Source organism: Arvicola amphibius, chromosome 3 (genome assembly GCF_903992535.2).
Source record: "Arvicola amphibius chromosome 3, mArvAmp1.2, whole genome shotgun sequence".
NCBI lineage: Eukaryota > Metazoa > Chordata > Mammalia > Rodentia > Cricetidae > Arvicola > Arvicola amphibius.
Window position 1 is genome coordinate 179,355,557 of NC_052049.1, and position 244,951 is coordinate 179,600,507.

The following is a 244,951-nucleotide window of genomic DNA, read 5'->3' on the forward strand; positions in this document are numbered from 1 at the left end:
AAAGGATTGTTCCATTAGGTGGTGCTGATTGTAATCTTTGGAAACAGAAACATACATTTTTGGTCTTATTTTTATCTTCTTGTAATTTTCTTGCATTATAAAGTATGTTTGTCCTTTAACTGTTGTTGAATTTTCTTTTACTTCAGCCCCACGTTGGAATGCCAGAATGTTGTTGTTGCTGCTGCTGCTATTGTTGTTGTTGTTGTTGCTGCTGCTGCTATTGTTGTTGTTGCTGCTGCTGCTATTGTTGTTGTTGTTGTTGCTGCTGCTATTGTTGTTGTTGCTGCTGCTGCTATTGTTGTTGTTGTTGTTGCTGCTGCTATTGTTGTTGTTGTTTACTCTTTGACTCCTTTTGGCTCTTTGGCTTTTGGGGAAGGCCTACCACCCAGCTCCCAAATGGATCACCACAGAGTCTTATTCTTTTTTATAAATACCGGGCCTTCACTTTGTCTTGTTTCTACATTTCCTTTTTAATAGTGTGTGTGTGTGTGTGTGTGTGTGTGTGTGTGTGTGTGTGTGTGTGAAAGGACAACTTGTTGGAATCCTTTTCTTCTATCATGTGGATTCTGGAGTTTGAGCTCAGGTCTTCAGGCTTGCTGGCAAGCCCTTTAGCCACTGATTCATCTCAACAGCACTATAAAAGTATCTTTATTCTAATAAAATAAAAGTAGCTTTTCTAGAATAAAGATGTATAGCAAAGGCACCAGAAGAATACAATGAGGCAAAGTTGAAACAAGTTCAGAAATTCAGACAAAAAAATAATAATAATAATCATGTCTGACATAAGTAAGCGTGAGCAAAAGAGATAAACTTTTTGAGTTTAGAATTGAATTTACTGACAAACCAGACAGGAAAGTAAGGAAAGGGGGAGTGGCCAACAATGGCTCTGGTTTGCATGCCTGTGGGTCTGAGTGTTTGGTGAGATCACATGGATAAGTCACTGGTGAGGGAGGGAGAATACACTGTGCTCCCCACACATTTGGTGATGAGATAGAAGAAATTGTCTTCTACAATTTGGTTTTTGCATAGGAGTCAGCATTCAGCATGCAAGTTACTTATAAATCTGTGGGACTATAAAGGATCACATGAAATAGGTCAAAAATCATCAGACAGTAAAGGTTCAGCTTAAGGTTTTTTAATTTAAAAATTTGTCCTTTAATCCCAGCACTCGGGAGGCAGAGGCAGGCGGATCTCTGTGAGTTCGAGGCCAGCCTGGTCTACAAGAGCTAGGTCCAGGACAGGCTCTAAAAAAGCTGCAGAGAAACCCTGTCTCGAAAAACCAAAAAAAAAAAAAAAAAAAAATTTGTGTATGTGTGATGGAGGTGTGTACATGCCACAGAGTGTGTGTGGAGGTCAGAAGATAACATTTCAGGGTTGATTCTCCCTCCTGCCTTGTGTGTTTTGTTTCTGCTATGCTACCTGAGTACTCCAGCCTAAGTTGCCCTACAAACTGTTAGTTCTCCTATCTTCAGCTCCCATCTCAATGCAGGAGTTGTGTGTATTGAGTCTTTCTTTGCCCCACCAGCCAGCTCCCAAATAACAACATGGAGACTTATTAGTTATGAAAGCTTGGTCTTAGCTTAGGCTTATTTCTAACTAGCTCTTATAACTTCAATTAGCTCCTTTCTAATAATTTAAGTGTTGCCATTTGGCTTGTGGCTTTTACCTCTCCTCCTGGATACCCTGCTTCTTCTACATCCAACTGGCAACTCCTCTTCTTCCTAGAGTCCTCTCTGTTCCCAGAAGTCCCGTCTAAGCTCTTCCTGCCTAGCTACTGGCCATTTGGCTCTTTATTACGCCAATCACAGCAATACATCTTCACACAATGTAAACAAATATTCTACAACTGTTGTGGGATTGTAGCCGTGCACTATTGTATCCAGTTTTATTTGTTGTTGTTTTGTTTTGTTGTTTCTGTTGTTGTTTGTTTTTTGAGACAAAGTCTCTTCTATGTAGCCCTGGCTGTCCTAGAAGTTACTATGTAAACCACGTTGGTCTTAAACTCACAGAGCTCCATCTGCCTCTGCCTCCCAAGGCATGCACTGACGTGCCTGGCTTGCATCCAGAGAGTGTGTGTGTGTGTGTGTGTGTGTGTGTGTATGCGTGTGTGTGTGCGCGCGCGCGCGCACGTGCATGTGTTCATTCCGAGGATCAAGTTCAGGTGATCAGGCTTGCACAGCAAGCATGTTTGCCTGCTGGGCTATCTTGCTAGCACATAATTATTTTCTTAAGATGGAAAATGCTAGAGAATCTCTTGTGCTGGTCGACAAAACTCATTCCGGGAAACTGAAGATTCTTAACTGAGAGGGCCCAGAGCTATGCCTTGGCAGTTAAGAGTGCACACTGTCCTTGTGGAGGACCGGAGTTTGGTTTCCAGCACCCCATCCATTGAGCAGCACCACGGCCTTCTGTAACTCCCACGCCAAGGGGTCTGACACTCTCTTCAAAAGACACGGCACTCAAATGCATAAACCCACCCAGAGACACACACATAAACACATAATTTAAAATAAAAGTGTAGGTTTGAAGAAATGGCTCGATGGTTAAAAGCAATAGCACACGCCACTCTGGCAGAGGAACCAAGTGTGATTCCCAGCACCCACATCAGGCAGCTCACAATCACCTGGAGCTCCAGCACCATGGCATTGAACATCCCCTCCTGGCCTCCAACAGGAACTGCATCCATGTTCACATACCTACACACAAACACACGTTTATAAATAATTCAGAATAAATCCTTTCTAATAATTGCTTCCCAAAGTAAATAAAGTATCTCAATATGTGGTGCTTAAGATGCACAAAGAAAGAGAGAGCAAAAGATTCATGAATACATGAAAGCAGCAGAGTGTATAAGAAGAGAGGCGAGTTGTAGGAAAGATGAACGCAGCAGATGAAGGAGTAAAGGGCATTAACATAGGGTAGGGCTGACAATGTAGACCAGTTGCTGCCCTGGCTTGCCTGAAGCCCCGGGTTTGGCCCCAGCACTGGATAAGCTGGGAGTGATGGCACACACATGCAATACACCTTCCAACTGTCAACATGCACCATCCTGCCTAACCTTGATGACTAATTTATCTGCCCTACTCCCCACCAGGGATGTAAGCTTCATGGGAGAAAAGTGTGTTCATTTTGCATGGCTTGACTTACCATGGAACTGTGTCTTTGTCCCATGTAAACTGACTCATCTTAGACAAAAATATATTGAATATCTCTAACCAGTAAACATCATCACTTAGCAACATGGTACACTGGCAGTGCTTGCCTTCAGGATTGTGTGATAGACTGACTCACCACATTGCCTGGTATCATAAGGAAATATCAGACAGCAAAACAAGAAAAAGATCAAACTTGCTATGTAGCCAAGGATGACCTTGAACATAAGATGCTCCTGTGGGGGAGCCAGACCAACCAAGACTTTCTCGGAGCCCCTGATGAAAGGACAAAGGGAACTTTAGTTCTGTGTGTCCTTGTCCAGGAGTGGACTTGGCAAGGGCGATCTAGGGCTAGAGCCGATGCCTCCTCAGAGGAGTCAAGGTTGTGGCTTCTGGGGTTCTGTCTCTTACTCCTGGGCTTTGGTTATCAGTCCTTGGGCAGCTGTGTCTGAGGTCCCCTGTGTTCTCTTTGTCATATTGTCTTACTTAACTCTCTGCTGGCCTTGGCCATTTCCCTCCCATAAATAGTATGAATGATGCTGTACTTTCTTCCCTCCCTCTCCCCCCAAGACAGGATTTTTTTTTTTTTTATGTAACAGCTCTGGCTGTCCTGGAACTCACACTGTAGATCAGGCTGGCCTTGAGCTCACAGAGATCCACCTGCCTCTACCTCCCAAGTACTGGGACTAAAGGTGAATGCCACCATGCCCAACTTGTGTCTTTATTTCTCATACCCGATCCTCCTACCCAACACCTCATCCTTCAGTTCCCTGTTCCTACTGGTTCAGGACACACCACGCCAGGCCCAGTTTTCCTTATTCTTCATTTTTTTCACTGTCCAGAATCCTGTTAGTGTCTTCATCTAGTTGTTCGTTGCCTATGACTACTGCTAAAATGCACAACGTGAGAGAGGGGCCTTGGTCTTCCCAGAGGCCCAATGTCTGAAAAGTGTTTAGTACACTGAAGACTTAGTGACAAAGGTTTCATAACACAGGTTGACTCATTGTTTTAGGAAGACAGGTATCCCAGGTGCATGATTTGCGGCGGTGGGGGGAAGGGGAGATGTTCTTGTAAATGACAGAGAGAAACAGTAGGATGAAGCTAGCCTGGGGTACACATTCAGAAACCCCAGCCTGGAACCCGCGGTCAGCTGGCGTCTGACCCAGGCTGAGCCCATGGGGGGCACACTGGGTCATCAATTGGATGACTGATAGAATGGGTAGCCCTTTAAAGCAGAGACCAGATTTAGTCAATCATTAGATTCTAGATTTTTTTTTCTTACCTTTATTTTGTGCACATGTGCCACAGCACTCACGGGCTAGTCAGGACGAGTTACCTCTCGCCTTCTGTCTCGCAAGCTCCAGGAATTGGATTCCGATCATCAGGCTTGGTAGCAGGTGAGCACATCCACTGAGCTACATCACTGGCCCGCTTTCCAGGTGCTATCAACTGCTTTGGGAAGCATGCTGTCTGCTAGCCACCCTTCCACTCTCTGAAGGAGGAGGCAGCTGTGTGGAGGGAGCCAGTACCAGTCACAGCTACTAGGGAGTGGGCACGCTGGTTTGTTAAGAGCGTTGTAGATAGAACACTATTTTCAACAAATACTGGAGTGGAAGAAACACCATCAGAATCAATAATATCATTTAATAAAATGGCAAGCTAGAATGTTGATTTATAAAAATCTATACAATAAAGCCAACTTTGGTGACACACGTCCATATCCTAGCACTTGGGGAGCAGAAGTGGGAGGATCAGGAGTTCAAGATTAACTTTGGCTGCATGAAGTCGTATCTCCAAAGAAGAGGGAGAGGGAGGAGAAGAAAGGGGGGGGGGCGGATTTTAATATAACAAGTGAAAATTGAACTTCAATAATACAGCATACAAGCATACTTTTATTATATGTAGAGTGGAGAAAACCTTGTATATTGCCTTTGTGTCTGCCTGTTACCAACCAGCACAAAGAAACAACCTAGGGAGGAAGTGTTTATTTTTGGCTCAGAGTTTCAGAGAGTCACAGTCCACCAGAGCTGGGAAAGAAGTGTGGATGGCAGAGGCTCCTCGGGTGATGATAGGCCAGCGATCAGAGTTCTAGAACTACAGGCCAAGCAGCACCCTCCAAAGGCTCGGTCCCCGGTCCTCCCAGTTAGGCTCCACTTCCTAAAGGTTACTGTCACCTGCTGGGGACAGGCATGGAAACTTGAACTTCCCTCTGGGGAGATGGCTCAATGTAAAAGCACTTGCCATGCAGAGCTGTTGCCCCGAGTTCCACCCCTGGGCCCCTGGAAGGGAAAGAGTGACTCCTAAGTATTTTCTGACCTCCACACATGCATGCACATGCACACAGGCTAGTAATTTAAAACTTGCCGAGTGGCTTGTGAACTCTAGATCCTACCACAGCTGTAAATTTAAACTCAGCATAGAATCCAGCCAGCCTGGTGTTTTGCCTTTGTTTTTTGAATTTATGTCACCTGGCATGAAGACAGCTCATCCAAAAGGCTGCCGTCCTGTCCTGTGTGCATACCTTACCTGAGGTCAGCGGAAGGAGATGGGCTCGCCAGAGAAAACCCCTGATCATTTATCATAGCTCGGTTGCCTTGTGCTTCCATTGAGTTTTTCTCTTATTTGCATAAGGCATCTGCTGTGACCAAGTCTCATTTCATTAATGAAAAAAAAAAACAGGAGAAGGAGAGGAAGTGATAGATGTGGATAAAGTATGGCAAATGTTGGTGATGGTCGAGGGCAGGTGATACTTATGCACAGGTCTTCCATGCTTTTAAATGGTTTCAAAATTTGTGTGTGTGTGTGTGTGTGTGTGTGTGTGTGTGTGTGTGTGTAAATGCAGGCATACACTTGCCTCAGTGCTCATGTGTGTGTCACGAGACGACTTTGGGGAATTCCAAATTCTTCTTCCACCTTGGGTCCTGGAATCCAAACTGACATCATCAGGTTTGCTCAGCAAAACCTTTACCTGCTAAACCTTCTCAGAGGGGCCCTTCTTCTTCTAATGAAGACAAATAAGATGGGTTCTCATTTAGCCCAGGTTAGCCTCAACTTCCCAAGTGCTGGCATCACAACCATGTACTAACACACTTGTTAAAGCAAACTGTTTTGCAGGGGGTGTTTTTGTAGTACTAGGAGTGTAACCCAGTGCCTCATGCATGAACGGCAAATACACTGCCAACTGAACTACATCCCCAGTGCCCTCTTTATATTTTGTTTGTTTGTTTGTTTGTTTCGAGGCTGGGTTTCTCTATGTAATAGTCCTGGCTGTCCTGGAACTCACTCTGTAGACCAGGCTGGCCTCAAACTCACAGAGATCCACCTGCCTCTGCCTCCTGAGTACTGGGATTAAAGGCGTGCACCACCACTGTCCAGCCATATTTTTTTTTTTTAGGCAAAACCTCTTAGGTAGCTCAGTCTAGCATTGCACTTACCATCATCCAGTCTGGGCTTCCCCAGTGCTGAGATTTCAGACAGAATTCACTGTGCCTGACTTACTTTTTTTAAGGATTTATTTTTATCTTTCATTCATGCGTATGTGTGCCATCTGTGTGAATATATGCCACATGTATTCTGGAGCCCTTGGAGTCCAGAGATGCCATTAGATGCCCTGGAGCTAGAATTGCAAGTGGTTATAAGCTGCTGATACCGGTGCTGGGAACAGAACTCAGGTCTCTAGAAGCAGCACGTGTTGCAAAGTGCTAAACCATCTCTCCAGACCCTCAAGCCTGTTTATTTTGGTTTTTTTAATGTGTGGTTATTGATTAGATAATATTACTTAGATCTTTACAAATTTTTATTTAAAAGTACCAATTTGAGGCTAGATATATGGCTCAAAGTTTAAGAGCACTGGCTGCTCTTCCAGAGAGCCCAGATTTGATCCCCAGCACCCACATGGTGGCTTCCAATTGCCTATAACTCAAGTTCCAGGAATCTAGCTCCCTCTTCTAGGTTCCATTGGCACCAGGCATGCATGTGGTGCACAGACATACATGCAGGTAAAGTACCAATAAACACAAAATGGAAATAAATAATTTCTAAAACATTTATCAACCTGGTAGCTTCCATTCCTTTGGGGTGGTGTAGAGTGAGGTGGGAGAAGAAAACAGAAGCAAGATTACTAAGGAAAACCACAGTTTGGAAAGTGTCCCAGCAAGACACATGTTAGCTCCAAGGCCTGTCACTCTGAGAGCCCAGCCTGTGTCAAATGTGGCTGTCCTGCTAAGCTCAAGAAAAAGAACAACCGGTGTGCCAAGGTTGAAACTGGATCCAAAATAGGCACTTTAAAAATGCCAGATTCAAACATGGAATTCATGAAGGGCAGCACCTGGACCCACAGCACCCAGCTCATCTCAAAAATCTCAGCAATCAGTCATAAACATTCTGATTTTAAAACTAATAGTAAAAGAGAAAAAACAATCCATTTAACAATCATGGTTTGGGGAAGAGAGATTGAGACAGAGTTTCTCTATGAAGCCCAGGTTGGCCTAGAACTTGCTTTGTAGTGGAGGATAACCTTGAACCTGTAGCCTTCCTGCCTTCACTTCGTGGGTGCTGAGATTACAGGCCACACACACCTTGATAATCCTCTTTATCGGTGCTCAAGGGTTCTTAATAAGAGCAAAACTTGAAACAAAATTTCTTGTTGGGTGTCATATATCCTCTGAACCACAAGGGGGAGCCAAGGACTAGCAACTTGCAGAAAGAGATTGGCATGGCTAAGAGCATCTTAGCCTTTGGCAGTCTTTGGAGCCCTGGCTCCAAAGGCACAGCTGACTGCTCCTTGACATCGGCATCCTCCTCCTTCTCCCACAGAAAGACCAGCATTGTTTCTAAACACAGAGACAAGTTGAACAGAATCTCCCCAGTAGGCGAAGGCGGATAAGTGTCCTTGGTAAGGAGTGATGTGAGACGGGAAGGCTGGGTACACATTTTGCTGGGCTGGGAAGATGACGTGTGCTTGGCTGGATATGTGAAGGGCAAGTTAAGCCATCCCTGACCCAAATAGCTCATGCTACAGTGAGTGTCTTCACCCGCTTGGAAATGCAACTCTTGAGTTGGCCGAGAATCACCAACACCTAGGCCCTGGGTGAAAGGACATCCTCTCTTTTCCATCGCCCAGAGGTTCCCTGCTACCAGGGCACAGCCTTTCTTTTCTGTTGATGTGATAGGACACCCTGACAAAGGCAGCTTAGGGGAGACAGGACTTGCTGTCACTCACAATTCCAGGTTGCAACCTAGCCTTGTGGGAAGTCTAGGCCACAGGGATTTGAAGCAGCAAGACACATCACAACCACGATCAAAAGCAACAAATTCGTGCATGCATGCTTGTGTTCATCTGGACTTCTCCACTTTTACACAGCTCAGGATCCCTTATCACGAGTATGCTGTCACTCATAGTCTTCCCAGTAATTAACAGAATCCACCACGGGCATGCCCCCAGGTCAACCTAATTGAGACCCTTCATTCCCAGGTGACTCTGTACTGTGCCAGATTGACAGCCAAAAGTAACCAGAGTTCAGTCTCCAGGACCCAAATGGTAGAAGGACAGACCAGACATCCTAACTTGTCCTTTGACTTCTATACATGCATGCAAAATAAATACATGCAAATAAATAAGGTGGAGAGAAACTGAGGAAGACACCTGCTACTGACCTCTGACTTCACGTGTGTACATAAATATGTCATATAAATACACCTCATATACCAACTGGTCAGTAGGTTTGTTTTTGTTTTGTTGTTGATGTTGTTGTTTTTGTTTGGTTTTCGGTTTTTCAAAACAGGGTTTCTCGCTGTAGCCTTGGCTGTCCTGTAACTCACTTTGTAGACCAGGCTGACCTCAAACTCAAGAGATCCGAGTGCCTCTACCTCCCGAGTGCTGGGATTAAAGGCGTGCACTACCATGCCTGGCTTGTTTTTTTACTGTTTTACTTTAGACAGTGTATCACAGGCTAGCTTCAAACTCACTATATAGCTGAGAATGATCTTGAATTTCTGGTCCTCCTGCCTCCACTATCTGACCCTTTAATTACAGTCATCCTGCTCTGTGTGACTAGTATCTCCCACTATGGGTCTGCATAATTCCCTACTGGCTAATTTATGTTGAACATTTTATTCAATGTGCATATTGACCATTTGTGTATCTTCTTTAAAAGAAAACTTTTTAGATGATGTATGTGAGCATGTGCAGTTGCCCATGGAAGTCAGAATCACACGGAAACTATATTAATTGCAACACTGTTTGGCTGATGGCCTTCCCATTTTAATGAAATCACTAACCAAGATGGTGGCCATGTCACATGGCGGTTGCCATTTTGATGAGGTAACTAGGCAAAATGACAATAAGGCCACATGATTATTGTTTTTTGTTTTTTTGTTTTTGTTTTTGTTTTTTTTTTTTGCCTGTAGTGAGCTCAGTTCCAAGAGCCTATGTGATGATTTTACCCAGAGAGAAAAGCATCTCCCTGAGGACCACATGGTCTAAGGCAATGGTGGACTAACCATACCAGTTAGCTCTCTGTTCTCCATTCCCTCATCCCTGATTCAAGAGACCCATGGCGAGCCGGGCGGTGGTGGTGCACGCCTTTAATCCCAGCACTCAGGAGGCAGAGGCAGGCAGATCTCTGTGAGTTCGAGACCAGCCTGGTCTACAAGAGCTAGTTCCAGGACAGGCTCCAAAGCTACAGAGAAACCCTGTCTCGAAAAAATAAAAAAAAAAGAGAGAGAGAGAGAGACCCATGGCATACCATGGCATAGAGGGAAAGAAGACTCCTATACCCAGAGAGAAAAGGTCATGGGATAAACTTGGCATCTTTTGTTTCCCACTACAGGGCTATCACTCATCCAGAAAACACACACGTGTGTTTGCCATGGCATGCGTGTAGAGGTCAGAGGACAACTTCATGTTTACACAGCTCAGTCGTTCACTCCTGAGTTAGTAACAAGGGAGTGGTACCCTCATGCACTGCCAAAGGAAGCCCTGGTAAAACTACCCAAACCCTTGTGATGTACCATCCAAAAAGTGCAGCGTCTAATCTTTAACACCTTGTCACTTCTCCTAAGAACTAAGAAAACCACCCATTCCAATGTCTGACATTTTGGGTGTGGAAAGGACTGGATCAACCTGTGGGTCATGACCTCTTTGGCAAAACCACTATCTCCAAAAATATTCACATTACAATTCGTAACAGTAACAAATTGCAGTTATGATGTAGCAACAAAAATAATTTTATGGTTGGGGTCAACACAGCATGAGGAACTGTATTAAAGGGTTGCAGCATTGGGAAGGGTGAGGACCATTGCTTCAAAGGAAGTGAAAAGATCCTTCCCACATCCAGATCTGATGCACTCCAATAGGAAGAAACTTTCTTTCCATGCTGGCACACCTGACAACTTAAGATGGGCCCATGTCTCCAGGAGTGCCAGCCAGTGGCTGCCGTGAAGGTGAGGGGTGTGGTGGCACCAGGCAGTGGAATACAAGTGGCTCAGGGCCTGCTTGGGAGCTGAGAGAAGCCACCACCTTTGCTTTTCTAGTCTCTGAAGAACACTGTTCTCTGTGCATCCTGAACAGGAGAGCTCAGGAGAACGGCCGCGGTGCACTAACTGCTTGCAGTAATCCCCATCTCTGTCTTTCTCTGTCCTTTTCTTGAATGTAAATATACTGAGGTTCTTCCATGTCGAATAAAAATAAAAAATACACTGGATGGGATCAGAACAGACTAGAGAGGACAAATCAATCGGTGGCCTTGGAGTTAGATGAGCAGACTTCCACTGTCAACACTGTGAAGACAACAGCTAAAAAGGGACAGCACCTCAGAGACCAGCAAGTGGAAACCCATCTACTGCCGTGTTATGGAAGAGGAAAATGAGCCAGAACAAGAGGCTGCCAGCCCTGGGGGATTTCACTGGAATTACACAGGGATCTATATAATTCTCGAAGCCAAGTGAGCCCCACCGGTTCTTCCTGTGCTGGGAGTGGCGCACAGGGCCTTGTGCACACCAGACAATCACCATCTCTGAGCCGCACTTCCAGCACCATAATCAAGCTTCTGACAAACCAAAGACAGAGAAAAGAACCCTTGAGAGGAATTAAGGAAATGATGCCTTACCCACAGAGAAAACCAATTCCTTGGACAACAGATTTCTCATCCCAAACTATGTAAACCAAAGTAAGCGGTACAAGAATCCTCAAATATAAAGAACTGTGAAAGCAGAATTCTATACCCAGTAAAAATAATACCCAGAATAAAGACAGAAATGAACATTAAAAAGAAATTGCAGGGGCTGGAGAGATGGCTCAGCGGTTAAGAGCATTGCCTGCTCTTCCAAAGGTCCTGAGTTCAATTCCCAACACCCACATGGTGGCTCACAACCATCTGTAATGAGGTCTGGTGCCCTCTTCGGGCTAACTGTATACATAATAAATAAATAAATGAAAGAATAAACTGAGGTAATTACAATGGCACAATGGACTCTTCTTTTGGGTATTATTGTTTGTTGTCTATTTGGTTTTGCTTCTTTGTTTTTTGAGACAGAGTTTCTCTGAGTAGCCCTGGCTGCCCTGGAACTCTCTATATAGACCAGGCTGGCCTGAGCTCACAGAGATCCACCTGCCTCTGCTTCCTGGGACATGTGCTACCCCTCCTGCCCTGGATCTCATATGACTCAGGCTGGCTTTGAACTCCCCCTGTAGTCAAAGATGAACGTGAGCTCCCAACCCTCCTGCCTCCATCTCCTGCATGCTGGATGTGGTGGTTAGTGTTAATTCAGAATTTAGAATCACCTGGGAGGCAGGCCTTTAGGGATAATCTTTACATTTTTAAAATTTAGGGCTGGAGAGATGGTTCAGTGGTTAAGAGCACTAACAGCTTTTCCACAGGACTTGGCTGGATTCAGTACCCAACACTCACATGGTGACTCATAACCGTTTGTGTGTCCACTTTCTGGGAATCTAATACCCTCTTCTGGCCACCGTGGGCACCAGGAACATTTGTGGTGCACATATATACATACATACATGTAGACAAACACTAATACACATAAAATAAAAATAAATACATTTTTCTTTAAAAGAGAGGAAGAAAGAACCCCATCCACCATGGCGGGGAAGGCATGACAGCAAAACTGGGCAGATTAGTAGTCTGGAAGCAGAACAGGAAGTGAGCCAAGCTACCGAACCTCAAGGCCCACCCCAACTCAGCAACTTCCTCCAGCCTCCTAACAACGTTCTAAAACCGCACCATCAGTTGGGAACCACTATTTAAACACATAAGCGAGGTGGGGTGGGGTGGAGGGCGCTGCATAAACCAAGCTAATATGCTTATAGAGAGACTCTTCTCCCTTGACTTGGGAACAGGCACTGCTCAGGCCCCATTGCCGATTGAGAGCGGTTTGGGAGAAAGCACTTCTTCTTGGGCAACTCAGACAGCCGAGGAAGCCGATGATGGGCAGAAAGCGAGTTCACCTTGTTCCCGGCAAGAGACAACGCCTGGAAACTCTGAGAAGCAGCTGAGCACGTGTGAGCACCGGCTGGGTACTGCAGTGGGCAGATGAGGACACCACGCCTTACAGCTCTGGTTGAGATAATGTCCAGAATGGCACTGTGAGGACCTGACTTTGCAAACTCCATTTTAAAGCAGGGGCTTCATCTTAAGCCATATAATGAGCAGGGGGATGAGCAGATCTCAGCTCCAGAAAATGTGCTATGATAGCAGAAATTTAAACAGATACCCTAAAAATGGCCAACTAAGAAGATAGGGAGTAGGGCCATAAAATTTAACGAGATCCAGATGTTCCTAGGAGTCATCTTGTCCTTGAAGATACCTTGTCAGTTATTAATCAGCTCTTTGTGTTAGGTTTTCACACCAAAAAATGACCAATGGGTTCAGAAACTACCTTATTCTATGTACTCCTTACCCAATTCTGAGACTACAGGACATGAACTCCCCTGATTATGGTGTTTCCCCTTTAAAAATCCTACCCTCCCAGGGCTCCCCACCACACTTTCTGCTGGGGTGCTGCAAAGGCGTTGGTTCAAACTTGACTTTGAATATTATTAAGAACCCTCATGTAATTTGAATCAGAAATCTGGCTCCGTTTGGAGACCAGAAACTTGGGCATAACAGAACCTCATTGTGCTCCTCAATTTGGTGAAGCTCAGACATACATGTTGGAGTTGTCTTTCCCAAAGTCTTAGGATATACCTGCTCTTCAGAGCGAGGGATGCAGACCATGTTGGGTGAGAGACCAGTTCTACAAAATCTAAAAAGAACTTTTTTCAGATTTTCTCATTAGTCATTGTCTGAGAGATTGTGCAATTTAAAAAATATTCCTCATCGCAACCTACACATCTAATTTTTCCCCAATATTTTCTTTTCATTTGAGTTGGAAGACAGCTAATATATTCATATTTATTTTAGTCACATTTTAAAGGGTGTCTTTTGATTGTTATGATTATATTAGTCAAGTATTTTATTGGTTACAAGTGAATAAAAAAGTCAGCTCAAGTATGCCTGGGGGTATATAGCTCAGGAGTAAACTGCACACCTAGGGCCATGAAGATGACTCAGTAGGCAAAGGAGCCTGCTGCCTGCTGCCAAAACTGATGACCTGAGTTCAGTTCTGGACCCTACATGACGGAAGGAGAAAACCGACTCCCAAAAGATGTTCTTTGACCTTGTCACAAACAATATGACAAAACAGTTGAAGGTGGAGGCTGCTTGTTCATTTCCTGGCTGCCTAGACCCAAAATAATCACACAGAAACTGTATTAGTTAAAACACTGTTTAGCCAATAGCTTAGGTGTATTGCTAGCTAGCTCTTATATTATGAATTAACCCATTTCTATTATTTTCTGTTTTACCACAAGGCTCATGGTTTACCGGTAGGTTCCTATGTATCTGTCTCCTTCCATGGCTTCATGGTATCTCTCTGACTCTGCCTACTCTCTCTATATGTCTCTTCCAGCCTGGCTATATTCTGCTTTGCTATAGGCAAAAGCAGCTTTATTTGTTAACAAAACACATTTACAGCATGCAGAGGGGAATTCCACATCACCTCCCCTTTTCTATGTAAATAAGAAGGAAGGTTTTAACTTTAACATAGTAAAATTACATATAACAAAACAGGTATCAAGCAAGAATTACAGTTACAATATTTATATCTAGTTTATCTTTATCATAACTAAGGAAAACTATAACTATCTATTCTTTAATTCCATCAGAGACCCCAGAAGGACATAATATTACCTAAGTAAATAGGAAGTGCTTTGTAAGCAATTTTCAAAACTCTGGAATTGACAGAGACATCTCACTGTCTGGACAGTCACCCAAAGTTCTTCTGTAACATTGGGGCGCCCATCTTCAGCCTTCAGGCCCATAGTATCCAGCAGACTTTTCCATGAGGCAGAAAATTTCAAAGACAGTAACACATATATTGGCAGTTTGTCAGTCACTTTCTTCTGTGTCCTGCTGAATGTCTGGCAGACTCTTTCATAAATCAGGAACCCCAAAGCACCATCTCACCTTCTTTAGGCAGCTTCAGCAGCCATTTTTCTGTAGGTCCTGCATGTCCAGTTCATACAGCATAATATTAAGCAGTCCAAACAAGAGCAGTTTCTTGCTCAAATGGCTAACAAACTCCACAAGGCATCGAAGAGGCTACTTATGGAGTTTGATAGCCATTTGGACAAGAAACTGCTCTTGCCTGGACTGTTACATAAACTGGACACAAAGAACCCACAGAGAGAGGACTGCTGAACTTGCCTAATGGTGAGATGGTCTTTTAGGGTTCCTGATTTGTAAAAGAGTCTGCGAGACGTTCTGCAGGACACAGCAGAAAGTGACTGAACTGTCTTTGAAATTTCCTGCTTCATGGAAATGTCTCTGGATACTATGGGCCTAAAGGCCAAAGATGGATGCCCCAACGGTACAGAGGAACTTTGGGTGACTGTCCAGGTAGCGAGTTGTCTCTGTCATTTCTAGAGTTTGAAAGTTACATAAGTTGCATATTTCTTGTTTACTTAGGTAGTATTACATCCTTCTGGAGTCTTTGATGGAGTTGAAGAATAAATAGTTATAGCTTTCCTTAGTTATGATAAAAGATAAAATAGATTTAAATATTGCAACTGTAATTCTTGCTTGATAACTGTTTTGTTATATGTAATTTTAGTATGTTAAAGTTAAAGCCTTTCTTTTTTGTTTAAACAGAAAAAGGGGAAATGATGGAGGAGTGTCTATGTGTTACTTTCATTATTAATAAAGAAACTGCCTTGGCCCCAATAGGACAGAAAATTAGGTAGGCGGAGTAAACAGAACAGAATGCTGGGTAGAAGGAAGTGGGGAGACACTTCAGGCAGTCGCCATAGTGAGTCTCCATGCTTCTCCTCTCCGAGATGGACGCAGGTTAAGATCTCTCCTGGTAAGCCACACCTCGTGGTGCTATATAAATTACTAAATATGGGTTAAAGCAAGATATGAGAATCAACCAATAAGAAGCTACAGATAACGGGCCAGGGGCCAGGCAGTATTTAAATGAATACAGTTTCCATGTAATTATTTTGGGTAAAGCTAGCAGCGTGGCGGGACGCAGCCCGCCGCTCCTTCTACACTCTTCGATCCCTATTATCCTCTTGAAGTAGATTGGTGCTGCCAGGAACAGATGTGTCTTATTTTCATTAAAAGCCCTAAGTTCTTAAAACATTTAAATGTCATATTCTATTAGTCTTTGAAAGGTTTGAAGAGCCGGGCGGTGGTGGCGCACGCCTTTAATCCCAGCACTCGGGAGGCAGAGGCAGGCGGATCTCTGAGTTCAAGGCCAGCCTGGTCTACAAGAGCTAGTTCCAGGACAGGCTCTAGAAACTATGGGGAAACCTGTCTCGAAAAAAACAAAAAAAAAAAAAAGAAAGGTTTGAAGAATAACTATCCAAGCCGGGCGGTGGTGGCGCACACCTTTAATCCCAGCACTTGGGAGGCAGAGGCAGGCAGATCTCTGTGAGTTCAAGACCAGCCTGGTCTACAAGAGCTAGCTCCAGGACAGGCTCTAAAGCTGCAGAGAAACTCTGTCTCGAAAAACCTAAAAAAAAAAAAAAGAATAACTATCCATCTGAAATACACCTCTGTACATCTAGAAAACCTAACTAGCATGACTACAAGCTTGACTGTTATAGATGATTATCAATTAACCTATATTTTAATTATATATTACATTTTTAATAAGCTGCAAAAACACAATAACTTAATCAAGAGCAGAAATATAATATAACAAAATTCACCTTAAATTTGTATCAATAGACCAAGATCCATACCAATGCAAAGTATTCATCTCTGTAGCACATCCCCTTTAAATGTAAACAATCATTTTTAAACAATATTTGGGAATTTTGGAGTAATCCAGATCCTCTGTGTATATTTCATCTTTATGTGGCTTATTTTTCTTGCTCTATTACTTTTTCTACAAGTTTAATATTTATTTTATTGTCTTTACTCCTTTAATCTGTCTGTACTCTTTTATATCACTTTTACTGTCTCTTTACTCTTTTTTCTCTCTCCCAAACCTATGTACTTATGTATTTAACACTGTGACCCATTTAGGGGTCTTTTTTTAATCTGAATCTGTCTTTATTGTGTATCTGTAATAATATTTTGACCAGGAGTACTTTTAAAATTGTAAGCATCTTAGTGGCAGCTGCCCTGGATGCTGGATCTGCCTCTCTTGACCTTTTAATTTGTTGTTGTTGTTGTTGTTGTTGTTGTTTCTGTTATACTGCCTCTATGAGCCATTCTCACTGCCCCAGCTCCAGGGACACAGAGGGTCTTTGTTGCCACTAAGGAACTTGTAGCACGTTGCTCACAGAAACCCCTTTAAGTGCAAGATCTCTCAAAAGAGCCAGAGGTCATTCTGCCAGCATGAACCAGGGAGCCTTTTTTTTTTAAGAAGCCGTGTAGTTTTTGCCATTAAAACAAAGTCAGGAAACCTCTTAAAGGAGCCACAGCACCCCTGCTTGCCACCAGCAAACAGAGTCCATCCACCCCCTCAAAAAATGTGCTACCAAGAAGCTGCCAATCTGCTAAACTCTGTTCTTTGTGTCTAGAATTTTTTTAAGCTCTCTCAGGTTTTATGTGGATGTAGTTGCCCCACATTGGGTGCCATTCTGTAGGCAGAGGCTGCTTGTTTGTTTCCCGGCTGCCCATAATAATTGCACAGAAACTGTATTAATTAAAACACTGCTTGGTCAATAGCTTAGGCATATTGCTAGCTAGCTCTTATATCATGAATTAATCCATTTCTATTATTTTCTATTTTACCATGAGGCTTGTGGTTGATCTGGAAGTTTCCTGGGTGTTTGTCCCTTTCCATGGATTCATGGTGTCTCTCTGACTCCACCTACTCCCTCTCTATATCTCTTCCAGCCTGGCTATATTCTGCTCTGTTATAAACCTTATTCTTTAACACAGCACATTCACAGCATACAGAGGAAATCCCACATCAATCATTGTTCTCCAACACATGATAAATATATATAAAAACTTAAAAAATATTAAAAATGAATTCTAAGTGAAAAGATAAGGAGAAGGCTGGTGTGCAAAGTCCTTCTGTATGTGTGTTGCTTTTATTGGTTAATGAATAAAGCTGCTTTTGGCCAATGGCTTAACAGTATATAGCCAGGCTGGAAGATATACATATATATATATATATATATATATATATATATATATATATATATACACATACATACAGAGAGTAGGCAGAGTCAAAAAGATGCCATGGAGCCACCAGAGGGGAAAGACACGAGCTGCTAGCTGGAACCTTGCCAGTAGGCCATGAGCCTCATGGTAAAATCTAAAATAATAGAAATGGGTTAAATTAAGATGTAAAAGCTAGCCAATAAGAAGCTAGAACTAATAGGCCAAGCAGTAATTATTAAATTAATACAGTTTCTGTGTGGTTATTTTGAGTCAGGGCAGCTGGGAATGAATAAGCAGCCTCCCCCAACAGAAAGAAGAGAAGGGAAAGGAAGAAAAAGAAGTTTAATTGGAAAACAGCTGAGCAAATTTGACCTTGGAAATTCAATGGCTTAGCCTTGAAACACTCGAGTTTATTATCTGTCTATCTCAGAAAAGTCCATTTCCAGCAAAGAATCAAGAAAAGCTCTGGAGGGACATAGCAGTCAAGGGCACTGGCTGGTCTTCCAGAGGACCTCAGCAGTCAAGGGCACTGGCTGGTCTTCCAGAGGATTTCCATTCCATTCCTGCACCCGAATGAGGGCAATGCATGCACTTGGCGTGTATACATACATGCAGGCAAGACTGAAAGTGGATTTTTTCTGTCCCTTCTGTCAGCTCCCAAATCATGACAAGGAGACTTATTAATTACAAAAGCTCAGCTGCTAGCTTAGGCATGTTTCTAGCTAGCTCGTATAAATTAAATGAAGCCATTTCTATTAATTTACTTTCTGCCTCGAGACTTTATTACCTGTACTCTGCACAGCCCATGCTGCTTTCCTGTTACCTTCATCTCTGGCTGGCAACACTTTGAGTTTCCATCCTTCTTCTCCCCAGCATTCTCTGTGCCCCCAAATCCTGCCTAGCTACTGGCTGTTTAGGTTTTTATTAAACCAATCACAGTGACATATCTTTATACAGTATAAAGGAATATTCCATGACACCCATACAAATACAATACAAATAAAAAGAGAGCGAGAAGAGAATAAAAGAGACACAGGTACCATGAAGGAGATGGTGAGTAGGGAGCCAGAAGAGCGTATTTAGAGGTCACTTCCCTGAACTAACCCTAAGGACAAAGGAAATAGCGGACTTTAGTAAGTTTGGGAGCCTGGCAGGAAGTTTCACAACACAGTGTATATGACAAAGAGCGTGGAAGAGCCAGGTGCTGGCTGGGGTCATAATTCAAGAGCTGTTGTTAAATGGTAGCACACATAGCTTCTAAACTCTGTCACAGAGAGCTTCCCGTTAACTGGCTGATGTCTCCAGGCTGTGGGATCCGGTGCAAAGTTGCAAGCCCGTATTCTAACAATATCTATCAACTATTCTTGGCAAAAGAGCACAGGGGAAGCAAAATATAGATGCTACCCAGATCCGGCAGCACATGCCTGTTATCCCAGCATCCGGGAACTGAAGGCATGAAGATCAGAAGTTCAAAGCCATCCTCTGCCACATTGTGAGTTCCAGGCTAACCTGTGCTACCCGAGACTCTGCCTGAAGATAACAAAGCTTAAACATTGCCAACACTACCATCTTCCAGGGCTCATTCTCCCATTCTCTTCCCCACTTTTTTCTTTTTGAGACAGGTTTTCTTTGTGCCCTGGCTGTCCTGGAACTCACTCTGTAGACCAGGCTGGTCTCAAACTCACAAATCCACCTACCTGCCTCTACCTCCAAGTGCTGGGATTAAAGGTGGGGGCCACAACCAGCTTTCTTTGACAATTTACTAAGTTGTTCGCTTCATTTTTAAGGTGCTACTCCAGCCTGGAGCCTTCTGATTTCTAGCCAAAGTTCTTTAGCTCTGGGAGTTTCTCAGGGGTTTTTTGTTGTTGGGTTTTTTTTTTCTGTTATACTCCAGAAAAATTTCCACTCACTGTGGAAGCACAGACATCTTAAATGAAAGCATTACTTGCCTATTGGCGTCATTTGCAAAACTAGTAAAGCCAGAGGCTTCGTTTACTAAAAGAAGTCTTACATGAGTAAAGCCATTCCAAGGAATAGGGTTCCAATCTCCATACACCAGTCACAGTATAGGTGTGCCTCTGACATGTCCGCGCGTGTCCCGGGCATATAGCCACTCCACCTATCCCAGAAGCCTAGAGATTCCAGGTCTGTTTCAGGTATTACTGTGGTTAGACAAGTAACCCACCCCAAAGACCCGTTACCTATTTACCTGCCCACTTCACGGTTAAGGTTGACCTATTGTAAAATGACCGGTTAATGAATTTATCAAGAAGAAAACCTAAGAGAGTGTTTCCCTCTAGTCTCTGGCTTCAGGGACTGAGTAATCAAACCTCCAGGCAGTAACATTCCATTTCCCTTTGGTAATTCATTGCACTGGGGCCCATCCCAAGTAATCAGCCCAGAACTTAATCAGGTTGGAGAATAAGAGAGGACATAAGCTTATGGAAATATTAATGAGTGATAGAGACTAAGCACAGAGAAAAATGGTATTTAAAATGAAAATAGGATTTTAAAACTTTCCTACTTGGATCTCTTTCTTTCTTTCTTGTTTGTTTTTTGAGACAGGACTTCTCTGTGTAGCCTTGGCTGTCCTGGAAATTGCTCTATAGACCAGGCTGGCCTCAAGCTCACAGAGATCTGTCTGGCTCTGCCTCCCAATGGATCCTTGTTTTTAAGCACCTTCATTTTTCCCTCCCTCTCCTTCCATCTCTTTTCTTGTTTTGGTCTGCTTGTAGTGACTTCTAAGAATTGATTTCTCTCTCTAACTCCCTCTTCTCTCTCTTGCTCTTTCCTTTTTGGAGATCAGGGTCTCATATTGTCCAGAGTAGCCTCAAACTCAATATATAGCTGAAGACGGCCTTGGTCTTGGACTCCTAGTTCTTCTGAGTCTACCTCTTTGGCACTGGGATTATAAGAGAATAAAAACGTGTGTGTGTGTGTGTGTGTGTGTGTGTGTGTGTGTGCAGCTCTGGTTGGCCTATAGAACTTGTTGACCAGGCTATCCCACAGGGATCCTCCTGCCTCTACAAACCAAGTGCTAGAATTGCAGACATGTACCACCATGTCTGACAAATAAAAAGGCTTTTTAAAAAATTTGTTCTTAAAATACCAGATAATTCAATGATTTCTAAAAATATGAATTTTAAAAGTCCTGGCTGAAGGCTTAATTCTTCTTTAGGAAGTAGAACTTAATGAGGTCAAATTGCTCTACAGAAAAGAAATGGAAAGAATTCAGTTTATTCATTTTTTTCAAATTGCTTTGTTTTTTCTGTTCTGAGAGGGTGAGCCAAGAGCAGAACCCAAGGGTGGAGACAGCTGGGAATAACTGTGTCTGGAACTTGATGTTGCTTCTGTGGTTCTTGCTCCTTGACCATTCATGGTAGACCACCACCTACTCAGAACCTTGGGACCATTCTTGGTATGAAAGCTAAGGGATAAACCGATGACAGGGGTAGAGATCAGGCTGCTGAATGGAGGCCAAGAATTCAGCAGGGGCAGCCAGCGGACCATGAGCCCACAGCTCCATAGGGAGGACACAGCCATCTTGACCAGGAATCTGATTTCCGCCTCCCTGTGGTTAGAATATGAACATTCAGGTCAGTCTTAGTTCGATCTGCCTGATAATGGATCATCCCGGGATTTGAAAAGCATATCACATTTTTTGTGAGATGCCTTTACAGCACAATATCCAACCAAGACACTAGAAAAGCACAGAAAAGACAAAAATCAGCCAGAGTACATACCTGTAATCACACCACAGTCCTTGAGTGCACACCTGAAATCATACCACACCTCAGCCCTTGATTGCACATCTGTAACCACACCACAGCCCTTGAGTGAACACCTATAATCACACTGCAGTCCTTGAGTGCACACCTGTAACCACACTGCAGTCCTTGAATGAACACCTGTGATCACACCGCAGCCTTTGAGAGGCTAGAGCAGAAAGAGTCTGCATTCCAGGTCTGTCTGGTGATACAGAGCAAGATACTGTCACAAGACAAAACACAAGGTGTGGGGGGTGGGCAGTGCAAGCTGTGTTAAGATCCTAGTTGAGTCATCTACTACATATCATTTTTAAAGCAATTGGCTTTGACAGGGGCCATACTACTACCACATATGAAGCTTCTCTGAAAACCTTAATAATTAGTCAGGGAACCAAAAAGTGGGTTCATTTAAGCACCCTCTGAATCACAGCTATCTTGAGTTGTTCACCTTTTCACACTGGCTCTGATCCAAGCTGCTATATGCATGTGGTAAAGCTGCTGGCTGAAGTTGCATTTCCCATGATGCATTAAATTTCTTCTACTTTCTCTGTTATGACTCTGGTATTAACTTGGTGCAGTACACATTCCTGTAAGCCCTGTACCTTGAAGGCAGAGGCAGGAGGATCTCAGGTTGGAAATCAACCTGGACTATGTAGTGAGACCCTTTTTCAAAATACAAAAACCAAGCCAAAAAGGTCCCTTTGATTAAAGGAAAGTGGGTATTCAAGACTTAAAATTTTGGGAATGGAGGGGCATGGTAGAGCACACCTTTAATCCCAGCACTTAGGAGACAGAAGCAGGTGGATCTCTGTGAGTTTGAGGCCAGCCTGGTCTACAGAGTGAGTTCCAGGACAGCCAGGGCTACGCAGAGAGACTCTATCATGAGAAAACAAAAACCAAAATAAATTTTTAAAAAATTGGTGGAGGTGACATGACTCAGCGGGTGAAGATGCTTGCTTCCAAGTCTGGTGGCCTGAGTTGGATCCCCCGTATTTACACTGGAAGGAAAGAACCAACTTCTGCAAGTTGTACTCTGACCTACAAGTGTATGTGCATACTCATGTATGTGCATAATCGCGCACGCACGCGCGCACACACACAAATACTTTTTAAAATGAAATTTTTACTAGTATAAAGCAATTGCTAAGACTGGGGTGGGGTTGTCATATGGGTTTTATGAAATTAGTTTTTGGTGTTGTTTTTCCAGTCTTAGGATTTGAGCCCAAGCCCTTTTGCATGCTGGGAAGGGACTCTGCTTCTGCTACTGGGCTATGTGCCTAGACTTTCATATCAGATTTTTGAATGTGCAGTTTCACTGGTTGTGAAGTGCAGAAAGGATGAAAGGAAAACCAGGCTCCTTAGCAAAATCTGGTGTGGGCCACAGTCCATATAAAGACTGGAGAAACCTAAGAACCAAGCGTGGAAGTTCCGGTCTGAGTCCAAGGCCAGAGAAAGTGTGGAGCAGACTCTCCATTCTCACGGGTTCCATCACGGTGTCTCTACACAGCCATAGAAACCCTAACACAGCGCCCATATTTTCTTTTCTTTTTCTTTTTCTTTTTCTTTTTTTTTTTTTTTTTTTTTTTTGGTTTTTCAAGACAGGGTTTCTCTGTAGCTTTGGAGACTGTCCTGGAACTAGCTCTTGTAGACCAGGCTGGCCTCGAACTCAGAGATCCACCTGCCTCTGCCTCCCGAGTGCTGGGATTAAAGGCGTGCGCCACCACCGCCCGGCTTTTTTGTTTTTTGTTTTTTGTTTTGAGCGCCCATCTTTTCGATCCCTCCTAAGATACAGACAAAGGCTCTCAGACAAGACAGATTCAACCACACGGTGGCTGCGCCTCTCGCTTACTCTTTCACTACAGGAGGCCACTTGATTTTTATCACATCTGAGAGTTAGCTTCTTAAATGCAAATTAAGTCAATTTTGTTATCCGATTTTTTTTTTTTTTTTTGGTTTTTCGAGACAGGGTTTCTCTGTAGCTTTGGAGCCTGTCCTGGAACTAGCTCTTGTAGACCAGGCTGGCCTCGAACTCACAGAGATCCACCTGCCTCTGCCTCCCGAGTGCTGGGATTAAAGGCGTGCGCCACCACCGCCCGGCCCGATTTTTATTATAAACTAGAGATACGAAGAAATCATTTGTTTAATGTTTTACCTTTTGTCTTAGTAATGTTTTTCATAAAGAAAAATAACTCATGCTGAAGAGATGGCTTAACGGTTAAGAATACGTACTGCTCTTGCATTTCCCAGCACCCATGTCTAAAACTTCACAATCACCTATAACTCCAACTCCAGGGGATCCAAGCCCCTCTTCTGCAGGCACCCCAACACACACACACACAATTAATTAATTAATTAAAATAATTTTTAAGAACAAGGAAAAGCAATTCAGTTTTGGTTTGAGACGGTTCAGGGGGTAAAGCCCCTGCTAAGAGTTAGGAAGCTCCACCCAACCCTGGATTTTCAAAGAGCAACACTTAATTCTTACCATCTTTCCCAGGAAGTATAAAAAGAACTTTTTGCAACAAAGTATTCACTTATAATAATAACCACTTGTTTTATGAACTAGTATCTCTACAGATGTCACCATTACGAATTAAAAATTGCCTTGTTAATAACACAATGTATCCAAATGTAAAGAAAAGGCTTGGATTATCTATGACCCTAAATATATATTTAAATGTCATTTTTATAAAAACACAATTTTTCAGACTGGCAACTTGTTTGTTTGCTTTTGTTTTGTTTTGTTTGTTTTTTTCAGCATTTTTTCAATTTATTCTTCATGATATATGTTCCCAATCACAATTTATCAGACTTTTGAAAAATTAGAAAACTATCAGAGATATTTAGAATTAAAAATAATAGAATTTCACTCCAAGATCACCCAAACCTATGGCTTAGCTGGTAGAATTCTAATGATACTTAGACTATAAGAGTACAGTCCTACTTATAGTAGGTGGCAATCCATAGAAGACAAACTTTCATCCTATTTTTGAAATTGAAATTTTAGAAAGTATAAAATATAAAAATACCAATAGAGGTTTTTTATAGCAAGTTAGAAATAAAGAAAATAATGCTTAATGAAATTTATAATAAGTTGGTAAGAATTTTGCAGCCTGAACAACACAGAGAAGAAAAAGGTTAAAATAATAACATAGTCTCAGTAGTCAGTAGAATAACTGCACTGGAGACAGAAGAGAAAAACCATCAGGCAGAAAAGTGTGCGGAGAAATAGAGCTCTTGAATCTCAAATTTTATTAAAATAATTTATCTTTACATGTAAAATTTAAGGAAGGTAAATATAAAGAATACTAGTGAAATCATAGAATATTTGTGAAGATATAATCCAAAGAGCCTTGGAGCCTGTCCTGGAACTTGCTTTGTAGACCAGGCTGTCCTTGAACTCACTGAGACCTGCCTGCCTCTGCCTCCCAAGTGCTGGAATTAAAGGTGTGCGCCAAACTGCTCATCTGGCAAATTGTTTTTAGATGTAAACAAATTTGGAAATATCTATTGTTTAAAGTGTCACTCAAATAACTTCCTTCTTTTCTCTTCAATTTCCCGAAGTAATTAAAAATCATTATCAAAGTTTTCAGCAATTTTTAATTGAGCTGTGTAGTTTATGTTTTAGTCAGGGTTCTCTGTAATTGAAATAGGCAACTGGTTTCCTTAGACACTTGTAAAATTTAATTAAATGTCACTTTTTTGTCCCTGAGGGAGGGGTGTTGGTAATGGAGCCCAGAATGGGCCAAAACCTGTCCTCTTGCCCTGGACAGCCTCAATTTTGTGATTCCCACTTCTTCAGACTCCTAAATTCTGAGATTACAGGTATGTGTCACCATACTGATTTTAAATGTCACCTTTTTTTCTCAAATACTCTGCCACTGAGCTAAATTCCTAGCATCTTAAATGACACACACACATTTTTTTTAAAACAAGATTTTGTGTGTATGAATTCTTTTGCCTGTATGTATGTTTGTGCACCACCCGTGTGCTTAATGCCTGAGAAAACCTGAAGGGTATGTTGGATCCCCTAGAACTAGAGTTTCTGACAGTTGCCGTGGGGGTTCTGGGAATCAAACCCAGGTCCCCTGGAAGAGCAGCCAGTGCTCTTAACTGCTGAGCCATCTCTCCAACCCCCTAATTAATGCACATTTTAGCAATTATTACTTATTTCCCAAAGCCAAATTAATTCCAATCTTCAGTTTATTTACATTTTCATAATAGTGGGAGTTTGTACCATTGGCAGACAGGAACATACTCTGTGCATATGGATGGATTTAGCTTATTAGAGTCGTCATTATATGTATGTTAAAATAATTATAGAGAGCTGTGCATAGTTGACTACCAGTAACCTTGGTAATTTTGGGTCTTTATAAAACTCTTTTCTGTTCTCTTTAGCCTGGAGGCTTGGGGGCTTTGGGCTGGAAAGATGGCTCACTGGTTAAGAACACTTGCTGCTGTTGCAGAGGACCTGGGTTTGGGTCTCAGCACTCACACTGGGCTGCTCTCAACCACCTGTAAGCCTAATTTCAGGAGATCCAACTCTTCTGGCGTTCTGGAGCACCTGCACACATGTGGTGCACATCCAGATACACATGAAGGTTTTTCTTGAAAGCAGTAATTTTTTTTTACTATTTTAAAATATTTATTTATTATGTATACAATTGCCTGCATGTATGCCTGCAGGCCAGAAGAGGGCACTGGATCTCATTATAGATGGTTGTGAGCCACTATGCAGTTGCTGGGAATTGAATTCAGGACCTCTGAAAGAGCCACAGGTGCTCTTAATGGCTGAGCCATCTCTCCAGCTCCCTAAAGGAGTAATTTTTAAAAACGATTTATATTTATTTTATGTGCATTTGTGTTTTGCCTGCATGTGTGTCTGTGTAAGAGTGTAGATCCCCTGGAATTGGAGTTCAGAGATATGTGAGCTGCCATGTGGGTGCTGATAACTGAACCCAAGTTCTGTGGAAGAGAAGCCTTTTCTCTCTCTGTCTTGCTCTCTCTTTTGGTTTTTCAAGACAGAGCTTACCTGTGTAACTCTGGCTGTCCCAGAACTAGCTGTGTAGAACAGACTGGCCTTGAACTGACAGATCGGCACACTTCTGCCTCCTGAGTGCTGGGATTAGAGGCCTGCACCACCACTGCCTGGCCCAGCCTGTACTCTCTCCAGTCCCAACATAAATCTTAAAAAAAAAAAGACCTGGGAGTTTGAAGCTAGCCTAGTCTGCAGAGGGATACACTGTCAATAAATAAATATAACTAAAATGCCTTTTTAAAAATCATATTATCTATTTATTTGCTTGCTTATTTGTTTAATGTGTGTGTATGAGTGCATGCATATGAGAACAACTTGTGGGCATCAGTTTTCTCCTTCCACATGATACTTGTGAATAAAACTCAGGTTATCAGGCCTGGTAGCAAAAGCCTTCCCCACTGAGCCATCCCTCTGGCCTCTGAAACTTCTTTTAATCACTGACTCATGTTCCCACTTGAAAACACATCATAAAAATAAGTTGTCAGTCACATGGTCCCCACCTCACCTGCATTTCCATGATCTAGGGCTTCTACATTGACCCATGAAAATGATGAGCTACTGGGGCCGGAGAGATGGTTCAGAGGTTAAGAGCACTGGCTGCTCTTGCAGAGGTCCTGAGTTCAAGTCCCAGCAACCACGTGGCAGCTCACTCCTGTCTGTAACTCCAGTTCCAGGAGCTCTATCTCCTCCCTCCCTTTCTCTCTCTCTCTCTCTCTCTCTCTCTCTCTCTCTCTCTCTCTCTCTCTCTCTCTCTCTCTCTCTCCACCCTACACACACACACGAAAAAGAAAATGATGGACTATTCTGGAAATAGTGTTTGACTTCTGAAAATAAGAATTAAAAGGCACTGTTGTCTCCCCCTTGATATTTTTGGAAAGGAAGTTAGTTGCCTTGTCATGAAAACAATCATGATAGCCAACTATTCTTGATAAAAGCCAGGTGAAGGAGCCACCTTGAGACCTCCATGTGCCTTCAGACAGTCATAGCCTTGGCTGATGTCTTAACTATCACCTCAGGAAAGAACCAGAGTCAAGCCCCTGGGGAAGCCTCTCAGCATCCTGTCCTGTCAGAACGTAAAAGATAACAAATGGTCCCTTTGTTCTAGGCCATTCAGATCGAAGTGGTCCATAGCAACAGGTGACTGACCCAGCAAGTCAGTCAAGCCAAGTGCATCACACATTACAAACTTTGTAGTATATTTTCTTATCTGAAAACTCTGCTAAATGAAATGGAATTGTGCCATTTAAAATCAAACGTCCAGTGGCAGGCAACCAAGGCAGGATTTTATTTATAGGACTTTGTAGATATTTTTTGTTACAAAACATTTTTCAAATGGTCTTTTATAAGGTGGAAAATTTTCTTCTGGAAACACTGGGCTGGTGGGTCCTTGCAGACAAGAAGTCTCCCAGTCATGCAATAGGGCAGTATCTTTACAGTTTGTTTTACAGCGATCTAACAGGTTGGCATCCTTGGCAAGGAAACACTACTACCCTCATAAAATACTGATTTTTCCTGTTATTCATTACACACAAATTTCCCTCTTTTCCTCCAGGCTTTTATTGAAAACAAGACATTGGTTTTCAGGAAAAAGTGGAATGATGTTTATTTTCCATATTGGATCATGTGAATAAACTTTTTATGGCTTAAAATCCCAGCGAGAACTCTCCATGAAAGTACAGGGAACCACTGTGACTGTCTTGGCTGGGATAGCTAAGTTCTGCTCGGCATTTCCTGTCTCTATATCGAGAGTAGTTCTGTTTCCCTGGGGACCTTTACCTCTGATGGCAAAATCATGCCCACCTACCCAATATCTCATTTGCCTAATAGCAGGACACTTTTTTGTTTTTCAAGACAGGGTTTCTCTGTGTAGCCCTGTGTCCTGGTACTAGCTCTCTAGACCAGGATGGGTTTGAACTTACAGAGATCTACCTGCCTCTGCCTCCCCAGTGGTAGGATCAAAGAGTATGCCACCACCACCCAGCTAAGATGTTTCTCTTAAACCATCCAAATAAGAGCAATCTCAGTCAGGCATAGCAGCACATGTCTGTAATCCCAGCACATGGGAGATAGAGGCAAGAAGATCAGTTGATCGAGGACAGTTTCAGGTACATGGAAGTTCCAGAACAGCCTGGGTCACAGAGACTTTTCTCAAAATAAAAATCAAAACAAAAGCCTCAAACAAAAAACTGGGTTAAGTGAGAGGACTTTGTAAAAGTGCTTGCTACTCAGTCTGTGTTCTAGCTCCAGAATCTGGATAGGAGAGAACCGAGTCCCAAAGGCTGCAATAAATTAGCATAATAAAAAAATTCAGAACAGAACAAAATGGAGGCTGGGTAGCAGTGGCGCATGCCTTTAATGCCAGCGCTTGGTGGGCAGTTTTCTGTGAGTTCAAGGCCAGCCTGGTCTACAGAGTGAGCTTCAGGACAGCCAGAACTACACAGAGGAACTCTGTCTCAAAAAATCAAAAACCAAACTAAACCAAACCAAATGTAATCTTCTGCCCTGAGTGCTGATTTAGCATTTCTAACATTCCTGTTTCTGAAACTGAAATGTTGGAGTTGAGTTCTTTTTCCCCAGAGGAGCTTAAGTTCCTTCTGGATTTGACTTCTCTATAAGAGCTTAGCCCAAGTAATCATCATCATCATCATCATCATCATCATCATCATCATCAGCTCCAGGGTATTTTCCAATAGAAGAGTTACATTGAAGGAAGCAGGCAAAAGCACTTTGGCCTAGGTACTGCCATTTTGACCACAGATTCCATTTTACCTGTAGGGTGAAATCAAGTTTAGGTTCCTAAGCCCTAGGGGAGCTGGGAACTATCCAATAGCTGGCCAACCTCCTCCCTAATCCACAGAAATAGTCGTTATGCATCTTTAGTTCTTTAGAAATATATGGCTGTTCCTAACCTCAGAAGGAACTAATGAATCTGATAAGCTGGACTGAGTTAGAAAGGCTTGCATTTTATCTGTTGACAACGATGGAACATTCGAAGAAGCCCCAGTCCCCTATGTCCTGATTGGTGAAATCTGTAACTATAACTTGGCAATAAATGTTATTTTTCTGCTTATGAACCCTGATTCTGCCCCTGCTTGAGGCTCTTGGGAGAAACAAGGCTCTGAGTCCTTGTCCTGCAGCTTTGTTTGATCAGTGACATGCTTATGTGGTGAGTTATTAAGATCTTTGGAACCTGTAAGTGTTGTCTCTCCTCTTCTCCGTGGCACATAGCGGGCTAGGTGTAGCATGAAGGAGTCCTTCTGCACGCCAGGACAAAGTGGGAGGTCAGGAGATCAACACCATTGCTGGTGTGGAGGTGTGAAGAGAGGAGTCCCCAGTCCCCAGTGTTTCAACTCTATGTCTTCTTTTGTGGTATTGCTAACCACAACTAGGCTCTTTCACATGCTATGCTAGGCAAGTGCTCTAACCAATAAGCAATGCTTCTACTTTCTGTGGAGCTGGGGACAGAGTTTCACAGTGTAGCGCAGAATGGCTTCAAATGCAAGATGCTCTTGTCTCCCTGAACGCTGAGATTACAAGCATGTGCTACTATGCCCAATCACCCCTGACCTGTGGCTGTTAGAAAAACGTTCCCATTTCTATTTCTTTGGGTAACACTGAAGTAAGTAGACTATATTATCCTCCCTACCAGTTTAGTTCCTTGTCCTTGACCTTTTCTTTCTTTTTTCCAGGTATAAATTACAAGCAGTAACTCTACACCACATACTCCTCCAAAGCACATAACTTGAATTTTTGTGTCTGTGTTCCACAGTATGTTTTTGAGATTTGTACTCCCTGAGTCATTCTATTGTTATTGCTGAGAATTCTACTGTACAGTGACAGCACATCTATTTCCCAGTGTGCTGACATCTGTGTGGTTTCCAGTTGCGCTGTGCTGTATCTTTGGAAGCCACTCCCATTTGTTCCCCCCTACCCCACCCAGGAGAGAACACAGTGGCTTTCTTGGTGAACACTTGTTGAAAATATGACTTCAAACTAGCAGTGTGGTCACTTCTTTCCTAGCTTTTGTATGGAAAATAAACTCCTGTTTGAACTAAGTTTACTCAGAGTTTCCACTATTCGCACAAATAACAAAGAGGCCAGGAAGTCAGTCTCTAGTATTTCAATGCACCATTCCAGTCTTGTTAAAAATAGACACGTGCTACTATGTATTAGTGACTGACCATGAAAGGGTGTTCAGTATATCATTTTCTTTCCTAAAATTCCATCTTTTATTTCCCTGCACCTTTGTTTTCTTTTTTTCCCCAAGACAAGGTTTCAGTGTGTACAACAGACTGGCCTTGAACTCACAGAAATCTGCATTAAAGGTGTGCATCACTACTGCCAAGCAGACCTTTGTTTTTGATTTTTTAAAAAATATTTATTTTATGTTTATGACTATTTTCTCTGCATATCTGTATATGCACTACATGTATGCCTGGTGCCCAGCGAGACTAAAAGAGGTGCTAGAGTCCCTAGAATTGGAGTTACAGACAACTGTGGGATGCATGTAGGTGCTGGGACTCGGGACTCAATCCTGGTCCTCTGCAAGAATACCTGTTCTTAACCACAGAAGGATTTCTCCAATTCCTTCAAGTCTCTCTCTCTCTCTCTCTCTCTCTCTCTCTCTCTCTCTCTCTCTCTCTCTCTCTCTCTCTCTCTCTCTCTCTCCCTCCCTCCCTCCCTCCCTCCCTCCCTCCCTCCCTCCCTCCCTCCCTCCCTCCCTCCCTCCATCCCTTCCCCCCTCTCTAAGACAGAATTGCATGTAGCCCAGGGGGTGGGGGTGGGGTGCTCAAAGTTGCTACACAGTGACGGGTGATCCTAAACTCTCGATGTAACTCTTCATGTATACTGTGGTTATAGGTCAGTGTCACTATACTTGGCTTTATGCAATGCAGACTAGGTCCACACAAGAGATTTATGCATGTTAGGCAAACAGTATGTCAACCGAACCACATCCTCGTACTAAAACTGTTTATCTCCTAGCAGTGTGGAGAAATGGCTTAGCGGTTGAGAGTGAGTAGTGGTCTTGCAGAGGACTTGAGTTTGGTTCCCAGCACTCACGTTGAACGTCTTACTCTAACTACCTGTAGCACCAGGTTAAGGGGATCTGATGCCTCTACCTCCAAGGGCACCCAAACTCGTGTGCATATACCAATAATTATGAAAAACTACAAACAACCCAGATGCCTTCGGATGGATGACTGGCTCAACAAATCACCGTGCAATGGAAAACGATTAAGTCAAAAAGAAAGAAACTTAAGATACACATTGCATGGAATGAAATGCCAACATTTTGCTACGAAAAAGAAAGAAAACAGCAGAGTGAGCCCTAGGGATAAAGCTCAAATTTTACCAGGGTCAAAGAAAAAGGGGAGGGGAAGGAAAGGAAAAAAGAACAGCGTGAAGTCACATAATTTACAAATGGGAAAGGTATCCTATATATAAATTAAAATGTAAACGCCCGAGGGAGAAGGATCAAGAGTTCCAGACTAGTCTGAACTTCACAGTCAAACCTATTATTCTCAACAACACTGGGCTGGAAAAATCGTCCAGCAGTTAAGAGGGGTTGCTACTCTCACAGAGGACCCAGGTTCGGTTCCCAGCACCCACATCAGGTGGTGGCTCACAACTGCCTTCTGTAACTCCAGTTCCAGGAGAACCGACTTCCTCTTTTGACCTCTGCAAGCAGGCACATGTGTGCACATGGTGTATATACATAATACAGTCAGGTGCACACATGTACATATAAAATAAATCTTATCAATAACAGTCCCAGCCACCCCAAAAGAGTTTTGTGGCTCAGGCTTGTAATACCAACACTTGGGAGGGAGAGGTTAGGAAAAGAAATTAAGACCATCCTCGTCCCTGTCCCTTCCAAAAGTAACAAAATCGAACCCCAACAAAAGCAAAAATCAAATCCGAATCACCTAGGGCTGATGTGGTTAGTGGGCTACAGCGGTCTGGGAACTTGCTGGCGTGGGAAGTGAAAATGTGTTAACAGAAATGTGAATCCATTGGCAAAACCTCGCTATCAACTAGAAACAGAAAGTCTTCCTTCTACAGCGACTGTGGGGGTGGCTGCAGACCGGGTCAGCCAAGTCTCCGCCGAGGAAGAACGCGAACCGTGGATTCCGGTTTTAAAAGACGGCACGGGCGGGGCAGGGAGGGGACAAGTACCAGAAAGTTTTCCTTTAGTATTGACGGCGGCGGAGAGAATCGCCGGAGGTGCTGGGATTCCCACAGGGACCTTCAGGGAGCGCCCACGCGACTAAACCCGAGCGACCCCAACCGCCCACTCCTCTGGCTCTCAACAGTGCCAAAGGCCGCAGCCCCCACCGTGCTGGGGCGCGCCCGGAGGCCCGGTCCGCGGGCGCGTCGCTCTGACGTCACGCACGCGCTGACGTCGCCAGCAGCCGCAGCCTCTGAAGCGGGGCTGGGAGCGGGGGGCGCCGAGTTTGACTAGTTTTAGGGGGGCCGTCCCCCGCCGGCCGCCGTGCCCAGGGCAGCGGCGTCTCTGGGTGACGAGCGCGTCTCGGAGGCTTCACCGCCGCGTCCGGGCGGTGCTGCGAGGAAAGTTGGAGGCCGAGGGGCGACGGGCGGCTGAGGGGAGGCGGGCGCGGCCATGGAGCCCCGCAGCGCCGAGTACTTCTGCGCCCAAGTGCTGCAGAAGGACGTGAGCGGCCGGCTGCAGGCGGGCGAGGAGTTGCTGCTCTTCCTCGGCGCGCCCGGCGCCATCCCGGACCTGGAGGACGACCCAAGTCGCCTGGCCAAGACCGTGGACGCGCTCACCGGCTGGGTGGGCTCGAGCAACTACCGGGTGAGCGGCGGGGCGAGCGGGCGCGCGGCCGGGGCGGGCGGGCGCGCTCCTCGCCGCGGCTCTTTAACCCGGGCGCGCTGCCGCGGGGTTCCGGGGACGCGCCAACATCGCCCCCGGGTTCGGGGTACGGCCCCAGGCGGCGGTTCTGTGACACGTTGCAGAGCTGCTTGGCTCTTTACAAAGTGTTAACTTGAAGCCAAAGGCTTGAAGACTTTGTATGGTTTGTCCACTCCTGTGTAACGCCTGCGCCGAGACAGGGCGTTAGGATGCTGCGTGAAGTTGGACAGTCAAGTTTTTCTCTTCCCTTTGATTTCTGTTTTACTTAATCTCCAGTTTCTTTCCCCCTTCCCCCACCTCCGATCTCTCCTCTTTACTTCTCTTCCCTTCCTCTCGGTCTTTCCTTCTCTATTTCCCGTCCTTCCTCCTTCCCTTTCTATGCTTTCGGTCTCCTCTCCCTCCCTCTCTTTTCCTCTTCCCCCCTCCCTTTCCCGCTCTTGTTTCTTTCGTAGTCTTTATGTGAAAGTTGTGAATGATCTTTAGCGCTTATTCAAGTTCTTCTCACGAAAGAACTGCCCATCTCGCGGCATTATTTATTTGCTTTTCTCTTATTTGACAACAGAAAGCCGTTGAACACTCATTTGCCCTCTTGTTCTTCCGCTGTTGGGGAGGAACACAGATTTGAAACCATGTGCTTTCAAGTTTAGTTGATGCTGCAAGCAAAAAGGGAGTGGGGAGGAGTGGAGTGAGGTACAAGAAGGAATGGGTGTAGAGTCAAGAGCAGGCAGGTTGTAATGTAGCCACGGATGGAGATAAGTAAATGTTCTGTAATTAGCCCGTTCGGAGTTGTTAGCAGTTACTTTTCTTTTTAGACTTCTGGTGGCAGTATTGTTTTAAAATGCAGGCAGGAACTTCCCCTGGATGGAGCGATTCTTAGTGATATAGCCAGTGAATAGGCTGTACTTTGAAATTTTTATCTATCGAGACAAAACAAACTGGACAGTTATGCAGAACTAATGGTGAGGACTATATGAATTATAGGAAGGTTAGACGTTTACCAAGATTTAAAACAAAGTTTTACTAGCATAGAATACCAGTTATACTTAATGGGTTTCATTGTAACATTTTCATACGTGTGTATAATGTACTTTGTTCACGTTCACCACCCATTACTCTTATCTTCCACTCTTGCTATTTCCATATAGTTCCCTTCTGTTTTCATGCCTTTTAAAAAAATTAAATCAATCAGGGAGCATAAGTAGGGTTACTTAAAGGAGGATGAGCGAGGGCTTCTGTACAGGAGCATGGGCATCTTACGAGTGGCTCCAGCACTGAAGAAAATGTTTCCTCTAAAGATAATGGAGTTTTAGAGTTCAGCACCTCAATGTTCCATTACGTATTTGCTCTTTCTTCTTCTTATTTTTTGAAGCTTGAGAAAAAGCTAGCTATGGTGACACGTGCCCGTAATGAAGTAGTACTTGGAAGGCTGAGGGAGGAGTATCCCAGGATCAAGGTCAGTCTGTGCTAGACAGTGAGTTTGAGGCCAAACTGACTATATAATGAGACCCTGTCTCAAAATAAAAAAAGGGGTCTGGGAAAAGTTGATATTTACTAAAATATGGTTACCAACTGGGGAGTATTAATTTGTTTTGAAGGAACTAGCTGGATACCTTACTGTGTCAGAGAGGCATGTGTCCACCAGCATGGTTGTCTAATGCCGTGGGTTGCAGCCTTGGCTGTTGTGAAGTCAGCCCTTTAGTAATGTTTGCCCCACTTCTCGGGATCGACAGTCAGATTGCCTTCAAACCACTGCAGCCTGCAGATGCTTGTCAGCAAGTGGCAATTGTGATACCACAGGATTCCAAGTTTTCTGTCATGTCTGTGCGCTTCCAGTTAACTGGTTAGAATCCTCGAGGAAAGTGTCTGAGGTTCGCACATTCTTTCCATGGTGCTCACAAGATCCTGAGACCCCTTGAGCAGTTGGAAGTGCCACAGGCTCTTACTGCTCTGTCTGAACACTTGCTGGTAGCACTGCTCACCAGGCTCTCATTTCCCTTATACGAGTGAATTGGTCCATCTTCCTTCCTTCCTTCCTTGGCTCTGGTATTAGATGCTGTGCCATCTTCTCTACTCAAGGGCATTGATCACTAGTTTTCTTTCCTTTAGGAATTGCTAGTCTTCAGTACTTAATTTTTTAGCTTGAAATTTTTTTTTCTAAAATTGTTAAAAATAGGGCATTCTGTTGGAGTGAGCCTGTTTTTTATTTATTTATTGACACAAGATCTCGTCATCATGTAGCCCTGGCTAGCCTGGAACTCACTATGTAGATCAGGCTATCCTTAGATCCACACAGATCTGCCTGTGTCTGCCTCTGCCCCCTCCCATGCTGGGGTCAAAGGTATGTGCCCCCACTCCTGGTTTATTTTTAATTTTTTTAAAATTATTTTTTATTTTATTGATTATGTATGTAGGTGTTTTGCATGCATGCATGTCTATGTGCCATGTGCATGGCTGATGCCCACAGTGGCCAGAAGAGGGCGTTTGAGTTCTTGGAACTGGAGTTGTAACTGGAAGGTTGCACACCTCCATGGAGGTGCTGGGAATAGAATCTGGATACTCTGGAAGAGCAGCCAGTGCTCTTGGTTGTTTTTTTTATCGGTTTTTTTAAAAAAATATTTATTTGTTTGTTATATATACAATATTTTGTCTGTGTGTTTGTCTGTAGGCCAGAAGAGGGCACCAGATCTCATTACAGATGGTTGTGAGCCACCATGTGGTTGCCGGGAATTGAACTCAGGACCTTTGGAAGAGCAGGCAGTGCTCTTCTGAGCCATCTCTGCAGCCCCTGTTTTTTGGTTTTTGAGACAGGGTTTCTCTGTGTAACAGCCTTGGCTGTCCTGGAACTCGCTCTGTAGACGAGGCTGACCTCAAAACTTACAGAGATCCACCTGCCTCTACCCTCCATGTGCTGGGATTAAAGGCGTGCACCATCACTGCCTGGCACAAACAGTGCTTTTAACTACCAAGTGAATATACAGATGTACAGGATTCAGTTTTGTTTGGTTTTCGAGACAGGTTTTCATGTTGCTTAGGCTGCCCTCGAACTCACTGTATATCTGTGTGGTCTTATTTTTCATGTGTTTGAGGGTTTATATGACGGACAGTCCTTTAGTTGGAAAGTAAAGGGATAATAGAAAAAGCCCTTGGTGGCAAGGGCTGGTTTGGTAGCATTGACAGTTCTGAGAAGTGTTTTTTTAAAAGACAGGATGTGGTGGCTTGAATGAGAACTGCCCCCTTAGGCTCAAATATTTGAATCCCCTGTTGGTGGACTGTTTAGGAAGGATTAGGAGGTGTGGTCATCTTGGAGGAGGTGTGTCACTGAGTGTGGGCTTTGAGCTTCCATGCCAGTCTAGTCTCCTCTTCCCCAATTTTTGGGTCAGGACGTAAGCTCTCAGCTACTGTTTCAGTGCCATGCCTGTCTGTTACCCCACTGTGACTGATGTTTATGGACTAATCCTCTGAAATTCTAAGCAAACTCTCAGTTAAATTAGGTGTGAGCCATCACCCCTATTTTAGACTGGATTAATTTTGGAGGGTGGCCTTGAACTCAGAGAGATCTGTCTAGCTCTGTTTTCTGAGTGCTGGGATTAAAAGTGTGTGTCACCATTGTCAGGCCTCTGGCTAACTAGTGGCTAGTTCCGCATTCTGATGGTGAGGCAAGCTTTATTTGTTAAATCACAAGCAAAATATTAACCACAGTATCTCTTCATAACAATAGAACAGTAGCTAAGACACAGGACCTCTGTGTAGCTCTGTAGACCTAGCTGGCCTCAAACTCACAGAGATCCATTTGCCTCTGCCTCCTGAGTGCTGGGATTAGAGACATGTACCACGACATCCAGCTAAACATCTGAGATGTAATTTGTGGTAGGTCCAGTGGGACTTTTGTTGTGGAACGTGGATTGGTGTGAGGATTGAGAGAAACAGGAATTAGGGATAGTGCCTTCTTGAGCAGTAGGATAGGCATGCCATCTGCTGAAATGGAGACCATGACGGGGAAGGAAGGGGAAAGTTTGGTTTTACTAGTCTGTGTCGGAAAGATTGGTTAATAGTAAAATTAAAATGTTAAGTAGATGATTGAGGTCTTGGGTCTGGTGAAGTCATAACTGGGAACTTAAGATCATGGAAATGGGCACATATGTGATGTATATACTCTGGTATTAGAGTTCTGCTAAAAGCTTTGCAGATTTTGTAGCAGTTTTATGTTTATGTTTATGTAAATTTCCCCTTTAAATATTGTTAAAGTGAAAAAAAATCACCTTTTAAAAGGTGTCCTTGTGAATCTCAGGTTCCATCTTAAATGCTGAATCTGCATGATGTCATTTACTCTCAAGGATGGCTTTAAGAAAACTGTACTCTTACTTTTCCTCTTTTCATAGAAAAGATGACTGACCTAAGTATCTTGGCTTAGGTCAGAGCCCTGGTAAATTAGCAGGAGAGAACTTGAATGTTCTCTTTCTGTTGTGTACCTCTTAGGGACTAATAACACTTGCATTCTGCCTACAAACATAGCAGTAAGTGGACTGAAAATGCCAAAAATAAGTGTTTGCTGTAGAAACACATAGTTTCTACATAGGCTAACGAATATGCTAGTATTTTTTATTTCTGGGAGTCCAAGATCGTAGCCCATTTTGGCCACCTCTCTCTCTCTCTCTCTCTCTCTCTCTCTCTCTCTCTCTCTCTCTGTGTGTGTGTGTGTGTGTGTGTGTGTGTGCGCGCGCGCGCGCGCGCCAGGGCGGGAGGAACTAGGTTCACACTTGTGCCCCAGTCCGCATGTAAGCCAAAGAATAATTTATGGGAACCATCTCCCTCCTTTTATTATGTCGGTTCTGGGGATCAAACTCAGGTTTTAAGTGCATGTATCAAGTGGCCCCCTGAACCATTTTGTTGGGCCCCATTTGACATTCCTATACCTCCCAATAATATCAGTATTACTGAAGTCGTATTTCCTATTAAATACCACATTCTTAGAATATATCAATTTTATTATGTTTTATCGAGTGTGTGTGTGTGTGTGTGTGTGTGGGTGTGTGTGTGTGTTTGTGTGTGGGTGTGCTCAGAGGACATCTTGTAGGAGTCAGCTTCCACCACATAGGTTCTGGGCATTGAACTCAGGCTGTCAGTCTTGGAGTCATTTTGCTATTCCAGTGTGGGCATAAACATGAGACTTAGTCTAGGTGGGTGATTTCCGGTGAAGTCAGAGTTAGTCTTTCTGTCAGGGTTTTGCTGTGTAACTCAGGATGCTTTCAGTCCTCTTGCCCCAAGCTCCTGTGTAATGTCCCACAGTGTCTAGCTTCAGTGCCCTCCTTCAGTGCTCCCTTTATAATTCTGAAAGAACACTGTTACCAAGCATATTGTCTTTAAAAACCCTTGTCATATCCTAACTATACTATACAGGACTCGTACACATGATTTATGATGATAGAAAATAAGTAGTTTCCCTGTAATGTCAATAAAGGGTTGGTTCCAGAGCTCTCCTTCCCTTTGATACTAAAATGCACAGATGCTCTGGTCCCTTACATAGAATGTATTGTACATGCCTTCACATATCCTTCTGTATACTTGAAATCATTTCTCAGTTACTTCTCATATTTTTACAATGTGAATACTTGTAATATTGTACAAGGATTAATGATAAAGGAAAAAAGTCTGTAGATATTCAGTACAAACTTAGTTTTTTTTCCCCAAATATTTTCTTTCTGATGTCAGTTGAATCTGAAAATGCAGAACCCGTGGATAATTCCCCAAATATTTTCTTTCTGATGTCAGTTGAATCTGAAAATGCAGAACCCGTGGATATGCCTGTCTGACTATCCAAGGAGAGATATAACAATAGTCACACGGCTGTAGCAGAACATGTAATTGCTGAAATGCCACACCACTTCAGACTATTACAGTTGAGTGGTTGGTGACTAAGACTTTGAAAGTGATGCAGTTATTGGCGAACTTCATTTCTTCAATATACCTGAGCTTGGAAGAGTTTGACTACAGGGCTGGGGAGGTGGTCCAGTGGGTACTTCATACTTGCCATGGAAGTATAAAGACCTGGGTTTGAATCTCTGTACTCCATGTAAAGACTGATGGTTAGTATACCTTTGGGGGATGGAAGGCAAAGACAGACAAACCTCTGGCTAGCTGGCCCAGAGGATACATAGGCAAAACTAGAAGAGACCTTGTTCCTAACAAGGTGGAAATTAAGACCAACACCTGAGGTTGTTATTTGATGTATATCCACACACACACACACACACACACGCACACACACACAACACAGAGATATATCTGCCTTCCCTGTACACATCATATACTCCTGAAAAATTGGTGTTTACTACCTCATTTTATCTACTTTAGCAAAATGGGTGTAACCTTTTTTTTTTTTTTTTTTTTTTTTTTCGAGACAGGGTTTCTCTGTTTCTTTGGAGCCTGTCCTGGAACTAGCTCTTGTAGACCAGGCTGGTCTCGAACTCACAGAGATCCGCCTTTTAAAAAGAGAGATAGGGCCGGGCAGTGGTGGCGCACACCTTTAATCCCAGCACTCGGGAGGCAGAGGCAGGTGGATCTCTGTGAGTTCGAGGCCAGCCTGGTCTACAAGAGCTAGTTCCAGGACAGGCTCTAAAAAAAAAAAAAGAGAGAGAGAGGTTCTAGCATTATTGTTTAGGCTGGCCTAAACCTCCACCTCACCAATACTGGAATTACAGGTGTATATACCATTACATTTGGCTTCTTTAGGAGCTCTTTCTCCCTTCCACTTAATTTAGTTTTATTTTGTCTTTAACGCCTTTCTAAGTAGCTCTGACTGCCTTGGAACTTGCTATGTAAACCAGGCTACCCTCAAACTCATAAAATTTGACTGCTTCTGCCTCTTGAGTCCTTGGATTAAAGGCATATATCACTATGCCCGGCTTTATTAAGCTTTTTAACTGTTCTACATACTTTTTAAAAAATTGTTTTAGATTTACTAATTTTATGGGTATGAGTGTTTTGCCTACATGTGTGTCTGCACTATGTGCATGTTGAATGCTCTCTGAGGTCAGAAGGTATTGGATTCCCTGGAACTGAGGTTACAGATGATTGTGAGCCACCATGTGGATGTTGGGGCCTCTGCAAGAACAAGCGCTCCTAACCACTGAGCCATCTCTCCATCCTCCCTCCCCCCCATCTCTGATAGGGTTTCTCTATGTAGACCAAGCTGTCCTGGAACTCACTCTGTAGACCAGGCTGACCTTGAACTCAGAGAGATCCACCTGCCTCTGCCTCCCAAGTGCTGAGATTAAAAGTGTGTGCCACTTCTGTCTGGCTAAACAATAACTTCATTTTTAATGAAAGTAATTTTCATTTGTGTCTTTGATCTGTTTTTTAATCTGTTTTTTGTTTAATTTTTGTAAGTGATTGTGTAGGTTGAATCATATTTGTTTTGCATGCTGACATCTAATTATAGCAGCATTTGTTTAAAGATTGATCTCTTTATTGAGTGCCTTTGTACAATTGTTAGATATCAGTTAGCTAGTTTTTGTCTATTTCATGAAACCCTGTGTTCATTCTTTTTAATAGCTATACTTTCTTTTTAAGAAATTAGTTAATTAATTTTATGTGTATGGGTTTTTTTGCCTGCATGTGTGCCTGTGGTCACATAAATGCCTGGTGCCTTAGGCCAGAATTGGGTATTGGATCTCCTGGTACTAGAGATGTAGACAGTTATGAATTGCCATGTAGCCCTGACTGGCCTTGAACCCATGTCCTCTGGAAGAGCAGTCAGTTCTCTTAACTGCTGAACCATCTTTCCTGTCCCAGCTATACTGTCTTAATTGCTGTAGCTTCATATAAAGTCTTGAAATCAGGTAATCTGATTTAGTTTTTTCTTAATTCAGTATTGATATGGGCATTCCATGCATTTATTTACTTGTTTAAGACCAGTCTGTCTCTGAACAAATTCTGCTATGAGTTTGATAGTGATTGCATTCTTCCAATCCTGAACTGATTTAGCTCATCTTGCATTATTATTGCATTATTAGCATTTTGTAATTCCCATGCTTGTTCTAAGTAGTTTGGGGCATATTAGTTACTTGTTTTGTGACAGAATGCCTGGCAGGAGCAACTTCAGGGAGGAAAGATCTGGAAGGCATGGAGCCTGGGGTTGTTCTGTTTATGGCAATGGGAACTTGTGGTGTGGCTTCTTCTTGTCCTTGTAGATCAAGGAGCATAGAGTTCAAGCCAGAACCAGAGGGTGGTATCAACTTGTAGGCCTATCTCCAGCAATGACTTCTCAAAGCTGTGTCACTATCTGCTACGTTTACGGAGTAGTGCTTGTCGTCAGTCTAGTCAGGAGTTGACTTAGGTCTGTGTGTTGGAGTTGCTGTGGTTGCTATTGGTTTCTATGTGCTTCTGATTCCTCTGGGTTAGTTTGATAGGCGGTTTTCTTCAGTATTTCTGATCAGCCCTCTGCTTGAGTCCTTCCATGTTTCCTGTAAACCCTCTTCCCTATGCTCTTGGTCTTGGTAGCCTGATTGTGAGGTGTGGGACCAGCCTTGGGATAAGGCTTTCTAAGAGACAACCCCTCACCTGGATAGTTTGGGTTAAGGGTTGTTTTCTGTCTCATTCTGAGGTGGACAGCTTCGTGTCTTGCTCCCTTCCTCTACTAGAGTTTATTTACCTGTGCCCGAGGTGTTGAGTACTGGATCTTCTTTGCTCAATACTTCAAGTTAAGCTTTTACTTTTCTAGAAGACAAGAGCACTGAAAGTATTGATGCCTGTGCTGCATAGGCCACACTCTTCACCCAAGACCTCCACCAGCCGCAGTGCCTTCTCCAATCTCCTGCCTAGCCTTGGGTCTTAATTGTAGAATAATTTTATCTGTGGAGTCTGAGAGTGGGTATGAACTCTCTTGTGCTTCTGGGTGTTTAAGAGTTTTCTTACTAAGCTCTGGAGACTTGGCTAAGCAGTTAAAAACATCTGCCTGTCTTCCAGCGGACCCAGGATCAATTCCCAGCACCCATATGGTGGCTCATAACTGTCTGTAACTCCAATTCCAAGGGTGTTCGACACCCTCTTCTGACCTTCATAGGCACTGCATGCATGTGCACAGACATACACAAAATACCCATATACACAAAAATAATAAAATGCTCAAAAATATTTTCAAAAGAAGTTTCCATACTAGCTCACACTCAGATACTAACAATTTGTTAAATACAGTGGAATTCTTCTTATCCCTTTGTACCATGGCTTCATTTTCTTCCTGTCACTTGTAGACTTTTTGGTTGTATATATCTTTTTTTTTAAAGACTGACTGGTTATTCATAACAGTGGTTCTCAACCTTAGGGGATTGTTCACCTCTTTTACAGGGGTTGCCTAAGACCACCAGAAAACACAGATACTACATTATGATCCATAACAGTAGCAAAATTAAGTTATGAAGTAGCCATGAAAATAGTGTTATGGTTACCACAGCATAGAGAACTGTATTAAAAGGTCACTGCATTAGGGAAAACAGTGTTCTACAACCTCAGCTTTCTTATGCATTCAAGAATATTATTATTTTGTAGATAAATAGTTTTTTTCTTATTGTAATATTACTGATTTAATTTTCCAGTCTCTACATTCCAGACAGAAACTGAAATTCCTTTGTAATCAAAGGTATTATTAAATTTTTTACTGTAGAATGAACGGCGGGGCTGCGTCCTGCCATCCGGCTAGTTTTACACCTGAAATAATTACATGGAAACTGTATTCTTTTAAACACTGCCTGGCCCATTAGTTTCAGCCTCTTATTGACTAATTAACCCAGATTTAGTAATCTATATAGCACCACGAGGGTGGCTTACCAGGAGAGATCTTAACCTGCGTCCATCTTGGAGAGGAGAGGCATGGCGACTGCCTGAAGCGTCTCCCCACTTCCTTCTACCCAGCATTCTGTTCTGTTTACTCCGCCTACCTAATTTTCTGTCCTATTAAAGGGCCGAGGCAGTTTCTTTATTAACCAATAAAATCAACACAAACAGAAGACTCTCCTACATCATCTTACTGTTTTATTTAGGAAACATTGCAAAGTGAAAGTAAGTATAGTCACTAAATTTCTGTGTAACCATTAATCAGTTACTAAATTTTTGTCAATTGTCCTTTATCACTATTTTTCCTGTACATTTACAGGTTTACTATTGATGTGTTTGAGAGTAGAATCCTCAACGCCATGACTGTCTACCTCTGAATACAGCAGTCTCACTAAAATTTTAAAAATTAATTTTATTATTTTGAGCCAGGATCTCACTGTGTACCTGTGACTAATCTGGAACTCACAATTTATACCATTCTGGCTTTGAACTCACAGAGATCCTCCTGCCTTTGCCTCCTGAGTGTGGAATTAAGGGCCTATGCCACCATATCCAGTTCAACCTCATTTAAAACAAATCTTAGTAATATGCTGTATATTAAAAATTATATACTGATATTACAATAATTTGTATTCATTAAATCTCTTTCTGTTTGCAGGTATCATTATTAGGATTGGAGATTTTAAGTGCCTTTGTGGATAGATTGTCAACACGATTTAAATCTTATGTAGCAATGGGTAAGTTCACTTTAAGAATGATTGTAGAATTTGATATAGTGACTTTTTCTTTGCATTTTTGTTAGAGAATTTGTTAAAGAATTAGTTTCTGTAAATTTAGAAAATGTGTAGTTTGGGGACTGGAGTGATGATGGTTCAGTGGTTAAAGCTCTTGTTCTTCCAAAGGCCTGAGGTAGAGTCTTAGCACTGACAGCAGGTGGTTCATTACCAGGTATAATTCTAGCTCCAGGATCTGATGCCCTCTTTGAACTTTGAGGGTTCTTGTACAATACAGCATACCCTAACACACAAGCACATTAAATTAAAATAAAGTCAATTTAAAAATACATAATTTTAGCCAGGTAGCTTTAATCCCAGCACCCAGGAGGTAGAGATAGTCAGTAGGATCTTTGTCTGAGACCAACCTGGTCTACTGAGCAAGTTCCAGGTCATCTAGGGCTACACAGAGAAACCCTATCTCAAAACATAACAAAAAATATTAATTGGTGGAGATGCTCATTCATTTCCAGCTGCCCAGAAACACAGAAACTGCTATTTGCAATACTGTTTGGCCAATAGCTTAAGTGTATTTCTAGCCAGCTCTTACATCTTTTTTTTTTTTCTTTCTTTCTTTTTTCGAGACAGGGTTTCTCTGCAGCTTTTTTAGAGCCTGTCCTGGAACTAGCTCTTGTAGACCAGGCTGGCCTCGAACTCACAGAGATCCGCCTGCCTCTGCCTCCCGAGTGCTGGGACTTACATCTTTTTTTTAAAAGATTTACTTATTTATTATGTGTACAGTATTCTCAGTATTATGTCTGCTGTCTGCATGTATGCCTGCAGGCCATAAGAGAGCACCAGATCTCATGTAGTTGCTGGGGATTGAGCACAGGACCTTTGGAAGAGCAGGTACTGCTCTTAACCACTGAGCCATCTCTCCAGCCCCCCAGCTCTTACATCTTAAATGAGCCTATTTCTAATATTTTATATTTTTACCATAAGGCTTGTGGTTTACAGATGGGCAAAGTTCTGGCGCCATCTGTCTCCTGTAGCTGCTATATGGCATCTCCATGATTTCTGCCTACTCTCTCTTTCTGTATCTGCTTGGAATTCCTGCCTTGCTCTATTCTGCTAAGCTACTGGCTGAAACAGCTTTATTCATTAACCAGTAAAAGCAACACAGATGCAGGGCTTTCCACACCACTTCCCCTTTTCTGTTCAAATAAAAAGGAAGGTTTTAACTTTAACATACTAAAATTACATATAACAAAACATGTATCAAGCAAGAATTAGTTAACAATATTTATATCTACTTTATCTTTTATCATAACTAAGGAAAACTATAACTATCTATTCTTTAATTTCATCAGAGACCCCAGAAAGACATAATATTACCTAAGTAAATAGGAAATGCTTTGTAAGCATCTTCCAAAACTCTAGAATTGACAGAGACTCTCACTGCCTGGACAGCAACCCAAAGTTCTTCTGTAACATTGGGGCACCCATCTTCAGCCTTCAGGCCCATAGTATCTGGCAGACTTTTCCATGAAGCAGGAAATTTCAAAGACAGTTCCACCTATATTGGCAGTTTGTCAGTCACTTTCTTCTGTGTCCTGCTGAATGCCTGGCAGACTCTTTCTTAAAGCAGGAACCCTGAAAGACTGTCTCACCTTCTTTATGCAACTTCAGCAGTCATTTTTCTATGGGTCCTGCATGTCCAGTTCATACAGCATAACATTAAGCAGTTCAAACAAGAGCAATTTCTTGCTCAAATGGCTAACAAACTCCACAAGGAGCCTTTTCAATCCCTATCGTCCTCTTGAAGTAGATTGGTGCTGCCAGGAAGAGATGTGTCTCATTGTCATGAAAAGTCCTAAGTTCTTAAAACCTTTAAATGCCATATTCTGTTAGTCTTTGAATACCTATCCATCTGAAATACACCTTTGTACATCTAGAAAACCTAACTAACATGACTACAAGCTTGACTATTATTGAAGATTACTATCTATTAACCTGTATTTCTTAGTTATACATTACATTTTTAAGTGAGCTGCACAAACACAATACCTTAATCAAGAGCAGAAATACACATATAACAAAATTGATCTTAAATTTGTGTCAGTAAACCAAGATCCATACCAGTACAAAGTGTTCATCTCTATAGCATATCCTCCTTTTAAATGTAAACAAGCATTTATAAACAGTCATTTAGGGAATTTGGATGTAGTTCTCTCCAAACTGTTTCCTGCTTTTTGTTGGGTGAAGTATTTTTTTGGGGGTTCACAGCGACCTTTTGGGGGGGTCTTGATCCATCAAACCACATTAGTCTGGAAGGAATCCACAGGTTCTCATCCTCTGTGGACAAACAAAACTAGAAACTTTTCCAAAGCAACATATCCTTACACCCAAATTTTGAAGTCAAGATACCTTTAAAATACTTACATTGGTTTAGCTTAGCAGTCCCCAGAATCAAATGTCTCTCTGCAGTCAAAAAAAATTCAAAGAAAACACAGTAATATGCATAATCCAGACTGTCTGTGTATATTCCATCATTATATGGCTTATTTTTCTTTATTCCTTTAATCTATGATTGTCTGTACTCTGTCTCTTTAAAAACTTTGTTTTAACTTTTTTTAATAACAATTTGCTTCTTTTTATAACTTTCTATTACTCATTTTCTTCTCTATCCCAAGCTTACGTATATTTTTTTAAAGCATGCTATGACCTGTTTAGAGATTTATTTCTGTCTGAATCTGTCTTTATTGCGTATCTATAATCGTTTTTGACCAGGAACGCTTTTTTCTTTTAAATGATAACCAGGCGTGGCTAGGACCAACTCTGTGGTCCTGCCTACTTGCTTCACCCCAGTCCAACAGGACAGAGGCATGTTTACTGCCTCTGAGAGCCATTCTCTCTGCCCCGATCCAGAGTTGTCATGTCACCATTAAGCAATTTGTAACACGCTGGCTACGCTCATACCCTATGTAAGTGCTCAGGCTCCTAAGAGAACCAGAGCTCTTCCTGCAACTAGCATGAACCAGGAAGCCGCCTTTTCAAAAACACAAGGCTTTTTGTTGTTGTTGTTGTTGTTGTTGTTGTTTGTTTTTCTGCTACCACTGAATCAGGAAGACCTCTCTTAAAGGAGCCGTGGTGGCCCTGTTTGCCACCAACAAACAGCCCATCTGGAAAAAAAATGCTGGCTACCAAGAAGCCGTGCTTAACTGTTATTTTATGTCTAGAATTCCTTTCCAAGCTTTCTCAGGTTTTACATGGATGTAGTCAAATACACACACACACACACACACACACACAAGCATATGTGTGTGTATATATATACACACACACATGCAGTTACACAAAGCGTTGAAAACTTATTAAATAATCACAATTCTGCAAAAAGAAGAAGCAACAAGACAACACAACCTTCTAGATACTGTTAATAAATATGTCATGTGCTCCTTTTTAGTGTATTGTAATTTTTTGTAAAATGATAAAATTTGTAGGATAACTTACATGCTGTAGGATTTTTTTATTGTTGTTTTTATTGTTTTGAGACAGGGTCTCACTATATGGCCTTGGCAGTCCTGCAATTCCCTATGTAAACCAAGCTGGCCACAAGCTCATAAAGATCCTACTGCCTTTGCCTCTCAAGTGCAGGAATTAAGGCGTGTGCCACCAGACTGGCTACATTGCTATTTTTTCACACTGTCTATGGAAAAGTCTGTTCAGACCAATACTTTAGGAAGTATAATAACAGCAAGTTACAGCTTCTGTCTTGTTCAATGTGGAGCCTCAGTCTTGCACACTGAGCATACAATATTAAACCTGAGCTGCACTCCAGTCCCACAAGTTCTTAATATTAGGTTGAATAAAGTTACTGTGGTTGATTGCCCCAGAAGCCTCTATAAATACTGTTTTTGTATCACAGTTTGTTGGCTTCACTCTGAGCCGCGGTTATGATCTGCTTGCCGCATGGTCATTGTGCCTCTCTAAGTGCCTACTCTGCATAATGCAATGACATAATTGGCTCTGACTAAACACGTGTGATATTCCTGTGCAATTTAGAGTGCTTTATGAATGAGTTTGGTACTATTTTATAGCAACATACAGAACTACAACCTTGAATGTTAGTGGCTTTTTTTGTGTGTGTGATTTAATGCCCATAATGTCCACATAATATTAAACTTACTTTCAAACAGCTTTGATCGACTTCTTCATGTTTGGTATGCCACCAAATTGTGTCAGTTTTTCTATTTTTCTTTTCCATCTGTTTTCTCAAATAAGTTTCTTGGTTTTCACTTTTAATCACTACTTGCTAGTTCCCTGTAGTAGAGAGTGTGGGCCCTTTTGTTCCATCCAGCCTGGCTAGCTTACGTCTGAAATAATTACACAGAAACGGTATTCATTTAAACACTGCCTGGCCCATTATATCTAGCCTCTTCTTCCCAGCATTCAGTTCTGTCTCCCCACCTACCTAAGCTGCTGCCCTATAAAAGGCCAAGGCAATATCTTTATTCAACCAATGAAAGCAACACACAAACAAAAGAACCTCCTACACCAGTTCCCACTGTTAGTATCAATAGCTTCTGAAGAGAAATTTTTACTGGCCACCTTCCGCTTAAAATTGATAGTAGATGTTAAAAACCATGCTCTGAAGACATGTTTGTAGATGAATTTGAGTGTGTAGACAGAAATTTTATCAATAAAGTTCCATACTTTGGACTTTGAAAAATTGGATGGTAAGGTGTGCCTAATATTCTCTTATGTGTAATTATTGGTTGAAGTTGTATTACCACTTCCTTTTGTTTGGTCCATGGAGATTTCCTTTGCTTTTTATTTTTTATTTATTTATTTTTGTTATTTACCTATCTATTTATTTTGGTCTTTCTGCAAACTACTGTTAGTTAGCATTGTTTTCATTTTGATGATCCTTTGTGAAACTTGAGCTTATCACGCGCAAGCTCATGTGGTGTGATGGGAAAACTTGACCTTCATTTGCTCCCATTTGTTGGGACCCTCCTTTAAAAGTACTGTGTTTGTGAGAGAGGATCATCATGTGTCTCTGACTTGGAGGTGGACAGTGTCTGCATTCTTCAAGAACTAGACTACTGAAGCCAGCTGGTGTTGGCACATTCCTTTAATCCCAGCATTTGGGCGGCAGAGGCAGGCAGATCTCTGTGAATTTGAGGCCAGGACAGGCTCCAGACCTACAGAGAAACGCTGTCTTGAAAAACCAAGACCAAACAAAACGAAAAAAGAACTAGACTTCCTTAGATTTGTTTTTTTATTTAATCCTATCATAATGCTTAAATAGATTACCTAATTCTGTATAGGGCCAATACAGTGGCTTAGTAGGTAAAAGTGCTTGTCAACAGCTTGATAACCTGAGTTCCATCCCCAGAGCCCACATGGTAAAAAGAACTAACTCCTGCAATTGTCCTCAGACACATGCCATGGTTCATGTATTTCCCTAAATAGAAAATTAATAAGGAAATATAAAACAATTTTAAAAGTCTCTTTGTAAAAGGAAAGGATCGAATTAAATCATGACCTAACGTTTCTTTAAACTTCCCTAATCCTCCCAGATCCTCCCAAATACTCAATCTTTCTCTTTCACTCTCTTTAGAAAAGTAAACAAACAAAACCAGAAAAACCCCAAAGAAAACTATAAGAAACACACACATAAAACCCTTAAAATGCACAGAATCAGAAAACATTATAAACAAGTGAAAGACCAGTATGACAAAAGTCCCAGATAAAGCAACATGAGGCAAAGAGTCTACAGAAATAACATTGAGCTCATTTTGTGTTGGCCATCTACTGCTGTATATGGGTCCTGCCTTAAGTGTATAATAAGCCTGTGAGATTCCATTGCAAAACAACAAATTTTCCTTTGCTAGCTGGTGTAAGTTGCAGATAGCTTCTTGGTTCGGGGTGGGAGCACCTGTTCACTTTGCCTTCTCAGTGTTGCTACCCCGTCTCACTTGAGCCTGTGTAGACCTGTGCATGCTGTAGCGTCTCTGTGAATTCCTATGTGCATCAGTCCTTTGTATATTAAAAGTAAATATGTATTCTTGAAAAATCGAGAGTCCTGTTCAGTGTTAGTTCTAGTTCCAGAGGTTTGCACATCGCTCAGTCATTAGAGCATTAGATATGTTTCTGAAGAGAGCATGACCTCTACCATGCTTCTTTAAGTGATCTGTTCACACTGAGACTGATCGCTAACTCTGGTTTTATGGGAACTGAATTTAATAAAGTTTTGTAGTATAAAAATTTAGCAGATAGTCCAAACCCTAAATGGTGTGACAGAGTGACAGAGTCTTCAGGACACTGAGTTCTGGACACTGAGTTTTAAGTGTTGTGGAGTAATTTTACATTTTACAAAAACTTCTTCTACCTAATCCTTCAGTTTTCAGTATTTTCCCTTCCAGTGCAGTCTGTGGTAAATGGACACATTTGTTTAGATTCTCTTCACTTACAGAGTGGAAGCCCTTTTCCTGGGTGCCTAGTAAAGATGCAGCATTCACTGTAGTTATTGATGATTCACAGGCCATATATGAGCAGGTCTTTAGTGTATATTGCTGACAGTTCCAAATGCCTACTGTATTTGTTTGTTTGTTTGTTTACTTCATCTTCTCTCTATTCATAAGGGGTAAACAAGGAAACTTTGAAGTTTAGGAAAATTTACTGTCTCCTGTAATTAATAAGTAGGTACAAGTAAATAAAATGTTGTTGTCTCCAAGAGAATAAGTGTAAAAACAGGAATTTAAGGACCAGTGAGGTTACTCAGCAGGTTAAGGTGCCTGCCACACCAGCCTGTTGACCTGAGTTTGATCTCAGAACTCATGGAAAAGTGTAAGGAGAGAACTTACTTCACAAAGTTGTCTTCTGACCTTCCTACTTGTCTGTGTCATGGCATGTTCACATGTGTGCACACATATGTACAATTAAAAATTTTAGTGTAAAAGTAATGTTTTTTGTTGAATACAATAGTATGTTCATGGACTCCAGGTTTTTTTTGTTGTTGTTGTTTTTTGTTTCGAGACAGGGTTTCTCTGTAGCTTTGGAGCCTGTCTTGGAATTAGCTCTGTAGACCAGGCCGGCCTCATACTCATAGTGTATTCCAGTTATTAAAGGTTTTAAAATGTTTATATTCTATAAAATTAATTTTGTTTTTAGACACAATTTTGCTCTGTAGCCTGGAACTTCCTATGTTGAATGTCCCTGGTGGGCCTGGACTCTCATGGCTGTCTTTGTATCTTAGCCTTCTGAGTACAGGGTCATAGGCATGAGCCACCACAACTGGCTCTAAAATTTTATGTTAATTTTGAGATAGAGTTTTACTATATAGATCTCAGCCTTGTCTTGAACTCACTATAGTAAGTAGCCTGGGCTGCCTTGAACTTGGGATCCTCTTGCCTCTATTTCCCCAATCCCTAGTACTGAGATTATAGTATATGCCACCAAATTTTACATGCTGCCTAAAATACTTCTTAGTATTAGACCCTATTTGGCAGAACATTTGAATTCTCTTTTGTAATTCAATTCTGCCTCTCAGAAACAGAGTATCTTTTTTCCTGTTACTGGTACATGGATGCCAATACACATGTGCGTGCGTGCGCGAGCGCACACACACACACACACACACACACACACACACACACACAGTCCCAACTATCTAAATTATAAATAAACACTGATTTTACTACCTAATGGTATTGTAGTATAATAATATTGTTGTAAGGATTAAACAAGGTAATTTATTTTTTCTATTATGTTCTGTGATTTAGAAGCAACAGAGATTCCCATAATAGCCAGTCTTACAGATACTGAATAATTCCTGTTAATACTACATCTAAAACATGAGGAAAGATTTTCATTGTACCTTCTGATTCATACTTGGCAGTGCTTATTTTGTTTAAATGGTGCCGTGGTCTTGCACTGTCTGGCAAACTACTGAGCCCTATTTCTAGTCATGAACAGTACTTATATTGGTTTATGATTGAATAAATTTATTTTTATTACTATTTTATTTTATGTATGGATCTTTTTGTTTTTCGAGACAGAGTTTCTCTGTGGCTTTGGAGCCTGTCCTGGAACTAGCTCTTGTAGACCAGGCTGGTCTCGAACTCACAGAGATCCGCCTGCCTCTGCCTCCCAAGTGCTGGGATTAAAGGCGTGTATGGATCTTTTGCCTACATTAATGTCTGTGCAAGCATGATACTTTCGGAGGCCAGAAGAGGGCTTTGGATCTCTGGAGCTGCAGTTCTGAATGGTTGTGAGCTGCCATGTGAGTGCTGGTGTCCCACCCAGGTCCTCTGAAGAGCAGCCCATGTTCTCAGCCGGTGAGCCGTCTCTCCAGCCCCTGGTTCATAACTTCAATTGTGAGGGATGCTTTTTGTTTTAGTGGGACATGTTCTTTCTATATAGTCCAGGCTCGCCTGGAACTCTCACTCCTGCTGCCCGAGAGCCTCCCTCCCCATTTCTGGGTTTAAAGCATATGTTTCCATGCTCGGCTTCTGTAGGTAAACTAGAAAGGTGTATCCTTTTTTTTCCTTAAATTTCATTTCTTCTACTTCCCCATTAAAACCTGGATTTAGGCCTATGTTTTTGTTTCTGTTTGTCAGTTACGAAATATGTTCAACAAGAAGAATGTGTAAAATGCAATTTAAAGAATAATTGTAAAACCAACCCTTGACCGTGTCTGGGTCCAGAAACTCAAATCTGCCAGGTCCTTGGACTACCCCTGTCTACACTTCCTGATGATACCTTTTCAGTACACCAGAGGTCTTCCCTGTCATAACCTCTAGGAAAGTATTTACTTGCTTGTCTATGGATCTTGACCACATACCTACCTCCAAATGGAATAACACTGTCTGTCTGGTTTTGAACACCGTCCCAATCAGATATGATTGTACATACTAACTACATTGAAATTTGTTCGTTTTCATTTGAACTCATGACTAAGAACTTAAAGTAATATCTTTTCATAACTGATTATGGCAATAGTTTCTCTTTGTAGTTTTGTAAAATATGGTTTGTGATGGATTATAATACTTGTTCTTCCACATTAGTTACCACAGCTTTAATAGACAGAATGGGAGACACCAAAGACAGAGTTCGAGACGAAGCTCAGAACCTGACACTGAAGCTGATGGATGAGGTGGCACCACCTATGGTAGGCTTGCGTTGATTGAAAGTTTTCTTTTTTTTTTTTTAAAGATTTATTTATTTATTATGTATACAACATTCTGCCTCGATGTATGCCCGCACGCCAGAGGAGGGCGCCAAATCTTAGTACAGATGGTTGTGAGCCACCATGTGGTTGCTGGGAATTCAACTCAGGACCTCTGGAAGAGTAGCCAGTGCTCTTAACCTCTGAGCCATCTCTTCAGCCCTTTGTTTTGTTTTTTAAGACAGGGTTTCTCTGTTTAACAGTTCTAGCTGCTCTGGAATTCACTCTGTGGGCCAGTCTGGCCTTGAACTCATAGAGATCCACCTGCATCTGCCTCCTGAGTGCTGGGATTAAAAGTGTGCACCATCACTGCCTGGCTTGAAATCTTCTCATTAGTTGTATGGTAAGTATAGCAAAGTAATAAACCTTGAAAGCATGAATGGTAGAATTTTAAATAGTGGATTATTGCTGATGTTTTATGGAAGTTCAAATTTAAGGTGCAGTGCCAACATGTGTTTTTTATTTTCATTTAACTTTTCTATTTTTCAATTACTTACATTTTTAAAAAAAATACAGAATTATGTGATTTAACAGTATGCCAGTTGTAGTTACGCCTCACCATTTTCTGTTTTTCTTACCTGCAAATTATAAGATACTGAAAAAGAAACATTTTTTTTTCTGGTTGTATGTGTGGCCTATATTTGTAATCCTAGTAATGGGGAGGCAGAGACAGGCATGTTTTAGGCTAGTGAGAGACTTGTGACCAACAAAAGGGGGAGGTAGCTAGCACCTGAGGAACAACACACAAGATTGCCCTTTGTCTTCCACATGTACACATAGTTACTGTACTCACATTCACTCATACGCATGAACACATTTGCATATATTTATGGGCTCTTACACCAATAATGTATTGGTCTGTTTTATGTTGTTACACAACAAAATGTCTGAGGTTAGATACTTGTAACAACAACAACAAAAAGATGTATTTAGCTCATAACTTTGGGAGTCATAGTTTTGTGGACACAACTCTTGCTGTGATGTGGGGTCCATGTAGGTGCATCACCTCATGGGAGGTGGCTGCGTGATGACATAAATGTTTACATGCTTATGAGAAACTAAGAGCCAATATTTTTTTTGCTCATTATGTTTTTTAAAGGTCCTTCCATTAAAAAATTATGTATATGTATATATATGTTTGTGTAAGTATGTATGTATGTATGTATGTATGTATATATGTATATCACGTATATACAGGTACCTGCAAAAATCAGAATTGGAGTTACAGAGGCAGTTATGAGCCATTGTTCGGGTACTGGGAACTTAACTAATTTCTCTGCAAGAACAGCAATTGCTCTTAACCACTGAACCATCCCTCTAGTCCCGGGTCTTTCTGCCTCAACACTGCTGTACTGAGGACCAAGCTTCTGACACATAAACCCTTGGGACAATGACATCCACACCCTGTCATGGAAATACTTTACGGAGACTAAAAATAAGCTGACCTGTACAGCACGGTTGGGAGGCTAGCTTAAGGTTGACGTAATAGTCTCAGTGGTGTCATGTGATGCTAGATGGTTATGTTGCACATGTTTAGTAAGGCAAGAGTACTGTGTTATAAAGGGGAACTGAGTAGAAGGGATTTTATACTTCATAACAAAACTTTTCAAAAAGAGTTTTGTGGATAGTCTTTACTAATTTACATTTATTTTTTTGTTTTTGGTTTTCTTACTATGAAAAGTACTATAGATGTAAACATTTAGAGTTCCAGAGATGGATTGCTGAGACAGGTTAATAAAAATAAGATTCTCCCCTTTGGTGGTTGTAACAACAGAGCCCAGAGTCTTGTAGATCTCAGTGGCAAATGTTCTATCATTGGACTATATATCCAGCCTTAGTTAAGATTTTTAAAATTGACAAGCCTGATAACCTGAGTTCAGAGTTTGATCCCCGGGATCTATGGGAACAAGACAGCTGACTCTTGCAAGTGGTCCTCTGTCCCCACATCTTCAGTTACATGTACACAAATCACACATCACTCATCTCTCTCTGTCTCTCTCTCTCTGTCTCTTTCTCTGTTTCTCTCTCTCTCTCTCTCTCTCTCACACACACACACACACACATACACAGTGGGGGTGGAGGAAACTGTGTGTTTTGAAAGATACAGTAGAAACCTAAACAGTTGTTTTGCATTATTGGTATAAGCTTATTTTTCCTTTCTCCCCACAGACTAGATAGTCATAAAATGACCTGTACCCATTATAAGATGTTTGCGGTCATTCCCTGTGACAGTCTGTAGTAGTTGCTAAGGAGTTTTGCATCTAGGAGTGCTTCCCAGACTACTGTGCTTATAATGTCATGTAACGTGAGGGCCTGCTGCTTGTTGGGGTTTCTCTCCGGCCCAGTTCCCACAGCCGGTAAATTCCAAAGAAAATCACACAGAGATCTCCATAAGTTATAAACTGATTGGCCCATTAGCTCAGGCTTCTTATTAGCTCTTGTAGCTTATATCTATTCTTATCTATGTTAGCCACATGGCTCAGTACCTTTTTCAGTGAGGTAGGTCACATCCTGCTTCTTGGGTGGTCTGGGGAGGACTGGGAGGGATGGGTTTCCTTCTTCCTAGAATTCTCCTGTTCTCATTCTCCCACATCTACTTCCTGTCTGGTTGACCAGCCTATACTTCCTGCCTGGCCAATCAGTGTTTATTTAAAACATGATTGAGAGAATACAGACAATTCTCCCGCACCAATTTCAGAGCTGTTAGCATAGAAGAAACTGTTCATGGAAATGCTTAGATGCTTATGTATGGAGCATGATTTTCCTTACAGTTACTAAAATTTAAAGTGAAAATATGTAAATAAAAACTAGAATTGTGGTTCAGATATTAAATGGGTAGGAGCCCACAAAATCAAAAAGAGAAACCTTGTAAATATAGGTTGAGCTTCTGTTATCTGAACACTCAAAACTTTTTTGTTCATTGACATAACATTAAGACTATGCGCGGAAAATTCCACACCTGATCCATGTGACAGGCTACAGGCAAAATTTAGCTACACTAAAAATATTATATAGAAATGCTCAGGTTATGTGGTAAAGTGAGTATGAAACATAGATGAGTCTCAAGTCTAGGTTTGTGTGTCCTAGCAACAAGATTTCTGTTACCATGTAAATAATGCTAAAATTTGAAAATGCCCCAAATATGGAACTGATCCCGGATGATTTGCTTGTAAGATTAGAAGAGTTACGTTTGTCATAGCAGTCTCTGACTTTATTGCGTTTATCTACTTGTTTTCCCAATAGTACATCTGGGAGCAGCTGGCCTCTGGTTTCAAGCACAAGAACTTCCGATCTCGAGAGGGCGTGTGTCTGTGTCTTATTGAGACCTTGAACATGTAAGTTCCGTGGTTACTGAAACAACTTGCTTTCTTTTAGTCCTTCCTCAAAGTTTTTTCTTTTTTTGCAATGTGACGGAAGACTGGAAATAAATTTAAACTCAGTTGATCTCCCAAACAAAATATTTAATGCAACTTTTGGATATATAAGATATCTATTGTATTTATTTTTAAATTTGTCTCTCTCTTTTTTTTAACCATGCAGAATTGGTGGTTATAAAACTGATAATGCTAATAAGTTTGGATCTTTTCTCTGTTAGGATCTGCTTCAGAACTTCTGAACTCAATGGTGTGTACATGTTGAAGCCATTTCCCTACGTAGCTTTTACCAGTGGGCTCTAGGCTAAGGCACCATGGGTGATGGCTACAGTGATGCACCTCCCAGGACTCTGTCAGGATGGTATACAGTGCTCTAGTGGCGGCAGCAGAGTTCTTATAGCTTAGGCTTCACAGGGCTATGATATAGGCAGAAGAAATGTGTGTGAAGGCTTTTATTCTTATTCTAGAATAACTTTCCAGACTCTATGTGGGGTGATAGGTAATATGCAGTCTCTTTCGACTCTTCCTGTGGTGTGACTTCCTCTTCTTTAACTGTTCTGGGTCCTTCCTGCTAGCAAGTACAGATTGTGGCCTCTCGTCACTGCGCTTTCTAAATTTTAGTTCTCCTGTCATTTGCATTCAATCCAGACTTCAGAATGTTAGTAAACGTAAAGATCTCTTAAGTTACTTATTTCATTTCTCTGTGTATTGAGATCCACTGTCATTAAAAAAAATACTATTTCAAAAGTACATGCTCAGATTTTCTTAAGTAATTGATAGACTACCAGAGTTGTCAAAGTGCTGTTGGGTATTTTGCCCTGTTGGATCATGTGTCAAGTTGACACAAATCATAGCCATCTGAGAGGAGGGAACCTCAGTTGAGAAATGCCTTCATAAGATCCAGCTGTAAGACAGATTCAATGCAATGCCCATCAAAATCCCAAAATTCTTCAAAGACCTTGAAAGAACGGTACTCAGCTTCATATGGAAAAGCAAAAAAACCCAGGATAGCCATAAATATTCTGTACAATAAAAGAACTTCTGGAGGCATCACAATTCCTGACTTCAAACTCTCCTACAGAGCTACAGTACTGAAAACAGCCTGGTAGTGGCATACAGACAGGAGGACCATTGGAACCGAATCAAAGACCCAGATATCAATCTTCGAACACCTGATTTTTGACAAGGAAGCAAAAAATATCAAATAGAAAAAAGAAAGCATATTTAACAAGTGGTGCTGGCATAATTGGATATCAACATGTAGAAGAATGAAAATAGACCCATATCTATCACCATGCACAAAACTCAAGTCCAAATGGATCAAAGACCTCAACATAAAGCCAACCACACTGAACCTTATACAAGAGAAAGTGGGAAGTACACTTGAACGCATTGGCACAGGGAACCACTTCCTAAATATAACCTCAGCAGCACAGAAACTGAGAGAAACAATTAATAAATGGGACCTCCTGAAACTGAAAAGCTTCTGTAAGCAAAGGACATGGTCAACAAGACAAAATTACAGCCTACAGAATGGGAAAAGATCTTCACCAACCCCACATGAGACAGAGGTCAGATCCTCCAAAATATACAAAGAACTCAAGAAATTGGACACTAAAAGATCACATAATCCAATAAAAAAAAGTGGAGTAAAGACCTAAACAGAGAACTCTCAACAGAGGAATCTAAAATGGCTGAAAAAAGACACTTAAGGAAATGTTCAACATCCTTAGTCATCAGAGAAATGCAAATCAAAACAACTCTGAGATTCCATCTTACACCTGAAAGAATGGCCAAGATCAAAAACACTGATGACAACTTATGCTGGAGAGGTTGTGAGGAAAAGGTAATACTCCTGCATTGCTGGTGGGAATGCAAGCTGGTACAGCCCCTTTGGATGTCAGTGTGGCGATTTCTTAGAAAATTAGGAAACAACCTTCCTCAAGACCCAGTAATACCACGTTTGGGTATGTATCCAAAGGATGCTCAATCATGCTACAAGAACATGTGCTCAACTATGTTCATAGAAGCTTTGTTTGTCATAGCCAGAACCTGGAAACAACCTAAATGCCCCTTGATCGAAGAATAGATGAGAAAAATGTGGTACATTTACATGATGGATTACTACACAGCAGAAAAAAGTAATGACATCTTGAATTTTGCAGGAAAATGTATGGAGCTAGAAAACATATTTTGAGTGAAGTAACCCAGACCCAGAAAGACAATTATCACATGTACTCATAGGTGTTTTTTTTTTTTTTTAAATTTTTTTTATTATGTATACAATATTCTGTCTCTCTGTGTGTATGCTTGCAGGCCAGAAGAGGGCACCAGACCCCATTACAGATGGTTGTGAGCCACCATGTGGTTGCTGGGAATTGAGCTCAGGACCTTTGGAAGAGCAGGCAATGCTCTTAACCTCTGAGCCATCACTCCAGCCCTCATAGGTGGTTTTTAAACATAAAGCAAAGAAAGCCAGCCTACAAACCACAATCCCAGAAAACTTAGACAACAATGAGGACACTAAGAGAGACTTACATAGATTTAATCTACATGGGAAGTAGAAAAAGACAAGATCTGAATAAACTGGGAGCATGGGGACCTTGGGGGAGGTTGAAGAGGGAGGGGAGAGGCAGGGAGAGGAACAAAGATAAATGCAGAGCTCAATAAATATCAATAAAAAATAAACAGAGGGTAAAACACACACACACACACACACAAAGATCCAACTGTAAGGGTAAAACAGACACACACACACACACACACACACACACAGAGATCCAGCTGTCAGGCATTTTCTTAGCTTGTGATTGATATGTAAAGGCTCAGCCCATTATCGGTGGTGCCATTCCTGGCTGGTTGTCCTGGGTTCTACAAGAAAGCAGACTGAACAAGCCATGAGTGCAAGCCGGAAAGGAGCACTCCTCCATGGCTTCCGCATCAGCTTCTGCCTCCAGGTTCCTGCCCTGCTTGAGTCCTGTCCTGACTTCTTGTGGTGGTGGGCGTGTGTGCCTTTCCTCCCCTACTTGCTTTTGGCTGTTGTTTTATCACAGCAGTAGTCACCCCAACTAGGACTGCATTCGTCACACTTATCCAGGGTGGCAGTTCTTGCTGTTAGCATCACTTTGCTTGATACTTCTCTTTCTTTAATGATGGACATCCATGCTCTTCATCAAAGTTGTCAGTCAGGAGATAAAAAGAAAGGCATGGCATTGGTGGCAAACACCTTTAATCTCACCACTGGGAGGCAGAGGCAGGGGGAATCTCTGAATTCGAGACCTTCTTGGTCTACAGAGTGAGTTTCAGGACAGCCAGGGCTACATACAGAAACCCTGTCTCCAAAAACAAAAACAAAAGAAGAAGAAAAAGAAAGCATTAGGATTTTTTTTTCAGTATTTAAAATGAAACCAAAGTCTGTGTTTTCTTTCTCAAATTATATTTAGCTTTGGAGCTCAACCATTGGTCATCAGCAAGTTGGTGCCACATTTGTGTATCTTATTTGGAGATTCTAATAGTCAGGTAAGAATTTTTTTACTTTCATATATCGACTGTGTGTGTGTGTATATGTGTGTGAGAGAATGGTTGGGGGTTGCTCTATCTTGTGCTCTTGCCTTATTTAAGCCATAACTTAAATAAGTTAAGATAGAAGGTAGATAGTTAAAAGATTGCTTCCCCCCCCCTTTTTGTTTTAAGTTAAATGAAGGTTTGACTATGTTGCTCAGAATCCACTGGGTTCATGTGATCCTCCTGCTCCACCCTCCTAAGCAGCTAGGGCTACAGGCCTCTTCTCCCATTTTCTTTCTCTTCTTCCCCCTTTCTACCAGACTTTGTTTGTTTACTTATTTATTTTGAAACAAACATAAGTTTCTTGTCAGTTCTTGGACTGATATTAAAAAGTACTTAATGGTTAAATTCATGAGGTTAAGAAAATCCTGGGTTACCTCCTGTAGTCCACCTTAATGTTAACTGTGAGACTAAAGTGTCAACGGTCTACAGTCTTGAATATACTTATACCAGAACTATTGGGATTGTTGATAGCCTTGTTTAATAGGAAAGGCCGTTGTGTCTATGGTGCATCTCTTTACCTGAGCTGTCTGCTGTAGTCAGGAGGCAAGGCTTCATCTTCCTCTGAAAGTCAGTTGTAATATTGAAACGTTATCTATGAATTAGCTAGGGCATTTGGAGTAAGATTTTCCCTTCTTACAAACTGTAGTTGCCCCTCAACAGATTTATAGAGCTTTACTCTCTTCAATTGCTGTTTTATTTGCAGACAAAGGTTCTCCATTTCTTGACCAGCCTGGCCTCAAGCTCCTGAACTCAATTGATTTTTCCCACCATAGTCTCTCAGGAAGCTGGGACTACAGGTGTGTGCCACCACACCTGGTTGGTTGCTTTTTGATAGTGAGTTGTGCAAAAAAAAAAAAAAATAAGTGTTGTTTTTCAAATTGTTCTCTTAGGCCCCATTCTTTTTTCACCTCTTATATGTAATATTTACCATTGCAGCTATGTTTAAGTGTGCACTTTGGTGGTGTTAAATACATTCACATTGTATTGCGACTGTATCACCATCTCCCTGTAAAACTTTTACCTCCTCAGAACTAAGACTCTGTACCCATGAGACAACTTCCCATTACCTCCCCAGCTGCTGGCAACTACCACTCTTCATCATAATTTGACTACTCCAGGTACCTAGTGGAAGCAAATCAGACAATAGTTGTCCCTTTTGTTCGATCCCATTTAGTATAATGTCCACAAGTTATCCATGTCGCAAAATGTGTCAGGATTTCTCTCTTCTTTCTAAGGTTGAGTTATTTTCCAGTAACACAGACATCACATTTTATGTATATAGACATACAGGAATAGGAATTGTTTTGTTTGTTTTTTCCTACCTTTTGACTATTCTGAATAATTTCAGAAATACTGATGTAAAAATATCTTTTTGAGTTCAGTACACATTTTTGAAGATATTTTTATTCCAGGAAATTAATTAACTGTACTTTAAGTTAATAAAATTACAATTTTTGAAATCCCAATTGGTAGCTTTTATTCACAGGTTTCTATTAACCATCTCCCACCTTCTTTCTTTTTTTTTTCTTCTTTGTTTTTTTTTTTTTTTCTTTTCCTTTTCTTTGGAAGGTAGTAGGGATTGAACCTAAAGATCTCACACATGCTGGGCAAGTGCTTTACCACTAAGATATTGCTCCTTCTTTAAATGGGTTTTGTAGGGCTTTTTGTTTTGTTTTTTTGTTTCTTTCAAACTTTGGTTTTGGGTTTCCATTAATAATATGTCATATTATAATTTTCTCAGGGACTGAAAAGACATTAAAATGAACTTTTAATTAAGTTGGCCTGCTAGTTTGTTGTTACCTTGAAAGGAAGTACGTGTTACGTGTAAGTTTTCTTTTAAATGTCTTGAATTCTTTAACAGGTGAGAAATGCTGCAATATCGGCTGTAGTGGAGATTTATAGACATGTAGGAGAGAAGCTGAGATCTGATCTGTGTAAGAGAGACATTCCCCCTGCTAGGTAAGTCTTTCTAAATTTACATTTTGCTCTAGTTTTTAGTAGGTTTTTTTTTTTTTTCCCCTGAGACAGGTTTTGAGACAGCTGTTTTGGAACTTGCTCTTTTAGACCAGGCTGGCCTTGAACTCACAGAGAGATCCACCTGCCTCTGCCTCCTGGAGAGCTGGGATTAAAGACCACGCCTGGCCTATTGCTATGGATTTTTAAAGTTGTAATTTTGTTCACCTTATTAAAGTAAAATATTATAGTCACGTGTGCTGGCATGCACCTTTAGTTCCAGCACTTGGGAAGTGGAGGCAGGCAAATGTCTATGAGTTGGCGACCAACCAGACCTGCATAGAGAGTTCCATCCGGGACAGCTAGGGATCCATAGCATCTACATATCCTGAGTTTTCTGGAACCAATTTATAGAAGTAAAGTTACATATCTAGACAGTTGGCACTCATGTAGCTTCAGTTTTCCTTCAGCTCAGCTGTGTAAGTACTTAATATTTCCAGCGTAGGGTTTGTGTGAATTAGACTTTTCTCCATAGATAGTCCTGTCACCTGAGAAGATAGTTTATTTTTCCCAATCTGTATAGTTTTCATTTCTCTTTCTTGTCTTTGTTGTTTCCTGTGTGCTGTTAAGAAAGAGTAGAATGGGGGTCCATTCCTGCCTTGTTCTGATCTTAGAAAATTTCTAGTTTCTTAGCATTAAGAATGATGCTAGTTGCTAGGGTGATGGTACACACTTTCAATTCCAGTTCTTGGAAGACAGAGGCAGGTGGATCTCTGTGAGTTTGGGGCTGGTGAGATCCTGTCTCCAGAAAAAAAAAATAATGTAAGTTGTAGGCTTTTGGTAAGTGTTCCTTTTTCTTAGGAGTTGATATTATTTTACATTACAGTTTATTTGGCCTGTGAGTGACATTGTAGGTGAAGGTCAGGGGACAACATGGGGGAATCACCACATCAGCTGGCTTTGGAACAAGCACCTTTTTGCCAATTGTCTATCTTTCTGCTCCTAAACATTGATTCTAGTGAACTTTTTAGGTATGAAGAGTTAAAACTAAAAATCAATTAAGCATTTTAAGTGTAAAGGTGGCCTGGGCAAAGTGATTTTTTGTTTGTTTGTTTTTCAAGACAGGGTTTCTCTGTATAACAGCCCTGGCTGTCCTTGAACTAGCTCTTGTAGACCAGCTGGCCTTGAACTCACAGAGATCACCTACTTCTGCCTCCCCAGTGCTAGGATTAAAGGCAAGTGTCACCAGGTGAATCTCTGTGAGTTCAAATCCTGTAGACCAGGCTGATCTCGAACTCATAGAGATCCACCTGCCTCTGCCTCTTGAGTGCTGGGATTAAAGGTATGTACCACCAGGCGAATCTCTGTGAGTTTGAGGCCAACCTGGTCTACAGAGAGAATTTGCTAATTGTTTTAATGGCTACCCCTAACATCTTTTCCATAGAGTCCAGGTTGTAACCATTTATTTTTGACTAGTATTGTTTATAACTATCAGTTGTCTGTGTTTTCCTTTTCTTTCTTTTGGGGTGGTGGTGGTGTTTGAGGCAGAGTTTCTCTGTGTAGCCCTGGCTGTTCTGGTACACATTCTATAGACCAGGCTGGCCTCAAACTGAGAGATCCACCTGTCTCTGCTTCCCAAGTGCTGGGATTAAAGGTATGCGCCGTCTGCATTTTTAACAGTAGCTTATATTGTTGATCTTATTACTGATTTTTGGTTTCTGGTGGTAAAATTTTCAGGCTACATTGGATGGGTAGCACAAATAATAAAAACCCAGAGACAGATATTGAGTTCAACCCGAAGATTAGAAAAGCAAAGCAACCAAGCCACCAGGGAGCTCTTACCTCTCTGAAATCTTCAGTCTGAAAGAGGGCAAGTGCTAGGATTATAGGAGCATACCACCACCAGCCGTCCTCTGTGGTTGACTAGTGTGGCTGCTGGGATTAAAGGTATGTGCCACCACTGCCTGGCCTATATAACTGACTGGTGTGCTTGTTTTGCATTCTGATCTTCAGGCAAGCTTTATTTATTAAAATACAAATGAATATCACTACATTTCTTAGTTTTGTCTGAAATAAAAAGAAGGCAATAAGTAATATAAGAAAAAACAATATACGGTAAGTACAATAACTATGTATAAAATATATTCAGGCAATAAATACATCAACAATGTCTAATCCATTTCCATTTCACAAATTCAGAGAAAATCCTCCATAGCTATCCTAATTTGATGAGTCAAAAAATCTTATACCTAGTTTACTTTCTATTATAATTTGCTTTCTGCATCTGGTAAATAAGGAAAGCTATAACTTTAACTAGTTTTCAATTCCCTCAGAGACCTAAGAAGGAAATAATATTGACTGAATATAACATGTGGGCCTGCTTGTTGGGGGTTTCTCTTCTGCCCAGTTCCCACAGCCGGCAAGTCCCAAAGAAAATCACACAAAGGTCTCCATAAGTTATAAACTGATTGGCCCATTAGCTCAGGCTTCTTATTAACTCTTGTAACGTATATTAGCCCATTATTCTTATCTATGTTAGTCACATGGCTCAGTACCTTTTTCAGTGAGGCAGGTCACATCCTGCTTCTTTGGTGTCTGGACAGGACTGCAGAAAGAGCTTCCTTCTTTCCAGAATACTCCTGTTCTCATTGCCCTGCCTCTACTTCCTCTCTGGTTGTCCCGCCTATACTTCCTGCCTGGCTACTGGCCCATCAGTGTTTATTTAAAACATAATTGACAGAATATAGACAATTCTCCTGCACCAACTGAGTAAGCAAAAACTGTGAGCAAGCGAATGTGGGAAATAACAGAAATAGCTGGCTGCCTAGACAGTTACACAAAGTTCCTGTGCAACATTGGGGCCATTCATCTTTGACCTATAGGCCTAGCATGATCGACATACTTTTCTGTGAAGAAGGATATTCTGAAGAGCTGTCCCTCCTTGTCTTGAAAGTGTTTGACAGTCATTTTCTTTTTTGCCCTGCTTATCCAATTAGGATGGCACACTGTCAGCAGTTGAGGCAAGGACATTGTCTTGCCCAGTGACTTACTTTTGTCACAAAGAAAGTAAACTCCATCCATGTTCAATGCCCATTATCTTCTGTGTAGTAGAATGGTGCTGCCAAGAGCAGACATGTCTCATTGTCTCAAAAAGGAGCCTATATTATTAAAATATCTTTAATACCATATTCTGTCGGTCTCTGAAGTGTTTGAAGATGACCTGTCTATCTAAACTATATCTTTGTTTGACCTTGAAAACATACCTTATGTAACTAAAAGTTCGATTGTAATAGGTGATTAACTACTAACCTGCATTTCCTTATTATCCTAAATTGTTGGTAATAATAATTTTCAAGGACTAGAAGTTTGCATTATATTGTTAAGTGAGTTGTATAGGTACAATACTTTAAACAAGAGTAGAAATGTGTATACAGTATGTTCTAAGAAAATCTCAAATTTGTATCAATATACGAAAGGCCAATCCTGTGTAAAACATTTAAAACTAGTAGTTGTTTTTTAAAAGTAGATCCAATAATCTACCTTTTTATCTGATCATATTTTTATCGTCCCTTTATTTTTTTCAGAGTAGATTTAGTAATCTACCCTTTAATCTATCATCTGTATCCCCTTTTTTTCTTTTCAAAATAAGAACCTTGTATCTAATTTCCTTTGTTTAACTTTCCTCTTGACTGTAGCCAGTAAAAACTTGTAAGCAGCCCCATAAACAATGACAAATATCCATACCTGATTGAATGACCACAAACCACCCACCCCACCTCTTGGGAATATGTATGTCATGCTCTTAAATTTACTTCCTTCTGTCTGAGGGTGGCAGTATCTTTAGGTGATCCTGAAAACAAAAAATTGGATCAATTGTCAAGTTGTGGGAGAGGTAGCTGTATTATTTGTTGTCCAGTCTCTGCATAATGGGAAAGTATAGGGCTTGTCTCAAGTCCTGGCTAGAGTAGTCTTGTGAGGCTGGATCGTCTCAGCTAGCCACCTGGAAATAGTTCTTAGTAGTTTGTAGTCCAAAAGCCAATATTTAGGTGTTGTTCTTCAGCTTAGTGGTGTTATCATAGTCCTGAAGGAATCATTGTTGTAGGACCCCATCCTCCTTATGGAGACTTCAAAGATCGCTGTTAGGCATGTTCATGGTTCACTGCAGAAAACTTATAGAGACTCAAACCCAAAATCATGTACAGTAAGGTAGATGAAACGTTTCTTTCTAGAATTGGTTAGTACTCTATATGACCATTAAAATCATGACAAAAGCTTAAAAAATATGTGTATATATTAATATTATAAAATTTATACCTTAAGAAAAGCTGTTAAAGAATCAATATAAAACCAAAGGATTATGAGGTTGGTGGCAATAAAATAGTCCTTAAATATTTGTTTTTCTTCAGTCTCATGTCAGGTGACTCTTCTGACATGAGACAGAGATTTTGGATTTCACTTTAATAAGCATCTTGGGTTTAGAGAAAGAGAGAGCCACACTCCTACTACAAAGCCAGCTTTGACTTTTTATTAGACTGGGACTGCAAAAAGACTTTTTGCATTATATGTCTATAGAGAACTGCAGAAACAAACATTTGGAAAGATTTATGAAATTTTATCCTGTTCGAAATGTGATATACCAATAAGCCAATTTACTTTTTTTTAAAGGATTTATTTCTTTATTATGTATTCAGTGTTTTGCCTGCATGTATCCCTGTAGGCCAGAAGAAGGCACCAAATCTCATTACAGAGGCTTATGAGCAGATGTGGTTGCTGGGAATTAAACTCAGGACCTTTGGAAGAACAGGCAAAGCTCTTAACCACTGAGCCATCTCTCCAGCCCAATTTACTCTTTTTGGAGGGACATTTTTTTTCTGGACGATTTGTCCTTTTTGTTCAGATGTCTAATTTGTCCAGTAATCTTCAGATTCCTAAAGCAAATCCTTAAGGCTCGATGCCTTTACTCTCCTAAATTTTGTGGAGATTCTCTTTTGGTAAATTATATCTGGTCAAATAAAAAAAAAATTGTTAGTTTTATAGGTTAGTTTGGATTAAACGACCATGGTACTTAATGAACTATCATCTCTTCTAATTAAGAGGTATCTCTGTCCAAATTGAATATATATACATAGGTGTGTGTGTGTGTATATTTCTTTATTATGTATTCAGTGTTTTGCCTGCATGTATCCCTGCAGGCCAAATGATTAAAATAAACTAGAAAAATGCCCCCCCCCCCCTCTCTCTCAGACAAGATTTCTATGTGTAACAGTCCTAGCTGTCCTGGACTGTGTGTGTGTGTGTGTGTGTGTGTGTGTGTGTGTGTGTGTGTGTGTGTGTGTATGCTTGTTCCTACAGATCCTTTTGGATCTGGAGTTACAGGAAGTTGTAAACCACCCTAAGTAGTTGTTGGGAACTGAACCCATGTTGTCTGGAAGAGTATTAAGCGTTCTTAACTGCTAAGCTGTCTGGCCAATCCCTACTTTGTCTTTAGAAGTTAGACTTGGGAGACATCTTCTTGTGTTGTAGATAGAAGCTTCCTTAACTGCATGCAGTTCCATTTATCTTACACTCTGTGACTGGATATTTTACTTTCTTGGCAGTGTTTCCGCCCCCCCTCCCCCACCCGTACATGATATTTTGTTAGTTAAAAAAATGATTCATGTGTTTGTGTGGACAAAGCTTTGTACCCGTGCACAGAGCAGGGCAGTCTATAGGTCTTAGTTCTCTCTCCATCATATGATTTTTAGGGAAGGAGTTGAGGCTGTCAGGGTGGGCAGCAAACACACTTAACTTGATGAACCATCTTGCTAGGTCTGTTTTCTTTGTTAACTTTTAGCTTAGCATTAAATAAAGTAGGGAGCCAGCAGTGGTGGTGTATGGCTTTAATCACAGCACTTGGAAGGCAGAGGCAGGCAGATCTCTGCGAGTTTGAGGCCAGCCTGGTCTACAATGTGAGTTTCAAGACAGCTAGGACTGTTACACATAGAAATCTTGTCTCTAAGGAGAGAGAGAGAGATAGAGAGAGGGAGAGAGAGAGAGAGAGAGAGAGAGAGAGAGAGAGAGAGAGAGAGAGAGAGAGAGAGAGACTGGGGGGCATTTTTCTACTTTATTTTAATCATTTGTGCTCCTCACTGCCCCCATATACTCCTGTGCACTCCTAGTCGTTCCCTTCCTTTACCTAGATAGACCTCCCTTTTGTTTTCTTGTTTATAATCTGTTGCCCACTTCGATGATCTTAAGATCCTGTGTCTTCCTTTCTTATTATCATCTTTCTAGTTTCATGACTTTCACATCTATTTTAAATGCAAACACACACACACACACATATATATATCTGTATATATAAATGCAAATGTAAAATTTTTAATTTAGGATCTGCATATAAGAGAAAACTTACTTGTCTTTTTATTTTGTTTTGTTTTATTTTTTGAGACATTTTCTTTGTATAGCCCTGGCTGTCTTGGGACTTGCTCTTAGACCAGGCTGACCTCAAACTTACAGATCCATCTGCCTCTGCCTCCTGAGTGCTGGGATTAAAGGTGTGTGCCACTACTGCCTGGTACTATTTGTCTTTCTGAATCTGGTTTATTTTACTTAATGTATTGTCTTTCAGTTCCATCTATGTTCTTGCACATGTTGCAGTTTTATTTTGCTTTATAGCTGCATAAACTTTCATTGTGTATGTACCAAAGTTTCTTTATCCATTCATCTATTGATGGGCATCTAAGTAAGAGTTTCCACTTCTTAGCTATTAACAAGTATTTCCAGGGGTGGGGTGACTTAGTGTGCTTTGGGTCTACTGAAGAATTGTATAACCATGTCATATGGTAGCTCTGTTTGTTTGTCACTTCATTTTAACGTAGCGCTCAGTCCTTTCCTGTATGAATGTAGGGAGAATTCTGGGTGTTTGTTTGAAGCAATGCCTCATGCCTTAGCCCAGGCCTGGAACTCATAAAATCCTCCTGATGTCTGGTGTTCCAGTCATGTATCACCATGTCCAACATGAATGGAGATTTCTGTGTCCCATCTTGGCCTATATTAAGGCAAAGCTCCAACCCCTGACTGATTCAGTGCTTTTGGTACTAGTCATACTTGATGAAGCACTGAGAACTTGGTGAGGAGCTGCCCCTCCTGACTCCCAGTCTGCTGTTTGTTTGTGCAACCTGAAGATGCTCCCCTCACAGGTGCTAGGAAACCAAGTGACAGCTTTGTGTTTTAAGTGTGTAATGAAATGTTTTTTTTCCAGTCTGCAAGATATTTTATATTGTTTCTTGATGTTTGAGCTTGTTTTATTAATAATGCTTTGAATTGTTAATATACTAGACACATATCAATAGGAAATCATAAATTTCTACAGGGTAAAATTTGGCTTTATTTTTATTTATCCTCTCTTTTTCTCTTTAACTATGATAGTTTCCTTTTTTGTTTTAATATACAATATCAAGAACTGATTTTATGTTGACACATATTTGATATCTTTTTGTCATAGTGGCTACATTCTAACTTTAATTTTCCTGCTGCTTGCTTTTTAGTTTCCAAATTTCATGTTAGATAGAGCTAAGTCTAAAGTTATGTTTTGCTCACACTCATATTTATATTAAAGCCATTCTGTTTTAAGCAACTGAAGAACAGTTAAATCATAGTTTTAAAATAATATAAAGATATATTCCCTCTCAGATAGTCTTCAGAAATTGCTTGTTGACAATTGTGTACTAGCTTAGCACTACACGGTGCTACACTTGGGTCACTGAAACATCACTGTGAGTTCAGAAATAAGCTCTTATCTTTATGGGTCATTGATACACATCAGCTGTGCCAAGACCATGCAGAACAGCAAGGGTTGCTTGCTGTATTCTCCAAAGACCCACACGTAGAGTTCCATCCCCTTACAGAATCACCCAAGATGAGCTCAGAATGAATCAAAGGAGCTAAAGTGATACACCACTTACAAATTGTTAGATAGCTTTCAACATTTGAAACCAAATCATATGCACCAAGGGAAAATATTAATAAATTTGATCTATCAATGATGAATACAGCAGTGTGGCAGCATACAGAATCAATTTGCACAAATCAATAGCTTTTCTTTATAACAACAACAAACACAGAGAAAAAGATCATAGACACATCTCCAGTCACAATAGTCTCAAAGAAAATAAAATACCTAAGAATAAACATGACCAAGGGAGTGAAGGATCCCTACTGTGAAGACTTTAGACCTCTGAAGAAAGACAGAAAAAGACAGAAGATGGAAAGACATCCCTTGCTCATGGGTTGGTAAAGTTAACATTATGAAAAGGACTATTTTACCACAGAAATAGAAAAAAAATTCTAAAATTCATATGGAAACATAAAAACCCCTGGATAGCCAAAACAATCCTGAGCAAAACAAACAAACAGACAGACAAACAAATAAAACAAAATGCAACCAACTAAGATAACCCATAAAAACAACAGCAATGCTGGAGAGGTTACCATTCTAGATCTCAGCATATATTACAGAGCCATAATAATAACAGTAATATGGGGCTGGTCCAAAAAAAGACAGGCAATCAGTAGAACAAATCAAAGACCCAGTGTAAGTTCCTGTAGCTTCAGCCATTTTCTCTTTTCTTAAGGATTTCTCTGTGTAGCCTTTCTTGGCTATCCTGGAACTAGCTCTGTAAATCAGGCTGTCCTCAAACTTATAGATATCCACCTGCCTCCTCTTCCCAAGTGCTGGGATTAACATCATGCACCACCACTGCCCAGCCAGTCATTTCATATTTGATAAAGGTGCTAAAAACGTAAGATGTGAAAAAAGAAAGCATCTTTAGGCCGGGTGGTGGTGGTGCACACCTTTAATCCCAACTCACAGGAGGCAGAATCAGGTAGATCTCTGTGAGTTCAAGGCCAGCCAGGGCTACACAGAGAAACCCTGTCTCAAAAACCCAAAAGAAAGAAAACATCTTCATTGACTAGTGCTGGGACAACTGGATGTCCATACATAGACGAATGGAATTAGATCCATATCTATCACCTTGCACAAAAACTAACGCCACATGGACAAAGACCTAACTGTAAAACCTGAAACACTGGTACTGCCAAAAGAAAACATAGGCAGTGCCTACAGGATATAGGAACAGGAAAAAACTTTTGAATAGGACTCTGTTTGCCCTAAAATTAAGGCCAGCAACTGACAAGTAGGATTTCACAAAAGTAAAAAGCTTCTACACACCTAAAAAAAATTAGTTGGGTGAAGAGGAAGCTTAAAAATTGGGAGAGAATCTTTGCTACTTATAAATCTGAAAGAGGATTAATACCCAGAATATATAAAGAACTCAAAAAACAATGAATCATAAACAAACAAACAAATGGCCCATTAAAAAATGTGGGTGTAGGACTTGGACAGGGAGTTTTCAAAAGAAGAAAAACAAAATATCTAAGAAATGTCTCAAAAAATATTTATCATCCCTAGTAATTAGGGAAATGGAAATCAAAACAATTTCTAGATTTTATTTTACCCCAGTTTATATGGAGATGAGTGTGGAGAATTCTCAGGAAACTAAAAATAAATGTACCATATGACCCAGCAGTACCACTCCTTGGCATATGCCCAAAAGGACTTGACGTACTACACAGATAGTTGCTTGGTCATGTTCATTGCTGCTGTGTTCATAGTAGCTAGGAAATAAAAACAACCTAAATACCGCTCAGATGACAAATGGGTAACGAAAATGGGGCTCATAAACACCGTGGGATACTATTCGCTGTAGAGAAAAAGTGAAACCATGAACTCTGCTGATAAATGGATGAAACTAGAAAGATCATTTTGAGTGAAGTGACCCAGTTCCAGAGGAATAAATGTCTCATCAGAGGTTCCTAGATTCAGGTCTTCAAGTGTGAGTACATACACTGGCGCGATTGTTGAAAACAGGAAAGAAAGAGATCATTGTTACAGTGGAGGCTGGGCAGGTAGTGGATCAATAGAGAGGGAAATAGCAGGGCCCAGCTCATGTGATGGGGGAAAAGGAAAAATGTGGTGGGGCTGTAACTAGGGGTGGATGGGGGGATAACTACAGAAGAAGGGAGGTAAAATAACAATAAGGATGTCTGGAAAAAGTCATAGGAATCATACTATTAACAATCTACCTCAAAAAACCTATAATACACATTAAAGTTACATATAAATATTCATATATAGTTTAAATGAAATTCTCTCACTTGGGCTGACAATACTTCATTTAAGAGCCAAGACCATCTAACAGAAACTTCAACACCAGGAATCAGAATCTCTGTTTTGAATTGTTGGTCAGGTTGTCCAAGATACTCCTAAAATATTACAGGCTATTGCTGTTTGCTTTTTTTTTGTGTGTGTGTGTGTCCCCTGAGACAGGGTTTCTCTGTGTAACCAATGTGGCTGTCCTAGAACTTGCTTTTGTAGACCAGGCTGACCTCAAACTCACATAGATCCATCTGCCTCTGTATCTGCCTCCGCCTCCCGAGAGTTGGGATTAAAGGCATGCACCACCTAATTAAATACTTTTTGAAAGAGGGTATATAGATAGCTATGAACACATAAAATGATGCTGAATATTATTTAGCTATGTAAGAAATTCTGATCAAAACTACATACCTCAAAACAAAACAAAGCTCCCTACCTCTTCACCCCACCATAGGTAACAAAGAATAAAAGGATGAAATTTACATGGGAACATAAAATAATAAAGAAATTGGGAAAATAGTTTATAACTCTTTTGAATGTCAATCATAGAGCTATCACATGACCCAGCAAGTTCCACTCATAGGTATACAAGTGATAGAAAAACATGTCTCTACAAAGACCTCTATGGAAGTGCTCCTGACAGCATTAGTCATAGTCACAAAACCATGGAAACACCTCCCGTCCACAGGTATATAAATTCATGAGTGGATATTCAAGTTCAGTATATCCATACAGTGGAATAGAAAGAATCCAGTCATCAAAAGGTCTGCATTATGATTCCATTTGAATTAAATGACCAGATATGGTAATTCATAGGTCAGGTATGGTCTATAACAATAGGAAATAGATTAATGATTACCTAGGAATGGAGAGGAGAGAGAAAATAGGGAAGGAACAACTACCACTAATGGATATGTGGGTGTTCGTTGGGATGATAAAAATGTCAAAATTGTGATACTGGTTGTATCACTTGGGATATACTATAAACCACTGAGTTGTACATTTCATCTTCTTTCATGGTGGCGCTGGAGATCGATCCCAAGGCCTCACACATGCTCCACAAGTGTTCTACAGCAGAGCTACATCCCAGCTCTGAAAAGCACACTTCAATGCCATGAGTTGTATGATATTTCAAGTCTCACTCAGTAAAGCCCAAAGCAGATGACTGAACACCTAACCTTAATTTACTATTCTTAACTTGGAACCTGGGACTGCACTTCAGTTAGAGATGCTTTCCCAGGTCTGTCTCCCTTCACATGTAAATCTGGCCTTTTCAGAGTTTCACTTTCTAAGAAGTGTGCATTCTTTTGGACAGCCTGTCTTGCTGTGCTTTCCTTCTGCTCAGTTTGTTCCCCTCATCCCCACACAATTACTGAGAAGAGCCTAGAGTCTTCTTTTCCATTTTCGTTAGATTATACAAGAAAGCTATTCTCTTAGGAATGAGTTCTGGGGAATTTGAGAGAAGGCTCAGCGGCTAAAAGCGCTGACTGTTAATACAGAGGACCTGGGTTCAATTCCCAGCACCCTCATGGCAGCTCACAACTGTCTGTAACTCCAGTTCCAGGGGATCCAGCACTGTCACACAGACACACAGGCAAAGCACCAATGCGTGTAGAATTAAAAAAGAATGAGTTTTTGTCAGGTATAGTGGCATATGCCTTTAATCTCAGCATCCAGAAGGCAGAAACAGGTGGATCTTTGTGAGTTTGAGGCCAGCCTGGCCTCTATAGAGGGAGTGCCAGGGCAGCTGTGGCTGCATAGTGACACCTTTCTCTCAAAAATCGTATTTCTAAAATGTGTTTGAAGTTTAATGATGGGGGTTGGAACCTTCAGTGAAGTCTGTGTAGAAAACTATAATGGGCTTTTATTTGTTCATTTGTTTGTTTTAAAGATGTAAAGTTTGTCTTTGATAATGTTTGAGCAGGAGATTAAATTATTTTTAATAAATACCGAGGTTGCATTGCAGTTCCCTGTGAACATTGGTTAAGGAAAATGGAAGGAAGGGAGGCCTAGGAGACACTAGGATGGTCTAGGGGAAAGTGAGAACTGACAACAGCTTCCTGCCCAGCCTAGTCTAGGCCTTTGGACACTGCCCTTTCTCCTGCCCCTTCATCACTTCTCACCGTTCCTGTCAATATTCCGCTGTCTCAGTGCTTCCTCTTAGTCACGCTGCCTGCTTCTCTTCCGTGCTTCGTGTTCTGTTTGCCTCATTTTAATTCCATGCTAGCCCCTTTCTGAACTCTCTGTTTGTTGTTTGTTGGAGACAGGCTGGATTCTTCTACCCATGTTGGTTTTGGACTCATCTAATAGCTGTTGCTCACATGGAGTCCCTGCTCCTCCTGCCTCTCAAGTGCTGGGATTACCAGCATGTGCTCACCATTCCCTCCTCTCTTCCCCCGTCCCTGGCTCATTCTAAGCTATCTATCTTAAACTCCATACTCCTATTTTCCTAAGTATTGGTCTCAGGCATTTTTATCTTTTAGTGTTGCCAAGGGAACCAAGGTCTTCATGTAGTCTCATGTTTTTCATAGCCTTAACTGCTTCTCTCCTCTCCTCACCTCCCCCCCTCCAAAAAAACCCCAGCTTTTCTAAGTCTTTTCTTTTCTGTCGCTGGCTCATCTGGACTTGTTCTGAGGTGTGAGATTCCAGTTTCTATGCTCCCTTGCATCTCATGTCCACATCTTACCTTCTTAATCTGCTCAACCCATGGAAGATACTGTGTTGTAGGATGAAGCAGCTTGTGTCTTTCCTCTGCAGATACATACATAGTTGTACTTATTGGATTAGTTAAGGTTAGAGGTGAGATTAAGGTTTAGAAATTGCTTCATAAGGAATCCCTAAGGACTTTTTAGCTAAATATATTCATATATAGAGATTTTTCCTTTTATATGTGTTTTGCCTGCATGCATGTGCTTGCGCCATGTGCATGCAGTACCTGTGAAGGTCACAAAAGGACATTGGATTTCTTGGTACTGAGTTAACAGCTAATTGTGTGCTGTTATGTTGGTGCTGGGAATCAAATTCTGGCTTCTGTAATAACAGCCAGTACTCTTAACCTCTGAGCCATCTCTCCAGCCCCTTTTTCTTTTCTATTCTTTTCTTCTTTTTCTTTCTTTTTTAACAACTGAAATATATTTTGTACTTTAAAAAATTGTTTGTTTATTTGAAATGCTCTGTGTAGCCCTGGCTATCCTGGAACTCATTCTGTAAAACAGGCTGGCCTTGAACTCAGATCCTCCTTCTGCTTCTTGATCGCTAGGATTAAAGGCATGTACCACCACTGCCTTGCTAGTTATTTCTTATTAAAGTTAGGCATTGGCATTTTTTAAGTAAGAAATTATAAGATGTGGACCAAGACTTAATGGGATGTTTTAGGAAATAAAATTGTGAAAGAAATGTAAGAATAAACCAAAGAGAAACATTTAGCAGGGAAAACTGTAAAACAGTGGCCCTCTTTCCCTAGAGCAGTGGTTCTCTCTTTCTGTAGAGCAGTGGCCCTCTCTCTGTAGAGCAGTGTCTCTCTTTCCTTGCACAAATATATGTCATGAGTTGAAGAGTAAGTCATAGAATGGTAGACTGGAAAGTTAAAGGAAAAGCAAACTGTAGTAAAACAGTGTCAGCAAGATCCAGTTTTATCCCAAAAGAAGATCTATGTGAATATAAATACTCCACAAAAGTAAATTCTCTGCATGGTCGGGATATGTGCTGATATTTTTTCTTTCTCCTTGCTTCGTTCCCCACTTTGTTGTGTAATAAATGCACATTACTTTTCTAGTAAGAAATGTGTGTCTTTTTTGTTTTTTTTTTTTAAATCATTAGCAGACTGTGAAAAGAGTAATTTAATTACCCTGAATATAAATTTAGTAGAATTGGTATTGTGGCAGTTAAGGAATGTCAGAAGAACCCTCGGCTGCAGCCCTGCTGACCTCACTGTACTTCTGCCTTTCTTCATCCTGTATTTGCCTTCCATCTCCTTAGCATGATTTTCACAAGCTTTTGAAAGATGTCTGAATGGATTGGTTACAAGGATAGAACTAGAAAGTTTGTTGCAGGCTTGGAGAAATAATTTTGATGGAGTTGCTTTGTGTGAAAGTTATCTTTTTCATTGACTTAGCTACATATGTAGACTCAGACCTGTAGTTGGCATCTAATGAAGAGAGCTAGATTTGTGTCTTTTTTTTTTTTTTTTTTTTTTTGGTTTTTCGAGACAGGGTTTCTCTGTGGCTTTGGAGCCTGTCCTGGAACTAGCTCTTGTAGACCAGGCTGGTCTCGAACTCACAGAGATCCGCCTGCCTCTGCCTCCCGAGTGCTGGGATTAAAGGGGTGCGCCACCATCGCCCGGCGATTTGTGTCTTTTTTGAGTCAATTGTAGGAGAGTTGTATAGACAGAACAAATCCCTAGGCTCTTTTTCCTAAGAGAGATGGTAAAGGAAATTGTTTCTGTTCATCTCTATGTAAAAACAATTTATTCTTTATTCCCAGATTAGAAATGATACTTGCCAAATTTGATGAAGTACAAAATTCGGGCGGTATGATTTTGAGTGTCTGCAAAGGTAAGAGTAATTAAGTTCTTCCAGCTCTTAAACACTTCTGAGATGACTTAGTCAAGTGTTCAACACTAAGTGTGTTTTCAACCCAAGTATGCATCTTTAATTTTAGAAGTGTTGATTCTGTAGCTTGTCAGCTACAGGCTGTAACAGTGACTCTCATCCTGGATCTGCACCTTCTCTAAGTCTGGGGTTGTGAAGATTTCATAAAGGGACTGTAGTATAAAGGGATAGTGTTTCTGGCTTTGCTTTTTGTCTTCATATTTAAAAGTTGATAACCCTCCTGTGCTTTGTTCCATTGTGTGAAATGTCTCCTTACAGTTGGAGTAATTTGTTTATCTTGCTGTCTTTAGTAGAAATTGTGGGGTCAATTGGCTTTCACCAGTGTACAGATTCTAAGTGACAATATTAGAGAAGAAACAGCAGAAATTTTACTGTAGTAATCATCTTTGCTTAAGTAGAGTAATTCAGGGAGGTTTGGAATTAGTGTCTGTATCCACAGCTAAGTTGACATTTGATTTTGTGATTCCTTCCTTTTTCAATAATGTTGATAAATTGTGTTTTGTCTTACTGAGCAGCATCTACCTAGACTGTATTCATTTGTGAAAAATGTATTTTGTTACCAAAGGTATTTTTTTCCTTCAAGTGGGAAAGCAACTTCACATCACAATATGGGTTAGCTTGACAGAGTAAATGATATTGGAGTAAAACTTTGTTTTATGAATTTATAGTCATACAATAGGAAAACTAATTCAAAACATAATTTAGGCTTTTTTCTCTGTTCACTTGAGGTTGGGCTTTGCTGTGTTTCGGGGAGTTGGGTGGTGTGACAATTAGGTGTTACAGAGATCATGCATACCTTAATCTAAACTTAGGTCCCAAGCACACAGTGACTTCATTGCTTCTAGTTCTCACTCAGACAGCTGTTTCTCACATCTCTCTGAGTAGAAGGGGTTTAAGAACTGCATCCTAATTTGTCTAGTAGTTGACTTAGTTGGTGTCTGTAGAAACCAGAGCATCAGGACAAGGAAGAGTTATTAAATGTTTTTAACTTGGGTTTTTCCAGCATTCCCTGTGTTCCACATTATTTGGTTATAGCCGAGGGAAGTCTATGGTATTATAAAGGAGCCACTGTTGGAATGTGGGTCATTTTGGAAGCATGATTGCTGTTGTCTTTGAGATTTTTTTCCTGCTACTTTCAGAAGGGGAACTTTTTTGTTCTTTATCCCTTCTTTTTTTCCCCCTTCTTTTTCTCTCTCTGTAAATACAGCAGTTTGAGGTTAGAATCTGGCATTTATTTTTCTTGGAGGGAGTCCCAAAGATTGTCTTTGAAATTATGTTGTAAATATTGCAATTCTAGTTGAGTATGAGAGTTAAAATTACCTTTACATACTGAATATAGTAGATATACATATTGAATACAGGAGATAGTTGAGAATTTTTCTGTTATTATTTCAGTGTTTTGTTTGGTTTTGTTTTGAGACAGGGTTTCTCTGTCCTGGAACTCACTCTGTAGACCAGGCTGGCCTCGAACACAGAGATCCACCTGCCTCTGCCTCCCAAGTGATGGGATTAAAGGCGTGCACCACCATTGCTCAGGCCAGTTAAGATGTTTTTGATGACAACATATTTAACTCTATATCTGTGGCTCCACATTTGTGGATGCCACACACACAGATAGGAACCACAGATCACATGCTTGTGATGACCACTTCTGTACTAAACATGGACAGATTGGGGAACATATTATGACCTCAGTAATGTGGAGCAATAACTGCTTTATATTGCATTTGTTCTGATTACTCTAGAAATGGTTCAAGCAGTGAAAGGACATGTCTAGGTTATCTCAAATACACACCATTTTATATAGAAAGCCTTGAGCATTCTTAGGTTCCTGGAGCCAATCTCCTGTTGTTACAGAGGAATAAACTGTATTATGTTGTCATTGAAAAATATCTTTATGAATTAGTTAGCAACAGAGGAAACTAGCAGAAGGAAGCCCATTTGTCATTTTGGCAAACGTTAGGGTCCAAGCTCCATCTCCTTTGATTTAATCTCATTGATCCAGTCCAGACCAAAGACTAGCAAAGTCTTTGCTGATGATAGTTCCAGCTGTTTATTCTTTATACTCTGCTTTTGGTAGCCCATGCTCTTGATGACATTGCTATTTGGATGCCTGATAGGCATTTCAGGGTTATCATATCCAAAAACAACCTTGCTGGTATTCTGGTTCATGTATTCGTTCCTGTTCTCTACCTCATGCCTTCTACCCTCTCTGCTCCTCCTCCTCCCCGCCGCCCCTCCCTACTTCCCTGCCTCCCCTTTTTTTCCTTTATCCCTTACAGGGTCTCACATGGCCCTAACTATCTATAGCAGAGGAATGACCTTGGACTTCTGATCCTCCTGTCTCTACATCGCAAATGCTAGAATTATAGGCGTGTGCTACCAAGCCTGATTCTTTTTCTCTTTTTAATCCTTAAACCTGTTTCTGCCTCAGTTACCCATTTCAGTTAGTTGTACCACGAAAGTGAAGCTTGACTTATGTCCTGTTTGCTTGTTTTTTCCCTCATCACTTTGAATACTTTAGAGCTCCTTTAATGTTTCCTTGGACTTTAGTGTTCCATGTCAAATACATACATACTGTGGTAACAGTGCTGCGGAAAATACAGGTATTCCTTGTTCATTAAATTTGCATTCTTCTGAAGACCCCGGTGCCAAGTAGGAGATCATTAAATGAAAAAAAAATATTTTCACTAATATTACCAAGGAAAATTATGATGCCTTTTATTTTAACTTAGGATACTTGAATAATTTTTATGTTCACTAAAATATATTATTTTTGACTCTTGGAGAAGTTCACCCCCATTGACTCTTGGAGAAGTCCACTCCCATTGATTCCTGGAGAAGTCCACCCCCATTGACTCTTGGAGAAGTCCACTCCCATTTCAAATGTGTCTTTCTTCCCAAGCAACTCTTTTTGTATACTAATACTCATGTTTAAAATCTATATTTAAAACGTCTTTAAAGATCCCAATTCTGCTTCATTTATTCTGTTCACCGGATGGAACTGGTCTGCCATTCCAGCTGCTTGTTGGGCTGAGGGAACATGAATACAAGTTCTGGACTTGTCTGAGAAGTTGAACGCAGGATGAGGGTTGGGACTAAAACTCAGTGAGAATAGTCACCTATACAGAGCTATCAGTTCAGTCCGCAGTAGTGCTAAAACAATCGTTAATTGAGCAATGAGAATATTTTTGTAGGCCACAATAGGAAGATCAGTAGTTTTATGAAAAGTAATTTAATGAAAATTAGTTCATCTCTTTTTTTTATTTCTGTGCTTTTTTAGCCCCAGAGTTTTCGGGCCCTAGTCCTGTTTTATCACATCCCCAAACTATAAAGTTATAGGGAACAAGCATTTTAGGGTAGAATAGATGCACACTGTGAAGATGTGTGGAAATGGGCAATGGGATCATGACCCTTGAAAATGCTACCTCTTCTTTCCCACATGATGTCCCTACCCAAGGGAAATTAATCTTGGGTTCTTCAGATATGGTGTGAGTTTTAAGTGTGTTCCACATGGTCATCTGTGACCAGAAACTTATGGCAAATAATCCTGTTTTATGTCTTTGCCTGAGACTGTAGTAATGGAGTAGCATGTCTTACAGCATAGTGGCTTAGAGTGTTTGTGGTGAAAAATATAAACAGGAAGACCCAGCGGATTTGATGTAAAGGTATAACCTTTGTAAGAGTCATATGGGCAGTTATTATGTGAAGATAATAGAATACCAAAGCTATAAATTCAGTGATGTTAATCCAGCCTCTCTCGAGAAGTGACATATTTCAGTTGAGACCTGATAACCAGTCAAAGAATAATTAATGGTAAGAAAAACACTTTGACCAGAAAAAAAATAGTGACTATGAAAGCCCAGAGATGAGGGCCTGAGAGATGGCTCAGCTGTTAAAGGCTAATCTCACAACCAAAGATGAAACCCCAGAGGTGAACAGGACTTGGTTATTTGAAGAATACAGACCAGGACTGCTTGGAGCCCAGTCAGGGAAAGGAGACAGTGTCTGAGGTGTGTTGAACAAGTGAGCAAATTTTTGATAGGTCCTAGAGGTAGGATCCCATAAGAGTTTTGGTCTTGAGAAGAGAGGGCCATGCTTGGGTGACATGGAGTGACAGTGTCTTGCTGGCTTGACGGTTCAGAGAAAACCTGCTTCTGTTGCTCGTCTCGTGGGTCTGGGTGCACAGCTGTACATTATGCTTCTGTCTTTGGTTTCTTTCATAATTGTTTTCACAGTGCTCTTGATTGAAGCTCTGATTAAGTTCTTTGACTTTAGTTTTAAAAGTACTATTTGAGCAGAGTTAACAACAGAGTTAAATAATCACATTTGACCGTATATCATTTGGTTCAGGAAACTGTGAGAAATGCACTTTTGTTTTTCCTGAGGATTTTAAGAAGCTTGACTTTAATTTTCATATTATAAAAGCAATATGGTAAAGTCCCTAAGTGCAGCAGAATTAGCTCCACTATTAGAAGGAGAATGGAATTAAAGCTAAGCATATTGTGACTGGAAGGAGCCAACACCAGCCCAGATGAAAAGACTACAAGTTGTGGTCTCAGTGACTGTGGTGGGGCCTGGTGTCGTCTTGGAGCTTTCTAGACAATCTCCTCCGCTAACAGAGATGTAAACACCAACAGTATTGGTGGCTGCAGCTGTTTCTTTTTCCCTTTCATTGTGAAAACACTGTGTATAATTTGTCTGATGTGCTTGTAGGACCAAGTTCAGTTTGGCTTATAATCACGGAACAGTAATTTCCAGTTTCTCTGTTTAAGACAGTTGCCAGGAGGAGAATTATTTACCTTAGAGGCTGGCAATAAAGTAAAGCATAGGAGCTAGGCTTTCGGCTGTAAAATTACCTTGGTATTCAGCTTATATGAGTCAGTACCGTAACTTCAGCTAGTTTTGTATATTTTCATATACGTGTTCTTTGGTGGTGAATGTAGAAGCTCTTTTCTTACACTGATTTAAAAACCTATCTCTGTGTGACCGTGAGCCCCAGGGCCTTCTCAGAGCTCGATAATGTAGTGATGGCTGTGCAGCCTGGAGAGAGGGTGCTTAGCTCCCCTGCAGCTGCGCACTGGCTAGTTCTGTCTCCACCAGAAGCGAGCTTTGTTCCGTGTGGCCCTGCTGTCCGTGCACAGAGCTGCCTTTGATGGGCTGTCTTTGACGTGATTTGTTTACGGCAGCCAGAATGCTTCCTGCATAATGAGAGCAGTTAATCATGGAAACTGGGCAATTCCTGTTTGTGCACTTCTAGCAGTCTTCTGTTGTAAATATTAAAAGGTAATGACAAAAGGATGAAAACCTTTTCTAAAAGGCGCAAACCAGCTAATCCATCAGATCATGTGATTGCTACTGATTACATGGATATCTTTAGGGAAGCAGAAAATGATTGCTGAACACATGCCTTGTGTTTTGATGATTGCATTAAAAGTCCCCCAGTGGGATGACATTTATTGGCTCCTAGAGCTTTTCTTAGATTAAATTTCAGACATCCGGTACAAGGAGAATCATCACAACGTGTATCTAACAGCATATGTGCAGTTAAAGAATAATTTTGATCAAGCCCAGCTAGTCTTTGCTAAAAAAACGAGGGTTTTCAGCAAGACCCCAGACTTTTATTTTGAAGTGGAGTAGCAGCTGTTGGCTATTGCGGTGCAGAGCTGCAGCGCGGCCTGGGTCACACAGTGCTCCCGGTGCCTGTAGGCTGCAGGCCGAGCCCAGTGGCGCAGGCACTGAGCTACACTTATTTTGCTGTGATATTTGACCTCTTGATTTGAAAGAGCTCCCTGGACTATCTGAATGGCTATGGGAGATGGTGAGTATGATTTATTTTCCTTGTTGTGCTGTGTTAGACACTTGGTTTTAAGGGGATGATTGTTTGCTATATAAGAAATGCATTTCTCCCAAAAGAATGAAGGACATCTCTGTGTTTGTGTGCTGTCAGGTATTTATGCATGCATGTGTCTTTTTTCACTTGATGTGTCAGTGTGGGGTCTGGCAAACAGAAAGTGAAATTTACCTTGCAACCAAGCACGGCTTCTTTAGTCTGGTATTGGGTATGAAGGGGTAGTGGAAGGGTCAGGAAATGTGTACAGAAGCTCTGGAGGGAGAACACGGCCTTCGGAGCAATGGCAGATTTAGGCAGGGAGGCTTGATTAGCCAGCTTGACATTTTTCCTGTTGTATTTGACAGAATTGGAATTCTGTGGTAATAAATACTTAAGAGTAGCAAAATGGCTTGCTATGGATGTTACATTAATTAGTGTGCTTGTGGCTTGTCAGGGTAGTAAACATCCTTTAAGAAATTTATATAGGACATGATTTGGTCACAGTTGCCTTTGTTGGTGTTTTGGTAAGGATAATTTTAAAAAACACCTATTTCTATAGTGTTTATACTTTTCAAAGGCACTTTGATATACTTTATATATATTACTCCTCAGGTACAAATGACTAGTGAAGTGCACAGACATTTGGTGTTTCCATTTCACAGATTAGGAAACTGAGAACTGCTGAAAGGTGTGTTCCAGGTCCAGGCACAGACAACAAACTAGGCTGAATCTGCAACCCCAGATGTACATCTGCTATTGTCCTTCATAGCACTGAATATTTGAGCCTGCCTATTATTAAGATGCTTAGAGGTATGTTTCATAATCACATCAACATCGGAGTGTGTACAGAGGAAGTGTAAGGCTTCTACAGTGTTTTGGTGTGTGTGTGTGTGTGTGTGTGTGTGTGTAGCTTGGATTTGTAGTTTTTAAGTCTTAATATTGCCAGACTTCCTGTAACGATCATGACCTCTATCCTCTGAGGGTTGGTCCTCTGGCGCTATTATGAATGGGTTGCAAACTCACCAAATTGCTGTTATTGATAGTTATTTAAGGTATTTATGTATATTTAAATGCATTTAAATAAAAGTGTGATAGTAGATTTTTACACATTGTTGTGAGTGATTCTAAGAATTTATGTAACTTTTATATGACCTTATATAAATAAGTTAGATATACTTTATTAATTTTTAAGGTAAAGAACATCAAATTCATTTCTCATAAGCTTAAGAGCATTGCCAAGTTTTTTTTTCGTAGGAAGATAAGACAGAACAAAAATATTTAACTTTTAGGCAGCTAAATGTTGCATTTGCTTTGGATAATCTAGATTTTATTTATTTTTTTAATCCCATCCATGTATGTTTACTTATTGGTTTTTATTTTCCAAATAATATATTCAGACAGTTAAGGAATGTATTGATTTTCTTTTTAATGCAAAGTAATTACCTATTGTAAGGCTTAGAAGGTAGCCTTCCAACTAATTCTCTTCCTTAAAATAGTAACACTTTTATTGGATTAAAATATACCTTTAAAAAATCCTTAAAAGTCTGAATAATAAAGCCACGTGTATCTGAGCAGACTGTCAGGATGAGTAGTTTTAATGTTTGGTATGGTTACTCTGCAAGTGTCTCTCATATACAATTTGTGTGTGCACACACCATGCACTGTCACATAAATGAGTGCAGCAAGTGTACTGCACTATTCCTAACCTATTTGCTCATTTAAAATTTTAATTGTGGACTTAGTATATAAACAGCATCTTTTTAAAATTGAAATGATGATCATAATGCAAAAATCCCTTAAACTTGTTTATACTTTATACGGTGCTTTTTCATACTTTTTATTGTGCTTTAACATAAATTTTGTATTGATTGCTGTTTATTTGCTTTAGGGGTTGATACTAGTGGGGATGGACCCCAGGGCCTCACTTACTCTGGACAGTTATTTTACCACTTTGCTGCATCCCCTGAAAGCAGTTATTCTGAGTATATTTTCGGCATTTGCTTTATCTGCTCAATTCCACATGAAGTGTTTTAATGCCATGCTGTCATGTGTTACTCTGCCTCATTTGTTTAAACTGTTGCATGGCCTTCCAGTGTGTGTGTGTGTGTGTGTGTGTGTGTGTGTGTCTGTCTATAATAACCATTTCATGTTCTGTGAAAGTTTACATTTTTGCCACATATGATTTTTCCTAAACTGTTCTGGAAAAGCCGTTTTTATGAATACAGATATGTGTATTTTTAAAAATATAGTGTAAATAGCATTTTAGGACTAAAAATTTCACTTTAAGTAGTTTTACCTATAACTATACTCAGAAATACTTTATTATGTACATTCTCATCGGTAATGCCTGCTAACCAAACATTCTTTCCATTTCTTGATATTATTAATTGTTTAAATATATTTTGCCAATCATATGAGTGAAAAGTATCTTTGACATTGTCAAACTTGCCTGCTTTCTGATGGCACTGGTCATCTTCATATGACTTGTATGTGTGTGTTCTGAGTATTGCTGCTTTGCTTACTTTATTTGTGTAGGTCTCTTTATCTTTGCATGTAGATGTGGAGGCCAGAGGTTGATGCTGATGTCTTCTTCCTTTGTTCTTGCTTATTTTCTGAGACAGAATTTCTCACTGAACCTGGAGCTTACTGTTTGAGCTGGAATAACTGACCAGCAAGCCCCTGGGATGTGCCTGTTGCAGCCATCGGGGATAGGAAGGAGGTTTTAGATACGGGTTGGTGTATTTGCAGTAAGAACTTACTGAACCAACTGAGCCGTCTTTCCAGTTCACTGTTTGACATCTTTAGCCAAGTCATTTGACTTTTTATTTGTTTACAACTGATCTGTAGATATTTCAGTTATATCATTGGCAGTTTTATTTATTTCAAGGTCGGCTCACACTTATGCTCTCATATTGCTTGGTGAGTCCTTGGGGGTCCTGGGGTGGCTTAATGCTTGGTGAGTTCTTGAGGGTGGCTTTTTAGATGCTTTTAACTTCAGTTGCTTCATTCTTATTCCAAAGCATAAAACCAAACATTGGAGTAATTGTGTAATATTGTGCTCTCAGCAGTCAAATCAGAGAGGGTTAATTAAAAACCTGTAGGATTATTATGTGGTGCTGAGGCTTGCAGTCTGCCCCAGAAAGGAATTTGGCCTTTTGTTGTTCCTGCAGAGTTGCTGGAAAGAAAAACAGTTTTGTTATAAATGGACTGTTCCTAAATTTTCAACATTTCAATACAGTCTACTCAAAAATTAATTTTTTTAAAGCATATGCAACTGGGCCAAGCAAGAAGGCAAACTCCTTTAATCCCAGCATTCAGGGAGAAACAGGGAGAGCTTTGTGAGCTCAAGGCCAGTTTGGTTTATATAGTGAGTTCTAAGCCACCTAGGGCTGCATAGTGAGATCCTGCCTTTAAAAAAAATCATGAAATTTTAGGGATCACCCTTCTGTGAGATCCTTTTGTTTCTAGGACCACTTTAGACTCATCTAAACTTAAAGGGGAGTGGACCACTAGCAAGAAACTCATGTGACTCCTTTCCATGCTCCCGAACAGTTTTTATGACGCACTAGGATTGTATGATGTAATCAGAACAAAACCTGCCTTTTCACTTGCTGATGTAATGACAATATTTTCTACTAAAATCAATGATGGGATTGAAAAAAAAAAGAAAAAAAAGAAGCATGTGAAGAGAAGTAAATTACAAGGAACAAAAGAGTAGGTGTTATTGAGAATCATGAAAGCCAGCAGTGCATGTAACAGTCCAAGAAGAGATGCTACTTCAGGAAGTATTCAAAAGCCAGAAGAGACTGATGGTCACTTGAAACAGTCAGATGTTTCTCTTATTCTACTGATTGAATTTTCCATCCTATCAAAACCCTTAAAGCATGGCATTAGCATTCATGTAAGACAGAAGACAGTAAGTAGCAGTCACTAAGATTGAAACTAGCCAGTGGCTAAAAATAAAGGAACCTTCCAGTAGCCACTGCTGGCCTTAGCCAGCCACCTCTGGTGCAGCTTTGTGAGGTACCTTCCAACAGAATGAGACTTCCTGAGGCAATCCCATTTACCTGCTGGCTGCAAATTGTTGGGTACCAGTAGCAATATATTTTCAAACCTGATATTGGTAATGAATCAACATCTTTAAAGGTTTACAGCTTTTAGAATATTCTTTTAGAATATTATGGTTCAATGTTCTTAACAGCTGCTGCCTTGAAATTTTAAGTGACAAATTTCTGTACAGTTTCTAACTTTTATGAACCTCGTTTATATTTACCTTTGTGTATTTCATGACATTATTTAATTTTATTGATGCCAGGTATGGGTCAAATTGTCATTATCTCTTGATTGGATCATTGAAGTTCTTGACTCTTTAAAGATGAACTTTCAGGAAAAAAAAAAAAGATAACTTTCATCTGGGCGTGGTGGCACATGCCTTTAATCCCAGAACTTGGAAGTAGAGATAGGCGAATCTCTGTGAGTTTGAAGCCAGCCTAGTCTACAAGAGCTAGTTCCAGGACAGCAAGACAGAGAAACCCTGTCTCGAAAAACAAAACAAACAAAAAGATAACTTTCCTCCTACTATTCAAAGGGGAAAAAACCCCAGCAAAGATGTATTTTAAGTTGTTTACTGATATCTTCTAAGTTTCATCTTCTAATAATTTTATTGAATATTTATTTTCAAGCTAAAGACAAGTTAAAAACTTTTTCTTTTTTTTCTTTTTCTTTCTTTCTTTCTTTTTTTCTTTTTTCTTTTTTTTTTCTTTTTGAGACTGTGTTCTTTGTGTAGCTTTGGCTACCCTGGAACTAGCTCTGTAGACCAGGCTGGCCTCCAACTCACAGTGATCTGCCTGCCTCTGCTTCCCGAGTTCTGAAATTAAAGGTGTGTGCTACCACTGCCTGTTTAAAATTTTTTTCTAGCTTTTATTTCTGAAGATTTTTGCTTTCTATTGTATGATAATAATAATGTAATAGTTATTATAGACAGATATATATGTCTGTGTGTATGTTGTGCATGGTTGTGAGCGCAGGCATTTAGGTGTGCATGCTTTATTGTGATGACCAGAGATCACTGTTCAGTGTCTTCCTCTGTTGGTCTCCACCTTACTTTTTTGTCTCTGTACTTGGAACTCACTGCTTTGGGTAGGCTGACCTGCCAGCTCCAGAGCTACCTCTCTCTACCTGGGGTTATTGAAGCTGCCACCATATCCAGCTGTGTACATGGCTCCTGGGGATTTGAACTCAGGTCCTCATTCTTGTACACAAAGTACTTTTCCACTGAATGTTTCTCCTCAACTTTCTTTTCTGTTATTTTTTCTTTTTATTATGTCTCATCCCTTTGTTTGTGTCTGCCTCTCCTCAAGGAGTAGTTGTTCCCAGTTATAAGCTGGAAGTATTAGGTTGTTTCACTGTGTCTTTAGTGCATTTTGTTTCATCTTTCTCTTCCCTGTGCATCCTGAGAAACATCATTTTATCATGCAAACCTTTAACCTTGGCAAACAAAAGTTTAAGTGGTTCCAAGAACTTGCATTTTCTTTTTCCAGTAGTTTCTTTTTCAAAAGGTGTGTGTGTGCGTGTGTGTGGTTTATCTGTCTTTGTGTGTCTATTTTTATAAATACACCCTAGACATTCGTCCAAGCTGTGTGTGCACTACCTGTAGGTGTGGAGATTCTGAGTTGAGGGTTTTAAGGATGAAACCATCCCATAGATTTTCAGTTGCTCCTTGTATTCCTTTCTGTCATAGGCATTGCCACTTCTCTGTCATTTTGCAAGGTGGATAATTTTTATGCTGTGGCAGTTAGATTCTTGGGATTCTGGTTTGTAGCTAGACACAAATAATCCCAACACTTGGAGGTTGAGGAAGGAGGATTGCCATAAATTCAAGGCCAGCATGTGCTACATACAAAGCAAGACCCTGTCTGGGGATGAGGGGAAAAAATATCCATATTGCAACTTTGATAAAGTGTTCTTCTCCAGTGGTCATCCATCCCTGTTCTGGCATCTTATAAGAATGTGCTGGCATTCCTTAGGGGTTTACCCCACTTACTCTGCCCTTTGCTTCCATGTTCACTCTTACATTGTGGCTTATAGTATTGGGTTCTATTGTATGGATGTTGAAAATAAAGTGATTTAAATTATAATTTTTAATGATTTCAGTGTTTAGATCTCAGCTGCTTTATAAATTTTTTTCCAGTTTTTTACACTAGGATTCAATTTAGGTTCTCCACTATTATTGGCTAATACATCTCTTATCAGCAGTAGAGATCTCTCTTTTTGGCTTTTACTTGGCATCTGTCAGGTAAGTATCTTCCATACTATAGCTTGGTAATTGCATTATAGTAGTGCTTTTGTTGATTATTTTGTTTAATCTTTTATTTGTGTGTTTGGCTTTCTGGAAGTCTCATGTAATTAAGAATGATCTTGAAATCCTGACCCTCCTGCCTCTTCCTAAGTTCTGGGATTTCAGGCATGTACCATCACACCTGTATCTCTATCCACTGTATTTCTGTTGTTGTTGTTATTGTTTTCAAGACAGGGTTTCTCTGTAGCTTCCGTGCCTGTCTTGGAACTAGCTCTTATAGACCAGGCTGGCCTTGAACTCAAAGAGATCCACCTGCCTCTGCCTCCTACTGTATTTCTTAAAAATGCTTCAAATGGCTTGATCAAAACCGAGTCTTATTTGGATGTTTTGTTTTGTTGATAAAGATTTTTCAAGAGTGCTGTTTTGTTTGACTGTGGTAGTCTGAATGAAAATGACCCCCATATAGTCATATGCTTTAATGTTTGGTCCCTAGTTTGTGGAACTGTTTTGGGAAGGGTTAAGAGGTACAGTACCAGATCCAGATTTGGGTTTCTGTCAGAAAACGCACAATATCTGGCTGTCATTGTGTTATTAGTATTAAGTATTAAGAATTAATATTAAGTATTAATTCAATTTAAGTCATTGAATAGATCTATCCTTTATATAGGTTGCTTTGTGTTATCATTTCAATATCCTTTGATCCAAATTCTTTGTAGGGTATACACTGTCTATCTTGTGGTTTGAAAGGAAGTCAAGAATATAAACAATGGAATAAGTAAAGCAGCTGTTCCAGTACTATGGACAGGGTGGTGCAAGTCTGGCTTTACATGAGGAGTGGCAGCAGAAGTAACAAGAAATAGGTGGGCTTCCAATACTACTGGGAGTTACATAGGACAACAACTGTTGGTGGATGTGGGCATGGGAGAATGCATAAAGTGTGTTCCCACATTTTGGGCTTGAGTAGCAGAGATGATGTCATTTATCACACAGGTATGGGAAGACTTAAAAATAGTGTTGGTATAGTCATTTGTGTTAAACCGAAGATGCTTCTGACATCTCCATAGAGGATGATTTCCTCAGGGGACAGGTCACAGATAGTGGTTGAATGGGTTTGGAACTCACGAGATATTCTAGGCCAGAGGTGAGCACTGGAAATTTCTCAACATTTCGAGAATACTTAGCATGGAGAATAGATGAAACACTTTAGAAAAGTTGTGGAATAGAGAGAAGACTTTGACAGGATGGCTGGGTTAAATAGGAAGTGCCACCAGAAAGGACTGGAGGGGGACCTGTGGGGCCAGACAGAAGAGAGGTGATAGAGCATTCTGTGCATTTCCTTAAACATGAATGGTGGTTGTAAGATTTCTTGTTTACTAACCTGTTGATAATTTAACCATTAAGTAAGGACTGTGCTCATTGGTCCTCACTGGCTATGCGAGAATATAACAGCCAGAAATCCAAAGTCCTATTGCTTGTTGTTTTAATTAGAATAAGGAAGGATATAGCTTCAAGTGAAAGAGGAACTGTGGTATGAGAAACTAGTTAGTAAGAAGTAAATTGCATTTCTTGTTTGTAAATCCCTAGTATTAGGGTTCTTACTGAGCTAGTTGTTTTCTTGAAGAAAACCTGCACAAAATTAATACTGTGAGACCTGTGTGTGGGTTTTGACTTGCTCTTTTTGCCCTGTGAGATGGAACAACTTTTTGTGTTTTATGTGTATCTTAGACACAATTACTTTGGATTACATGTATCCTAAACATGATGTAGAAAGTGTAAAAAAAAAAAAAAAACATGTGAAATTGTGACCTGCCTTCAATTAGAAGAAAAGAAAAAAGTGGTGCACATGTGTGTATGGGTTTGATTAAAGTTACAGAAATCCTGGGAAAACAGGTGTCATGGTGTACACCTGTAATTCCAGGATGTAGGAGATATAGGCAGGAAGATTATAAATTTGAGGCCAGCTTGGGATATATGGCAAGACCCCGTTTAAAAAAGAATAGAGGCAGGCAGATCTCTGTGAGTTCAAGGCCAGCCTGGTCTACAGAGCAAATTCCAGGACAGCTAGGGCTACACAGAGAAACCTTGTCTCAAAAAAACCAGTAAAATAAAAAGAAGAAACCTTGGGGGAACCAGTTGGTCTTATTTCATATAATATGTAGCAACTCCTGCTGAGCCTAAGTCAGTAGTGCCCCGTAATCATACGTGTTAATTTTTGCTAATATGTGCAGATTTACATTGAATGGGATAAAAAGAACAAATAGACTAATGTTTGTTTTATTATGTTTTGCCATAAACTGAGTTTAGCTTTGTTCAGATTTTGCTACCAAAGGAATTTAAAAGACAAATACAAGGCAGCAGCTGAGATGTCTGGAAGGCTTTGCTCACGAACTCTCAGTCTTGATAATTACAGATCTAATACTTAAAGCTACAAGAACAGAATTTCAGGAGCTAAAATACTATATCCAACAACTCAGTATGATGGAAGCAAAGTCAGTGTTCCAGAAAGTTCTTCCAAACAAGGGCAGTTGTCTGTGGATGATGAAACCACATTGGTATGGTGTTATTCCAGATGTTCACCTTAAAATCTCTGACTCTGGCCAGGCAGTTGTGGTCCATGCCTTTAATCCTAGCACTTGGGGGGCAGAGACAAGTGGATCTCTGTAAGTTCAAGGCCAGCTTGATCTACAGAATGAGTTCCAGAACAGCCAGGGCTACACAGAGAAATACTGTCTCAAAGCAGAAGAAAAAAGAAGCTTCACTCTAGAGGCAGAGTCCGGTAGATACCCGTGAGTTCTAGACCAGTTTTGTTTACATATTGAGTTCCAAGCCAGCCAAATCTATGTAGTGAGACACTGTCTGCAAAAAACAAAAGAAGAAAAATAGCCCTTCACCTAGTCTATAGTCTACTAACTTTTAATTACGTTAATTTTAAGAACTGAAGAATCACCTGGCTGTCATTTTCATCCCATACCAAACATAGTTAAAAACTTAAAAGTATTTGTTATACCCGTATAAGTAACATGGACTTGAAGGAGTCTATGCAAGAAATGTGAACACTAACTTGGAGGTTTTAATCTGAAAAGAATAGCCGAATCTGTGGGTGCTAGACAGGAAATATAGGTTTTCCTAAAAAGACATGAAATAGATGGAGTTCTACTGAAGAAATTGAAAAGGCCAAACAGAACCTGCTTTTCTGAACTCTTGACTTTGGGCATATGAGTGGGATTGTGGGCCCGCAGCATAGTGCTCCCCCAACTTCCACACATGCTTTTGAAGGTGGCAAAGACAGGCTGAACTTCCTTCCTCACTTGGTCTGTTTCTCTCCTCTCATTCTGTCTTCCTTCTTCTGTTCCCTCTGTTTCTTTCTTTTAGTCTCCTCCATTTTTTTCCTATAGTTGATCTCTTTCTTCTCTCCTTCATCCTCTTCTGTTTGCATCTTTGTGCCCCTACCCAGAGGGAAGGACAATTCAGTTTATTGTTTTTCTAACTCTTGTCCAGGCCACACAGCCTAGCCCCTACTAAACAATTCACTTTTCTTGCACCTTTTTTTTTTTTTGTTTTGTTTTGTTTTTTTGTTTTTCGAGACAGAGTTTCTTCTGTAGCTTTTTGGAGACTGTCCCGGAACTAGCTCTTGTAGCCCAGGTTGGCCTCGAACTCACAGAGATCCGCCTGCCTCTGCCTCCCGAGTGCTGGGATTAAAGGCGTGTGCCACCACCGCCCGGCTTTCTTGCACTTTTGTTCAAATAGTGTGTGGACATTCATTTGGTTTTGTTTACTTTTTATGAAGTCTTCAAGAATTTAAGAGTTTTTTTGGGATTTGCTTTTGTTGTTTTGATTTTTTTTCTCTTAAGATTATTTTATTACACAGTGTAGTAATCATAGAGGAGGCAGGCACTCAGTACAGCTTTCCGTGTACCTGCTTCCTAGATTTGTGAAATAGTCATGCTTTGCCCCATTATGTAAGATTTTTTTGAGAAATAAAACTTTATTGCTATTTCTAGTCTACTCATCCTCTCATTTAAGTAACAAAAGACAAACTAGTTTTTCTTATTTATGAATGCATCTAAATATAAGAAGTTCTGTAAGGAGCTTCTTCTAACTAGAAAATTAAAATTTTAAAAAAGAATTTATTCAAAACTCGTGGAACCAGGTTTCAGATTGTAGAACAGGTGTCTTCAATTCCCTTCACATCTCAGTCACTCCTTCCCGCCTGTTTCTGTCACCTCTTCCTTCATCTTTGTTGACACGTCCTGTTTCCATCTCTTTGCCTGTTTAATCTTCCTCGTATAGACAGCACTACTGCCACTTAACTGGCTTTCTACCCTCTAGTCCTTTTTAACATCTTGAACTCACAGAGGAAATGCAGCATTTTAAGCAGACCCATTCCTAGTAGTTGCTCATACTTGTTCTTGCTTGTGGTATCTTGTTTCCTCTATATCCATCTCTTCTCACTCTGTTTCCTCCAGGTGTTGACTTCCCAGTTCTCCCTCTTGTCACCTTTCCGTCACACAGATAGATAGCCGCTTCATCCTGCTCAGTTATTCCTCTCCTATAATACCTAATACCTTTGGGATGTTCCTAGGAACTTTGCACTTGCTCTTATAGCCCACATAAGTAGGACCTGAGTTAAGGCTCATTTACTGAAACATTTGATTTGATTTACTTTCCTGTCTGTCTCTTCCTTTCCCTCCTACTCACTCCCCAACTTTATTCATTTGCTTGTCTTTTCACTTTTGTGTTATGATGATGATGATACTGGTGATTGTAGGTGTTGTGTTCATGCATGTGAGTGCTTGTGTGTATGTTTGTGAGTTCATGTGATCGTGGACTCAGAGAACAACCTTGGGTTTCGTTTCAATCCTCACCTTCCACATTGTTTGATTCAGGTTTCTTGGTGTTTGCCTGCTGCATATGCCAGGCCCACAAAACCACCTCTCATCTCCCCAATAGGCTCACTGAGGTGACAGATGTGTGTGCTGCCTGACCCAGTTTGATGTGGGCATGGGGATTAGTACTCAGGTCCTACACTTATATAGCATGCGCTTTACTCACTCAGCCATCTCCGAGTCCCTGGCTCATTCTCTTACCATTCAGAAAAAGAAATAGACAATAGGAAATAAGGGTTGACTTATGGTTCCCTTTAACCTTAGGAGTTTGTCGTCATTTGGTATTCTAACTTCTCCTTGCATGTCATGTGGGTTTGGATTTGTTCCTTTCATCGGACACTAGAGCAGAAGCTCTGAAGTACTGGTTCTAGTCTTGTGTTTCTTGTGTCAAACACTGGTTGCTTTTAAGGTCTTTAAAAATTAGGCATTGTATCCAGTGAATGTAGTTGTGGGTATGTGCACATGAGTGCAGCCTCCAGTGATGTGGATTCTCTGGAGCTGGACTTATGAGTGCTTGTGGTACTGGGAACTGAACTTGGGTTCTGTGCAAAAGCAGTAAGTGCTCTTAACTGCCCTTCCTTCAGCCTTTTAGGGTTGTTTTTCGTTTTGTTTTTAGGATTTATTTTTGTTTTATGTGTAGTTGTTTGCCTGCATGTATGTCTGTGCATCATGCACATGCAGAGCTGAGGATGCCAGAAAAGGGGGGGGGGGTCAGATCCCCCTGGAAATGGAGTTGCAGACAGCTGTAAGCCTTTATGTGGGTGCTTGGAGCTGAACCCTGGTCTTCTGGAGGAGCAGCCTGTGCTCTTAACTGCTGAACCATTTCTCTAATTCCCTTCTTGATGGAGTTTTAAGCTGAAAAAAAAGTATTTCTGGTTATAACCTCCGCCAAGAAGAGATTATTTTAAAAATTTACCTTTTCTAACTGGTTCATGAGACAAATGCATTCAGTGACTATTCATGTCTAATTGTTCTTGCACTAATGGTCACTGGAATGAAAAAGAAAGCCAAACTGTAAAGAATAACACACGTTAGATCATTTTAGAATAAAAGATGTTTCTTGGTACTTCAGTACACAGGGAGTTTAATTCATGTATTTAGCACAGAAAATAATTTCTATTTCTTTTAAAAAATTTTATGTCCTTTCAGATTTAATTTAATGTTTTTATCAGTTTTTCTGTTTTTTTTTTTTTTAAATTTGTATGCATTTACTCCTTTTTTTTTCTTTTTGCCCTAGACAAGGACTTTGTGGACCAATCTCAGTTGTTCTTGTGGTACTGAAACATAGCTGTCCCTATTTCTTTACAGATTGTGGGTTACTTTGTTGTTATCATGTCATAATCGAGCAATTGCACATTTGCATGTAGATTTCAAGGCCTATGATATTTGCCATGTGACCTTTTTAATTAAAAAGAAAATCTACCAAGCTCTGCTATAGAAGAGTGGCTCACACATGATTTTCAGGAGGCATCCTCAATAGCAATGTATCAAACTGCGTCCTCACAGTTTCCGATGCAGTACAGGTGGTCACACACGTCTTAGGGCACTGACAAGATAACTCAGCAGGTGAAGGTGCTGCCATGCCTGATGTCTTGAGTTCAGTCCCCTTGACCAACATGATAGAAAGAGAATTAACTCCTGAAAGCAGTTTTCTGACCTCCACGTGAATGCCATAGTACCTGGGCACTCAGAATAAGTAAGTGTAATAATAATTTAAAATGCATCTCTAACAAATGTCAGGTGATTGTGAGCTTTTGTCTGAATACCACATTGAGGGTTACTATCATGGATATTACTAAATGTATCTTTGATTTCTGTGGTCTCAAATAAATTACATGCTGAATATCCCTTGTCTGAATTGCCTGGAACCAAGAGTGTTTCAGATTTTGAGTCTTTTTTCTGTGTTTTGAATATGTGTATGAGTCTACGAATATTTAATTGAATATCCCTAATCTCCAACTTCAAAATACAAAATATTTTCAGATCTGAAAATTAGCATTATATTATTGAAAAGCATCAGATTTTGGAATAGTTCGTACTTTAAATTCTTTAGAGATGCTTGAGCTCTGGTTTGTATACTACTTGCCAATAGTGTTGCAATCTACGATCCTTTCGATTGTTTTTCTCTCAAGAATGCAGCTTTATAATAACTATAAACTCTGAATAGCTCACATATCTGTGAGCTGTGGAATGCACAGCAGTAAACTGTGGTTCTTTCCTACACCATAACTACCAGCAATAAAAAAACTTCCAGTAGTATTTTTCTATCTAGTGAAGGGACACAGGAGGCCACAGTGGATGCTCTACTTCTTTATTGCTTTGTGGGGTTCCAAACTGACTGGCTTAGTTAGGGGTTTGGGGAGGGCTCAGAAGACACAGGTGAAGATAATCTTTGCACCTGAGTACTGACTAGACTGACAGTCATTTGTGAAAATTTATTATTTGTTTCTTGGGACTTGTATGCTTAGCTTTGTTAACAAAGTTTAAAAAATCCTGGTAGCTTGAGAATGTTAAGAGTTAATTTTTTTAGATGTTAGGGACACTTATCTTTTCAGTTCTTGTGTGTATAGCAAGGGAACACCGTTTCCATGGTAACTTCTGCCTCATCTGTTTAAGTGCCTGACTTTCTGTAGATTTTTGTGTCTGTTCTGGGGTGTGTGTGTGTGTGTGTGTGTGTGTGTGTGTGTCTATATTGATGAACCAAAAAAGTTTATTTTGAATTTTTTTGGTATTAATATATTTAAAGCACAAGTTTTAAGTTCATTAATTTCTCCATACTGGCTTCCTAATTGTGTTAGGATAAAAGAATGTTGTATTTAAACTAGAAGATGAGTTTGGCTTGCAGAGGGTGAAGGGGTAGAAGTGATGTTAACAAAACATTTGCTGAAATAGAATATGATTTTCAATCTTTTCTTTGCCCCATCTAATAGTTACACTGGTGGTATGTTTTCATGGAGACCACTTATTCTGGATGAGTGGGCATTTGTATGGTGAAAATATGGTGAAGGGATAGGAAGAAGATCTGACATTGGTCTAAAGCCTGTGGTAAAGCTGCTTCTCTGCCTCACCCATCCTGTTTGTCAGGATTGGTTTTGCAGGGTCCTAGAGAAACCGTTTTTCAGCAGAGTACATGGCATCTGCCTTGTGAGTGGGGGAGGGAGGAGTTGTCTGGAGGCTGGTGAGCTTGTGTGTGAGGAGATGATAGCAGTGTGGCTGTGAATATTCCAGAAGGAGACTACAGAACTCCTGAGAGTCACTTAAGAGCAGAGACTGTTGGGTTTCGTTTCGTTGCTACGTAGGCAGCACATTGTGAGGTTGCAGACAGAGTTAATTATGTACAGCAGTGAGCCCTGCTGTTCCCATGCTTTCCTGATGCAGTAGCACACAGCACAGTGATTATTGCCTAAAACCTAATGTCCTATTTATATGGATTTTCATGTGTATTAAGGAAAAGAAAACAAACCTACATTTATAGATCTTTAGTATGAAATGCTTTCACATTTTTGTTAGAGAATACATTGTAAGTGCATAGAGGATTTTTTTAAATGCATGGAGAATTTTTACCTTTCATCTAGCAGTTGCTGCCATAAGATGATGTCACCTTGTAGCTGATTGGCTGTTGCAGCACCTAGGGCAGGGAAGAGAAAGAAAAATGCCGGCACAAACCTCAGTGGTGGTTCTGTGGTTGTTTCTATCTATTTTTGATAGAATCTTTGATTAGTATCAGATTTACTGTATTTGGCCATGTGAACTATTAGGACCTATTCTAGGGTGAGGGAAATTCGGAGGAATGAGGCGGCTGATTTGCAAACGGATCTGTGATTGTAAGTTGCAGAAATCTGGGCATAGGAATAAGGCAGGGCGTGCTGCAAGATTGACTATGGGAGGGGCTGGCAGAAAATGCTTCTACGAGCATCAAAAAGAGATGCTTTGACTGCTCTAAAGTTGATATGCTTGCTTTAATGTTTTGACATGTATGTATAGGAAATGTGACAATAAGGTATTTTTTATTTTAAATCACAGAGGTTATTTTGTAAAGTGTTAACCAATATATAAATATTTATTCAAAGGATTTTTATTTTTTATTTGTATCCTACCTCAATAATGATTTTTCTCTGTAGCTCTATTTTATTTTTGAGTCTTAATGGAAAATGGTAAAAAGCTTAGCTTCCTTAAGAATCTATTTCCTTATGCTTTGTGCAGATAAAAGCTTTGATGATGAGGAATCAGTGGATGGAAATAGACCATCATCAGCTGCTTCAGCCTTCAAGGTTCCTGCACCTAAAACATCTGGAAATCCAGTCAACAGTGGGAGAAAGCCTGGTTCAGCAGGTGGCCCTAAGGTTGGAGGTAATGTAGATCCATGTGCATGCTTCATGCATCTTGATGCTCAGTGCTTCGGAGCAGTGTGTTTATTCATGACTGCTGCAGAAATACAGGTCTGGAGAGAGTGTTGCCTCTTACAAATGAATATTATAAATTGTTACTTCCATAAGAACATGTATGAATTTATGTTTTCTTGTGGGTACTTATTTTTAAGCCACCGCCTTTAATGGAAAGATTCAAAGTAGTTTTTGGTGTGTATCTTTTAAAGGGAGTGGTATTTCAGGATTGGGCCATTTTTGGGTACTGTAGCTATGCTTTGAAGTGCAGAAATAGAGAATTTATTTTCACAGTTGTCTAGGTGTAGTAAATTAAATACTTGAACATTTAAAATTGTTGAAAATACTGGGCCCTGAATAATTTGTCACAATAGGAATTGTGTGGTGGTCAGGTAAAACTGACTTAAAAAAATGGTTTCTGGGTTGATAATAATAAATTTAAAAAATGGGAAAAAGCAGGTTTTTATGCAGTTATAGTATATCCTTGGGCTTTTTGGAACTGTTTCTAGTATATTTCTAGTATATTTTTCATATTAGAATCCTTGAGTTAGGATTCATGAATATCTACCAGGTGTGAATTTCTGCTGGATCTCTCTGGTAGAATGAGTCTGTAAGAGCACATACTGTTTGAATGCTAGAGGTCTCTAATCTTTCTTACACACTCACAGAATGTCTTGTTTACAGTAACTGGTGTTCAAATTAAGGTCTTGAAGATTTTTTTGTGTTTTATCTGTCTATGGTACCTTTATTAACAACAAAAAGAAAAGGAAAATAAAAACTGCATCTTTGCTAGGTTGGTTCCATTTCAGCACAACCAAACATGCTTTCCAAATCATGTGATTGAGAATGTAGGGATGCTATTGGGGACCTTCCTTCCTTCCTTATTTCCATCCTCCTTCCCTTCCTTCTTTCCTTCCTTCCTTTCTTTTTCTTTCTTTCTTTTTTTTTTTTTTTTTGGATGCGGATCTCTGGGTTGCCCTGGTGGCTGGAATTGACTATGTTTGTAGTTCTTGCAGAAAGGAAGATGTTAGGTAGGAGTTATGTCGTCGTCCTAGAGAATGACTCCTGATCAACATTGGAGCCTTGCCGTTTTCTCCTCTCCCTTCTCTTCTTTCTCCTCCTCTTACATTTCAGCAGTTGCAGATTCACTCTTGTTTCTTTTATGTGTCCCTGCCCACCACTTGATTACCTGTTTGGTCATGGGCTCTTTTTTACAGGTTGTGTCTCCCTTTGTAGCCCAAGCTGACCTCTAAATCATAATTACATGAGCTCGAGTTACAAGCATGTGCCATCATGCAGGCTTCTACTGCTCTTTTCTGTCTAAGAAACAAGCTACTAGCCAGAGGGTATTGATAATATGTCTGAAATAATGCCATTCTTGGCTATCAGTCTTTCTTTGAAACTCGAGATGTTCTAGTGTTGGCAGACACATTGATTTTTAAATTAGCTGCTGGGAGTTTTCTTATATTTGCTGCAGCATTTTTGTATTGGAAGGACCTACTCGCAGAACTCACAATGTTATCCTGATTGATGGCCAGTTATTGTGTGATGAAAGGAACTGGCTCTACGTACAGTCAAGAACAGGCAGTTATGTGCACAAGCTCTAGTTAGAGAATGGCTTCTTTTTACTTATCTCTACACAGACCAGTATTTTCTTGAGAGGACAAAATTGACACTATTTGTATTGTATCATCATATATATATATATATATATATATATATATATATATATATATATATAGTTTTCCTACCTATTTTACCTTGTTTTAGCACAGTCTTAAATTGGTTAAAAATTATGTCTAGATATTTGTCTTGCCTTTAGTTTTGTTTTTTTGGTTTTTTTTGCTGTTACAAACCATGCTGTCATTCTTTCATGTATATCATTCAGCATATCTCAGTTGTCCTCCTAGGACTAAGTTTTTTATTGTTGTTGTTTTCTGATAGCTTTCTTTTTTAATTTTTAAATTTATTTAATGTGCATTGGCATTTCATCTGCATGTGTGTCTGTGAAAGGGTGTTGGATCCCCTGGAACTGTTACAGACAGTTGTGAACTGCCATGTAAGTGCTGGGAATTGAACCAGGGTCTTCTGGAAGAGCAGCTAGTGCCATTTATTTATTTATCTATCTATTTATTATTTACTTATTTAAAAGAAAACTGTCTTTTCATTTTACATACCAATCCCGGTTTCCACTCCCTCCCCTCATCCTCTTCCCTCCACTTACCCCCCCCCACACACACACACCTACTTCTCAGAGAGGGCAAGGCACATTGCTTTGGGGAAGGTCCAAGGCCCTTCCTACTTTTTCTAGGCTTGGTGAGGTATCCATCCAAAGAGAATGGGTTCCAAAAAAGCCAGAACAAGGATTAGGAATAAATCCCCATGCCACTGACAGTGGCCCTGTAGTCTGCCTCAGCCATATGACTGTCACCTACATTCAGAGGAACTAGTTTGGACTTGTGCTGTTTCCTTCCCTGTCTGGCTGGAATTGGAGAGCTCCTATTAGCTCAGGTTGACTGTTTCAGTGGGTATACCCATCATGGTCTTGACCTCTTTGCTCATATTCTCCCTCCTCCCACTCTTCAACTGGACTTTGGGGAGCTCAGTTCAGTGCTCCGATGCAGGTCTCCGCCTCTGTTTCCATCAGTTGCTGGATAAAGGTTCTGTGGTGATGTTTAAGATATTCATCAGTCTGACTATGGGCAAGGCCAGTTTGGGTACACTCTCCTCTGTTGCTTAGGGTTTTACCTGGGGTCATCCTTGTGGATTCCTGGGCATTTCTCTAGTGCCAGGCTTCTTGCTAGCCCCATAATGGCTCCCTCAATCAAAATATCTCCTTGCTCTCATCTCTGTCCTTCTTCCATCTCGACTATTCCATTCCCTCAAGTTCTGCTCTGTAGAAGGAAGCAGCGGGGCTGCGTCCAGCCAACCGGCCACCGGCTAGCTTTACCCAAAATAATTACACAGAAACTGTATTCTTTTAAATACTGCCTGGCCCATAGTTTCAGCCTCTTATTGGCTAATTCTCACATCTTCCTTAACCCATATTTAGTACTCTGTGTAGCACCACGAGGTGTGGCTTACCAGGAGAGATCTTAACCTGCGTCCATCTCGGAGAGGAGAAGCATGGAGACTCACTATGGTGACTGAAGCGTCTCCCCACTCCTGCTACCCAGCATTCTGTTCTGTCTACTCCGCCTACCTAATTTTCTGTTCTCTTAAAGGGCCAAGGCAGTTTTTTATTAATAATGAAAGTAACACATAGACACTCCTCCATCATTTCCCCTTTTTCTGTTTAAACAAAAAAGAAAGGCTTCAACTTTAACATAGCAAAATTACATATAACAAAACAGTTATCAAGCAAGTATTACAGTTACAATATTTAAATCTATTTTATCTTTTATCATAACTAAGGAAAGCTATAACTATCTATTTATTCTTCAACTCCATCAAAGACTCCAGAAGGATATAATATTACCTAAGTAAACAAGTCATATGCAACTTTCAAACTCTAGAAATGACAGAGACAACTCGCTGCCTGGACAGTCATCCAAAGTTCCTCTGTACCGTTGGGGCATCCATCTTCAGCCTACAGGCCCATAAGTATCCAGCAGACATTTCCATGAAGCAGGAAATTCCAAAGACAGTTCAGTCACTTTCTGCTGTGTCCTGCAGAACATCTCGCAGACTCTTTAATGAATCAGGAACCCCGAAAGACCATCTCACCTTTAGGCAAGTTCATCAGTCCTCTTTCTGTGGGTTCCTTGTGTCCAGTTTATGCAACAGTCCAGGCAAGAGCAGTTTCTTGCCCAAATGGCTAACAAACTCCATAAGTAGCCTCTTCGATGCCCATCTTCCTCTCGAAGTAGATTGGTGCTGCCAGGAGCAGACGTGTCTCATTGTCATGAAAAACCCTAAGTTATTAAAACATTAAATGCCATATTCTGCAGTCTTTGAAAGATATGAAGAATGCCTATCTGACTGAAATATATCTCTACATATCTAGAAAATCTAATAACATGACTACAAGCTTAACTATTATCAATGATTATCCATTAACAACCTATATTTCCTAATTATACATTACATTTTTAAATGAACTACACAATTACAATAGCTTAATGAAATCAGAAATACATATATATATATATATATATAACAAAATTGACCTTAAAATCCATACCAATGCAAATTATTTATCTCTATATCACATCCCCCTTTAAATGTAAAAGAACATTTATAAACAATATTTGGGAAAATGGGCGCAGTTTTTTCTCTCCAAACTGCTTCCTGCTGAATGGGGGCGCTGTTAATCAGATCTTTCATGATGTAACCTGTGTGCCAGGTTCATCTCAGTCGGCAGTTGAGTGAAGTAATTTTTTGAAGATGTTCACAGCAACCTTTCAGGAGGGCGTGGTCTATCATACCATATTGGGATAGAAGCAATCCACAGAGTCTCGTCCTCTGTGAAAACAAAAGAAGAAACTCTTTTCCAAAGCATCATGTTCTTAGATCCAAATCCTGAAGTCATACCATTAAAATGTCCATTCTGGTCTAGCCTGGCAGCCCATATAATGAAATGTCTCTCTGTACTTAGCTCCTTTACAGTCAAAAAAATCAAAGAAAACACAACAAAATACATAATCCAGACTCTCTGTGAATTTTCCATTTTTACGTGGCTTATTTTTACTCTATCACTTTACTTCTTTTAATCTATAACTATCTGTACTCTGTCTCTTTAAAGACTTTAACCTTTTTTTTTTTAAGGCATTAACTTTATTCTCTATATTTTCTTTTTCTCTCTTTTAAGCCTACATGAGCCATTTAAAGGCCTTCTATGTCTGAATCTTTTCTATTGTGAATCTGTAATTTTTTACTATCCAGGAGCACTTCTTAAAAGGTTAACCACTTCTTAAAATCTTAAGTTGCGCCAGGTAGAGGTAATACGGTACCGCCTGTTTACAGCCAAGTCTAAACCTTAACTGCGCTGTTATTATGGTAATTGCGATAGACCTGTCTGAGCTCAGCACAATTCAGCATGGCGGAGCAGAGCCAGAGCTGCTACTGCCTCAGTCATTTGGTGTCCCTGAGCTGCACACAGTTACAGGTACACAGCAGTCCACATTGGAGCTGCACTCAGCAGTTTAATTTTGATACTGAGCGTGCAGCACAGAAACTCTTTTAATCCAAGTCACAGCCGAATCTGACGGGCAGAGCACCGCGCAGTCTGAAAACATCTCTCTCTATGGTGGCAGGAATCCGCAAATGCTGTCCCGCTCGCCTAAGCCTGATTCCGCCATCTGCCCAGGTGCAGGCAGGGAGCAGTGAGCCATTGGCATGGTCTCAGAGTACTTTCTTTCCGATTCCAAGTGGGCAAGGTTTTTAAGTGGATTTAGTCACCACGTTGGAGCGCCAATCTGTAGAAGGAAGCAGCGGGGCTGCGTCCCGCCAACCGGCCACCGGCTAGCTTTACCCAAAATAATTACACAGAAACTGTATTCTTTTAAATACTGCCTGGCCCATAGTTTCAGCCTCTTATTGGTTAATTCTCACATCTTCCTTAACCCATATTTAGTACTCTGTGTAGCACCACGAGGTGTGGCTTACCAGGAGAGATCTTAACCTGCGTCCATCTCGGAGAGGAGAAGCATGGAGACTCACTATGGTGACTGAAGCGTCTCCCCACTCCTGCTACCCAGCATTCTGTTCTGTCTACTCTGCCTACCTAATTTTCTGTTCTCTTAAAGGGCCAAGGCAGTTTTTTATTAATAATGAAAGTAACACATAGACACTCCTCCATCACTGCTCTCCTCCCCCCCCCCCCCCCCCCCCCCGTCTCCTTTTCCCCTTGTCTTCCCTCTCGTCCTCCCTACATGCTCCCAATTTTGTCAGGCGATCTTGTCTGTTTTCCCTTTCGAAGTTGATCTATGTATATTTTTCTTAGGGTTCACCTTGTTACCTAGCTTCTCTCGGATCATGAACTGTGTAGGCTCAATATCATTTGCTTTACAAGCAGTATCCACTTATGAGTGAGTATATACCATGTTCATCTTTCTGGGTCTCAGTTACCTCACTCAAGATGGTTTTTTCTAGTTCTATCCATTTGCATGCAAATTTCAAGATGTCATTGTTTTTTACCTCTAATGTGTAAATGGGCCACATTTTCTATATCCATTCTTCGGTTTAGGAGCATCAGGAATACAAAGAACATATCTAAACATAATGAAAGCAATATACAGCAAGGTAACAGCCAACATCAAATTAAATGGAGAGAAATTCAAAGCCATCCCACTAAAATCAGGAACAAGACAAGGCTGTCCAGTCCATATCTATTCAATAGCGTTCTTGAGGTTCTGGTTAGAGCACAAGACAACAAAAGGAGATCAAGGGGAATTCAGATTGAAAAGGAAGAAGTCAAACTTTTGTTATTTGCAGATGATATGATAGTATAAATAAGAGACCCCAAAAACTCTATTAGGGAACTTCTACAGCTGATAAATACCTTTGTAATGTGGCAGAATACAAGAGCAACTCAAAAAATCAATAACCCTCCTTTATACAAATGACAGAAGCTGAGAAGAAATCAGAGAAACATCACCCTTCACGATAGCCACAAAGAACATAAAATATCTTGGGGTAACACTAACCAAAGAAGTGAAAGACCTGATTGACAAAAACTTTAAGTCTTTGAAGAAACAAATTGAAGAAGATACCAGAAAATGTAAAGATCTCCCATGCTCTTAGATAGGTAGGATCAATATAATAAGTCTATAGATTCAATACAATTCAATGCAATTGCAATGCAATTCAGTGAATCTATAGATTCAAAGTCCCAACACAATTCTTCACAGACCTTGAAAGAATAATCCTCAATTTCATATGGAAAAACAAAAAACCCAGGATAGCCAAAACAGTCCTGTACAGTAAAGGAACTCCCAGAGGCATTACCATCCCTGACATCAAGCTCTATTATAGAGGTACAGTAATGAAAACAGCTTGATTTTGGCATAAAAACAGAAGTTGGCCAATGGAATCGAATCACATTAATCCACATATCTATGAGCACCTGATTTTTGACAAAGACCCATGTCTTTAGCCCCAATTGTTTTTTCTAGTGGCCTGGTAATGCCATGCAGGTGCCTTATTACTGAGGCACCTCCATCATGCCTTTAGTTTTTGAGGGCAGTAGAACTAAGTGACTTGTCGCAAACCAAAGAAATAATGAATGAATGTAATTATTAACAGTCTTCATGTACCTCATGCTTCTTCAGGTTAGCCTCAAGCCCATTCTGTAGCCCACGCTGACTGGCCTTGCACTTTTTATCCTCCTGCTTCAGCGTCCTGAACGCTAGGATTATAGGTGGGTGCCACTTGTTTGACTCATTGGAATGAGTTTCTGAAGCTCAACGGAATGAGAAGGGAATATTAAGGGTTCTTAAATTTGGCTATGCTCTCCAAAAGGATCACAAGTCTAGTTCTGGAAAAAGTAGTTCTTGCTTTCTTCATCTCCTTCTTTTCCCACCTCTCCTGCACCTCTTCTGAAATATTGTTTTTGTTCATTTCATTGGGGAGCTTAGGCGCTTTATTTTCTTAGTTTTACTGATGAGCAGATTGTAGTTTGGAGAAGTTAGGTAAATTTCCTAGGGTAGAGTATTTGTTAGGGAACAAAGTATAAAATCCACCTTGCTGTTGCTGCTGCATGCTCATCTGTGTTGATAAATTGGGTTTGCTGGTACTGTGCTCCGAAGTTAAGCAGTAATCAGCAGCCCTGTGTCAAATTAGAACTTAGCCAATGGGACTCCAGCAGACAGTACGCAAACCTGTGACTTTTACAATATAAATGCCAAGACTTTTACTTACTTTCTTGTTGAAATTTGCCCTTTGTTATGTTTTAGTTTGGAGTTGTTTGTTTTTAATGGTTGCCTGGAGCCCAGGCTAGCCACCAACTTGCTACTGTAGTCAACACTGACCTTGAAAGCCTGGTCTTCCTGCAGGCACTACTGTGCTTGGCTTGAGATTGCCTTCAGAGTTTGTGTTCTGAGTTCCAGTAGCTCTATTCCTGTGCCAGTTGTTTTCCTTTCTATCTGTTTTTTAAAATAAGAGAAGAATTGGGTGATTGTATAATTTCATTTTTGCTTGTTTTGTTTTGAAACAGGGTTTCTCTGTGTGGTCCTGGCTGTCCTGGAACTCCCTCTGTAGACCATGCTGGCCTTGAACTCACAGAGATCCCCCTGCCTCTGTCTCCCGAGTGTTGGGATTAAAGGTGTGTGCCACCACTGCCCAGCCATATTGTAATTTCATTGTTTATAAATAGTAACAGATTTTGAGGTTAGTAACTTGTCACATCGATACACCACTGAACAAATCCTGTTTCCAAAAGTTCTTAGTCTTTTCTTTCTTGGTCACTCATTTATGTGAACCAAGTGTTTTCTTTCTATTGTTTTTCTTTAGTATCAGTGACTACTTTGAAATTGCTTTAGCTAGACATCCGCAGCACTTTCCTGGTAGAAGTTCACCCTCAGGAACACAGCAGGTCACACCAGGCTGGAGCTGCTTCAGTAAGTAAATAATAGTGTTAGTGTTAGTTATTAGTAAGCACCAGCATCTCACAGTCAGTGGGGCCTTCTCAGTCCTCAGTTTTCTTTATATCTGGCCTGAGTTTATTTTAGTAACTTCTAAACACCTACTTTCTACAGGTGATGTTAATCATTTCCATTCCCCAACATGGAAGAGAGTTGCTTTTTCACTTAAATAGATAAGCATGAGAGGAATCACACATGTTTAATCTCGAAGTATTTGTTGTTGACTGTGATGCAGAATTCTATTGGTGGATATCCATTTCCTTGTGATGTAGCTCAGTTGGTGGAGTACTTGCTTCATGTGCATGGACATGATACAAACTCCATGAACTCTGTCCTCAACTCTGACACTCAAGAAGTTCAAGCTGCATAGCAAGTTTCAAGCCAGACTGGGGACTGAGAAAGAATCACAAACAGAAAACCCAAATAACATTTCCATATGTATGTTTTGGTTTCATTTTCCTTCTCTGTTCCTCCCTTGATAACGGGAAACAATCTTTGACTCAGAAGTTTTAGCACTGAGGATGTCCAAAGGATGTTCTGGCCTTAAGTTCGTAGACAGAACCTCAGAGTTGAATGTTTTCACCATGATAGGTCCTTGTTAGCAGGGATGGGGTGAGACCTGTGATGCCCACACTAGAGACTTCCTCATGCACCACTTCCTGGGCATTTCCTAAACAACCACATGCATGCTTCTTATTTATGTCCCAAATAGAAGTTTACTAAATTTGGACCTTAGAGATCAGCCAGTCACCATTTGGACCTTAATCTGTTTGAACTTCTGATCTTTGACTGTACATAATACAGTGCCCTGATACCATGAGTCTTAACTTTGGTTTTAAGGTAAAAATGATTTGAGAAAATCGTGTTCTTGGAAGTAGCCAGTTGCACTTTTCCTCACTAAATGTGTGGGCTTCACTACAGTTACTTTCTTTGACATTAGCAGTTTTTTCTCCCATGTAAAATATAAACTGTCAAAGACATTTCTTTGTGCAAGTCTTATTTTTTTGAGGCATTTAGAATATTTAGTAAAATTGAAGAAAACAATTTGCTTGAAATTTGAATATGATTTTAAGACCTATACTCAAGACCCAAGTTACTGTTTTCATCTGCAGTTTCATGTGGCAGTTATTTTGGGTTTAACTTCATGGTGAGTACTGAAAGGACTATAAAGAGAGATTCATAGGACTGGAGAGGAAGCGGTAGAGGGAGTGAGGGGGAGTGGGAGGGAAATGGGAGGAGGGGAGAAGGCGGAAATTTTTAGTAAGTAAGTAAGTAAGTAAAGAGATTCAATTCAAGGTCTTAATTCTGAGACAGGGTCTCATGTATCTCCAGTCTGTCCTTGAACTGGTTGTATACATATGAGGATGACCTTGAAATTCTGATCCTTTTTGTCTCTTAATGCTGAATGCTAGGATTACAGGTGTGTGCCAGTGCATGTAGTTTCTTCTCTGCTGGGGCTGATAGAAACTAGGGTTCTGTGCATGCAAGGCAATCATTCCCCCAACAGAACTGTTGTCTCCAGCCCTCAATTTCAGGTTTTTAGTCTTACAAAAATACCCGCATTGCCTGTTCATGTTACTGGTAGTTACTGATAGCATTTGAGTCCTTCCATGCAGAATTTACCTGTTCTTTTTTGATGGGAAAAGAGGTGTTAGACTATGATAAAACCTCATAGACACAAATCTGTTCCCATTTTGCTTTAGAAAGGATGGCCTGTCATTAAGAAAGATCGCCTGTGTGAGAAATTTTTAACCTCACTATAATTGATTCATGTAAAGTTGAAGTTTACAATGATGGCTACAATCCCAGGCTTATATTTATATTTGTATACATTCTGATGCAGTTGAACCACGGAATGTTATTTCTCTAATGGGCATAATGTGAATTAAATCTTTTTTCTTGTTAACTTGTCATTTGTCATTTTAGGAAATGTTCTTGTATATTGCTTACCAATGAAAAGAATTGGGAGACATCATTTTGTTTTAAATATAAAAGTCATGCTAATTACTAAAATATACAATATAACTAGAAAAAAATTTAGGAGCTAGAGAGATGATTGAGCAGTTAAGAGCATATACCGCTTTCAAAGAGAAACCTTGTTTGGCTCCCCCCATTCACACCTGACACTTCATAGCCCCTGTAAGTCCAGCTCTGGGGCATCGAGTACCTCTAGCCTCTGAGAGCACCTTGCACACATTTGCATACATATGTATACATAATTTTAAATAATCTTTCAAAAACTTGAATAGTATCTTGTGTAGTGAGGAGCTGCGGGAGAGCAGGCCTGCTTTTCATCCTGCCCGGCTCCCGCATAGTTAGCTTAGCCCCGGAAATAACAACACACAAACACCTACATCAATCCTGCCTCAGTAATGCCATCAGCCTGAGATAACCAGTGTGTGGTTTCTTGTCTCCTACAATAGCATCATTCCCTTTTTATTTTTGTATTAGATTATCTCCTCCTAGTCAAGAATATATTCTTCAGTGTCAAGAATGGAAGCTATTACCTCCATTTGAACATCTTGATAGTTGTCTTAGTTTGTTTTCTGTTACTGTCGCAGCATGCCTTAGACTCGATAATTTATAGAGAAGAGAGATTTATTTTCTCTAATAAAGAAATGCTGGACAATATAATATCTTGGTAGTGGCACATACTGAAGATCCTCCTGCTCAAACACCACATGACAACAGTGTCCTGTTCCATTTTCCTCTCATAAAGCTGCTCATCTCATCCAAGAAACCCCACCTCCATCGTCTCCTGGAGTTTACCTTTAAACACTATCAGTCTGAATTTGGGGAACACGGTAGGCATCTGACACAGGAATTGTGGGGAACATTTTTAGGTGGTGGTTTCCCCTTTCATGTCATTTAGTTTCTTTGCAATGTCATGCCATTAGAACGCAAGTCTCATAATATGACACTTTTGTGTCTCTATTTTGTAGAAAATTCCACTAAAAGAGATTACTTAATCTAAAGCTGTATCTTTAAATATTATTTTACCTTCTTCACTTTTGTATATACAATTGCCTTGTTAAATTTTGCCATTTTGGTGTGGGAAAATGATTTCTTTTAGTTTGTATTTTCTGCCTGCTTTTATTTCTGAGCAGCAGATAGAAATATTTGCTAAAGGCTTCTAAATCCTTTTCATATTTATTTATTTATCTATTTTGTGTGCATGCACATGGGGTCGTGGGATTTGTGGGAGAGTTTGTTCTCTCCTTCCACAGTATGAGTAATTGAGGATCCAATTCAGGCTTGCAACAAGTGCTTGTATTTGACACTAAACCATCCCAATAGTCCTCAAAGACATTTAGAGTGCTTTGTAATCCTGAGACACACCAATATTCAGACAACACTAGCCTCACACTATAGGAGTTTATCTTCGATGAGGTTCACAAATGCTGTTTTGTCTTACGAATTTATTAAAATTTTAAAAAAATTTTTAAAAGTTGTCTTTCTTTTGTCTCTTCATGGCATTTTTGCAACAGGCTTCAACTCATGTTTTTGTCATGATGTTGGAAACATCTGTCCTTTTCCCTTGGGCTCTAACTTTGCTTTTTTAGATAAAGACTTAAGTAAGGACAGTACGATTACTAAAATAGCCCTATAATAGCAGGGTTTTTTTTTTTTTTTTAACCATGACCTTAATGTACTTGGAATTTATTTTGTATAAAGTTGCAGTGTAGCCCTCTTAACTCTCTCTTTCCATTTCATTTATACGTGGCCAGGTAAGTCAGTAAGTTAAGTAAAGCCTACTTTACTCCATTTGAAGCCGTTTCTGTACTTTCATTTTTTTAAATTAATTATCTTATAATGAGTATTCCCCCCTCCCCCCTTTGTTTAGACATGGTTTCTGTATAGTCTTGACTGTCCTGATACTTGCTTTGTAGACCAGACTGGCCTTGTTCTCTGCCTGGCCCAGTTTTCCATACTTCTGTTAGAAAGACTGTTTTTTGCAGCACAGTTGGTAAATAGTAGACAGTCATCGTCTACACGTAAACCAACAGTTCCCCACACTGTACAAATTCTTTGTCTTCAGATACATTTCCACACCTTGTAGAACTCTGAAGCCATTTCTGACAACTCTGAGGCCTCTCGGCAGTAATGCTCCACCCCCCTCCCCTGGGAACCAAGGACCCAACAATTGCCCACACACGTACTGAAATGTTGGGAACTTTCCATCATCTTCCTGAGTCCTTGTGAATATTCTCCAAATAGAACTCAGTTATTGAATAGAGGCAAGATAACCCTTGGGTGTCGACTCAGTTACTGATGTTTTGACTTAGGCCCTGGGAAAGGGGCAAAGTGACCCTCAGATGTTTTCCCTTACCTCATCTAATCTGACAGCTGCTCTCCAGTCAATTATTGGTAATAGCCCTTTTGAATAAGCCAATCATAATAGTTAAAGATCAACCCCCAGACACCCCCTTCCTTTTCTGTCTTTTTCCTTTAAAAGTAGCCTGTATCAACTATTCAGGGTCTTTCTCTCTTTTTGAATGCTGAAAGACCCTGTCATGACAGAATTAATAAAATCCTCATGCTTTTACATCAACTGTGGTGTGAGAGATGGTCTCTTGGGGCGACTCCTCCTCGGTGATTGGACTCTAGGGTCCAACAACCTAAGCTTTTGAGTAGAAAATCATTGAAATGTAAATGTAAGACGTGACATTTCATCCCTGATCATTAATGTGCACTTCTTAAGAGCCAGAAGGGATGTTCACTTGTGACCACAGTACAATTGTTGTATACGTGAAGCTTCTGTGCAGTGTCTCTAAGATAGTCCCATCCCCAGTTTTATCTCCATGACCTTGATTTTTTTATTTTATTTTGTTTTGTTTTGTTTTTTTGTTTGGTTTTTCTAGACAGGGTTTCTCTGTAGGTTTAGACCTGTCCTGGAACTAACTCTGGCCTGAACTCACAGAGATCCGCCAGCCTCCTAAGTGCTTGACCTTGTTATTTTAAAGAGTCTAAACTAGTTGTCGTTTTATATTGTCCCATTGTTCTGTTTGTCTAATATCTTTTGTTTGTTTGTTTGTCTGATTTCTTTGTGATGTTATTTTACTTATTCCTATAGCCCTTTTATTTTATACAAATCTTTGTCTAACATATGTCTACCTCTCTTCAAATGTGTCATTTCCATTTTAAGATTTCTTCAAGTGAGTGGTGCTGTGGTGGCGCACGCCTTTAATCCCAGCCCTCCAGAAGCAGAGGCAGGTGGATCTCTGTTAGTTTGTGGCCAGCCTGGTCTACAAGAGTTAGTTCCAGATCCCGCTCCAAAACTATAGAGAAACCTTATCTTGAAAAACTTTTAAAAAAAATTTTTTCTTCAAGTGTCCAAGAAAATTTTAAAGTAACTTTTGCATCCAAAGCAAGGATATATTTCATCTCTCTTGTAGAGCTGGTGACTTAATTCTCAGATGGTGTTACCCTTTTCTTTAAAAACTACTTGTCTGACTTTAGTTAGCTGCCTTTTAAAACCTTGTGTGTGTGTTCTGAGTTTGTCCACACTGTTTTGTCAGTCTTTCCTGCCTGCAATAGCTGCTTATTTTGTTGAATTTCTGCTGCTGCTTCGGGTGCTTAATAGTTGGGCCTTGTTTTTTAAGAAGTTCCTGTTAGCATCAGAAAAGTCCATTCTGGGGTGCTGAACAGATGGCTCAGCAGTTAAGAGCCCTAGCTTCTCTTCCAGAGGACCCAGGTTCAATTCCCAACACACACATGGCAGCTCACAACCATCTGTAACTCCAGTTCAAGGGGATCTGACAACTTTATACCATAAATAAGTTAAATAATGTTTTTTTTTTTTAAAGTAAAGCTTCGCTCTTACTCTGTTTTATTTCCAGTCTATGTCGACATCATGTTAGATGTTCCTGTATGTTCTGGATCTGGAATAAGTTTGCTCAGATCTTTGTTTAAAATCACCCTCTTTTCTTGCTCTGTGAAAATGTAGCTACATTCTGTGTCAAATTTCTACTGAATATGGGATTATTTTGTTTCTCTGGAGACTTTTTGTGTCTTTTCTTTTGCCCTCCAGTATTTGAAGAGTTATTTTCACCTTTTCAGTGCCCCTTAACTCTGGTCCTGGAGGAATACCTTCTCTGTACAGAAGGCTCTGCAGTTGTCTCTAGTGGGCTTAGTCATTTCTATCTCTTTCCTACTTGAGAATTGTAATCTGAAAGGGTATTCATCTTTATTTTTTTCTAGCATGATCTTTAGCTTTGCTTACTCTGTTTTGATTTCCATGGATTTAGATAGAACATTTATTTGAATATTTTCTTTGACAAGATGTCTGTGTTTTCACAAAGTCAGTGTCTATTGTAATTTTTTCATTGTTGTTGTTTTTTTGCCTTTTGGTTTTGGGGGACAAGGCCTTATTCCATATTCTTGGCTGGCCTGGGGTTTGCTGTATAGATAGACCACCATTGCCTCAAACTCAGAGAGCTTCACCTGCCTCATTACTAGGATTAAAGACATGGCTCGCTAGTATAATTTTTACTACTTGTTAAAGATTTTTTTGATTTGTTTTGTTATTATATGAGACAGGGTTTCTATATGTAGCCCTGGCTGTGCTGGAACTCTCTTTGTAGACTAGACTGACCTCGAACTCAAAGGATTTGTCTACCTCTGCCTCCTGAGTGCTAGTGCTAAAGACTTGAGCTACCATCTTCCTGTAAGTTTTTTTTTTTGTTTGTTTTGGGGTGTTTTTGTTGTTGTTGTTGTTTTTGTTTTTTTTGGTTTTGTTTTGTTTTTTAAGATGGATGATCTTTTAGCATTTTGTTACGTTTTGGGACATTAGTGAAAGGGATCTATTCCCCTCCCCTTTCACTTTTTGTTATTTGTTTACTTATTTTTTTAGAAACACTATAATCTAGCCTGTTCTGGAACTGAATATGTAGACCAAGCTGGTCTTGAACTTGTGATCTTCTAGATTCTGCCTCCCAAGTTTTGGAAGTATAGGAATTGTGCCACTATGCCTAGATTGAATTTAGGGTTTCTTTACTATGGATTGAGTATGTCTGCCAGGGGTCCATGTGGTGAAGACTTGCTCCTGAGGGTGGCCTTATGGAGAAATGGTATGTAGCCTTGAAGAATAGGTCCCAGTGTGAGATGTTTAAGTCATTGATGGTGATCCTCTTATAAGAGATTAAGTAATTTTTATGGTCCATGGTAAAAGAGTAAGCTTTTATGGATCCAGTCTGTCTGGATCCATATTTTGCCACACTGATCTCTCCTTCATGCATTACTATTATTCATTTGTTATGAGGATTTCGAGGTGTTTAGATTTCCAAACTGTGTCCCAGATTGTTTGTCTTTCCAGGGTTCCCAGTCTCAGGCATGTTGTCATAGTAACAGAAAATAGATTGGTACATTTGTGATATTTAAATGTTTCATAACTGTATAGGTCTATTGTTGTGTGATGTTTTACTCTTCTGGCATTTTTGAGGGGCCCACCACCCAGCTCCCAAATAAATCACACACAGAGGATTAGTCATAGGTATGAATGCCCAGCGTTATCTTGACTTGTTTCTTGCCAGTTTTTTTTTTTTTTTTAATTATCCCAACTACCTGGGCTTTTTTGTATATGTTTCTTTACTTCTTTCTCCATGACTTGCTGTGTAGCTGGGTGAATGGCTACACTCTCTGCATGCTAGTACTGCCTATCCTTCGTACCTTGCTGTTGGCCATCCAGCTCTTTTGTTTGTTTGTTTGGGTTTTTTGTTTGTTTGTTTTTTTCCCAGACAAGGTTTCTCTGTGTGACAGTTCTGGAAGTAGCTCTTGTAGACCATAGACCATGCTGGCCTTGAACTCACAGAGAATCCGAGTGCTGGGTTTAAAGGTGTGCGCCCACACTGCAGGGCTCCCGTTCAGCTCTTTATTTGACCATCAAGTGTTTTAGACAGGCAAAGAATCACAACTTTACAGTTAAACAAATGCAGCTTAAACAAAAGCAGCACACCTTAGAGCAATTTTCCCCACAGTCTGTCTTGAACTTTCAATTTTATTCTTCTCCAGGCTATCTCTGTGTTACAACCCAGTAATCATTCTTTTTATTTTTAGGGTTTTAGAGTTAATAGACAGTTGTTCCATGTTTCTTCTGCAGAACCGTCTAAATAGTCCTTTTTTGTTCATTTGTTTCTTCGAGACAGTGTTTCTCTGTGTGTGGCTCTGGCTGTCCTGGAACTTTCTGGGTAGACCAAGCTGGCCTTAAATTCCCAGGTGCTAGGATTAAAGAGGTGCGCCACTACTGCCCAGAAACAGTTGCTCGTCTAAGTAATTTTTAGTCAGTTTGACAGCTCCCCCTTTGTGAGCCTGGTTATTAGTGCTACCTCGTGAGTCGGCAGAGGGCAAGGAGAGTGCTGCTTACTCTCTTGCTCTTTATGGCTTGTTCAGTCTGCTTTCCCCATGTTTACCATAAAAAAAAAAACTCAAGTATCTTTTAAAGCCCCTTCTTCTTCCTCTTTGTGTCTCTCTGTTTTCATCTGGGTCCACCAGAAAAGTCTGTCCAGCCGAACTCTACCCTCTGAATGATATTTTAACTCCATTGGAAGTCTTGGAGCAACAATACAAATCTCCTGTTAAATTTCCTCCTTTTTGTCTGAATAAAAAGGAAAGGTTTTAAGTCTATTACAGTAATACTGTGTAATAGTAAGAACAATTGTCAGGTGTTGTCTAAAAGAAAAGGGAAGGTTTTAAAGTTAACTAAGTAAAATTATATACAATAAGAACAATTACCAAGTAAGAATTACATTCACAATGTCCAGTCCATTTGCATTTGGCAAATTCAGAGAATATATTCCAGTATCTACCCTATCATAGTGAGTCCAAAGTTTTGTACCTAATTCACTTTCTTTCCTAGCTTATATTACTTACTGAAAACTTTCTTTTTAGACATCAAAACATTTTCATTGATAAACAACTTAAGCTTTTTTTAATTTTTATTTTTTTATTCAATTATTTACACTTCCTTCCCTCCTCCCAGTTCCCTCCCGCTCCCCCACACTCCCTCTTCCCTTTCCCACCCTGCTTGAGAGAGGGCTAAGAACCCTACCCTGTGTGAAGTCCAAGGCCCTCCCCTCTACATCCAAGCCTAGGGAGCCGTGCATCCATATAGACAAGGGTCCTAAAAAGCCAGAACATGCTGTAAAAACAAGTCCCAGTGCCTTTATCAGTAGCCTCTCAGTCAGCCCCCATTGTCAGCCACAATCAGAAAGTCCGGTTTGATCACATGCTCATTCAGACCTGGTCCAGCTGGATTTGGTGAGCTCCCATTAAAACAGGCACACTGCCTCAGTTGGTGGACCAACCCCTCATGGTCCTGACTTCCTTGCTCGTCTTCAACTTAAGCTTTTATGTCTCTGCATTATACACTTTACATAATATTACCTGAGTAAACAAGAAGTACAAAGCAAGCAACTTCCAAAACTATAGAAACGACAGAAATATCTGCTTGGACATTCTCCAAAGGTTCCTCAGCAACTCTGGTTCATCCATCTTTGGCATCCTGGAATTTTGAAGGATGTAGTCACCTTCTTATGTGTCCTGCTTGTCCAATGTGGACAGCATGCTGTCAGCAATCGAGGCAAGGGTAGTTTCTTTCCCATTGGCTAACTTTGCCGCAGTGAAAACAAGCTTCACAAGGTGGTTCTTCTATGCCCTCCTTTTTTTTTTTTTAAAGTAAGTTTGTACTGCCAGGAGCATATGTGTCTCATAGTTATGAAAAGCTTTATGTTATTAAAACATCTTAAATGCCATATTCTGTAGGTCTCTGAAGTGTTTGATATCTATATACCTAAATATGTCTGTTTGACCTTGAAACATGGCCAAAGATTTGTTAGCTGGCTAGCTAATAACCTGTGTTTCTTAATTATTCTAGATAGTTTATAATAATAGCTTTCAAGGACTAGAAATGTACATTACCTTGTTCACTGAGGTGGATAGATACAGTATCTTAAATAAGACTATAAACATATATACAGCATAACAGAATAACCTTAAAGACTAGTAGCTGCTTTTTTAGTTTATGAGTAGATTCAATAATCTGCCCTTTTATTCTATCATTCCCATACCCCCCATTTTCTTTTCAGAAAGAAATTCCTAAATTTAACCTCCTTCGTTTCATTTTTTCCATGACTATGTAACAACTTGGAACTTACCCTCCTAAACAGTGAAAAACATCCATAATCCACCAAACAACCAAAAATTATGCAAGTCCCACCTTTTGAAAATATGGGCATCATATTCTTAAAATTACTTCCTGTTTTCTGGGGGCAATGGCATGTTTAGGGGACCTAAGAAAATTGTGATGAAGATCAAGCCTTAGGAGAGCTCGCTGTTGTTCAGTCTTCATGTGATGGGAGAGTGCGAGCCTTATCTGAATCCTGGCTAGAGTAGTCTCTGACTCGAGCATCTGAGTTTACTGCCTTGTCATTGTACTGAGCAGTTTATAGTCCAGATCTGACCATTGGGTGGAGTAGTGCTTATCAGTGTGGTAGTATTACCACAGTCCAGGTGAAATCGTTGTTGTTCCTATCATCCTTATATGTCTGTAGAGAATAGCAGAAACAAACATTTGGAAAGATTATGAGATTTTTCTTCTGTTAGAAATGTGCTATATCATTAGGCCAATTTACTTTTCTTTGGGACATTTTCTCTGGATGATTTGTCCTTCTTCAGAAGTCTCATTTGTCCAGTGGTATTCAGATTCCTTAATTGGGTACTTTTAATCTCCTGGAAAGAAAAATAAATCCCTGCCTCAACTCCCCTAACTTTGGGGAGATTCTCTTTTTGGCAGGTTATAGCTGATCAAGTGAAGGACAGTTGTTGGTCTTACAAGTTAGCTTAGATTGGATGGCCATGCTGTTTGGTGAACTGTCTCCTCTCCTACGCAAGAGGTCTCTACTATTTGAATCTACTCTTTCTCAATTTTGATGATATCCATAGGGTTTTTTTTCTTCTTTTGGAAACAAGAGCAAAACCTATCCCAATGTAAAACATATCCGGTTTCCATTCTGAAGTCAACACATCTTTAAAGTCTACAGACTGATTTAATTTAGCAGCTTTCCCCTACTACTCAATGTCTCTGTAGCTCTTGTTCCTTTCTTATTGTTATTTAGAAAATAAAGCATTATGTAGTCTATTTCTTGGGGTGTTTTTATTATCTTCTTCCATGTATTAAACAAATCTTTTAAAATGTGATTAGATCTTTCTATAACTGTTTGTTCTGTAGGATTGTGTGGTATACCTGTAATATACCTTATATTGTAATATGAAAAAAAGGTTTCATTTTACTAGAGGTATATGCTAGAACATTGTCAATCTTAATTTGTACATATATGCCCATGATGGCCATAACTTTCTTTGTAGCTTTGGATCCTGTCCTGGAACTAGCTTTTAAAGATCAGACTGGTCTTGAACTCACAGAGATCCACCTGCCTCTGCCTCCCGAGTGCTGGGATTAAAGGCATACACCTCCACCGCCTGGCTTCTTGCACATTTTCTACCTATAGCTGACCAACTTCATCCTTAACTTGTGCTAGAGAACCTTGTAGACCTGTATGGGATTTGATGTGTTATATAAAAGAAATTATTTCTATTCCTGATTATTTCTTGTAATTGAACTAATAACAAAGTTAATTCTCAACCATCTGGAATAAGTTCAGCAGTTTCTATATGGAAAACAATACTTTCTTCATGTTTAGAGTCAGTAACTATGTTAAGAGGTTCTGGAGAATCTAATAGTACATTGAGAATAGCATATAATTCTGACTTTTAAACAGAATCATAAGGATTTTGAGCAACTTAAATTTTCTGACTTATAATCTGCTTTTCCTGATTACTTGCATCAGTACAGAATGTAGGTGCTCCAGAAATTGGTGTTCCTCATACAATGCAAGTAAGAATCCAATTCTTTTTATAAACTGAAGTATCTTGCTTTTGAGATATTATTGCTAATTTTTCCCAAGAAATTACTAAATGCTCTTTTTTTTTCTCTTTCTCTTATTTTTTTACATAAGTCTTTACGTTTTTACTCTGTGGTAAAAATATTCATGCTAAGATAATATCTTTGCTCTGCACAAGAATTCTGTAGGAGAATGAGTAGAAGGTAAAATAATCAGAATACAGCCAAGCTTTAGGTCCAAGTGATCCACATGTGCATTCTATAACTTTTCTTCTACCAAAGCCAATTCTTTCTCAGCTTCAGCTGATCATTTTCTTGGACTATTTAAGTCCTTATCACCTTGTAAGGTTTGAAATAAATTATTTAGTTCTCGAGTAATTAATCCAGTTGTGGGTTGTAGCCGATTAATATCTTCCAGCAATTTTTGAAAATCATTAAGAGTTTGTAATTGATCTCTCCTCATTTCTTATTTCTGTGGCTGAATTTTTTTGTAAGCCTATGTTATATGCTAGGTAATTTTAGAATCTCTTTGTAATTTTTCAGGAGCAATTTGTAATCCCCAACAAGGTAAAATTTTCTTTGCTTCTTCAAACATTTTAACTTTTAAATTCAATTTTAATTAATGGGGTGGGGAGGGTGCACTGTTTCTCATACTTGTCACTTCTTCCTTGAGTACATTATTTCCTCATGTAACCAGTGTGCTCTTCAGTGGCAGATGTCCTTAGTACCAAGCAATTCTCAGACATGAGCATCAGCTAGATTGGAACAACCATCATACCATACATGCAACAACCAAATTTGCTGTATCGTGGTAAAGGACCAAACTGTTAGATTTGAGATAGCCAGAGGGCTGCATTTAGTATTTGTTGCCTTTTGTCTATGTAGCATTTGTTAAACTTTATTTTTTTTTTAATGCCTGTGTGTATGTTCATGTGCAGGCAGGTAGGTGTGTATGTGTGTATCTGTCTGTCTGTCTGTCTGTCTGTCTGTCTGTCTGTCTGTCTATGTACAGGTAGAGGCCAGGGAACAGTCTCAGGATCATCCTGTAGCATAGGTTCACCTCCTTTGAGACAGTATCTTATTGGTCTATAGCTCGACAATTAGGGTAGAATGACTGGCTACAGAGTTCCAGTAATGTTCTTGTTTCTGTCTCGCCAGTGCTGAGGTTACAAGCTTGTTCCACTGTGTCTACTATGTCCACAGTGCTGGGGAATGAACTGAAATCTTAATGCTTTCAAAGCAAATGTTTCACCTGCTGAACCATCATCCTAGCCCCAAAGTTTTATTATTATTACTATGTTTTTTTTATTTTGTGCTGTTTTTATTTATTTTTTTCCTACAGTATATTGCGATTGCATTTTCCTGTCCACCAACTTCTCCTAGATCCTACCAAAATCCATACTCTTTTTCTCATTAGATTACATCTAAAAAAGATAACACAAAAACAACCCAGAATAGGAGAAAACAAACAAACAAAAAAGCCAAAGAAGAGGCACAAGAAACACATACAGACACTAAGACACACACATTTGTATACAGGGAAAACATATAAAAACAAAATTAGAGACCATATTATACAAGCAAAAGTTCTATAAGATTCAAAAACAAAACAAAATTAAAACAAACAAAAACTCAGACAAAGCATTGTAGACAAAAACACTGTTGCCGGGTGGTGGTGGCGCACGCCTTTAATCCCAGCACTTGGGAGGCAGAGGCAGGCGGATCTCTGTGAGTTCGAGGCCAGCCTGGTCTACAAGTGCTAGGTCCAGGACAGGCTCTAAAAAAGCTGCAGAGAAACCCTGTCTTGAAAAACCAAAAAAAAAAAGAAAGAAAAGAAAAAAAAAAAAACACTTTTGAGTTCATTTTGTATTGATCATCTCCTGCTGGGCATGGGACCTGTCCTGAATTATGGTGAGTCCAGTGAGACTCCATTGCAGTAAACTAATCTTTTCCTTTGTGAGAGATTATCAATTGGAAATACCTCCTGGATTAGGGATGGAGACTCATGTTTACTTCCATGCTCGGTATTGCCACCACATCTGACTAAGACTTGTGAGGCAGGCTCTGTGCGTGAGGCAGTCATAAATGTGTCAGCTCTGTTGTATCTAGAAAGCCTTGTTTCCTTTGTATCTTTCATCCCCATCAGCTCATACAAACCTTCTGCTGTCTTTTATGCATAGTTTCCTGAGCCCTAAGAGGAGGGATTTGATGGAGACATCCTGTTTAGGGCTGAGTGTTCCAAGATCTATCTGTCTCTCTCTCTGTCTCTCTCTGTCTCTCTCTGTCTGTCTCTCTGTCTCTCTCTCTGTCTCTCTCTCTCTCTCTCTTCCTCTCTCTGCACATTGTCTAACTGTGGATCGCTGTATTTGTTCTCATATACTGTATTAGAAGACTTCTCTGATGAAGGCTTAATAAAACACTTATCTGTGAGTATAGCAGAATGTCATTAGGAATCATTTTATTGATATGTTCCTTTAGCGATACAGTAATATCTGGTTTTCCCCTAGGTCCATAGCCTATCTAGTCTCAGGTTCTTGACCACTAGGACAGTGTTGGGCTTGGGTTCCATCTCACAGAGTAGGCTGTAATTCCAATCAGGTAGTGGTTGGTTACTCCTACAACTTCTGTGCCATTATTGCACAAGTGTATATTGCAGGCAGATCACCATTGTAGATTGAAAGTTTATAGCTGGGTTGGTATTTACCTTTCTCTTTTGATAGCATGCAAAGTCAGTATGGGTGAAGACTCTAGATCAGTGGTTCTCAACCTTCTAATGCTGTGACCCTCTAATACAGTTCCACATGCGGTGGTGACCCCCCCACCATAAAATTATTTCATTCCTACTTCCTAACTATAATTTTGCTATTGTTATGAATCATAATGCAAATAAGTGTAATGCATGATATCTGATAAGTGACCCATAAAGGGCTCATGACCTCAAGGTTGAGAACCACTGTTGTGGGTAGTCACCAGTTTTTCCATGTTATGAGAATTATGTAGATGTTGTCTTTACTAGTAGGACCTTACTATTACTTTGTAGAGAGCAACCAACAGCCTTGGCAATAGCCTGGGTTTTTATTTATTTCTTTTATTTTTTGAGGTTTTCATGAGGCCCCTTCTGGCCAACAACTCAATTTCATGTAACCTATTCCTGGCACTGGAGGATTTGGTGGTGAGATATGTCTAATTGGGGTTTTGTATCCTTCCTTCCTTCCTTCCTTCCTTCCTTCCTTCCTTCCTTCCTTCCTTCCTTCCTTCCTTCCTTCCTTCCTTCTTTCCTTCCTTTTGTGATATGGGAATCCCCTCTGTGTGCTGTGATTACCATTAATGAATAAAGAAACTGCTTTGGATCTATAGCAAGGAAGAACTTAGGTAGGCAGGGAAAGCTAGGCAGAATGCTAGGAGAAAGGATGCAGAGTCTGAGAGAAGCCATGGATTCACCACCTGAGAGAGATGCCAGGGAGCCACAACCTGAGATAGATGTGCTGAAACTTTGCTGGTAGTCCATGACCTTGTGATGATACACAGATTAATAGAAATGAGTTAAATTAATATGTAAGAGTTAGCCATTAAGAAGGTAGAGCTAATGGGCCAAGCAGTGATTTAATTAATACAGCTTCTGTGTGATTATTTTGGGTCTAAGCTAGTCGGGTGGCTGGGATGAACAAGCAATTCCCTCCTACTTTTTTTGTTTGTTTGTTTTTCAAGACAGAATTTCTCTGTATAGCTTTGGAGCCTGTCCTGGAACTCACTTGGTAGACCAGACTGTCCTTAAACTCACTGAGATCTGCCTGTGTCTGTCTCCTAAGTGCTGGGATTAAAGGCATATGCCACTACTGCCAGGCCTCACTTTTTTTTTTTTTAATCTTTTGATTTACTTTTATTTGCATTGGTGTTTTACCTGCATGTATGTGTTTGGGTGTCAGAGATCTTGGAGTTATAGACAGTTGTTTGTTAGCTGCTATGTCGGTGCTGGGAATCGAAACCAGGTTCTCTGGAAGACCAGTCAGTGCTCCTAACCACTGAGCAATTTCTCTAGCCCCATTGTATCTCTTATTATTATATCTCTTCTGATTCAAGTTTAGACTTCTTTCATATATGCATATATTTTAAGAAGTTTCTACTGAATTAGGCTTTCATATGTGCCTTCAAATTGCCCTTCGTTTTTGCTGTCCCTCCCCACAACTCCTCTTTCCATTTTCTCCCCCCCCCCCTTTGAACTTCCTTGTTTCAACCTCTTCCCTCCCAATAACTAGTGTGTTTCAGCTTCCTGGTGAGGCCCTTTTCTCTCTTAGTCCATATATATAAAACTTCTGTGGTTATACAGATTGCAGCTTGCTTTTCTATAATTGTCCTTTGGGCATAAGTTACCTTACTCGGTATGGCTTTTTTTCTAGCTCCAACTATTTAGCTGTGAATTTCATGTTTTTTTAACAGCTGAGTAACACTTCATTGTGTAAATGGACCACATTTTCTTTATCCATTCATCCATTGACAAGTAAACCATTTCTACTTCCTAAATATTATGAGTAGAGAAGCAATGAACTTGGTTGAACAAGTGTCTATGTAGTGTGATATAGGGTCCTTTGAGCCTTAGTATTGTCTCTATTAGGTTATTGTTGATGTAATGAGACTCCGTGACCAATGCAACTTTTATAAAAGAAAGCATTTAATTGGGGGTTTGCTTACCCAGGTTTCAGAGGTTTAGTCCATTATCATCATGGCAGGGAGTATGACAGCAGCCAGGTAGGCATGGTGCTAAAGAAGTACCTGAGAACTACATTCTGGTCCAGAAGCAGCACACTGGGGATGAGAGGGCAGTAAAGGGTCAGGAAGGGAAAGACATAGTAACAGAGAGAAATAGATATACTCTGGACCTGGTGTGGGCTTTTGAAACCTCAAAGGACTCCTCTAGTGAGGTGACACCTCCTCCAATGAGGACACAACTACTCCAGCAAGACCATACCTCAAATCTTTCCCTGACAACCTATCAACTGGGGACTAAACATGCAGATAATTGGGGCAGTCTTATTCAATTCACCACAAGTAGCATAGCCTGAAGTAGATATATTCCCAGCTTCCCGAAGAACCACCAAATTGTTTTCAGTAGTGGCTATTCAAGTTCGCAGTCCCCCAAGCAATGGATGAATGCTCCCCTTACCCCACATCCTTGCCAGCTGACCTGTTACTTGTTTTGTTCTTCTTGGCCATTTTGGCTGTTGAAGCCTCAAAGTAATTTTGATTTGCATTTCCCTGAAAGACTAAGAACAATGACCATTTCTTTAAGTTTTTCTTAGCTGTTTGAGTTTCCTCTGTTGAGAAGTCTCTGTTTGGATCTGTATCCCATTTTTAAATTGGGTTATTTGTTTTCTTGATGTGCAGTTTTTCTAGTTCTGTATATATTTTAGATATTAGCCTTCTATTTGATGTGTTGTTGGTAAAAATCTCCTATTCTATAGCCTGCATCTTTGTCCAAATGATGGTGTCCTTTGCCATACAGAAGCTTTTCAGTTTCTTAAGGTTTAATTTAATTGTTGTTCTTATTGCCTGTGGTGTCAGTGTTTCTTTCACCAATGAGTTTAAGACTATTCCCCACATTCTCTTCTATCTTAGTCAGTCTATCTGGTCTTAAAGTCCTTGATCCATTTGGAGTTGAGTTTTATGCAGGGTGATAAAGTGGATCTATTTGTATTCTTCTTCATGCAGGTATCCAGTTTGACTAGCAACATTTGTTGAAGATGCTTTCTTTTTCCAGTACATATATCTGGCTTTTAAAAAATAATAAATCAGGTATTCATAGATGTGAGACCAAATTGCTGGGTCTTCAGTTTGATTCCATTGATTAGCCTTTCTGTTTTTCTGCCAATACCATGCTGTTTTTATTATTTTAGCTCTGTGGTATAGCTGGGGGTTGAGGATGGTGATGCCTCCAGCAGTTCTTTTATTATTTAGTATTGTTTTGACCATCTTCCTTCCTTCCTTCCTTCCTTCCTTCCTTCCTTCCTTCCTTCCTTCCCTCCTTTCTTTCTTTCATTCTATCTTTTTTCTGTGTGTGTGTTTCCATAAGAAGCTGAAAGTTGTTCTTTCAATTTCTCTGAAGAATTGTGTTGGGATTTTGATGGGGTTGCATTGAATCTGTAGTTGCCTGTGGTAGAATTTAACTCCAAACTTGAAACTATTTAATTGGAAAGGTTTTTGATGGAGGAGAGTTATCTGTCTATGTTTCTTTCATTGGTTAATTAATAAAGAAAACTGCCTTGGCCCTTTAAGAGACAGAAAATTAGGTAGGCAGAGTAGACAGAACAGAATTGTGGGAACAAGGAAGCAGAGTTGGGGAGACGCTTCAGGCATTCGCCATAGTGAGGCTCCATGCTGCTCCTCTCCGAGATGGACGCAGGTTAAGATCTCTCCTGGTAAGCCACACCTCGTGGTGCTACCCAGATTACTAAATATGGGTTAAAGGAAGATGTGAGAATTAACCAATAAGAGGCTGAAACTATGGGCCAGGCAGTGTTTTAAAAGAATACAGTTTCCGTGTAATTATTTCGGGTGTAAAGCTAGCCAGCAGCTGGGTGGCGGGACGCAGCCCCGCTGCTTCACACTACAGGTTTTAAAGTTAGTTTCCGTTATAATATACATTTGTGTGTTTTAAGTATTGAATTCTTACACTAAACAAATAAATATTTGAGTTTGATTTAGAAATCAGAACTGCCAGGGTCTACTCGGAGGTGGCTCACAACTTTTAATTTTTTGTTATTATTTCTCATTTTACGAGTATGGGTGTTTTGCTTTCATGCATGTCTGTGTCCTGTTTACATGCCTGTGCCTACAAGAGGCCAGAAGAGCACATTGGATCTTCTCGAACTGGAGTTACAGATTGCTGTGGACTGTCATGTATGTGATAGGAATCAAACCCAGATCCTCTGGAAGAAACTAATGCTCAAGTCATGCTATTTTTATAGAGCATTTAGTACAGATTAAGTCTTCTTTATCCAAAATGCTTGGAACCAGTCATGTTTTGTACTCGTAAAATATTTTTATTTTAAATTTTGGAATGTCGGCATATACATAATGAGATATTTTGGGAATAGGACTAAAGTCTAAATATAAACTTCATCTGAGTATATCCATATCTAGAGAGAGTTGCATGTATCTTAAACAAGCTAGTTTCTGAAGCAGCATTGCATGGTGTGACATCACAGTGCTGCTTGCATTTGTTCTGACCAAGTATCTGACAAGAAGACAACACAGTAGAGGTTTTAGAATTTGAGGGATGCATCCCATCCTTGTGTGGAAGACCTGGTTACTGATGGTAAGACAGCTAGTTACACTGTCAGCAGTCAGGAATGAGGAACGAAGGGTGCTAGGGCTAAGCCAGCTTCCTTTCTCCTTTTTATTCCATCTCTGACCCCAGCCCATGGAATGGTATCATCCACATTGAAAATTGGGTTTTAGCTGTGGGTACCGGTATGGAGGATGCAGCTACTAGAGCTTACCTGCATCCCATGAGTAGATGGCCTCAGTCAGAGAACAATTTCTCAGTGTTCACTGTGGACTTCAGAAACTCATAAACTGGTCAAAGTACCAAGATTCTTGAGTGCCCAGCCACAAATAGGACAATGTGTCTCTCCTTCCAGAGTTCCTGGAACATTGTGTAAGGGGGAAGAAAGAATGAAAGTGCTGGAGGAAACAGGAGAGGCGTAAGGACTTGAGTGGACATTCTAGGTAGCATGTGCTTGCTGTGCTCACCTTACAGCTACTTTGATTACACACACAAGATTGGGTCTCTCAACAGTGTTAGAGAGGGAGGGGCTCATCACGTACCATTCCTTCTTGAGGAGTTTACACAGTTCATGGTTGTGGGAGAGAGATGTTTTCTGCAGAGGTGTAACTCATGCTTTGTAAACAAACTTCCACCCCCCCCCCAAGCACATTTACACGCTGCTGTAAACAACCCTCCTCCAAGTCCCTAATTGCTGCAGCTCTCATTCTTCACTAGCATCACCTGTTGGCAGAGCTAACAGAAAGAAAGCCGATGGTTCAGTGGGTGTTAGGATAGGGATGGCACCGAATGGTAGTAACTTAACAGCTTTTAAATAGCTGCTCCTTACCAGATAACCATATTGATTTTCTGTGACAATAAGCGAAGACTTGTGCAGTCAAGTTTAATGTCAAAATCCTCATTTCTTTCACATGTTCCTAATTTCTGTGTCAGTTATCTGTCACCATTTATTGAAATTTAATGTTATTTAAAGTTGCCAAGTGGTGATTGATTTAGGGGTTTTGAGACAAGTTTTTCGCTTTGTCGTTGAGGCTGACTTTAGGCTTGCTTCAGTTTTTCCTGCTCAGCCTTCCAAGTGCAAGGGGATTACAACCTTGATCATCACACCTGTCCTGCTGTTCAGTTTTTAAATGTTTAGCGTTTCCCTTGTATTTGTGTCCTTGCTAATGCATCAAATAGTTGTGGGTTGGGAACTTCTGCGGTCATATCAGGAAATAATCAACTTCTAACATGTGCCTCGACTTTTCTGAAAGTTGCCCCATTTTGAAATGTTTTTGTATACACTAGAATATTCTTCAGAATTATGTTATTGTTCATATCAAAGGGATGCTTCACATTGTCTTTATTGCCAAGATACTTAAAAATATTCCTTAGAAAATCAGTTTCTTCTTAATCAACAGGTGCTTCTAAAGAAGGAGGGGCTGGAGCAGTTGATGAGGATGACTTTATCAAAGCTTTTACAGATGTTCCTTCTGTTCAGGTAAGGCTTTGGTGTCCCCATGAGATTTCTCTGTCTCTATGTCCTGTCTTTTGTTTCTTTAAAAAATTTATTTGGGTATACAGCTAGATGGCTCAAGAGTCAAGTGCTTTACCAATACAAACCTGAAGACCTGAGTTTGACTCTTAATCCCACATAAACGTGGACTAGAAAACCAATTCCACAGTTGTCTTCTGACTCTCCACATGCCCAGATACATACATCATATGCAATAAGAAGAGGAAAGTTTAAATGCTTAAAATAGTTTTCCTTAAATGAATGTATGGATGATGTATTAGATATTATCAAGCTATTAATTTTTTTTTTTTTTGAGACAGGGTTTCTCTGTAGTTTTAGAGCCTGTCCTGGAACTAGGTCTTGTAGACCAGGCTGGTCTTGAACTCACAGAGATCTACCTGCCTCAGCCTCCAGAGTGCTAGGATTAAAGGCACGTACCACCACCGCCCAGCAATTATTTTCATAATTAGATTTTCAAATTATTTTTTTAGTAAAGCTTAAATAAAATTAAATCCATGACTTAGTGATATCACATTGCTATGTCAGACATACAGTTTTTTTTTTATTTTTAAAATAATTAGTTTTTACCCCAGAGAGTGCTGGAAGCTGGCAAATAGATATGAAAGTCCTTCCCCTAGGAGTCAAGAGTCAAAGAGAGTCAAAGTGGAATATCCACAAGTAAGGCAGTCATTTTGTATCTAAAAAGCAAGTAAGCACTACAGTGTATATAACTTTCCTACATATTACATAACCTTGTACCCCAGTATTTTTGGTGTATTTTTTCACAACTCAAAGTTTGTAATTCTGTTTCTTCATATAGTTATTGTATGAGTAGAGTTCTTGTGTCCTTTCTGTTGGTGATTTTCAGTTTGTTTCCAGTTTTTCAATGTTAATTATTTGTAAGATGTTTTTGTTTGTTTGCTTGCTTTTTAAAATAGGGTCTCATGTAGTAGTCCAGTCTGATCTTTAATTCCTAATCCTTCTGCCTCCAACTCCCAAGCATACTAGGATTGCAGGTACCACCATACTCTGCTCTTGCAGGACCTTCTTTAGGGTGTGGTTTGTATGAAATTGCATAGCTATTTGTGTCACTAGATTCTGCTGTGAAGGATCATCATTCCACTTCTAAGAATCCTCCACTGTAGGAAGATGCTTCTCCCGTATAAGAAAATGTTTTGTATTTCCTTCTACTTTTCTGAGAGGGGGAGGTGAAAATGCTCATTTCTTCACATTCTGCCTGCACTTCCTGTCATGCAGAGTACTTCTTTGAACCATGGCTATCCCTGCTGAGTGTTGTCTTAAAGATCTGGGTGCTGTATTTGCATACTGCTTCTCAAAGGAAAAGCTGTCCTTAATCCATGTAAGGTCTTAAAAAGTTATAGGAATACTTTAAAAATGTTTTTTTTTTCTTTTTTGTGTTTTTTATTATTATTACAAATTTTCACATCTTCCCCTCCTCCCATTTCCCTCCCCCACCCCCCATTCCCCTTCCCCTCTCTCTCCAGTCCAAAGAGCAGTCAGGGTTCCCTGCCCTGTGGGAAGTCCAAGGTCCTCCCCCCTCCATCCAGGTCTAGGAAGGTGAGCATCCAAACAGACTAGGTTTCCACAAAGCCAGTAAATGGATTAGAATCAAAATCCAGTGCCATTGTCCTTGGCTTCTCAGTCAGCCCTCCATGTAAGCCACGTTCAGAGAGTCCGGTGTGATCACATGCTCCATCAGACCCAGTCCAGCTGGCCTTGGTGAGTTCCCATTAGATCGGCCCCACCGTCACAGTGGGTGGGCACACCCCTCGCGGACCTGACTTCCTTGCTCATGTTCTCTCTCCTTCTGCTCCTCATTTGGACCTTGGGAGCTCAGTCCAGTGCTCCAATGTGGGTCTCTGTCTCTATCTCCATCCATCGCCAGATGAAGGTTCTATGGTGGTATACAGGATATTCATCAGAGTGGCTATAGTATAGGGCCAGTTCAAGCGCCCTCTCCTCAGCTGCTCAAAGAACAAGCTGGGAACATCTCCTTGGACACCTGGGAACCCCTCTAGAGTCTGGTCTCTTGCCAACCCTCAAATGGCTCCCTTAATTAAGATATATACTTCCCTGAGCCCATATCCACTCCTCCATCCCAACTGTCCCATTCCCCCAAGCTCTCCCCATCCTCCCCTTCTCACTTCTCTCTCCCAATCTCTTCTTACCCCCATCCCACTCCCACCCCCAAGCTCTCCATTTTTGCCTGGAAACCTTGTCTACTTCCAATATCCAGGAGGATAAAAAAATGTTTTTGATTTGAAAGTATTTGAAATATATTTTTATCTTAAGATTCTTCCCCCTCTGTGTATTTTGTAGGCCTGTTGTAAAAAGGAATGGTTAGGGTTGTAGGAATAGTTGTGGAACTTGGCTGGCCTTGATCATTGTTCAGTATGTTCTCCCAGAGTGGGATCATTACAGCATCACTGAAGCCATTGGCTGCCCAACCTTAGGAAGGAGAACAGGCTTCCCGACTACCCATTGCATCACCATCCCTGCCCCTAGGGAGTCTGTCTCTTCAGTGCCCATGCTATTATTAAAGTAGAATTTTCCTTTCGCTAAAGTGCTCACATAATTGGTGGTGAGCAATTGATGGTGCTTGCTGTCGTCGTCCTCCTGCCCTCCTGTGAGGTCCCTGCTACCAGCCAATCCTTACTCTGGTCATGTCTGGACAGCAGTACACTATTACCTAGGGTCAACAGCACTGGCTTTGTGATCATTTTAAATTAAGAATTGCTAGTGTGTAATCAGAGATTAAATATGGCAGTGCCGGCAAGTGCATGGTAAACACATGCTAGCTATTACACCACTCTAAATGCTGTTACCTACCTTCCTTCCTTCCTTCCTTCCTTCCTTCCTTCCTTCCTTCCTTCCTTCCTTTCAATATATTATTAAAATATAATAGATTTCTCCCCTTGGCTTTCCTCCCTCTAACCCCTTCCATACTCTACCCCTACGTCTCCCTCTCAAATTAATGGCCTCTTTTTGATTATTATTGTTACATATATAGAGATGTACAGATGCACACACACACACTACTGAGTCTGGTTTTTGTTGATTATATGTATATGAATTCGGGCTGACCATTTTGTGTTGCATACCTAGTTAAGGGGCTCTCTTCTGGGAGAGGTTAATTCTCCCTCTCTCAGTAGTCATTAGTTGCTTGTATTTCATTGTCTAGGAGTGAGATTTTCTTCCTGCATTAGCATGTCTGCTGGTTCTGTCATTGTTTGAGCAGCTGTTTTCACAACAGACTTTGTGGTCTCTGGCTCTTACAATCTTTCTACCCTTCTTCTGAAATGTTCCTGAGCCTTAGGTACAGAAGTTGTCTTGAAGATGCATACCTGATGCCTGCAGAGGTCAAAAGAGGTTGTGGATCCTCTGGGATTAGAGTCACAGATGGTTTTGTGCCACCATGTGGGTCTCTGCAAGAGCAGCAAGTGCTCTTAACTAATGAACCAACTCTACAGTCCCAGTTGTGTTTTCTGTAATGGTCTCTGTTTGCTCTAAAGAGAAGCTTCTTTGATGAGGAGTGAGCTATGCCTATCTGGATATTAAGGAAAAGTTTCAGAGTGTAGTTAGAAATTGTGCAATAACGGGTCAGTAGTAGGTTCTCTTCCAAGCCCCATGACCTTACAAGTCTAGAGTAGTTGTCTCCATTCTAGCAGCCAGCATATTTTCCTTCTTGTTGGGTGGGCTGTAAGTACAATTAGACAACCATTGGTCATCACAAAGATTTGAGTTACTACCAAGGCACCTTTAGGTATTTCCTGTGCTAGTCAGTGTTCTATTTCCTAGGCACCACAACTGTATAGGATCGATTGCTTCCATTTGGCAACTTGCATAGTACTTTCTGGCACTGTGGAAGTTAGAATACAAGAAGGAAGCTTTCAGATTAGATCCAGTTTGAATTACCCAAATCCTCTGTCCTAAGTATTGTGGGTTTGCAGCAACGGTATCTTCCTTTACCCTCTGAGAGGCAACTAGGGGCAACAGTAGTAGCCTATATTGCTTTTAGAGTCACTTGGACTACCATGACCAACAGTGGAAGCTTCTCATGCCTAGAACTGGGAGTGTTGTTAGGTAATCTATGGCTCTTGTGGTGAGCGTTGTCAGCACAAACCCAGGTGGTGTAACTTCACTTAAGATGTGTGGTGTGTGTGTGTGTGTGTGTGTGTGTGTGTGTGTGTGTGTGTGTTTACATTTACAAACATTGCATGTAATTTAATTTTTGGTTGATATAAAATAATACGATTTTTTGAGGCTTCATCAAATAACTTTAGTGTTGTTGCTCAGCCCTCCTGTATTAACCTCCCTCCCCTTCCCCAGTTAGACCCTTCTAACCCATTTTCCCCGTTTCCTCTTTCATTTCTTACTTTTGACTCCCTTTCCATCTGGATGAAGCATCAATTTTTGACCACCTCTCCACCTTCGTTCACATGAGTTATCCACCTCACACACTGATCAAATGGCTTTCTTCCAGTCATTGACTAAAATGCCTCCTATTGCACAGGACTCTGCTGCTGCTTCTCCATGATGCCAAGATCCTCAGCATTATTCTTTTCCACAGACTCCAAGTAGCTTCTCTGAATTGTGTTTTTCTTCTCACCTAGGCTTTGACACTGAAGGTTCTTGCAGTAATGTTGTTCATAATGCATTAAAATCTTCTGTTTCTAATTTTTAAATACCCATTTTGCAAAAGCACAACTATTTTTTTAAATATTTATTTATTTATTTATTATGTATACAATATTCTGTATGTGTGTATATTCTGCAGGCCAGAAGAGGGCACCAGACCTCATTACAGATGGTTGTGAGCCACCATGTGGTTGCTGAGAATTGAACTCAGGACCTTTGGAAGAGCAGGCAGTGGTCTTAACCACTGAGCCATCTCTCCAGCTCCAAAAGCACAACTATTGATATTTCTGAATATAACAGTTTTTCTCTACTCTTCTAGCCAAGAAAGAACTGCCAAAAGGCAAAGGAAATCCCAGAGCACACAGCTCTTAGTACATCGCACAGGTGCTTAGCAGCCTGACATCTATACTCTTAGGTTATGTTCATGCTTTTTCAGAAGTACTTGTTTTCTGTAGCATCAGAAGGCTGGCCTGTTGTTTCAGGACCATGGTTCTTCCTCACCCGGGACCAGTACCTACAGTTCTCTACAGCCTGCTGTTTTGTACTTTCCTAACGCACTTGTGGAGATCATTGACTTTATGTGAGTTCAAGCTCTTGCTTGACCCTTCTTGCTGCCTAGTAAACATTTCTGGGTTTCACTACTTAAAAAGAAGTGGGCTAGTAAGATGGTTTAGTAGATAAACGTGCTTCCCACCAAAGCTACCAACCTGAAGTTGGTCCCTGGATCCCACATGGTGAAAGGAGAGAACCATTTGCATAAATGAGAAACTGAGTGAAAGCTCTAGTTTAGTGGCAGGGTATTCGTGTAGCATTCATGAGGTTCTGATTTGATCCCCAGCAATAGGGAAGAAATAATGGACTGCATGTCCTCCAAACACTGCTCCTTCTTAGCTTCACGTCCTTTCCAGGTAGCTGTATGCACTTGATATTTCTTTTACTTTAAAAAAAAAAATTATTTAAAATCTTTTTTTATCCAGTGTATTTTGGTCATACACTTTCCCTTCCCCAATACCGACCGCCTAACTTCCTGTTCTTTTTCTCTCATTAAAAAACAAACAAAACAAATAACAACAAAAAAGAAAAAGAAAAAAGCCAAAGTACACACAAAAGGCATGGAGCATGAGTGCTACTCTAGAACGAGATGATGATTTGGTGGCTGGAGAGAAGGCTCGACAGTAAAGAGCATGCACTTCTCATACAGAAGACCCGGTTTGGAGTCTCAGCATCTACGTGACAACTCACTCACTACCATCCTTAACTCCAGTTTCAGGATGTATTTGGAGCTGCTTGCAGGCCTGCTTTTCGTCCCGCCCAGCTCCCGGCTGCCTGGCTAGCTTATGCCCCGAAATAACAACACACAAACTGTATTCATTTAAACACTACCTGGCCCATTAGTTCCAGCCTCTTACTCACATCTTGATTAACCCATATCTAATAATCTGTGTAGCACCACAAAGTGGTGCCTTACCAGGAAGATTCTAGCTTACGTCCATCTTGGGCCAGAGCTTCATCGCGTCTGTCTCAGAGAGGAGAGACATGGCATCTGTCTCACTTAGGAGAGGCGTGGCATCTGACTGAGCCATCTACCTCACTTCCTTCTTCCTGTTCTGTCTACTCCACCCACCTAAGGACTGGCCCATTAAATGGGCCAAGGCAGTTTTCTTTATTAACGAATGAAATCAACACAAACAGAAGACTCTCCCACATCATCAGGGCATCCAAAACTTCTGATCTTCACAGGCACCAGGCACACATGCAGAACATGTACATATATGCAGACAAGGCATTCATACACATAAGAAAAAACCTACAAAATTTTGAAAGTGCGCGTGTGTGTGCGAGTGAAGCAAACTGATCTTTCCCTCTCCAGCAGCTACCAGTTACAGGTAGCTTCTTGGTTAGGGGGTCTGTTTGCACCTCCCCTTTTCCATACTGAGATTCATCCCCCTCATCCCCAACCCCCAAACACAGGGTTTCTCTGTGGAACCCCAACTGTCCTGGAACTCGCTCTGTAGACCAGGCTGGCCTGGAACTCAGAGACTCAGAGAGCTAGCTGCCTGTTCATGTCTCCCCACCACCTGGCTTCATACTGGAATTTTTGTCTTCTTGGTTCACAGTTTTGCTGTAATAGTTGTGAACACTGTTTTCCTAAGTTCACTCCTCTCCTGTCTGTCTGTTTCATGTCCATTTCCTTTATTTGGCCAACTGACTCTCAAAGTGTTTATTAAGGGTTACTCCTGGACACCATCTTTCTACTTTATTTTGTTGCCTCATGACTTCCTTCAACATCATGGCTTTATCTAACACCTTTATATTGATTATACCTAATTTTACCTTTAAGCCAGAAAGCTAAGCATCAGAAACATTTATTTACAATCATTGTTTTATTTGGCATTTCCTTTTAGGAGTCTCTCAGACATTTCAAACACAACTTGTTTAAAATTAGAATTATAATCTCTCCTCTAACACTTGATCCTCCAGTGTTCAATATGTAGAAACCGTTATTCAGTTAGCTAGACAAGTCAGAAACCAAGGAGTAATTTTCCAACAGATTCCTAACCCGGTGTTCTTTGTATACCTAGGAGAAACATCGGTATCCCAATAAGAGATGGCTTTGAAAAATTATGGAGTTCCTGAAGTGAATTTCTGAGTTGACTTTTCCCTTCTTTCATGGTTTAGAAAGTATCTTTGCATTGTCTTCCAGGATAGTACCTTGTACTAAAATTAGACATGGTATTCATAATAATTATAACATTTATTATATATTATAAATATATACAATATAAATATATTTGTTATGTATTTATAAATACAGTGCTTTTAATATATAACAAATGTAGTATATTGTAAACTGTTGCCAGATGAACCTGTTTTGATTGAGGTTTGCTTTCCCATTTGTAGTGACACATGTGGTAAGTGACACACATGTGTGCTTAGTCTGTTCTGGCACGAGCCATTTCAAATAGTTGTTATTCAACACTAAATTAAAGCATGTCTAGTCTTTTTCTTTTTTTTTAATTGATTTTTATTGAGCTCTACATTTTTTTCTGCTCCCTTCCCTGCCTCTCCCCTCTCCTTCAACCCTCTCCCAAGGTCCCCATGCTCCCAGGTTACTCGGAAGATCTTGTCTTTTTCTACTTTCTACTTCCCATGTAGATTAGATCTATGTAAGTGTCTCTTAGGGTCCTCATTGTTGTCTAGGTTCTCTGGGATTGTGATTTGTGGGTGCTTTTCTTTGCTTTATGTTTAAAAAACATGTATGAGTGAATACATGTAATAATTGTCTTTCTGGGTCTGGGTTACCTCGTTCAAAATGATGTTTTCTAGCTCCATCCATTTACCTGCAAATTTCAAGCTGTCGTTATTTCTTTCTGCTGTGTAGTACTCTATTGTATAAATGCATCACATTTTTCTTATCCATTCTTTGGTCGCAGGGCATTTAGGTTTTTTCCAGGTTCTGGCTATGTCAAACAATAAAGCATGTCTTTCCAACAGTGTGTTGTAATAATATATTTGTGCAGTTTTTGAGAAACTGTTCCTTCTTTGTTTGGACGTGTCTCCATTGGAAGCATTCTACAAGTATATTTGAGGTTGTTCATGTGAGGACAAATGGCAAAAAGGGCAGTAGGGAAGAACATTGGGGCATCTATTGTATGTAACTGTCTCCACTGGTGGCAAGAGTGAAGTGACCTTATTATATAAAAGTTTATATAAAATATAAACTATTTCAAACACCAGTGCTTATATTTATGTTAAGAAATTTTATTATAACTTAAATCTGAAAATTTGTTGTTTAAATTTTCAATCTTTTTTTTTTTTTTTTTAAGATCTATTCTAGTCGAGAACTTGAAGAAACGTTAAATAAGATCAGGGAAATTTTGTCAGATGACAAACATGACTGGGACCAACGTGCCAATGCAGTAAGTTTTCATTCTTTATATTCTTATCCCTCTCAGCAGCATTCCTGTTCAAAACCCAAAGAGAACATGCATTCAGCTGTGACAATAGCAATAATAAATTAGAATTCAACGGGCAACATTTTTCTGTGGGGAAAAAGAATGGAAGTAATAGGCATTGTCGGGTTTAGATAGAGTTTTTCTTCTATCTTTGCTGATCATGTCAGTGCCTGTCTCACAAGCCTGGTAGCCTGTCCCCTTGGGTCATTTGCTGGCTAACAAGGAAATGTGAGTTTGAGAGCTATGACTCTGACTGCTTATCAGCACCGTTACCAGTGCACCCTAAAGTCATTAAGACTTGCTATTGAGAAGAAAGTCGCTTCTCCTGTAGGCTCAGTATGTTTTAGCATTGACATAATTCCACAGCAGTGTGTCCATTCATCTGACTCTTTACTTTCTAGTGAATATAATGAATGTGAATGAATGATTTACAAAAATTTTGATCATCCTTGGCTTAGAAATAGTTTATTTACAGTAGGTTCCTTGGAGGGAGTATTTGATGAATATTAACATATTTGTGTTGACCTCCCTTCTGTGTTGTATTTCACGTTTTGTAAGTCAGATTTGACGAGATTACAGTGAGCAGGCACCTCAGCATCCTCAAGCACCCAGGAAAGATACCCTGTGCTCTAGTCTACCCCATCGTGGAGCTTCCTGATAAAGAGTGCTTTATGACATGATGTGTTACAAATTGTTCTCCCCCTCTGTGTTAACAAGTCTGTATTGGGCAGCTGGAGAGATGGCTCCGAGGTTGAGAGCACTGACTGCTCTTCCAGAGGACATGGGTTCAATTCCCAGCACCCACATGGCAGCTCACAACTGTCTCTAAGAGCTGACTCCTTCACACAAGCATACATGTAGGCAAAACACCAATACACATAAAGTTAAAATACATAATTAAAAAAAAGAATTCTGTATCTTTGGATGTTTAATGTGTTCTTAACACAAAACATAGTGCTCTGGATTTGTTGAAATATTTTCTTTCACTTCTAAATCAAGCATAAATTATAATTAAAAAGGTAACAGCTTTGTCATGGGTGATCTATGGAGAAACATCAAAGATTAAAATTAAAGACATAAACTTGAACCTGAAAATTTTGTTTTCCTTTGAAATAGTTTGAATTGTTTTTAGAGTTTGACATTTTCTCTGTTCCTTCAAGCATGTGTAAAAACACAAAAACTCTTCTTTCATAGAAACTAAACCATACTTAATCCCGTGCTCTGTTTTATTTAACAAACCATGCCTATTCAATATACCTAGTATAAATGTTAAGCAATTCAGTATACCTGGTACAGTGTTAAGCATGTCACAGTTGCTCAGATATCTATTGAATGCAGATAAATATGTATGTACATTCTTTCATGTGTGTGTAACATTGTTTTCATTTGATGATTTTACAGATTTTTGTTTTGTTTTTTATTTGTTTATATGTTTTGTCTTTGTTTTGTGTTTTTGGTTTTTGAGATAGAGTTTCTCTGTGTGTAGCCCTGGCTGATATGGAACTTGCTATATAGACCAGGTTGACCTCAAACTCAGAGATCCACTTGCCTCTGCCTATGAGTGCTGGGATTAAGGGTGTACACTACCACTGACCAGCATTTATCCTTTTGTTTTTGTAGATAGGGTCTCCCCAGCATCCTTGGCTGTACAGCAGCTCACTCTGTAGAATAGGCTGGCCTCAAACTGAAGGGAATTGGCCTGCCTCTGCCTTGGGTGCTGGGACTAAAGGGGTCATCACCAGGCTCAGCTTCAATGTTGTCCTTGTGCTCTCTTTTTGCTTTGGTGTGGTGTTAGTAAGTACCCCACTACTGAACTGAGTCCCGAGTCTTTGCATATACTTGTAACAATTTTGTTTCTGTAACAATTCTGTTTCTATAGCCTAGAATAGTTACATGTAGATTCTTAGTAAAAGAGTACATTCAACTTTGTTTCAATCCATCAATAAAAACTGTAGACTTTCATATTTGACTCACATTTTTTGTGAGCCTTTCTCTCTGGTACTGTTTGTAAAGTTTTTGCCTCTGATGGAAAAATAGTATCTTTCTTGCAAGTTTGACTTAGCCCATCAGTAGTGCAGCTGAACACAGTTTTGTTTATTTACTCCTCTTTTTCTCACTTTGTTTTTTATTATGTATTTATTTTGTCTTGTTTAGTTAGCATGTGTGTGAGGCCTTTGTATAAGCTTAAGCACACACACCCACATAACACAGCAGGGGAGGGATTTAAGGCTATTAATAAATAATAATTGTGGTTGTCTCACATTATGAATGTACTTAAATGTCACAAATTAAATCTTTTAAAATGATAAATTTCATGGTAATTAAATTTTACTATACATTAAAAAGAATGAATAACTTAAAATTTTAAATGTATTGTATTTACCAAAGGTGTAATGCTGTTTTTAGAAAGATTTTTGTTGTTTTATATGTTTATTTACAAGATGCATGCAGTGCCACTAAAATGTCTAAGTTTAGTTATATAAATGTAATGAAGCCCATATAGTTCACTTTAAAAAAAAGTGTAATATTTAGATGATGTGGACTGTCACCTTTTCTGTCAATAATGAAATTTTTCTTTCTTTTAGCTTAAGAAAATCAGATCACTGCTTGTTGCTGGAGCTGCACAATATGATTGCTTTTTCCAGCATTTACGTTTGTTGGATGGAGCGCTTAAGCTGTCTGCTAAGGATCTCAGATCCCAGGTGGTCAGGGAAGCTTGCATCACTGTTGCGTAAGTGTATCCCTCTCCTGCTGAGGACTTTTGTGTTTTGCACAGGGTCTTACTATGTAGCCCTGGCTCCCTGACTGTCCCGTGTTTTTTGTTTTACTCTTTACTCTTTCAGGCCGCCTCCCAGCTCCCAAATAGATCACACAGATACTTACTATTATAAATGTGCAGCCTTAGCTGGGCTTGTTTCTTGTCAGATTTTCTAACTTAGATTATTCCATCTAATTTTTGCCTCTGGACTTTTACCTTGCCTTCTGTATACCTTTCTTTACTTCTTATTTTATGTCTGGCCCCTTCTTTTCTCACTCTTTAATCCTCTTTTCAGATACTCCTTTGAGTTATTTTCTGCCTGCTAGCCCTGCCTATCTTTTCTCCTGCCTTGTTATTGGCAGTTCAATTCTTTATTAGATCAGCAATCAGGTGTTTTAGACAGGCAAAGCAGCACAGCTTTACAGAGTTAAATGTCACATAAAAGAATGTAGCACAGGTTTGCATCATTAAACAAACATTCCATAGCATAAGCAAATGTAACACTTCTTTTTTTGTTTTTTTTTTTTAAATGTAACACTTCTTAAAATAATATTCTAAAATAGGCTATGAACTCACCGTGTAAACCAGGCTAGCCTCAGCTCACAGATTCCTGCCTTCCTCTGCTTTTCCAAGTGCTGGGATGAAGGGTATGCACCACATTTCCTGGAATGCTAACTTTTTTTTTAATGAATGACTACAGTAGAATATAGTATCATTGAATCATTGTTCAGTAAGTAAAGCAGTAGCAGGATCACCCCAAAGAAGCTGATATGGGATCCCAGAATCATTTTTATTGTACGCATGGATTCAGTTATTATGAATTATTATGTCTCTCTTCCTTTCTTTCTGTTGCTTTTTAAATTTTCTTCTGCTGAAATTATGACACAGTGATGGAATGCTAAGCTACTATGTGTCAGGCCATGGGTCCAGTCCCTTCCGTAGTCTTTACCCCAGCCTTAGAATACCAGCCTCCTGGGGATGTTTTTGGTTTTGTTTTTTTGCCAACTCCATGTGTATAGGAAAAAAATTAAATGGTCTAGAACCAGCTATACTTACTTTTCCCATTCCTAATTTGGCTAGGTAGTAATTAAGTACCCCATTTCTGATATCTTAGCAAATTTGAATCATAACACCTTAGTTTGTCACAATCTATGTGTACATATTCTTCCCCTGAAACTGCATTTACCATTGCGCTTGCCTGAGGAGTGTTGTTGCATATGTGGTCATTTAAGTATTATTTGAAGACAGGGAATACAAAGCTCCCTCCAGTACATCTTCTAGTTACTGTTGTGTTATTGTTCTAAGGAAAGAAAGGGGAATATAAAAATTATGAGGAGTGCAAGAAAAGGGGGGAGCAGGTGGCCTCATTAGCTCTATAGATGACTTGTAACCAAAATATGTTACCAAGGTTGCCAGGTGATGCCAACATACCAAAATGATGATATATCTTTGGGAAAACAAACAAAACAGAAATTGATTAATGTAATCTTGGAAAACACACTTAATTAAGGGCCAGTAAGATGGTCCAGTGGGTCAGAGCGTGTACTGGTAATGTGAATTCAATCCCCTGGACTCAGGTGGTAGGAGAGAACTGATTCCTGAGTGTTGTCCTCTCATCTTGACATGTATGCCATGGCACTCATACATACACAAAATAATAAATAAACTTCTTTTTCAAAAATATACTTTAAATTAGACTAGAAAAACTGCAGAGTAAGTAAATAACTCTTTGCGGGGAACGTACAGTGAAAGCAGAACTGAGTAACTTGAACGATCGAAATGAACAAAGCAGTCACTGCTGACCTGATGCTGCCTTAGAGATGGAGGCTAGGGTAGGGACTTACATAGAGCAAGGCAATCTCACCAAATTAGGAAAACAGAATCAAGTTTCAGAAAGCTGGGCTAGCCAAGATTAGTATACAGAACAGTGGAAAAAAGAGACAAACCACCCAAGAGCTATAGAAATCGATGTGATCCTAGGCCTAGCTGAATAGCAGTCTGTGCATGAAAGCTACAACTCACTGAGGAGTAGCGGAAACCACTGCTTCCCAACATGGAGGCAAACCCCAGTTCCCAGGACTCATTCAGGACAACTTTTACATCTGACTTTCCAGAATCCTAGTTAGTGCCCAGCACATTCTGCAGAGACCCCAGAAAAGCCCTTGTACAGATTGGACTAAACCAGCTGCTGTAGGTCTCACCTCTCCCAGGCATATTACCTACCTACTGGAAAAGAACGTATACTCGAAGACACTAGACTTGAGGACCCTTTTTGCCTAGGAATCAAGAGATTGGAAAACTGACTGTGTAACTGAACACTAGTAAATAACTCTTTAGTCTTGAGTACCTTTTTGAATCAAGAACCTTAATTTTCGGCACAAATTATATCCCAACCATGTATTTGCAATAAGATGGTAAATTGTTGAGCATATTACAGACATGTAATCCTAGCACTTCGGAGGTGGAGATAGGGGGGTCCAAAGTTAAAGATCATCCTGGGCTATGAATGAATTCAAGGCCTGCATGGGCTACATTAGACCTTGTCTCCCTAAAATAAAACATTAATCAAATAAAGATTCTGTATATGTTGAAATTACTAATTTCACAAGTATTGTTAAAGCTGTCAGTAATGATGACTTCCTTTCTGAGTGTTTTAACTGAAGCTAGTTAGGGCTAGGCAGAGAGCTCAGTGGGTAACCTTGCTGTGCAGCATTAGGAGTGCGGTGTGTACTTCTAATCTCAGCACTGGCTAAGTGGAAACAGGAGGATCCCAAGATTTGGTGGCCAGGCAATCTACTTTAGTTGGTGATCCCAGGCCAATGAGAGAGAATAGATGGTATTCTTGAGGATGACTACTGAACTTGTTCTCTGTCCTCTACACTCACATGTGCACATGTGTACACATACACACAGAATGAGAGAGGCACATACACAGAGTGAGAGAGAGAGGAGAAAGAGAGAAAGAATTACAAATGTGGAGAGAAATTACGGATGTCCTTAAGATTACTGAATTTAGGAGATACTAGAATTTTAGTAATGGGTTCTTAAATTTTGCCATAAAGAAGTCAGAATATTTGTGACTCCCTTCCCCCACAAAAAGTAACTGTACCACTAATCAAAATAGGGAATGTTTTTCGAAACATTTATTTGTGTAAGATTTGGAACTTAAGAGTAAAATATTTTGGACTTTGGGTTGTTGATGGATCGAAGTAGAAATATCTGAAGAAAACCCACAATTATAGTAATAATTTTATTGAACGTTTACTTAGCTTTCATAGGTTGATGCTGTGATCATATAGCATCTGTAAATGCCAAAGGAATAAATAAAACACCATATTTTGTCTTTGGATCGCCAGGTACTAGGTGGGAAAAAGGAGAAAAGGTATGATACCTGGAGGGTGGAGGCAGCTCAGTTGACAGAAGTATGAACTAAGCCCTCCTTGGCTTTGAAGAACGGCACCTCCTAAGTGATGCACAGGTGCAGGTGGTGCAAGAGGATCAGGAGTTCAAAGTCATCGTTGGCTACAAATCAAATTTTATGCTAGCCTTAGGGATGAACTCTTCCTCAAAATAAACAAATAAAAAAATAAAAATTTTCTGTGTTCAATATTGAAATTTTTGTTTTCCTTTGTAGCCACCTTTCAACGGTTTTGGGAAATAAGTTCGATCACGGCGCTGAAGCTATTGTACCTACACTTTTTAATCTTGTCCCCAATAGTGCAAAAGTCATGGCGACTTCTGGATGTGCAGCAATCAGATTTATTATTCGGGTAGGTTTCTCATAGAGTCCCACGGCACCCGTATACTTAATTTAGTCATATTATTATTATTATTATTATTATTACCTCTAAAAGAAAGATAAATACTTTTGAATTATTTTTCTGATAATAAAAGCAGTGCATAGTTAATATAAAACATGTAAATGCAAAAGATTGACAAATATACTCATGAATATGGAACACAATCCATATATACAGGTATATTTGTGTACTTGTGTATGTAATCACAGATGTTGTAGGTAGTCATTAAAGCAGCAAACAATATGCGATGCTATATACATAGAGATTTTGATAAAAGTTAATGATATTATAATTTCATAAAATATCAGAAATGGAGTACTTAATAGCTAAATCAAGAATGAAAAAGGTACCAGTCCATAGGTGACACATATCCATGCATAGATTATCTATAATGAGCATTTTAGTGTTTACGTCGCTAAAGAAAAGCACTAACAATTAGAAATTGGAGGGCAATAACTATTGCTTACTGGACTCTTAAGAGCTGTGCGATTCAGCCAGAATGAAAGCTTGTTTAAAGTCACCACTTCACTGTAGTTGAGTCTGAGTGTACTGTGATCTCACTGACATGTCAGCCCTTTGTGTTGACCTCACAGACTTTTTCTGAGCATGAAAACAATGTGTCTTCGTTACATATTGGTGACTTCACAACTCTCTTGAAAACTATACCATCATCATTATTACTCTGATTTGGGGAATTTGGGTTTCTGTAGATCTGATTTGCAACTCTTTCTGGCTATTCCATAGCTAAGCCCTTGCGTATAAGACACACAGAGGCACTACATGATGTGCACAGTGCTTTCATGCTTTTCTAAAATATCTTTTTCAGCATACCCATGTACCCAGACTTATACCGTTAATAACAAGCAACTGTACATCAAAATCAGTGCCTGTGAGGAGGTAAGTTTGAGAGGGGAAAGGTTTTTAGTATAAATTTTACTATTAAGTAATACATTTAATTGTTTTTGTTTGTTTGTTTTCGAGACAGGATTTCTCTGTGTAGCTTTAGAGCCTGTCCTAGAACTCGCTCTGTAGACCATCCTGGCCTCGAACTCACATAGATCCACCTGCCTCTGTCTCCGGAGTGCTGGGATTAAAGGCGTGCGCCACCACTACCCGGCTTACATTGAATTCTTAATTTAGTGTAACTTCTTAAAATTACCTTTTCCATTATAACAATGATATCATTTTTCAGGTTTTATTTTACCTTTATTCTGTGTGTGTGTGTTTGTGTGTGTGTGTGTGTGTGTGTGTGTGTGTCTGCACGTGCACACATGTGTATGGGTATACACACAGGAATGCACACTTGTCCTCGTACTCTTGTGACGATCAGTAGACGTTCTTTTTTTAACCATGTGAATCCTGGGCCTCCAAATCAGTTCCCCAGCCTGGGAGTGAGCACCCTTCCTTACCTAGCCATCTCTTTAGCTTATGGTACACATCCTATTTGAGGGAAGGGGGATAAAGCAACTGTTGTGAGCGCTCATGTTTAGCAGACTTATCACTTCAGGTGTGGTTTATGTAGTTCGCCAATTGCCTTGTCCTTCCGAGTACAGAGTTAGGAATATAGAATTCTACAACTGCACTATTATATATCTCAGTGCATATGTAAATTATGGGGCTAATGAGTTCACTCTAGAGACTGCAGATGAAACATTTAAGGGTTGTATAAGACAGTAAATAGATAAATTAAGTCTGTTAGTCCCTCTCTTTTTCTTTATGATTTCTGGGAAAAAGAACATTCATTCATTTTGAGAAAAGGTTTTACAGTATTTTCAGGCTGGCCTTGAACTCATGGTTGTTCTGCCTTCAGTTCTTGAGTGCTGAGATTTCAGGTGTGCACCATCTTACCTATCTTGATTTCATCAAAACTTACGGGCATCAGCAATTAAGACATGAAGGCTAATAATGTAGTTCGGTGGTAGAGCATTCCCTAACACTTAAGAGTCAAGACTACAACAAACATAAGGACCGTATTTGTATCTTTAGGCCCAGTATTTGTGCAGTCCAATTTGCCCTTTGTCATTGGACAAAGACTGGATAAGGCATTGTGTTCTTTACGTGATTTAAAATTTTTAGACCAGTTCTGTGGTCAACTCTTTGAAATCTCAGCAGTCAGAAAATAGCAGCCCATAGTTAAATCTGGCTAACAGCCCATTTAAAAAAAAAAAAAAAAAAAAAAAAAAAAACTATGAATGAAGAACAGAATGGCTGACATTGAAAATTAGAGGGCTTAGGAGAAAACACACATAAATTTGCTTTAAAATCCTGTGTGCACATAATCAAGTAGAAACAAAAGTTCTAGACAGTCATGTATTTATTGGCTATCACTGTATATTTTATTCTTTCTGTGTATGATGTATGTTGGGACTGCATAGCACATGTGAAAGTCAAAGGACTACTTTGTAGAGTCATGTGTCCCTGCAGAGCCATCCCTTTGGGCTCCATCATAAACATTTTACTTTTAATGAATATTTTGAAATTAAATTATAGGATTTGAAGTCCCTTTAAGTTATCAAGCATAGTAATATTAAGTCATTTCGATTAGTTTTTTTTTTCTAATTAAGGTAATCTTTGTTTTATATGCATTGGTGTGAGGTATCAGATTTTTTGGAACTGGAGTTATGGACAGTTGTGAGCTGCCATGGGGGTGCTGAGAGTTGAACCCTGCTCCTCTGGAAGCTCTTCATCACTGAGCCCTGTCTTGTGTGTTTAATTCAGGGGCAAAATGAAGTATTTTGAAAGAAAGTATGAATGTGTTTCTCAGTATGTTTAATTGTGATTTAGCATTTATTTTTCAGGCGTTCATTTGAATTTTTAGATCTGTTGCTGCAGGAGTGGCAGACTCACTCACTGGAAAGGTAGGCTCCCTGCACACCTTGTTCCCCTTCCTTCTCACGGCGGCAGTCATCCAGGAGCATGGTTACATTGTCCTTAGAGCTGAGGTGCTCTGCACAGCTGTGAATAGTGTGGCTTTGGTGGGCTGTGTGATGGCCCCTTAGGTAGAGTAGGGTATGTAACATCCTTCATGTGGAATTAGGAAAATGTTTTGAAAAGCACTATAAGAGGTAGATTCCTTGAATTGCAGTCTCTCATGTAGTGAATGGTTTGTCAGAAGTAAGAAAGGGGCCTCCTGTTTGAAGGAAGATATCTAAAAAACAAAAACAAACAACAAACCAAGAATTTGTTGGACTGTTTCTCCACAGTAGCTGACAGGTGTCACTGGACAGCAGCTATTGTAATGGTGACATGAGGGAGTGTGAACAGCTAGGTAGCTCTGCACAGGGCTGTGTAAGTACTATTTTGTGCTACTTTTATTTTCCAGGCATCAGAGATACCCTGCATTTTTATGAGTATATTGCTGATTTCTAATTTAATAGAATTCTTCACAGTTTTTTTAAAGAATTTTTAAAAAATTGTATGTGTGAGTATGTCCATGGAGTATGGGTACCCTAGGAAGCCAAAGGTGTCAGATCCTTTGAGGCTAGAGTTACAGCAAGCTGTGAGCTGCCTGATGTGGGTTCTGGGGATCAAACTCCAGTCATCTGCAGAACAGGATGTGCTCTTAACTGTTAAGCCATCTCTACAGCTCTTAAAGGTTTTTTTTAAATTTCTTTGTTTTTTAATAGGATTTTTTTAAACCATAAGCATGAAGTAATTCAAAGGTTTTTATTCAAGTTTTTGTTTTGTGGCAGGTATTTATGTATTGGTTAGATCAGTGGTTCTCAATCTGTGGGTTGCGACCCCTTTCATAGGAGTCACATATCAGATGTCCTGCATATCAGAGCTTTACATTGCAATTCATAGCATTATGAAAAAAATTACAGTTATGAAGTAGCAATGAAATAACTATTTGGTTGGGAGTAACCACAACATGAGGAATTGTATTAAAGGGTAGTATAGCATTAGGAAAGTTGAGAACCACTTTCAAAATTATGAAAAAATTACAGTTATGAAGTAGCAATGAAATAACTATTTGGTTGGGAGTGACCACAATATGAGGAATTGTATTAGAGGGTCGTATAGCATTAGGAAAGTTGAGAACCACTGAGCTAGATCATACTTGCAACAAATAGTTTTTTACAATTGTAGGATAGTAAAGAGCCAACCATACGAATATTTTTCATCCTCAAATTTATAATAAGTTTTAAATTTAAATACTGAATATTTATTTACCTGTTGTCAGAATACTATAAAAATAATTACTTTGAGATTTATAGTCGCTGAATTATCAGAAGGTAGCAATATATGGGTGATATGTTTAGGGCAAATTGTTAGAAACTCCTATAATCTTTGAGCATGCCGTACCTGTCATCCCACCTAGCTGAAGGGTGGGGAGAGAGAACTAAGTCAGGTTGGCTCAGGCTGCATAGAAAGATTTTATCTCAAAGAGTAAAGGGTGGTAGGTATTGTATTACACACTGGCAGTCTCAGCACTCTGGAGTCTGATATAGGAAGATTGTTTGGGGTTCAAGACCTTCCTGGGTTGTATAGCAACACTCTAACTTTACAAAGAGAAAGGAAAAGGAGGAAGAAAATGCTACAATCTTCATTATTTCACTAAATACTCTTCCACTTTTCCCCTTCCTTTGGGGTAGATATGTACCATGTAGGAAAAACTATTATTCGTGGTGAAATATAGTATTAAGTATTAACATAAAGATGCATTTATTGTGTAGACATGCAGCTGTCTTGGTTGAAACTATTAAGAAAGGAATTCATGATGCTGATGCTGAGGCCAGAGTGGAGGCAAGAAAGTAAGTCTGTTCTATATTTTTTGTGAAAACTTAATTAAACATACTTTGAGGTATTTTTGTTGTTGTTGTTCTTAATGAATTACATTGAGAGATGATTGTATCACCAATATCTCCGTTATTGTTTGACTAACACTTCAGCAGAATTGAAATGCATTTTATCCACGAACTCTTTGCTGGACATAGAACATCATCATTGTTCTCTTTCCATTAGAGAGTATCCACTTTCATTGTCAATAAGAAAACTGCATCTGTTCAGTAGGTATTATGCTCCTAACACTAAGTAAGGCTCTTGGTGCACCCTTCACTACTACCCTTTTTGAGACAGGTTCTCACTTTGTAGCTCTGGCTGATCTGACTCACTCTGTACACCAGCCTGGTCTTGAACTTACACAGATCCACCTGCCTCTGCCTTCTGCATCACCACAGCTGGCTTATTTTTAAATTTTTAATTCTGAAGATATTCCTGAAAAAGTGATACTGTCTCCATAGATGCGTCTGAAGTCTTAGGTTGGGGGTTCACTCAGGGCTATATGAACTGTTAGTGACACAACCAGGCTGTGAACTGAAACCTACTTTTCCAAAAACCTGCAATTTTTCTATGGGAATTTACTCAGTTTACCCAACTTTCACCTGACCCAGTGAATCCATTAAAAAGGTATGAGTTTGTATTCCTCCGGTCATGACAAGCTATTACTAATGTCCTTTTCTTTTCTTTACAGAACATACATGGGTCTCAGGAACCACTTTCCTGGTGAAGCTGAAACGTTGTATAATTCCCTTGAGCCGTCATATCAGAAAAGTCTTCAGACTTACTTGAAGAGTTCTGGCAGTGTAGCGTCTCTTCCGCAGTCAGACAGGTCCTCATCCAGCTCACAGGAAAGTCTCAAGTAAGGTCACACACTTGATAGTTATGTGTGCTCCTCTCTAACTCCTTCAGCTGAAGAGCTTGCATCTACTAAGACCTTGAAAAGATGACTTGGTTTTACTTAATTTCTTTGGTCTACTGTTAGTGTTAGACCGTATACTAGTTTATCTGTTTTTTTTTTTTTTTTTGAGTTTTATTTTAAGAATTTAATGATCCACATTTTGTTTCTATATGTTCATGTTTGGGAACATTCGACTTCTGTGCGTTTCTTTATACCGTAAAATCATTGATACGGTGAGTAGTGCATTTCCAGGACACGACATTGGAGGAGTCACATGAGACAGAACCTTGTGTGCTCTGCTGCCTGTATGCAAGTAATAACCACACTGTCTCTTTCTTCTAAGTAAAATACTTTAGGACGCAAGTGACTGGTAGTGCTAACATTGAGTTGTCTGTGTGCTGAAAACCAGAGTGAAGAAAGTAACTTGATCTCTGTTTTTTTCATTGCCAGTTACTTTGTTTATTGCTAGTTCTTGAAAACAACTGTTTTTAAAGGAAGATTTCTCAACTTTCTTGATAGTTGCTGTTTCATTCTTAAAGTGTTCAATTAAGTCTTCCTACTAAAGCATTTTTTTTAACCTTCCAGTCGTCCTTTTTCTTCTAAATGGTCTACAGCGAACCCATCAACTGTTGCTGGAAGAGGTAATTGCTTCTTTGAATAAGAGTTATAGTTTATTTTGTCACTAAGCAGTAGCCTTTAAACTGCTTTGTTGTAATCTGCAATGAGAAAATATTTTCATAACCCAGGGTCACACATGCGTGCACACACTGTGACTCTGTGTGCATGTGTATCACCCTAAGCTTTGGGAAGCAGTGCTTACCCAGACTGTTGTGAACAGTTTTCTTTTCTGTTTTATGTATTTAAAATGCTGAATAGGACCCATGTGGTTGATTTCACAACCATTAACGCATGCTGGCTCATAGTATGCTAAAACTTCTTTTAAAAACTGAAACTAAATTTCAGAAGTTTAATGACTTGGCTCAGACTTCCTGAGAGTAACAAACCTTTATTAATTTTTCAATATTCCCATTTCTACAGTAACGTTTGCATTTTCTAGTAGTCGAGAATAATAATGCTGTCATGTTATAGGGTTTTGTTCTCCCAAATCAATCCTAGATATCACCTCTTCAAATACCTGTGGGAGAAAATCAAAACAAAGAACTATTCAAAATTACTGACTGAAACTATAGTCTCATAACAAATGAGGCACTCTGACTTGAAAGTGACATTGCAGTGCTGTCTGTCCATTTGGCCACTGCTGCCTGTGGATCATGTGTTGCCATAGATTTTTTAGCTCATGATAGTTTCCAGTTCTTGTGTTATCGTTTGTTTGCAACAATATAAACACAGGCTCACTTGTTTTCTATAGTGTCAGTGGGAGGCAGCAAAACCAGCTCCCTTCCAGGAAGCCTGCAGCGTTCTCGAAGTGACATCGATGTGAATGCTGCAGCTGGTGCCAAAGCGCATCATGCCGCTGGACAGGCTGTGCGAAGTGGGCGGTTAGGGGCAGGTGCCCTGAATCCAGGTTCCTATGCATCGCTTGGTAAGACAGCCAATTGCATTCTTTCCCGGTCTCAGTGAAGACAAAATGATATGGATGATCCATGTACCTATCAGCCACCTTGTTTCTACTTTTCCCCATTTTCTTCTTGTCTTGATTAAACGTTGTTCTTGATTCCACGATTGCCTATAGGATTTTCCTAACCGCACTAATGGCACACCTACCCACTGGTTATCTATTCCTTTACCTTTGGGGTGAGGGAAAACTGTGGAGACCTTCTGTGACTGATCAAATTTAGATATGCGTTCCAAATGTTTGTTGGGATTGGTTGTTTGAAGGCTTAAGTCACAAAACAATCCCACACCAGTTCAGAATTATGGATAATAAGAGAGTTATTTATTTAAGGCGAAAACTTACAGATCACTGTCCTAGACAACAGTCCTCTGTGCAAACAGGAATAGAGGAGCCTGAAGCAAGAGAGAGCGGGCACGCATTTTCTGCTGCTTATACAGTATGAGAGACCATGCTCAAGTGGGCTGGAATCTTAAAGGCTACTGGCTGAAGGAGCAGAATGTGCTCCCACGGCAGTTGTTGTTGTTGTTGTTTTTCTTGTATGTTTTCAGATCCATCAACTTTAAAGTTTTAAGGTTGGTTATCCCTGTTATCTCTCTGTTGCGTACTTCTGTTTTCCTTCTGCAGTTGTAGTGATGGACTGGCATACAGTGAAGAGCACAGAGATTTGGGACATGAATTTGTATGTGCTAGAATGGCAGGCACTGTTTTAGAATGATGAAGTAAGGATAGATTAGTCAGTGCATGGTGTTGAGACAGGTATTTCCAATTTTTATAAGTATAAATTATAACCTGTTATACACACTGTTATAATACATTCTAGATGACCAGAATCTGGAACAAAACTGTAAGACAGCTGTTGAAAACTGAACAGATAAGGATTCATCTAATCTCACATCACAGAAAAAAAAATAATGTCTAAATATGAAAGGCAACTATGGTTGAAAAGTCTTAGATTTTAAGTCTGATGTGAAAATATAAAATCAAGTAGCTGTGAGACGATTTTTGTCACATTCCACAAGAAAAGCTACGATGGCAATGTTTTCCAAATTGAATGCAGATGTGCTTACATAAATCATAAAAATAAAATACCTAATCGCTGCTGCCTGTAAACACCAAAACAAATGTTGGATTTTAACCATGGTCAAACAAATGCAATTTAAAAGACTTATAAATATAAAGGAATGGTTAGATAAATGACCACTGTCATTGAAAATGTGATGAACAGGGCCTTATCAAAAACAGTGCTGAAGTGAATTAATATGATACACTATTTTCTAAATGACAATTTAGTGTGTGAAGCCTTTTTAAATGTTATGAGTTTAGATCCAGGGCCATCAGATTGGCTCAGTAACTAAAGGCAGCTGCTGCCAAGACTGATGGACTGAGTGTAGTCATCAGGACTGACATGACAGAAGATGAGACTTACTACTGTAAATTATCCTCTGACCTCCGTATGTGTTCCATAGCACATATGGATAGGGACATGCATACACACATAATATAATAATAATGGTAATAATAATAACAATAAACTTTAAAAGTTTTTCAATAATCTAGTATTTAAATAATAATACCAAGCAATAAAAAAAAAAACCTTCTACCCCAGAATTTGGTCTGTTGTTTTATGCCCTCATAATCTGATTTTCTTTGGAATTAAGACATTCCCTTACTCTACCTGTGCATTGTTCACTAAATAGAATCTTGTGCTGTTTAGCAATATCATCATGGTGTGATGCTTTTTTTTTTTTTTAAGATTTAGTTATGTATACCATGTTATGCCTGTAGGTCTCATTACAGATGGTTGTGAGCCACCACGTGGTTGCTGGGAATTGAACTCAGGACCTCTGGAAGAACAGTCAGTGCTCTTACCTCCTAGCCATCTCTCCAGCCCCTGGTGTAGTGTTCTAATGGTATGCATGGTCTCCATGCTACAGATGTTCCTGACTGCAGACATCTGGGTAGAGATGGTGTTTAGAAAGACTGTGGCACTCCTAAGCTCCACAGAATGTGCTGGAAACTCTGGGCTTAGCTTTGTTTTAGTTTTGTTATGTAGAGCAGGGAGTAGATTCCCTTGAGAAGTGGAGACTAAAATGGCCTCTGCCTCAACAAAGCTTTGAGGGGTTGGCTCAGAGGGTTCTGTCAACCTAATGAAATAAAAACTGGTTACAAAAGGGGAGAGGGAGAAGACGAAGAAAAAAAAAGAAAAGGAAGGAGGAAGAGAAATAAAAACAAACTGAAAGCTAGGTATTTTGGTGCATGCCTTTAGTCTGAGCTGGGGAGACATAGATAGATCCCTGGGTTCCAGGCCACCCAGGGCTGCCAAGGGAGACATTATTTCAGTGAAAGAAAAGGAAGTGAAAACATGGTTGGGATGTTTCTCTCAATGGTAAAGCACTTGCTACACAAGCTTGAGGATCTGAGTGCAGATCTGAGCACCTACCTAAAAGGTGATAGCAACACACACCTTACCTCTGTGCCAATGCATCCTCATATGCTTGTGATTGGTGGGCTCTACTTTCTTCTACACTGAGTCTTGTCGTGGATGAGCAAACAGAATTTAGAATGAGTATATCATTCTTTTTCAGCAAACACTTCTTGCATTTAGTTCTTAACAGGGCTTCTGATAGGTACTGAGGATCTGGTAATTCTGTGCTCAGATTTTCAGTCTGTTCAAATGTTGATGAGAAATAAGAGACTAAAGGTTTGTTGACTTTGATGGGTTTTTGACTTAAAGGTCCTGGTGTGACCAGATGTTTAGGAAAGAGTTGGTATAAAATGAGTATTAAAAGAAAGAGTAACTTTAAATTTCATACAGTCTTTAGTGTGCTTGCCACTGGTTAATTTGCTTTTATTTTCTCTAAAGCACTAAATTCTTTGGCAGAAAGGTGGCTTGAGTGTTTTGAAATTTACCTCTTAAATTCTGTAGAGGAAGCTTAGTGTCATACAAGATGGTCAGGGTGTGTGTGTGTGTTGTGTGTGTTTATATTGGAGGTAGAGCTCGTGGTAAAATGCTTACCTAACATGCATGCATATTTTTATACTTATTCTCAATAAGTGGGTTTATGGAATCAGTTGAATGGAAAAGAAAACAAATAGTTTGGGTAAGGTCATTTGGAGAAAACTAAAATTCGGTTGGTTGTGGAAGAAGTTCGCAATGGAATCTATAAATTATTCCCATGCTTGATGGACAGGAAAGGGGATGAAAGAACTTTGAAGCTCCTCACAGTTCTGGCACTTTTCTCCTTCTCCTTTTAAAAATATTTTTTGGAGTTACATTTGCCTGTTGACAGATGTGGCTAGTCCATTTAGGAAGAAAGAGGTGCAGGGATAAAGAGAGCTTCCTGGTGCAGCTCCTGTGAAAGCTGAGAGGAGAGAATGTGGAGAGCAGGCCTGGGAGGCAGCCTTGCTGTGGAGGGCAGCAGTTTCTCAGAGCCAGTGGAAAAGGAAAAGGAGGGAGTGGTAGTTTCAGACATGGTGTCTGCAGCAGTAGGTGGGTATTAAGGAGAATATCATTGGAAGATTGTAATTTTCTCCCTGGGAATTCTTGGTCCAAGAAGAGACTTAAGATTTTCAACAGTCACTGAATGGGGTACAAGAGGATGGACATTTTTGGACTTGGTGTACTGCCATACATTTGGGGCTCATGACAGGTTTATTAGTGTTTAAGATCACACAGCAGAACCAACAGGGAGAAAGCCTGGTCCAGTTGTCTGGGTGTCCAATGTATGCTTTAGTTTTTACTCTAGGGCTGGGCTTAGGTAGACTCCTTCCTCTGGCATGATTGCAGCAACATGTCAACACGTACATCTGCCAGAGACACTCATTTAAGACTTCTAGTCCAGGGTGGAGTAGGGAGAGGGGGCTGCAAGCCACAATTATCAGAATTCCAGACACCCAGAAGAAAGTAGATGCTCGCCACAAATCATACTGTTTCAAAGTGGTTCAGGCAGACTGCTGTGCCTCTGCTGTCACTTAACCTTATTTTTATAGGGGAGCATTCAGAGCTGAGTTAGCGGAAGCCAGCGTCACTCATGAACAGGACTTGCTGAAGAGCAACAGCACCCAAGCATGGTGGCATATATCCATGACTGCAGGGAGGCTGGGGCAAAAGGATTGTGACACCCTGGCCTCAAAAACAGTAGTATTGTTGTCGGTCCTACTATGTTAACTCTTCGTTGTGCCAGCTCTTAAAGGCCAGGTCTTCAGTAGTAGACCATGTGGCTGTGTGATTTTTCGCTATCAACTCATGGAATAGACAGAGAGTTCTTAGGTTGATCCCCATGTGTTCAGAGAAAAGGAGCTGAAAGTTCAGAGAAAAGATGGGATTTGTGAGCAGCCAGATGGCATACTGAACCTGTACAGTGAATTGTTGTCTTTAAAAAGGAAGGGGAGGGGATGATGGCATCTTCTTTCTAATACACTAAGTTTTCCTCTGTTCTTTGCTTGCTCTTTCATCAAAGAGGACACTTCTGACAAGATGGATGGTAAGAGTTACTTTTATAATTCTTTTCCACATTTCTATTGGGTTCTTGTTTATTCTTTTATAATCTTCAGAAAATATACTAGTTATTAATCTAGAATTTTAATGTGAAAATGGCTACATGACTCACTGGTTGAATTTTTAGTTACTTATATCCATTTCAGATCTCCTTGTACTTTTTTTGCAGCTTAAGTCAGGTACCTAAAATATTTCACATGAACCCTGAAAAATAGGACTCATTTTTAATTTCTTATTTTCTTTTACAATACTGGATTCAGAGGATGGAAAGGGCTCTGATACGTCTATTGCCTTAACACATGAGACATTTAATTAAAACTGAAGTTTACGCTTTGCTTTTTAAATTCCAATGTTCAAATTATGGCAGTTTAAGAATGAGATTCTTAGAGAAAAATCCAATTTATGTAATATCTAAGTAAAATGTTGAATCATGTCCCACACTACCCCATCACCAAACAGTATGCGTTGTCATGGCTGTTAAATATGCCTCAGTAATGTGCTGAACACTGTCTTCTTAGTATAATCATAAAGTAAGATGTTCAAGTCCTACTAAATGTCTTTAAAGTATTTTTATAAACTTGACACTTTTGGAAAAAAAAATTATGGCAGTTTGTCTGTAGTTACTTAATTTAGTAACAGATCTGTGCAGTGTTCTGTGTGACACCAGAGAGAAAATCATCATGGTTTTCTCTCCAGTCTGTCAAGGCCTCTAGTATTAAAATTTGGGCTTTCTTAAAGAATTTGTAGAAAGATACTGAAACAAGACACTTTTTCTCTTAATTATTACACAAACTCTACAAATTGACCTCAATTTTTTTTTCTGTTATAATGAAATGGGAGCTTTATTTAAGCTCGTGTTGTGAACATGTTATTTTTAGTATCTTTTAAAAGTATTTCATAACTAAAACGTTTTGAATGAAATAACAGCCTTCAGGAGGGGATTTCTTTCTCCCTTTCTCTTTCTTTACTCTTAGATATCCTCTAACATTGATATTGCTGGAGTATTTAGAAAATTTATCACTTATTAATCAAAGTATTTTTCTTGTTTGGGTCATAATCAACCACTTTTTTGTTTGTTTGTTTGTTTGTTTTTGTTTTTCGAGACAGGGTTTCTCTGTAGCTTTGGAGCCTGTCCTGGAACTAGCTCTTGTAGACCAGGCTGGTCTCGAACTCACAGAGATCCGCCTGCCTCTGCCTCCCGAGTGCTGGGATTAAAGGCGTGCGCCACCACCGCCTGGCTAATCAACCACCTTTTTGAGGCTTCACTGCTGTTCACTCCCTCATTTTAAAGTGTGCCATGTGCATCCCTGCCCTGTAGTACTAGTGTGTTCTCATGGGTGTGCTTGCTCGTTTCAGCAGATCTCACACACATTGTAAGTAATTCTGCTGAGTAATTAGCTAAGGACAACTTGTTGGGTCTTTGAATTTGCATGTTCTTTGGTGAAAAAAAATAGACAAATGGAACCTAGGTCATGGATTTGATTTCTATACTAACCAGTTATTTGTTTGTATTTTTCCTAGTAGCTTTATGGGCTATCTTTTGAAAATGAGCACAAAATATTTCTGCTTTAGAAAAGTCTATATTAGCCTTTATTTCAAAGGAAAAGTAATTAAAGAGTTAAATTGTTCTTAATTAATCTTTCAGATTTGTTCCACCCTTTTAAAATTTAAGAATGAAATACAGAAGTGTTAACTAAAGAAATTTGCTATTTTTAGTTGTCTGGTTTTAACTTTTTTTGGTGTGAGCTATTCTTTTCTCATTTGAATGTTTTCAAGGCTAAAGCCTATCTGACTAAAAGTTATGCTCTGATTTCACGTTTTCAGATGAATCTTGGGGGAGGGGATTATAAGGTAGCATTTTCAGAATTTGTTGAAATATTGTTTTATTTCTCTTATTTAGGAACAGCATCTGAAGATGGTAAGAAGTAAATATTTTGTTAGTAACACAAATACCTCTACCACATTATTTTCATTGGTAGGACTTAAGTGTTGAAACTAAAACAGGCTAATTGATCTGCAGACCTTGGTCATTTGCCAGCTGTGGCAGCTTCTGCATCCCACATTTGGTTGTGTTCATTGTGTGTAAATTTTTTTCTAATTCTTCATCATGCAGTTTTGCTTTATATCTTAGATCATCTCATACTAGAAAACATAATTGCTTAACATGTTTAATAAAATCTTGTATATGATTTCATTTTTCCCAGTAATGACAATAGAAATGCTTTCCTTTCATTTTTGCTTTTAAGAAAGTTAATGCCAAGTCATTTCTGCTTTGTAGGTATGCTGCTTTATCGTTGGACATCAAATACTTTTATTCCATCTATTTTTAATGTCTCTTGTTAATTTTGAATCAGTGACTAGGGAATTTTCAAATTGGGTTTGAGAATATAAGTACTTGCTGCATATACTTTTCTGAATCAGTTCACCTGGAAAAAATATTCATTGCTTCTGAATTTGTAGAAGTGAAAAGAACTCAAGTTTTATATTTATCTTTCCTGAAGACTTTCTCATTAAAGATGTTTTTTCTCTAACTTTGATATGAATGGCAGCTTACTTCAGCTCTTTTTAATTTATAGCATTAGTATGTGGCTAGATTGTGGATGAATTCTTTATTCAGAAGTAATCACTAGGCCTCACTGCACTGCTTTTCAGTTATGAGGACATTCTCTCTAGCCCAGAGATGTCTGAGGCTAGAGATCCTAATGTCCTAATGTCTGAGGGGCCTGAGTGTGGGTTCCTGGGCCTTGTAGTTGACAGCACTCAGGCTGTGCCCATGATGCTCTGATTTTGCCTCTGCTTCACTCTGGCCTCCTTTACCTTTTCTGACCTCACCCAATCCTGCTCCTCAGTATGTTCTTTCCTAATGAGCACGGCCATACTGGACTAGTCAGAATTTTAGAATTCCCTATAAATTGTGCCTCGTAATTTTTTTAAACTGTGTGCAACATCGTTGTATATCTATCTCCTTGATACTGTTTCTGGAGAGCACCAGAGTGCCTAGCAGTAGAGATTTTACTGTTGCTGGTTATTGCTAGTGGCAGCTTATACAGACAATTTGATGAACATATTTTCTTTAGTTCAAGAACTCTAGAAATAGCCAGGTGAAGTGACACATGTCTGTAATCATGCCAATCTCAGTGGGTTTCAGGCCAGCCTGATCTACATAGTGAGTTCCAGCAGGATCAAAGACCCTGTCCTTCTCCCCTCCCCCCAAAACTCTAGCAATATAGTGAAGATATTTGTAGTCTGGTCTTAGCGAGGGAATGAGTGGAGGTAAATGTGAAAGGAGTGCATCTGGGAAGTGCTCTGCTGTAGGTACTCAACTTCCTGAATTTCTCCTAGTAAAATGGTTGGTCAGGAGAAAGGAGTGAGCACAGCCGTGTGTATCGGTGCCTGTCTGATCTAAAAAGATTTCTTGGCTGTGGCATCTCTTCTGCAACCTCTTTAGAAGTACACTGCCAGTTAAAAATATTGCTTGGGGCTGTTTAAATCTCTGGAGTATGTTTGAGGACGATCTTCATTTCCTAAGAACTGGAAATTTGGGGGGATTTTGTGTTGTTTATTTGTCTTTTGAGTGTCTCACTATGTAGAACACTCTTGCATCGAACTTCAAAAGAGATCCAGCTGATTCCTAAGTGCTGAGATTAAAGGTATATACTACCATGTTCAGCATAATTAGTTATAACTACTATATTAATAGTAAAAAACTGAGAGTGAAAGTCTTCTATAGCTTAATTTAGTTTTTATATAGAATATATATAAAGCAATATATTCCTGGGCTTGGTGCTATACAGGCTCTAGTCCCAGATATTTGGAAGCTAAGGCAGGAGACTCCAGAGCCGAGGAATTCCAGACAAGCCTAGGTGAAGTGCCATCTCAGGAAGCAGACCCTAGATGTGTACCTTTACATTTGTAAGAGATGTGTAACGTGTAAAGAATGGCTACCTTATTTCAGAAGTTAAAAAAAAAATGAAAATAGTGGTGATCCCTTTTTTATTACTAAATACTATTATAGGGAGTATTTTAATTGTTGATATTTAATCCTCAGGTCGGGTGAGAGCTAAGCTTTCTACACCACTTGCTGCTGTGGGGAATGCCAAGACCGATTCTAGAGGAAGAAGCCGGACAAAAATGGTGTCTCAGTCTCAGCGTATGTACTGCTCATCAGTCCCTCTGTCTGTCATTCTTCTGGGATGAATGTGTTTCTTTATATTGCTTGTTAGGAGATGAACAGTGGGTAAATTCAAAGCTGGTTTTAAAAACGACAAGCCACATACTGAGTTCTTGTTCTGTACTTTAGGTTCATCATCACCTGACAAAAATGAAGGTATTTTTTTTTTTCAATGTTTCGGGTCAGTTGTTGTGCATGTTTGGGAATTTTTTTGAGTGGGTGTTGTCTTGTGTTTGTGTTACTAGGGCCACATCATTGACCTCCACCCCTTAGAAAGAAAACCTTCATCTTCTATACAGATGTTTGCATGGAGATACTTTAAACACGAATCCTTAAAGTCAGGGTTCACATTCTACTCAGAAACTTGCAGGTGTGGAAAATTGTGCCTTTAGAGGCAAAGTGATCTTTAAGTATTAGGTAAAATCTGTTTCTGTCTAGTAGACGCTATGCAAAGACAGATAAGTAGTATCTTCATATTCTCCCCAAAATTTGTTTGATCGTCTTAAATTTAGTTAGTGTTTTGGGCAGTCTATACTGACGTATATAGAGAGAGAATATAAGCTGAAGTAACCCGGTCTGGTGAATTTCATGTGACTTTTGAGGTTTATGTTCTTACTGTTTCACTAGTCACTGAGTTCCTTAAAAGACCAATTAAAAAGCACAATTTTAGGACTAGGTTAAAATGAATAATCTGTTTCTGTATGTTCAAATACAAGTACTCTAAATATAGTGCCATGTTCAACAGAAAATAATTTTTTCCACTCCCTCTTGACCAAGAATTTGTCCTCAGCACTCTCTTGAAGATCAGGTAGTTTTCTAAGAAGTAATGAGTAATGTTCTTCTGTGTAACCTAATTGTCTTTGAAAAGAATGGGTTATAGATGGCTGTCAGGTTGTAGATGTCCCATTTGTTTTATAACCTGCTTGCTGGATCTTGGGATCGGGGAAAGAATAAGGCTCAGAGAGACACTAGGGCACCTTGAGAACACGTGTTACAACACTACCTCTTTCTAGCTTGAGAATGTTCAGCAGACTCATATTGGAAGCTTTCTTCATGAGTCCTAAAATAAGCAGAGAGGTCCGGTAGAATTTGTTTACAAATGAAGACTACTCACAAACAGCCAGAATGACCGATGTCTTGTAAGGCTATGGCTTTTCTCTGACAAATCAAAAGTAGATGATAATACCACATTCTCCCGTGAGTCTGTGAGCTTTTGGAATGATTCTTAGAGTACATTAATTAGCAGGGTAGCCTCCCTTCTCCTTGTGTGCCGCCCAGACCAACATCAGTACAGCCTGGGAACTTGTTAGAAATACAGGGTCTCATGTTCCACCACAGACCTACTGAATCTGATCACTGAGTGGTCTGTGCTTTAGTAACATTTGAAAACTTTGGACCTATATTGCCCAAGGTGGAGTCCTGGCTCTTCTAGGTTAAAGTTACTGTATTCCTCTGTACCTACCAGTTTAGCACGATTAATGAAAACCCTGAGACAGAAATTGGGGTTCAACCTGAAGGACAGAAAAGCAAAACAGCCAGCCACTGGCTTTTACCTCTACCTCAGTCCGAAATGGCAATCCTGCTTTCAGGAATCTCAGAGTGAGACTGTGTGTGAGAGCTGTCTCCTTCTGCTTTGTATTCCTCTCTAGTGCTGGGATTAAGGGTGTGCACCACTACCGCCTGGTTTCTATAGCTAACTAACATGGCTACTGGGATTAAAGGTGTGTGTCACCACTGCCTGGTGTGTAAGGCTGATTTACTCTCTGAACTTCAGGCAAGCTTTATTTATTAAAATACAAATGAAATATCATTACATACCCATAAAAAGTAGAGGATAATGGGACTGTCATGAGCATCAAATGATAAAGCTTATTTAATGCAATTAAAACAGCATCTAATTGAGCGTAAATGCTATGACTGTTACCTGATAAGATTGTCCTTGTTGGACTAGAAGGACAGTTCAACAAGTTAAGAACACTGGCTGTTCTTTCAGAGGTCTTGGGTTCAATTCCCAGCACCACATGGCAGCTCACAACTGTCTGTGACTCCAGTTCCAGGGGATCCATACATTCACACTAGAGTATATATAGGCAAAACATCAGTACATATTAGATAGATAGATAGATAGATAGATAGATAGATAGATAGATAGATAGATAGATAGATAGATGATAGATAGATAGACCAAAATAAAAATACAGACTGTCCTTGTTATTATTCATAATAAAATAAAAACTGAAATTCATGTTGCTGTTACACATTTCTATAACGTGAAATTCTTACTGCCCTCATGAAACAGAAATAAGCATAGAAGTTAGAATGTTTAAAACATAAAGATAATCAATCACAAGTTGTCCATGACCGGGATTTAAGGATAAAACTTAATTGTGAGATAATTTTCTGACTTCTTGGCCTTTATCGGGACCCTCCTTTTCAATCATTACCACTTCAATTCCCCAATGATAAACAGAATTAATTTACATTTGACTTTTGAAACCTCATAGGACTTTAAGATCCTAAGACATTTCCACTATAAAGTCATTCAGGACTTAGATCATATTAGAAAGATTTATTTGTTTGCTTGCTTATTTATTTGAATGAGTATGTGTCCACTTCAGACTCTTTATTAAAAAGAGTGTGATGTGTGTGCAAGTCTCTTCACAGCACATTTGCATAGGAGTGTTTGTGACGTCATCCTCACTCTGTTGTAGTGATCCATGAGGGTTGCATGGTTCTGTATTAACCATCCAGGGGAAAGTAGAGAATCTCTTGGATCAAAGCAGGTGTGTCCAGGTTCACAGAATAAGTGAAAGCAGACCTAATGGAGAGACTCCTAGATTGACTTTAAGAAAGAACTGTGTCCTCGCTTTGTTGGTAGGGACTGGTTGTGTACAGATGATGTACAGCCTGTCAGCAGCTTTCTCTCTTCCCTACCTCTTGCTTTTCTGTGAATCTTAAGAAAAATTAAATTTGTAGCTTTTTCATCTTTTTTCTTCAGCTATAAGATGTGATATTTGTTCCTATATCTAATTTTCAATTAAATGTTTAAATAACAAAATTGTAAACATTTAACGACTTAGATTTAGGACTCCCATAATGGACAAGCTGAAGAATGTACATTGATGTTTGCGTTTCATGTCATCTGCTTTGTACATGAGTGTCAGCTGGAAAACTGTTCAGTGTGCTGCTTATGTGACAGACATTTGTGCTATGGAATTTTTTTAAAGTTTGTTCTTTTTTTGTGTTAGGTTTGTTTTTTTCCTGAGAACTGACTAAAGCTTTGTTATTTTCATCTGCCATCCATTTTAAAACTGCTCCTCCCCTCTTCGTGGATTATAACCCTTACCCTAATTCTGCCTTTACACTTGTTCAGGATCACAATCTGCTAATACCATTGGTGGTAAGAATCTATAGACTTTATGTGTGCACCTGTTGTTTGGTCACCTATTTTCATTAGCAAGAATACGTTCTATTCAGCAGAAATTCCTATTAGATAATATTCCACCATTCTGTGATTGTACTGAAGCAAAAACTGCTAATCATGAGTTCTATTTGGCCTGTCTTCCCAATATCATGAAAGCCCTAAAAATTTTAAATTATCCAAGTTGACTCTACAGATATAAATATTAAAAAAAGATGGGGGGGGGCTATAGTAACATTTTGAAATTCAGCAACACAAAAAAATAGTTATCCAACTTCAAGTTTTCTGTCTTGGCCGTTTCTGTTCCATAATATTTTCTGGGGTGAACATGCCTTTTTCTTTAATTCCTTGGTGACTCTACTAGAGAAAGAGCCTCAGTATTGTAAGTATAAATGATTCCTAGTTATCGGTGCTAGAAATACCTCAGTCTTTTGGGGAAAGACGGGGTAGTACTTATGTGGAATGTAATGCCAGTGTCATTCCTTAAGGAGAAGGCATGAGTGTGTTTAAATATCTAGAGAGTGAACTTGCATACTTTAATCAATTCAGTAAATGCAAAATAGAAAGAGCTGTCAGTATGCTTCTAAACTGCACTCTTACTGTCTGCTGAATAGACCCACATTTCAAGGAGTTCTCTAGTCTTTCTTACCAGTACCTCCACCCACACAAATTTACTACTGGTTTTAACAGAGTTCATACTGTATGTGCTCAGTTCGTTATAGTTTCTGTATCATTGCAAGTTTTCTCATAATTTCCATTGGCCTATCTTGCATTGTGAGTTTGTGGCATGTTGGGTGTTTGGGTGTTTGTGTGTATGTTTAGTTTAGATATTGCATGGAGAAAACAGATGCCTCCGCTGTCCTCCAACAGCGGAAAAAGAAACCAGATTTGAAGATTCTTCACCTGCAACATCCTTAAAGTTTTTGAACAACAATCATTTTAAAGTAGACGAGTAACGAGTAATCTCCCCTTCTACTCAATAAGTATATTGTTGACATCACAGGAAGCACTGCTGCTTCATTTTATAATATTGCTATCCCCAATGGAATATATATATGCGTGTACTGATGACATTTAAGAACTGAGAGTTTGGACTAATCAAACCACACCCAGGAAACACAACAATGATGATCACAGCAGACCATATCTAGCCTGTTCATGTTTGTTAGCCTGCAGAAACTAACACAATCAGAAACTTTTAAAACTTTTGTTTTTGAAAGTTCCCCAAAACTCATTAAAGTTACTTTAATACAGCTGGCAAGAATTTAAAAGAGCGTCCTCTATAAGGAAGATGAGACAGCCCTCTGAAATACCTGCCTGGTACACGGTGCCATTTTTGACAGCCAGTGCTCATTTCCATTGGCATTCGAGTCTTTAATCTGCTGGTTGGAAATGAGACCCAGTTGAGAAAGATTGTGCGGTGTGAGCAGTGACTGCTACAGTGTAGTAAACGTGGGTAACAAAGAGAAAACGTTTCCCTGAAGGTTTATTTAAATGCAAGTTTAACTTCTCTGTAATATTGCCATTCAGTTAGATTGTAATTTTGAGCTATCTGATCCATTTTTTATTCACATTTTTTACACATAAAGCACTTCAATCAACAAAGTCATCCTTAAAAAGGCATCCTGTGTGTTTCTAGTTTAAAAATGGGTTTCTTCCTGAGTATGGTTGTTCATGTCTACAATCCTATCACTTGGGAGGTAGAAGCAGGGAGATCGCTTCATATTCTAGAGCAACTTAAGATGTTCAAGAATGCATTTCTAACTAAAAATGCAATTCTTAACGTTGCTTAATCCATACCCAGATCTCTGGGACTTTTTCTGGCCCTCCCTCTATATCTCCCTGACTACGTCTCTGACTTCTTTGACATTTCTCTCGGAGTTCTGGTCTACCCTTAGTACTTATGTGTCCTAGAATGTGGCCAACCAAGAGCTCTCTGCCTTCAAATAGCAAAAACAAATTTCTCTTTCTCAGCTGGCCCAATTTTTTTCAACATTTAATTTAAACTCAGTGCTTTTATTTGTTCTTTGACAATTTCATACATTGTATATTATGTATCTTGGTCATACAGTCTCTCCTGCCTTTCTTCCTAGTCCTTCTTTATCTTCCCCCTCCACCTTCATGTCCTTTAAAAAAAATAACCAGCTGAGTCCTGTTAGTGCTACCAGTATATACAAGGATGTATGTGTGTGTGAGGGGGTCACCTACTAGGGGCCACACCAAGGGGGAAAAAAATTAACTCTCCCTTCCCCAGTAGCTGTCAACTGCCAAAAACTCTTCAGGTGTGGGTGGGGCCTCGTGAGCCCTTCCTCCATCCATGCTGGGCTATTCACTGGGTGGATCAAGTGTAGGTGACCCACGCTGCTGTGAGTTATTGATTACAGTTGTTATGTCTTGTCTCCAAACTACATTTCACAGCACTAATTCCCCACCCTACATTCTTTCCATAATGCCTTCTGCAGTATTTTCCAAACCCTGTATGTGGGGGAGCTTAAGAAGGAAGTCCCATTTAGAGCTGAGCCCTCAACAGTTACTTACTCTAAGCTCTTTGGACACTTGGAGTCTCTGTATTTATCACTGCCCACTGCAAAAAAAAAAAAAAAAAAAAAAAAATTCTCTGACCAAATAACACCAACTGACCTTGCCCAGAGATACTTCATGAGGCACATTATTTTAAGAAAAACCAAATTGTCATTGTTATGTACACAACACAAATAATAGTAGTAATAGAATTAAGAGTTTACATCCTTTTAAGTAATTTAAGTAGTAGTTTTTCATAAAACATCTTTTTTTTTTTCTTTCGACACAGGGTTTCTCTCTAGCCTGTCCTGGAACTAGCTCTTGTAGACCAGGCTGGCCTTGAACTCACAGACATCTGCCTGCCTCTGCCTTCTGAGTGCTGGATTAAAGGTGTGCACCACCAACTGCCCGACCTCCATAAAACATCTTAACTCTATCAAACACAGTATCAAATATTGAATTGCTCTGGGGATCTTTTTACTGTTTGTCTTTAAAATCCCAGTAGTATTGCCATTATCACACATATGCTTGAGTAGTTTATTCTCCAGGGCTGGTAGGCGCAGCCCGCTTTTCCCCAGCAGTTTACTATTTGTGTGTAATCTTCCTCAGTTTATTTCTTTGGTCTTAGAACCTGATATAACACCACAATTTTCTTGTATCTTTGATAGTTCCCTTGCATCAACATTTGCATATTATGTTTTTCCTGTGTAGCTGGAAGCCGATCCGGGTCTCCAGGAAGAGTTCTAACCACAACAGCCCTCTCTACTGTGAGCTCTGGTGCTCAACGGGTCCTGGTCAATTCGGCTTCAGCCCAGAAGAGAAGCAAGATCCCAAGGAGCCAGGGCTGCAGCAGAGAGGCCAGCCCATCTAGGCTTTCAGTAGGTAAGACTTTCTGTGTGAGATGCCACCTTTGACTTTCTTGAAAGTTCCAGAATTAAAGTCTAGGTTGCTGAAATGTAGGGTACAAATTGGATCTTGAAATGTGCTCACACTTGCACTCACACAACTACAGGAGTCATTCTCTATTTCCACCAGTTCCAAGGATCAAACTTAAGTGATGAGGCTTGACAGGAATTACCTGAAGCATCTTACTAGTCTAACTTTTATAATATTCGGTGTTAATTAATTCTCATTCACAAGCAAGTTTTGCTTAGTAAGATGACTTTAAAGTCAAGACATGCTCAATGGGTAAGAGCACTTGCTGCTCTTTCATAGGATCTGATTTGGTTCCCACCACCCATAAAGTTGTGAACTGTCAGTCATAGTGACTATCCTGGGGCAGATGCAGAAGTGTAGTGGATTTTAAGTCAGCCTGGGCTACGCATCAAGACTCAGTCTCTTAAAAATTATTTTAAAAGACAAAAATGAAAAGTTATAAAACATGTATTTTGTTAGGAGTAAAGTTTTTCACCAGGACACAGTCTGCCATGACCCCACCTCTTTCTAAGAGTATACTGAGTGCTGAGTGTTGCAGGGTGTGGGAAGGGGCACTGCTGCTGCACTGTGTGCTCAGAGCCCTCCAGTCGCTCCAGTCAGGCCACACCTGGCTGCTGTGATCTGCAGTGAGCCCTCCCTAAGTGTTCTCCCAACAATTTATGACTTTTTGTCTTTTTCCAAACTTTTTTATTTTATTTATTTATTTATTTATTTATTTATTTATTTATTTATTTGGTTTTTCGAGACAGGGTTTCCCTGTAGTTTCTAGAGCCTGTCCTGGAACTAGCTCTTGTAGACCAGGCTGGCCTCGAACTCAGAGATCCGCCTGGTCTACAAGAGCTAGTTCCAGGAAACCCAGGGCTGTTACACAGAGAAACAGAGAAACCTTGTCTTGAAAAACCCGAAAGGGGGAAAAAATGTCCTTTGGAATTTCATTCTCACTAACTTGCTTCTTTTGCTTTCCAGACATTTTTTTAGATTCTTCTTATTCTTATTCTTATTCTTTTTTTTTTTTTTTTTTATTCCTGGTTTTTCTAAACAGGAATTTTTCTAAAATGTCTGTGTAGCATTGGCTGTATTGAACTCTTATCTGTAAACTGGTTGGCCTCGAACTCAGAATTCCACCTGCCTCTGCCTCCTGAGTGCTGGGATTAAAGGGCTGCATCACTTCTGGCTCAGTCTAGATTCTTTATCAGTACTAAGATTTTTCTGGTACCTACCTTTTTATTTCTTGTATTTGTATTTCATGTTTTTATTCATAAGGAGTGAAAAAAGACATATGAATTAAAAGGTCCTTAGTTAAGTTTGAGACTCGTCTGGACTTCATAGGTCCAGAGATCTGGTCTTAAAAAAGAAAAGAGTAAAAAAATAATTTATGTTCGGTCCCAAAACAAATTTGTTATTAAAAAGTCCTTGAATCCTAGATGGAGTGGGTTGGACCTTGGACTTCCCGCAGGACAGGGAATCCTGACTGTTCCTTGGACTGGAAAGGGAGCGGGAGGGGAGTTAAGGGAGAGGGAGGGAAATTGGAGGTGCGGAGGAGGCGGAAATTTTTAATAATAATAATAATTTTTAAAAAGTCCTTGAATAAAATGAAGCTATGTTTAGAAAGCCTAAATTCTGCCTTCTGTTTCCTCTTGCTATGTTTCTACTGCTGTTTTATGTCAGCCCGGAGCAGTCGGATTCCTCGCCCGAGTGTGAGTCAAGGCTGTAGCCGGGAAGCTAGTCGAGAGAGCAGCAGGGACACAAGCCCAGTCCGCTCTTTCCAGCCCCTAGGTAAGTCTGAGCACGTGTGACGCACATTGCTTTCCCAGTAAGTGAGCTGTCACCATCTGGAAACTTCCATATTCCTAGAATTTGTGCTCTTCAGTTGTATCTGCTGTGCTCTGCCGTTCTGCGGAGAGAGTAGGATTGAATACATTTGAGTAATGCATCTGGCCTTTGTAATTTACCTTAAACAAGGAAGTCAATCATTATATAAATGGATTCCTATCATAATCAAGTCAGTGTCACATATGTATAGACTCAGAATATTGAATTTAATTTCTGCAGTAGAAAGGTTGAGTCAAGATCATAAATGAGACCAACCTGACCTATATACTTCTCTCTAAAAAGATTTTTAAAAAGGAAGATTGAATTCAAAACTTGGAGAATTACAACATATTTTAAATATTAAATATTTACTTACAAGTGAAATATGGACTAGTTTGATTAAATAAATTTTATTCCTTTTAAGCAGAAAAAAAACTCTTCAACTTTGATTATTTAATATACTCTTCTAGAATGACAGCTACAAAATAACATGTTAACTTTCATCATAGGAAAGAATTGACTTTTTATAGTATTTATACTTATTTGCCTTTAGATGTCACTGAAATGAAACTTATTTCTTTTTATAGTTTGTCTTGTAACTTTGATTGTAATAATATATTTGCCACCATTATAAATGTATTAATTGATTTTTAAGACGGAGAAGCAGAGTATTTTGCTTTCTCTCTGTACCCTTTTCATGCCTTATCTCCTTTTCTATAAAATAAGGGTAATAGTGTAATAATAGTGTAAAAGTTAGGAATGTTTGAAAGTTTGTATACCATAACAGAATACTTGAAAGGCGATACTGGGGCCCACTGCAAGCATTCAGTTACCATGGCCACCACCCTTCCATCACCATGCTGTGAGTGTTCATTTCCTCCCTCGACTTCCCCAACGAACAGGGATTACACTCTGGTGTCCAGGTGCTCAGATTTTAATGGTGTATGCATTTATATAATGCTGTTACTGTACTGAAAGGAAATGTTTTCCTGCACATTTTAAGCTTGCACAATAAGAGTGCAGGAAATACATAGCCAAATACTTCAGTTTAAAAAAAAATAAAGGTAAGCATGGGGCTGGAGAGATGGTCAGAGGTTAGGGTACTGGCTTTTCCTCAGCTCCTAGAACCTACATGGTGACTCATAACTAACTCCAGTTCCAGGGCTCCAGCACCTTTCTGACCAGCAAGGGTACCAGGTACACACATGAATCATAGACATATATTCAGGCAAACATTCATGCATGTAAAATTAAATAAAATGTCAGAAAACTAAACAAAAAGTGAGAAAGAGAGAGAGAGAAACAAAGGGAAGTAAGGAACGAAGGAAGGAAGGGGAAAAAATGTTGAGCATGGTTAGTTGGGCACAGTGACACACACCTGTGATCCCTGCAGTAAGGGAGGCATAGGCACTAGAAGTGTGAGACCAGCCTATAACATAGCAAGATACTCTTTGAAAAACAAGAACAACAAAACAAAAATTGTAACCGTGGTTAATAATTCTGTTTTTTAAAGAAATGTATGGTACTGGGAGTTGAATGTGGCCTCCTGTAGCAACACGAGGTGGTAGCTTACCAGGAGAAATCTTAACCTGCATCTGTCTCAGAGAGGAGAGGCATGGCGACTGACTGAGGCGTCTGCCTCGCTGCCTTCTTCCTCCCAGCGTTCTGTTCTGTCTACTCCGTCTACCTAATTTCCTGTCCTATTAAAGGGCCAAGGCAGTTTCTTTATTAACCAATGAAAGTAATACATAGACAGATGACCCTTCTCCATCAGCCTCCACATTCTAGATAAGAGCCCTGCCACTGAACTCTATCTTCCTCTCTTAACACTTTCCTAAGGAAAGATGTCTTTTTTTTTTAAAATATTTATTTATTCTGTATACAATATTCTGTTTCTGTGTATGCCTGAAGGCCAGAAGAGGGCACCAGACCTCATTACAGATGGTTGTGAGCCACCACGTGGTTGTCTTTTTGTGACCACCTTATATATTATATAGCTCAGGCTGACCTGTAGGCTAGCTTTAATCACCTGACCCTCCTGCCTCATTTTTCTGAGTCCTGGGGTTACAGGATTATGCCACCATACCTAGCTAGGCCTTTAATATTCTAGATTAATTTTAAAGCTTCTATCTGACAAGTTACTTAGATTTATTGTTACGGGCAGCATTTCCTGATTCTCAAGAAGCTTTCTGTTTGGAATAAAGATGCTAAAATCTTTAAATCAACTTTTCAATCCCTAGGTCAGTTTTCAGGAATACGTCTTTATCGGAATTCTTTTATCTACATAAAAGTACTGCTCAGCAACCCCTGTGGTGGCATTTGCTGAGTCCCAGCTTTCGGGAGCCTGTTTGTTTCCCAGGTGTAAAAAGCCAAAGGTTATGCTGTCCTCACCATTCCAGTTTTCTTTATACTCTGTGGTCCTTTCTACACGTGCTGACTTGTTAGAATCTTTGTCCTCTGTAACTTTGAATATTTATACTCAACACATGGATGCTATAGCTTGTCAAATAGTCCCCATGTCACAAGGCCAGTGTGAAGGTTTGAAAACGCAAGACGTCAAAGCTGAACAAAGTCCCACTTCTCTAGAACTCACCCCTTTCGTTTTCATTCTTTTCAGGAACCAAGATTCAAAGAAAAGTGTTCTATATTATAAGCACGTGCATGATACCTCTTATATATATTGTAGCCACACACGTGATAACTCTTACTTATGTACACTCTAGCCATATGTCTTATACCTTACTTATCTGTATTTTAGCCACCGGTTGTGCTGTTGCCTATGTATTGTCTTGAACCAAAGGGACTGTTGACTCCTGAAAAGTTTTCAAAGATTTTTAGCCACAAGGCATTTCCACATCATGGCTCAGATCTTTCCTCACCATTTTAGACTGTTCCCTTCCATAATATTAAAACTGAGTAGTAGAGTTATCTGCTAGCTTCTGAGTAGTGTCTTTCAGTACTTACTAGCCATCTGTGTGTGCTCTGTTCTGTCTAATCCTTCTTTCCCTCAGTCTTTTTGATGAATTTACTGTTTATGAAGGCTGTCCTGTAGGAAAGGCAAAAGTGATTCCTATTACAAAAATAGTTCACAGCTCTCACTAATATAACTGAGGAGGATGAACTTAACATGAAAGCTAGATATTTCATTAAACATAAAAATGATTTACGTGGTTGTTTATTTCTGGATGTAAGACAAGAATCAGCTTCATGCGCTGTCAAAATCTGAATGGAGAATCTAAAGTGAAAAGTATGGTAAGTTTAGGTTATAAAGTGATGTTTAGGGGGATTCATTAAAGAATTTTAAGGAGTTTTATTGAGATTATTGATACTTTTTTGATGCACATAAGCTTACATTTTTCAATAGTCCGTTACCAAATGCAGAACTAATAGTCTATGCACTGTTATAAATAAAATATGCATTAATGTAAGCCAAGTAAATGAGTATTGAAAACAAAAGTCTTGAAGGACTACAGGTACTGAGTTATCTCACTTATTGGTGTGGGTTTTACCACATAAATCAGCCTCTGTGCTCGATTCCATCTGTCTTAGTCTGCCTGCCTATCTAACATGCTGTAGACTCAGTACTTTAAGTTACCAGGATTTATTCTCACTGTTCTGGAGGCTTAGATGCCCAAAATGAAGGTGCCATTCAGTGTCTGTTGAGGGCCCTTCTGGCTCATGGATCTTGTGGTAGTGTACTCTGCAGAAGGAACTGCTTAGCTCTCTGAAGTCTCCTTTATGAGTACCTTGCTGTCATGACCGGATTGCCTCTTGGGGGCACCACCTACCTTTTAACACTTGGGGTCAGGATTTCAATGTGTGTATGGAAGGTCACAAAAACTCAGACCTATATAATTGAAATAATAGCTCTCACTGGGTGTTGAGATTAAAAAATATAAGATTATTATTAGTTACCATAGTGGTTTTTTTTTTACTATAAGTGTTTGTTTTTGTTTCGTTTTCATGCTTGTACTTTTGACATTTCCCTCCATTTGAATACTTGCCTTCTTTGTCTCCTGCAGGCCTGTGTCTGTCCACTTAGGTATAATTTGTATTTGATCTTGCAGTGCTAGTTAATGTTCAGTTGCCATGTGTGGCGATACTCTGATCATTAAATAGAAAGAGTGACACCACTGTTAACTGACGCTCCTTGCCTGACAGTAGTGCCGCCACTATTCCTTGTTTCTGTGGTGATAGATGAGGTTTGTATGGTCCTGTTATTCCAGCCTCCAGACACCATTCCAGATCCACTGGTGCCCTCTACGCCCCCGATGTGTATGGGGCCTCAGGTGAAGGATGAGTACATTTTCACTATCATCTCTGCATTCATCTCAGAGCCTGTCCTTTTTCTTTTTTATCACATATTATTCATTTTTAAAGTTAATTTGTGTTATTTAAATTTCATTTACTAGAGAATAAATCACTTATTCCCCCCCCCCAAAGTAACTATTCTCCCTTAGCATTTTTTCTAACTGCCAGAGGGCATTGTTTTTTGTTTGTTTCTTCCTCTCTTTCTTTTTTTTTTTATCTTTGGTATAACTGTCATTTTTTTAAATATAGAATTGTTTTATGTTCTCAGTTATGTACTTCATCTTTATTATATATGTGTGTTTTAAAAAAAAAAAAAACCAAAATGGTGGATGAAGTGTTTTAATTGTAAACAGAAGTATACAAAACAGTTGGTGGGCAGGTGAGAATTCATCTCTAGTTTGTCTATACATGTCAGACCATTGGGCACATAGTAGTCACTTAATGGTTATTGAACAGTCTGTTTCAGCTAAAGAATAAAATCGCTTATCCTGAAGGAGAGATTATAATTAGAGCTTTTCTTGTGGTGAGTTGCCTGTGTGACTTCATAGTTCTGGGTTACGTTATGGTTCACTTTATTTGGAGAGCCGTGCTTGTATTGGCAGAGCCATCGTCTCCCTGTTCTACCAAGTAAACAGTGGTTCTTTACATTTGTTTCTCATTTGTTAATCATTTTGATTGCTTTTTTCCCTTTTACTTGACCAAAACCTCATTGTGCCCAGAAAAAATACAATATTGCTTTTAAAATGCTTTGTCCCATTGGTTTTTTTTCTTTCCCCCTTAGTAAGAGTTGAATCCCACCCTCAACCCTTGCATTATTACATCTGTGACTATTTAAAGGCTGCTTTCCTTCTTTCTCTGGTCAACTAGGTCCGGGATATGGGATCAGCCAGTCAAGCCGATTGTCATCCTCCGTTAGTGCCATGCGAGTCCTGAACACAGGCTCCGACGTGGAGGAAGCAGTAGCTGATGCCTTGGTACTTTTCTCTATTTTCCTATCTTTATAAATGTTCCTATTCAAAACTAGTTTGTGAGAGAGCCTTCTGCTGTATGGGAGAAGGGATGAGAGATTCTAGAGTAAACCTAAGAAGACAAAGTGGAGGCGGTATAAGTAACCAAGTAGTACATTAATGATCAGTCCTTAATAATATTCTGAATTTTAAGCCAGATCAAGTAATCTTAACTGGATGTCATGAACAAAAAATCTTGATGTTTTTAATAATAATAATATAATGTTTAAAGCACTGTAGTGTACTGACTGTATGACAAATAGATTGGTACATTTGTATATATACTTACAAACATGTAATTTCAAGCTAATCTTCTCCTTGAGTTTGTAGGAGTTTGCTTTGTTTTGGAGACAGGGTTTTGCTATGCAGTAATGGCAGTCCGGGAACTCTCTACATAGACCCTGCTGAGCTTGAACTCATAGAACTCCACCTGCCTTGGCCTCCTGAGTCCTGAAATTAAAGACACATACCACCATGCCTGGAATGATTATTTATTTAAGATGTTTCTTTGGTTCTTTATGCTCCATATATTACAAAACACTACAGGATTGGGGTAGTTGTAGGAAGAATGCTTTATACCATATGTATATACACAAATGTATATACACTGTTTTCATGTAAAATTATGAATTATGAAGACTTGAAATGATAGTTGTTTATTTGGTTAACTTCCGTAGTCAGTCCATTATGACTCTTTCAAGTTATGGCTTACAGTTAGGGGTGTAGCTGAATGGTAGCGGGCTGACCTTGCATGCACAAAAAAAGTTCAGTTGTTAGCACTAAAAACGAGGTGACTCAAATAATGATGCCAGTAATCCTCTGTTTCAGAGTATTTCTTTGTTTTCTCCTTGGGGGTCGGGTATTTGGATTGGTACTGGCACTGGACTCAGCCTTGTTCATGCTGAATTTCTGCCTGGAAATTAGTTCTTCTGGTTCACGAGCCTGTGCATCCCAGGCAAGCAGCGCTAAGCTGGCACTCTGTGCCCTTCAGCTTTGTTTTGAAATTTAGAAGTCCAATGTGTGGCTTAAAATATTTTTGGCTGTAGATGTGAAAGACACACTTTAAAAATATTCATTGGTAATATTGTGTATCTCATTGGCTTTTTTGTTTTGTTTTGTTTTGTTTGAGACCGGGTCTCAATGTGTGGTTCTTGCTAGCCTGGAACTATAAAAGGATTCTACTTTTATCATTTGCATAACACTGATGTAACTGTCAACTTTATGGAAAATTTTCAACTACTAAACCAAATTTAGAAATGGCAAAAAGACTATAAATAGTAAGAACATTTTGAGTTTCTTTGGGAAACTGTTGATAGAAGTGTTTTTGTAGCTTAGGTGTCTCTTTTTTAATTAAAGGATGCTGACAAGATTAAAGATAAAACCTGAAAATAAACAATTCTTTGGTATCTGTATGTTATAAAACTGAATGTTTCTATGCATGGACGTTGTTAATTCCAAGTTCACTGTGCTGTTTAGCAAAATGTTCTTCATTATTTTCAATTTCTCTCTTTAAAAATTGACTGCTCTCAGCTCTTAGGAGACATACGGACTAAGGTATAGACATTGCTATTTTCTGACGTCTTATGATATCATAACTTTTTCTCTGCTTCATCAACTAAACAGATAATAGTCATCTGTAAGAAAGTACAGTGGATGTAATAAACCTTGAGCTGTCTATCTGTTACTCTTCCACTGTAATGTCTCTGGGGGATACTGACTGAACAGAGTATCGTGGGAAGGTGCCACTTGTTTCATACATGAGATGAGTCTTTTCTTCCGGAGTCTTTAATAGAACTGGTCCTGGAGCCCACCTGAATAAACATTGTCATTCTAAATTGAGTTAGTGTCTCTAGGTCGGTATGAGAGAGTTAGTAATGGCAGCAGCTTTGTAACAGCATTTGATTATTTATATTCAGATAGTGTGTTTCTAGGATTTTAGACTAGAGTATTTGTAGATGCTTGGAATTTTGGATTACTACTATACTTTGTGTGTTTCATGGCATTAGCTCCACTTCTCCCCAGGCAAATCCAAGCATTAGAGTCCATACATTTTTTTTCCAGTTTCTCCTGGAAAATCTCAAATGAACAGTTACTCTACCTCATGCCACTTTTAATATGAAGGGCATACTGGGCAGTTACATAAATTATAAACCTTAGGGTCAAGAAATGAAAGTCCAAACCTCAACTGCTTTCTCATTCAGAATAAGCAACAGGACATAGATTACATTGGGAAAACTCTAGGGACACATAAGCACCTTGCTTCCTAAAAATCTTAGTGAGCATAGCACTTCTCATCATCTTTGTATTTTATTTCTCTTGAAAGCGTGAAGGTTAGAACAAAGGGTGGGAAATGGCAGGAGAAATAGAAAAGAGGATATGTATAGACAGGAAAGAGCCTGGTGTTTTGCATAAGGGAATCATGGTTCTACTCCTCAAAGGGTGGTATTTTCTTATTATCAACTCCTGTTTTTATTTACATTGTTTGTTCTTACTTTTCCATTCTAAGGAGAGAGCTTATACTTTTGAGCATCTCCCACTTGACATGACTGTTGCACACAGCCACCCTCTCTTGTCCTCCTCTCAGAGTTAAATGTTTCATGTTCTGCTAACTTCTAAAGTCCTTCCTGAACAAAAACTAGATATTGACATTTTAACTTTACAATGGTTAGCAGCATGCCCTCCACTGATGTAAGACAGAAATCAGTCCTTTTGTGTTGAGTAAACACTATGAAATACCCATATGTTTGCAACTACTGCTAATGTGGTTCTTGTATATAACAGAAAAAACCCGCTCGAAGAAGATATGAGTCATACGGAATGCACTCAGATGATGATGCCAACAGCGATGCTTCGAGCGCATGTTCAGAACGCTCCTATAGCTCTCGAAATGGTAGTATTCCTACCTACATGAGACAGACAGAAGATGTGGCAGAAGTCCTCAACAGATGTGCTAGTTCCAATTGGTCAGAAAGGAAAGAAGGCCTCCTGGGTCTGCAGAACTTGTTAAAAAACCAGAGAACACTAAGGTGAGACGTGTCATGAAAGACTTTTCAAGCAGGCTATCTCCTTCTGACTTGTTTTTGTGAAATGTGTCAGAAATTATGTTAAAGGTTTTCCCAAGCCATACTCTTTCAGGGCTCCCAGTGTCATAACTAAAACTTCTGTTATTTCTTGCTGTAGTTACTGAATCATTGTAAAGCCAAACTTTCAGGTTTAGGACATGACTTCCTGAATGAAGTGCTTGTTATGCTAGAGTACGGGATCCCCGGAAACCACGTAAAACTGAACACAGTAGTTCCCTATAATTCCAGTGCTCCCTTGAAAAGATGGAAGGCCAAGACAGGAGAAGAACTTAAAACTCAGACCAGCTGTCTGGTGTGCACAGCAGCAAAACGAGGGGCTCTGTCTCAGATGGAAGGCAAAGACTGGCAATAGAGGACTTCCACACATGAGCCCACATTCACACACAGAAAAATGCACCCACACAGAGACTTAAAAATCAAACACCTTAGCCGGGTGGTGGTGGTGTATGCCTTTAATCCCAGCACTTGGGAGTCAGAGGCAGGCAGATCTCTGAGTTCAAGGCCAGCCTTTTCTGCAAAGTTAATTTTAGGACAACCAGGGCTACACAAAGAAACCCTGTCTAGAAAGAAAAAACAACAAAGCAATCTCTTCATTCAAAACAAGTTAAGTCAATATCTTAGTAATTTTGGAATTCAGAATAAGTAAGGTGTGATTATAGAGTTGGTACAGTATTTTTTATTTGTTTGTTTGTATTTTGAGACAGAGTTTCTCTGTGTAACAGCTCTCGCTACCCTGAAACTCACTCTGTAGACCAGGTTGGTCTTGAACAGAACTGCATCTACCTCTGCCTCTGAAGTGTTAAGTTCAAAGGCGCGTGCACCACCACCGCCTGGCTTAGAGTGCTTCTCTTAATGGTTCAGTGTGCTTCATTCTTACATCTTCCATTGTCCTTGTTGATACTGTGTTTTAAACCTACATAGCTGACTCCTTAAGAACCCAACTTCAGGTTAGGTATGTAGTAAGCACATACCTTTAATCCCAGTACTCTAGGAGGCAGAGGCAATTGTACCTCTGAGTTTATGGCCAGTTTGATCTAAATAATGAGTTCAGGGCCAGCCAGGGAGACTGTCTCCAAAAAATCAGATTTGGGTAATTCATGGGTGTTAGTGTAATACAAGTGTAGAAAGCTGCTTTCTCACTTGATAATAGTAATATTGATATTTTATATACTTTCAGTTCATACATTTTAAGATGTATTAGGAATGCATGCTTTAAAATAAATGTTTATTTTTATAATTCCTAATAATTTTTAGGTATACATATCATGTCATGATTCAGTGCACTTAATCATAATATCAAGAGTAGTAGGTGCAACATGTCATTTTAAATGGAAAAGAGTGGGCAATTTGGAAAAAGGTAGAACTTAAGAAAACATTGTAACATTTAATAAAATTCTCATGTGTGTCCCTGCATACAGTTTGTTTCCTTATACATTCTGCTGATGAAATGCAGTTCTTGCCCTCATTGCTGTCACCGTAAGCAGTGTGGGCTGTAGCAGAATTATTACTACATTTCACAATTGTACATTTATCCTGGCCTGATAAGCCACACATTACCCAATCTTGAGGAATACTTTGTATAACCTTTTTGTTGTCTTTATTAGTAAATTTAATTAGTTGTAGGCTCTCTTATTTTTAAATAATGTCTTCACCCTATAGCGATATATTATATTAATCAACCTTTTTCTTTTTGGCAGTCGAGTTGAATTGAAAAGATTATGTGAAATTTTCACGAGAATGTTTGCTGATCCTCACGGCAAGGTATGTTGTAGTATTTAAGATTATTTGTTCCTATGGGATATTTTAAAAAGTATTAAAGTAATAGAACGAAACTATAAAACTATAACAGTTGTTTCATATCATGCATAATTTAGAAATTGTTTTTTGCATCCATTCATTCATGTTTCTCCAAAGTAAGATTGAGGTGGTGTAGTTACTGTAGTGATATTTTGTTTACGTTTTAACAAAGTTTGACTGAAGATCAGAGTGAAGAGCTAAGCCACTAGAAGCCAGGTGGTGGTGGCGCACACCTTTAATCCCAGTTCTTGGGAGTTCCACACCTTTAAGGAGGTAGAGACAGGAAGGGGTATGGCTGAGCAGAGAGAGGACTATAAGGTGGGAGGAGGCAGAAGCTCAGATGCAATCTGAGGAGACAGTCTAAGGACAGAATTGTCCCTTTGGTCTGAACACTGGTAAAAGTAAATGGTATCTCTAGTGTCTGGCTGCTCTGCTTCTCTGATCCTTCAGCTTTCACCCCCTACTATCTTACTCCGGGTTTTCTTTATTAAGACCAATTAGAATTCATGCTATATCTGACACCCAGCTTTTGGAGTACGAATTCACAAAAAAGCCACTTGCCTGTGTCTTTGCAGCCACCAACATAGGCTGGAGCGACATGCAGCTGAAGTCACTGCCCTACTGGCTAGATTTTCCTTTTTTCTCCCCTGGTGGGCTTCCCCTGTACCCCCTTCTTGGGCTGCTGCCAAACTAGGTAACTGCTAGGTAATTTCAACTCTTAGGATTTAGTCTAAGAATGCTGTGCAGGCTGGTTGCTTGGTAGGATCTGAATTTTTACCACTAGAAACAGGTTTAAAATGTTAGCTGTAAGGCCTGACAGCAGTGGTGCACACCTTCAAGCCCAGCACTCAGGAGACAGCGGCAGACTGATCTCTTGAAATTGAGGCCAACCTAGTCTACAGAGTGAGTTCCAAGACAGCCAGAACTGTTATACAGAGAAACTCTGTCTCAAAACACCAAAAACCTTTAAAAAATAAAATATCAGCTGTGGTGCTGGAGAAGTAGCTGAGTGGTTAAAAGCACTTGCTGCTCTTCCAAAGGATACAGGTTCAGGTCTCAGAATCCATATCAGGCGGCTCATAGCCGTCTGTAACTCCAGCTGCAGGGGTTTGGATGCCTTTGCATGCATACACACATACAAGTTAAAATAAATCCTAAAGAAAAGGGGGAAAGTGTCAGCAGTGGTGGTATGCTCTTATGATCTCAACACTGGAGTGGTGAGGTGGATCCACGAAGATACCTTTGGCCAACTGGCCAGTTAGCCTAGCCTGCATGGTGAGTGCCAAGCCTGCCAGTGAGAGATGTTGTCTCAATAAGCAGGTGAATGGTCCCTGGAAACAACATCTGAGGTTAGCCTCTGGCCTCCACATATATGCTCACACATATACATGATCATACACATACATGTATGTGTAAACACACACACATACAACAGAACATTTTGCTATTTGTAAGGAATAATTGGGATAAGTTGCAAAAGTTTCTAACATTTCATTTCAGCTTTCTTTTGTGATAATTTTAGCATTATTATCTTTTTTTAAAGATTTTATTTATTTATTATGTATACAACATTCTCCATGTATGCCTGCAGGCCAGTAGAGGGTGCCAGATCTTATTACAGATTGTTTGAGCCACCGTGTGGTTGCTGGGAATTGAACTCAGGTCCTCTGGAAGAACAGTCAGGGCTCTTAACCACTGAGCCATCTCTCCAGCCCCCCATTATTCTTATCTTGAAAGAAAGTACTGTAGAAAATTTGCTATTAACAGAAACCATAAAATAATGTTTGACCCGTAAAAGCAATTCTTCACACTTGAAAAAAATTCAGAAAAGCTTTCTGGGTATTTTCAGTTTTTAATGTTCATCAAATATATTTAGTCCTGGGCTCGGTGACACATACTTGTAATCCTAGTACTTGACAGATGAAAGCCAAGATAAGCTACATAGTGAAGCTGAGGCCAGCCTGGGCTACATGAGACCCTGTCTCAAAAAATATGTATTTAGTTAAGTATGTAAAGTCATCATGTATACTGTGAAATGTTGGCTTCCCTGACACACACCATTGTAAATGTGCTGCATACTTGCATGGCTTGAGTACCAGGACTCAGACAAGCAGTGTCTAGGAGATTAAAGCATTGCAGACAAAAGTATGTAAAGTTAGGGCCAGGGTAGCTGGGCTCTTAGATGGAAAAGCTGCCCTGGAGGCTCTGTGTTTATTGTGTACAACTAAAAAAGGAAATAGGGTCATTGCATACGGTGGACAGGGAGCCAGCATTTATAGTATACAGCTGAACAAGGAGGCAGAGGTAGCTGATCTTGGTAGAAGCAATCTCTGTTAGGGGAACAATCTTAGACCATAAACATCTGGCGGGAGAAAGCTGCAGTGGACATTTTCTCCACACTGTCACTATTTGCACTGGGCCTGGCATGGGCCTTTGATACCTCGAAGCCCATCCTCAGTGACATACTTCCTCTAACAGGGCCACACCTCCTCATCCTTCTAATTCTTTCAAAGAATCCTACTCCCTGGTGACTAAGCATTCAATATAAGCATATGGGGGCCATCCTTATTCAAACCACCATACCTTTCTGTATTACTATTGCTACCACTAATGACTTCTGTAGTGCTTAGCTTAATGGAAACGTTTCTGTGCATTGTAAACATTAAATTTTGATCATTTCAGTTGACAATATAAGCCAAAGATTAAGACCATTTCCTGAATGGACCTTTGATGGCGTAAATCACAAACAATCCCACACCAGTTTGGAATTATGATTAATAGAATGGTTATTTATTTAAAGGGGAAAAACTTACAGATCACCGTCCCAGACAACAGCCCTCTGCGCAATCAGGAAGGGAGCCTAGTCGTCAGAAGCGGAGCCGGAAGCCAGAGAGCGAGTGGAGGGAAGTGGCCGAATTTTTAAAAAGAGAGACCACGCCCCAATGGGCTGGTATCTCAGCGGCTATTGGCTGAAGGAGCAGAAGGAGCTCCCACAACACCTCCCCCTTTTGTTTAAGTAAGAGAGTTCTAAACCTACTATGAAATATACAATAAGCACAAATATCCTATTCTAACTAGCTTAAGTCTTGTATAATAGATAATTTGGCCAAGTCATGAGAGGAAAGTAACTACATTTATATAGTCTTCAACCCCATCAAAGATCTGAGAAGGAAAATAATGTTATCTGAGTAATTAGGAAGTGCATTCAAACAACTTCTAAAACATACAACAAATCACAGAGACAACTAGCTACCTGGACAATCACCCAAAGTCACGTTTGCAGCGTTGAAGCAACCAACTTTGGCTAAGGCCTAACGTAACTGACATACCATTTTCAAAGGCAAGAAACTTTTCAGAACTATCTTACCCTGTCTTGGCAGGATATGACAGTCCTGTTTATCCATTTATGGATACTCTGTATCTGTCAGTGGTTGAGGTATGGGCTTTTCTTTGCCCAAAGGCCAGTTCTGCCAAGAAGAAAGGCTCCACGTGGAGTGTCTTTGGTGCTCAACATTCTCTAGGGAATAGATTGGTGTTGCCAGGAGCAATTGTGTCTCACTACCAAATTATTTGTCTACCATGGAACTCTGAGTTAAATTAAAGGCCATTTTCTACAGCTCTTTGAAGAGGTTGAAGATTATCTATCTATTCTGAGTATAATCTCTTTATCTAACGAACCTGATTAGTCTAATTATAAATGACAAACATAGATGACTACTGATCTATATAATTCTCAATACCTATCTAACTTAAAGACTAAGACAATAAACAACTGTGCAATAAATGAGGATAATATGTCCTCCAAATATAAACAGTGTACAAATATACAGTGCAATATGGTAAATACATACTATATATATATATATATACATATACAGTACATAAATGTTTTAAACAGAGGTAGAAACATGCATGCATACAATAGTCAATATAATTTAACTTGTATCAATATACAAGAATTGTCTAAAAACAGTAACTCACAATTACATATCTATTATCCCATCATCCAATTATCCCTCTTTTTTTTTTTTCAAAAAGATCCCTGAGCTTATAAAATTCCTTCCCCAACCCCACAACCCTCAGCCATATACTAATTATAATCAACCCTTAAATAATGTCCCTAAACCCAAGGACAAACTTTACGGGGAGAGGGGACGTCGTCCTCTAGAATTACTTCCAGCTGTCATGGGGGCGACGTCTTTCTGGGGGATCCTGTGAAAGTAAAATGATGGTTAAATTCCAAGATCAATATCTTTTAAAATTGCAAATAGTCTCTGAGTATTTTGTGTAGGTCTGGCCAGAATGTTGTACAAGATGTGCACCATTTCAGATAAGCAAGTTGGAACTGTCTTGTGCAGCTGGTACCCAAAACAGGTCTTGTAGTCTTGTAGTAGCACTATCAGTATCATGACGTCATATCAACCAGGTGGAGTTGTTGTTATGGGGCCCCATCTTCTTCCTGGAAACTTCAAATGTCACTGCAGGAAAAACTCATTGTTCACTGTGAAAAGCTCAAACATTAATCATATAGACATATACAGACATACATATATTCTATGAAAGACATGATATGTTCAGTGAAAAGTATGAGAGGTATGAAGAAAAGCAAAGATGTTTTCTAAACTCATATTTCTTTCTGTCCCATATCATGGCTCTTGACATGAGACAGAAACTCCAGAAACTCTGGGTTTTCCTCTTAACAACAGGCTTGGAATTAGAGAGGGACTGAGCCAGAGTCCAACTCCAAAACCAGCTCTATAAATTTAGAAATATGATTTAGTATATTCTACTTACAGAATCCATTCAGTTTTCTTGATAATCCCTATTGGGCAGTTATTTTTCCATCTGTCAGTATTCAAACATCCAGGGTCCCTTGAATTTTTCAAAGATGAATATTTACCTGTGGAGATAAGAACAGAACCCTGCCCCCATTCTATATGTTTTTCTTACCACCTGTATGAATATCATCATTGTGGATGAGCTGTCATTTCACCTTTCCAAGAGGTTTCTCCTCTTCAAATCGAACTTTTATTAATTTTGATGGTATCCACAATTTTTCTTCTCCTGTGGAAACAAGAGCAAAACCCCTTCCCCAACGTAGCACATCTCCTGGCTTCCATTGAGAGGTCAGCACATCTTTGAAATAAATTGGTTGATTTAGTCCAGCAGACTTTTCCATTATCCAATGTCTTTCTGCCGCTGTTGTTCCTTTCTCATTAGCGTTAAGAAAATTCAAGGTTAATAAAGCATTATGCAATCTATTTCTGGGGGTATTTTCCGTCCCTTTTTGTTTGTTTAGCATATCCTTTATAGTACGATGGAGGAGTGTCTATGTGTTACTTTTATTAATTAAAAAAAACTGCGTTGGCCCTTTAAGAAAACAGAAAATTAGGTAGGCGGAGTAGACAGAACAGAATGCTGGGTAGCAGGAGTGGGGAGACACTTCAGGCAGTCACCATATGCAGTCTCCATGTTTCTCCTCTCTGAGATGGACGCAGGTTAAGACCTCTCCTGGTAAGCCACCCCTCGTGGTGCTATGCAGATCACTAATATGGGTTAAAGGAAGATGTGAGAATTAGCCAATAAGAGGCTGAAACTATGGGCCAGGCAGTGTTTTAAAAGAATACAGTTTCTGTGTAATTATTTTGGGTAAAGCTAGCTGGGTGGTGGGACGCAGCCCACCGTTCCTTCTACAGACCTTTGTTTTTATTAGACAACATCTTAATTTATAGGGTACTCAGCTTTCAAAAGTATTAAAATTACAATGTTACTACCACCAAGACCAAATTATTTCTTACGGTTATAATTTTTGGCTCTTCCTTTCACGGTAATAGAATTTTAGTTAGATGCCGGGATCTTTGCAGTGATAAAGAGAAACACTTTAAACGATCAAATAGATGGGTCTGTAAAATGGCTTAGTGTCTGAAGGTGTTTACTGCCAAACCTGACAGTCTGAATTTGATTCCTAGAACACACATACAGGAGGAGAAAATTGGCTTACTAAAGTTGTCCTATGATCTCCACATGTGACCTGTAGCATGTAACTAACCACACGCACAAATAAAGAAATAAATAATAGTAATTATTAAAGATCAAATAGAAGAGCTGTGTTTGACATTGGTTAGAGAACTGAACTGAGCATAATACGCAGAACTGAGCAGGGGTGGCTCCACACCCCTGGAACCGGTCAGAAGTATCACCTGTGGGCTTTTGTCCTAGGGTTTTATAATAACATAGAATTCTCAATTTTTGTTTGTTTGTTTTGTTTTGTTTTTTGAGACAGGGTTTCCCTGTAGTTTCTAGAGCCTGTCCTGGAACTAGCTCTTGTAGACCACGCTGGCCTCGAACTCAGAGATCTGCCTGCCTCTGCCTCCCGAGTGCTGGGATTAAAGGCGTGCGCCACCATCCCCCGGCAGAATTCTCAATTTTTAATCAATTTATTATGTGTATGAGTGTTTGCCTGCGTGCATATTTGTGCACCCGGGGTATGTCTAGTGATCACTGAGTTAGGAGAAGGTGTCAAATTACCTGGAACTATCATTACAGGTGATTGTAAGTGTTGATACTGGGAATTGAACCCAGGTCCTCTGCAAGAGCAAAAAGTGCTTTTAGTCACTAAACTAGTTCTGTCCCCAACATACAATTCTGAAAGACCCATCCGCCTGCACTTGTTTGATAAGGATGGTTTCTTTTTTTTTTTTTTCTCATGGTTTATTTTTTTTTTATATTTAAAAATTTCCATCTCCTTCCCTCCTCCTCCCCCCTCCCTTCGCTCCTCCTCCCCCTTCCCTCCCCTCCTTCTCCCCCTTCCCTCCCCTTCCCTCCACCCATACCTCCCCTCCCTCCCTCTCAAGGCCAAGGAGCCATCAGGGTTCCCCACTCTATGCTAAGTCCAAGGTCCTCCCAACTCCCCCCAGGTCCAGGAAGGTGATCAACCAAGCTGAGAAGGCTCCCACAGAGCCCGTCCATGCAGAAGAATCAGAGCCCAGCGCCATTGTCCTTTGCTTCTCAGTCAGCCCCCACTTTTGTTTTGAATTCAGTTGAGTAAAGACAAATGTAATAAGAAGGGTTTTTTGTTTGTTTTTAGATTTTTTAAGACAGTGTTTCTATGTGTATCCCTGGTTGTCCTGCAGCTCGTTTGTATACCAGACCAGTTCTGGCCTTGAACTCAAAGAAATCCACCTGCCTCTATCTCCTGAGTGCTAGAATTAAACGCTGTACCACCACCGCCCGGAATAAGGTTTTTAATTTTATTTGATGACTTTCCATTAGCTGTACTAGTAAAGTAATTCATTCAGAATAAATCAGACATATACCCACGTTGTGCTGAGTCATAAATACCTGGATTTGATTTGTGGTTTTTTTATTAATTATATCATCATATTACTAAAATAGTAGATAGACTTCTCACTTTCAGCATATCTATAGAGTATCTAGGATCCCTCCCCTTTTTTGACAGCATCTTTTCTTTAAGAAAAAATATTTACACTTACTTTATTTAAAGTGTATGAATGTTTAGACTACATGTCTGCATGTGCAAGCCTAGTGGCAAAAGAGGTCTGAAACTACCGTGTGTGGTGGAAATTGAACATGGGTCTTCTGGAAGAGCAGTCAGTGTTTTGGTGGTGGTGGTAGTGGTGGTTTGTTTCTGGAGATAGGATCTCACTATGTAGCCTTGGTTGGCCTCAAACTTGAGATCCACTGACTTCTGCCTCTGCCTCAAGTGCTGGGATTAAAGGCACACACAACCAGACCTGCTTCATACTCAGTGCTGTTAAACTACTGAGTCATCTCTCTAGCCCCCAGAAACCTGTATTTTCAGATCATGAAGGTTAACTGACTGAAGGTTAGGGGTATTGAAGGGGGAAATATACTGTTTGACTTTGTTTACTGTTACTCAACTTCATTTTGAATCTGTTTTGTATTTGGAGGTTCTTTTTCTACCATTTAATGGACTGTGGCTAGGATGAGAAAATAGTATTTTCTTCTCTGCTAAATTCCTCGCTGCCTTGTGCCCATTTCCTTTACTCTTGTTCTCACAGCCTACTTCTGCCTGTTTTACTCACGTTGTTGGGTAGAGTGTTGTACCTAGATCCTCCTTTCATTTTACACTTTATTATTTAATTGTTTATTATTTGAATTGCATGTATGTGTGTCTTCCTATGTAGACTAGCTGACCTAGAACTCTTTTGTAAAAATCAAGCTGGCCTCAGACTCAGAACTCACAGATATCCTCATGCCTCTGCTTCTTGGGTATTGAGATTAAAGTCTTGAACCACCACATAACACCTAATGTAAATACATTGTAACTGATTATAAAATTGTATTATTTAGAAAATTATAGAGAAATGTGCAAGGTTATAGATTCAAAGTTTTTCCCAAATACTTTGAGCATGTGGTTGGTTAAAGCACAGATGCAGAATCCTGAGGTGGAGAGGGCTGACTCTGTTCTCAGCCTTACCCATTCTTCCTCTTGTGCTTCTTGATCTCATTTGATTATACTGCCCCCATGTGACTACTCAACTCAGGAATTTACATTACTGTAAAACTACTGCTCCCTTTTTCTCTGCCTCTGAATGTCTCTCCATTCTCACTGCTAATTGAAGATATTCTTTACCAATTGCGTGCACATGCACGCGCGCGCGCACACACACACACACCTCCTGTACTTAAATTATCTGCCACAGTGTGTGCAACCATCTTAAAACCTTTAAGAAATATCCAAGCAAAACCTGGTGTTATTGTTTATATTCTCTTTATTAGTTTGGGTTCCCTAGAGGAACAGAACCGATAGAGTGATTCTGTAGGAAAGCGGTCTACTAGAGTGACTCACAGGCTGGTAGTCCATCAGTGGCTGTCTGTGACAGAAAGGCCGAGCATCAGCAGTTGTTCAGTCCCCGAGGCTGGCTGCCTCCGCTGGTCTTTGGCTGTGTTGGATCCTGAAGAGGTATGTTCCACTGCCAGTGAAGGACAGCCTCCCCAGCAGGATAGAAGGACTTAGCAGGGAGAGTGAGGGCAAGCAGGCGAAAAGCAAAAGCTTCCTTCTTCCATGTCTGTTTATGTAGGCTGCCACCAGAAGGTGTAACCCAGACTTAGGGCAGGTCTTCTGACCTCAAATGATCCAATCAAGAACCCCCTCCACACACACAGGCAGGTGTGCCCAGCTGCTTGGGTTTTAGTTGATTACTTGTGTAGCCAAGTTGACAGCCTAGTTAGCCATCACACCTCCTCACTCTCATCCTGAATCTTTCTTTCTTCCCTGTGTTGTACTGTACATTTTTCTTTATAGCTTGAAATGTGCCATTTGGGACAGTTCTCTTTCTTTCCCAAACTGCATCCTTAGGGCTCTGTATAAATGGTGCCTCTCCATCAAGCCTGGATTAGGTGGCCGTTCTGGATTAGAATGTCTTATCTGTAACTCAGTTCTCTTTGTTTTGCAGGATCACTGAGTGGAAACTGTATAAAACCCCACAAAGGCACTTAGGAGATACCATGTGTCATGACATGGATGGCGAGTTACCCCATGTGCTCTTAGGTTTAGATCAGTCTGACTGTGAACTTTAGACAGTAGATAGCTGCCTTGAGAATGAAGGTCATTCTTGCTTTTGTCTGACTTTGAAACCACATTTTGACTCCAGCAGAAAGAGAACACTTCAAGAACAAGGTCATAAACAACAGCCCATACTTCTCCAGCTCGGATTACTAATTTCAGCTCCCAGAACATTTCCCATAATAAGTTTAGACAAAGGATTTGGACCAGCCAAAATACCAGGCATGCTGTAGTGTGCTTTGGAGCATCCCAGAAAGGGGCGCTAGAAAAGACCTCTTTCTTTTTTTTTTTTTTTTTTTTTTTTTTTTTTTTTTTTGTTTTTTCAAGACAGGGTTTCTCTGTGGCTTTGGAGCCTGTCCTGGAACTAGCTCTTGTAGACCAGGCTGGTCTCGAACTCACAGAGATCCGCCTGCCTCTGCCTCCCGAGTGCTGGGATTAAAGGCGTGCGCCACCACCGCCCAGCATAAAAGACCTCTTTCTTAGTGCATGCAGTTGAAGTTGATACAGGACTTTCCCTGGGACTCATATAATGTAGCAAGTATAGTTTGCACATGGAAATCATTTGATGTCTTTCTATAGTTTGATAAGTTAACCTTATTTCATGGATCATTCCCCCCAGCATCTATCATGGGTGATCTTCTGCAGATATTAAGGTCTTCTTGTTTAAGGGTGATTAAAGAAAAACTAAGTATACATGTGTTCAGTACAAAGACAGTTTCTACCCTGCAGTGTTTTCAGTCCACATTAGGTTGAATCCTTGGGTCATGGAATCTGCATATACAGAGAGTTACCTGCACAGTATGAGAATAAGTGATCTTAAGGTGGTATATATATGACAAGAACTTAGACCATAAGGCACCAAGTGCATCATTTAAAGATTTTTCATAGTTTTACAAAAGAACTTTACAACACAGTAATAGCAAGTATAGTTAGTTCTATTCTATATACAGTACTTGTTCGCAGTGTGTGTCTTAGCTATTAATCTGTACAACAGCTTATTTGTATCCAACTTGTAAGATTTTAATGATGTAAAGTTTTTAGGGTAAATCTCTTGTATGGTTCTTACCATAGTAGTTTTAGAACAACAGGTGTGATGTCTTTAAAGCAAGTGATTTTAGAGACTGCTTTCTCAATTTTATTATGTGTGAGTGGCGTGTTTATATGTGTGGTTTATGTGTATATCTTCCTGAGAGAGAGAGAGAGAGAGAGAGAGAGAGAGAGAGAGAGAGAGAGAGAGAGAGAGAGAGAGAGAGAGAAAGAAGGCTGGTAGCTGACAAGTCCTGCAGAGTCTCTTATCCCCCTCCCCCACAGCAGTGAGATTACAGGTACATGCAAGACCACACCCAGCTTGTTACATGAGTGCTGGAATCAGAACTCAGGTCCTCATGATGAACCACTCTCTGGCCCCCAAGTTTTCATTTTTACTGTTGTGGACTCATGCTCGCCCCGCCCCCCAGCTTCCTAATATAAGTGATGCCATGTCCTAAAAGTTAACTGTGTGGTTTAATCATTTGACTATAATGGAACTCTTTGGAAAGTGCCCTCTTCACTGGGGTGTGTGTCACGAACTGGGACCTTTGAACCTTGGAAAAACCACCTGTTACTGCTGTACTAGTTGAGTGTCTTCTGTCAAGCTTTCTAGTCAGATCAGGTGGCTGCTCTGCTTTGAAGCAGGTGATGGTAACACATCTTACCCAAGGAATGTGAAGTGTGATAGTAATACGTGTCTTTACTTGCATACAATAATTATTGTTTAAACTTCACAGAAATCATCTAACTTGTGACAGGGAGAAGATGGGAAAAGAGTTCTAGATACTGTGGTTTGGAGCCAAATATTGGTACTGTTGTCAAATGGAAGTGAGGTTCAGTTGATCTTTTTTCCTAAAAGTTAAGTTTCAAGGATAGTGGAATGTATAGCAAAAAAAAAAAAAAAAAAGTATTTTTACTGTGGTCTGAGTTCGATGCCAGTCTGATCTACATAGTGAGTTCCAGGACAGCCACAGCTACACAGTGAGACCTTGTCGGTGGGTAGATAGATAGATAGATAGATAGATATTTTAGAAAGCAAGAAGAAAACTTTTTCCTATTGCTTAAATTTCCTGAACATGGAAATAAATCAGACATACAGAGAAATCGTGTGTTCTTCTCCTATATTGTTCATTTAACTCTTGTTTTTAAAACTATTTTGAGTTTTTTCATAAAACTTTGAAAAGCATTTGTCACTTTTATTTTCTTTAGTGTTTTTTCTTTCTTCCATACAGGATCTTTGCATTGATGGCGACTAATTTGTGTGTTTTTCTTTTTTTTCTTTTTTCCTTTTTGCATGCTGTCCCCTGTGTTGGAACTCTCAATAGAGAGTAAGTTGGTTCAATATTTGTAGAAAAGCTAACTTTACTGCATGACTGTGGAATTAACCCGTTTTCTCTGTTTTCTCTCCTGAAGAGTTGGTGCAGTGTTGGACCCTTTGCAATCCACGACATGCTATTCGCAGTTACGCACACTGTCATTCTGTTTGGAGATGTGCTTTGTAATCTACTAATTGATCTAATTTCATTATGTTCTTCTGTTTCAAATTTAATGGCTGGCACACCTAAAATAAAGCAGGTTTACATAAAAAGAGACTGCCTCAATTGTAATAGGCCAAATATTTGATTCTTTCCTGAATAATTCCAGTTGTGAAACATCAAATTGATCCATTGGAGGTTTAAAATAATTCCCAAACTTCAAGATTATTTAAAAAATACAAAATTCTACCTTACCACCCCCAGGTACTCTCTAATATTCTATTAATATCATTCTGTAAAAGTAAGCCGTGGTTATGAACCACTAATTCTGCACTTCAATTTGTGAAATATAATTTTTATTCCTTGCATTGTATTAACATATAACATTACTCATGGGTGAAGAAAGGGGACAATATTGACTGACATCTGAAATGCATTTTCTGTGGGAGCAAAATCACTTGGGAAAGGTTTTGTGTCCTTTTCAACATATTAGGACTGCGGTTATGCATACATGTGTGGGTATATGTACATGCGTGGTCAGTATTACCAGTGATGGGATATATTATGTGTTTTCAAGTAATACAGTTCTGTATGCAGTGGCCTGTAAGTCATACCTCTGCATTTTATTTATGGGTGAAGTAAAAGTGTAGACTTTGCATTATCTTGAGTCAGGAGGATTGCTATGAAATTGAAGCCATCCTGGGCTACATTGTAAGATTTCATCTTGGGGCTAGAGCATTAGCTCAGCTGGTAATGCATGCGTAAGGACCTGAGTTCAGTCCCAGAACCCACACTTTTAAAAAGCTAAGTCTGGTGATGCACAGTTGCAGTCTTAGTGTTGAAGAAACAGAGGCAGGCAGGTCTCCTGGCCAGACACTCTAGCCGGTTTGGTAGGTTTCAGGCCAGAGACTCTGTCTGAAAAGTAAAGTGGACAACACCTAAAAAAATGACACCCGAAGTTGACCTCTGACCTTTAAATACAGGTGTATACATGTACACTCCTGTGAACATACATACAAACGAAAGACCCTTGGGTGCTCAACATTAAATAGGTTGAATCAAAATCCTGGAACCTAGTGAGACCCTAGCTCAAAAATAAATAAAATGCACATAATATTTTAGTTAGAGTGATAATGTAATTTGAGAAAAATTCTAGTAGTATCATGTGTAGCTAGTCACATTATAAGTTCCAAATAGGTGATGGCATATGTTCTTTAATCCCAGCACTTGGGAAGCAAAAGCAAATGGATCTGTGTGAGTTCTAGGCCAGCCAAGGCTATGAAAGGAGCCTGTCTCAAACAAACATATAAGAAAAAGTTTCATGTAGGAAAAATGGGTGACTATGCCCAGGCAGCTTCTTGATAAACTCTGGGGATTCACATGTTGTGTATAAATGGTGGAAGGTGAGAGAATTGTAGGAAAGTGGGAATTTTATGAAATATATATGGAAGGGGAGACAGAGTTCATGTTGCTAGATGCTCCAAGGCCAATTTGGAGAGGTTAGAAGGAAGTGTTGACGATTCCCACTAACTGGGAATGTGTAAGGATTTTATTTCTATCAAAGTAACATTCCAGTGATTTTAAGTAAGAAAGAAGCATGAGTTGACAAACACAGCCTAAAGGCTAAATCTGCCCAAGGTCTGGTTTTGTAAATACAGTTGTTTTGAAACAGTTGTACTAATTTTATGTCTATGGCCATGGTACAAATTACAGGTCTGTGAAGTTTCTAGGAAAGCCTTGGACATTTATTACCTGTCCTGTTACAAAAATGATTTGGTGACCCTGGTATACAGGAAATAGAGTAAAAAGTTAGGCCTGAAGGTCAGAGGCTTTACTTTGTATACCAGTGTTTAGTAAGCAGACTTTGGGAAGGCCAAAAAGAGCTGTTCTTGAAGATAAAAAGGAAAGACGGGAAATTAAAGAAAGCAGCATCAACCTAGAGAAAACCCAATCATACTGAACTTAAGAAAAAGCCCTGCTCTGCGGTGTAAGCAGAGGGTCAGGTAGGGAGTCAGGTAGCAGACACCTCAAGAACAAGATATGGGCAGTGGTGGTGCACACCTTTAATCCCAGTACTTGGGAGGCAGAGACAGGTGGATCTCTGTGAGTTCGAGACAGCCTGGTCTACAAGAGCTAGTTCCAGGACAAGCACCAAAGCTACAGAGAAACCCTGTCTTGAAAACAAACAAACAAAAAAAAAAAGATATGGAACAGGAGGCATGGACTTAGGAAGGCGTCCTTAGGAATGCTCATTAGAACCTAAGTGTAGAGGAAGTCAGATTTCCATAAAAGGCAGTGACAGATGAAGATAGATAGATAGATAGATAGATAGATAGATAGATAGATAGATAGATAGATAGATAGATAGATAGATAGATAGATAGATAGTGGCTACAACTCAGCCAACAACCCAAAAAAAAAACACACTGTGGAACATGAAATTCTTAGGCTTTCCAAATGACGTAAGATTTTCAGAACAGATTTTCAACTATTAAAAATTTATAGTTGGACCACTCAGAAACTAGGAAACAATTAAAACAACATAAAAGTGACTTAAAAAGAAATAGTTGAGAGCTCATAAAGCTGCTACAGGAGAGAAAGAAGCCCTACTTGTACTGGGTTGATTTCTGTAATGGTCCTGTGACTGATCTCAAGTGCCCAGCAAACTCGCAGCACCTTCTAAAAACTTAGACACCTCCCACCAAGCCCTGACTCTGTAAGATGACTTGTTGAGGGATGTGAAACCAGCTCCAGTATGCTGCTTGCCAGAGTTGTCAGGTAACCAGGAAGAGTGAGTGCCAGGGTAGATACATGCAGTTGCTACAGACTAGGTCTAACAGAATTCTTTTCACAATCTAATAGGCCCATAGGAGAACATACAAGAGTTTAAGTGAAGCCCTCTGCCAGCTTTGAAACCAAGTTTTGGAGATTTAGTTTGGGGAAAAGTATGAGTTGTGGGGATCTGCATTATTAATGAGTAGGTACCACCTGGGGAGCAGAGAGCACTGGAGACTTCCAAGTAGTCATAATTGCTGCTTTCATAAATACATACCATCTTAAGAAAGTAACTAAGGTGGATTTTCTTTTTACCAAGTTTCAGATGTTCTAATTTTAAGTAGAGGAATCTTCCTAACATAAGTGGCAAAAACTAGAATCCATTACAACTAAATAAAGTACATTCCAAAAATATTGAAAATAAAGCAGTTTTAAATTAGCAAAGTTACTTTTGAGATTACTGAATAATTTTTTAAATGGAACAGGAGATGAAGCTCGGTTGGTAAAGTGTGCAGAGCCCTGGGTTCAGTCCCCAGCCCTACATAGACTAGGTGTGGAGGTGGTGCACTCCTGTAAACCAGCAGCCTGTTGTCAGGGGTATCTTGAAGACATTCTTCCAAGACATAATAGATTCAAACCCAATCTGGGCTGTAAGAGAGGAATCTCAAAATGACAAAGAGGGGAAAGATGACTGGGCAGTTAAGATCACTGGCTGCCCTTCAAGAGAACCTGGGTTCCGTTCCCATCGCCTACATCAGGCAGCTCACAACCCTCTGTAACTCCATATCCAGATCTGCTGCCCTATGGCTTCTCTGGGCACCAGGTGTGCATATGGTATACAAACACATAAAAAACAAAAGTAGCCTGGTTTTAATCACCTGTTCTGATTCTGCCGTGTGTTAGTATTGCATGGCTATGATTCTTAGGAATATTTTCTCTTACATAGAAATAAATCTTCCATTATAATTGATTTCTTGCAAAGAAAAGCTTACCAAGGGCCACTTTTCTAAAATATTGTAATGAGACATGACATATGTGTCTTAGTTTGTCTTTCCCTTAAGCTTTCTTTTCACATTATACAGTCTTTCATAGTGGCATATTTAATCTTGGAACCAAGTATAAAACTCACCAACATAAGCTGGGGCATGGGGGTACACACCTTTAATCCCAGCACTTGGGAAGCGGAGGCAGGGTATCTCTTGAGTTCAAGCCCAGCCTGGTCTACAGAGTGAGTTCCAGGACAGCCAGGACTACACAGAATAACACTGTATCAAAAATCCTAAAAGAATGCATAAATAAATCTCATCAACACAAGAACATTTTTTTAAATATCTAAATTTTAAGTACTTTTATTCTCAGTTTTATTATACAGATGCTTTTAGTTACTATAGACAAATCAAAATTACTTTGGGGGCAGTTTCAGTAAATAATAAATCTTATATGAAAATGTTTGAGAGATTTGTCATTTTGTAAAACCTAAGGATATTTTTAATCAGCACATTATTGTAGATACATTTACTACTGTATGGTGACTATAAATACAGTAATTTTCTAATTTACCCAGTATTATTTCTAAAAAGCTGTGTGTCCTTGCAACTCCATACAGCACCTCCTCCATTTCTTAGAAAATGAGCCTCAGTTTAATTAACTTAAGCTGTGGCATCATTGATAACATTAGGTGTGCCAGCCATTATGGGCAGTTTCTTTACCAAGTGATGCTGCATGGAATAGCTAATTGTCAAACTTCTGCAGAAGTTGGATAACAGCGCAGATGCACTCTTGTATCACAGAGTCCAGTGAAAAGCAAGAGAGATTTTCCCCCGCTTGGCTGCCAATCGCTGTGCCTCAGATTCCTTTTTCCCCGTCTATTTCTGTTTTGAATTGAGCATAGAGGTCAATATTTCCCCTTTCTTCTTCCCACTTCTCCCCTTTATCAACTACAGGTGTTCAGCATGTTTCTGGAAACTCTGGTAGATTTCATACAAGTCCACAAGGATGATCTTCAAGATTGGTTGTTTGTGCTGCTGACACAGCTGCTGAAAAAAATGGGTGCTGATTTGCTTGGTTCTGTTCAGGCGAAAGTTCAGAAAGCCCTTGATGTTACAAGGTAATAGTTTCTGCACGTATTTCAAGTTTACCTAGTGGTAGTCACAAATATTTAATCCCTGTATTTATATTAAAGTTTTATTCATACTGGTTTCAGTACTTGAAGCTGTTAGTGTGTCTCTTTTTTTTAAGATTTATTTATTTATTTTTATTAAAAATTTACATCTCCTCCCCTCCTCCTCCCCCTTCCCTCCCCTCCTTTCCACCCATACCCCCACTCCCTCCCTCTATACAACATGCCTTCCATGTTTGCTTGCATGCCAGAAGAGAGCACCAGATCTCTGTGAGCCACCATGTGGTTGCCAGGAATTGAACTCAGGACCTCTGGAATAGCAGTCAGTGCTCTTAACCTCAGAGCCATCTCTCTAGCCCCTGTTAGTGTGTCTTAAGTAAAGTGTAAATGACATGAGTTGAATGTTTTCTTCATTATTTAACCATAGTAATTCTTTTTTATTCTGTTTACATCAATTTTAAACATATTTATTGTGACCATTTGCTTTCCAGTCTTCATTTTTACCTTCTGATAAATAGATATACAAATTAAATAAAGTATAATTTGTATTTACAAGTTAATATTTTTTGAATCTGAATGAAAAAGTCTGTCAGTTCAGGATGTGATAGTGTTTTCCTCTAATGATTTTATACTGTGACTTTCATAGTTTTCCAATGCAGATGCTGATTTAATCCTTGCAAATTTTTGGCAACTTGTGAAAATTTTAGAAGGCCAAAAAATATCTCATTTTTACCAAATTTCCCCTGCTATGTTTATTATCTATTGACAATTCTTACACCATTATTTTTTGATGTTGCTTTTAAAGTGGTAGATTTCCTATTTCACCTCATTCATTAGTTGTTGTTCTGTTTTAGAAGATTCTCTTTCCACTGTTATCAGTCACCATCTGTCATTCCATCTGCCATCTACCATCTGCCTGGTTAGCATGAATCAACGGCCCCGCTTACTGGCTTTCTTCCAGTTGATGTTAGAACTGCCCCAGCTATGCTCAGTGGGTACCCTTTGGAGCTATATAGTTGTTACTTTTAAAATAGTTTCATCATTTTTGAAAAGAGCTTCTATACTTTATATCTTACTGAGATGGAACAAGCTCATCTTAAACTTTATCTGTCTCTGTTGTGCTCATCCATTCCTCCCTGGCTCCTTGTTTCATCCCTAAGGGAAATGTTTTGGAAAAAGATTTCTGAATGTTGGTTGTGCTCATGCTACAGGGATAGTCTTGTTGTTGTTGTTGTTGTTGTTGTTTACTTTTTCCTTTTTCTGCGGGGTGGGTTTCTTTTCAATTTTTATTTTTTTATTCATTTTATTGAGCTATACATTTTTCTCTGCTCCCCTCCCCTTCAACCCTCTCCCATGGTCCCCATGCTCCCAATTTACTCAGGAGATCTTGTCTTTTTCTACTTCCCATGTAGATTAGACTGTTGTATGTCTCTCTTAGGGTCCTCATTGTTGTCTAGGTTCTCTGGGATTGTATGCTGGTTTTCTTTGCCTTATGTTTAAAAACCACTTATGAGTGAGTACATATGATATTTGTCTTTCTGGGTCTGGGTTACCTCACTCAAAATGATGTTTTTTAGCTTCATCCATTTGCCTGCAAAATTCAAGCTATCGTTATTTTTTTTCTGCTGTGTAGTTCTCCATTGTATAAATGTACCGCATTTTCCTTATCCATTCTTCTGTCGAGGGGCATTTAGGTTGTTTCCAGGTACTGGCTATGACAAACAAAGCTGCTATGAACATAGATCGGCGCATGTCCTTGTGGCACGATTGAGCATCCTTTGAGTATATACCCAAAAGTGGTATTGCTGGGTCTTGAGGAAGGTTGTTTCCTAATTTTCTGAGAAATCACCATACAGATATCCAAAGACATCACCCTTTATAATTTGATCTTATGTGAAATTAAAAGCTATTCCTGTCTTAAAGAATATTTTATCTTGCTGTTAGTCTCCAGAAGACTTTAAGCCACTGGTAGGTTTCTACCTCGATCTTACTGTTGAAGTGACTTACTTCACATACCCATATACTAAGTTGAAATTAGTCTGTTATTCAGATGATTTTTTGATGGTGGCTTTTTGAGACAGTATCTCATATGTAGCTCTAGCTGTCCTGGAGCTCACTCTGTAGACCAGGATGACCTCAAATTCACAGAGATCTGCCCACCTGTGAAACCTGAGTATTAGGATTAAAATTGTGTGTCAGCACACTCATTTGGAATGAGGGCAGAGAGGGCATCAGATCCCGAGGAGCTGGAGTTAGAGGTGCTTGTGACCTGCTCATGTAAGTGCTAGAACAAAACTTGATTCTGCTGTAAGAGCAGTCTGCGTGCTTTTAGCCGCTGAGACATCTCTCTAGACCCAGAAGTTTGAACTTTCGCTGACTAGATTTTTCTAATTAAATATGTAGTTGAGACAAGCAGAATAACACTTACCTAGTTTAATTTCTTAATCCCTTACTGGCTTTAAGTTCAAATGCCTCTATTCTTATACTGTGGTTCAGAGACTCTACCATTTAATCTATCACTTCATACGTAATTTGTGGGTGGCATTATATTTGGGTATTAAAATGCATACTTGTCAGGCTAATAGTTGGGGGGTTGGATACTTTTTTGTTTAGATTTATTTATTTATTATGTATGCAGGCAGTGCTCTTAACCTCTACGCCATCTCTCAAGCCCTACTTATTTTATTTTTTAGTTTTGTTTTTTCTTTGTTCTTTTTTCAGAGAATCATTTCCAAATGATCTTCAATTTAATATCCTAATGCGATTTACAGTTGACCAGACCCAAACACCAAGCTTGAAGGTAAAAATTTGATTTTTTTTCTGAAACTATTACAAGGAATTTTATTTATTAATAAAAATAGGGTAATATTTGTATTTTTGTCACCCAAGAAGCTGCTCAATCAGTGGGTTTTATTTTTATAAACTTTCAGACAGTCAAGCCAGCACACCGGGACCAGCTTCACTCTTTTGAGAGCGCAAAGGTTTTTCTTTTGTTTTTATGTTAGCCTGCATTATTTCTTTTCATAACTCTCTGTACTATTTCAGATGATGTTTTCTGCATCCGTATTTAACTACTCACTTCCTCATCCTTTTATGCATGCATGTTTTTGACTTCCAATGTTCTTTAGAGGTTGACCTGTCTTTGGAAAGGCTCTCTGTGCAAACACATTTTAAAAGCATCACTAAGTATGGCCATCTAACATTAAGCTGGTAATGCAGAGTTGGCTTATAAAATCTTATTTAATTTTATGTTTGTGATTTGCTAATACTTTTTTTTTTCTTAGTTGTAGTTTTTGGAGCCTTACAGGTATTTGGGGCAAAAACATAGCATTATCTAGGTGCTTATTTTAGTAAAGACAGAATATTTTAAGTTTAATCTCAGCTCATTCTCCCTATCTGAAATAACATTTCCTGCGATGTGAAATTCCTAAAACAAACATAAAGGTTGTGTCAAGACTAACAGTTTCCATTTGGACACATTTTCCAGTTGTGTGAACACTAGATAGAGTGTAATTTGTCATTTTAAAATGATTAGGTTGAACAGAAGAAATCAAAGGACTTGTATCTGGGATATAGCTTAATTGCTGGAGTGCTTGTTTTTCCTGAACTGTAGCCATTGAGAGTAAAGTCAGGGAAATAAGAAGCATATTGCTCACACAAGCCTTGTAGTTTCTGCTCTGTCCTGTACAAATGTGTTCCTTACTACCCAAGACTGAATTTCCCTTTACACCTTGGAATGCAGTTGTGCCTCTGAGTCCCAGGTGGTTTCTACCCGGGTTGAATGACACTCACTGCCATGTCATTTCATTAGGCCCACTAGGTAAAAGGCCTCTCTCTTTTATTTTGAAAATTTACTGCCAGGCAGTGGTGGCGCACACCTTTAATCCCAGCACTCGGGAGGCAGAGGCAGGTGGATCTCTGTGAGTTCAAAGCCAGCCTGGTCTACAAGAGCTAGTTCCAGGACAGGGTCCAAAGCAACAGAGAAACCCTGTCTCGAAAAATAAAAAGAAAAGAAAAGAAAAGAAAAGAAAAGAAAAGAAAAGAAAGGAAAAAAGAAAAGTTACCTACAGAAGAAGGATTTATTCCATCTTAACACACACTGGAGCTTATACTATAGCCAGGAAATTCCTGAGAATAGAAAACTTTGAATTTTTTATTATTATTACTTATAATACTTGATAAACTAAATGTTAATAAAGGAGATGATATAGTTAATTCAGTAGCCGTTAAAGCTGTAAGTGAAGATATTTTGTGTGCCTATGCAAACGTAGCCTGGATCCATCTTCAGAAACATGAATCAGGTGTAGTGGCTTAGGCCTGTGACCCCACCCGCCACGGGAGTTGCTGAGGCAGGTGGATGACCAGTGACGTGTCAGTGCTGAGCTCACAGAGGGTCTAGGTCAGCCTCAGCTACGGGGCCTCAGCTACGGAGCCTCAGCTACGGGGCCAGAAGAGACAAGGGTGTAAGGAGGAATGACGTGCTGAAGACCTAAAGTCAGAGACAAGTAAAGGGAACAGGGATGTGGGAAGCGTTGGGAGTCAAGACAAACTTCCTGTGGGCACGGAATCAAAGCTGCTCTTGTGTGTCTAACGTAAGAATAAGTGCCGTCAACACCAAAGCTAGAGGGAGACGGCTTTGTTACTGTTGAGGCAACAGGAGTAAGTCTGCTGGTGTCATCCTCCATGCCCAGGTAAGAGCAGCTGGTAGGGCCTGACAGGATTAAATATGAAGAACTTATCAGGGTGGTGATGCTGAAGAGATGGCTCAGTACTCAGTACTTACATTCAGGAGACTGGAGCTCGGCTCCCAGCATCCAAAGCAAGCAGCTCACAAAGCCTACAACCCCAGCATAGGGGATTTGTTGGCCTCTTCTGCCATCTGCTCATACTTGGCATACACACACATACAGACCCATGCACATACATGCAAGTAAAAAGTTTTTTAAGTCATAAGAATTTAACAAGCTGGAAGGATGGCACAATGGTTCAGAAGAATTGTCTCCAAACATGACAACCAGAACTTGGACCTCAGCACTCAATAACAAGTGGGCTTCCTGCCAACACCTGTAATTTCAGTACCAAAGGATCCAGATCCAGTGCTGTCCTCTTTTAGCCTCTGCACACACATGCACACGCATATGTATTCACATGGAAGCACTTGGTTTTTCAAGACATGGCTTCTTTGTGTAATAGTCCTGGCTGGCCTGGAACTCGCTTTTGTAGACCAGGCTGGCCTCGAACTCACAAAGATCCGCCTGCCTCTGCCTCCCAAGTGCTGGGATTAAAGGTGTGCACAACCACTGCCTAGTCATCATCATCATCATTTTAATTAAACTAGAAGTAAGATAATATTAAACTAAAAGTAAGTTAAAGTAGTAAATCTTTTTTTTAAAAAAAAGAAAGAAGGTAGCAGTGGACTAAATAACTATAGAAACTGGTTTTTTTGAATTACTGGCATTTGTTAAATACATGTGGGGTTTTTTTTCCCTGAATACTTTTTCCAGCTGGACAAATATACAAATACCTGTGCAACGATATTGTTCTTTGGAATGGAATATATAGTTGCATCATTGGTTGTAGACTGCATGACCACGTGAGATGTCCCACTTCTAAAATGGGAGCATTTCAATGATCATGTTTCTATGGGTACTCGCTTATTATAGTTAACACACCTATATTGTGAAAACATTTCAAAACTGCATTACTTGCATTGCATGATTATAAATGCCTTTAATCCTAGCACGTGGGAGGCAGACATAAATGGATCTTTTTCAGTTCAAGGCCAGCTTGGTCTACACAGAGTTCCAACCCAACAAGAGATACATTCTAAGATTTTGTCTCAAACAAAGGAATAAATAAATGAAATAAAAAATAAAACAAAGCAAAACTATGGGTAGACATGGCAGCACCCACCTGTTTCCCCAGTAGTCAATAGTAGAGATAAGGGATCCCTGGGGCAGGCTGGCTGGCTAGACTGCTCAAATTGGCAAGAGATTCTACTTCAGTATGTAAGTGGTGAGTGAATGAGGCAGACATTCAGTGTCAACCTCTGACTTCTATATGCTCACACATGAACATGTCCACACATGTGAACACAGATACGTGAGATACACAATGCAAAAGAAAATTTTTTTCAAAAAGTTTTTGGTGGGTCCGTGGACGTAATTCTATGCCAGAAGGCTTACCTGACATCTAGAAGGCCATAGATTTGATGCCCAGCAAGGCAAATAATGATAACAACTTTGGAAAATAAAGGATCCCTACAGACGTGACTCAGTGGTGAAAAGTACTTAGCACTCTTGGAGAGGACCTGGCCCCAGTTCCCAGCACCCACATGGCAGCTCACAACCTCTACAGCTACAATTCCGAGGAATCTTGTGGCCTCCATGGGCAACAGGTGTGCAGATGGTACACACATGGAGGCCAGTGCTCATGCCCATGAGGATCATCCATTACATGGAGGCCAGTGCTGATGCCAATGAGGATCATCCATAAAGATAACAAAATAAGCAAGCCCAGCTTGAGGGAACCAGCATTTAGAAATTATAGAATGTTGGAATATGTGACCAGAAACAGTGATTCTCAACCTGTTTATTTCCACTAGCATACTGGAGAGAAGAGATTTTAATAATTGCTCACTAGAAGAATTTAAAATGACTGAATCTAGAAAGAAGCATGTGTGCTTTAGAAATAGCTCCATCTCCCACCTAACAATAGCTTTCTTTTTCTTTTTCTTTTTTTCTTTTTTTTTTTTTTCTTTTTGAGACAGGGTTTCTCTGTGGCTTTGAAGCATGTCCTGGAACTAGCTTTTGTAGACCAGGCTGGCCTCGAACTCACAGAGATCTGCCCACCTCTGCCTCCTGGGTGCTGGGATTAAAAGTGTGCGCCATCACCGCCCAGCCTGACAACTGCCTTTCATGCACTTTATAGGAAAGTGTTAATTGGGAGAGCTGGGGGTGTAGCTCAATTGCAGAGTGCTTAGCTAGTCTATACCCGGTCCTAGGTTCTCTGCCCAGCACCTTGTGAACTGTACTCAGGAGGTAGAGGCAGGGGAACTAGAGAAGTTCGAGGTCATTCTCAGCTACAAAATGCATTTGAGGCCACCCTGGACTAGAGGCCCTGCCTTAAATATAAGTAAATAGACAGTTGTGTTACCCGCTGTGATTACAGACTTTTCTTGTAATATCCTGTCATCTAACACTGGCTATTTCCCCAGAAAGAAATGACTGTGTAAGACTAGCCAGCTAAACACTCTGAAAGCAGACTTGAGGGGGGCAGGCAGAGTTTAGAGCTGGTTAAGGAATTCTTCAGCAATTGTTCATACTCTGGGAATGGAGTACTAAAAGTTCTAGTGATTATGAAAACAGAAATCCTCACCTCGTGTCAGATGGGTAAGTGGGTGTACCATTCATTTAAGGTTTGTTGATTCAACTTCACTTGGCAGACTAATGGTAATCATTTCTGATGCATACCCAGTGTCTCGCACAGTCGATCTCACTGACCTCTTTAATTGTGCTTTTCTCTGCAGGTGAAGGTCGCTATCCTTAAGTACATAGAAACTCTGGCCAAGCAGATGGATCCAGGGGATTTTATAAATTCCAGTGAAACTCGCCTGGCAGTGTCCCGGGTCATCACTTGGACGACAGAGCCCAAAAGCTCTGATGTTCGAAAGGTGAGTTTAGGTAGGATCGGGATAATTTTAGGTATTTGTTAGCTAATCTTTTCTCCGTAAGTGAGGAGTTAGCTTTCCCTGTGCTTTTTCCACATCCTTTTTCATCAGTACCTATAATCTTTATTATACTGAAGAATTAATTCTTGCCAATGTGGAGATTTACCGTTTGTTGTTTGTTTGTTTGTTTTGCAAGTTTTCACTCCTGTACCAAGTGATTTGCTACTGCCTTCTTTCTTACATTTTCTTTTTGTTTTTAATTTAACTTTATTTTTATGTGCACTGGTTTAAGGGTGCAGAGTTCCTGGAACTGGACTTGCAGACAGTTGTAAACTGCTATGTGGGAGCTGGGGGTTGAACCCAGGCCTTCCAAAAAAGCCATCAGTGCTCTTAAGCTCTGAGCCATCTCTCCAGCCCCCTGCCTTCCTTCTTAAAGAAGTTCTATCCTTAGAGTTATTGTCTGTCTTGCTTTTCATGTCCTTGAGTTAGGATTTTTTGAGATAGTCTTTTATCACCTGGGCTAGCCTATAACTCTATAGTAGGTGACCTTGAACTCCTGGTCCTCCTGCCTCCAGCTCCCAGGAGCCGAGAATGCTGGCGTAGACCACCGTGCCCAACTTGACTGTCGTGCTGGTATATTTTAGTATTTTCATCATTTCTGCCAAGGACTTATGGCTAGCATTTCCTGTATACTCAAAAATATAGGTCTTTGTGCTAGGGAAATGGCTCCATTGGTTAAAGTGCTTGCCATACAAGCATAAGAACTTGAGTTTTTATTCTTAGCATATACATTATTTTTTCTTAAAGTAGGCATGGTAGCACATGCCTGTAATCTCAGTGCTGGGTAGAAGCAGATGCAATAGAATTGCTGGGATTTACTGGCCAGCTAATATTTTCCCATCGTTGTGCTCCCTGTTCAGTGAGAGACCTGGTCTCAAAAACTAAAGGAGAGCTGGGGATAGTGGTGCACACCTTTTATCCCAGCACTCAAGAGGCAGTTGCGGGTGGATCTCTGTGAGTTGGAGTCTAGCCTGACCTTTGGCCTCAGGTTTGAACACACTTTAGCACATGTACATGCACAACTGTACACACATGAACACAAACAAACACATGCACTTATCACAAAACAAAAGCAAAATTATGCTAAAGTGAAGAAAAGTGAAGATATGGCATAATAAAACTTACTACACACAGTTGGAACTCACGGTGCACAGACATACATGCAGATAAAACACTCATGCATGTCGGTGATAATGATGACGAATAAGATAGGAAGCTAGGCTGGCAGCACAACTCAGAATGTAAAGGCACGTCTCCATAGCAAGTTCAGACCAGCAGGAACTGTGGATGAGACCCTCTCTCAAAAGAAGAAAATTGCACACTGACTAGATGTGGTGTTACCAGCCGCCTCCTGCTCCCACTTACCAGACCTTTTCTACACGAATAACGTGTGCCCTCAAGCTGTGAGCCAAAATAAATCCTTCATCAGATATTTTATGAAAACCACTAATTCAGAGCTTATAATAAAAAGAAACATTTTAAATCTTTTATCCAACCAACCACCATAAGGCAGTCAAAAAGAGCACAGCAAAGTCAGGTGGTAGCAGCACATGCCTCTAATAGAGGCAGAGATGGAGCTCTCTGAGTTCCAAGACAGGCTCCAAAGCTTCAGAGAAACCCTGCCTCAAATAAAAGTTGGGAGAGGGGGGAGGATGACAAAGCAAACCTAATATGTAATTGAGAATAGAGAATAAAGCAGAGGCCAAGCATGCTGGAACAACCCTTAATCCAGCACTCTGGAGGCAGAGGCAGGCAGACCTCTTATGGATTCAAGGCCAGCCTGACCTACTTAATGAGTTTCAGGATAGCCAGGGCTGTGTACAAAGACCTTATCTTGGAGAAGGGGGAGGGGAGAGGAGAAGGAAGGAGAGGGGAGGACAGAGAAAGAAAATGAGAGAGAAACATGGACACAGGGAGAGAAACAGAGAGACGGGGAGAGAGAGAGAGAGAGAGAGAGAGAGAGAGAGAGAGAATGTCCAGAGCAAAGTGTTTACATTGGATACAGGTCATGTGACCATGCACCAATTCATGCTCTCCTCTATAAATTGTTATACAATTTTAATTTTCCTACAAATTTTATGTTTGAGTTTTTACGAAACACCTGACTTATTTTACCTTGAGATTAACTGTAGACTTTTTAGACTAGCTGCTTGGGAGAAGACTGTATATTGCTAGTTAAAGAATCCTACAAAGCCAAGCATGATGGTGTGCACGTGTACAGACTCAGAACCCTTTGGGGCTGCATAGTAAAATCCTGGTTTGTTTTGGTTGGTTGGTTGGTTGGTTGGCTTTTTTGTTTGTTGTTGTTTTCCCCTTCTTATGCGGCTTTATTTTTTAATTATCATACAAAGCAACATCTTTCCATATGGCATTTTCATGTGTACTTGGGATTTGTTAATTCCCCTCCTCCTCCCTTTACCCCTCTGTTGTCTGCTGCCCATGTACACATTTGTACCTTTCTACCCCAGTATTCCTTCAAAATGCCCACCTTATTTTTTAGGAAAGTTCACATTAAGAAAATTTAATTTCAGCATTAAGTCACCCTGAATGGGAGTCATATAACCATCCATTTTCTTTTAATCATTTATTAGGAAAACTGAAACAGTAATATATGTTGACAAAATAACCCTTCAAAATTTTGTCATCTGTCACCTTCCATAGCCCCTTCTTAACTTTAGGAGATAAATGGTAGAGTGTTTCCATCTTCCCCACAAAGGAACCATGAAAACTAGCGGTTTCCTTTTTTCTGGGAGAGGCGGTCAGGCCTTGTGCTGTTGAGCAGAAGAAAATGACCACCCATCTTCGAGTAACCAGAATATATTTACTTACTTTTTGTATCTCTTTGTTTCTTTCAGGCAGCACAGTCAGTGCTGATTTCTTTATTTGAACTCAATACCCCAGAGTTTACAATGTTACTAGGAGCTTTACCAAAAACTTTCCAAGATGGTGCTACTAAACTTCTTCATAATCACCTTCGAAACACTGGCAATGGGACCCAGGTATTTCTCACTTGTCTAGGTGGCTGTTGTATTCTCTTATAATTGGTTTGACAGTGATTGCTTTGTTTTGCACTAAGTTGACTTAATTTTACTATATGATTTTTACATCTGCATTTGGCAATATTTTCTGAGCAAGATTAAGTACTGCCTAGGGAAGAGTAGAGTCCCTTAAACTATCCTGCTTATATTATAACTTGTATACATTGGGGTAGTAGTTAGCAGTGGCCAACTTGAAAGGAAAGACACTTGTCTGTCTGAGGGCACCAGCTTTACATCTGGTCAAGTGGAGAGACAGTTAATTGAAGGAAAACTACAAATTAGTAATGTGACCAGATTTTATTTTCTTAGTGTATTTGTGAAAATCATTTGTAAAATACTCAGAAGGAATTAAATTGAATTATCAATGAAGTAGGAAGGGTTAATTAGCTAAGAAGAGAAAGCTGAAGTAAAATTTTTTAAAAGGAGGAAGCTCAGAAGTTCCAGGTCATCCTTGTGTATATAGCGAGTTCAAGGTTAGTCAAGGGATACTTGAGAATCTTGGAGAAGGGTGTTGAGTGTAATAAAGAGAAGGCAGGTAAAGAGGTGAGAGAGAAGGCTAAGGAGGTAGGTTTCTGAATTTGAGACACATTTTTTCCCAGAAAGTAAGCATAAGTGCATGGATATTTCGAATACTGACAAAGATGGCACTTTCATAATGTGCTCTCTCATGCCTGTGCCTCTTCCCTAAGGACTTTCAGTTGCAGTTTCCCGTGTTAATACTCTTTTTACTCCACCATCAGAGTTCCATGGGGAGTCCTTTGACAAGACCTACACCTCGATCCCCAGCCAACTGGTCCAGTCCTCTTACTTCTCCTACTAACACATCACAGAATACATTATCTCCAAGGTGAGGTGATGGTTTTTATTTGTGTTTTGTGTTACCAGTTTCCATTCTTAGAAAGGCAGAGTAACTATAATCCCAGCAGACTTTATTTGACTTGAAATGTCTTAGAAACTGAGCAGATCCAAACATTAATTGTATATAAAATCTAACCCTTTAAATGGTGATATATAGGAAGAAAAGGTATTGTTATCTTAAAGAGTATAGTTACATTTCTCAAACTGCAAATTGTGCCTGTCTTTTCTATTACACTTTTTAGTATAAATGGCAGTATCCGTTATGGTATTAGATAGAATACTGATGAATCACTTCTGAAAGGTTAGGAGGGACTTGAGATTATAGACAAAACATAAAGAATGATGGGGAAGAGTTAAATATATCAGTGCAGGTGACCAAGCTTGCTCAGCATGCACCTTCATCTGATAGACCATCTTGCCATCCCTAGATTAAATGCTTAATTTATTAATCAGTATCCACCAAGCCTCTTTTGCTGGCCTTTTATAAAATGATTTTTTTTTTTTTTTTGCCAGTTTTTCAAGACAGGTTTCTCTATAGCTTTGGAACCTGTCCTAGAACTAACTCTTGTAGACCAGGCTGGCCTCGAACTCACAGAGATCTGCCGCCTCTGCCTCCCGAATACTGGGATTGAAGGTTTACACCACCACCCAGCATGTAAAATGATTCTTAAGGTATCTCTTGTCAGAAGAGTTTTGTTATGGTCATACATCATGGTTTACCTCACCAGATTATCCATTAAAATAACAGGGTGCTACATCAGCGTTTAAGAAAGAAAATGTACTGAAACTTACCACCTAACCTGTGTGTTAATACAGTTGTGACAATTTTGCTGAATACATTCAAACTTTAATTGAATTTATTGTTTGATTATAGAATTCATGTCACTAGCATTTATGTTCACTGTTCAAAATTCAAAACAATCTGCAGCGATGACTCAGAGATGAATGTTCTTGGTGAATAAAGCATGACTGCTCAAGTTCAGTCCTTAGGTCACCGGACTGACTCCACAGTTTTCCTCTGACCTCCGCCCTTGGTCTTCAGAATCCTTCCCTACCGTAACTCTGTTGTTGTTTATTTCCCAAGGCATATTTTGCAAAATAATAGGAACTGTTAGTAGGTGAAGTACAGGTTCCTTTTTCTACCACCAAGGACTGCTCTCAGACCCCAGAATCTGTCTAGTCACAGAAGCCTCCACGTGGTCACGTGACAGGGGATGACTATGGACTCCTGCTCCTTCTGCCTCCACTTTCTGAGTGCTAAGAATACTGGGGAGCATCAGCAACTATGTTTCTTCTTCACCTAATGCTCTTACTGTTGGTTAATTACAAGAACTGGGAAGCTTTTTTTTTCTCATTTTTTTTATTAAAGATTTCCATCTCCTTCCCTCCTCCTCCCCCTTCCCTCCCCTCCCTTCCACCCACACCCCCTCTCCACCCCTCTCCAAGACAAAGAGCCACACACAATTCTTAATTGAACCACCCATATAGACTCAAAATGTAGTCTGTGAGTCTTATAATTTGTCCATTTGAGAATTTGGGGTCCATTTGACTGTGAACTCTGGGGCAGTTGTGGAATATGGACTGCCAGGGCATGCAAGATGTATTTAGTCTCACCGCCACATCTCATAAAATCTTGATTTCCCCTGCCTTCTACTCAGAAAGCTAGTACAAGAACGTGACACGAGTTGTATGTCCTAAGAACTGGGAAGCTTTTTATAAAATAATGGCCAATATTTTAGGCTTTCAAGCCAAGTGGTCTATGACCTTTTTTTTAGCTCTGCTGTTGTGCTTCCAAAACAGCCACAGACAGTCTAAACGTAAGTACACATGGCTGTGCTCCAATATATTGTATGTATGCGTACTGAAACTTGAATTTTGTGAAATGTTCACGTTATAAAAATACTTATTTAAAAGTGTAAGCTGTATTAGTAAGATGGCTAAGTGGGTAAAAGTTCATGCTGCAAAATGTCTGATGACCTGAGCTTGGTTCTTAGATTCCACATGTGGAAGGAAAGAATTTCCAAAAGATATTTGACCTACACAAACATGCAAAGTAAATGTAACTTTAAGATCAGGCACGGTAGCCCATGCTTTTAATCCCAGCGCTCAGGAGGCAGAAATAGAAGGATTTCTGTGAAGTTCAGTGTTAGCTGGCCATAGTGATACTTGCCTATAATTTCAGAACTCAGGAAACTCTTGAGTTTGAGCCTGGGTTGGCTACAGAGTGAGTTCTAGTCAAGTTTGGGTTACAGAGTGAGTTTTTATGTCAAAAATGGATGATTCTCATCTTCATAAGTATTTTATACAATATCCTTAAATGTGTTTATTTCAACAGGGTCAGGTTTAGACCAGACTGGGCTTTAACCTGCTATGTAGTATAGGATGTCCTGAACCCCTGATCCTCCTCCTTCTACTCCCCAAGTGCTGACATTACAGGTGTGTACCACCACACCCAGCCTGTTTGTGGTTTAAAAATATAGCTGAAAATTAATAGCCAGCTGTAGTAGCTTACACCTCTAATTTTAGCACTTGGAGAATTACAGTGTGTTCAAGACTAGCCTGAGCTACAGAGTGAGACCCTCAAGATAGATAGATAGATAGATAGATAGATAGATAGATAGATAGATAGATAGATAGATAGATAGATGATAGATAGATAGATAGATAGATAGATAGATAGATAGATAGATAGATAGATGATAGATAGATAGATGATAGATAGATAGATGGATGGATAGATGGATGGATGGATGGATGGATAGATGATAGATAGATAGATAGATAGATAGATAGATAGATAGATAGATGGATGGATGGATGGATATATAGATGGATGGATGGATGGATAGATAGATAGATAGATAGATAGATAGATAGATAGATAGATGATAGATAGATGGATGGATGGATGGATAGATAGATAGATAGATGATAGATAGATAGATGGATGGATGGATGGATAGATAGATAGATGATAGATAGATGGATGGATGGATAGATAGATGATGGATGGATGGATGGATAGATAGATGATAGATAGATAGATAGATAGATAGATAGATAGATAGATAGATAGATAGATAGATAGATAGAACAAATGGGGATAGGAGAGGTGCTCTGTAGTTAAGAGCACTTTGTGACAGAAGACATGGGTTTAGGTCCAAGCACCCCCTGGAGTTAACAGCTATCTATTAAGTCCAGTTCCAGGGGAGCTGTTGCCCTCTTCTGACCTCCAAGGGTTCTGCACACACATGGTACACATGTATAGGCAGAATACTCATACACATACATATAAAAATCAAATCAAGCAAAATGAAATGTAAGTGAAAATTAGTACCATCTCTTTCACAGCGCGTTTGATTACGACACAGAAAACATGAATTCTGAGGACATTTACAGCTCCCTTAGAGGTGTCACTGAGGCAATCCAGAATTTCAGCTTCAGAAGCCAAGAAGACATGAGTGAACCACTCAAGAGGGAGCCTAAAAAAGAGGATGCTGACACAGTAAGTGGTTACATGTTCACACCGTCTGTTACCACATTCCTAACTCACCACATCCCTCCCACAAGTGTTCTTACATGGTCACCCCATCTGTTACTACATTCCTAACACACCAAATCCCTCACACATGCGTGTTCTTATATTTTTATACCGTGTTACCACATTCCTAACCCATCAAATCCCTCCCATATGTGTGTTCTTAACATTGCACCAGGCTGCTTTGGTTCCCATCAGAGTGGGGTGTGTGTGTGTGTGTGTGTGTGTGTGTGTGTGTGTGTGTGTGTGTGTTTGTTTGTTTGTTTGTTTTAAGCTTTTCTTTCTGGCATTTTCGCATATAATTTTTTAGGAGCCAGTCACTCTACAAGCATTTACAGAGTAAGTATTATCCACCCACATAGTGGCAAGTTTTAGGTATTAGATCTGTAGGACAAAGTGTCTTCCTATAGTTCTTTTGAGATTTCTAAGTAGATATTTACTGTGGAGTTTGGGTTAGCCTGTACCATACAGGAAGGTGAATGTATGTATTAGATTGTGATGTCAGGGAATGAGGCCTCTGTCAAATGACACTTGTACTGAGAGTTAAATCCACAAAGCATAAAGAAGAATTCTGTGAACTGTGTAGTTGAAGGCTTGGGAGAAAGCTGGTGTAGTTGGAACATGATGAAATAAAGTGGAACTTGGTCACAACACATGAGTTAATCATTGGCCTGGGCCTAGAGCATACTTGGCTGTGTGTCTTACCACATGAGTTTTCATAAATGGAAGTCTACATATTCCCCATATTAGTTGTAGTAATAGTAGTCTGTATCATCAGTTTATGTGTCCCCACAGAGCATGTCATAAGCTATGTTCCTGACATGCAGATACTGTTATCTAATGGTTTCCTCTGCTGTGGTACCTCAGTGGTGAACTTTTACTTTTGCGTCTCCTTATACTTATCTCTGGCAGCTTAGACTTCTCTTGAAATAAGCCATCCCTTCATTCCTGTTGAGAACATTGCTGTTCAGTGTCCACAGGGCCATGGGATTTCAGCACATCTCTAAAGGACTCCCCACCTACCTTTCCCTTACTTGGTTTTCTTTATACCTGTCTGATAGAGCTCTATAGTAGTGAACTAATAAAAATGGTTGTCAAAATCACCCATGTTGCAGTTCCCTATTCTAAAGCTGCATGTGGTAGCAACAGCAGGTTAGTAAGTATCACTGCTTAAATGATACTTAGGCTTTCTGTGTTTGTTTGCAAATATTACATAACAAGGTGGTGCCTCAAGTAATGCCAAGAGCAGTGTTTGACTTGGACTGCAGGAAGGATGCGTGTAGAGTTCCCGTCAGCCAGCATGGCATACAGTTGCTCGATAGATGTGGTATTTCTGGTGATAATAATTTTGAGGTTAGTATTCGTATTAATATTGGTGTTTGGGCAAAGGTGTTAATGTATCCCAACTTAATTAGCATCCATTTGAAAATTATATTGACCTTTAAACCTGTCCTTTGGGAGGAAAAAGTCATAGAAATAAAAGCTGAAGATAGTATTAAGATAGTTCATTTTCAAGGACAGTATATTGTGCCAAATTTTAAAGACAATTTGTTATTGTTGTTTGTTTCATTGCTGGGAATGAATTCAGAACCTTGAACGTGCTGGGCAAGCCCTCTGTGCACTGAGATATGTCCTTAGCTATGTTTTGCTAATGAAAGTCTTTGTATCTGGCATGGAGAAGGTGTTGCTAATCTCATTGTATATGTTAGTTGGTTGACCCATTGACAATAACAACATTGGTGGCAACATTTGTGATGGCTTGTTTGCTTCTCAGCTGTGGTTTCTTTACATCTTTATTTAAGCTTTTTCTTTTTTCTTTGTTTTTGTTTATTTGTTTTTTCAGTGTGGGTTTGGGTTTGTTTTTTTTTGGGGGGGGGGGAAGGTTGGAACCTGTCCTGGAACTCATTTTTTAGACCAGCCTGACCTCAAACTCACAGAGATCTGCCTGTCCCCTGTCGCTGCCTCTTGAGGGCTGGAATTAAAGGCATGTGCCACCACTGCTTGGTTATTTAAGCTTTTTTATTTTGAATATATGTTACATATTTGTAAAATATATTTGAATATATATTATAACCCATACTGTTTGTCAGATTTTAAATTATTGTTACCTTTTTTAACTTAATATTTTTAAGTGTATGGGTGTTTTGCTAACCTATACACCTGTACACCGTGTGCGAACAATGCTTGCAAAGGCAAGAAGTGAGTTTTAGATCCCCTGGAGCAGGAGTTACAGATGGTTGTGGGCCACCATGTGGGTGCTGGGAACTGAACCAGGGTCTTCTAGAAGAGCAGCCTGTGCTCTTAACCACTGAGGACATTGACTCTCCTGGAACTAGAGGAACAGGTAGCTGTAAGTCACCTAGTGTAGGGACTAGGAACTAAACCCAAGTCCTCTGGAAGAGCAAGAAGCACAAGTCATCACTCCAGCCCCCAAGAAGCATCTTTTTAGAATGTGAAGAAGGTATTTTGAAACAAGGTAACTTGCTGTTCCTTCCTCTTTCTTTCAATAGATATGTGGCCCTGGGATGTCAGATCCACGAGCAGGAGGTGATGCCACTGACTCCAGCCAGACAGCTCTTGATAATAAAGCATCTTTGCTCCATTCAGCACCACTTCACTCCTCTTCACGTTCCCGTGATTATAATCCATATAACTATTCAGATAGCATCAGTCCCTTCAACAAGTCTGCCCTCAAGGAGGCCATGTTTGATGATGATGCTGACCAGTTTCCTGACGGTATGTTATGGGTTACAGTGCTCCCTCTTGCATTTTGGAGGACTGGTAATCAGTGAAACAAGTGTATTCGTTTGCTCTTTTGTTGCAACTCTTTAAAATGTAAGAAAATGGAGAATGGGAATATGTATTTGATACTGGGACTTGAGGGAGGCTTACATTTTCAGAACGAAGACCATAGTGACAAGGGAGCCATGGTTGTGAAAGCAAGAGGCAGCCACTCACATTTGAATCCCCAGCCAGAAGTGAGTGCGTCCTGATGCACAGTCTGGAGCTCCAGCCATGGGTGCTGCTGTCCACATTCAGGGTGGATCACCCCTCTTCATCTAAACATCTCTGAACCCAAATATATGTGTCCATGGTGGTTCAAAATTGACAAAATATATTCTCCTAGCCTGTAGGTATTCATTAATACTATTTTAGTAGTGTTGTGTTTAGAATGAGAAACTTGGTGGTCAACTTTACCTCGCCCTCAAAAATCAAGGAAGCTCTAATATTCTCCCAGGAACAACTCAACCAGTTATAGCATATGAATTTAGTTTATTTCCAGACAAACTTTTATACTAGAGTGACAAAGATCTTCTCATGAAATAACCCATTCTTTGTAATAGCACTTTCAGCGTGAAATCATGATCTCTTTTATTAATAAAGGTTGGTTCCAGGGCCTGTTATAAGAGAGTGTATTATTTATGTTTACATGAAGTTAGGTGAAATTGGCATTGGTCTAGAGGTCTATGGATACTAATATGCACAGCCTGATGGATAGTTGTAGTGAGAAGCGGCGGGGCTGCGTCCCGCCACCCGCCGCTGGCTAGCTTTACCCAAAATAATTACACGGAAACTGTATTCTTTTAAACACTGCCTGGCCCATTATCTGTAGCCTCTTATTGGCTATTTCTCATATCTTTCTTTAACCCATATTTAGTAATCTGGGTAGCACCACGAGGTGTGGCTTACCAGGAGAGATCTTAACCTGCGTCCATCTCGGAGAGGCGCAGCATGGAGACTCACTATCGTGACTGCCTGAAGCGTCTCTCCAACTCCTGCTTCCCAGCATTCTGTTCTGTCTACTCCGCCTACCTAATTTTCTGTTCTCTTAAAGGGCCAAGGCAGTTTTCTTTATTAATAATGAAAGTAACACATAGACACTCCTCCATCAGATAGTAACCACTCTATAGTAGGTGTCCGTGTCACTTCTGAAAAGAGGTAGTTGTGACTGTTCACTCTGCCCTTTTTTTTTAATTGATTTTTATTGAGCTTTACATTTTTCTCTGCTCCCCTCCCTGCCTTCCCTTCCAACCCTCCCCTAAGGTCCCCGTGCTCCCAGTTTACTAAGGAGATCTTGTCTTTTTCTACTTCCCATGTAGATTAGATCTATGTAAGTCTCTCTTAGTGTACTCATTGTTATCTAAGTTCTCTGTGATTGTGGTTTGTAGGCTGGTTTTCTTTGTTTTATATTTAAAAACCACCTATGAGGGGGCTGGAGAGATGGCTCAGAGGTTAAGAGCATTGCCTGCTCTTCCAAAGGTCCTGAGTTCAATTCCCAGCAACCACATGGTGGCTCACAACCATCTGTAAAGGGGTCTGGTGCCCTCTTCTGGCCTGCAGGCATACAAACAGACAGAATATTCTTTACATAATAAAATAAATAAATATTTTTTAAAAAAACACCTATGAATGAGTACATGTGATAATTGTCTTTTCTGTGTCTGCATTACCTCACTCAAAGTAATGTTTTCTAGTTCCATCCATTTTCCTGCAAAATTCAAGCTGTCATTACTTTTTTCTGCTGTGTAGTACTCCATTGTATAAATGTACCACATTTTCCCTATCCATTCTTCAGTTGAGGGGCATTTAGGTTGTTTCCAGGTTCTGGCTATGACAAACAAAGCTGCAAGAACATAGTTGAGCACATGTTCTTGTGGCACTATTGAGCATCCTTTGGAAATATACCCAAAGGAGGTATTACTGGGTCTGGAGGAAGGTCATTGTCTAATTTTCTAAGAAATTGCCACTCTGACATCCAAAGAGGCTGTACCAGCTTGCATTCCCACCAGCAATGCAAAAGTGTTCCCTTTACCCCACAACCTCTCCAGCATAAGTTGTCATCAGTGTTTTTGATCTTGACCATTCTGACAGGTTTAAAATGAAATCTCAGAGTTGTTTTGATTTGCATTTCTCTGATGACTAAGGATGTTGAGCATTTCCTTAAGTGTCTTTCAGCCACTTTAGATTCCCCTGTTGAGAGTTCTCTGTTTAGGTCTGTATTCCATTTTTTTAATTGAATTATTTGTTCTTTTGGTGTCCAATTTCTTGAGTTCTTTGTATATTTTGGAGATCAGTCCTCTGTCTGATGTGGGGTTAGTGAAGATCCTTTCCCATTCTGTAGGCTGTCGTTTTGTCTTGTTGACCGTGTCCTTTGCTTTACAGAAGCTTTTCAGTTTCAGGAGGTTCCATTTATTAATTGTTTTTCTCAGTGTCTGTGCTACTGAGGTTATATTTAGGAAGTGGCCTCCTGTGCCAATGTGGTCAAGTGTACTTCCCACTTTCTCTTCTGTGAGGTTCAGTGTGGCTGGCTTTATGTTGAGGTTTTTAATGCATTTGGACTTGAGTTTTGTGCATGGTGATAGATATGAATCTATTTTCATTCTTATACATATCCTGTTATGCCAGCACCATTTGTTAAATATGCTTTCTTTTTTTCCATTTGATTTTTTTTTTTTTTGCTTCTTTGTAAAAAATCAGGTGTTTGAAGGTGTGTGGATTAATAGCCAGGTCTTCGATTCATTTCCATTGGTCCTCCTGTCTGTTTTTATGCCAATACCAGGCTGTTTTCAGTACTGTTGCTCTGTAATAGAGTTTGAAGACAGGGATTATGATGCCTCCAGAAGTTCTTTTATTGTACAGGATTGTTTTGGCTATTCTGGGTTTTTTGCTTTTCCATATGAAGTTGAGTACCGTTCTTTCAAGGTCTGTGAATAATTTTGCTGGGATTTTGATGGGCATTGCGTTGAATCTGTAGATTGCTTTTGGTAAGACTGCTGTTTTTACTATGTTAATTCTACCTACACAAGAGCATGGGAGGTCTTTCCATTTTCTGGTGTCTTCTTAAATTTCTTTCTTCAAAGATTTAATGTTCTTGTCATACAAGTCTTCTACTTGTTTGGTTAGAGTTTCTCGGAGATATTTTATGCTATTTGTTGCTATTGTGAAGGATGATGAATCTCTGATTTCTTTCTCAGCCCTTTTATCATCTGTGTATAGGAGAGCTACTGATTTTTTTTGAGTTAATCTTGTATCCTGTCACAAGGAGATCTGCAGGGCAGGCTTGGGTAGAATGCTACCTACACTCTTGCATACCTAGGGGTTCCTTACATTGTTCTCTGGTGTTTCTTGAGCTGCAGATTGTTAAAGCACAGTGGTATCCAGGGATCAAAACTGAAAATTAATGTTTATTTTTACCTCTTTTATAACCAATATTGGTTGTGACTGCTTCATAATGTTCTAAAGTGGTCATTTCTACACCTGCGAGTCAGCCTATAAAATTACACAATTAATATCACTTCTTTTTGACAGATCTTTCCTTAGACCATTCTGACCTAGTTGCAGAGCTGTTGAAGGAGCTGTCTAACCATAATGAACGTATAGAAGAAAGAAAATTTGCCCTGTATGAACTCATGAAGCTAACCCAGGAAGAATCTTTCAGTGTTTGGGATGAACACTTCAAAACAATATTATTGTTATTGCTTGAGACTCTTGGGGATAAAGAGGTAAATTACAGGATATATATAAACGACAGTCTGTACTGTCTGAGTATTTATGTATTTATTCTTATTTGGCTTTGGAGGTAGAGGACTAGGAATTATACCCAGACAGGGTCTTCCCAACCCTACCTCTTGTTTCACTTTCCTATTGATCAGCTAGTACACATTGGAAATTGACAAAATGACTCTGTTCTGTTGCTGTTTTCTGCGTGTAATTTTTACTCTAAAGTGTTATTTCTTTTAACGGATTTTTGTTTAAAAAATTTTTAAGAAGTTTCCAGTAGTTAAAAGGAGATAAACAGCTGGGTTGTTGTGGTGCACGCCTTTAATTCCAGCACTTGGGAGGCAGAGGCAGGCAGATCTCTGTGAGTTCGAGGCCAGCCTGGTCTACAAGAGCTAGTTCCAGGACGGGCTCTAAAAAAGCTGCAGAGAAACCCTGTCTCGAAAAACCAAAAAAAAAAAAAAAAAAAAAAAAAAAAAGTGCTTAATGTTCTGTAAGAGTCTGTATGTTAATGCCAAACTCCCGATGTTAAGTAGTTCACAGCCACATGTAACTCCAGCTTCAGGAAATCTCCTGCTTCTGGCCTCTGAAGGCACCTACACTCACATGCACATAATTAAAAATAAAATGTGGATGTAGTAGCAAATGCCTGTAACCTCTACATTCTGGAGGTGAAAGCAGCAGGATTACAACTGTCAGGCCGGCCTGGGCTACATTGTAACTTTGAGCCCCGCCTGTCTCCAGATACAACAAAAGTGAGAGTGACTAAAGACTTTGTAGCCAGAGACTATTTATTCTGTATTGAATTATTTATGCATTGTCTCTCCTCCCAGTCTTAAAGAGCTTATAGAAATTGAAAATGTGGAATTTGTGTCATCCAAAATATTAAAACCATTTAAATGTTTCTTCTTAGCCTACAATCAGGGCTTTGGCATTAAAAGTTTTAAAAGAAATCTTAAGGCATCAACCTGCAAGATTCAAAAACTATGCAGAGCTGACTGTCATGAAAACGTTGGAAGCCCATAAAGATCCTCATAAAGAGGTGAGTGACCAGCAAGTTGAATTACTGTTGTGTTATGATTGTCTCTTGTGCCTGTAAGCACTTCCTGATAAGTACTCTGGTTTTATTTATTGTGAATGTGTGCATCTTGCATGTTTGTGAGCATTTGGTCAGTTCTATCCTTCCACCTTTATGTGTCTTCTGGAAATTGTACTCAGGTTGCCAGGCGTGTATGGCAGGCCCCTCTACCCACTGCGCCATCTTCCTGTGTACTTCCCCACACTTAGTCCTATACTGTACCTTGGATTTGCCTGAAACTCACTATGTAGCCCAACTGGCCTCAAACTAAACACCCCCTTGCCTCAATCTTCTAAGTGCTAGGATCGCAAGTGTGAGCTAACATTTCCAGCTAACAGTGCCCTTCTTAGTCATTTCCTTCACAAATACTTGATTTTTGATATAATGCGTGATTACGATGTAAACATAGTGCTGCACATTAATCAGTCAATACAGTATTATTTATTGCAAAAGGATGAGAACCTGAGTTCAGTCCTCAAACCTATCATGAAAAAAGCTGGCTGTGCTGGTGGGAGTCTAATCCCAGGACAGGCCGATGGAGACAAGCATATCACCAGGGCTGCTGACCAGCCGTCCTAGCTGAGTTGGCAGATCTCGTGGTAATGAGAGACCCTTTCTACAGAAGTAACTTGTAGGATGGCAAGAAAAAGGGTCTTGCTGCCATGGCTTTTAGTTTGACTCACATGGTAGAAGGAAAAACCAACTCCTCCAAGTTGTCCTCTGGCTTCCATATATACCCAGGCATACACGCATGCATGCATACACACACACAGAACTATATAATTTAAAATTTTATTTTGGAATATGTTGGCTTCTGAGGAATGACACCCGGCTCTGGCCTTCACACAAATGTGAGCATATGCTCTAGCACATGTCCTAAAACCATTCCCATAAAATAGGTCCTCAGTGAGACATCTAATTCACTTTCTCCATTTGCTCTTCGTTTTCTAATTAGAGTTCACGAGCCTTCTGTTCCACTTAGCAATAAGAATTTGCTGTTTATGCAACAAGTGAAGATAACAAATTGTTGTTTTTAAGTGTACATCGCTTACAGGAGCTGTGTCTCTGTTACAGGTTTATTCAGTAAGGTAATGCAAACAGCCTTTTTTAAAGATCTGTTTATTATGTACACAGTGTTCTGCCTGCCTGTGTGCACACGATCTCATCACAGATGGCTGTGAACCACCAGGTGGTGCTGGGAACTGAACTCAGGACCTCTGGAAGAACAGCTAGTGCTCCTCACCCCTGAGCCATCTTGCCAGCCCCTGCAAACAGCCTTCTTAAGAGTCATGGAAACCTCTTTCCTTACTTCATGTTTATGATATTCTTTCTCCCTACAAACCACGGTGGGCTCTGTTCATCATTAGGACCCTACATTCAAGGAATGCTTGTACCACTTACATACTCATGACATGAAGTGAAGTAAAATAAATAAATGCTTAAAGTCATGAAACACTTCTGCCAACAGTAAAGAACTGGGAAGAAGGAGACTGATAAAGTGGAGTTCTGTGTCAGCAGCTCCTGGTAGCTGCTAGTCTGTTCTTACCTCCCATCTTGTATTTATATTTACCGCAATATTTTCAATACAAATCCAAGATATCAAGCCTAATTAAATGCTTGATGCAATTCATACTTAGGGTTTAAAGGTTTGTCCTCCTCCCCCCACGTCTGACTTTCCCTTTTGTTGTAGGTGGTGAGGTCTGCTGAGGAAGCTGCCTCCGTGTTGGCTACTTCCATTAGTCCAGAGCAGTGCATCAAAGTGCTTTGTCCAATTATACAAACTGCTGACTACCCAATTAATCTGGCTGCAATAAAAATGCAAACAAAGGTGATAGAGAGAGTATCCAAGGAAACTCTTAACATGCTCTTACCAGAGATCATGCCAGGTCTAATACAGGTAAGCTGCAAAGCATGGAGGAGTACACCAGGATGCGTGTGTGTTTTGGTTATTTTACACTGTTTTCAAGCAATACTAGTGGCACAGTCAAGACTGCCAGGGTCAAGACAAAGATTTGCGTTGTGGATATTGGTGGGTGGGGTTTAGATATCATCATTATCATCTATGCCCCAGCAATGCTTAAGAATACATGGGCAGCCCGTTTATGGCAGTTCTCCAGTTGTTCCTATCCTGGACAGTGCTAGATGCTTGCGTTATTGTCATACCCACGAAAACTGAAAAGGAGCCATAGAATAGGAGAAAAGTTTTGCAAGTTAGTATCTGAGAACAGCCAGAATATATGTAAAGACAGAATCTATCTTAATGACAATAAAATGTTTTTATAGGCAAAGGACTTGTATAGACATTTCACCAAACAAGATACACAAGTAAAATTAGCCAGTGAACAAGTGGGAAAGGCCCTCATGCAAACATATATCCAAAACACAGTGAGGGGGAGGGTCTGGAGCAGTGGCTCAGTGGTTACCATGCACTGCTCTTCCCCTAATCTTGAGAATGTTTTGGTCACTTTATGTATCTAGGTATTTTGGCTGCATGTACATTGGGGGGGGGGGGGGGGGGGGGTTTTTTTGTTTTGTTTTGTTTTGTTTTTGTTTCTTCGGTTTTTGGTTTGGTTTGGTTTGGTTTTTTGGTTTTTCGAGATGGTTTTTCTGTAGCTTTGGAACCTTTCCTGGAACTAGCTCTTGTACACCAGTCTGGTCTCGAACTCACAGAGATCCACCTGCCTCTGCCTTCCGAGTGCTGCGATTAAAGGTGTGCACCACCACCACCCGGCTGCATGTACATTTGTATACCACATATGCATGGTGATATTTGTAGAAGTCAGAAGACAGCATCTAGACCCAGATGGTTCTGAACTTCCATGTGAATGCCGAAAATTGAGCTCAGGTTCTCTTGAAGAACAGCCAGTGCTTTAGACCACTAAGCCAATCTCTCTGTCCTCTCTTGAAGAGGACCCAAATTAAGTTCCCAGCACCAAATCAGATGGCTCACAACCACTTGTAACTCCAGATGCAGGAGGATCCAGTACCCTCTGCTGGCCTCAGCAGGAACTGCATTCATGTGCACAAATTCCCACTTAGACTAATCACAGATCTCCAAGTAATTAAAATAAAAAAATAAATTAGAAAACACAAAAACCCACTGGAACGCTGGTAAAATGACTCAGCAGGTCAAGGCATAAGCCAGAGGACCTGCGTTCCGTCCTCAAGCCCCATTTCAAGTGGAAGGAGAGATCCAGTTCTGCAGAGTTGTCCTCTGGCCTCCACATGCATGCTCTGGCATGTTGTCCACATGCATGCTCTGGCTTTTGTGTCCTTACACACATACATACATGCCCACCCACAATAATAAATAAGCATTTTAAAAGTCATAGTAAATACTACCTCACACAGAGAGAGATGGCTTCAGCCAAGTTAATAGGAAGCAGCTGATTTAGTGAGGTATAGAAATTAGACTCTGGCATATTGCCAACACAAATGCCAGTTGGTGTGCTGTTGTAGAAAACTGATAGCTGAGAAGTGGTGGCGCACACCTTTAATCCCAGCACTCGGGAGGCAGAGGCACGCGGATCTCTGAGAGTTCCAGGACAGGCTCCAAAGCTACAGAGAAACCCTGTCTCAAAGAAACTGAAAAGAAGAAAAAAAAAGAGAGAGAGAGAGAGAACTGTTTGATGATTCCTCAAAAAGTTAATGTAGGTCTGGAAATTTAGTTCAGTGGTAAAGCAGTTATCTGGCATGAACAGGTCCATGTGTTTGATCCCCTGCACCACCCCAAGTGTTTTACTTTATTTTAATTTTTATTACATGTCCGGTAAACATAGAGGTCAGAAATGAGCTTGAAAGAATCAACTCTCCTTCCACCACTTGGGTCTCAGGGATAGAACTAAGGTTGTCAGGCTTAGCAGCAAGTGCCTTTACCCACTGAACCATCTCTTCCCTGAACTGTGTTTTGTTTTTTGAGTTAGTGTAAAATTATAGACCTGCTGTTTCACCTCTGTGTGTTTACGCAAGAGGAGAGAAAGGTGCAGTGACACCATGAGCAGTCACTGATGAGTGAGTGCACATCGAGTCCACCACACGATAGAACTACACCTCACAGGAGCAAGGAGACCAGACACAGCCTTCCTGCCCTGCTCTTCCATCTGCACAAATATGCAAATGCAGTAGATAAACAGTCCCAGAGACAGCAAAGAGAACTGTTTTTGCCAGGGACTGTGGGCCTTATTTGTTTGTTTGTTAATGTGTATGGATGTTTTGGTTGCATGTATATATGTGCACCACATGGGTGCAGTGTTCCCAGAGGCCAGAGAGAGTATCGAATTTCCTAGAATCAAAATTACAGACAGTGGAGAGCCCCTATGCTGGTGCGGGGAATCGAACCCAAATCCTTTGGGAGAACAGCTATTGCTTTTAATCGTTGAGCCATCTCTGCAATGGATCGGGAGTTCAAGGCCCTCCTCAGTTACTTAGTAAGTTCGAGGCCAGCCTGGTCTACAGAGCAAGTTCCAGGACAGCCAGTGCTACACAGAGAAACCCTGTCTCAAGAAAAAAAAAAAAAAACAAACAAAAAGCCAAAACATAAGCTAGCCTCAGCTACATAAACTGTCTCAAAAATAAAACATAATGCGCATGATGGCTGTGCCTTAATCCTGGTAGATAGCTGAGTCTCTGTGAGGCCAGCCTGTTCTACATAGTGCTAGGCCAGTCAGACCTGTGAATGAAACCCTATCTCTTTAAAAAAAAAAAAGTCGGGGTTTATGGGGTGGTGGTAGTGGCAGAATATGCCTTTAATCCCAGTACTCAGGAGGCAAAGGCAAGTGGATCTGTGTTTGAGGCCAGTCTGGTCTATAGTGTGAGTTTCAGGACAGTCAGGGCTACACAGAGAAACTCTATCTCAAAAACAAATAATAATAATGGTAATAGTAGGGGCTGGAGAGATGGCTCAGCGGTTAAGAGCATTGCCTGCTCTTCCAAAGGTCCTGAGTTCAATTCCCGGCAACCACATCGTGGCTCACAGCCATCTGTAATGGGGTCTGCTGCCCTCTTCTGGTTTGCAGGCATATACACAGACAGAATATTGTATACACGATAGATAGATAGATAGATAGATAGATAGATAGATAGATAGATAGATAGATAGATAGATAGATAAAAATAATGGTAATAGTAATAATAATACAGAGCAAAAGGACTCACAGCCTTCTGAAACTCCAGCTCCAAGGAATCTGACATCTCTAGCCTCCACCCCACCACCACCACCACCACACACACACCATATAAGATTAAAAGTAAAATAATCTTTAAAAAACGATAAAAGGAGAAAAGCCAGGGAAATGGATAGAGGAACCAAATGTAGTGGTACTTATCTATAAGTACCAATACTTAGGGAGGGTATCTTGATTTCAAGGTTAGTATAGGCATTCTAATAAAACCCTGTCTCAACAAAACAGAAATGGAAATGTGGGGCTGGCACATTGGGCCAGCAGTTAACAGCACTAGCAAGAGGACCTGGGTCTGATTCCCAGCACACAACCATCTCTTACACCAATTCCAGGGGGTTCTGTGCCCTCTCTAGCTTCCTCAGGTCACACACGAATGTGGTGCAGTCATCCATGCAGACAAAATACCCATACACATAAAAGTAAAAATTATTTTTAGATGAAGAGGGGAAATGGACAGGTGGTTTATTGTTAGAACAGTGGTCACAAACATGCTAGGTTCTGTTTTATGTAACTTGTAAATGTTGCTTTTTAAGCCAGGTGTTGGTGATGCACACCTTTAATCCCAGCACTGAGGAGACAGATGCAAACAGAACTTTGTGAGTTCAAGGCCAGCCAGCCAGAGCTGTTACACAGAGAAATTCTGTCTCAGAAAACCAAAAAAAAAAAAAAAAGTTAACTTTTATGAATAATGTGTACAGATGTGACAAGTTAGATCTATTAGGGTAAGGCAGCCCTGGAATAAATATTTCAATGCTCCCTAACCACTGTCATAAATGCTTGTAAATGGGAGAGGCAGAAGGGATTAAGCACAGCACAGACAGGAAATGGAGACGATAGAGTGAATTGGAGACAGATTGGCATGCCAAGGCTTTACAACAAGGGGATTTGAGGTTTAAGGTTTGTGGTAATGGTTACACAGCAGCAGGAAGCTAATACAAACCAGATTAAGCTGGTCTCAGAGATAAACCCCCAGAGTACATCTCTGACGTCATTCATACCTCTTAAGCTCCTTCATAGGTTTCCACAGTCAGAATGAACCCGTTTCCTCATATAACTCCCCAGCTGATCTGCCCACCTTGTCTTCCTACTTAATGTGTTTTTGTTTTGATTTTTGAAACAGGATCTTACTTTATATCTCTGGTTGACCTATAACTTGCTGTATATATCAGTGAGCCAAGAACTCACAGAAATATGCCTGCTTCAGCCTCCCAGGTCCTGGGATAAAAGTCATACACTACCACATCAGCCCTATTTTATGTGTTCTCCTTTAGTGAAGGAATTTATTCATACATAGAAAGTGCTAGGTTGTTTAGTTCTTTCTGTCTGATATATTCAGCCTTCATTCCTGTTGTTATTTTTTGAGATTTTATTTATTTTTGTTTTATGTACATAGATGTTTGCCTGTATTAATTATGTCTGTGCACCATGCATGCAGTTCCTGCAGAGCCCTAAAGAGGGCATTAGATTCTCTGGAACTGGAGATACAGATAACTATACGCTACCATGTGGTTGGTCCTCTGCCAGTGCTCTTAACCATTGAGCCAACTCTCCAGTGCTTTGTCCTTATTTTTTGAGATTGAATTTTATGGTAGTCCAGGCTGACCTTGAACTTGCTATATAGCATAGGGTGACCACGAACTTGTGTTCTTCCTACCTTTGCCTCCCCTCCTGGGTGCTGAGATTAAAGTGCCACCACACCTGTGTGACCTAGACAAACACACTATCAACTGAGCTCCATCTCTGCCCCCACGCCACCCCCACTCCATTGTCCCAACTAGCTTCATCCTCCTTTAGTCTTTCATTTGATTGCTTTATGAAGTATTTTCTGGGTATTGTTTCCTGCCTGTGGCATTCAGTAACTCTTCTGGAAGGGTCAGTTATCTCTCACTGGACACTAGGCATTGTTACCCTGACCTATGCAGGTCACATAGTAAGCCCTTCAGTATTTGGATGTCAAATATAGTAGTATCTGAGTGTTTCTTGGAGTTGTAAAAGTCCGTAGAGGAGAGCTGGCAGGAAGAATTAAACTTAAAAAAGGTAATGAAATCAGGATTGTGCTAATTGGGTAAAAAGTGTATAATTCTATAAAGATGGTAAAACTGAATAATTACATCTTTTAATATGAATTTCTTTCAGAAGGATATTGTCTAATATTGCTGCTTTGCAGCCATTGTAGAAAGATCATATGATTTAGCAGAAATGGACTCTTCACTCGGTAAAGTGTTCGCATACTGATGTAATTGATTTAGCATGTAAGAATAGGGTTCTGTGTTCACATACTGAGATCATTGATTTAGCATGTAAGAATAGGGTTTCTGTGGACTATTGGGAGAGTATAAAAGGTGCATTCACACACAAGAAAAGTACATTATCTAGACTGGGTTTATTGGAGAAGGTTACTTAAAGAGGGAGACATATGCAAACCCTTCTAGGCCTGGGCTATAGGAAGGCCTTGACTGCCAAATCACAGAATCTGGTAGTGAGGACATCTTCACTGCCTCAGAGCTACCTGTCAAAGGAGGCTCTCTGGAAGTGTTTGCAAAGTACATCGGGAAAGGGGCAAGTGCAGATCTGCCGCTTTTAAAGAAAGATGTGGTAAGAACATTGACAGATTGTGGGGTGGGGTAGAGAGGAAAGCTGTATCATTCTGGCCTACAAGATGGAAGTTGGCTCAGGTGAGAGTTCAGGTTAGAGCTCTCTTCTGTCCTTGAAGGTGGCCTTCTTAAACTGTCAGAGATACTAACATGACCTCTCTTCCTAGGGTTATGATAATTCAGAAAGCAGCGTCCGGAAAGCTTGTGTCTTCTGCCTGGTAGCTGTTCATGCGGTCATTGGTGATGAATTAAAGCCACATCTCAGTCAACTCACTGGCAGTAAAGTAAGTAGCACCGAAGCTCTTGGATAGCAGCCATGACACGTTCTGAAAACTTGGTTCTCTGTGTGGTAGATGGCAGACTTGCTGCTCGGCTTTTAGTAAATACTTCTCTGAGCTTTCACTTTGCCTCTATCCCTCCAGCTGCCTTTTAGCTCCTTTTTGCTCCTGACGTCTGTGCTGCAGTCACTAACAGCACAGAGATGGGATGGTCAGGAGACTGCTGTGGTGCTTATACCTGGAGTTCCTGTTGATTTGGAACAGCTGACAGACTCCCACACTTACATCCTAACCCCCTCCCTAAGGGAGGACTAAATGTTTAGTGGTTTTGGTTTATTTTTACTCTTTGACTCTTTGGGGGCCCGCTGCCCAACTCCCAAATAAATATACGGAGACTTATTCTTACTTATGAATGCATTGTGTTAGCTATTTCTATCCTGCCTACCTTTTGGCCTCTAGGCTTTTACCTTTCTATGTACCTTTCTTTGCTTCTTACTCTGTGTCTTGCTGTGTAGCTGGGTGACTGGCTCCTGGCATCCTCTTCGCTCTTTTCCCTGCTTTCTCTGCTTTCTCTCTCTCTCTCTCTCTCTCTCTCTCTCTCTCTCTCTCTCTCTCTCTGTCTCTCTCTCTCTCTCTGTCTCTTTCTCTCTCTCTCTCTCTCTCTCTCTCTCTCTCTCTCTCTCTCTCTCTCTCTTTTAGATATCTACTCCCTACTCCTCTTTATTCTTTCTGCATGCCATCCCCACTATCCTTTCTCCTGCCTAGCTCTTGGCCATTCAGCTCTTTATTAGACCAATCAGGTGTTTTAGGCAGGCAAAGTAACAGAGCTTCACAGAGTCAAACAAATACAACATAAAAGAATGACACATCTTTGTGTCGTTAATCAAATGTTCCACAGCATAAACAAATATACCACATCTTCAACTAGTATTCCACAACACTTTAGTTAAGAACAGATTGTTGGCAGGTGGTGGTGGCACACACCTTTAATCCCAGCACTCGGGAGTCAGAGGCAGGCAGATCTCTGTGTTCGAGTCCAGCCTGGTCTATAGGGTGAGTACCAGGACAGCCAGGGCTGCTACACAAAGAAGCCCTATCTCACAAAAAAAAAAAAAAAAAAATTATTGTAATTATTCACAAATTACTTTATATTTCCCAAAATGTGGAACACTTAGAGTTTTTTAAAGATTCCCTTGAAAATTTGATTAAGACACCCTTCATACCTGTGATCCTAGCTCCCAGAGGCTAAACAAGAATCACTTGCTTTATTTTTTTTGTCTTTAAGTTTCTTTTTTTTTTTTTTTTTTTTTTTTTTTTTTTTTTTTTTTTTTGGTTTTTCGAAACAGGGTTCTGTAGCTTTAGAGCCTGTCCTGGAGCTAGCTCTTGTAGACCAGGCTGGTCTCGAACTCACAGAGATCCGCCTGCCTCTGCCTCCCGAGTGCTGGGATTAAAGGCGTGCGCCACCACCGCCCGGCAAGTTTCTTAATTTTTTGGTTTGTTTGTTTTCTGAGACAAAGTCTAGCAGGCCTGGAACTCAGAGATCCACCTGTCTCTGCCTCCAAGTGCTGGGATTAAAGGTGTGCGCCACCATGCCAAGTGTGTTTCTCATCTTTTTCTGGTGCCACTGCCGCACCTATAGGCAATGTGCCTGACACTATGAGAAGGAAAGAAAAGCCCCTGTGAAAGGGAGACCTCGGGATTTTGAAGCTAGTTGGTCAGTAGCTGTACAGTGGCATCTGCCGAAGGGCTTCCGGCCATGGCTGCTACTGTCTTCTGCCAGGTCTTTAACTTATCTACTCTGTGGAAGGGCTGGCTCACGGCCACCTGCCCTGCGCAGCTTTTTCTGTCCTGCCAAGAACTTTTCTGTTTTTAAACCTGCTACCATACCCACCACCTTGGGGACTGCTGGAGTGCCCTCAACCAGCACTGCTCCCGTCATGGTCCTTAGTTTAATGGCTGCTGGCCATTATATTTCCAAGACTCATTAGAGTCACCACTACCGTAATTACAGCAACCAGAACTTCATGGTCAGCACCATCGTGGTTTTCATATTGTTGTCCCTCACTCCCATAGCCTCCTCTGTTCCTGTATCCAGTACCACTGATAGTGGTCACCATTACCTCTAGCATAACACTCGTGCTGCCACCTCCATCACTGTAGCTTCCTGTCCACTGGAATTTCCACCATGGCCAAAATTACCTGTTACCTCCAAAGTGTCCTCTACAACCCCTGAGTACCCAGATCCACCCCCAGGACCTCTCTGATCCAGCAGACCACCTCTCACATAGGAAGGCCTTTGCATTCACAGTTTGTACCCATTAGTATTTTTTTTTTTTTTTTTTTTTTTTTTTGGTTTTTCGAGACAGGGTTTCTCTGTGACTTTGGAGCCTGTCCTGGAACTAGCTCTTGTAGACCAGGCTGGTCTCGAACTCACAGAGATCCGCCTGCCTCTGCCTCCCGAGTGCTGGGATTAAAGGCGTGCGCCACCACCGCCCGGCCCATTAGTATTTTTGAACATAATTTTTACCAACTATCTCATGGTCATAATTCAGAAGAGCAAATTCTCTCCCTTTTCTATTCTATCCTAGCTTTATGGTTCAATCTTGCCATACTTTTTCAAGGTGTGCCCCCCCCCAGTTAATTTTCTGCATCTGTCACACCACCCACATTTTCTAAACTGATAAGGGACACTAGGCTTTAAAATCCTTTTTTGGTTCCACTATCAACCTTGTGTAATTGAGTACACACTGCTGTCTCTACCTCTTAGCACAAGACTAAGTCACAAAATGGGGGGGGGGGGGCTGGAACATTTTGTTTGGGAGTCTCTCATTACCATCTGATCTGTCAAGATGTTTTCTTTTTTTTTTTTTTTTTTTTTTCAAAAAGATGTTTTCTTAAACTATTGTCTGTGGTTCTGAAGCTTAGGACACCAGTAAACAGCTTTTGCAGCTGCCCTGCTTCCTGTGGATCTTGACCTTCTATTTCAAGTTCTGAGAACACTACTTGGAGGCCAGTCTAGGGTACATAGCAAATTCCAGTCCAGGCTAAACTATAGCTCAAGACTGTTTCCAAAAGCAGACAGGTAGACAATCAAATACTGGACTCCTCTTCTCTCCAGCTTTGTTCTTTTGTTTTGTTCTGCTTTGGGGATGAGCAAGAAGACTGAATTTTCTGTGTTAAAATTCTGCTGTGCAGCTGGCCTTGGGTTTACATCATGTCTTCTGTCATTGCCCCTGAGTGCTGGGGTTGCAAGTATGGGCCACCACTCACTCCTCTAGCTCCTCCTGTGGCTTTACTGTAATCCTGATTAACATGCAACTTTGACTTGGTATCTTAAACTAGAACTTTCTAGTTCATCCTTAAGACTTAAACAATTGGATAAAGTTTATTTGTCTTACTGGATTAATACTCCCAGAGCCTTGAAACTTGTTCTTATCTACAGGATGAGAATTAACTATAACAGCTGAATTATAGCTGAGTGCAGCTAACTGGAGGCATTTACCTTCATTCATAGTTTTCCCAACCCCAACAATTGTCATTACTGTTAGCAAATTTATATTTTAGGTTGCAAAATGACAAAGTAAAAATAGACATAAGGGGTAAGGCATGTGTCTCAGTTGTAAAGAGCTTGCCTAACATGCTCAAAGCCCTGGGCTCAGACCCCAGCACCACATAAACTGATCATGATGGAAACCAGAGGAACAGCGTGACCATGGGAGACCCTATCTCCAGACATATCTGTCTTTCAGATCTCATCGTGTATATATATGATTTCTTAGTGAGCATATTATTATAATTAGAGCAGTTTGTTCAAACAGTGCATGTGGCTTTGATCTACAGATGAAGCTGCTGAACCTTTACATCAAACGTGCACAGACGGGCTCTGCAGGAGCTGACCCTACTACTGATGTTTCTGGACAAAGTTAGTGCTGCAGATGGAGCCTCCCAGGTCTCTGAAAAGGCAACTGCCCGCCCTCCTCAAGGAAAGGAAATTCTCAAGTACAGCTTTGGGGACTAAGCTACCCTTTCCCAGTTCTAGCTTTTTGTTTTGTTCCGTTTTGTATTTTCTGTAACAGAGGGTGTCCTCAGTCTGCATGTGACTTTATGATAGTTATTCCAAATTCAGGAAGAGCAGTATTAACATCAGTTGATCACTACAAAGTAATTTTTTAATCTAATTCACCATTTCACATGTTTGTACTTTGTCTTCCCATTAACCTTTGCCAGTGTTATGATTGTATAAATTTTTTTAAATGCTGGTTAAACAGGAATGCTTCAGGCTTTAAAAGTTTAACAGTCTAAACTTTTCATTTTGCCTTTGTTCAACTGCAGAAGAATATTTTTATTGCTACTTTGAGTTTTGTTCCGTATCATGTCCTATGCTAGAAATATTGACAATGATGTGAGACAAAGCAGGGCTACTTGGAACTCCAGCCAGACTCCATTGATGTGGCGGTGGTACGTGTCATTAGCTGCGACTTCTTTGGGATGACCTCAAAGAGAAATGTCCTAGAATCAGCCAGTTCTGTAAGACTGATAGTGTCTTTGGTTCTTGATCTTACCACCTTTGTTCAAAGCCGTGCCCCTTCTCTGACCCCGAAAGAAAACTGCACCAAATCACCTGCCTGGGTTTCCATGGGAATTATTAAAATGGAAGGTTTTGTTGCAGAACTTTTTGGTTTATCTTTGTTGTGAATGATGCTTTTTGTTGTATTTATTAATATCAAACTCACTTATGAATAGACTTGATAATGGAAACAGATGAGAAAAATCAAGTGCATGTGTGTCTTTGACTGTCTTCTGTTTCTTAGTTGATAAACTAATTATTGCCATGGGAGTCAACTAGCACCTTTTTTGTTGAATGATGGAACCTGGTTTCCTTTGACCATGAAATTGTCTTATGAAAACACTGATCCTGATGAGAGAGAAGATGGTGCCGAGGCTCTTGTCCAATGGGCTCACACTTTCTACCTCCTCAGGGCTGACACTTTAACTGACCCGCTGCCTGTAGTGTCTTGGAAAACTACTTTAAGGTGATGTTTTGTTACCTTCTAACATTTTTTTTAAAATCACTTCTGCTAAAGCTATTATTTTTATGTGCAGCCAGCTTTTAAATATTACCAGTTTGGGTAAAATACCAAATGAGGTAATTTGGAACCAGGATACTATTAATTTCTCATTTTGACCTTTTTTTGTTTTGTTTTGTCTTTTGTTTTTTCTAATCCTCACATAAGGTGAATTTGACTGGAAAGCAAATGACTGTTAGGGAAGCAGTTTGCTATTGTTACAGAGTTATCTATACTTTGTTCAGCTGAAAAAAATTGTAGAAATGTATGTAAAGAACTTAAGCCAAGAGAACTGGACGGACGATTGGTTGTAGACTTTTCCCTTCCTTTGTTTTTGTTCTGTTCTAGCAGCAAGGAAAAGATATTGCTCCATATCCTCCCCTACCTGTAACAGTTTTGTTTTCTGTTGTTAATGACATTGTGTATTTATAGTTCTATGCTTACTGTTGTGCATATACTGGCAATAAAACTGTACATAACATTACTTGAAAACCTTACCAGTGCAGCTCAGCTATTTCTGACTCACTGTAGCAATAGGTGTGGATTCGTCTATAAACATGAAAGGTCTTGGACCAGTTATGTTCTCATGAATTTTATATGTGCGTTTGAGTTGCAAAGATCAGGAACAACCACCAATATATGTAAGTACATGTGTGTCTTATAGCTCAAACATTGAACTCTGCTTAGTAATATTTTGTATTCAGAGACTTTTAGTATATTTCATAATCATTTTGAATTAGTATATTGATTTAATTTTGACCTCTGCTTTAAAATATTATTTTACTTACTGTTAACAACTGAGTAGATCGATTTAAAATTAATAATAGAATTGAAAAATTAGATCTAGCCCCTGTGTCTGACAGATAATCATACAAAGTTACTGTTTAAATGTCTTCAGCTGAAGAAATGTATCACAGCTGAGAGTGTTCTCTGATAGAATGAATCTCTCCCTGTAGATATAGAAAGGAGATTTATTAGGTCCAGCTAATCCAACAGTTGCTGCCTATGAATGGAAAGTCCCAAGAATCCAGTACTTGGTCCACAGACTGGACATCTCAGCTGATCTTCAGTATGTGCTGGAATCCTGAAGACGTAGGCTCTAAAGCGAGTGAAGTATGGGGATTGCTGATAAGGCAAAGCAAGCAGGCAAAGAGCAAAATCTTTCTTCTGCATCCTTATATAGACATCGGAGAAGGTGTGATCCAGGTTAGAGGCAGGACTTCCCACCTTAGAATGTCTTCACTTAGAATACCAGTAAAGAATATAAGGACGCAAAAATAAGACAGGAAAACATAGAATAGTACTGGGAGGGAGTGAATACTGAAATTGCCCACATTTAATTTCCAATTATTTAAAATATCCCGGCCCCAAAAGGTAGGAGTCAGACAAAAAACTTTATTAACGTGATACAAGGAAATGAATGAACAGACCAGTTGAGGGTCACGGGCTACATCCATAGTTAAACATTCTGTTGCTAGAACTAAACAAGTCATGCTCACACCCCAGACAAAAACATCTGTAGGCAAACCACTCCCTGGGTATAATCCAATGTTATCTTCCTAAAGGAACTGGAACCTTAGTTGGATCCTTAGACTTTTGTTTGAGGTAGAAACATACCTACTTCTCTATTCCTGAAATACAAGGTCTGGCTATTAACCACACTTGTTGACAATAATCTTGGAGAGAACAGAACTCTCTGATCTAAATCTAGGTAAGACCTTTGAGGTAGAAACACAATAACCTTGAAGGACTAGAGGTAAGTTCCAACTCTCTGATCTTTGGTCAGTGTGGAAATAGGCTCATATTTCTGGGCTTCCACATTTTCTCCTTCAGCACATCCCATTCAGAAGTTTCAGGTTAACCCAAGATGGGTTTGTAAAAGTTACTCTCATGAAAAATAGTGATTTGGGATTTTTGTTATTGTGGGTTTCATTACTGTTGTTTGGGTTGGGGTCATTTGGAGACTTTGGTGTTGTTGTTTCCTATTTTAAAGACACAGTCTCATATAGCATGGGCAGCCTCAACCTTACTATATAGCTGAGAATGATCTTGAGCTCCTGGGGATCAAATCCAGAGCTCCATGTGTGCAAGGCAAACATTCTGCTAACATCCCCTGCTCCAGAATGGTGGATTTTACTTCAAAATATGCTATCAACTCCAGAGTCCAAAGAAAGAAATAAAATTTCAAACAAAAGAAAGCACCAGAGGCCAGAGAGTTTCCTTACATGAGTTTTACCTCAGGTCAGCAACAGTGCAGTAACCAAGGAAACCAGACAAATACCTTTAGCAATGGTTGCCTAGTACTAAAAGTCTGAGAGCTGTCTGAGTACTGCATGGCTACACTTGCAGGCAGTGTAATGATTCAGCCACACAACATGACTGACACTTCGGGTTCCAGGGCCACACGTGTACAGACAAGCCCTCAGGCAGAAGTGCCTAATGACCCTGGGAATCTTAAAGGACCCTGCATAAACCCACACACAGCATGGTTGCATCATCTATGTATGATGCAGCTGTGTGAGCCCTTGCATGCATGTGTGAGCTCCATCATCTGCATATAATGTAACCACGCCATCCCCTAGTGTGCATGTGCTAGGCAGCTTGTTTTTTTTTTATTTTTTGAGACAGGGTTTCTCTGTAGCTTTGGAGCCTCCCCTGGAACTAGCTCTTGTAGACCAAGCTGGCCTCAAACTCACAAAGATTTGTCTGCCTCTGCTCTAGGCAGCTTTTAAAAGCTGGACACACCATCTCTCCCTCCCCCTCTCCCTCTCCTCGTTCTCTAAACAGCAAACTCAACAGCAGCAGAAAAGAAAGCAACCCCCCAGCTATCCCATCTCCATAATCCCCCCTCCCCCCCTCTCTTTCTCCATCTTCCTCCCCTCCCCCCGCCTTCTCCCTCCCCCCTCTCCTTCTCTCTCCCCATCTCCATCTCCCTCCCTCCCCTCCCCCCTCTCCATCTCCCTCTCTCCCCTCCCCCGCACACTGACCTTCACCAGACCTGTACATCCCTCCCCCAGTAACTCCCCCAGTAAATTCTTAAACGGTTTTGTTGCATGTTCCATGTTTCCTTCTCACTTGTGCCAGGTAATTTCATTGGTCCCGTGAGACTCAGATGACTCTCCTGCCCTGAGCCCCTCTCCCAGGGTCGGGATCTGAGCCAGGTATTTTTCCACAACAACCACAGGTCCCATCTGCCTCAGCGCAACCTCTATGCATACCATCAGCTTCAATCGGTGAGCTTCCCCATTCTGGTCAGCTTAACCAATTCTCCAAACCTGAGAAATTGACCGTTGAGCTCCTGGCAATCTTCTGGTGTTCCTAGAAATGGGACAGCCCCAACCTTGGCCTTCACAGATACAGTTGAGCCCTTCACTGACATTCATCTCTGGATTGTTTCCCTTATTTGAAATTGTGTTTGGACTACCTAGGGTCAGTCCTCTTGTGATGGAGGATTCTCATTGGCTAATAAACAAACTGCCTTGGCTTTTTGATAGGGCAAAATTTAGATAGGTGGAGTAGACAGAACAGGAAAAAGGAAGTGAGGTAGATGGCTCAGACAGATGCCACGCCTCTCCGAAGTGAGACTGCCATGCCTCTCCTCGGGGAGAGATGCCATGAAGCCAGCCACCAGGTAGACGTCTTGAATCTTTCCCGGTAAGACACCACTTGGTGGTGCTACACAGATTATTAGAAATGGGTTAAAGCAGGATGTGAGAATTAGACAATAAGAGGCTCGAAATAATGGGCCAGGCAGTGTTTAAAAGAATACAATTTGTGTGTTGATATTTCGCGTGTAAAGCTAGCCATGCGGGAGCCAGGGCAGCAGGAACACAGCCCGTCTGCTCCTCACTACACTCCTGCTACTGGGAGCCCAGAGTCCCTCAGATTTTTCTTTTTCTTTTCTTTTAACCCACTCATCAGTGGTCTCCGCCATGGCCTCTCTAGCTTCTGATTCACCCCAACCGGAGCCATTCAGGCTTTAATCTGCACCTGTAGGTCCCAGATGTTCTCCTACAAGCCCTGTGGTGTTTGCCACCTTCACACCCCACTTATAGAGGGGAGAGGTCCCCCTGTAAGCCTTGCATTGCCATTTTCGCGGGTTTTCACAGTTTCAGCTATGGGTAGCAAGCCATCCAAGACCATCAATCCAGCCTCTCCCTGGAAGGGAGGCCTTTTAGAGTGCTGAAAACCCCAGGCCTTGATGCCCAATTTACAGAGTCCCACACTTGTCCATCTTTGTTCAAAAAATGACCTCCTTACCATTTAGATAACAATTTAAAGTGGCCGCCTAACAGCACCTTTGATCCTGATATTCTATGGGAGCTTTCTTTTTTTTAATTTTTTTACTGATATTTATTGAGCTCTACATTTTTTTCTGCTCCACTCTCTGCCCCTCCCCGCCCCCTTCAACCCTCCCCCAAGGTCCCCATGCTCCCAATTTACTGAGGAGATCTTGTCTTTTTATACTTTCTACTTCTCTATGGGAGCTTTCAAACTACTGTCAGTGCACAGGCAAATGGAAGGAATTTCCTTATATCTAAGCCTTTTACTATCTAAACTCTTAGTCCCAGTCTTGTAATCTTACCTTTCATGACATCCATATGATTCTATCTAATAACCTACTTCCGGAAGAGTGCGGTGAGTTTGGGAGCAGGCCAGACTACATGCAGACGAGATTCACCAAACACATACAACACACCCTCCGAGGGCAGAGGCAATCCCCGAGCAGGAACCACACTGGGATTATAACACCCCAGGTGTAATTTTAGCTAGGGACTTGTTTTTGACTTGCCTCCTGGGAAGTCTCCATAAATCTTCGCTCAAGCCAATAAACTATAATAAGCTCTCAGAAGTCATTCAAGATACGAAGGAAAATCCTGCATTTTTGGAATGCCTCACTAAAGCCCTGTTACAATATTCTAACTTAGATCCAGAAACCATGGAAAGCATACAGTTACTCATGACTCACTTTTTTTTTCTCAGTGCTACCCTGACATTAAGGCTAAATAAACTTAGACGTTTGGAGAAAGGCCCCTTGAGTCCACAGGCAGAAGTCTTAGCGTTATACCATACAAGGAATGACAAAGTTCACAACCACCTCTGTCATATGCTAACCACATCCCTCCAACTGGCCAAGGTGACAGACCGCCCAATCCGTGCTGTCTGTGCTGGTTCCTTGCCTCCTGGGACTTGAGAACCACCAGGCCTGTGTTTCAAATGTGGTAGAACTGGTCTCTGGGCCCTAGCAGCATGCCCTAATCCTCATCTTGGTCCCACAAGACCTTGTCCAAGATGCCATAGGGAAGGACTTTGGACAGTTGATTGTCCTCATACACATCGTGGCATGGAGACATCAAACCCAGAAAATTCCCAAGTTGACCTTCTAGGTCTGGCCATGGATGAGTGAGGCTGCCAGGGCTCCTTTGACCCAACCACAACCATCATTTTAACAAGGAACCATGGGTAAATATCACAGTATCAAAACGGACCATCTCCTTTCTCTTGAATACTGGAGCCACATTCTCTCTACTGAGGGAATACTGGGGACCTTCCTCTCCTTCTACTTTCCCTATTGTTGGAGTAGAGGACTGCCTTATCTACCTCAGCAGACCCCACCACTTAACTGTGTTTTTAGGGTTATCTCATTCATTTTTAGTTATGCCGACCTGCCCAGTACCTCTTATGGGAAGAGATTTTTAGCAAAAGTAGGAGCTTCCATTTCTTTTGCTCCTTCCATTTACCTTACCCCAGACTCGCCAACAGCTCCCCTCCTCCTCCTTCTAGCCTCCCAACCTCCCAGCTCCAATGTGGTTTTTTCCTCTACCAGCCTCTCAGGTGGACCCCCAAGTCTGGAACACCCAAAACCCCTCTGTTACTAAACACCATTTCCCCCATTGTTATCCAGTTACAAGACCCTACTAAGTACATTATCCAAGCTCAGTACCCTCCCTCTCCAGAGCCTTAGGGGACTTAAGCCTATTATCTCTGACCTTCTAAGAAAAAAAGCTACTTCGCCCCACCTCTTCTCCCTTTAATACCCCTCCCTATACTTGCTGATGAAAAACCTAATGGACTGCAACCTCGGTAGAACTCTGAAACACATCTTGCTCTAATACTGAGGGGACTTAAGAGGTGAGTGAACAGCCACATGGTGGGACGCCTCACTAAGACCTCCCCAGTGGGACAAAACCTCAAGCCCCTTCCCCAACTCCATTGGGCTTTTCTGTGGCTAGGCTCCCTCAAACCCAAACCCATCCAGCTGCCATTCAAACTACTATCCACACCCTGCCCCCAAACCCACCTATCCTCCTGCAACCTCGGTGGAACTCTGAAACATAGCTTGCTCCAGTACTGAGGGGACTTAACAGGGACCAAGAGCTCGCTACAACAGTGAGGGGATTAAGAGAGAGCACCAAAGAGCAGGCATATAGAGACCTCAGAGAGACAGACATTGACAGTACAGAGCAGACCAAGAAAAACTCCCACCAAATACTCAGATAGCCAGCCACATCAAGGGTTGGACCAAGACGCAAGACGCAAAGACACTGCTGGCCTCATTTGCAGGAAGAGATGGGTAGGCACCAATGCAAGAACTCCTCCAACAACCTAAAAAGCAACAATGATGACACCAGAACCCAGCGGTCACAGAATAGGAAGACTTGATCATCCTAACCCAGAAGATGTAGAAGAAAACTACTTCAAACATAACTTTATAAAATTGATGGAGACCTTTAAAGAGGAAATGAAAACTCCCTTAAAGAAATGGAGTAGAAGACAAACAAAAAATTGGAAGAAACTAATAAATCCCTCAAAGAAAACCAAGAAAAAGCAATCAAACAGGTGAAGGAAACAATTCAAGACTTGAAAATTAAAATAGATGTAATAAAACATAAACTGAGGTAATTCTGGATATGGAAAATCTGGGTAAATGAACAGGAACTACAGAGACAAGTATAACCAACAAAATATAAGATATAGAAGAAAGAATCTCAGGTGCTGAAGATACCATAGAGGAAATAGAGTCATTGGTCAAAGAAAACATTAAATCCAACAAATTCTTAACACAAAACATCTGGGACACCATGAAAAGACCAAAGCTAAGAATAATAGGGGTAGTAGAGGGAGTAGAACTTCAGCTCAAAGGCACAGAAAATATATTCAACAAAATTATAAAAGAAAACTTCCCCAACCTAAAGAAGGATATCCCTATGAAGGTACAAGAAACTTACAGAACACCAAATAGACTGGTTAAAAAAAATTCTATCGCCATATGATAAAACACAAAACATACAGAATAAAGAAAGAATATTAAGAGCTGCAAAGGAAAAAGTTCAAGTAACATATAAAGGTAAACTATCAGTTACACCCGGCTTCTCAGTTGAAACCATGAAAGCCAGAAGGTCCTGGATAGATGTCCTGCAGACACTAAGAGACCACACATACAAGCCCAGACTACTATACCCATCAAAGCTTTCATTCACCACCGATGGAGAAAACAAGATATTCCATGACAAAAGCAGATTTAAACAATACATATCCACAAACCCAGCCTTACAGAAAGTACTAGAAGGAAATCCCCAGCCCAAGGAAGCTAACTGTACCCACAAAAACACAGGCATCTAATAACCTCCCCATCAGCATAACACAAAGAAGGGAAACACACAAATACTACTACCGAAAAATAACCAGAATTAACAACCACTGGTCATTAGTATCACTTAATATCAATGAACTCAATTCACTTATAAAAAGACACAGGCTAAGAGAATGGATACGAAAATAGGATCCAGCCTTCTTTTGTATATATAAGAAATGAACCTCAGCCTCAAAGACAGACACTATCTCAGAGTAAAGGGTTGGGAAAAGGTTTTCCAATCAAATGGACCTAAGAAACAAGTGGGTGTAGTTATCCTAAGATCTAACAAAATTGATTTCAAACTAAAATCAGAAGATATGGAGAACACTATTCTCATAACAGGAACAATTCATCAAGATGCAGTCTCAATCCTGAGCATCTATGCCCCTAATACAAGAGCACCTACATATATAAAAGAAACAATACTAAAACTTATATCACACATTAAACCCTATACACTAATAGTAAGAGACTTCAGCACTCCACTCTCGCCAATGGACAGGTCAACCAGACAGAAACTTAACAGAGAAATAAGAGAGCTAACAGATGTCATGAATCAAATAGACTTAGCAGACAACTATAGAACATTCTACCCAAACACAAAAGAATATACCTTCTCAGCACCTCATGGAACCTTCTCTAAAATTGATCACATATTTGGTAACAAAGCAAATACGTGCTCCACAGATACAAAAAAAATATTGGAGTAACCCCCTGTGTCTTATCGGATCACCATGAATTAAAGTTAGAATTTAACAATAATACTTTTCTCAGAAAGGCTACGAACTCATGGAAATTGAATAGTAAACTACTGAACCACCCCTGAGTCAAAGAAGAAATAAAGACTTCCTTGAATTCAATGAAAATGAAGGCACAAAATAATCAAACTTATGGGACACCTTAAAAGCAGTGCTAAGAGAAAAGTTCATAGCACTAAGTGCCCACATAAAACGGAGAAAGCTCACATTAATGACTTAACAGCAAAGTTTTAGAACAAAAAAAAAAGCAGACTCACCCAGGAGGAGTAGAAGACAGGAAATAATCATATTGAGGGCTGAAATCAACAAAATAGAAGCAAAGAAAATGATACAAAGAATCAGTGAAGCAAAGAGGTGGTTCTTTGAGAAAACACGATAGACAAGGCCTTATGCAAACTTATCAAAAGGCAGAGAGAGAGCATCTAAATTAACAACAGAAATGAAAAGGGGGACATAGCAACAGAAACTAAGGAAATTCAGAGAATCATTAGGTCATACTACAAAAACCTATACTCCACAAAATTGGAAAATATAAAAAAAGGACAATTTTTTAGATAGATACCATATACCAAAATTAAATCAAGATCATGTGAGCAATTTAAATAAACCTATAAAGGACAATTTTTTAGATAGATACCATATACCAAAATTAAATCAAGATCATGTGAGCAATTTAAATAAACCTATAAACTGCAAGGAAATAGAAGCTGTCATCAAAAACCTCCCCACCAAAAAAAGCCCAGGACCAGATGGCTTTAGTGCAGAATTCTACCAGAACTTCCAAAAAGAGCTAATTCCTATATTCCTCAAAGTATTCCACATAATAGAAGCAGAAGGGACATTGCCAAACTCTTTATGAGATTACAGATGCCAAAATCATACAACGACTCAACCAAGAAAGAGAATTACAGACCAATCTCACTCATGAACATGAATGCAAAATACTCATTAAAATAGTGGCAAAACAAATCCAAGAATACATAAAAAAATCCACCATGATCAAGTCGGCTTCATTCCAGAGATGCAGGTCTGGTTCAACAAACGAAAATCTATCAATGTAATCCATCATATAAATAAACTGAAATAAAAAAACAACATTATCATTTTATTGGATGCTGAAAAAGCATTTGACAAAATCCAATGCCCCTTCATGATAAAGGTCTTGGAGAGATCAGGGATACAAGGAACATATCTAAATATAATAAAAAGCAATATACAGCAAGCTGAGAGCCAACATCAAATTAAATGGAGAGAAACTCAAAGCAATTCCACTAAAATCAGGAACAAGACAAGGCTGTCTAGTCTCTCCATATCTCTTCAACATAGTACTTGAAATTTTAGCAATAGCAATAAGACAACAAAAGGACATTAAAGGGATTCAAATTGAAATGGAAGAAATCAAACAAATGCAAATCAAAACAACTCTGAGATACCATCATACACCTGTCAGAATGACTAAGATCAAAAACACCAATGATAGCTTATGAAGAGGATGTGGAGTAAAGGGAACATTCATCTATTGCTGATGGGAATTTAAACTTGTACAACCACTTTGGAAATCAGTATGGCAGTTTCTCAGAAAATTGGGAATCAACTTACCTCAGGATCCAGTAATACCACTCTTGGGCATATACCCAAAAGATGCTCAATCATACTACAAAAGCATTTGTTCAGCTATGTTTTAGCAGCATTATTTGTAATAACCAGAACCTGGAAACAACCTAGATGCCCCTCAACCAAAGAATGGATAAAGAAAATGTGGCAAATTTACACATTAGAATACTACTCAGTGGTAAAAAAAACAATGACATCTTAAATTTTGCATGCAAATGGATGGAAGTAGAAAACACTATCCTGAGTGAGGTAACCCAGACCCAAAAAGATGAATATGGTATGTACTCACTCATAATTGGATATTATCTATAAACAAAGAATATTGAGCCTATAGTTCGTGATCCTAGAGGAGCTAAGTAATAAGGTAAAACCAAAGAAAAAAATATATATAGGCCCACCTGGAAATTGAAAACGGACAGGATTCACTGGCAGGGTTGGAAGAATGGGGGTAGGGGGAGAGAGGAGAGGAGGAGAAGAGGAGGGGTGAAGGGGGAGGGTAGAGGAGAACTTGAGGGAATGGGATGGTCAAAATGGAGGAAGGACAGAGATGAGAGCAAGGAGAGAGATATCTTGATTGAGGGAGCCATTATAGGGTTAGCAGAAACCTGGCTCTAGAGAAATTCCCAGGAATCCAAAAGGATGACCCCACCTAGGACCCTGGACAATTGAGAAGGGGCCCAATCTTGACTTGCCCTGTAGTCAGACTGATGATTATCTTAAATATTACCATAGAACCTTTATCTAGCAACTGATGGAGGCAGAGGCAGAGACCCTCATCGGAGCACTGGACTGAGCTCCCAAAGTCCAGTTGAAGAGTGGAAGGAATGAGAATATGAGCAAGAAGGTTCAAGACCATGATGGGTTCACCCAGTGAAATAGTTTGCCTGAGCTAATGGGAACTCACCAGCTCCAGTTAGACTGGGAAGGAACAAGCATAGGACCAAACTAATTCCTCTGAATGTGGTTAACAGTTACATGGCTGGGGCTGACTGAGGGTCTAGCAGTGGCACTGGGATTTATCCCTACTGTATGTGCTGGCTTTTTTGGGATCTTATTCTCTTTGGATGTATACCTTGCTCAGCCTAGATATAGTAGGGAGGGCCTTGGACCTTCCACAAGGCAATGTGCCTTATCCTCTCTGAGGATTAGATGGGGGAGGTAAACTCTGGGTCATTATCTGACTGAAGAGAGGTTGGGATTCCAAACTGGGGGATAATTTCTCAGAGAATAACATCGGAAACTGTCTGGGCCTTCTTGTTAGTGGTGGGAAATGCTTCAATCCACCCAGACATGGTGTCCACCAAAACCAGGAGATATTTAACTCATCTCACCGTGGGCATATGAATAAAATCCAGCTGCTAATCAGTTCTTGGTAGGAAGCCTCTGGCCTTGTGGGTGGGAAAAGAGAAGCTACGATATTTGGTCTTGTGATCTGACTTTTGACGGATTTTACAAGAGGCAGTGATTAGGGAGAGACAGTGAGAGTAGATCAGAAGCTAAAGCCTGACCAAATAGGTGTGGGCTGTCTCGGAATCCCTGGATCAGGATGGTCCAGGTGAGCTGTGTGGAGAGGTGGGTGTCAGGATCAGTCAGGTGAAGGCAAAGATATTTTGAGATTGAGAGCTGAGAGGAATAGAGAAAAAAAAACATCCTTGAGATCTAGAACTGAGAAGTGGAAGGTTCTTGGAGGGAGAGTGGAAAGAAGTGTGTAAGGATGAAGAGGGACCGCTATGGAGTTAATGAGCCAGAGGTCTTGAAGCAGGCATTAGGTTCCATTAGGTTTTTCTTTTTTTATTATCAATTAAAAAAATGCCAATCCAAGTTCCACCTCCCTCCCCTCCTCCCAGTCCCTCCACTTTCCCTCCCATTCCACTCCCATCCAATCCTCAGAGAGGACCAAATTTGAGGGACTCTCTCATTGGATCCACCTGTCTCACCTTAAACCTTTTACTCTTTATTTATTTATTTATTTATTTAGTATGTATGTATACAGTATTCTGTCTGCATGTATGCCTGTAGGCCAGAAGAGGATACCAGGTTTCATTATGGATGGTTGTGAGCCACCACATGGTTGCTGGGAATTGATCTCAGGACCTCTGGAAGAACCTCTGAGCCATCTCTCCAGTCCCAAACCTTTTACTCTTCCAGCTCAAGATACCCCTCATATATGGTAACTCAAACAGGGCCCTGCTCCCTTAAGTTCCAAAGAACACCAGGATCAGCCACTTTTTCTCCAGTTCCAGCAAAATAAAAGTTTCATAACCGCACTCAACCCTTCTGTGCCAAAAACTTCATATACTCTCCCTCTTCCTCTTTCTCCTATCTGCTTTACCAACTTCTCTATATCTCCAATGTCATGCTTAAATTTCCAGTTAACCACTCAGTTGTTATTACAGGGACCATCATTAAACATAGAGCCGGAGGTACAAGGATTGCTAAGAGCCCAGGTGGTAAGAAATGATAACGAGTTTGGGGACATTCATAGCCCCAGACTCCAAAAACTCACAAAACAGACTTTAACATAGCAGGTTTATCGCCTACTGCAGCAGTGTCTCCTGGATGTTAAGGTAATACCATGATGCTAAAGAGGAGAAGTGCCTTAAGATTTGCTCCAGGTAAAACATTGAGAGATCTAATAATTCCCCTTTCTAATAATTCCCCCTTCTTTTCCTCCCTCCTCCCCACTGTCTTCTATTCCAACATTATACCATCGTAATCATAAGCTTTTAATAAGTCTGAAATCTATTTCTTTTCTAACATTTTTTCATAAGCTCCAGAGAGCCAGTTGGACCTATCTAAACGAGCCAGACTCACCCCAAATAAGTATCACTTAATTCTTCCCTTATCACTCCTGGTCTTGGAAACACCTGGTAAATTCCCTCCTTCACCCCTCCACCCAAAAATCCCTCTATCTACCATTTTGGGACTCTCCTCTCTTAATCACCAGGATCTAAAATTTTTTCCAGACATAATTTTTTACCTTTACAGCATATTACGAGGTCCAAGCTGTCAGCCAGCCAGTTCCACAGCGCCCGGAAAAAAACACGAAAGTAATCAGCCACCCCAGGACATGCGGGTTTGTTGCGTGTTCCATGTTTCTTTCTCACTCGCGCCAGGTAATTTCAGGCCGTATCCACAATAATCAGAACGAGACACAAATGACAATGGTGGTTGCTAGTGGTGGGGATGAGGGGAAGTGGAGAGTTCAAACATAAACCCTGTTAGTTACTGTGAAAACTGTTGAGAAACCACGACCACTAATGAGTGACATGAACGTCTGTGCAGAAAACAAAGCAGCTGTGTCCCGAGCAGCCTGGCCGCTGCTGCCGCCGCCGCCGCCGCCACCGCCACTGCTTTCATACTCTGCTCGTTTTCCTGCCCCAGATCTGAACTCATGTACCAAATGACCCCAAACCAAGCGTTTCCTTTGCTAATCGCAGACTTATTATTAAAGTGGTGAGAAAGAAAAAGGAAGAACCAGCCAGATAAGGTGGCGCACGTATGATTTCAGCACTTGGCAGGCTCACATGTAAGAATTACTGTCAGTTTCAAGCCAGCTTGATGCATAGTGAGTTCCAGATCAACCTTGTTTCAAAACACACGCACACAGAACAAAAAATGGACAAGCGGCCAGGCGGCGGTGGCGCACACTTTAATCCAAGTACTCAAGAGGCAGAGGCAGGCAGATCTCTGTGAATTTGAGACCAGCCCGGTCTACAGAGTGAGTTCCAGGACAGGATCCAAAAGCCACAGAGAAACCCTGTCTAGAAAAACCGTAGAAAAATGGACAAACAGTAAAAAGCAGGCTGATCTTTGTGAGTTTGAAACCAGTCAGTCAGACCTACATAATGAGGCCTTACACACTTACACACACACAAAGGCCAGAGGATCGGGATGGGATGGAGTATTTCTTGGTGAAGTGCTTAGAATACAAGCATTCAGGCCTGAGTTCAATCCCCCAAACCCACACAGAAGCTGGAGGTGCACGCTTGTGATCGCAGTACCAGGGAACCAGAAACAGATCCCAGGGATTCACTAGTCAACCCGTCTAGCCTAGTTGGTAAGTTCCAGATTCACCATGCAAACCCTGCCTCTAAGAATGAGGTGGAACTGATTGAGGAAGGCATGCAGTATTACCCTGCCCCACAGGCACCTGCATGCATGTGCACACAAGAATGCAGGATGCTCCTGACTTAGGATACTTGGTTCTAGATTTGTAACACAACTACATAGAAGAGCAGTTGACCCTACTGCCTGGACTCGAGGTATCACCATAACAAATACTGGAAGGTCTAAGGCTTTGTGTCAGTTAGCAGGAACTGCAAGGCAAGCCTCGAAGAGGATGTCCTCTCAAACCTAAGAGGCGCGTAGGAGACTCTTAGAACCCAGAGATGATGGGAGCGCTCCGTTAAGGGAAGTGCATCCGGAAGCTGGAGGAAAGGTAATCTTGTTCTGTAATGGCAGAATGTCTGGGACCTTGCTTAGCATGGAAAGGAACAAAAT

General features: G+C 40.2%; 1 protein-coding gene across 5 annotated transcripts; it reads left to right on the forward strand.

Annotated features, from left to right (window-relative positions):
• The first annotated feature begins 33,056 nt into the window (after positions 1 to 33,056).
• Positions 33,057 to 230,937, forward strand: Clasp2 (cytoplasmic linker associated protein 2). Of its 5 annotated transcripts, XM_038321526.1 has the most exons (38): positions 33,057 to 33,458; positions 44,002 to 44,080; positions 53,131 to 53,234; positions 56,535 to 56,626; positions 60,109 to 60,184; positions 62,094 to 62,191; positions 76,869 to 76,939; positions 98,217 to 98,363; positions 127,556 to 127,635; positions 136,137 to 136,229; positions 138,851 to 138,996; positions 142,658 to 142,793; positions 143,650 to 143,720; positions 145,622 to 145,681; positions 147,500 to 147,577; positions 148,297 to 148,464; positions 149,089 to 149,144; positions 149,873 to 150,046; positions 158,626 to 158,727; positions 165,401 to 165,571; positions 167,294 to 167,401; positions 172,616 to 172,722; positions 175,537 to 175,781; positions 177,536 to 177,599; positions 180,657 to 180,659; positions 194,408 to 194,571; positions 197,305 to 197,383; positions 202,112 to 202,255; positions 205,168 to 205,311; positions 206,091 to 206,197; positions 209,560 to 209,713; positions 210,968 to 211,099; positions 212,257 to 212,482; positions 216,056 to 216,249; positions 217,158 to 217,286; positions 219,013 to 219,219; positions 225,264 to 225,380; positions 229,215 to 230,937. In XM_038321526.1, the coding sequence occupies exons 1-38, from the start codon at positions 33,264 to 33,266 to the stop codon at positions 229,299 to 229,301; spliced, it is 4,608 nt and encodes a 1,535-aa protein (XP_038177454.1). In that variant the 5' UTR covers positions 33,057 to 33,263; the 3' UTR covers positions 229,302 to 230,937. The 5 variants fall into 5 exon arrangements, with proteins under 5 accessions (XP_038177454.1, XP_038177456.1, XP_038177455.1 ...); XM_038321528.1 differs by lacking the exon at positions 210,968 to 211,099; XM_038321527.1 differs by lacking the exon at positions 180,657 to 180,659.
• Positions 230,938 to 244,951: the final 14,014 nt, after the last annotated feature.

What these genes read in the sequence shown, in the direction of transcription:
- Clasp2 (XM_038321526.1), top strand. Translation starts at nt 33,264, where the DNA reads ATGGAGCCCCGCAGCGCCGAGTACTTCTGCGCCCAAGTGCTGCAGAAG. An exon ending in ATAAAGATCCTCATAAAGAG is followed by an intron (nt 217,287 to 219,012) that starts GTGAGTGACCAG and finishes CTTTTGTTGTAG; the next exon opens with GTGGTGAGGTCTGCTGAGGA. An exon ending in TCATGCCAGGTCTAATACAG is followed by an intron (nt 219,220 to 225,263) that starts GTAAGCTGCAAA and finishes CTCTCTTCCTAG; the next exon opens with GGTTATGATAATTCAGAAAG.